Here is a 225810-nt window from a genome sequence, read left to right as displayed (position 1 = left end):
TGAAGAATTCAGCTGCAAAATCTGATTTTCTTTTGTTCTTCATCCCAAAGTTCCAGACTGAAATTTGCTTGTGATATTTTTGCCATTCTGCAGATGTTATTTATTCTTTTTTTCCTCAACAATATTCAAATGCATAATCTCCCAATTTTTAGTCTTATGTGCAAAAGATTTCCTTATGGTTGATTTACACTTGGCTTTTAATTCTTAAGGAAGGACAAAGATGAAATTTAACATGTGGGAAGACAGTTGCAATAGAAGATACACTATTAGAGAAAATATTTGAGAAAATTGAGCACTCATAATTCCGTTCTTGTACCCTTTATGCCAATCCATTTAAATAGCATCTCAAAATATATGATTCATAATTTCGTTCTTGTACCCTGTATGCCAATCCATTTAAATAATATCTCAAAAGATATGATTTAATGCTTATCAACATCAATCAAAATCTTTAACAGTTTATAATTTGCCCATGTTTCATGAGAAACTATAAAGCCATTTTATATAGATGGACTACATTGGTTTTTTTAATGGCTATGGAAATGATGTTTTTTATACATGTTAGAACATAAAAATCTCAAGTAACTTTAAAGGGAGCTTATAGCCATTGAGTTATTAAAACCATTTCAAGAGTTCCAGTGAAATCCCAAAGTTTGCCAATCTCTCTTCTTACTACAACCAAAAAGCCTAGGCCAAAGCATTGAACAAACTTCCCAAACAAGTACAAGTAAAAAGAAAATGAAATACAACAATGAGAAAGTTATTTGAAGTTACAGTAGTAAAGTAGAGAATACTAAGCCATAATTAAATCCTCTGTCATTGCCAATAATCAACAGACCTCCACTGTTCATAGATTTTCATCTGCAAAAATATTGCAAGCTAAGAAATTGGGTTAAATAAGCTTTCAGATGGTCAACTGTATTTCCTCCTATAGTTTTAAAAAAAGAATACTGGATTTATTATAGTAAATATAAAAAAGCTGAAATAGAAAAGATCTTATTATGTGTTAGCAAATCATTGTCTACTCTTAGTGACCATATCTTCTCCATGACAATCGATCACTAACCTGGTCCTTTAGGTCTTCCATTGGTGCACTCATTGCTATTGTATTTGACTTCATCCACCTTGTTGATGGTTGCCTTCTTCATTTCTTCCACTTTTCCCAGCATTAGAGCCATTTCCAGAGAGCTGGCCTTTGCATAATGTGCCCACAAAGATTTAGAAATATAAAAATGAGTGGTGTATATGTGTATGTTCTGAAGAACTGGTAGCAGAAATTTTAAGAAGTTCAAAATTTCCGTCAAATCCCACCTGTAACTGGAGATTTTACAGTATCTTTCCCCTGCCACACCCAACTAAGCCACCCCCACAGAACTGGTAGTAAAAATATTTGAATCCCACCACTGGTTCTGATCACTTGTCAGATGTCAGAATTAATTAATTAATTAATATATTTAAAAGTTGTGCTCATCCTGGAGCATAATTCTGAGCAGCTTACAACAATAAAACTACAAAATCATAAAATTCAGATATATCCCTTGCTTCAAATGGAATCTACATCTACAAGCAATATATTGTTTAAAAGTTTGGGGCTCTTAAAAATAAATGACAGAAGTGTATGAATCAAGGCAGGATGAGAATGGAATTTAAAATTCTCTCCACAGCCTCTGATTAAAGTGGAAACTCCTCCCAAAGTTTCATGAAATCTAGAAAAATGAAACAGAGGAACCATTGATTTTAAAAAAATGTTACTTTGGTAGAAACAGATAATCAGATGTACCTAGAATTTGCATTAGAATTTTAAATATGTTTTGAATTGTGCTAAATCTAATTGTCCTTTATTTCTTTGTACACACTATTTCCTTCTCTGTAGAGAACAGTGTGTAATTTCAATCATTATTCATGATTTTATCTTTAGAATTTGGATTATAATTTTCCTTAGCATTTCTGTTGTGTTTTTTTTATTTCTTTTCTGGGAGCATTGCATTTTATTTTATATTTTTTAAATTTGAAATCCTCTGTAGTGTATATCCTCCACCATTGGAAATTAATTTTCAATAAACTTTAATTTTAAAGTTAAAAGGGAGCTTTACATGATTATTTTGTCCTTTAATAGTTTAATTTTGCTTATTTCCTGTGAATCTTCTATATACATCAAATGACCAGAAAGTGAGTTTATATCTATATATCTATCTATCTCTATCTATCTATCTATCTATCTATCTATATCTATCTATCTATCTATCTATCTATCTATCTATCTATCTATCTATCTATCTATCTATCTATCTATCTATTTCAATAGATAAAAAGCAGCCAGGGCATTGGTTCAGAATACCAGCCATCATAGCTGTGTTACAGGAAAAGGAGAGGTAGATCTGGATGTTACTCTCATATCTATAAAGGTATAGAATATGACCTTTATGAAGAAAGGGAAAATCCATTAATAAATCAACAAGCAGATAAACTTGAGTTAGCCCTATATGAAGAGAGAAATACCTGAGAGATGCATCCCTGTTTCTCAAGAAGATAAAAGAAAGGAGGAACAGATGTATATTCAGACTTGCAAGGTTCTGTTGCCTCTTAATCTGGTCTATGTTGAAAACTTAATCTACATAGTCTATTTGTAGCTTCTCAGCCCACAATCTGAATGATCTGTCCCAGCAGTGCCATGCTGGCTAGGGAATTCTGGAAGTTGAACTCCACACAGGTTGAGGAATCCTGGGACTTGAGGTCTACCCATCTAAACATTGGCTTAGGGAATAAAATGGAGCCCTGATCAAATGGCCATGAAGTAGAAAAATACACCCACACACCCACACCACTTTCTAGAAAAACCTATTGAAGTAGAAATGGAACTGCTTTATTTCAGGGCCCCCACATTTCCATTCCAAGAACCTTTCCAGAAGGATGTTATGGATATGAGAGACCAGAGTCCCATGCATACTGAGGATAGATGGAGGACAGATACAAGACATTAGGTAAAATATCCCCTGGAAAAGAGGTAGTAGCAGCAGGAATCTGAATAAAGTTGGAAGGGACCTTGGAGGTCTTCTAGTCCAGCCCCCTTCTCAAGCAGGAAACCCTATACCATTTCAGACAAGTGACTGTACAGCCTCTTCTTAAAAATCTCCAGTGATGAAGCACCCACAATGTCTGAAGGCAAGCTGTTCCACTGGTTAATTGTCCTCACTATTAGGAAGTTTCTCCTTTATTCCAGGTTGTTTCTTTCCTTGCTTAGTTTCCATTCATTGTTTCTTGTCCTGCCTGCTGGTGCTTTGGAAAATAAATTGACTTCCTCTTCTTTGTGGCAGCCACTCAAGTCTGGGTTAGGAGGCTTCAGGAAAGGGAGATTTGAGGACTTTAGCCTTTCATCTTAGGGATTCAGTCATTCTGCCAGAGGATATGTCTTTTCTCTGTGCAGAAACTTAATACTCAGTATTATACTATATTTTAAATGTCTTGGGTCAAGTTGAAGTGAAAAGTTAGCAGTTATTAAACTGTGTCATGGTTAAATTACATGTCTTCTACAGAATAAAATATTGAAAATCAGCAGTTTTTCCATTCCTTCGCCCAAAACTAAACCTGCTTAGTAATTTTGCAATTCCATTTTTTTCCTCTACAGCAGTATTTCAGCAATATATTACTTGTAGTGTTCAGTTATTGAATAAGATTTAGTAGCGAACATCAGCAAAACCTAACATTATGGGGTGTTTCTTTGTGAAAATAACTTTGTTATTATGTTAAATAAATGCTATGAATTTGTTTCGAAACAACCCTGCCAGACATAACATGATTATATCTGAATGCCCACCAACAGTTCGGGAAGTAAGTTGAGGAGGATAATCAAAAACAAATGTGTACATTTTTCACATGGATAGGAAATGAAATCATGTCAAATTATCATCATCAACCAAGGAAATTGTTGATCTAGAATCAGATTTATTATTAATATTATCTAGGCTGAACATTATGATAGTAAGTAGTTTAGGTAGTTGACATTCCTTTTCATTTCAATCAGCCCTGTAGTTAAGCAGTCATTTAATAACCATAGGCAAGAAGATGTTTCATGTTAACAAGTAAAAAGGGTGGTGAATGACAGATAGAACATTCTGTACAGAATGTGTGCAGGTGCATCTTCTCAGGTACTTAAGCTACCATCATGGCTAGCATAGAAATAAAAGTGGCCGAGGTATGAACTTTTAGCAGGCCTCTTTCATCTATGAGCTTATTTCAAGGGTGCAATAGACCAGTGGCCCCCAATCTTTTTTGTGCCACGGCCCGGTACTGGCATCACAAAATGATCCGCGGCCCGGTACTGGCATCAGCACGCATGACAAGACTAGGCGAGCCGAGCGACCGGCCAGCCAGCTGTCCCCCGCTTCTCCCCGCCACCTTCAACTCCTCCTTTGTACCTTTGTCGATGGGCTTCGGGACGGCTTCGGGACGGTCGCTCGGCTTGCCTTGCCTTGGGTGCTGAAAGAATCCTCACGCCTTAGTTTCGTTCAAAGCCACCACCCCCTTCGATGAAACTAAGGCACGAGGATTCCTCTGGGACCCAAATGCCACTTTCCAACCAGAAAAGCTCACCCTGAAGCACTTTCTCATCGAAACAAGATGGCGATGCCCAGCAAACTGGCGGCCCAGTAGAAAATGTTCCATGGTCCAGTACCGGTCAGGTGGTTGGGGACCCCTGCATTAGACAGTCCTGAGAAGATACATAAGTCGCTTTGAAGTTGCAGAAAAAAGTGGGATTTGTGGAGTCCCTGGAGTTCTCTTGATTGTTTTCTTGCATGTGTTTCATTATCCAACTAGGCAACATCTTCAGTGCCCAGTAGGATTGCAAAATAAACTATTCAGAAAGGGAATAAAATCTAGTGGGGGAGACCAAACATGGTAGTTAGGGGGTACTTCAAGATAAATCCATTACATTTAGGATTACATAATCTGGCATCCTACATATGCTTTTGATTAAAACTCTCAGAATCCCTATGCAAATCATCTGGAGGGCACCACATTGCCTAATATTATGATTGTTCCAAGGACTTCTGAGGTGACCTTTGCAAGATGAGAAGGTCTTCTAGTGGAATTTGAATTTGGAGGATGGGGTTGAAGAGTTGGGATCCAGCAAAGATGTGAGATGAGCAGAGATTCACCACCAATAATAAACTTCCTTTTGGCTATTCTTTGATTGGGGAATTTGATGAAGTCATATTTAGCCTATTTTAGAGCTTATACTAAAATTGTCAGGTGTCTCCCACTCCACAATGGCATAAGGGATAGGACAACAGTGCAAAAAAGGATGAGAGACAAATGCAAAGTTACCTTTCAAAAGAGATCTGTTTTGCTCCAGTTGTTTTTACTTTCCACAAACATTTAAAAATCTTGGTTGGGGTTTTTTTTTTTTTGTATAATGGTTGACCCACTTTGATGTGCGTATTTTCTTTCTTTCTTTCTTTCTTTCTTTCTTTCTTTCTTTCTTTCTTTCTTTCTTTCTTTCTTTCTTTCTTTCTTTCTTTCTTTCTTTCTTTCTTTCCTGATCGTTGTTTTGGTTCTATCTTCTGACCAGTTGTTTATTTTTGGTTGATGTAATTTCTTTTCTTATTTGTAAGCCTCCCAGGGTCATTGTGGAGATAGAGCTCTTTGCAATTGTATAAATACATAAATAAATAAATATCAGAAAGCTATAAATACTTTTTCAGCAATCTCTACTTCTATATAACTGTAATACTTACAATGGAAAAAAGCATTGACAATCACAAAGAGAATCAATTATTTTATTTTACTTTTGTTTAATGTAAGTAGACTTTTTACTTCAGACTAGCTCCAAAGGCATATTTTCAGTTGCCTGCAACATATATTTCTGGCTCATTTCAATGAACTAAGACCCAAAGTTAAAAACCATCTGCACCTTCTGTTTCCGTTTGAGACATTATTTATATTTTTGGCTTTGTACCCTTAGCTAAATACAGAACATGTAAAGCCTGTTAATTAACCCTTGGAGAAATGTATTTCCCAACAGCATATGGAATAGGAAGATGTTTCTAATCAAGAAGTAACCCACCCCTCCAGGATTTATACAGATTCAAATTGTCCTATTTAATGAATCCAATGGGAATCCAATGTTAAATATTTTCTTTACATAAACTCCTGTTAAATTACAGTCACAATTGTGTATCCACCCCAAAACAAAAGACACAGAATTAACATCTGAATCTTACAAACCGTCATCAGCATAAATGTTGAATATCCAGTGATCTGAATAAATGTTAAGACTTTTATATCCTTAGTCTAAATAAACTGTCTTGAAAGTACAAATCAGTAATTCTGATAGAACCAACATCCAAGTAAATATATTTAGGCTAAATATTGTCTCACAATATTACTTTCATATTTTTGGTTCATAGTTCATGGACACTATAGTAGATAATTATTTAAAACCATTTCTTATAGTTATTCTTATAAGGAACAAATTAAGGTCTTATTTAACCACACTTTGGGAGTGCATCTTCTGGAAACATATGAATGGAATGTAAAAATCATTGGTGCAAAGGTCCAGAGTATCTTTAAAACCACAGGAATAAATTAGTATTAGCTTTGTTCGGGGAGGGGAAATGGCTTAAAGGTAAGCCCTTTACATGCATTGCCTGTAAGTAAGTCCAAAGTGCATTTATTCCTATCTCAAGTTGCAAGGTTGAAGTAGCTTGTTAGTTGAGATGTTGGAGTGCCATTGCTGGTAAAATAGACAGTGCTAGGCTGGATAGTCAATAATAGTCTTAGCAGAGAGTTGTTTGTCATGCTTAGGTAGGGAGAGATAATGGGGCTTTTACTGGAATATTTACAAGTACAGGAAAAAAGAGCTATTAAAGTCTATTATGCTTGACCCCTTTTTCTCTGGCTTCTGACTTCTTGCAGAAGAAATATGTTGTCTTTGACAGCTCTTCGTGTGATCTATTAATTCTATTAAATCCCACATTTATTAAGGATCTTATTGTGAATGTTATTGTAGGAGTGAACACTTGAAGTCTATAATTGTGATTATAAATATACTGGGTCCAACTGTTGCATTTGTGCCATTCTGTACAGTCCATTCATCAATGGTATAGATGAGAGGATTAGAGTCTACAGAGATACCATCTCTTTAACTAGGCTTTCAGTCTATTACATGTCTGTCTGGAATGTCTGTATGTTGTGTTGAGTGCTCAAGAGACATAAGGTTTAGCCATAGATTTATTGTTGATGTGTGCCATAGGGGTGATAACTGTACAGGAAATAATGGCCACTTTGACAGTCATGTCTCTTTTTCCAGACCTTATTTTTCCTATTAGACTGAAAAGTGATGAATCTTACAGGAGCAGACAATCTTCTGGCAAGCCATACCTCGATTACATGAATTGAGTTTGGCTTCCAGGACCTTTAGAGAATGTAAAAAACGATACGGTCACATCATTAGAAAGAAGCTTTACGTTCTTCTTTAGGAAATTCTGGCAGTGATGGTGGTGGTGTTTGCACCTATTTGTTGTTTTTCTATTCAAAATGTTTAAAAATTACATTGCTGATTTTCTACATTAAATGGTATGTTGCGGGGAAGGGAGGGTTGCTGTAGAAGCTCCAAAAGAGGTAAGTGGCTATATGCAATCTGCACTCCATAGGTTACCCATTCAATCCCTTCAATCATAGCCAGACAATTTCCAGGTGAGAGATAGCTCTGCCAGAATCTATTGATAGGGATAGAATTAAGATCATGTAAAGTGTTAATACCATTTTATAATGCCTTGGAAAGATTACACTTGGAATACTGCATCCAGTTTTGGTCACCATGATGTAAAAAAGATGTTGAGACTCTAGAAAGAGTACAGAGAAGAGCAATAAAATAATTAGGGGACTGGAGGCTAAAACATATAAAGAACGGTTGCTAGAATTGGGTATGTCTAGTTTAATGAAAAAAAAGGACTAGGGGTGACACGATAGCAGTGTTATAATATCTAAGGGACTGCCACAAAGAAGAGGGGGGTCAACTTATTTTCCAAAGAACCTGAAGGTGGGATAAGAAGCAATGTATGGAAACTAATCAAGGAAAGAAGCAACCTAGAACTAAGGAGAAATTTCCTAACAGTGAAAAAATCAATCAGTGGAACAACTTGTCTCCATAAGTTATGGATGTTCCAACACTGGAAGTTTTTAAGGAGAGATTGGACAACCGTTTGTCTGAAATAGTATAAAGTCCCCTGCTTGAGCAAGAGATTGGATTATAAGATCTCCAAGGCCTCTTCCAACTCTGTTATCCTGTTATTTTCACAACAATGAGAGTTGTGTCAGGATGGCCCATCCATGAGAATAACAAATGACAGTGGATCCCGAATGCTTCAACTGCTTCAAAGGAGATCTTTATCTCTTACAAATATCTCCCCACCAATCTTGCAGAGCTTTGTATTCACCAATTTTGGTTCCCATCTGAGCTGATGACAAAAAGCAAAACAGGAGTGGCTGCTTTAGTTTTCTGTGTTTTGTACTCCTCTATACTCAGTTGTAAATTAATTTTTAATTAAAGTCTTTTTCCCCTCAGGTCCTAATTATGTTATTATGGTTTTGAAATGACTACATAATTGTACAACAGCATGTGAATTTTCAAATAAATATGCCCAAATCCTGTGACTACTATTAAGGAGTTGACCTCTGAATATCTCCCCTCCTCTTGCTCTATTACTGAAAAGAATTTATCAATAGATTTGCAAGATGTCAATCCAACCTCCCATAGTGTTCTGTGGTCACATAGCCTTCCCAGGAGACACTGAAGAACTAGCCTCTATGTTTCAAATAATTCCACACTGGTATAAAGATTTGTTTTCAAAAGTATAAATGATCTCTCCAAAAACTTGGAATATTTGTAAGAATATTAATATATACCATGTACCATGTATGCACTCTGTAAATTTGTACAAATTATCTTGTACAAGTTATGGAAAGACACTGACAAGCCTACAATGGAGGAATTGTTTGTAAAAAGGACAGAATTCACAGAGATGGCAAAATTGACTGGCTTGGTTATGAAAAAGAAAATAACTACATTAGTTAGCGACTGGAAAGCCTTTACAGATTTTTTTTTGCTTAAAACAGAAAAAAGTAACTTGAGATTTAGGGGCTTGATAATTAGAATGGATAGAATGTGGAAAGAAAGGAACTATGATATAACTTTGTGTGTTTGTGTGTGTGTGTGTGCATTTATAACTTCTGTAAAGATTGTAAAGATCAAATGACACTTCTTTATATTTTTTCTGTTTTCTTTCATCTCCTTTCTACTTTTCTTGTACTTACTTTTTTCTTTAAATTTTGATTTTATATATTTTATTTTGATTGTATTGATTTTACTTTGTAAAAAAACCCTTCTTTAATAAAAATTAATTTAAAGAAAAAGTTAGCTCGTTTCCAAAATTTAATTGGGCAAATGCTCTCAGAATTGCTATCTAGCATAAAAATTACCTGGGAAATCTGGAGGTGTAACCACAATAGTTCTAGAGACATCAGGCTAAGGAAATTAAACTATACCATAGATATGTTATTTAAACATTCCTGAATCAGAAGCCATACCTGAAAGTTTTGTATTATCTAATGTTCTACCTTCTTAGCCCTTTCCCATTAGAACCCCCCTCCCAAAAAAAATTCACTTTCTTAATGTTTCATTCTCACTGAAGGGGCCTCCCAGTATGATCTTCCTTGGACATTGTGTCTTAGCTGTGAAGAAATGCTTGAATTATTTGCTGATGATAGAAACAGTCCAGGTGGTCAGGCATCTAACTTCTCCGCAGTCTTGGGTGCATTACTGAGAAAGCCAACTCAGCATTCATCATGCCTTTTGCTAACTAACTACAAAAACAAATCTCCTTCAAAATGCATTTAATGTACAAGCTCACAAGGCAACCCCCTGCTTTCCCTTTTCCCTCGCCTTGGTGACAGCATGTTGACTAATTGTTGCGGCGAGGAACTCTGCCTGAACTTTTGTCTAATCCAAACACAAAAACATAAATAAACCCGCACCTCACTCAGCAAACTATCAAAAGTTATGCAATCTTTGCTAATGCGAGGAACGGCCTGTAAAAGAAACTTTCCATCTGCTGTTCAGGAAGCCAGTTCGGATTGTGTAGTCTACTGCAGTCATTTCCCCCACTACTATCAAATAGTAAATATACTGAAATGTATAAATAACGTAGGAAACTAACTAATATATCAGAGATGTCATAGATAAACTGGAAAAATGTGTGAGGGAGTGTAGCACATCAACTCCAGAATATTTCCTGTCACCTTCACACACATATACATGCTTTAGATGGTGGCTACGTGTATGAAAGGGAAGTTTTCTTGACAGACCTTTGCTATGCAGCAAGTTTTGGGACAGAGGCCAGGGCCTAGGGGAGAGCGCGGGGTGGGAGTGGGGGTGGGGGTGGGGAGCCCAGAAACTAAATCTCTTTCTCTCCTAGATGCCCACCTCTGAAACACTATTATACCTCACAGATCCTACACATATTCACTGTACAACCTTTTTAAAAGTTGAGGAAGAGACGCTTAAGGAGCTCCATAATCACTTGTGAAACACCTTTAAATTACTTCTTTACTTCCAAGTAAGCCTTCAGCATAGTTACCTTTATTGCTTTTTTAACGAGTTGATGCCCATTGCAAATTAGTTCTGAAAGTTTAACTATAATGTCTGCTTTTGGCGGTGTGACCTTGTTGGCAACGTGCAGAAATACCTACATTTTCCTACTTTTGAGGGCAAGAATCTATGGATTAATTATTTTTACCTCTGTGGAAAAGACAACAAGGGGGGTGATGATGGCTTCAAAGAAGGGCAGGGCTTGAACTTGTAGTGCATTTATTCTGTGTCAAAGTTGTGGAGAGTTTAATGTTCTATCAGAATCTTAGAACTTATATTTATTTGACTTCTCACAGCAAAAGGTTACATCATCTTTTTCAATGATTAGCCTCTGAATTTAAATGAAATTATCTGGATAGATTATGGACTACAAAAAGAAGCTTGGGAGTTATACAGAGCTATGGTATATGAGTTTGTGATTTCTGCTCCCTTAGGATCCCTGATATTCAATATGAAAGTAATTCCCCAAAACAGAAAACAACTAATTAATTGGACCTTATTTCTCAGCTACTAGCATAGCACTAGCTATGGCACTAGCTAGCCAACCTCAATACTTGCTAATATTTGAATAGAAGATCACCAGGAATTACAATGGCTGCAGAATAAATTAATAAAGTAAGAGAGCAGGACTGGAAAGGCAATGACAAGCCATTTCCATATTGTTGCCAAGAGAAGCACATATTCTTACTCATAAAATTACATAAAGCTAATATCTAGCATGTTCCTAGTATAGGATCCTATGGGGAAATTACAAATTGCTATGTGTTGCATTGTAATCCACCTTTTTTGTACATGTGGATGATATTGCTGTATGTACAGTTGAGGTGGTGTTTTGATTGTGATGTTGCATCTACCACCTTGCATATTTTAACCCCCTGCCATGGATATTATTGGTTCCTAAATCTAGCACTAACATTAGAGATTCAAGATTAAACTGGCATTTCAACTGCAATTTTATTTGGCTGGGTATAGCCTTTTAAAACTGACTCTTTCATATATCTAGCCTCATCTGAGAATAGTCAAGTATTCCATTAGTATGAAAGATGACTATGTAAAAACCTATTGTAGTGGGCCTGCAGTTTTAGATTAAAAGAAATCCACTATGGATTTGCATGAAAAGAAATTTGAAAAGCAGACTCTCTTGATTCCACTGGAGACCACTTTTCTCTACCTAAAGTTTTTTTTTTACAAGAGATACAGATTAACAGTTTTAGAAGGGACCTTGTAGGTCACCTAGTTCAATCCCCCCACAGAAGCAGGAGATCCTACACCATTTCTGACAAATAGCAGTCAAATCTCTTCTTGATAGCTTCCAGTGAAGAAGGTCCCACAACTTCCGAAGGCAAGCTGTACCACTGATTGATTGTTCTCACTGTCACAAAATTTCTTCTTACTTCTAGATTGAATCTCTTCTTGAACAGCTTCCCTCCATTGTTCTTTGTTTGGCCTTCAGGTGCCTTGAAAATAGCTTGACACACTCCTCTCTGAGGCAGCCCCTCAAATACTGGAACACTGCTATCATGTCTCCCCTGTTCCTTCTCTTCACTAGACTAGCCAAACCGAGTACTTGCAACTGTTCATCATATGTTTTAGCCTCCAGTCCCTTAATCATCTTGGTGGCTCTCCTCTGCACTTTTTCTAGAGTCTCGACATCTTTTTTATAGTATGGTGACAAAAACTGGATGCAGTAATCTAGGTGTGGTCTTACTAAGGCTTTATAGAGTGGTATTAGTACTTCCCTTGATCTTGATTGTATCCCTCTGTTAATACAATTTAGGATTGCATTAGCTTTTTGGGCTGCTACTGCACACTGCTGGCTCCTATTTAACTGGTTGTCCACTAAGACTCCAAGATCCCTCTCACAGTTACTACTATTGAGCCTGGTTTTACCCAGTCTATATATGTTTTCTTGCCTAAGAGAAATAGATATGGAAAATATGGCATGCTTTTAAAAGTTGTATTCAAAATTGTAGTACTGCATTGCTTTTATAACAAGCATTGAGATCAGATGCATTTGTGTTTAAAAATCCTGCACTATTTAATAGAATAATGCAGTGCAGAGATACCTCAGGATGAAAGAGGATCTGCATAAGATCTTCTTTTTCTTCACTCCTCATTCATGGATGTTAAACCTCTCCATCTGCCCAATTTCCCTTCCCGTTTCTCTTTCTCCTCCATTCTGCTGCAGACTCCTGGCACTCTTACTCAAAAGCTCCATATGGTAAGAAAACTTATGCGGTCATATTTTTTCAGTCTATTAAAAACAAGAAGAAGACCTGCAGACAGCACCACTAAGAACTATTTGGCACTTATATCGATATGGTTTGGCATATCCTAAAAAAAATTATGTTTGCTGGCTTTTAAAAATGTCACTATTTTGTGTCTGTAACTCACTTTCTTTTACTAAAGTATGAGCATTTTAAAATGTTTGTATATTGGTGATTTTACTATATTCAGAGGCTTGCTGGATATTGTGGCACTGCATGTTGACTTGAATTTCCTTTTCTACAGTTGATGCTAATATTTGTGTTCATATTTTTAGGGGTTTTCAGTTAATTTGTTGTTTACTGTTAGCTTTTTTGAACACATTTTGTTATCAAAGAACTCAAGTTTATCTTGAAAGAAACAAATAAATAGACATATATGGTCTTGGATATATAGCAATTTATTACCAGCCATAAAAAACAAATAATGAAAATGCAGTAATTAAAAAAATCTAGACTTCTTTTTTCACAGAGAAATCTCCAAGTTAGACAACTGCATTTTGATTACCCCATCCTTTCCAAATATTTTTAATTGAATTTTTTTTATATAAAACTACATTCCATGACCCTTAAACTAGAAGATGATAGATATCTGCCTGGTATAGATTATCTTCCAATGATGCAATATTTTGAAAAGAATCACCATTATTACTTTCAAGAAAATGTAAAAGTCCATTATAGAAATCTGTAAAAAGGCAACAAAGGATTTTCAGCATTCAGATCACCATGATCACAGACTGTGAAATTTAGTAGAGTGGTTAATATGTTGCACTTTTTAAAAATTTTAAATCACAGTGAAATGTAGAGATGAACTTGGAAAAGGAGGCAGAAAATATCAATGCCCCTTTCTAAAGCAGAGGCCTATTTATCAGATTACCTTTTTTCAGATTACCATGGTCTGTGAAATATTCACAATTAACATTATCTGTCTCTGTATTTTTTTTGTTTTGTTTTTTCCTTTTCTGTCATTGCTATAGCCATATGTTCATATACTTCTTTATCTTATGAGTGATTGATTTGATTTGATTCTGCCTGACTCCAAAGTGATCCTGGATGCCTCACAATACAAACAAACAAATGAATTCTATATAATAAGAACAGACATACAACAAAAACCAAATTAGAAGATAAGAAAAAGAATTGACCAACAAGCCAAATATCCCACAATATCTAGTGGGGGGCTCCAGCCACCTTCGCTCCCAAGGCTGATAGAACAGCCAGGTCTTTATAGATCTCTGGAAGGTCAGTAGAGTAGAAGCTACCTAGCATTTGCAAGGCAACCTCATTTCAGGGAGAAAATACTCTGATTGTAAAGACACACTTCCTGGATGCTGAACAATGGATTCTAGAGTATACCAACCAGCTTTAATTGACCAAGCTTGAATGGACCAGGCAGACACCTCAAGTAATAAAGCTGTAGGTGGGATGAGGTGGCTCAGTAGCCACCTCATGGCTACTGTCAATCAAAAGGTCAGCAGTTCAGTGCCATGTAGCGGGATGAGCTCCTATTACTTGTCCCAGCTTCTGCCAACCTAGCAGTTCCAAAGCACATAAAAAATGCAAGTAGAAAAATAGGGACCGCCTTTGGTGGAAAGGTAACAGCATTCTGTATGCCTTTGGCATTTAGTCATGCTGGCCACATGACCATGGAGATATCTTTGCATAGCACTGGCTCTTCAGCTTTGAAATGGAGATGAGCACCGCCCTCTAGAGTCAGGAACGACTAGCACATATGTGCAAGGGGAACCTTTACCTTTACCTATGCCTTGTATGGTTTTAAATATCATAGCCAGCTCTTGAATCATACCTAGAAGCAATCTGTATTTTTTGTGCAATTAATTGCTCCATGCCAACAGTGGAAGAATCTAGTATAAAATGAGCATCAGAACTTCTATACCAACGGTCTTCGAACTTGGCAACTTTAAGATTTGTGGACTTCAACTCCCAGAATTCCTGAGGTAATATGACTGGAGGAGCAATTCTGGGAGTTGAAGTCCACAACTCTTAAAGCTGTCAGGTTTGAAGACCCCTGCTGTATACTATCTTTCTTTATTTCACACATATTTCTTGCCCATGTATGCATGCAAATATGTATCACAATAACACATATTTTTTACATACATATGTTACAGAATTTGCTTGAAAAGGAACCATCTTGGCCCCAAAAGATAAGCACCAGATCAGCCAGAAATCCCATTACTCTCCATATGGCATTAGATTTTAAATCCCATTATCTCATTTTTATAGCTGATGCTGAGAATGATGCTGTAATCTAACAGCATCTGGAAAGCCACTGGTGGGCCTTTCTTGTACTACAAAACCACTTCTAAAATCTAATAAAAATACAAATAGCTTCTTTACTATGCTTACATTAGCCACAGCTGAACTTTTTTCTTGCTTTGCTATTTTTGTGATAAGATATAACAATAGAAGAAACAATAAACTAATTCAGATTCAATTCAGGTGGAAGTAACCATGACTTTCTTAAGGGTCAATTTACATGGCCTGGATACCTCCTCATGTCAACCACTGGTTAGGATTCAGCAGGACCAACAATCCTGCAGGAACTCTTCTACTGGTTAAGATTCAACTAAGCAAGAAATGCCTATGGATCAAGAGAAGATGAAATGGTGATAAGATCTTATGTGAAAAGATACAATGGTTGAAGAAACAGTAAAGAAAACTGGTTCAGACTAAGTTCAGACTTTTTTAAAAAAAACTTTTTCCCAGGCATCTTCTTCTCTCGTCTTCCTTTAACATCTTCCAGTAGTAATGTAGATTAGCAAAACACTGTTCTAAAAACACTGAACTGAACATACTTATTATTTTTCCTAATGATTTAACAACAGCATTATGTAAGCAACAGTTGGATGGAAACTATTACATATTCTTCCTTTAAGTCAATCAAAATCAGCACTTTATATGTAGTTTACCCTCTTGGTGGCAGTATGACAGAGGGAATCAATGCATTCATCTTTTGCTTAGAACAATATTAAGTCTCTGTTCCATAAATAAATGAAGTTGATGCCATGTGCTTCCATTTTAAAAGAGATGTGACGACTTGCCACTTTTAAATCTACACTTGTTTGTATCTGTATGGTGAGGAAGATTGCTTGTGTATGGGAAAGAAAAAGACCTGAGAAAACGAAGTGCTGTTTCTAAATTGAATTTTTGTGTTCATGTTAAAGGATATATGTATCTGTCTTTCTGCTATGATTCAGGGTATAAAAAACATCATATTCATTGTTTTTCAATCTCAGCAACTTTAAGATGTGTGAACTTCAACTCAGAATTCCCCAGCCAGCCATGCTGGAGAAGACATCATAGCTAGCTAAAGCTAGAATCATATCAAATTTCTTTGACAAAGAATGGTATAAAAGAAAATTTTATGAAAAGAAGAAAAGAGTTATTAGGGAATTTGGGGACTTGTATAAGTTTTGTATATAAATTGTTTATGTTAGAAAATGTTTCCAAAGAAAATGGATGCAGGTTTTTAAATTGGATTTTTCTAAATAAATGTATAAATACTGCCCTTCTAATGATGATAATAATATAGTCTGGATTTATTCTGATTTTTATATCCATGATACTTAATACTGAATAGAAGTCTATGGAAACTCTCAAGTCATCCAGTTCACGGTTGTCCCAAAGGTGTTTTTTTTTCAAGAGGCAACTGGACTTCCTGTTTTTCTTTGAAGATATTTCACTTCTCAACCTTGGATGAGAAGTGAAACATTTTCAAAGAAAAAAACAGAAAGTCCAGTTGCCTCTTGAAAAAAGCACCTTTGGGACTACCAAATAGAAGACAACAAGAGAGAAGGAGGGAGGAAGAGGGAAGGAGGGAAAGAGAGAGAAACATTGTTCCCATCTAGCAGTTTTATAACCACGAGCACTTTCATTACATTTTTGTGTAGCTGTTAGCTGCGCCTTATATCATTCTTTTCCTTACAACATTTACTTAAAACTAATAAGTCAAGCAGAAATGTAGGATTTGATGTAAGGCTAGAATCACTCTGGAATTCTTTCCAGGGCAAGGTGATATCACAGGCTGTGCTGGGTCGTGGGCAGCATTGCCTGATGGCACCAACTCCTACTAACACAAAGATTTGCATTTTTTAAGAATGATTTATAAGGAAAGGTGCTGCTGATTCCCTCTATGCCTTGAGCTATAGGCCAATGCCTACTCAGCCTTAGTCTAAAGCTGAAGTCACAGGAGTAGAACCAAACCACATATAAATGTGTCATCCAATATTTAACATATTGAGGGAAAATATTGAACTTTGAAGGTGTAATTTGAAATTTTAACTCTTGGAAGTATTTTAACTAAGCCACTCTTTTCTCAATGATGAAGCATTTGATGCTGAACAGCAGTCCAAAAGCCTTCAAATAGGGGCTTTCTAGAAACTACTTTAATATGCCTCATACTTCTTCTCTCTGGAGAAGAGACTGCCAGGAAGGCAAAGTGCTGAGGATATGTTGCTTCAAGGTGCCAGATGTGAGATGGAAAGTAGTTCTGTGCTGAGGGAATGGAGAGAATGGAACTTTGTTATTAATCCAGTGGGCTAGATCAGGTGACCTAAAAATTTGCTGCCTTCTGGGTGAATCTGTCCTTAGTTTCAGATTTGCTTCAGAGGTCCTTCTGTGTGTCTCACCAGATAGTTGGACAGACATAAGACAGAGCCTTCTCTGTAGCTGTCTTTAAATTGTGGAACTCACTTCCCAACAGGTTTGGACTTTCTGCCACCTAATTTAGTTTTAAACAAAGTGATAAAAACGCAGGCAGGTCAATGGTATTAAATTAAGGATAATTTTATTCCTGCTTATTTTTAATATAATGGGGGGGGTTCTTAATTTTGCATGCTTAATTTTGTTTTAAAGTTTTACATTTTAAGCAATACTGGGAGCTCTTTCTAATATAAAAGGATTAAGAAATGAAGGGAATTATCTGGTGCCTGGGTTTAGAGAATGGATAACCTATGGGTGTCCTTCTGTGTGATTCAATAATACTCCAAGTTTCATAAAATTGCAGTAAGTTATTAATATGAATAACTGAACATGAGTGAAGCCTACTAGAAATATAATGCAGCACAAAACCATGGTCTTTTTCCAAAGACATTCGTCGTTTATCACAAATTCAATACATAAAAATTATGAACAGAAATTAGTACACACCCTTGGCTTTTCCACTTCATTCCCAGATACATAAAACATGTTTCTTCTATTAAAAGAAAAAAAACCCAATCTGGCCCAATCTTCCTATTTTTAGAGGGATTTAAAAAAATAATCAAAGACTGCAGGCCACTCTTGGTGGTCAGCCTCTGCTCTTCTAAGGTCAGTTGTTTGAACTGACAACATAAGATGATGAATAAAGCTGCTCTTACAACCTAAAAGGAACCACATAAACACAATCAACTATGAATGAAATCAAACTTAATTAACAATAGTGTGAAAGCATTAGCAATTCCATTCAACTATACTAACTTACATGATGCTATATTGTAGTGATTCTGTGCCACTGCTCCAGAATGTGTTTTCAGTGCCGTTATCAACTTTTGATCAGTGAATAAGGACAAACTTCCCATCAGTGAGGACAATTAACCAGTGGAAAAGCATTGCGGGTGCTTCATCACTGGAGGTTTTTTAGGAAGAGACTGGACAGCCACTTGCCAGAAATGGTATAGGGCAGTGGTGGCTAACCTTTTTTAGCTCCCATGCTGATAATTGCACGTGCTTGCATGCCAGCACCCAGAAGGCAATGTGTGCTGGGCCCCCATCCCCCCCACGCATATGCACGCGACCCCCCTCGTGCGCCACGATCTGTGCATGCACGCTCGATTCTGCCCTTGCACGCCATGCATCTTTGCGCATGCGTGCATGATTCCCCCTCATGTGCCATCTGCGCCTGCGCATTTGTGCACGATCCCCTCACATGCAGCGCAGCCCTGCACACGTGCGTGCATCTCCCGCGCACCCCCTCTGCCCCCTGCGCATGTGTGCCAGATACCCGACAATCAGCTGTCGGGCAGTGGCACTCACACGCATGTGCAGTGGGGCTCTTCCAGGCGACCTCTCGCGTGGCAGGGGAAACTTCCAGCACACGTGGCATAGGTTCGCAAACACGGGTATAGGGTCTCCTGCTTGAGCAGGGTGATAGACTAGAAGACCTCCAAGCTCCCTTCCAGCTCTTTTCTGATTCCGGTTTTAAATAGAAGAAAGAACTCTGCAGTATACGGAGGAAACCAGAAAGTCTAAGAACATCAAAATGATCTTTCTCTGTTTTAACTGTTCTTCGTTCTTTTGACTGCATTTTTTTGCAACAATCCTTTTGTCTCCATGCGTGTTGTACAATGTCTTTTTTTTTCTCATGTTTTACATCAGTCATTCTTTGTGTGTATTTTTCTTCATCCACATCTCTTTTATTTCATTCCATTAACCATCCTTTCTAGAAGAATGGACGATCTGTATTTTATGGAAGGCCTGTCTAATATTTAAATGGTTGCCAAGACCATATTAAATACCATGTTTCTCATATAATAAGGCCGGGTCTTATTTTTTTTTGAGCCCCGAAAAAATGGGTAGGCCGTCTTTGGGGGGGATGACTTAATTCCCCCCCTTGCATCTTCGGGCAGGCGTCGACGGCTTGGATGTTGACCTCAGCGTTGGTGGGGCATTTCATATCGGGGTCAACGCAGGCAGTACCATATCCGGGTGTACAACAAAAGTACTTCCTAACGGCAACCCCCCCCCACCATTCCCCCCATTTCACATGTTTTAATATAGGCCTTAATTTGGGGGGGGAGGCTTAATTTCATTTCATGCCTATAAAACATGCTAGGACTTCCTATTGGGGGAGGCCGTATTGTTGGAGAAACAGGGTATTATCCAGAAAAACAAAAAAAGGAAACTAAATTGATAGAAAGCATATTAGGATACTGAAAACAGTGTCCAGGAGCAACCTCATTATTTTGGCTGTTGATGAATACATACTTCATGATTAGTGACATTTATCCACAATAGTTTTCAGAAATTCCTAAAAGCAATACAATGATGTGGGAAATGAATTGGAAGAAGTAGAGAGCATTATTAGTGAGAACACTTCAGATGCAGAAGATGAGAGTAAGCAATGTTCATGTGGCAAAATATGTATTCCATATCCTGCTTTTCCACTTTCTTACTTTTTTTTCTAAAATTAATATTTTCTGTATTTGATATCAGATAACAAAATTTAGAAAACATATCTTTCTTCATTTCACTACATTTCACTTCTGTTTTCAACATTAACATATGTTGCTTTTGTTCTAAATAGACAAAAGTTATAATGCTATGAAAAATGAATATATAAGAAAAGCATATGAAAATAATTTTAAAAATGCTAATTTCAATCAGTACTTTATCTGAAGTAGTTTATTTTATATAAATACTTTTATTTTAAATAGTTTCATAAATTCAAATCATTTACTTTTATAAAGAGTGCTAAATCTAGTGTTGCATTTCTAGTTCTAGTTTTCCCCACAGTTCTGATTTTGGGGTAAAAATACTTCTCTTCTTTGCCTCACGTTTTTCAGAACTTTTGTATCTATTTCTGATGGACTCCTCTGTATACTGACAGATTAAGCAGTCATGAATTGTCCTTTCTGTAGTTTATTTATGAATAGACTTACTTGATAGCATAGTCACAAAATAATCACTCAGATATTTATTTCTCAGGGAAAAGAGAAATCAAGATTAAAACGCTGCCAAAAGGACACATGGTACATAACACCAGAATCATCTTTGTCCTAGAAACTGAACCATTTTCCTGTTATCAGAATGAGAACCAGATGTTAAGCTTCATGGAACTAGTTAGGATTCTGAAATGAAAAAAAAAAAAGGACCTTGTGTAGGTTTTTGTTGTTGTTGTTGTTAATGAAAGAAATCATATTGGAAAAAGTTCCATTCAGACAATCTTAAAAACATTTCCATAACTCTATTATTAGTCCAGCTGCACCCTCCATTGTATATTACTAGAAATCCATTTCCAAAAAGAGTTCTATATTCACATATAAAAGATAAACTTTATCATTTTGGAGGGGGGGTTGAAATACCTGTGAAAATGGACCAAATACAAGCTTTTCATTTTAAAAAATTAGAGGTGTTGAAACACAATCTCATCTATTGCCAAGAAAGCTCTTATCCTTAATCCCAGATGTGGGAGAGCTAGCAACAGATAGTAAAGGAAGCCACTTTGTAAATGCTCATTGTAAACTCTCTGTAAATCTGTAGAGCTGTTTGTGATATTCTTTGAAATATTCTTTACTTCACTAATATTTTACATCCTCCAGGGCAAAATGCCATAGGAGATGACAATGGAGTTAATCCTCAATAAGCTTCTGGCTGAAATTACCTACACGAGTCTTGCTTTGAAGTTGAGACAAGTCGGGTTCAACTTTTTCTATATCTTCCTTACAAGGTAAGAAAGTAGTCTTTTGTGGGAGTAAATCACAGGTCAGAACTACAAAAAGACTCTGCCATATTACATCTTTGGCTTATTTAGTAAAAACAAAACGAAGGATGGCTGTCAAAACTTTGGTTTAAGCTTTTGAAGACTAATGAAAGTTGGTGTTAGCAAAGTATCTATAGGACAAGGACTGACAGAGTCTGGGGGTGAAGTTAAAAGCGGGATCAGCCTAGAATCCCTATGTAGCCACAAGCAAGTTTAAGTCCAACCTCCCTTGAATTCTGTTGATCCTTATCAAACTCCGTTAGTTGAGAATATTCCTGGGTAGGGACATGAGTAGCAATCAACCATTCTAATCAGGCATTCATGTGTGGACCTTATCTTTTGTGTCTGACAGTGTCACCAAACCTGATGTCCTCCAAGCATTTTGGACTTTGACTCTCTTGCTAGTAACAAATTGCTTGACATTGACCAAATTAGTAGATTGAAGAGAGTTATCATATAACATATCTGGAAATCTGTATGTTGCCTCACTCCTGGTATATAATATAGAAATATCAGCCTAGAGAGAAGCCCATGGCTCAAAGTCGCTGATTTGATTTTTGGCATTGCTTTGAAAGGATCAGGTATCAAGTGATGAGCAAGAGATTTCTGGCTGAAGCTCTGGTGATATTAACAATGCTAAACTAAATGAACAATCAGTGTGACTTTGATAAGGCAGCTTCCTGTCTGCTGTTTTATAATCCATACATTATTCATTGTTAAAATATATTTATTGTCTGCAAGAACAAACAATAATTCTAGAGTGGATCATAATAATGGATTAGAGTATACTTTTTATTTTCAGATATGTTCTAGGATGCCTGTAAATATTATAAAACAATAATGGCATTTCTCCAGAAGTGGTTTTAAAAGAAATTTAAGTAGGACTTGCAACAAAGCATTGCATTATAGAATATGCTTGTTCTGTATTCCACACCTTATCTTCCTCCTTAATTTTCCAAATTCCTCAATAGGCAGTTGGTATTCTCATAAACTCAGTCCTAATTTGATTATTTTTCATAGACTTTCATTTTTTTCTTTTTTTCTAATGATATTGTAATATTCCACACACACACCTTTTTTTTTTCTTTTTGCAAACCTTGAAGCCCCCCAACCCTGTGGACCAATTTTTCCAAATCTGGTATCTTTCATTAATGCTGAGTCTGAAGTTTAATACAATAGCAACATTCAACTTGGGACAACAGAAATAGAAGGATTTATATAAAATTGATGCATGGCCCAACTAGGCCAGCTCTGTGTCCTGTGTTATTCTCATTCTGCTACTTAAAAAAAATATTAATTTGGAGATACCAAAGAGAAATTGAACCAGTGGTGGGATTCAAATTTTTTTACTACTGGTTCTGTGGATGTGGCTTGGTGGCAGGGGAAGGAGGGGAAGGAGACTGTAAAATCTCCAGTCAGAGGTGGTATTTGCTGCTGCTCCAAACTACTCAAAATTTCTGCTACTGGTTCTCCAGAACTGGTCAGAACTGCTGAATACCACCTCTGAATGGAACTGAATTAGTTTGTATTAAACAAATGCTCTGCCATTAACCCACATTAGTTTCATAAAAACAAATTCCTAAGAATATCAACATGTTTATCTCATGATTTGACTAAGAAGTGTTGTGAAATTATTTACACTGCATTCATGCTTTGCAATTTCAGCAGAGGTTCTTTCTCAATACCAAACACAGACATATTTAAAACAAATGATGAAGCTCATTGAAACTGGAATTGACCAGTCATGAGTGATTTCAGTTCCATTCATTTCACTGCTTCTCCTTTAAATATAAAAATCTGTATAGAAGTTAATATATTGTAATCCTTCTGTTTTCATTGATTCTAACCATTTGAATTCAGCTTGCCCTCCATTGCACATTATATCTCCGTTAGACATTATTTTACACATTATATCTAATGTAAAGGGCTTGCAAATGAAACTTCCTTTTGTGAGTTACCTAATCTTTATTGAACCTTTTGTTCTCTTTTATATATCTTTTATATATCTTATGTATGTATGTATGTATGTATGTATGTATGTATGTATGTATGATGTTATTCAGCTTTATGTAAGTACCCACGGAAACTTAAGAAATATGTATCTATATTTCTATATATATGGCATTCAGCTTTGTTCGGGTATTTTCCCACGTCATTGTAGTTGTGCTTTTAAAGTTGTAGCAACGTATCGGCAGAATCTCATCTGCCATCATCAGGCTTCTGTATTGTGTCCATCTGTGAGTCAGGCCCCCACAGTTGTTTCAGTTTTAAATTTGGGGCAGCCTATTGCTGTGCCAGAATGGTTTTTTCTTCATCCTGATTGGTTGGGAATCTTGGTCTGTGTTTATTGGTCTTGGAGTTTGCTGTGTTCTGCTTGATTGGTGTTTCTAATATCTTCTGTCTGTTTTGTGGCTCTTTTTGTATCTTGATTGGCTGGCAACATCATGTTCCTTTATTGAAGGCCTTTTGTGCAGCTTGGCTCCAGGTAAATGGATGGCTATCATTTGTTAGGAAGCTAGGTTTCATCTGGGTGCCTGGTTGGGGTGTGTTGGGGTATATATATACATACATACATACATACATACATACATACATACGTATCATATATAAGATACTGGCTCAGTATCATCCAGCTGGCTTTGGGTCTAAGGTAGAACTAGAACTCACCATCTCCCAGTTTCTATCCTGATGCCTTAAAAACCACACCAACTTGGTTTTCTCTATTCTTTTATGTGTTCTCATTATAAGCAAATTCTTAAAGAAGTTTAGAAAAATATTACAAATCATTATGACTTAGAGAAGCAGACAGACAGAGAACCAGATTCCTATACACAAATAGTAACATTCTGAATGCCAAGTACTTTTAGCCATTTTTTAAATGTTAAATTCACCATTCACACTGACTACTATTAACTAAAAGTTGTTTACTGATTCTGTAGGTTTTTATAGAAATACTCCCTGTGGTCACAAGGAGTGAAAAATATCTTCATGGTACGCAACAATCAAATCAAAAGGAAGTATCTTGAGTCAGAGCCTCCTGGAAATATTTCCACAAAATTCCATAATTCATGATGTTCACTGGATATCTCTTGGAAAGGAATGTATCAATGCAATAAATTCAAACTATCTTAAAATAAATTTAGCTTACTGCAACAGTAAATTGGACACTAAGCATTCTTTTTTTTCCTTTTTTGCTTTCAAATCCAACCATTCTCCTCTCTAACAACCTGTTTCATTTTTAAAACCAAATCATGCGGCTTGATGATGCCTTTCCAAGGTTGATCTCTTACATGTGAGAACAACTGTTTTTTTTTTTTTTCCAGCAAAGCTAAGAGTAGATGTGGGAGAAGGCTGGAGGAAGGAATTTAAAGTCTGAAGGGATATAGAGCAAATTATTTTACAAGACACAATCCAAGAAAGGAATGTTCCCAACAAAGTAAGAAAGCTAAGAACTGGATTTGCAATTAAAGGGTTCAGATTGGCATCTTTGTTCACTTTTAGAATTTGAATAAGTTCTGAAACAAAAAATGGAATTCAACTTCAAAGTTAACTGACACTCCTTAGTAAACAGGATACAGTTGTCTATTATTTAATTATGATCATTGGTAGAGTATGCAGTGATGTCACACATAGAATTGTGAAGGAGAAGTAGGAAAGAGCATGTTGTAGCAATAGCAATAGCACTTAAATTATATACATAGTACTTTACAGAGCTCTCTATGTGATTTACAGAGTCTGCATATTGCCCCCAACAATCTGGGTCCTCATTTTACCAACCTTGGAAGGATGGAAAGCTGAGTCAACCTGGAGCCCTTCAGAATTGAACTGGAGTGAGCAATGAGTTGGCCTGCAATGCTGCATTATTACCACTGCGGAACCATGGCTCTTAAATTAACAACAAATGGTAGGATTTTCCTACTGTTTCCTTAGATCTTCAGTGCCATTGGAACAAACGATGCTTGATAACACGGCATATGGGGTATTCACCTTGGGCTAGTTGGTTATTTTGTTGGGGGAGTTTTGTGTGTTTACTCCCCTATAATTTATAAAATATTAAATTCCATAGAGTTTTAAAAGCATGGTTTATCTTCTACGTCTTTTTTTTAATCATGGACCTAATTGAGTGGATTTCTATTTATCTTGTGTTTAAATAACATGTGTGTATGTGAGAGAAAGAGAAAAAAACAAAACAAACTTTGCTCTCCTTTACTGATTTGAGTCCTGCTTCTCAAGGAAGAGATCCTATATTGTCTATGGCAATTTCTTGTAAGCTTTGTAACATTTTCATTTTTTTTTTTCTGTTTACATATTTTGTGTAAAAAAAATTTTTTGTTTGATAAATCTCTTTTGCAGTACATTTTTCACTATGTTGTAGAATATTTTGTCTGAAGCTGCAATCTTATCTGAGGAATTTTCTCATCTTTATTGTAATAGCACATACTATATAATGTATATATAAGTCAGCGTTGCTAAAGTACATCAGGCCAAGGCCATTCTTAGGGTGCAAGCAGGAGGGAGTGACATACCCTTGTCTCCCCCCGTTGCTTTCCTGTGTATAAAGACATGCTGCCCACAGCCCAGAGATAACTCCCTTGGCAATTTTGTTTATAGGCGAGAAGACTTCTCTTCATGGAATATCCCTATCTTTCTGGAGCGACAGAACAAAGCCATACTATAAAAGACTTTATCTGTTCTTTTTTAATGAATACTTCTATTCCAAAAACTAATTCTTCAGAAAATATGGCTCCAGGTTATAAGCATACAAGAGGCTTGGCAAGTGTCCAAATGACTGGACAATAGGGACCATCATTTCTTTAGGAGAATACATTCTGCAGTGAATTAATTTCTGTTCAGATCAGTTCAACAGTTCATTTCTCAAGATGATCCCACATGGTCACTTATTCTTATTCTTAGTTTATGCTCTATAATCCACAGAAAGCCACAGGGGGAAAATGTGCTTAGTAAATAATCTTACAAAAATCTGGTACATTTTCACAAAGGATTGCACCACATAGGCAGCTGCAAATTCCGACAATAATAAGATTCAGAAAGTGAGTGGGTAGGGCCATTATGGTGGCCAAGCTACTGTCTAAAATGAATGCATAAAACTTCCCAGTTTCATTTTGGAAAGAAAACAGCTGCAACTAATTGGAACGTACCCAGGATCTGGAATATATTCTGGGATTCTGTTTTAATTTCTTAGAGAAAATCCATCTTCTGAAAGCACTATCTGCAGTAACTGTACCTTTCAGGATGTGATTAGCAGTGGGGACTTGATCTTCAACAGGAACCTGGCATAGTGTTTCAGTCTAAATTCAGTGCATACTGTGGGTTGGCCCCCAAAACCAGTCTGTTTAAGAAATACTCTGTAATGTGGGATTTGTTTGTGAGATCAATTTTCCTTCAGTTATGTACTGTATGAGAAAGTCCTTTAAACAGGTATCACAACTCTTATATAGAAATCTGCTTGTGAATGTGAACTAAGGATATGATAAATTAAAACACGGGAATATGATGTACACCGTAAAACAATATAAGGATGCTTCCTATATCGATGCACAGGTTTGAATGGTGAATTTCAGAAGAGATCCATATGATGGATCATCAAGAACAATTCCTGGCATTTGCTGCATAATAAGAAAACTAGAAACTAGATACTAACCAGTCTGCAAACACTCCTTAGACAATGCTGAGTGCAATATTTCTTCTTACCTTTTTATGAGAGTTTTCTTCACTTTCCCTCATCCTGAAGCATCTACCATTTTTCCTGTGTTTATGATGGATCCATATTTTACTTCTTGTTCCAAAACATTAATCAGCCTTTCCCATCCTGATGCCCTTCACATATTTTCTGTAACCCATTAACATTGATCATGCTTACTCAAGCTCATGTCATCCAAAACATTTTGAGAGCACCAGGTTGGGTAAGACTCACAGGACTTGAAAGTTATTGTCGAGAAAAAAAATAGTTTCAGTTACATACTCCTAGAAGTGCTTTGAGTAAACATTAGCCTTCCTATGTGCTTCATGAGTATCTCTTATTTCTAGCTGCGCAGTGTATTCTGGGGAACAGACAGAGCAACTATTCATATCCACTTGCTTACTTGTCCCATTAGCCTCTGCACGTATACTAATTTAAGTGGTTTTTGTGGCTTAGTCAGACATCCAGTGATTGCATATTTTGGTCATTGTTTGCCATGCTTTCAATTTACTTAGGGTACATTTCATAGCGTTAGTCATATGCTCTGATTTCATATTTCTTTCAAGAGTCTTAAATAACAAAATAAATGAAACAATTGTAAAACTTGTGAAATGTTTTGTTTTGTTTTGAAGCACAGTTTGCCTGGGTTTTCCTAACTACAAAATTACTGAGTTTTGACATCCTTTTTAATTATATTTTAATTTAATTTAATAATTTAATTCATTCTTTTGGGGGATAATTAAAATGGAATGGAGAATCAATTCACTAAGCCAAGCCAATGAGACTTTTTATGAGATCTACTTTTAGTAAAGAAGAAATAGGGAAAGAAAATGTTTTTTTTCTTTTATAGCATCATCTGTTATGTGTCATAATTTGAATAAGGTACACATTGCAAATCAAGTGTGTTTGTTTGATATTCCTCCTTAGCAGGAAGTGGAAAAAACCTTTTTGTATAGGAATACAGTAGAATTATTGTATACAAAAACAGACAATTCTTTAAATCCCAGCCCAGGAAACATTGAAACATCAACAAGTCAGAAAATATTAACAAGTGGGACTGACATCTTTAGTTCTTTTCCCAGCTTAAACTTTCTCTTGATTTGCTTTTCCATCTAAGAATTTGTGCAGAATGACAAGAGAGGAGAAATCTCAGAAATGTTTCAGCAATTGCTACATCCTTCCTTGACAAGAAGGTGGCGCCATTATCCTGAGATTGAGAATTATCCACAACCATCAATTTCAAATGCAGGGCTACTTCTGAAAGAAAAACTGATAACATAGAATAGCCTCCTTGCAACAAATAAATGATATCACTGCAAATTTGTCTACTCATTAACAAAACTACATTAGAAAGCATACATTGTTAGCAGAGAAGTAAAAGCAAATATGTTTCTCTAAGCCCAGGATGGCAAACCTATGGCACGTGTGCCAGAGGTGGCACGCGGAGTCCTCTCTCTGGGCACACGAGCCGTCGCCCCAACTCAGCTCTGCCGTGCATGCGTGCATGCCTCCCACCAGCCAGTTGGTCTTTGGGTTTCTGCTAGCATGTGCAGGGCACATGTGGAGGAGTGCATGTGTAGGGACGGAGCACATGCATGCATGTATTGAAGGGCGGGGATCATGCACAGGGGTGGGGTACATGCACGGGGACCCAGGCGTATTGCATTTTGGCAATGTGCACACGCTTTGGGCACTCGGTGCTGAAATGGTTAGCCATCACTGCTCGTCTATGCCATTTCTTTTCCCATTTAGGAACTCACTGAAAGTAGATCAGGATTGAATTAGGAGGAACCTCTGAAAGACCAGTTGTGTGGCTGGCATCAGCAAGCGAAAGAACAGAATGTTTCAACTTTCAGGGGAAGGATAATGTCCCAGACTTTTTCACATGGTAATGATGAAGAAAAGGCGAATACTTTACATACACACACACACACACACACACACACACACACAAATCCACCTGCTTACTCTTATGGCACCATTTCAGACTGCTGTTAAGATGCCTTAATGAGACTAGGCCCACTTTCTTTCTTTCTTGGAAGCATGCCATGATGAACAATGGTATAGTGCTCTTGGCAAAGATATGGTAACTGAAAAAGCCCATGTGTATTGAATATGTATTTCATAGGCAACATGGAACCCATAGAAGTACAAAGGGGCAGTTTTAGCCTAATGAGCTTCCAAAGAGGACAAGTCCAGTGTTTTCCAAACTTAACATCTAGATCACAATACTCAGACAGTTTACTCTGGTAACCTTGTGCTAACAGTAACTTCTTCCTAATGCTTACTTAGACTCAAACTTTCTGGTCATTTGAACCCATTTGTTTATTTTCCATTCTCTGGGACATAATTTGTTTGCTCATGTATATGATTACAGTTCAGAAATATGGCTATTCTACCATATTCTATCTAAAGCAAGGATGTCAAACTCCCAGCCTATGGACTGGATGCATCGTGCACTGGCCACGCCCACATCCAGTTTAGCAAAGTGGTGAAGTCCCTATATGTAATGTGATGATGACATGACGATGTGAGTTTGACACCCCTGATCTAAAGCAAGGTGAGAAAACTATGGTCCTTTTATGACTTGCGGACTTCAACTTTCAGAATTCCTGAACCAGCATGAGAGTTGACGTCCACACGTCATAAAAGGGCCCTAGTTCCCCACCTGTGATCTAAAGCTATCCTCCATTGGACAGTTTCCCAGTCTTTAAATTCTGTGATATAAATTCTCTTTTAGACAAAGGAATGATGTAGGCACCCAAATGAAGATTTGGAAGGGGTTTAAAAAAAAGTTTTCAGGTAATGAAGGGAGGACAACTTAAAATACATACATACATGCAAATTAAAATTAAAACAGAGTACCATATATCACAAGTGTAAAAGACTTTACTAGCTGAAGACTCATGTATGCAGATACTGCAGTTACAAAAGGATTTATTCTTTCATACGAGTCACCCAAAGATCAAATTCAGTGATCCAAACTTGTTTCAATTAGAATTCCTAATAGCTTTATATAGTTTCTTAATTATGACCAGAAAAAAACATATTCTCCAGGGAAGCAAAAGCATCTGAGCAAAAACAATATGAGAGCACTTCTATTTTTTCCTAAATCATATTTAAAGTGATGTGTTTCACAGAATCCTGTTTTATATTTACTAACAGTCCACTTTCTAAAATGTTGACATTTCTTTAGCCTAGTTCAGTTTCATAACTCTTTCTGTAGGCTTTGGTAATATTTTCAGAATAAATATCCTGGTATCAGTCTGTACCTTCAATTTGTGCATCTTTAGAGCATGGAATAATCTTGCCATCCTCCTTGTATATCGTATCTTATCTGCAAAGAACCTTGCAGGCCACTAGATGGCAGCAAGAAAATATAGAAAACGAACTCTTTGATGCCATCCAGTGGTTGTCTGAAATTTTGAAGACCTGATTCAGAGTGCTATTTTCCCCTGTATTGGAAAAACTCTTTTACAAAACTTAAATGCCAAAGTATCCAGGAAGGTAGATACTTCATTAAATCCATAATGAAGATGCAAAATAATATACACATCATTTTTCGATATTTTAATGAGTCATGGTGTATGCAACATCATTTTGACATAATTATAAGTTCTACCCCATGTCTATGTTTGTGACTCTGAAGCTAACCAGTTGAATTTAGTCTTTCAGAATTAGCTGTTCTTGAAACAACTTTCCACATGTGGCCACTCCACCTCCAATAGGAACTTGTGCCATTAGTCAATCCTGGGCGATGTCAGCAGTGGATGGGACAGGTAGTTTAGGGACAGGTCAGGAAGCCCTATTTAAGTTGACACTTAAATAAGAATTGAATTACTTATAAGGAATTACTTTCTTAGCAAATAACCTGACACTGAGCTTTAGAAAAATATTTCAAAGAACTCAGCTTTAAAGTCTTCCAAGTGCAGATAGTTTAATGCTGGAATAATATGCATCTACTTGCCTTATTGGAATGACAGCATTTAGTTCACCTTGGTAAAAACACTGATAAAGGTTCAATTGGATTAATTCTTGGATGGAAATCCCCTCAAAAGCCCAGAGCTATAAAAAAAGAAAAAAAAAGATGGATAAGAAGTTTAGTTAAACTGTAATAAGTGTTTACCTGCACGTATATGATTAATTATATCTTGCTGATGTCCTGCTTCTTGTCTTGGAATCTGCCTTGCCCTTTTGTCTTATCCCACACTTCCAAGTAATGTTTAAGTGAGCTATATATGTTCATCAATAAGTTAATCAGTTACTGATATTTGAATTGTTTAAGTCATAGGAGATCAAAATTTCTAATGCACTATGAATCAAATAATTCAAATAAACAAGTGTCCTGGCATCAGCTTTGAATTAATGTTTCACACATCAGTGATGGCAAGATCATATTGCCACCTCAATAGGATCACATTTGTCTTCTCTGATGTATATTTACTGTTGCCTAAATGCTTCACAGACAAATGAAACATTTGACTCCTGTATTGAGTTATCTAAAAGAGGAAGAGAGAGGACCCACAGGGATTATTCCTCTTGGTCTCCTGTTAAGGGCCACTATGCTTGCATCTTTTGTCTCTCGTGTTCATGGTGAGTTTCACACATCATAAAACTGGGGAATGGGAAATGAAAAGACTGAATGTTCTCCTGTTACTGGTCAAATGGCTATTTATAGGGCTCTATAAACTCAGGCCTAGATTCTGAAGTTAGCAAGGCAGCTTTAAATATCAAAGTTGTCTTTGAATGTGGGGATTTGTTTCACAAAGGCATGGGTTTAATAATCAATGTGAAATGCTATCCTATTCAGAGTACTGCTCCACCCCCAGCTAATCCCACTTACTTTCTCTTTAATTAACAGATGGAGGAGAAAAAAAGGAAAAATGAAAAGCTGAACCTAGGCCTGCTCTCCTTCTTGACAGTATTTGCTTCTGCTGGTATGCTGGCAGTGCAGAGGGCAGGCAATTCTTGTCATGAGTTGTAAATACAAGAGCACACCAGGCTTTCCACTAATTGCTAAAGCCCCAAAGAGGTTTCCAGACATTTATGTAACACTAATTGCATCTGTAAATACTATTCATGGTGTGTGAAACTTACAGGCAACTTTTGTGACAAAGGGCATTTTAAAAAAGTGCCACAATGGTTACAGTTATAAAACTTTTGAAGGGAGGGGGAGATTGTGTAGCACGTAACTATTCAAGTTGAGCTGCAGCGCAAATTTTCTTATTCCAGCCTTGTTCCAGGTTGTTTGCATATATAAGAACTCTGGATATGAGTTTCAGTGCTCTTACCAAAAGGAATGCTTCAGGATGCCCGCAGTTCCTCCCCCGCCCCATTTTCATTGTCTTCACTCTCCTTTTTCTTAACCATTTTGTTAAAATATTGGCATACTTCTGGAAACCATTGCATTACTAGTAGTGTCCTCTGAACAAATCTAGTTTTTTCTGTAATCCTGTTGTACCTACCATCTAGGTTGATGCCTACAAAAGATAAAAATGTAAATGCACAGTTATTCTCTTTGACTTTGAATCAGGGTATTATAGCTATGCAAAAGGAAAAAAAACTGATCTGTAATATTGTAAGAATTGTTCAGACTCTGAGAACCAAAGTAAATACATTCATTGGGGGGGGGGACACAGCTGTAAACTTGCAGATCATCAAACAGTTTCAATGAAATAAAAATAATTATTTTGCAGGCTAGAAGGGTTACATTGAATGGGAAAGATTTATTGTTTCATTTTTTAAAATAAAACAACCATACTGTTTCATCTACTTCTCCCTTATTTCTGTGATTATCATTAGGAAAAGCAATTGAGGGAGAAAAGAAATTGAGAGAGGGTTACAGGTGGGACTGAGCAGGTGTGTATAAGGAGGATCACCAGAATTCTTCTTCAACTGACATTTCTTCACTATGAATTACATCATTCCTGATCTATTTTGCCATTCTTAAATGTCGACTGGAGATCTTTTCAGCCAATTTTGCCACCAAATTGTGGCTCTGAGCAGAACAGGGTTCCAAACATAGCTATTATCTGCCACAAGACTTTGTGTCCCGGCAAGTGAACAAAATAGGAAAACCACCGCTGAGATTCAAGCTCTGGGAACTTAATGTGAAAGTGGTCGACAATCCGTTTGGATTTCATAGTACAGCATAACTTTAGGGAATCGTGCAATAAAGAAAATAATACCCTACATGACTGAAGCATGTAATAATGTGATGCAAGTTTATAGTTAGGCTTTGCATTGTGGTGAATGACTAAGCTTTATAAAAAGCAAGTTGACTTTTGGTGGTATGTGAAATAGATGGTTGGCATGCTTGGACTGGTGTATCAGGCCATAGGGCATTCACTACCATATCAGATGTCCCTCTTGAGTTACTGAAACTTGAAATCAGTATCTTTGTACATTTTACAAACTTACCTCTGTTCTGTGGTCAAACAGCAGCTTCAGTAAACTATATCTAGGTTATCCACACCTAGAGATTCAGACTAGTTTAACCAATGGAAATGTATTCACTTCTCCAGAAGAATCCTGGGAATGTTTGCATAGATAGTTGCTGAAATTACTTGATTGTTAATTTTCAGCTGTACTATCCTGAGTACTAAGTGCCTTTGTTGGCAAGTTTTCTAGTTTGTAAAGGTAATGCAAATAGATTTATTTATTTTGATTTGTCAATTGCATACAAGATAATAGGTAGAAGTATATACTTAGTTATGAATACATGAAATGTGTACATATAAGAAAAATAAAAGAAACAATAGGACAGGGACGGTAGGCACTTTGGTGTGCTTATGCATCCCTCCTACAGACCTCTTAGGAAAGGGGTGAGGTCAATAGTAGACAGTCTAGGGTTAAAGTTTTGGGGTTTGGGGAAGAAACCGCAGAGTCAGGTAGAGTATTCCAGACATTGACCACACTGTTGCTGAAGTCATATTTCCTGCAATCAAGTTTGGTGCGGTTTACCTTGAGTTTGTATCTATTGTGTGCTCTTGTGTTGTTATGGTTGAAGCTGAAGTATTCATTGACAGGTAAGTCATTGCAATGTATGATTTTATATACCATACTTAGATCAGACTGAAGACGGCATAATTCAAGGTTTTCTAGGTCTAGAATTTCAAGTCTGGTGGCATAAGGTATTCTACAATGAGTAGAGGAGTGGAGAACTCTTCTTGTGAAATATTTCTGGACTTTTTCAACTGTGCTAATATCAGATACCTAATGTGGGTTCTAGACTGATGAGCTGTATTCAAGTATTGGTCTAGCAAATGTTTTGTATGCTCTAGTTAGTAGTGTGATATTACCAGAGAAAAAGCTACATAGGATTATGTTAACAACTCTTAATGCCTTTTTGGCTATGTAGTTACAGTGGGCTCTAGCACTTAGATCATTAGAGATGAGTACTCCAAGGTCCTTGACAGAGTTTGGATCATCAACAAGGTCTTGACTATTCAGCTTGTATTTTATTTTCTGATTTTTTTTTGCCAGTATGTGAGACAGAGCATTTATTTGTTGAGATTTGAAGTTACCATTTGTTTGACCATTCTGATACATATTCAAGATCTTTTTGAAGGGTAGCAGTATTGTCTGTGGTATTGAACAGCTTTACATCATCAGCGAAAAGAATGCAGTTGCTCTTAATATGATCACAGAGGTCATTTATGTAGAGTATGAAGAGAGTTGGTCCTAGAACACTGCCTTGGGGGACACCACTGTTGACAGGTACAGAATTTGATAGGACGCTCCCAATTTTGACCATCTGTTGTCTTTTGACAGGAATGCTTCTGTCCAGGTATGCAGGTGTCCAGAGATAACATAAGATTTTAGGTTTAGGAGTAGTTTGTCATGTACCACTGAATCAAAGGCTTTACAGAAGTCTATGTAGATTGCGTCTATTGCTTTGCCCTGATCGAGTTGTGTAGTCCATATGTTTTTTCAGTGTAAGAGTTGCAGATTGCAGGATAGTTTTTTTCTGAAACCAAATTGTTTATTGGAGAGTAGGTTGTTTGTCTCTAAGTGGAGGAGATGTAGTACTTGAGCAGCAAAATCAATTAATTTTTTTGTTAGTGTTTTCAATGCCCCGTATATCTGCTGCTCATTCAATCCATATAAATTTGCACATTATCCTAAGCCACAGTTTACTGAATAAATTATATTTGGCTATGTTCATGCAAAATATTAAGTTATAAACCATGCTTCACAAACCATTATATCTAGGTTCATGAAGCCCTCTAAGCTAAAACAAAGGAAGAAATAATGTGAAAATCCAGCCATAAGATGACAGAGGATCTTTTGGATTTGGCCATACAGGGTATTAATATTTAATTGTCAAGAAACAAGTGAATACCCAAAATAATTTGTGAATATTGTTGAATCTATTTGAAGGAATATACAAGCAGTTATAGATTTGCTCAACAGTTTTAATTGTGGCCAGAATTTCCATCACCAAATGATGCAATTATTAGGTAATAATCCTATACAGGCCTCTGCTTCAGCTTCTTCCACCTGCCTATCTGCCCACCACCACCCTGAACTCCATCTGCACCCTTGTCACTCTGCACTCTGCTGCCCCGCCACCCTCTTTTGACTATCATAATGTTCTTTTTCCTGCTACTGACAAGATACCCAGCCTGTCTTTTGTGAAGCAGTCATTGGCCAAAGAAGAATTTCTTAAGCTGACCTGCAGGGGTTTTTTCCACCTCAAAGCCTCATAAGGCCTTCCCAAAGCTTTGTGAGAAAGCTACCCATGGCCTCAGGAAGCCCTCAAGTGGCCAGTAGCTGCTTTGCAGGCTAGACGATACCCACCTCATCAACAGGGAGAGAAAAATGGTGAAGGTCAATTTAGGATGGTAGAGGCATCTGAACACCCGGTGGCAGGGGCGGCAGAGAACAGGTGGTGAAAAGGAGGGAAGAAATAGGTTGAAAGTTGAAGCTCACCCTATGGTCATAAATGTCATCAGGGCCAAAATTTTGATCATCTGACCATGGGGGTGCTGCAGGTGTCCATAATTTTGAGGACCATATGAAAGTATGTCTTATTCTGTGCTATTGTAACTTTGAGCAATCACTAAATGAAGAGTTCAGAGAGGACTATGTGTACTGAAAAGTTAATTTCTTTTCCCTCTCATTTAGCATTCCCATCTTCTCTGTTATCTATTCTTTTATCTCTTTGTTTTGTATATTAATATATCTCGCTGGTTAGGATCTTGAAAATTTCATCCAAGTGGCTTATAAACACAGATAATTATAATTCAGGTTAAGAAGAGATGGCTATAAATCAGTATAGCTGTAGAGGAGAGTCATCATAGTCCTTTTTTCTCCGATTAAAATAGATTTGCTATAGTAAATTTTGTAGTGTCAAGCAATGAATGGAGTCTGTTTGTCCTTCACTAGGAAAAACTAAATATATTTATGTATTTAGGAATAAATTCCATAAAATTCAGACTGTCTCCCTCTCTCAACACACACCCACACTGACCCACACCCACCCACATATACTGTATTCCAACCATGTTTCCCTGATCCAAAGATACATATAATCAAAGACTGATACAGAGGTATGCTGAAGCCTAATTGTTTATAAAATGAATTTCTTAGAAAATGTTACAATCAGAGGTGGTATTCAGCAGGTTCTGACCAGTTCTGGACAACTGGTAGCAGAAATTTTGAGTAGTCCGGAGAACCAGCAAACACTGCCTCTGACTGGAGATTTTCCAGTATCCTTCCCCTGCCACACCCACCAAACCATGTCCATATAACCAGTAGTAAAAAAAATTGAAACCCAACACTGGTTTCAATGCTTCTCCCATATCCAGTGAAGGGAAAACCATAGCTGTAAAGCACTATGAAGTAGAATATATGTCTCAGTGCTATTGCTATTTTCTGCATAGATATTCCTACCATTTAATGGCTCTTTTCCCCATTACAAATTGGAATCTGCATTCCTGAGGTTCAAATCCATGAATCCTTGTCTTGCATTCTGCAACAAGAGAGAATGCATCTATTGTACTGACTAAAAAAAAGTAAGTTAGAGGATTTGCATGTAAAGATTCTACATTATATCTATATTGTAGAAAGATATGTTCAATCAGAACAGTTCTTGATATTTAAAGATCATTTGAAAACCTTACATGTATAAATTGCTACCGGTAGAATAAAATAAAACAGACGTATACTTTGGACTTGCATAGTATGGAATTAGAGTAATCCAAACACCATTACTTTCAGATTGATTATTACTCAAACAGCACTTTCTTAATGATGCTGTAACATTTCTGGAGAATATGAAGAGGAGAAAGGCAAGTCAGAATATGGGTGTAATTGTAGGACTGTACTTTTGCCCAGTCAGAATGCTAGAGAACTGAGTAAGAACAGCAATATCACTGTGACTAAAAACCTATGTCACAAACAACATGGGTTTTTTTGAGACTTCTGGTTGCAGAGCTGCAGCAGGGTGGGGAGAGAAGAGCAAGCTCTGCTCTCTCATCCCCAATCTGCATGTTTGGAGGCCCCAGTGAGGGGCACGTAGACCCTGGAGGGGAAAACGAAGGTGTGAGGAAGCCCGAGGAGAAGTTTGACAGTGGGAGCTGTTGACAGCTTTGAGGGAGACCTCATTTGCTCCAGCGTGTGAGTGATCGGCCATTTCGATGACAGACCGAAGTCGCAGTGCTTTAGCCCAATGAGGAAGATACCAGAGCACGAACAGTGTTTTTGGCATCAATTGATAGGTTGAACTTGGAGTGAAGGAGGTGGGAAGTGAAAGTCGAGGAGAGAAATGGCAGAGAGAGATGGCAGAACTGTGAGTCTTAAATAAGAGGACGGAATTCCGAAGGGAAATGGTGATCCGGTGGTAAAAGCAAGGAACTCTTAAGACAGAGATCAAAGCCGATTTAGTTGATTAAAAGATTGACTGGTGTCTTGGACCTTTTCTGAAAAATTTGGAGTTGATTTAGACTGATTATGTAGGAATTTGGAGTTTAATCTGATGGATTTGTGACTTGTAAAAGAAGAAGAACAGTGGAAAAAAAGTAAGAGACAGAACTAAACCCAAGAATGGAAGTGACATTTTGAGATTATACAGAGAGAAGAGAAGCTGATGTAACAGACTGTGACTAAACAAAACGTGAATGGACAAGGAAAGTGATCGAATATTACTGGACTTCTTTTTATAGAATATAATTAATGAAATAACATTTTGATTAAGGTTTGATTGAATTTATTAAGAATTTAAAAGTTTAAATGATATGAAACTGTGAAAACTGGTAAAATACTATTTTGATGATTATTGATTGATTGATTACTAACAACTATATAAAAAAGGGATAAATGCAAAAAAAATCTATGCAGATGAACAAGGCAGAATTTTAATGATACAAATTAATTTACATCAAAAACAATTACTATTAGTGGGGATATATGCCCCTAATGATAACCAGAAGAAGTTTTATAAGGGACTGTATGATAAAATAATGTAGGTGAAGAAAATATTTGCTTGATAGGGGACTTTAATTCCATTGTTGATATTAAAAAAGACTATATTAGTATGGAAGGGACTAGGAAGAAAAAAAAGAGAATTTTACCAATTTTTTTTTTTTTTTAATTTAACACATGAGACCAATTTGGAAGATATATGGAGGAAGAGGAATCCAAATGAGAAGAAATATACGTTTTATTCTAGTGCACAAAAATCATGGTCCAGAATCGATATGGTATGGGTTAATGGGGCAATTGAGAAAGACATTAGTGGAGTAGAGATAATGCCTAATATATGACCATAGCCCGGTTAAAATTACATGGAAAGGACATCGTAAAAGGAAAAGGAGATGGATATTAAATTCACAAATAATAAGGGAAAAAGAATATATCTCAAGAATGAAAAATGAGTTAGAAACATTCTTTAAGGTTAATCTAAAACAACATACTAGTTTACAAAATTTATGGGACACTACAAAGGCCTTAATGAGAGGCATATCAATAGCCTATATAGCTAAGAAAAATAAAGAAAAATGGAAGAAATAGAACGAATTACAAGAAAGGATTAAAAAGTTTGAATATGAGCTCCAAAAAGACCCAAAGAATATGGTCCAGTTAAGAAAGAAATAGGGATGATTAGACATGAACTAAATTTGATAGATATTGAGGAAAATGCACATAACTTAAAAACTCATAAACATAATTTATTTGAATCAGCAAATAAACCAGGAAGGTGGTTGTCCCATAAATTAAAAATAGAGAAAGAGAAAAGACTAATTCAGCAGCCCAAGGAAGGGACAGTGTATTATCAGATGGAGGAGAAAAAGAGAATTGTGCAAAGGTATTTTGGCGAGCTCTATAAGCAAGAAGATGTTAGGGAAGAAAACTACTACTACTACTTGGAGGGAAACTGTCTGAGCCCAATTTCAGAAGAAAATAGAGAAGTACTTAATAAAGAAATAACATTAATAGAGTTACAAAAGGTGATACAAAAACAAAAAAATAATAAAACACCAGGCCCAGATGGTCTACCAGGTGAATTATATGAAAAATTATCTGAAATATTTGAACCAATATTACTGGAACTATATAATGAGGCATTAACACAAGCTAGACTTCCGAGGTCCTGGTCCGAGGCATACATCTCCTTAATTGCAAAAGATGGCACTGATCAACAACTAATTGTGAACTATAGGCCAATCTCGTTGCTAAATACGGATTATAAGATATTTATGACAATATTAGCAGAAAGAATGAAACCTATTTTGAGTGAACTTATACACCCAGACCAGAATGGTTTCCTGCCAAATAGACAAATTAAAAACAATATTAGGACAGTACTAAATTCAACTGAATACTATGAAGCTCACCCAGAAAAACAGGCAGCTTTAATTTTTTTAGATGCACAAAAAGCATTTGACAATCTTAATTGGAAATTCATGCTATATCAAATTAAAAAGCTGAATTTTGGCACTAATATAGAAGAAACACTACAAGAAATATACTCAAATCAAAAAGCAAGTATATTATTAAATGGAGATCGTACTGAAGATTTTGAAATTGCAAAAGGAGTGAGACAAGGGTGTCCATTATCGCCTCTGTTATTTATCTTGTCTTTAGAAGTGTTGCTAGCTGCAACCAGACAAAGCCCAGAGATTTATGGAATTAAGATTAGAAATGAGGAATATAAAGTCCAGGCATTTGCTGATGATTTGGTATTTATGGTGGAAGATCGAATGAATTCGGGACCAATATTGTTGCAACACATAGAAAAATTTGGGGAAGCAGCAGGATTTAAAATAAATAAAAATAAAACTAAGGTGATAGTCAAAAACTGTACAACAAAACAGAAAGTAGAATTAGAAAATACAATAGGACTCCAAATTGTAAAAAAGGTGAAATACCTGGGAATTTGGATATCACCCAGATGTTCATCATTAAAAGAAGACAATTATGTCAAACTGATCAAGCAAATCAGAAAAGAATTGGAATTATGGGTCAATTTGAAACTGTCTATATTAGGATGAATAGCAATGTTGAAAATGAATACCTTACCAAAACTAATATATCTATTCCAAATGATTCCAATTAAATTAGGGAAATCTTTTTTTATAGAACTAAATAAAATGACATCCAAGTTTGTCTGGTTGGGCAAGTGGCCATGTATTAAAATGAAACTATTACAAGATAATAGGAGCAGAGGCGGTCTCGGACTACCAGAATGGGAGCTTTATTATCAGGCAGCGGTATTGAGTTGGATTAAGGATTGGATTAAATTAAGAGACAAGAGAATCTTAACATTAGAAGGACATGACCTCTTGATAGGTTGGCATGCATTTTTGTGGGAAAATAAAAGTAATATACATACCTATTTCAATCAACACCTAATAAGAGATTCATTGATTACAATTTGGGAAAAAAATCAAAGGTAACCACTATACAGAAATCCCACGATGGCTGTCAACCATGGAAGCCATAATACATCCAAATAGATTAGACCTATGGAAAATGGTAAGCTACAAAGAACTATTAGATAGTCAAGGGAAATTAAAATCAAACCAAGACCTGAAAGAAAATGGAATTATAATCGATTGGTGGCCATATTTGCAAATTCAAAATAAATATAAAAAAGACTCAAAAGATTTTGGATTTGACAAAGGGCAGAACCAACTAGATAAAATATTAATGGGACCAGAACAAAAACTTATAATTAGAATATATAAATACTTATTAGGTTTTAAAATGGAAGAGGAAATAGTTAAAAGTACAATGATTGCATGGGCACAGAATTTTGGATACACTATAGAATTAGAAGAATGGGAAAAATATGGAATATAAATTATAAATTAACGGTATCTGCCGCACACAAAGAAAACATATATAAAATGTTTTATAGATGGTATTTAGCCCCAACAAGATTGGCAAAAATCTACTCCAATATGAGTCCTAAACGTTGGAAGTGCAAAAAAGTTGATGGTACATTTTATCACATGTGGTGGATGTGCTGGATTCAAATTAAAAATTGCTTAAAAGAGATCACTGGCTATCAGATTGAGCTCAGACTGGAATCCTTCCTATTAGGAATCATTAAAGAAAGACTACCCAAAGAAGTAAAATACCTAGTGTTACATATTAGAACAGCCTCCAGAATAGCCTCTGCGCAGGTATGGAAAACACCAAATACCCCTAAGGAAGAACTAATAAGACACAAAGTAACAGAAAGTGTTGAGATGAATATGCTAACAATGAAATTGAAAGAAAAAGACGACTCTGAATTCTTTACAAGTTGGAACAATTGGTATAAATGACTAACAAACAGAACCAAGAAGTGAGACAAAAATGTTAATTGAAACAACCCTTAAGAAAGTAAAATAAAATTTTGTAAATTATATAAAGATATAAGAATAGTAATTATAGCTAAAGATATTATTTAATAGTAGATAAATGCAATATAATGCAATATGATATTTAAATCAAAACCTTGTATAGATGCCAAGAACGTTGTTGATACCATGATGTTTTACGATGTAAAAAAAAAGAAAATTAATAAAAATTATTTTAAAAAACAACATGGGCGTTTCTCTGAGCCAAAGGAACACGAAGAAAGAAGTCATTCAGAGAGTCTGAAGATGATGCAATTGAGCAAAGTTGTCATCTGAGGTGAGGAACAAAATGGCACCACAATCTGTTAGATATGTAAAAAAAATGATAGAGCTAGTGGATGGATCTGATGTCAACAGCAGACATCAATAGACTAAAGAGACAAGCTATGATCACATAAAACACAAACTACTCCACAGTTTTGTCAACACGGTTGTTGACATTTCCACTTGCTATCTTTTGTTCCCTGAGGCAATCATCTAATTTTCCTTGATAGCAGGTCTTTTGGTATTATTATCAGCTGGTCTCACTGAGCACAGCTGGAAAATCTCAAGAATCCACTGACTCATTCTGCTTTGTATTGATTCCATCTGATTTGTGGTGCAGAGGAATTCAGAGCAAGTCAATGAATGTAATTGCATTAAATAAGAGGTGAGCATTTGGAATACCCAGCTGCTGAAAGTCTTGTGTGAAATCCTAGACACTTCAAAAAGGAATTCCCAAAATAAAATGTTTAATGATAAGAAAAATGTTAAATATACAATTGGAGATTAATTATATGAATTATATTTAATTACAATTAAACATAAATAAAACTACATTAATTGGACTTTCGTCTCCTATTTTTAAACTTCAAGAGCCAAGTGCATTTCCTCATGTTAAATCTCTAAAACCCGTGACCTTTTTTTCTGCTTCCTATCACTAAAGAAATAGATATGATAGCTTTCTCTGAATTTATGTTGCTGCATTTTGAGGTTTTTTTTTTAGAATGAGTCTACAAATACTTCATTTTTTCTGAAAACCACTAAATAATTCTGTTTGTAGGGCAGTATATATATTAACCTAAGTAAACTGGATAAATTGTGCATTTGCATTTTATGTTTAGGTTTTGCAAATTGTACAAAAAAAGATGGAAAATGCAGCCAAAATGTTCTCTTTGGAAATGTGTTGGTGTGGAGAAACAAGATGGCTATCTTTTTGGGGTGACATTAACTGTGAGAATGTTTGAAGCTATTAATTTTGAGCACCATCTTTGAAGGCATGAACTATCTCCAGCAAATCTAGAAAAAGAGTAGAGTGAAGAATACAACACACACCCTTACTACTTATCTGCTAGACATGGTCCCCACTTGGTTGCCTTTGTTTTTAAAGAAAATAGCTTTGAGAATCCATTACATGGTTACTTAGTCCTCTGCATCTGGTTCAGAGGTGGTATTCAGCAGGTTCTGACCAGTTCTAGGGAATCAGTAGCGGAAATTTTGAGTAGTTCAGAGAACTGGCAAATACCACCTCTGACTGAAGATTTTACAGTATCCTTCCCCTGCCAAGCCCACCAAGCCACACCCACAGAACCAGTAGTAAAAAATTTTTGAATCCCACCACTGATCTGGTTCCATGTAAGAGCTTTCAGGGTTTACAGCCAGCAGAGAACTGTTTTCCATAGGAGAAGAAAGGCTTGGCCATTTCATGGAATCAATTCTTCAACAAGAACATATTTAGCTCTCAGAAAAGCTGCAGAATTAAGAAGAGTGTGGAAAAAAAATAAAGAAATCGGGTAAATGCATTGTAAGAAGAGAAACAATATGGGCAGATAGTTTTCCTATAAACAGAATTTGAGATTTTGCCTTTACAGACAGCAGGAAAAAAAAATCAGTTTGATTTATGAAGTTCCAAAGGCAGATTCATTTAAGTCAAGTAAATTTGTGTTTAGTTTGGAGTGGGTTTTTTGCCTTTGTTTTTAGAAGGAGTGAGACATCCTCATTTTTCTGAACTGTCACCTATTAACATGGCTTGGCAACAGTTTTGTGCAAACACAGGGTGTAGGAAACAGCAAGCAGGTTTCCAAGGGAAGCATGGAGTATGAAACATTGGAACCTGCAGTTCTGCTCCCTGCAGATGAACTTTGACCTTTGACACATACTTCTTTGGATAAAGTTCATCTGCAGGGAGCAGAACTGCAGGTTGAAGAACTATGGAAGCTAAACAAAATGAAGCAATTCATCTGCCTGCACCATGAGATGAAATCAGGATTAACATTAAATCCAACTGTCATACAATCTGATTTGCAGGAAAACATATTTAAATACATTGGGAGGAAGTCATATTGTTAACATAGTACAGTAATGGTGTTTTTCCTTTGCAAAAACTAGGGGGGAAAAATCAACCAACTAAAACAGTCAGTTGGTTAAGATCATCACAAATGATACTGTTCAATGTGATAGATTATGCTCATTGTAACATTTCCAATTCATTGACACTTTTTGTTTGTTTTTCAGGCCAACGTTTGCATTCATTCATGAGAAACAATACTGAAATGCCTTGATTTTTAATCAAGAAGAAATTGGACAGCCGTTTGTCTGAAAAGGTATAGGGTGTTTGCTTGAGCAGGGGATAGGACAAGAAAACCTCCAAGGTCACTTCCAACCCTGTTACTGTTATTCTATCACAGCCTTCTCTTGAGAATTTGTTTTTCAGCTTCCCAGACTATTTTGAATAAATTGGCCTAATTTGTATGAGGGAAGTATATCACCATTCTTGGAGGAACATCAAGTAATGTAAGTGAAAAGGGGGTGAAAAAAACATATCCATTCAAATATCCATTGAGGGAATAGGTCCAATGGAGGAGGTAATATGAAACCTGGGGGGTGGGGAGAGAAGATTACATGGGAAAAAACCAAATCTCATTAAGAAGATTCGTCCAAATTCATATTGAGATATTTGCAATTACACTCTACTTTTTCTCTCGGAAGTGTACATATATCTTTCTGTTTATGCACAAATCATATGTGGTTTCTAAAATAAAGAATAACCTACATTTACTATGTAAGTTCCCCTGGTAAGCCTTGCTGGCACAAATTCCTTGAAGATATCCAAGTGTATCATAATTTGTTATGGCTACTCAGAATCCAGCGTGTATAGAATTGTATTCTCAAAGGTTTATTTCCTTAGTAGACACTCAAGCTTTAATGAAGGAGATAGGTTAACTGGGAGTGTTTTGCAAGATGAATATGAAAAGGACAACTTAAATTATATTTTTAAAAACTCTGAACAAAAGTTTTCAAAAGGATACAGGAAAAGTTGAAAAGCTGAATTGAAAAAAGAAACCTCTCTCAGCTTGGGGTTGAAAAGAAAACTTGAGAAGAAAAAAAGGTATTAAATTCATTTCCAGGAGAGATGTTCTAAAATTTTCTAAGAATATTTTTTTAACCCTGATCAAGAAAGCAGTCCAAACATATTAAGTTTTGCCTTGTTTGAAAAAGTTTAGGTATTTTTGAAGAATACTAATTGGCTTCAGTAGATTCAATTGTAAACTGTTATCTTCTATCTCTCAATACTCAATTCTGTTGAAACCAGCTTTTTTTAATAAAAATTGTTTTATAATACAATATTTGTTTCTTTTCTTTTCTTTACAACGTGCATTTTCTGTTTGAAAGCTTGCCCAGAAATATGCTAAGGATAACAAAATAACTCTATATTATAATATAGTATGACTTTAATAAGATTTTTTCCATGTATTTTGGATGCTTGACTGACTAGTTAGAAGTACTTAGATTTTAGTCCTGAACTGCCACAGGACAATTCAACATACCAGACATTTCACAATTAAAAGCAAAGTGATTAACATCTCAAGTGTTTCACATATGTTGGCTTAGCCATCAAAGTTAAAGGGCAAGTTGCTGCTTTCTAAAAGTGAGGACTCAAACAGAAATACATCAAAAGGAAAAGGAAATGGAAAACATGAAATATGTGACATGGTAGAATTAACATGCAGTTACAGATGTCTTGGTGGCACGTTAGATGTAAATGAACAAAATAACAGTGAGAATTAACACCTCTGACATACTGTCCCATGTATCTTTATTTATCAAGATCTTTTGGGCACCTCTTCAAATTCATTTTCATAAAACCATTCCAATGGAAAATCATCAGCACACTAATGCAATTAAATCCAAACTAGTCCATAGGAATTAGCAAGTAAGAGCTGGCCAAATCTTTTTTGGCTTCTGCATCTGCAGAATCTATCACTTTTGGGAAAGATGAAGAATAAATACCATCATTTGACTCTCTGCAAACTTCCAAGCAAATTGCTGTGGAATCTTCTGCAAAATAAAAACTGATGAAGTTCTACTTTGCAGATGTTACTCAAATTAAAGACAGAATCAATTTGATTTCCTTATTATAGAATTAGGGAAGATGAGATTCTCCAACCGCTAAGCATAATCTTTGAAAAATCTTTCAGGACTAGCTCCTTGCCTAACCTATGGTCACAAGCCACGGTCAACCGCATCTTCAAAAAGGGAGACCCCAACCTAGTTGAAAATTACAGACCAATCTCCTTATGCTGTGTCACCTGTAAAGTCATGGAATCAATTATTAACCAATCCATTATCCTCCACTTAGAGACAAACAACCTACTCTCTGATAAACAATTTGGTTTCAGGAAAAAACTATCCTGTCATCTGCAACTCTTACACTGCAAAAACATATGGACTACACAACTCAATCAGGGCAAAACAATAGACGAAATCTACATAGACTTCTGTAAAGCCTTTGATTCAGTGGTACACAACAAACTACTCCTAAAACTAAAATCTTATGGTATCTCTGGACAACTGCATAACTGGATAGAAGCATTCCTGTCGAACAGACAACAAATGGTCAAAATTGGGGGTGTCCTATCAAATTCTGTACCTGTCAACAATGGTGTCCCCCAAGGCAGTGTTCTAGGACCAACTCTCTTCATACTCTACATAATGACCTCTGTGATCATATTAAGAGCAACTGCGTTCTCTTCACTGATGATGTGAAGCTGTTCAATACCACGGACAATACTGCTACCCTTCAAAAAGATCTTGAATATGTATCAGAATGGTCAAACAAATGGCAACTTCAAATCTCAACAAATAAATGCTCTGTCTTACATATTGCCAAAAAATAAATCAGAAAATAAAATACAAGCTGAATAGTCAAGATCTTGTTGATGATCCAAGCTCTGTAAAGGACCTTGGAATACTCATCTCTAATGATCTAAGTGCTAGAGCCCATTGTAACTACATAGCCAAAAAGGTATTAAGAGTTGTTAACCTAATCCTACATAGCTTTTTCTCTGGTAATGTCACACTACTAACTAGAGCAAACAAAACATTTGCTAGACCAATACTTGAATACAGCTTATCAGTCTAGAACCCACATTACATATCTGATATTAGAATAGTTGAGAAAGTCCAGAAATATTTCACAAGAAGAGTTCTTCACTCCTCTACTTGTTGTAGAATACCTTATGCCACCAGACTTGAAATTCTAGACCTAGAAAACATTGAATTATGCCATCTTCAGTCTGATCTAAGTATGGTATATAAAACCATACAAGACAAGAGCACACAATAGATGCAAACTCCAGGTTAACTGCACCAAACTTTACTGCAGGAAATATGACTTCAGCAACAGAGTGGTCAATGTCTGGAATACTCTACCTGACTCTGTAGTTTCTTCCCCAAACCCCAAAAACTTTAATCTTAGACTGTCTACTATTGACCTCACCCCTTTTCTAAGAGGTCTGTAGGGGGGTGTGCATAAGCGCACCAACGTGCCTACCGTCCCTGTCCTATTGTTTCTTTTATTTTTCTTATATGTACACATTTCATGTATTCATAACTATGTATATACGTATACCTATTATCTTGTAAGCAATTGACAAATCAAATCAATAAATAAATGTGCAGCTAAATCAAAACTCCCAGCAGCTCCAGCCAGCATTATTGATGAGATGACTTGAGCTGTGGTTCAGCCACATCTAGAGAGATAGATGTCTTCAACTTGGCTAACAACAGTTGTTCATGGTGGGAAAAATGGGAAGAAAGTCTCCAGTTTTAAGCTACCTCTCAAACTCCATTATGCTAAAGATAATCTTGAGAAGATACATTGTGAGATGATTTACTTTTTTGGATTACATTTTGTATCCTGAAAGCTTAGATTCTAGTAGAACAAAGATTTTCTTTCTGGAAAATTACTGATTGTGATGTGTTGGCCATATTCACTATAGATGAATGACATTTGAAAGTTCAGTAATTTTTATTAAAGAAGGCACTCACAATTAAGGAAAAAAAGTGCTTTAAGTTATTCTAAATCAACTGTTACTTCTGGCTATTGCAGAAATGAAAACTAACTTGCACAAATGGCAGAGCCTAAGATACTATCTGTAATATAGTTCTTCAGCGAGAAAAAAGAGGAAAATCACATATTTATTTCCTTGTGATAGAAACCACTGGAATAGAATAGAACAGAATAGAATAGAATAGAATAGAATAGAATAGAATAGAATAGAATAGAATAGAATAGAATACTTTGTTGGCCAAGTGCGATTGGACACACAAGAAATTTGTCTTGGTGTAAATACTCTCAGTATACATAAAGAAAAGGTACATTCGTTAAGAATCAAGAATCATAACGTACAACACTTAATGATAGTCATAGGGTACAATCAACAATCAAATCATACAATCAACAATCAAACAGTCAAGTGGGAGGGGATATATGATAAGGAGTGGTGAGAAGATTAACAGTAACAGTAATGTACAATTTGTAAATCGTTGAACAGTGTTGAGGGAATTGTTTAGCAGCGTGGTGGCTTTCGGAGGAAAAACTGTTCTTGTGCCTAGTTGTTCTGGTGTGCAGTGCTCTATAGCGTTGTTTTGAGGGAAGGAGTTGAAACAGTTTATGACCAGGATGTGAGGGTTCTGTAAATATTTTCACAGCTCTCTTTTTGACTGGTGCAGTATACAGGTCCTCAATTGAAGGCAGGTGGGTAGTAATTGTTTTTTCTGTAATCCTAATTATCCTCTGAAATCTGTGTCTGTCTTGTTGGGTTACAGAACCAAACCAGACAGTTATAGAGGTGCAGATGATAGACTCAATAATTCCTCCATAGAACTGTATCAGCAGCTTCTTGGGCAGTTTGAGCTTTCTGAGTTGGCACAGAAAGAGCATTCTTTGTTGTGCTTTTTTGATGATGTTTTTGATGTTAGGTGTCCATTTTAGGCCATGTGATATAATAGAATCTAGAAATTTGTAAGAGGTGTAGTATAGGAGGGTTTCTTCTAAAGTCTACCACCATTTCTAATGTTTTGAGTGTGTTCAGTTCCAGATTGTTCTGGTTACACCACGAGGCAACTTGTATAACCTCCTGTCTGTCTGTAGATTCATCGTTGTCTCAAATGAGAGCAATCACTGTTGTGTCATCAGCAAACTTCAGTATTTTAACAGATGGATCGTTTGAGATGCAGTCATTGATATATATATAGGGAGAAGAGAAGTGGAGATAGCACACAGCCTGGGGGGGGGGCTGTGCTGATTGTACAGGTATCAGATGTGATTCCACCTAGCTTCACCTGCTGCTTCCTGTCTGTTAGGAAGCTTATGATCCACTTACAAGTGTGTTCAGGTACCGCTAGTTGGTTTAATTTACTTAGAAGAGTGTCTGGAATGATGGTATTGAATGCTGAACTGAAGTCTACAAAGAGGACCCTTGTGTAGGTATTTGGAGATTCCATCTCCAATGCAGAGCCATGTTAACAGCATCATCTGTCGATCTATTTGCTTGGTATGCAAACTGCATGGGATCTAACAGCAGATCCGTGATGGTTTTTGTTATGTCCCTGGACCTTGAAGAAGTTCCCACCAAGGTCCGTTCGCGCTGCGGGGGCGACTGCCCCTCCTCATTGGCTGGGTTTCCCCAGCAGCCTGCTATAAAAGCAGGCTGCTGGGTCCAGCCCTTGAGCTGTTCGCTGCGAGCCAGTCCCAGTCTGAGCAAGCACGTTCAGCCCTTGTAAATAAACCTTGTTGCACTAAGCCCTGGTTCAGCCTCTTATTTCCCATACTTAATACTGGCGACGAGGATGGGATGGCTACCAGAGGCAAGCTGCAACGCTGAATCACTAATATGCTGATCTGCAGCCCAGAGAGAGAGAACGATCAGCCAAAATAGGGCAAGCACTGACCGCAACCCAGAGAGAGCGATCAGCCCGAAATGAGAACGAACGCTGAATCACTATAACGCTGATCCGCAGCCCAGAGAGAGGGCGGTCAGCTAAAATAGGGCAAACGCTGATCGCAGCCCAGAGAGAAAGCGATCAGTAAACAAGCCAGCGAGAGTGAGAAGCGCTGCGAGTCGCAGCCGCTCGTGCCGTTTAGGCGCGAAATTCAAATAGCTGTCAGCTGAAGCACATTCAAATACAACACAGCGTTGTATTACGAAGTCACTAACGCCCACACAGGCGCGAATTTCAAAAGACGCTACCAACGACCCTTGCAGTCTAAACACCTTCTGATCCCCAGAGAGAGAGAAGGGAATTGCAAATTTCACCAGAGCTGAAGTCACTTGCCTAGCACAGGCACTAAACCTCTACTGCTACCCCAGAGAGAGAGCACTTGCCTAGCACAGGCACCAAACCTCTACTGCTACCCAGAGAGAGAGCATTTTTTCCCCAACAGGTTAACCAGCAGACCTACAACATGAACGCCAATCCAGCCTTCCCAGCATTCAAGCCAGATGAGGAGAAGTGGGAATCATACAAGAATCGATTTAATTATTACATCGACGCCATCGGATTGGCTGAGGCAGGGGAACACCAAAGAAAGCACATTTCCTGACCTACTGTGGAGCCATCGTTTCGATACAGCCACAGCTCTTGTGGCTCCACGTGAGTTAAAAATGTCCCCTGGACAGAACTGTTAGAAATCCTTACTAACCACTATTCTCCTAGACCTTCACAGATTGCCAGACGTTTCACCTTCAGAATGAGGAAGCAGGGGGACAAAGAGAGCATCAATCAGTACATGGCTGCTCTCAGGACTGCAGCACTCCATTGTGGGTTTGGCAGCTACCTTGATGACATGCTCCTAGACCAGCTGGTCTGCGGGGTCAAGGACCCGCGCCTACAAAGACGGCTGCTCGCCAAAAAGACCTTAACCTCGCTCAAGCCATCGAGGAAGCCCTGGCAGAGGAGCTGGCATCTCATTCAGCCACCGAGATCCAAGGTTCTGTCACCAAGCAAACAGCAGTTTCCGTCCACTCAGAAGAGGTGATCAATGAGGAAGACCCGAGTGACGAGGCCGACATTCACCGCCTCACAAACGCCAGGCGCCCTCAGGTAGGAACCAGACAGGATAACACCGGGCCATCCAAGCACATCACGTTGTGCCTTTCCTGTGGTGGACCCCACTTGAGGACCACATGCAAATTCAAAGGAGCCACTTGCAACAACTGCCATAAGAAGGGGCACATTGCAAGAGTATGCCAAACCTCACACAACGCAGCACAAAGGGCATCTTCATTCGCACATGCCGGACCCAAAAGGCAAGTATTAAACTGCCGCACTAATCAAACTTGCTATTCTATTAGTAAAATCTCTTTCCGTCTTATTAGAAGGTAAACCTTGCAACATGGAGGTTGACACGGGGTCAGCGCTCTCCATTATTTCCTGGAACACCCTCAAGGAGCTTCAACCCAGCCTATCAAGAAGCCGACTCCAGAAGTGCCAGCTTAGCCTAAAGGACTACCAGGGAAGACCATTCCTGTAATCGGCAGAGGCAAGTTTTTTGTTAATTTTAGAACCTTTAAGGGCCACCTACCTCTAGTGGTAGTGAGCGGCAACCTCCCTACACTTTTGGGACTTGATTGGTTTCCCCACCTCGGGTTAGGTCTAACAGGAGTCCATGCTACCTCAACCTCTGACACGGACTCCCTGTTTGCTGATTACTCAGACGTATTCAGTGATGAGTTAGGGTGTTATAATGGCACCCCTATCTCATTTTCAGTCGATCCCCAGGCAGTCCCAATTCGGTTAAAACCTCGCAGAGTTCCATTCGCCATTCGGCCTAAATTAGACTTTGAATTAGATAAATTATTAAAACAAGGGATCCTGGAGCCTACAGACTTCGCCAAATGGGAGACGCCCATCGTCACACCCCTAAAAAAAGATGGTAGCCTGAGAATTTGCTCAGACTACAAGACCACAATCAATAAATTCTTGCAAGTTAGCGCTTATCCAGTACCCGTCATTCAGCATTTATTACATACTTTTGAACCTGGCACTATCTTTGCCAAATTGGACATGTCTCAAGCATATCAACAGTTCCCTGTTGATGACCAAACGGCAGAACTTCAGACCATTGTCACCCACAGGGGTGCTTTCCGGTGCAAGCGTCTCCAGTTTGGCGTAAGTGTTGCCCCAGGCATTTTTCAATCCCTCATGGAGCGGATTTTACAGGGCCTTCCTGGAGTAGTACCCTACTTCGATGACATCTTAGTCTCGGCCAGGAACAGACCCCAACTCTTCCAGAGAGTTAGAGCAGTCCTGGAGAGGTTCAGGCAGCATGGCCTCAAGTTAAAAAAAAGAAAAATGTGCCATTGCCACTAGACAGGTGGACTTTCTGGGTTATAAAATTGACGCCTCAGGCATTCACCCCTGGAGTCCAAGGTTAAGGCAATACACGAGGCACCCACTCCAACCTCCAAAGCAGAACTGCAGGCCTTTTTGGGGCTCTTGAACTTTTACGCGTCATTCCTGCCCCATAAAGCCTCTGTGGCAGAACCCTCCACAGACTTCTGGATAAAAAACGGTTTGGCACTGGGGACACAAAGAAGACTCCGCTTTTGCGCAGTCAAGTCGCTACTCACATCAGAGGCAGTGCTTATCCAGTTTGACCCCAACCTCCCATTAGTACTGGCAGCAGACGCATCTCCTTTCGGCATTGGGGCAGTTTTAAGTCACAGACTGCCCAACGGCTCCGAGGCCCCTATCGCTTTTTTTTCCAGGACGCTCTCTGCAACAGAGCGCAATTACAGTCAAATTGATAAAGAAGCCTTGGCAGCTGTTACAGCGGTGAAGAAATTTCACGAATTTCTCTTTGGCCACTTTTTCGAGCTAGTCACCGACCACAAACCGCTTTAGGGTTACTAGCAGGTGACAAGCAGACCCCTCAAATTCTGTCCCCCAGAATGACCAGATGGACCCTTTCCTAGCAGCATACTCGTATAGACTTGTGCACCGCCCGGGTAAAACATTGTCCCACGCAGACGCTCTTAGCCGCTGCCCCCTGCCTGACCCAGCTGAAGACCCTGCCCTGGTCAACGCCATTTTTGAAGTCACCCAACTGGACCTACCAATCACTGCCCTTGATATTGCCAATAAATCCAAAACGGACAAAACGATCGCCCAGGTACTGGACTGGGTGAGGAGGGGGTGGCCGGGCAGTGACATTGAAGCTAAATTCACGCCATTTAAGACCCGCTTACAGGAACTGTCGAGCTTACAGGGCTGCCTGCTATGGGGCACTCGAGTGGTCATCCCGACATCTCTGCGTACCCGAGTGCTGGAGGCGTTGCACGAAGGCCACCCTGGCATCGTCAGAATGAAGGCGTTGGCGCGAAGCTACATTTGGTGGCCCGGCCTTGATGAGGACATCAACAAATGGGTAAGCTCCTGCCATCCCTGCCAGGTTTCCCGTCCATCCCCTCCAATTGCCACCCCCACCAAGTGGGAAAGTGCCAACGCACCCTGGTCCAGGATTCACATCGACCTCGCGGGCCCATTGCATGGCAAAATGTTCCTCGTGGTCGTAGACTCTTACTCAAAGTGGATTGATGTGGCACAACTATCCACGACCACTTCACAAGCAGTCATCAAGGCATTGACTCGCCTGTTCGTAACGCACGGTCTACCAGACTCCATTGTTTCCGACAATGGTCCCCAATTCGCGTCAACCGAATTCAGTCGTTTTACGGCCAACCTGGGCATTCGTCACATCTTCACGGCCCCCTTTCATCCTGCCAGTAATGGGCTAGCAGAGAGAGCTGTTAGGACCACTAAAGAAGCCCTGGCCAGGTTCAACAAGGATGACTGGCACCACAAACTATCCTGTTTCCTGTTAAGCCAGCATTCAACCCTTGCACAGTAACCAACAAGTCCCCGGCCGAGCTTCTGATGGGCAGACGCCTGCGAACTGTATTGGACAGGCTCCACCCACATTACTGCCCTGACTCTCCTCTCGCTTCCACATCGGGAGTAGGCATTTTGTCTTGCAGGAACCCGTGTTCGCGAGAAACTTCGCTGGCGACCCATTGTGGATCCCGGGAGAAATCGTAGCCATCACAGGACCCAGATCATACCGGGTTAAGCTGGAAGATGGCCGGGTCTGGAGACGACATCTGACCAGCTTGGAGATGCCAGGGCACCCTTGTCAGCTGCGACTGGGGCACAGACGGTGAGAGTCCGCTGCAACTTCCACACAGCGACATCGACTCCGATGACCTGCTAACGTCTCCAGCCGGACCAGAGAATCCAAATGATGACTGCGGCGACCTAGCGCCCAACCCATCCGAGCCAGACGGGCGTGAGGACACTCCCAGCGTCCAGCCCTACTGACCCCGGACCTACTCCGACCGAGGGTGGTACTGGGACTCATCATCGAGCCAACAGTCGCCAACGGACTCTGATCCACTGAACAGCACACCAGAGTTGCGCCGCTCTGGGCGCCAGCACAAGCCTCCCGTATACCTCAAGGACTATGCGTGTTCGCATCTGGGGGAAGGGGTGTTATGTCCCTGGACCTTGAAGAAGTTCCCACCAAGGTCCGTTGCGCGCATGGGGCGGCTGCCCCTCCTCATTGGCTGGGTTTCCCCAGCAGCCTGCTATAAAAGCAGGCTGCTGGGTCCAGCCCTTGAGCTGTTCGCTGCGAGCCAGTCCCAGTCTGAGCAAGCACGTTCAGCCCTTGTAAATAAACCTTGTTGCACTAAGCCCTGGTTCAGCCTCTTATTTCCCATACTTAATAGTTTTCAGGTGAGACAGCACAAGCCTTTCAAAGATTTTCATAACTACAGATGTTAGAGCAACTGGTCTGTAGTCATTCAGTTCCATGATGGAGGGCTTCTTTGGCACTGGGATGATGGAAGAACATTGGAAGCAGGAATGCTTATGCCTGCCTGTTTTTGTCAAATGAATGGATTTATCCTCTTGCTGTAAGTTGCAGGTGGCATGTATCTTCTTAATGTCTTATATTCTATCTTCTACTACTGACATTTTTACTTTTCATTTTCCATTTTTATAAAATGAGAGCACACATGAAGACAGCATCTATACACCAGCGCAATGAGGCAACTGAAATTATTTCTGTATGAAATATAATCTCTTTTTTAAATACAGATACTTGGCCAACATATATGGAGCAGCAGTTTTTGTAACACTAATTATAATGGAAAGAGAGAAAGAGACCCAAAGACCTATTGACTCAACAGGGGGCAGCAGAGATGTGATCTTGATAACACCGAGACCACTATGAAATTTAGGAGTTGTATTCTTGGGGCTGTTTCCAGCGGTAGGATTGAAATAATTTAACAACCGGTTCTCTGCTCTAATGACCGGCTGGATGGGTGTGGCCATGGGTTGTGGCAGACAGCACTCAGCCTCCCTGCAGCCTCCTGTGAGCAAAAACGGGCTGCGGGGGGGGCACACTCCATTTTAGGCCTAGGAGGCCTCCCTGCAACCCCCTGGGAGCAAAAACCGGCCAGAGGGGGGCTGGGCCACATCCCCACATCCCATTTTGGGCCTAGTAGGCCTCCCTGCAGCCTCCTGTGAGCAAACATGGGCTGCAGGGAGGCGGCACCGCACCTCCCATGCCCCATTTTGGACCTAGTAGGCCTCCCTGCACTTACCTGGGAGCCAAAACGAGGCAGATGGGGACTCCTGGAAGAGGCAGGATAGGAGTGGCAGGGCCAGCTAGCAATTTAACAACCAATTCAACTGAAGTGGTATGAACGAGTTGAATCCCATCACTGGCTGTTTCCTTGTAGACATTTCATTATTTATCTAGATATCATCATCAAGGTGAGAGAATTTAGGATTTGCTGGAGACAGGCAGGCAGGCAGACAATGTGACCAGCCTAGGAGCAATGCTGTTCATGTCCTTTGTAAGGTACTCCTTCCATGTATAAATTTTATGCCTAATCTCTGTATCAAAAAAATAACCTGTTGCTAAGTTACTTTTCAACTAGACAACTGCATAATTTCAAACATTTTTTTCATTTAAGAATGGGCAAAAATAAATAAGCTGAGAATTAACCTTTTATTAGAACATCCCTTTATACAGAGAGGGAGTTAGGTGTGTATGTGTGTAATGCACCTCCCTTTTTCTTTTATTTCTACATTTCTCCTTTTCAGCTTCCTCTCTTTCTTTTTTGAACTACATTCATCATTTGAAGAAGCCTGTGAAATAGCATTTAATTGGAAATGACAGGAAACTAATCTTTTAAAACTTTGTACCTTTGTCAGTTTAGTCACTCCCAGACCCTAATGCAGAGAATACTTCATTAAAGCGGGTCAGCACCCTTGACATATCTAACTCTATAAAATGAAATGTTTCATAATGGGCTCAAATTGAAAAACAGCTTAATTTATGTTCTCATTAGATTCAGGGGAAAGAGCTGGGTCATATGTTCGAAGGGATTTAAAGATGGAAAGACAAAGCCAAAAATGGCAGAACAGCTCACATTTCAGCTACTTTTTTTAAAAAAAATGCCTATAATTTCATACTTATATATGGAATGAAGCAAGTGGTACAGTGGCCTAGAGGTGGAACTCTTGCCTCACAATCAGGAGGCTGGTTCGATCCTAGGTAAAGGCAGATATTTCTCTCTCTGGGCACACTGAGAATATATCTGGTGAAAAAAATCTCCGCACTGGTGACAGGAAGGGCATCCAGCCAATAAACAGTCACCTCTATTCAGTTGCCCAGACTCTACACTGTAAGGGATTATGGGGTCATTAAAAGAGGATGCTATGGTATCAAGTGATGGTTCATATCTTGCTAGATTAGTGTTAGTTCTCTGTTTGAATTAATGTTTCACTTTCTCAGGTGAGGCACCAGGTAATCCAAATGCTTTATAGGTAGTGTTTGACTTACAACAGTTCATTGGACAACCGTTCAAAGTTATAATGGCACTAAAAAAAATGACTTGTGACCGCTTTTCACATTTATTATTGTTGCAGCATCCCCACGGTCACATGTTCAGACCTTTGGCAACTGACTCATATTTGTGATGATTGCAGTGTCCCAAGATCATGGGATCACCTTTTGTGACCTAACATGCAAAGATAATAGGGAAGCAAGATTCATTTAATAACTTAACAACTGCCGTGATTCACTTAACAACCATGTCAATAAAGATTATAAAATGGAGCAAAATTCACTTAACTTTCTCACTTAACAAGAGAAACTTTGGGCTCAGTTATGGTCATAAGTCGAGGACTACCTGCATTCCACAATTGAGGCATGGTTTTGCATTCACATTATTAGTAAAGCCCATGAGACAAAAAAATCAGACAACCAGTTTATAAAAGAGTTCATAAAAAGTCATCAGAAAATATGCACATATATTTAGGAATGAGCATAAAGCTCTAGTTCTATATACATATACAACTCTTAGGAATATGGATAACTATGCTGGTATAACTTTGAAAAGAAACCACAATTATGAAAATCAAAGTTGCTTTTAAAAACTCTGGCTTCCTTTGGGTTGAGGATAAATGTTTAAATAATGTGGACCTGTACATTTAAGGTCCATGAGGAAATAACAGTGGTTTGTTGGCATTTGAGATTAGTGAGTTAATTCAAATTTTTGCTTTTTTTTTTCTTCCTCACATCTATTTACTAGAAGTAATGATATGGTAAAACTGGAGCTGACAAAGCACTTATAAGCTATAAATTTTCAAACTAAGTTGGCAGCCATTTCATACTGTTGATGAAATGTCTTTCACAGAAACTTGACCGTCCAGTTTCATTCAATACCAAAGTAATTTAAGGTTCACATATCTATTTAAGAATGGCTTTAACTAGATGTTGGCTCAATGCCTTTCCCTTTGGGTGAGGTTTTAGGATCCTATCTCAGTCTGCTTGGGGCTGGAAGGCTTTCTAGGCATCAGTATAATACAATTAACAATGTGGTGCTTTTCTTTCAGTCTTTTTTTTTTCTAGAATGCCCTTATTTTTCTCTGCTGGTATCTAAATCTTTGTGCTTTTTCACTTCTTCACCAAGTCATTGTAAGCATTATGACAATAGTGCAGGACACAAGTATTTTCAGCATACCTGCAGATGTATGCTCAAAAATGTCATGACAGCGGCCACAAAGGTGCCATCAAATCTCTGCTTATATTTATATGTGCCGCATACACATTGCATATCAAAAGAGGTAGAGTTTTGACCTCATTGTCCTAAAAACCATCTTGAATTTTTGACCACAATGTGCAGACACACCTGGTGCAAGGATTCACATTGAGCAATTATTCAAGGCAATACATAGCCTTTCAAAGCACTGGGTGAAGCCCAGAGGTGGTATTCAGCAGGTTCTGACCAGTTCTGGAGAACCGGTAGCAGAAATTTTGAATAGTATGGAGAACCGGCAAATCTGACTTAAGATTTTACAGTATCCTTCCCCTGCAACGCCCGCCAAGCCACACCCACAGAACCGGTAATAAAAAGTTTTGAATTCCACTACTGGTAAAGCCCTAAAAAAATTTCAGAATTTGCCCCCAGACCTAATTCTAAATGTAATTAAAGAGTGAACAAAGATTGTATTTCCCCCTTAAACATTTTCATCCATTTAAAATATTTTAAGTTAAATGGAAAAGAAATTGTCCTGGCCCCACCCATGTTTTGGAATGTAGCTCGCAATAGCCCACTTGAAGGTCGAGTGTGTATTTCAAGTGATAAAATGTTGCATGCTTCTGCTCTAGTGCTTAAGAGGAAGAAATGTTTTTTCTAAAAATGGATAAGCAAGATGTGAAAGTATTTAAAAGCATTACAATCTATATGAAAGGTAGAAAAATAAAAAATAAAAACAATTGTGATTATACTTGACATGCCCACAACAAAAGTTCTATCTTGGTAAATCCAATCTCAATTTGTGATTTTTTTCCCCCTCAATTTAAAAGGAGATAAATGAATTCTTCAACTATTAATTATATTTGAGACAAAGTAGTCTGGCCATTAGAACTTCCACATATTTATTTAGCCTGTGATATTTTTATTCATTCATATTTGAAACACTTGTAATTTAACCTGGTGTTAGATATTCAATGGGAAGAGTCAGTGATGTCAGACTTCCCCCATTGGTTCATTTTCTAGGCGGGAAAATGAACAGCCATCTGTGGCTGAAATTGTGGACAGCCACCTGTAAAAAGAGCAGCAGGCACACCGGGCGGCAATCTTTTGTTCAGAGCTAAATAAAGAAATCCTTCCCTCCTACCATTGTCCTGCCTCTTCAATCTAGTCCACATCTAACATAATCCCTGTATGACAAAGGCATAAATATGATGTTTGAAACTGCTAAACTAACCACTTACAGATTAAACAAAGAACAGCAGGTCAAAAAGTAGACATTTAATGGCAGTCATTTTCCACTCAATATATGTTTATATGTCCTAGTAAAAAAAAAAAAAGCACAGATATTATGGATTCATGTGGAGGTATATCTTTTTCAGTTCTCAATTTGGCAACTCTAAGATGCGTGACTGGGGAATTCACATAAGTACTAATCACAGTTGATCCTGCTTAGCACTTGGGTTGATCCTGCTTAGCTCTTCAGATCAACCACACAGCCTGTTAGCTGGTGCTACCGAATAAGGTGCCCTTTAACTCTTCTGACTCTCTCCTTATTTTATAACCAGAGATAAGCAGAAAAACAACAAAACAATTGGATTTCTCTTTGATTTCTCTCTGTGGCTGCAAGATACATTTTTGTAGTCACAAAGTAGGCACAATACATTTCTGTTGGTGTGTAATTTCAGACTCCCTCCCCCCTCCAATGGGACAAAGCAACAATAACTTTGAAATAGCCAGGTTTTAAATTAGTCTTCAAGTTTGAATGTTCTCTGACAAAATCTCTGGAAGTGATTTTCCCCCACTTCATTACCCTTTATTTATTAACAATATCTGTCTCTTTTTTCCCCCCAAGGAGATCAATCCATGAGATCACCCATGAGATGTTGAGCTGAGAGTGAGAATGATCTTCCCAAAGTTGCTTACTTGCTTCCATGGTCATGGGGACTGAAACCTGATCCCAGTCCAATACTGGAATCCTACCTTGCAGTGTATCTATGCAGAGTTTGTTACACAAATATAAGACCTTGTTCAGCACTATTAATAGTTAGGGAAGGCTAACACTAAACTGCATCTCAAAACTGATTCTTCGATCTATTCTAGATCATGTAGAGTTAGAAAGTGTCATTTGATTAAATTTCATTATAATATGAATCAAGTTATCACTATAATCACTCTTGGTGCCATTCACCAGATGAGCTTGGTATGTAACATTATCTTTGAAACATGTTTGCTGTATCAAATAAAATTCCACTCTCTGAGTTGGCAGTTTCCCAAGGATTTTATTAGAAAGACAGCTGCTCTCTAAAGTATGATTTCATCATTACCGGTAAACAGCCAGTATCCCAGGATTCCTCTATGGTCTAATATGCCACCTGATGTAAAGTCTGATGCATAAAACCTGAGGAAAAAAACAGGAAAAATTCATTAGCATGACTTAATTCCTGGCAGACTTCAGATCCAAATGGAAGCTTCAAACGTCATCCTTCTCTCCTTTACTCTTTCTCCTATAAATAATAGTAAAACAGGATTAGGTTGATTCAATCTGTCAGGGTTGTGTAACCTCTGCTATGGTCTGAATCATAGGGAAAAAAGAAGTGTCATAAATGTTGATGGAATGCACAAAGAAAGTAGAGTTTATATTTTCAGGCATGGTGTTTAACTCCTAATGGTGTGCAAACTTTTGGGGTGCCAACCTGAAAACCTCTTACCCTGTTTCCTGATTACAAGCTCATCTAACTAATAGAAATGAAAAATTTACCATTCGCAAATTCTCTACTGAATCTATTTTTTTTCCAATAGGAATTAGAGAGTTGGACAATCTGATCTGCATCCCAAGAAGCCAAAGGAGGTCAAGGAACAAAGGGGATTTTGCTTCAAAGTTATATCTGAGAAATAGGCAAATATTTTAGGGAGAAACTTTTTTTTCTTTTTACCATGTGAGCTTAAGTCCAATATTTTGTCTCCATACAAATAATTGATTTATGCCAGCCTTGAATCATACATCAGATGTGTTCTGGAAGATCTTATAATTTCCTCTTTGAACATCCTGTAATTTTTTTTTCTTCATTCAAGAAAAAACAGACTCTTCAAAGTTAATGATGGTCAAAGAGGTCCATTCTTGTCCTCTTCATCCCCGACATCTTCATTTGTGTGAAGGTTAAGAGAGAGACAGAGACAGAGACAGAGACAGAGACAGAGACAGAGAGTGGGGGGTCAGTTTGGTATAGTGGTGAAGACATCAGGCTAGAAATTGGGAGACTGAATTCTAGTCCTGCCTTGGACATGAAGCCAGCTGGTTAACTTTGAGCCAGTCACTTTCTGTTGGCCCTTGGAGGGAAGCAATGGCAATTCATTTCTGAGAAACCTTGCCAATTAAACTCTAGGGACTTGTCACAGCAGTTTCCAAGAATCAGATATGATTGAACAGAAGTAAAAAGAGAAACTGGCATCAAACAGAAATAAAATCAAACATTATAGTTCATGTTAATTGCTGGACTTTCCTCTTCAGCTCTCATAAGATTCTCAATTTTTTCCAGAATGTAAAACTGAGAGAGGTATATGGGATATGAAGGGCAGGAGAAGGGAAGACAAACTCCTATAATCTAAAAAAGTTCTACTTCTGTAATTTTGGATTTAAACCATAAAAACTCTATCATAACGTTTAAGAGTTATTAGCACTTTGGGATCAATTGCTTTTTTGTATATTATATTTACTCTTCAGTATCATTGCTGCTCTATACCTCAGACATTTTAACAGCTAAGTGGTGTTACAAATCCCCATCTGTTTTACTCAGAAATGTTGGGTGGCATGTTTAAAAGTTAAATAAATAAAAGTGATATTTAGAGATTTTATCTAATCAGGATTCCACAATGGATGACAAATTGCCCTCTTTTAACGTATAATTAATTGCTCTGAAAGGCAGGGTAGAAGGTTAAGTGAAAGCTTTTGGCATTTTGAATGTGTGTGGTTTGTGACTGGAAACCCATACAAAAAATCAAGAATAAAAAAGACCATTGAATATTGGTCCAATATTACAGCTATGATATATCATTTTTCAAAGGCATCCTGACAACCAAAGGCCCAAGTTGTTCTTCTGTGATCCAGAAGATGCTTATCTAGTAGGACATGTTTTACCCCACCATGATTCTACACAACTTTTTGTTTGTTTTTGTTTAATTTTAAGGAAATAGTTGCCACTTTTTCCATTCTTCTAGAATAATTCAGACAGACAGAGACAAATTCCATACTTTCCACATTTAAGTTACAGCGCAGAACCAAGTGGCACATCAGTTAGAATCATATTGCTATATTTGTCATCAAAATCAGGTTCCTGTTTCCAATTAATATGTCTTGTGCAACCTGCAAGTTGAATGCCACAGACCAAGAGATTCTTCACCAAGAGGAAGAGAAAACATTGTCTACCTTTTGGTTAGTGGATTGCTGCTGTTTCTTGTTGCCCTTGCTTTTGATCAACAAGGATGATTGAAAAACATGAAAGAGGAAGAGTACTGGAGCTTCAATTTCTGCAAGTCAGTTTTCTTTTAGAATGAAAGTCCATTCTTAACAAGGGGAGTGCTAACCTAAAAAAACTGGTTAGATGCCACGACATAAGTGGCAGCACCTTGAACATAACAATTATGCCAAGCTTGGTCTTACTCTTTATATTACTACTAAAATTCTTGCTGTTATTACTTTAAACTCATAGGACAATAGTTTTTGAACCAAGGTACCTCAAAATGGGTAACTTACAGAATGTGTCCAAAATGTGGGACCTATAATCTCAACTAAATAAAATTTGGGAAAATTGTGGTTGCTTCAGTGTTACTGTCTGCAGTCACATGATTTCATTTTCAATGTTCTGTGGCAATTTCCCATCCAGTCTCATAATCCTTCGCTTCCTCCCACACCCAGCAGCAACCACTTACCTGCCTGCTAGGAAGGGAAGGGAGGTAGGAACCCCCTCTGCACACTTCCCAGTCCGTTGTACTCACCATGAGTTTCCCCAACTTACGCTGGATCCCACACACACCTTCCCCAACCCACACACACCTTCTCTGACTCATATGGCAGTTGTTGTGCTTCACCATGCACACTTCCTTACTCACTCTGTCTGGTATGTGCCTTCCCTGATGTGTATTCCACTTGTGTACCCACATGGAACCTTTCAACTCGTACCACTCTTGTGCCCCTTTCCCCAACACATACCCTTTGTCAGGGTTCCGATGGAAGCCCTAATCAAATCATGAGCCTTCTTAACCTGCACCTTCCCCCAAATGCCATTCCTTACCTATTGAAAACTCCCAAGCACTCCCAGGCACTCTTTCCCATCCCCACTAAGTACACCTGCATATCATCCCCAACCACTGCATCTCTCATATACCCCTGCAGCCTTCAAGCATTGTTCTTGACCCATCCCAACCCCCTGCACACCTACATGACTCACACAACACATCTTGGCATCCCTGTCCATCCTTTCCAACCTATATCTTCCTTCAGACTTGCAATTTCCTGCCGACTTCTCCACTGACATTTTCCCTGCAAGCTTCCCACCAGCAAAGTAAATGGGGAAGCTGGAGGGTATTCAGAAGTTGCTCCTCCTCCTACTGTTTTTTTTTTCCTACCCATTGCCATTCTGTTTCTCTGTTTAAGCAAGGAAACAGTGACCCAATGGGCACAGATTATCTAGTTTCTAATAAAGGCTGACATAAGGGTAGTATCAAGTTTGACATAATTGTTATTGTGTTCCCAGGACTTGGAATGTACAATATTTATACCACATGGTTCATTTTTAATTGAGTATGAATGATTCTGAAGAATCAGTTATATATCTTAGTAAAGAAAATAGCATAGCCACCATCTTTGTTTCTTCTGAGTAATGTATGGTATATAATATTTTTAAAAAAATCTAAGCTATGGTTTAATTTCATTAATTCTGCCTTTCCCACCTTTCTTTTGAGCAGTTTCTAGGTAGTGCATGACATTTAATCCTCACAACAGTCCTGCAAAAGAGGTTAACAGAGACAGAGTGACTGGCCAGCGTTGCCCAGAGAAGCTCACAGAGAACATCCAAAGTATCATTTAGTTTTTGAAATAAGTGGATAGATTTACACTCATTCAACATTCAACATGATCACACTAAAAGTATTTCCATATTTTGGGCTTTTCTGCATTCATTCATTTTATGACTCCTTTAATTTAACAGACCAAACAACCAAAAGCTACCCAATACATTGCTATTGCATTTTTCTCATTGAATTTTACATCAATATTGAAACTGTATAAGAGATAACGGAACTGGAAGGGACTTTGGAAGTCTTTTAGTCCAACTACCTGTTCAATCAGGAACACCTATACCATTTCAGACAAATGTTGCTCAATTTCTTCTTAAAAATCTCCAGTGTTGGAGCATCACAACTTCTGGAGGCAAATTGTTCCATGTTATATTATTTTCTGCCCTTCCTTTCACTCTACAATCTGGGCTGTTCAACAGTACAGCATGGAAGTGCAAAATCTGACAGTGTACTATCAGAGAGCAGCAAAGGTACCCAATAAGACAGTATTGTGAAGAGTGTTGTGATAGAGGGATCACTTTCATCAGCAACACCATATGAATTTAGATAAGTTCATAATGGAAGATTCATAAGCAATCTTTTAAGCAGACATTTCTTAAGCCTTCCATGCCCTGGAAAATCCCATTAATTTTAATCATTGTTCCTAACCAAGATATTTTGTTTTTCCAGGGAAAAGATACTATATTCATGCACTGATGCTGAACCCACTTGTATCCCACCAGTCTGCTGCTAACATGATAAAGGGCAGGCAACGGCTCCCAATAATGTAAACAAAAGAGCTTGCTCCAGTTTAATGAGAAGAACAGTAAAAAGGGGAGGTGGAGGAATCAACTCATCTATTTTTTTTAGCAGATAAGCAACCAAAAAAAGAAATTCCCAGGATGTTTTGCATTTGTAAAAAAAAAACACTCAAATATTTTGCTTTATTCTATTTAGGGTGTCTGGTCAAAATAGAAATGAGGCTATGAGCCAGGCAATACTTCAGTTAGCATAAAGGGCACCTGTTGAAGTTGTAGAATGTATGGCACTGTTTGGTCCTCTCTCCTCCACTTTTTTAATGTCTATATGAAACCCCAGGAAGGGGTTATCTGATAATTTGGGATGCAGCTTCATCAATAAGTTGAACATAACAAACTTTACATTCCCATTCTGCTTGAAGAAGAGATGTTATTGATATCTTACCTGGTGCCTGAAAGATGCAAGGATCTGAATAGTAGAAAATAGCTAAAGCCAAGCCCAAGCAAGCTGGAGATGTTCTTTCTTTATTACACTTCTCTTTTAGTTCTCTAGAGATGCAAGCAATATTCCTGAAGTTTTGGCTCCTGTTTCAACAGTGGTAGAAGCCAAGCTAAAGGAATTTTGCTCAGGTCTGATTGGTATACCAATTGCAACCTTACCTTATTTTACACCTTCATTATCACCTGATTAGACTATTACAATGCAATTTACATGGGTTGCCCTTAAAGATTACTTAGAAACTGCAAGTGGCCTGCAAATGTATTAATTCCCAATACTGACATAATACTTATGTTGCAGATCCTAAAGTCCTTTCTCACAGGTTTCTGGATACAATTTAAAGTGATGCTCTTGATCTATAAAACCTTCTATAGCTTGAAAACTGGATCCTTGCCTGCTCTCGCTGGAATCAACCTGACCCACTAATGTTTACAGGAAGAAGCTGCCTATAGTCCCACATTTCCCAGAGGAGTATATTTGTGTGTTGTGGTGGTGGGAAGGCTAGAAGATACTGCTTTTCCATGGCTGAGCTTTTGTTATATTATTTTATGAGATTATTGTCAAATCATACACTTTGTAAGCCAACAAGAATTGTCAGAACCTGATCAAATATAACGTTATTACATACAGTATATAAACAAGAAATATTTTGAAATTGAATTCAAGATCAAGAAACAACATCTCTTCACCTAACTGTCTTAGAATACTAGCTTATTTAAAATAAGGAGTTGGGTGGGATATGAAAACAATGAAAACAATTAAGCAAATACATACGTCTGGCATTCTAAAGTATCTTTCTTTTAGGAGAAGGGAAATGAAAATATATCGAGAAAGGATAATGTCTGCAACATGAAATTGTCCCAAACATAAATCATGTTTTTAGGTGTTCTTTACTTGATCCAGTCATGTTCAGGAGTTATTGTTCCAAAGTGATAACTGGTTAATCATATGCCATAGAATAGAGATAGGGACCCTATAGGCTATAGTCCTCTAGATGTTACTGCTGTAACATCCCAGCATCACTCATCTCTGATGGACTGCTGGAAGTTCTAGATCAAAAAATCTGAAGGGCCATATATATCCCATGTCTAGGAGAATCAACATAGATGTCTCAGCTGCTATTGTGTTGAAGGAAGCTCAAAGGTCCTCTTTGTTTTGGGAATTCATACTGTACTTTCTGATTTGTGCTTTTGGTGCTGCTTGAGCAGTTTTGAAAAACCCTCTATATAACCAGAGGTAAGTGCTTAGTGGGATTAAAAGCCTTTCAAAACCTCCTAAGTGCACTTGCAATTTTTCACTTCTTTCTACCAAAATATAAAGCAGTTCAGACATTGGTTGCTTGCCAGATAACAGCCTACCAAAGAAGCTTTTTTCAAATAAAATCTTGAAATAATTCTAATCAAACCAGTTTGATCTTGAATTAAAAATATGAATCAAATCAAGTCCTTTCTGAACTTTGAATCTCCAGTTCCAACTGAATCAGAATTGATTTCAAAACCCTAACCATCAAGTTGTTGCCATTCATGCATTATATTTTGTCAGAACAGAGATTCTACACAGATTTCTGATATTGTATCCAAATCATTGAAAAACACTGAGATCATATACACCAGAAAAAGAAGCTTGAAGTATATTTCAGTCTGTACTTCCTTTGTGGGCTCAGCACTGATCACAAGCAGTAGTCATCTTGTGGATGAAGAAAGATACCACACAAAGCATCAAACTGAAGTTGGTATCCACTGTAAATTGATCCCAGTTTTGATAGTCTCCAGATGTTTGAACTAATTCATAGAACTTTCAGCAATGGCCAATCTGGAGATAATGAAACTAATATGTGATTCATCAGTGATCCAGTTTGATCCAGTCACCAAATCTATGTATATGTACAGCATTGTGAAGAAAACAGTTGTCAATTAGTTGTAAGAATGATTTTTTTAAATGAAACTTGCTTTAAAATAGATGTGTGTAATACACCCCCTCCTCTGGAGGTTGCAACACAAGTTTTTACTTCATTACTTTTCATACAATTTCCTTATATCTTTAATTCTAATGGCATTTGTAGTATCTGGACTATTAATCAAAAGTGACACTGGAAATGGCTTAGAGTTAATGGGAGCATGAGAAGTTTTCTAACCATAGTGTATTTGACATGGACCAGGTCAAGTCTAAAGGAGCTGCTCTTGGTTAAATAAACAATTAAACTGTAAAGTAAAAGGGAAAAACTCCACAGCCATTTATCAATTTTATATGTTTTTTTGTGACTATAGGGAAGAATAAAGTAAAACTAGAATTTATGAATTAAAAGACTGAGTTACAAAGATAAGAGCACAAGCTTGCTGACATCACACAAAAAAAGTTGGGTGGGCTGAGCTCTCCTTCTATAGTCTGAAGACCTTGCGACTTATATCCTTGCAACTTCATACAAACAGCTAAATGTGCTGCAAAAGAGTAAAAAAACAAACAAAGACCATGCTAGATCATTCAGACAAGTTAAAGTGCCACCCCACACCCCCAAAAAAGTAACCAACTTCCTGATAGAATAATTCTTTTTTTAGAATTTAATTTACAAGTCCCATCTTCTAGGGCTGGCAGACAAAGTTAGTTATTTTACATTGTCATGTAACACTATCCCAATTTACTTCCTAAAACAGCAGAGTGACTACATAATTGGACAGATAGAATAACTTTCCCTTTTTTACACTGAGATTAGGCAAAAACTTTTAGGACTCTTAAAACAGGTGGCGCTGGCTTTCTCTCAGATGCCACTGGTTTTTTGGTCTCCCACCTGAAAAAAGCAGCCAGGACTCACAGTTTGGCATAATCTTCACTTTATTCCAGCAACCAAAACAATGCAACAGCGAGTAAAGATATTTCCAAATAAAGCCAGTGCTAAGACCCACTGCCTCTCGGCACTTTAAATACTCTAGTACCTCCCCTCTCACTCATCTAAGCTGCCTAACATCTGCTCTGTTGAGGTAATTCCCTGTTAGGAGAATGAGCGCATACAGGGAGACGTATTTGAGAGTAGTGTTTGAATAACACACACACAGCACACAGATACACTGAAGAGTAAATGTAGGTTTTTACTTTCCATAAAGGTTTAAGCAAAGTTCAAAATAGGCAATCCAAAGTCATTCACAGGAAAGATCAGTCAGTTTTCAGTCCAGGGATAATCCAATAGCAAAGTCTAGTATCATAAACAGTTCAGTAACAGACCTACATCAAATCCAAGAATAACAGTCCATTTAGAAGGAACGGCAATACTCTCCAACAGAAGGAAAAACAGAGACTCACTGAGATATGCTCTCTTCTGAGACTAAGACTAAGACTAAAACAACCCAGGTTTCTGGCTCCATCTTATGGCCATTTGAGCAACCACAGCCAATTACACTTTTAGGATTCTCTTAAAGAGACAGTATTAAAATGTCTATCCTGGTTTATATATTGTCCAACCCAAATAATTGTTAGGTGACTTATATTCCTAACACATTGCTCCATTATACTAACACCTGCCTATCTGCAGCTTCCTTCACCCATGTGCTTACTACCCTTCCTTATTATCCCATGATTGTGCCCAGTTCTGTGATTACCCACCACCATGGCCATTCTCCTCTGAACGTCAGCCACCGCTTGTCTCTCCTTCAGTCCGATTCAGTAGCTGTCACCCATTCCCAGCCTGCTGCAACCCCCCTGTCACCTTCTGTTGATATCATCCTAACCTCTCCATAGTCAGCATGACTAGCAGCTGGGTCTTGGGATCCAGCCTCCATCTGGAGACCTCTCCATATGATTGTGGACCATCGTGGGGTCATGGAGCATCGGCAGGCCTTAGATCAGTGTTGGGTCATAAAGCATCCCTCTGTGTTGGTGGCTGGGGTGGCGACGAGATAAACAGAAGTTCCTCCCACCACCCGACATCGTTGTTGGGCTCCAATGTGTGTTGCAGTGTGTCTGGAGCCCACAATTTCTAGGAAATGTATTCCATTTGTTCTGGCAGAGAGCTTACTAATTCTTTTGGAAAAGCTACTGTCTTTCTTTCTTCAAACCTTTCTCTGTTTTAAAATAGTGAAAATAGGGAACTAGCAAACAATGATTTGCTAGTACATTTGTAGGATTAATGGTGCTATCTTTGAATTAACATTACATTTTATTAAAATGTACAAAAGTGAGCTGCTTCTCTCATTCAGATTGTGCAATTTTTTAGAAGGCAAGAGGGCAAGAGAAATGTTTTGATATGGTGAAGGTGTGTTTTTGTTTTACTATGTGCCAAAAATATTATAAAGGTGGGGAAGATGGCATTGCTGACCCATCATTCCCTTTTATCAGTAGTTTGGTCTAAATTTGGGGAATCCTGAGCAAATTTTCTCCACAGCTGTCCATAATTGCAGTGGTGTTGCCCTTTCACACACCTACTTCTACCTCCCTTGAAGTTATGTGTTCATGTTCCTTCATTCTACTACACAACCACAGGAGGAAATTGTGTGGGTTTTGTGTTGCTTTAATTCAAGCTAAGTAATGAGTATATATGGCTGATGAATTAAGACGCTTACCATTAAAAAAATATTTTTATTAGAAGCCGCTCTTGAGTCTTCTGTCATTTATTACTGCATGTTTTTTAATTATAAATATGTCTCTGTGCTTCCTAAAATTATCTAGTAAGCTGAGAAAAGAAATGGTGATGGGGTAAAAACTGGGACAGAGACAGAGGTGGTATTCAACAGGTTCTGACCAGTTCTGGAGAACCAGTAGCAGAAATTCTGAGTAGTTCGGAGAACCGGCAAATACCACGTCTTACTGGAGATTTTACAGTATCCTTCCCCTGCCACGCCCACCAATCCACACCCACAGAACCAGTAGTAAAAAAAATTGAATCCCACCACTGGCCTGAGTGATCATCTTTTGGTGCTAGTGAACTGCATTGATAAAATGTTTTGCCTCGTGCATGCTTTCAGAAAGATGAAAATAATTGGGAAGACCATAAATTTCTGCTCCTCCTTTGCCTTCTCTTTTCCTAGCTGTAGCTAGGAAATTGCAGTCAGACAATCAAGCACATTTTCTTCCAGTGCTAAGTTTTTAAAAAGAAATAAAGAAAAAAACTTAAAGAATGAATTGCAACCCGGTTAATTGTACAGATGTTGTAATGTTTGTCTTTTCCCAGCACTGTTATATAGAAACTGGATCATTAGAGGCATTTGGAGAGTATGGGGATGCTATAGAATACAGAAATAGAAACAATATTCCTGATATTAATCTCCATGGCTCTTCCAGGGCCTATGTGGATCTCACCTTTGTTTATATAGGGCAACTACTGAGACTACATCTGGAGATTGGTATCCTAAGTCAAGACAGAGAATGTGGTTTAAACATTTCATTTTCTTTCTTTCTCACCAATATATCTGTTCAGATTTTTCTGGAATGATCCTAACATTTCTGATCATTCTTCTTGCAGATCTATTCTATGCAAATCTGACAGGGCATGGCTTCAAAGCCCTTGGCAAGGTATGAAAATAACTTTTCAGATATTTTTAACACCCTTTGCCAGCTGTATTTTTGCAAGTGTATGGCATTGTTGGAGCCAAAGCAAATACCAGCACAGGCTGTCTTGCCTCAAACCTAAGTTGGCTCACACAAAAGGGTGCAATTTATCAGTTCCAAAGGAAAACACCATCTGACAGAATCCAGAGTACAACTATTCATTACATATCTAAAGGCTATTGATCAATGACCTGTTGGAAAATTCTATGGGTTCAAGCTTAACTGATTTTCATGGCTGCTTGAATTTCTGACTTCTAAAGGCGTGTTCCATACAGTGCTTTGTCACTGGTCTGCCAAGAGAAAATAATGCAAGGCACCAGCAAACAAGTTGACAACTCTGAAGTAAGGTTGAAAATTCACTGTGTTGTCTGCATGCAAAGGAAGTCAATATGCAGAGGGCAGGGGAGGTGGAGGAAGCTTCAAGATCAGCCTAGTTTGCCTTCACATCAGATCTTGGAGAAGGTTTTCTTCACAATGCCCATAGATTGCTGTGGGTAAAGTGACTGTGTGTGACAGAGTAAGGACTAAAGACCATCAATAATCAATTGTTAAGGGTTCGACATTAGTACCATTAGCCCAATGGCCAGATTGTTATATTTTCTGTTCTGTGCCAAAAAACTAAAACATAGGTAAGCTTTCCCCAAACCAGTGTTTTTTTAGAACTGTTGCCTATCCTTCCCTTCAATTGTCATGGCTTTTCTGGCATGGTAAGTTTCTGCTACCATGTCTTTTTTGGCTGCCCATCAGACCTTGAAAACAATTTCTAGACTGCCCACCCACCAAAAAAAATTCATGAGACCTTATTGAAACCTGTCCTGAGATTTGAGAAGTATTATGCTTTTTTGTGTGTGTGTGAGATTAGGATGGTGAATAGATCCAGCAGAGGTTGCTGAATCCTGCATGAATTCAAGGAAAGTAAGTCCAATTAAGAATGGGAAAAGTGCTACTACTACAAGAGTTGTCTTGGGAGCAGGTTGAAAGGAACACCCAGAAAACTCCCAGGAGTTTTCATGTCCCTGTTAAATTGCCCACTGAAGTGGTACCCATCTATTTACTTATGATCCCTCACTTTCAAATTGATGGATTGGCGTGGAACATGTGACAAAAGCTCACCCCATCTTGTGGAGCAACTGGATCTTGAACGAGCCTGCCAATCATCAGCCCAGGATCCTAACCACGTGAGCCACCATTGGGAAAATTACTTATCTGAATTCATACTGGAATTAAGAGAGTGGTAGATTGGTAAATTGGTAATTGTAGGAACTTATTTCTAGTCTTTCAGTTCCTATTCTTCATTTAAAATGTATTTATTATTTAATATTCCTATTCCCCAACTTGTTCCTACTTTTCATCAAAAGTTGGACATGGAAAGAAATTCTTCCTTAATTGAGAATAGGGATAAATCTACTGCTTTTTGAACTTCACAAATTTAAGATGTTGCTGGCTAGGAAATTCTGGGAATTGAAGTCCACACATCTTAAATTGCCAAGTTTGAAAAACACTGGCCTAAAGCAACAGAGCAGTTATTTCTAATTCATAAATAAGCCATAATGGGATTTGTTGGTTTTGGCTTAGTGCATTGCTAAAAGCCTTTTACTGTGGTCTGCAACCACATTTTTCTTATTGAAGGGGTGGTCCATATATCACAGAAAGCCAAAAACAAACAAGGTATATTATAGCTTAGCATTATGTGTAACATTGGGTTCACTATTTCTCTTTTCCTTTCCATGTGTTCACACACAGTCTCCTGCTTTCTTTGGAGGCTTGTTATGGGGTGTACTTCTACCATGGGAAATGAGGAGTAAGAATTGCAAAAAGAAACAGAAGTCTTTGGTTTTGATTTTCTATTCCCTTTTCAGTCATGCAACACATTAACCAATTTTCTGAGAGAATAAAATTCCCTCATGCAAATAAAAGCTGAGCACCAACAGACTTTTCAAATCCCTCACCTCAGTTTTGGACAGAGAAACAGGAAGACTTCTAAGAATTCCTGAAGAAGGAGAAGAAATTTTCTAACAATTTCTCAAGGGTAAGATATCTCCTTAGAGATGAGAGTAATGTTGCTAATTAAAAAAAATGTAATGGGAAAAAATTCCCTTGTGGTACTTTTACTCAGATTTATGTGAAGCATAGAAAGTCTGGGTGCTACAGACTGCTGCAGAGATTATTTATACAATGAAATATAACACATTCACAAATTGCTCTAGGCTGCCTCATCACTAAATAAGGCAAGAACATCACAGTCTACCCACATGGCAAAGGATGTACATTCCTTTTAGTACCTCCCTAAAATTGCTCACACCTAATAAAAGAAAGTCGTGTCATTGCTGTGAACAGAAACTTATTTATTGCTAATACTTTTTCAAATTACAAGTTTTTTTAAAAAAAAAATAGAGTTCAATTGTTTGCTCTGCAGCAGCCTGCACATCTTCTTTCTACAATTATTTTGGATTAATGCTGGACAGTCCTATTGAGCTGTTAAATCTTTCCTGCTGGTTCAATTTTTAGAAATCAGGAGAAAATGGAGGGGCACATATGGAAAAGGTTCCCAAAATGAGTGTTTTCTACTGCGGCATCTGTCCTGTAGAATGTCTCTTCCCCCCACCCAGAAGTGTGGGGGTGGCCACCACACCTCTAGGAGTAAGATGTTCCAAAGTGGGGGCAACGCACAGAAGGGTTTCTTGCTGGATCCTCCTTCCAGTCAAAATTCTTTAACAGGATTTGCAATGTACCATCCCTGTGTGACTGGATGCAATGGGGCAATCGAATTAGATGGTTCCTCAGGTAACCAGTGTCATGCCATGAGGGGCTTTAAATGTGAGAACTAACATCTTGAATTGACCTGGAAGCTAACTGGCACCTAATGCAGCTTGCAGAGCAAAGATGTTATATGCTGCACATGTAACATCTCTGCTATGCAAGCTGCCTTGTGCACCAGTGGTAGCTTCCAGATACTCTACAGACATAGCCTCAGGTAGAGCACATTGCATTAGTTCATTGAGGAATTTATTTTACCATCTTTAATTTTAAATTATATATGTCTAGTTGTATTTTAACATAACGTTTATTGGATGTTAATTATTATGTGAACAATGGTGGGCGTAAGCCAAAAAATGTTTATATGTTAAATAAATATACACATAAATTACACATTTCTATATCAGGAATCACTCACTCTCCAGTACAGAATTCATATTATTATTTTATGCCAGTTTTATTCCATTTAAAATGTTATGGTTTTCTCTCCAAAGCACCTTGGAAAATTAGTAAAGTTCTTGAGAAATTTCTTAAAGAGATGGCAACCATCCACCACTAAACTATATTTCCCAGAGTTCGGTAAAAAATATTTGTCAAATCATTCTAGATTCATAATAAATACTCCCAACTGACAAAAAAGGTTAACTGTTTTCATTGCTATTAACTGCAAATGTCATGGTGGCCAAATTGCAGCTTGCTATTAATGTGCAATTGACTGGGCAATGTTACTTAAGTCATCAGTGTCCTTCATGTCATTCCTTGGACAAACATTTCATTTAGCAGAGTTATAAGAACTGTGGGGATTGCACAACAGAATGAGAATAGTACACCTGCAGATGGTTGGTCCTCTATTTATGGTTGCCTGACAGCTATAATGAATGGCAAATGGAGGGTGTTCATTTTTTCTCGGGCCTGACGATTTTTTCCACAGTTTAAAAATATGACTGAAGTTTATGCACCTGGCATTAATTACGGGTTTTAAATGGCTCTGAGTCCCACACTAAGGTACTGAGGAAAAAGCCATAATATATTCTCAGTTTTTTATGAAAGAATATCATTGCTAACCAACCACAACTTCTGCTGGAAACCCTTACATGAAAAGTCCATCTTATATTACAGTTTAATTTGTAACCACATCCAGTCAACCATCTACAGCCTGCCATTGAGGATGAGGTTATCTTTAATATCTTACCTGTTTTTGTTTTTGTTTGGAGGGGTTTTTGTGTGTGTGTGTGTGTGTGTGTGTGTGTGTGTGGTTTTGAGCAGATGATCAAATGTTCTACTGCCCTTATAATCTTGTGGTAAACTTCAAAGACTAATCCAGAACCTTCCAGGTGTCTGCATCATGCTTTGTTCTCTTTCTAACATTGTTTTTCTCTCTCTGTTCTTCTACTTTCTCTTTCTGTTTCTCCAGTAATATTCCATTCAAATCTTCTAAATTCAGGGATTATATGCTGTGCTAACCAAGCATAATTGCTTCTCCCCATCTCATTTTTCAAGTGAGGTAATCATATTTACCTTTTCAATAACGGTGTCTCAAATATTTAAAAAGCTCCTTCTGTGTTACCTTACTTGTATTTCTTACAGCTATCTTATTATTTCTTACTTTGCAAAATATCTATTTGATATGTTTAAGAATTACAACATACAATTGAAGGTTCATGACATTTTACTACCTGAAAATGGGTCTTTATATTTTCTGAAGCTATTGCAATGTGTGTCTGAAGCTCGTCCCTTTTTTTTTCCTGGATTCTGGCACCATCTCCTCCCAACCACCACCTATAAAGTAACAAATTATTTTGAGTTGACCTCATGTCCCAGTGATATCATGAACACATCCATGCGGTTACCTTGGCAACAGTATAGCAATCATCCAAGAGGTTTTTCCACACTGCAGGCTAACCTACAACCTACCATCTCCCATCTCCAAACTAGGTTTGACCCTCCTTCTCTCCTCCGTCCAAATAAGGTCAATCATATGCTGCCACCTGCTGTGATTGTGTAAAAATGAAAGAAAGAAGAAATATCAAGTTCTAACTGAACTTTCTTTGGCATGATCAGTTAGTCGCCCCTGATAATATCTATAAAATATCATTTCCATTCCTGGAATATCCATGGTATGTTTCGCATTTCTCAGTAGAACATGTGTGCGGTGCTTCTTTAGCAGGGAGGAAACCAAATTTCCCTACCAATAATACCTGTCAGTGCTTGGTCATCAGCTAGCAGAAAAAGACATTGCATTATGTGTCAGGATCTGCATCCATTGTTCCCACGTATGCTAAATTTCATTGGACTAGCATTTCACTGCCTTGTAAATATTGTTTAATTGGTAGGCTTTATGCTATGATATTACCTCTTTTTGATTCCTAGAATATATCATTTAATGACTGTTTTAGTTAGCAATAGCACTTAGAAGATATTATTGCTCTTGCTGCATATGAGTACATTATCTGTTTATATATACAACCTTCCGGCTCAAAATCACTATGTACAATTCCGCTGCAATTCTCCATCTCCTGGCATTTGTGACTATCTATTATAATTGAACTGAATCACAGTTTAATTAATGGGAAGAGTGGCTCCTATGTTATAGGATGCTTCTTTCTTCTTTCTACTCAAAACTGCATTTTTGTGGGTTAGCCTAAATTTGTGCCAAATTACCTGCAATAATTTGTGGTTATTAAATTCTCATCTCTTGATGTGGAAAGTACATTGTTCTTTTGGATTCCATCTGCTAGCATATTTTTTCCTTCCACAGGATGAAACAAATCTGATATTTAACAATAGAGTTTTGTATACACACTTGGGTGGTGGCAGATAACGTGCATTGGTACAATTACTTAAATCAACTGGGCATTCAGTTTTATTGCAGGTGGGTCCTTCCATAAATATAAAAGAGGCCCACATATCTATTTTTATACAGATTTTGGCACAAAATTACTCCCTGGAAATTTAATTTTAATACTAATCAGAATTCTTCAAACTGTTAGTCTAACACTTCAATTCATGGTGTCTTATGCATGTATAAAATCTCTCCCTCTGCATAGGTGTTTGTAGGGATGGGTTCACCCCAAGTACATAAGGGATGTCACAATTCATGTGCTGTCATTTTGACAAAAACTCAGATTGTTGTGGATGCCCATGACCCTCTAAAATGTACTTTAATCTTATCAAGAGACTTTGATCTGTGTTGACATAGATGTTTGCCCAAGAAAAATCCTGCTAATTTGTCTCACTTTTTTCTCCAATCATTAGGAATGTCTGAGGAACCTTTGAATAATGCATGATTTAGGGATATTTAAAAGCATGGAAACTGTTTTTGTTGTTGATTGTGATGGTAGAATTTATGTGTCATCTACAGTTCTGTTGTAATAAAGCAAAAAGTCTGAACCCTCTAGGAAATCAACTAATTTAGAGGTGTGTAATGCAAGGCTTATTTTTACTTGGATAAAATAGCATAACCTTATATCAGTTCAAATGAAAATTATCAGATAGATCATAAACATATAGAAAATCATTTATGAATTGCCCTAGATTTAGACTGGATACCCATTCAGAGCCCCAAAGAGGAGTACAGATTTGCAATTAATTGTTTTCCTGGAAGGTAATTCTTTCCAAAATCAACACTATTATATTTGTAACACCTATGAAACATTCCATGTAAGATACAACTGATATTTTGGTATATGTATTTGAAGGATAAATTCAGGGAGGCTGAGATAAAAGCTAATATATCTCTGATCTGAAATTATATGTCAACATCAGCACAGGAAATTGCCTTCTACTGAATTAGAAGAAAGCTTCCACACATCCAGGGTTTACTGATACTGACTCTAGCTCTTTATGATTCTTTTCCCTAATCCTACCTGGAGATGCTGCAGAATGAATCTGCTATCTATATTTTCTAAATAAGTAAACAACCAAACGAACCTGAGGCCTTTGTACACAACATCTATGCTTCATCACTGTGTTAAGTCTACCATTTTTTCCAAAATGGAAATGGAATTGTATGTAGCAGTTATGCTTGTTCAAATCCTGGAAGCTTTTATAAGTTTCCTTATCATGTAGAGCAGGGGTGTCAAACTCAGGGCCCATGTGCCAGATCCAGCCCGTGGAGTGCTTAGATCTGGCCTGCAAGGCTAGTCTGGAAATAGCAAAGGACCGGCTTGTGATGCCTCTGCCAGAGAAAATGGAGCTCGGGGAGGGGGGGGCTGCATGTGGCCTCTCAGGCTCTGTTTTCATTGGTAGAGGGCTATCAAAACAAACTTAAAACAAAACAAAAGGAGAAATGTTTTCCCTTTTGCATTTGAGCATGAAAGGAGAAAGGGAAAGGGAAGATGGGAAGAGAGCAAGGAAGGAAAAATAAGGAGAAGGAAAAAGAAAGGAGAATGAAGAGAGAAGAGGGAAGGAAAAAGAAGAAAAGGAAGAAAGGAAGGAAAGAGATTTTAATGAGAGTGAGGGGAGGTCTCTGAGAGGTCCTGCTTTAGCATTGGCTAGCACAGGTGCCCCCGACACAAGTCACACCCAACATGGCCATGCCCTGGCCATGCTACCCCCCCAGCCCTCTGAGGTCAAACACAATCCTGAAATTGAGTTTGACACCCCTGTTCTAAGTATAAGTAACATATGTGAATCATTTAAGGCAGTGGTTCCCAAACTTTTTCAGTCCACCCCCCCTTTGGTGCTACAAACTAATCCTCTGTGTCCCCCACCCAGGAGTGGGATTCAAATTTCTGTGGGCATGACATAATTTGAGGGCGTGGCTTGCTGGTTACATGACTGGGTGGGCGTGGCTTGCTGGCCACATGACTGGGTGGGTGTGGCTTGCTGGTCATGTGACTGGCTGGTGTGGCTTGCTGGCTGGGTGTGGTTTATTGGTCACATGACCGGGTAGGTGTGGTTTGGTGGTCATGTGACTCGGTGGGCGTGGCCAGGTAATTGGCAAACCAAATACAAGTGGTCCTCACTTAATGGTTGGTTGTTTAGCAAGTGTTCTAATTTATGGCTGGTCTCCCCAGAGCTACTTCACCTGTTTTTGGAGTTTTGACAGCTATGCACACACACACACACACACACACACACACACACACACACACACACAAACACTCTCTTCTAACCCTTCTGGAGCAGGTCATTTCACTACAATTGGCAAAGCATCTCTGATTAGATTCTAGTAGTGAATAGAATCTAATCAGAGATGCTTTGCTGATTCTTGTTGATTTGTTTTATTTGTATTTATTTTATGTCGCTGAACTGCATCGACCTGTGTCCCTTCTTGTGCACAGTCCCTTCTTGTGCAAGCTTTTGTGATTCTTTGCAGCAAAAATTACTGACCTCTGGCTTTGCTCTACTTTTCAAACGTGCCGCCACTGCCATGTTCTAGGTCCATCCCACTGAGCCCGCTGCACTGCAGGGACCTGCCCAAGCAAGTCCGAGTGAAGCGGTGCACCAAGTCAATGGGGTGAGCCTAAGAGAGGGAAAGAGAGAGACAAAAGAAAGAGAGAGAGAAAGAGAGAAGGAAGAAAAGAAAGAGAAAAGGGAAAGAATGATAAAGGGACAGACAGAAAGGGGGTGGTGGAAGGAAGGGACAGAAAGAAAAAGAAATAAAGAAGGAGGGAGGAGAAAGATAATGAGATATCTATTCTAGTCCAATCACCTGCTCCAGCAGGGTTAGAAGGGAATGTGTGTGTGTGTGTGTGTGTCTGTGTCTGTGTGTGTGTTCTTGTAATTTACCAGTACATTTTGGTTTTGCCTTCTTCAGAATTGGCACTGTAATATATTGGGGAAAAGTAATTTTTAGGGTGGAGATCTCATTCAATGGATCCTGTTTAAAGCCTCAACAAAATCTGAGAGCTTCCTGATAGTCTTGACCATGTTTCGTCCACAAAACCTTTAATAGAAGCCAAAGATGTTTCAATGTGGAAAAGGGCCTCAATCTAAACTAGGCCTCATTTCAATCTGATGCATCAGGTTTCCCTCTCTCTCTCTCTCTCTCTCTCTCTCTCTCTCCCCCTCCCTCCCTGATTGGCTTTGCTCTACTTTCCTGATGTGCCTGTGGGGCTGACAGATGGATAGAGAGAGAGAGAGAGAGAGAGAGGTAGGTAGGTAGATAGATAGATATATTGGTAGGTAGGTAGGTAGGCAGGCAGACCTTTTGGATGGATGGATGGATAGATAGGTAAGTAGATAGATATATTGGTAGATAAGTAGGTAGGTAGGTAGGTAGGCAGGCAGGCAGGAAGACAGAAAGACAGACAGAGACCTTTTGAATGGATGTATGGATAGATATGTAGGTAGGTAGGTAGGTAGATAGATCTATATTGGTAGGTAGGTAGACAGAAAGACAGGCAGGCAGGTAGGTAGGTAAATAGGCAGGAAGGCAGGCAGGCAGGCAGGCAGGCAGGCAGACAGACCTTTTGGATGGATGGACAGACAGACAGACAGAATGTGACAGCGGCAGCACTTTGGGAAAGTAGAGCAAAGCCAAAGTGACTTTCCCAATGTGCTGCCACTGCTGCATTCAATGCCATTGAGCCCCTTGCCCCTCACCGGTGCAACAGTAAATGGGATGACCCTGTGGTGCCAGTTCTCCAAACGCCTCCCTGCCACCTCTGAGTGCCCCCCTTCAGCAGCTGCTTCTGAGCAAAGCCCGTCCCACCTCCTGTAATCCCCAACATCACTTCACACAAACTTCTAGGCCATGGCCCACCAAGCAAAACCTCCCGACACTCAATTCCATCAAGAACACTCAACATGCCAAAAGGCCTACCCTACGTAATTCCTGCGACACAACTATGAGGCGGCGCATGCACTTTTACCTCGCTTCCTTGGGGAGACCTTCCTCACAGCCAGCTTGACCCGGCCCATGTGGGGACCTGTCGCGGCTCAGTGTAAGCGACACTTCCGGGATAGGAACGGTGAATCCCGCCTGCAGCGCTGTGCTGCGCTGATCTCCTGTGCCTGCGAAAAACCTCCAGCCGCCACATGTTTTTTTCAGTGTGGCTGGACTCCTCCAGCACCCCCCTGCCACCTCTTAGCGCCCCCTGCCAGTCTCTTGCCTCTTAGCGCCCCCCCTGAGGCATCCCACTGCCCCCCAGGGGCAGTACCACCCACTTTGGGAACCACTGATTTAAGGCATAGATCATCAACATGAACTAAGAGGTGATGCTCTCCAGATGGTGAGGACTACAATTCCCAGGGTTCTCATGCAAATGATGGGTTTCATAATCCCCGCACATTTGGAAAACACCATAGTCAGGAAGGCTGAGATAAATCAACTTGCAATGCAGCAAATTAATTAAAAATTAATGGAATAACAGACCATCTCAACTCTTAACAGCTAATGTTGTCCATATGCAGATTTATTCATGCCAGTCCTTGATGAATGGACTTGTATAGATCCAGCATGTCTAAAGTTTGCTATACCTTATCTCCATTAAGGTAATATTCTCTTTAAAACCATTTATTAGAAATGTTACAAAATTTTCCTCTAGGAGCTCAAAGCAGTGCACATCATTCTTTTCCAAGTTTATTCTGACAACAACCACCCTAAGAGACAACTAATTTGAAATCTCCCTATACATTTTTGCAGATGTATATAGTGTTGAACCTGGATTTACCTGGGCATAATCCAACACTTTAACCACTATGCTAAGCCAGTGTCAAGTTCCAGCCAAAAGAAATGAGGGTTAGATTGTTGCTTATGTACTTCTATATGACTACAAGACAGACCTGACCACAACACAACTTGTCTTCTTCTACCATGATGACTACATTTTATATTTTTCAAAAAATATTCAGCATCTCCACTATTCATTGTAGGGAGTTAGCACCGACCCCTCTTCTAGAAAATTGAAATAGCCTAGGAAATATTAAAAAGGCAGAATATTTCCTCTAAAAAAGAGTAGAAACTCAGAAGCAGAAACTCACCTCAGAAGCAGAAACTCACCTCAGAAGCAGAAACTCACCCCCACCTTTGTTAATGGGTGGGCCATTAAGGCCTGAGCCAGTCTATTCTACACAACAAAAGATCTACCTTCTTCAGACAGAGCCATTAGGAATTACCCAAAGCCCTTTCATTACATCATCATCCAGCAAGGCTCAACCAAGCCTGGAACTCAGGACAGCCTACAGAATTGTTCCTCATGGGAGTCTGACAACCAATCAGAATACAAGCTCAAATTCAAATCCCAACAAAAGATATAAAACCCAGGCACTCTCAGCACCTCAGCACCTCACCTTGGAGCATGTGATCATCCTTCTCTGAAGCTTCAAGCCATGTGGTCCTGATATTAAACCTTCCAAACAGCCTCTATGTTTCCAATTTCTTTTTCCCACTTGGAACTGAACCCAGAAGGATATTTCTTCCAACATCTGTCAAAAGCATTTAGAGAACTGTGCCCTCTGGAACTAAAGATAGTGCAATTGTCAGCTTTGGAAGCCATATTGAAATTTGATGCTCCCACGCTGCCACAAGCCTGAGAAAGTGGGAGGGGAGGATTCAATTGAGTATCTCTAAGTAGAAAAATAAAATTCTTTTGCTAGTTCAAGGTCATTGAGTATGGTGCAGAATGAAATAAGAATCTTACTTTAGGACGGATCATGATTGGGCCTTGTGATGTGATGACGGCCAAGGTGTGTGTGTGTGGATTTGTAGTTTTGAATATTGTAAGGAAGCCGGAAACGTTCAGATTTGAGATTCCACAGATGTGCCAGTTACTATCCAAATAAAGCAATCTTTGAGAGATGTCTATCTGGAAGTTATTGGTTGAAAAGGAGGGTTGCTAGAATGCTGACAGCATTTTTTTAACCAATATTATATATCTAAATAGTTCCATTCTTCTATATTCAATTTATTTGTAAAATTGTTCCCACTTTCATTTGTAGATTCTTTCCAGTGGAGAAATTGGAACAAGATTCATTTGTAGAGGTTTGTACCCTCTGATGTCAATCACAGCAGAATCCGTTTCAGAATATACTGCCCACAATTCATCACTTGACAAAATTAACTTGCAAAGCATTCTTATTATGTTAAATCCCTTTTTAAAAATCTCCCATAGGAAGTATCTATTTAACCAGAGTGAATGCCATTTCTATATACTTGTCAATCCTTTGGGCAAACAATCTTTACACAGTCAGCAAATTAAGATGTAAACCAAGAAGCCAATCAGGATCTCTGTAGGTACTCCCTTTTCACAAACAATATATGGTCCTTAATTTCCTACCAGGAAATTATAGCCTCTGCTGAGATTTCAAGATCTGATTAGTTTCAGAGACTTAGGGTTTTTTTTTTAAAGGCCTGTAATTCAAAATAAAGATATAAACATTACAAGCATCCCTCTGCCCTGATTCCAATGAAACCGGCTTAGTAGAGACCCTTGGGGAGAAAGGAATGGGACCCTCAAGATTCTAAACTGATAAGCTATGAATAACATTCTCATAAAGCTCAAGATTGCCCAGATAGACACATTGGAAATAATTACAGTGATTAAATAGAGTTGCAAGCAGCGATAGCTGCAGGCAACATGAGTGAAGCCTACAAAGAAAACAGCTTTGGCCTATGTTTGTGATTTATGCTGTTGCACAAGTTTCTACAAGCAAGGCACCACCTCTTGGCAAATTGCCACCCCTGACTTGCTACAGTTAAGTAAGTGCACTGGCTTTAAAAGAGAGCTGAATTCTAGAAATAAACATTTCATCGTTATATTTTCTTCTTCTTTTTTACAAAATTATTTGGCTTTTAAGTGCATCTGTTGCTATTGTGCTCTGTACACTTTTTGTGTATTGGAAGTAAAAAAAATGAAATTCTTTTGAAAGAAAAAAAATACTAGTTTTTTTCCTTCTGAGTTAACTAATGCTTTCTGCATTTTTGTTGGAAAAAACCCTAGAAGAAAATGGGATGCTGAAAAATGTATTTTATTAGCAGAGCAGGAAACAGTGCATTTAGAGCTCATATTCGTATTGAACCTCATATTGTAGGTTCCCACACTTTTCTGATTGAATATTATTGGAACAAAATGCTGCATACCCTAATTTAATATTTTAATGTTTATTTATTTAAATATAAAGCTGCCTTTTTGTATCAAACTCCTAATTAGCAATTAATAAAACAGCATATACATAAATATATTAAAACCATAAATGTTAAAAATCTGGCTCCAAAGTTACATTTCCAGCATACATAAAACATCATAAAAACCTCTCACTCACCCCCTCGTATCTCAGCACTTGGGGGGAAAACCAGATCTTCTGTGCTTTCTGGAAGAGGCCTGCTGAATCCATAATCCATGAAACCTTAAGAGAAAGAATATTCCATAGGATAAGGAAAAGCCATTTTTTTCTAACTTGCATTACATTGCAATATTTACGGGAAGGGACTAGGAGTGTATTCACGCTATCTGGTCTGGTAGGACTGATAGATGTCCTTAGTGAGAGAAGATCTTACAGGATTCAATCTGGGTTGGTCATTGGGACCAGAGGTTTTGTCTTCCGAGCTTTCAGACTTGTGCTGGATACTCAGGGAATTTCTCTTCCAAAAGCTTCTAGTCCCAGTGACCAACCCAGATTGAATCTTGAAACATTATCTTGGGACATGTATTTTGTATTCAATCATGAGAGAAGGACTTGCAGATAACCTGGCCCAGCCCATAAATAGGATTACAGATCTGTCTTGGAAAATTCAGTTGTACAGAATTATGCAGCTTAGATCTGGAAGCTCTTCCTTACCAAAACTTTGTTTTTTACTTGAGTATCTAAAAAATATAAACAGCAGACTTATCCTTTCAATAAACTGGTTAGTTGGTTAGCAGTCCACACAGAAGAAGATATTATAGAGGAAGCACATTTCTGCTCTTCCAATCTTAACCCTTTAAGTTGCCCAAATGAGAAATCATGTGTTTTTTTTAATCCCAAGATTATAACCTGTTCTCCCCTAAAGATCTCAGATCTATAGAAATATTGAGATGCTCACCCCAATCTCCGTTGTTCAATTTTAGAGGATGGAAAGCTATGATGAAAGATTAAAACTTTTAAGCATGATAGCCAGTTTGATCTAGGTATTAAAGCACCAGGCTAGAAGTTATAGACTATGAATTCAAGTGCTATCTTAACCATGAAAGCCAACTGGATGACTCTGAGCCAGTCATTCTTTCACAGTCCAACACACCTCACAGGGTTGTTGATGTAGGGAAAATAGGAAGATATGTCAGATATGTTCACCATCTTGTTATTATTATACAAATAAATAAAATATAGATAGATCTGCAGACCTTCTCTCCATCGCTATTACAAGGAAGAATGAACTCAGAAATATTCTACCTAAATCTCTTCTGTCTCTTCCTCATAATGGTTTGGAGTCCTCTGACTTAGATAAATGGCTATTTCATTGGCCAAGTAAATCATATGTAACTAACGTGGTTTCCTCTTTATTTGCACCATTTTTTCCCCCAACAGTTTGAAAGCATTCAATGCCAGTTGATTAATAGGTGCCACTTCAGTGAGATGGTAATAGTGTTCCATGTGCCTTTGGCATATAGCCATGCTAGCCACATGACCACAGAAAGTGTTTTCAGACAAAATTGGCTCCCTCAGCTAAGAAACGGAGATGAGCATTGAGGCCTACAGCCAAGCATGATTAGACAGGGAAACTTTGCCTATTCTGTAAACAAGGAAGTGGGGAAGTGCACATTCCATATTTTGATCACATGAACTCATTATTGGTGTAAATCTAATCAAATCTCTTATTTTCTGTATATCCCTATCTGTCATGGATCTGCCCACATACCCCCTTTCCAGATGCAAGTTCAGAGCAGGAGGGTGAGTTTGAGTCTGCAGAGGAAAACATGGAATGGAGTATTGATCAAGATCAGAGCTCAAAGAGTGCTAGCCCAATGGAGCAGCCTCAGCTGGATCAATTGGATGAATAACAGGCTGAAGCTGAGGTAGGCGAATTGGCCATGAGGCTCCTGGAGCAAGGACCAGGAACAGCTGTTGCCCATTAAGCAATTAGAGGGGATGGAGTCCACACCTCCTCCTGATCCAAGGACATGGAGAGCAGAGGGGAGACAGGCACAATGCTGGTCAGCTAGACTACTCATGAGGCAACCTCACCTCTCATGAAGGGTTGTACTGGCTTTGCCTACTTAATCCCACCCTGAGAACTTGAGTGTTGCTTGACCAACATGCTCATTTGTATGCCTTGTATGCTTGTGCCATGTATCCTGACTTGTTTAAATTGTGGACTACTTTCCTGGAGTTTGTATATACTTGTTGGATTCAGTTACCTAGTGACTCTTGCTGTGCTGAGCTCGGAATCTGTACCTGTGCAAAAGGAATGTTTTCAGAGGATCTGTGTTTTTTTGGGGGGAGGGGGGATGTAAATAAACATCTATAGAACTCTTGCTACAGTGTGTGTATATGTGTGTGTATGTGTGTATGGGGAACAGGGCAGCACACTATCTAAAGTTAATATAAATTTATAGATTGTAGGTCAAACTTATCTTAGACAAATCTAGAGCAGAGCTAAAATGTTTGAGATAGAAAGACCATTATAACAAAGTTTGCTAATAAAGAAAGTGATACCCTCACGTTGAATTGACTTCGTTGGCTTATTGATAGCCATATCTCTTAAGATTAAATAATTAAAATAATAAAAAAACCAAATAAGAATGTATAGTATAATATTTGATCAAGTGTACATTTAATTCTGGCTAATCTGTTCTAGTCACAACTTTTTATCTAATGGTTAATCATGGTGCATTTCAGTTTTCATTTAGACTTTATATACAAATGGAAATCTGAGACTTTTTTTTCATAAAAGGGGAATAATTATGATTTCCTCCTCAAAAAAGTATATTAGTATTTCCTTATCAAAAAATATAATCGCTCATAGTTTCAAAGTGCTATAGATTTTTAAATTAAAATGTGAGGGATTTTTTTCATTTTAGCTACATTAAACTGCAGATATTACTTCAGGGATAGTCAGATGGATAAATTAGTGTCACAGTTTCATTTAAGCTCCATAAATGAAAGACAGATAAAGTATACATCCAGTTATGACAGGGAGAAATGATTACCACATAATTATGCCTGAAAAGAAAAAAAGGCTGTTTACTTTTTAAATACTTTTCTGTTTGACATTGAGTTTCAAAAGAAGTGGCATTTCTCACTTGATAAGAACTTGCAATGTTGAAGAAGATACAAGAATATTATCCTGCTGTTTTCTTTAAAAGTTTGCTGTGATTTGATTCTTCTCAACCTCTATAATATAGCAAAAAAAAAAAAAAAAGGATGACAGCTTCTAAAATAGTTCTGCTAAGAAAAAAGCCATTTTGGTGGCCTTTTTCTCCTCATCTCAGGAGGTCATTATAGATGCTCTGAAACTTTAAGAACTATGTCTGAATTTGTTTTTTCTTCCTCCTACATGTTACTCTTTTTCCTTTCATTTTCTTTAAATGATCTGTGAATTGCTGCAGCAGCTTTATCATAGCAAAACAGAATGATTAAAGTACTCCCAACCAGTGAGTTATGTACTTGTGATTTGCAATAATGGAAAATGGTCCACCAATATATGAAACAATTAATTAAAATAAAATGTACTATAATGACTTTCTCATTAACAAGGTTAATAGGATGCCAGCATAAATCTGTGATTCTTCTAATATCCCACAATTTGAAACCCTACACAGAGTTTCATTTTATAGCATAAGGCATGTTGAAAGTCCTTCTGGGAAAGGCAGAAACAGAAGGAAATAGGAAGTGTCATTCTCTCTTGTTTCTACCCTTTTCAGCTTCCTATAATTAAAAAAAATAAAAATTAGTGGTTGCTAATTGTATCTAGCATGCATTAAATCTGCACTGATAAATAATTCAAACCCAATAACATTTATATATTTAAAAGAAGCAATTTTATACGCAGTTATTTTGGATTAACTCCCATTAATCTCAGTGAAACTGATTAAACTCTAATGTGATTTTGTATATCAGCACATCCTGTCTTTGACCTGTGTTTCACCCATCTTGAGATCTTGGGAACAACTAGCAAAAAATACAAACTCAGCAAGAAATGTATAAAGTAATCCTATATTTTATAATTTTTATTTCTTTAGTATCATGTGGGGGATACATTGGGCTGGTCTGTAATTTATTTAAAGAGGTTTCTGTTGATTAACTTTTCTACTATAATATTTGTATTCATTACAAGTCTCACCAAACTGAAAGGTATTTTTCCCCCTCCTGGCCCAAGGCAAGCAGGTGTTTAGCTCTAAGGAACTTGTATTTTGATTGTTTGCAGTGAAGAGTCAGGAGTGTCCCCTAGAGCAAAAACTAACAAACAGCCATTTAGAAAGCAGACTCTGAGAGATCCTTAAAGTCAACCAAACTAGTTGTCCACCCTCAGGATCTAATTTATGACAACAGAGACATGGTAGAGCAAGCCAAATTCAGGAATGGCTTAGTAAAGATTCAGCCAGGCTTGGCCTCAGGCATCTTTGTTTATTTATTTATTTATTTTGATAGAATTGATTAGGTAGAAAATTGCAGGTCTGGGAGAACAATCTTGATTGAAGGAACCGTAAGGTAAGCAGATGTGAGAAATAAAAGACCTTTTGACCAAATTTCATTGCATTGAAGCTACAGAGAAAGCAAGGGAAAAGAATTTTCCCTCCTCCAATCCTATTTCCTTTACTGGAAATACAGATTAATTGCACAATAGGCAGGATTGTGTCTACACCCTTATTTATGTTATGGCTTGTAGGTGCATGTGTTATTGGGTCATTCGTAGCCACATAACATTTTAATGCATGTTTCTAATGGATCATATTTCTGCTCTGAAATTAATGTAGAACTCTGATTTAGGCCTTAGATGCCTATCAGAAAACACCTTTGGTATATGAACATTAGAAGAGAGATGCTTGATCAGTCAAAGTGCCAAACTGCGGTTACCCAGAGACCTCTAAGGAATTCTAAAGGAGGACAGGCAAGCAGCAGTCCTCATCCACTGTTACTCCCTATCAATTGGTATTTAAGGCATGTGGCTTTTAATTCTGGATGCTATCTAATAGACATCGAAGAATCCTGTTCATGATTTTTTTTTCTGGTTTCACTTTAAAACTGTCAAAACTGATATTACTTTGGACACATTTTCACTGAACTTTGTTTGCCTTCCCATTCCCTCAGTTTGTAAACATCCTAGATTTTTCTCACAGCCCCTTTTCAGATGTAACTCCCCTCCACTCTCTGAATTTCTACTGAAGTAACATGTATACAGTTATCCCAGATTTTAATTCTCTAAACTCACTGCAAAGTTAATGAATGTGACTTGTTATTTCACTGAAGTTTCCTATTTCTGTGGCAACAATTTGGCTTGAAGCAGCCATCTGACACATAAAACAAGAGAAATGTAGCCTTTGACCTCAGAGATTCAAGACTAAAATTCTCTAATTTCACATTATGTATGAACCTTCATTCAACTTTGATTATCATTGCCCTGGAGAAGGAAGTGATGCATTTACAAGACTTGGCAATGCAACCATATTGTGAAGTTGCCCTAAATTGCCTTTTTTTCTCTCCTTTAAATCTACTATTCAAATGTCATACGATCCTTTAGGGAACAATTTTCACATAAAGGGCTTGAAGACATTTGCCTCTTGCAAAAGGTCAGTGAAAATCAGGTGCTTAACTCCAATTTGTGTTTTCTGACACCTTTGTTCATAAGCTAATAAAATGTCTATATACAATGAAAGGTAGCAGTAATTTAATTATTAGAAAAAATGTTTCAATTGCAGCTTACATTGTCAAGGAGAACAGAGAGCCATTAATTTTCTGACCTATCCAAACCTAATCCCACACAGATCCTAGTGTTATTTGGGTAGCTTTAATTTTAAATAATCAATTCTCTACGAAGTCTCAGCCTCTTTTCTAATATTAACTTACCCAGCTTTATCTAGTTTTGTTACATGATTGAATAATAACTATACCTTTGCAAATCAGTTTACTGAACTGTATTTAATTTATTTAATGTATATTTATATTGCAGCTTTGGATAATTCATTGGACTTACGGGTGGTCTATAATCAAGTGCAGTCTGATTAAGGTTTGCTAGTCAATATTCAGTGTTGTCAGAACAAAATCAGAATCAAAATGAGCTGGAAAGGACCTTGGAGGTCTTCTAGTCCAGCCCCGTCCTCAGGCAGGAGATCCTATACCATTTCAGACAAGTGGCTGTCCAGTCTCTTCTTAAAAACCTCCAGTGATGAAGCACCCACAGCTTTTGAAGGCAAGCTGTTCCATTGGTCAATTGTCCTCACTGATAGGAAGTTTCTCCTCAATTCCAGGTTGTTTCTCTCCTTGATTAGTTTCCATCCTTTGTTTCTTGTTCTGCCCTCTGGTGCTTTGGAAAATAAATTGACCCTCTCCTCTTTGTGGCAGCCTCTCAAATACTGGAATACTGCTATTATGCGCCCCCTAGTCCTTCTTTTCTCTAGGCTAGCCAACCCAAATCCTCCAACCATTCTTCATATGTTTTAGCCTCCAGGCCTTTAATCATTTAAGTTGCTTTTCTTTGGACTTTTTCCAAAGTCTCAACAAAACTGGATGCAGTATTCCAGGTGGAGTCTTACCAAGGCTTGTTGAGGTAATTCCCCATTAGGAGAATGAGCGCACACAGGGAGATGTAGTGAAAATAGTGAGAATAACCCACAACCAACACACAGATAAACTGTATAGTAAAATGTAGGTTTTTACTTCCAGTAAACGGTTAAGCAAAGTTCAGCGGACAGTCCAAGTCATTCACGGTTAAAGCAGTCAGTTTTCAGTCCAGGGATAATCCAATAATAAAGTCCAGTATCAAAAACAGTTCAGTAACAGACTTACATCAAATCCAAGACTAACAATGATCAGCAACAGTCAATGCAGGAATGGCAACACTCTCCAGAAAAGGACAGAACAACCCAGGTTTCTAGCTCCAGAAACCGTTTTAGGAACCACACCCAATTACAATTTTAGCATTCCCTTAAAGAGACAGTATTAAAATGTCTATCCTGGTTTATATATTTTCCAACCCAACTGTTAGGTGACTTACATTCCTAACAAGGCTTTATAAATCAGCACTAATATTTCACATGATTTTGATTCTATGCCTCTATTGATACAACCAAGGATTGTATTAGCTTTTTGGCTGCTGCCAAAATAAGGTCGAAACTAAATATTGAAACAAGGTCTAAATGGGAACAAGGCCTAAACAAAACATTTGTATGAAAAGAGTCTTCTTTTGGAGATGGTATCTAAACATCTAGTGATCAGAAGCACAAGAAGTTATTTTATAGGTAGCCCTTGACTTACAATCATTTGTTTAGCAATGAAAAAAGTAACTTGCAACCAGTCCTCAGGCTTATAACTGTTGCAGCATCCCTATAGTTTTGTGATCAAAATTCAGGTGTTTGGCTCCTGGCATGTATTGATGTCAATTGCACCATACCAGGGTCATAAGATTGCCATTTACAATCTTCCCAGGTGGCTTCTGAAAAGCAAGGTCAATGGAGAAAGCTGGATTTATCTAACAATCACATGATTTACTTAACAACTGCAATGATTTGCTTAAAACTTGGCAAAATTGAGAGTATGATTCACTTAACAACCAACTTGCTTAGGAACAAAAGTTCTAGTCCCAACTGTGGTCATATGTCAAGGACTACCTGTGTAGCAACAAAACATAGGGGTCCTGCTCAATAAAGTATACAATGCCTGATTGAGGAATGGCTGGGCAACATACAGTGTCAAGAGACCTAATTTGTGCTTCAGGTTCAATGTAGGCTGTATAGTATTCTCTGCTTCTCAGGGTGACTCAGCCTTCCATCCTTCTGAGGTCAGTAAAACAAGGACCCAGATTGCTGGGGACAATATGTTGACTCTGTTAACCACATAGAGAGGGCTGTAGAGCACTATGAAGCGGTATATAAGTCAAAGTGCTATTGCTATTCTCTGAAAAGGCATTTAAAAACAATCCAATGCAATTGCATTTGTTCACAATTGTTTTTAATCTCCTTTTTTTCCTCTACAGAAGCAATGCAGCTTGTAAATTCTTTATGACAAAGTGTTGATTTCATGTCCTGTTTTATTTATGCTGCATGGTAATTTTCCATATATAGTTTTGGCAAGCCAGGAGGATGAAGAGATTGTGGCCCATAAAATTTTCAAGACAATGTTACAATCTGAAGTATTACTTGTTATGATTCCAGCCATTCATTTCCATCCCCTTCTACTCGCTGATGCATACTATCCTAGCATTCTTATGGGCAGTCAACAATTTATTACTTTTGAACATGCTCTTTATGTCTATATAAGCAGCAGCATTTACAACCTAAGTATCAAAAATGACATCATCTTCATCACTACCACTCTCTTTCATTTCAGATCAGAATACATAAGTCCTAGTGGCATTCCTAATCCCATAAAGCTAGAAAGGACTGGATTTTCAAGTTCCTGGATCTCAATGAACTTCTTCACAAAATGATTCCATTTTTCTTCTCTGCAATAAACATGTTTGTATGGATACAGAAGCTCGTATCATGCCTAGAAACATACATGTGGAAATCCCAAATGTGGTTGTTTTGCTTGTTTGTTTGTTTGTTTTAAACTGGACTTTCTGGTTTTTCTTTGAAGATGTTTCCCTTCTTGGATGAGAAGCGAAACATCTTCAAAGAAAAACCAGAAAGTCCAGTTGCCTCTTGGGTGGGGGGAACACCCATGGAACAACCATGATCTGGATTACTGAGAATCTCCATAGATATACATGTGGAAGTCAGACACACCGGCTATTGAATCTGACTCTCCTGCTCAGTGCAGGAATCCAAATCAAAGCATCCTTGGCAGATGTCTGTTCATCCCTATTGAATACACTCAGTCAAAGGAGCCCACCATCCCTCTGAGTAATTGGTTCTCCATTGAACTGCTTTAAACATTTCCCTAACCTTCATTTAGAATATGCCTTCTGAAAACCTTTATTCTGTAGTCTGCATTCCTGGATGAAAGAAAAAACAGATAGGGCACCTAAAAAGAAATGAAGAACAAGACCACAATTTTATGTCAATTGACTGTGTTTATTAAAGAAAAAAACATTAATTTCTTCCAATGCATGATTAACTCCCCACCCCCATCCTTCTTTACCAGTTTTCTGTAAAACAAAACAGGAGGGGGGAAAAGACCCTTGCTTGTTGCCCTCTTAATGCTTACGATACAAATGGGAAATACTGTGCTAAATGTAGCATTATTCTGCAGGTCAGGCAGGCCAACACTGCACTCGTTTTCCCACAATTGCAGCTCATTAACGTCTAGTTCTTCATTGTGAAGTGTTTGAGCTAGTTCCACCAAAGGGAGGGTGGAGGGAGGATGCTTACATTATGCAAACTGGACAGATTTTTTTTTTAAAAAAAGGTCTTTCAAAAGAGTCTTTGAAATACGTTGAAAATATTAAGGGTCTATATGTTACAATTTGTTCACAGGGGGAATTCTGTTTTTAGGGGATATTCAAGTAAATAAAACATTTTTATAAGGTTGACTTCAAAGTTTATCAAATCATAATCCATGTTTAATGGACTTAGAAACAAAGGCTACTTTTTTACTAGCAAAAATCTGTTTTATCAATCTTTATAAGACTCTGCATTTTATTTTTTCTAAAAGCTATAATCTCTGATTATAAAATGAAGTTTGAAAAATCAATTAACTCTTACTTTCTTGCCTAGACAATAATTTATTTACTGTACTTTAAAACATAATACGTAAAAATCTGTAAAGTTACATTTATCTGAACCTCTCATATATATTGTAGATTACTCTTTATTTCTCTTTTACATATATGAAAATACTGTTGAGACTTCGTTCAGGGATATTATGTGTGATTTCATGGCATTCTAAATAATTTGATGAGCTATTCTATGTGCTGAAATAATGGGCCTACTATATGGGTCAGCCTTTGGAAAGGAGTTACGGTATTAAGCACCAGCAGAATTGCCCTGAAATGCAAAGCCAGCTACTAGGATTTGTCCAAGGAACCCCATTGTGGCCCTATCCCTATGCACTCATATTTTCAAGAATCAACTTGAATACCTTATTTATACCAAATATATCACACCCCTCCAATATCAGGTATTTGAGACAATGCACAACAAAAGTATTAATAGTTACTTAACTGTATTACAAAGAGGCAGAAAAGCAAAAAAGGAGAATTCATTGCAGCTCAGTGGCTGTAACAAATTTTAATACATAAATTAATTAAATAAATAACTAAGAACCAGGCAATATCAGTTTATGACACTGTATTTCTTTCAGAATGGCTGTCTTTGTCAACCTAGTAGTATGATCCTTCAATAAACTAAGAATGATGGACAGGTTCATAGAGAAAAAAAATAAGAATGCTCAACCCATCAGAGCCCCTAAAGCTCATGCTACTAAAAATTATCAAACAGGAAAATCACAGAGGACAATTTTTTCTACTACTTGAGAAGGGAAGGGAAGGGATGATCATCAGAAAAAGATGAAATGAAATTTTCTGAACTACTCAAAATTTCCACTACTGGTTCTCCGAACTGCTCAAAATTTCCACTACCAGTTCTCCAGAACTGGTCATAACCTGCCGAATATCATCTCTGTTCTGGCTGTTGTTTTTTAATGTGATTTCACCACTGTATAACTAGCCTCAGAACTCAGGAGAGCATCTCTTATGTTTTATAAATACAATTATAATTTACATTTAATTTATTCTTGGCGTTCGGCATAATATATCTGCATTCAAGGTCATTATGCAAGATGAACTGTGAACATGCCCTTCCTGTTCTACATCATACTGTTATATTTCTAAAGCCACTCTCATTCATGTAACTGAATACAGAAATCTATACAGCATGGATGCATTAATATTTATATGTAATTTTTCCACTGCAAATAATTACACTGTATCCATAGTTGACTGTTGATGTTCAACAACATCATAGTATACTTACCATTCCTTATATATCAAGGTTTACATGCAAGCATGTTGTCTGAGCAGAGCTCCCATCTTTAAACAAAACAAGAAACAAACATTGCATATATAACATGCTATGCCATCTTTTATAAATTATCCTCTTCAATATACCAAGAAATTGAAATCTGGAACACTCAGAACAGATTCAGTTAAACTGTGAAGAGTATTATTGAAAACAATTTATTAAGAAACTAGAATGAAGACATCAGGAAGACTGAAAATCTAGACTATGAATCCATAAATTTAGGGACTCCAACCAAATAACATCATCACCTATCCCAGCAACCTCTTTCTAACTCTGTATAGCAGGGGGATCAAACTTGTGATCCCCAGGCTGGATGCATTATGGAGTGGCCATGCCCATGCCTGTTTTAGCGAAGAGGGGGAAAGTTGAGATACGTCACGTCACGACGCAGTGACAACGTAAGTTTGACACCCCTGCCCTATAGTCAGAAATGGCAAAATATTTGTTTTCTGGAATCTTGTGTCATAATGCATGCTAAGGAAACCAAAATTCAATCTCCAGGGAAGGCCACTAACCTTTGGTAGACACTCCGAAATTTAATTCAGATTAGCCATGTTCTGCAACAATCTGCATTAAAACAAATTTTGGAGTATAATTCCTGTCAGCATCCTGATTTGGAATGCAAAGCAAGAAGAGGGAGTATTTCCCCATCAGTATGTCTACAATGATAGTCCTTAATTTTATTTTAGACAATTGCTTTCTATGTAAGAAGATATTTGCATTACTTCTTGGTTGCAAAATTCATAATTCATTTATGAGAAAAGAGAGGGGAAGAACACTTAAGTTGTAAAAGCAGAAGAAAGCCTCTGTTTACAGTAGGTTTTAACCTCCTTCCTTTAAAGTCCTAGGCAATCAAACAACAATAGGGCTATTATGCCTAAAGCAATCAGGATGTTCCTCCCTGCCCCACCCTTCCTGTACAGATAATTTGTCAAATGTCTTCCAGTTCTGGCCGAAAATATCCATGTAAAATTCCCTGGAAATGTAGAGACAGCATTTTTTAAAAAAATCCACTTGAACTACATTGAAATAAAGTTAGGCTGGGGAGAAGGGGGAGGAAACTAGGCTGGCATGGTAGACTTCATTCATGGTCTGTGTGGGTTCAATTAGTAGCCTGAATAGAACTCTTGGCATATAAACTAGGGACACATAGATCAATACATATTCATCTCATCTAAGTTTTAGCATTAGTGAGATATTATTCCAGTTCAACATTTTAATGGCGTTTTTTAAAAACAGAGACCTCAAACCATAACAAAACTGCACATCTGTTTGCCATTCACCATCATATGATTTACAGACTTTTCCTGTCTCTAATAAATAGTAATTAGTTTTAACATAAATATGCTCAATGTTTCTTTTTTAGAAATGCTTTTCTAAATAAATACTTTAAAAAAATGTAAGTACCTAATACAATTGTTTTGTGTATGGATTTTTGAAAGGAGAAGGAGGAAAGGTAATGGATCCAGTCCCCTCCGTTAAGATTATTATAGGACAGTTTGTTTGATCAGATTAAAATATCAATCCCTGGCATATTCATTTAACTTCCATATGCCCATTCCACCCCCCCCTCCAAACAGTAGAGCCTGGTTATGTGTGTGCTTTTTCCAGGAAACTAACAAGACCTACATATTTACATTTCCCACACAATCACAGTTTTGTCCACAGAAATGACTAACATTGCTGGCAGTATAGCATGGATAAGAAATGGAAAAAATTAAACTAGATGAGATATCATTAATTATGCCTTTTCAGTTAGCATTATCTTTCACTTGTGAATCTTCAGTAATGATAATGGGTCAGTGATCTTTCTCATGTACCTTTCTCATGGTGTAAGGTAGCATACGGAGCATCCTTCCTTTAAGTACAACTTCTGCTCGACGAAACTATCACTCTGTCTAATAGAGGAGATGAACTTAACTATTTCAAGGAACTGTTGATCTTATATCAATATAAACAAAGTCTAAATATTCTTTAGAGAGTTGTTAATATGTCTTGAGGCCATGGGAGGTAATTAATGAGATAGACAGTAAGAACCCACCAAACTGAAGAGGATTCAGTCTGGCATAAAAGTCCCTGTGTTCAGAAACTTGATTCCTTCATGCATTCTAGAAGGATGAGTACCCTTGTTCTCCAGTGATTAATTTGGTACACTTGAATAAAACTGTTTAATGTTGTAGGAGACAGATTATTTGTACTGCACTAAGGGAGGAAAAATAAGAACATAAATAATAATGATAAACTTGATACTTAATGGATAAGCTCTGACAGGACACCAAATCCCTTGCTGAACTGGTGGCAAGGTGAACTGGTGGCAAGATGAATGCAGGAAAGACAGTTTGTCCTTTCCTTAAAAGGTTTCTGCATTTTTTATAATGATGTTTTCAAGTGTTTGTCATAAGAGACACAGAACTATAGGAAAGATCAGACCGTTTCCAATTTTCCATTTTTGATAATATACTATATTGCCTATGATAAGATGAACACAGCTGAATAAGACTTTCATCCTCTTTCCCATGGTGATTAACAGATGCTTTCATAAAGCTCACAAGCTTTTCTCCAGCACATCCTAATTTGAAGATAGCCCTAATGTATCTCATTTTTCAAGAACCAACAATATCTAAGGTCGTAATTTAAATCTGGAAGATAAGCATAAAGGTCTCAGCCAATGTTTCCCAATCCAATATCCGGTAGCTGAGTTAAACTGTAACTATCATTATTTTTAGCTAATATAGATATTACCAAGTTTCAAAAGGTGGACTGTTTAATGTAAGCTGTTGTTTTAATTTTCCCATTTTCTCTTCCATGCAAAGTTTTTTTTAAAAAGGGTACTTGTCAAATGTACTTGTCAAATGTAAGGAAATTAATATCTGGACTCTATGAATCAGACTTCTAGATATGGTGGACCTCCACTTTCATCATATTTAGGCAACAACACAACCAGGGATTCTTCCTATAGAAATTGCTGTTATAACCCAATAGCTACTGCTATGGTGGTTACGGATAAAAACTACCGTTCAAGAAATTGGGAAGAAATTTGCACCAAATTCAGAATACAAATTGAGTTCCAAGTTTAAAAAAATAACAAAAACCAGTTTTCATGTTTTGTACTGATAATTCTATTTAGTGCATTATGGTTGGTCATGTAGTTAGCCAGACACTTCAATTGGATTTGGCATTTTTATCCACCTATCAAGTCCTTCCCAAGGACCGGGGATAGACAGATGTTGAAGTTTGATGGTGGCACAGGTATCATCACAGGATGTAAGCTGTTCTGAGTAAAGCCACCTTTTGCAATTGACCAATGGGGACTTTGTGAATGCCAATGTTCAAGTGATGCTCCAGTTGTTCTTGGGATTGCACCCAAGGCACCTATTGGTACTATGTTTTGCATTGCTTTGCCACAGTCTTTCTATTTGTATTTTGCTATCTTTCCCCATTCTTTCTCTTCTAACCTGCTGTCTTCAAGTACTGCCATATCTATTATCCAGACTTTTTTGTCTTTCTTATCAGCATTTGTTAAGTCTGGTATGTTATGTGACAGGTGCCTGTCTGTTTGAATTCTAAAGTCCCAGAGCATTTTAGCTTCTTCATTTTATATTATTTTCTCTACTGTATGGTCCGCGAATTCTTGCTTACAGGCCAATGGTATTTCTTTCAGATCTTGCAATACACCATTGTGGTGAGTTTTTTTCATGCTGTTGTTTGCAGTCAGTCTGTGCAATCTCCTTGCAGCAGCTAACTAGGTGGTCCACTGTTTCATCAACTTCTTCGCATAGGTGGCACTTGCTGTTTCTTATTGTCTTCTCAATTCTGGCTTTGTATGCATTTGTTCTTAAGGCTTGGTCTTATGTGGTCAGAATTAGCCCCTCTGTCTCTTTCTTCAACGTTCTGATTCTTAGTTATTGCCAGGTCTTACTATTATCGTTGTTTCCTTTCCCTGATATATATTTTAATGAAGTGGCCTTGCAATACTTTGTCCTCCCATGTCTCTTTTCTGTTCTTCATTTGGTGTTTCTTGTAGACCAGTTTGGTCTCTCTAGTACTCATTAAGGTTCCTGGTGTACTAGTTTTAGTACATCTACTTCACTGTCCTACAGATATTGTTCCAACGCCCTTTTTTCCTTTTCAACCATCAGATGTGCTTGCAACATTCCATGCCCACTTATTTTTCTTGGTAACTAGAGTCTATCAACATTGCTGTGAAGTTGAAGAGCATGATTCGTTGTCATTATTTTTTGGTTTTCCTATGCAAATCTTTTAGTTCTGCTTGAGCCCAGTCCACTATTCCAGCATGTATCTAATGCCAGGAATTGCCCAGGTATTAATTGTCTTAATGGTATTTCCTCCACTGAGTTTGGAGTTTACAATCTTCTGAACAGTCTTGATGTATTCACTGACGTCTAACGCTTTCTTTTTTCTTTTACTCTAGTGTTTCTGAAATGTAGGATAACTCACTGCCTCCAGCTCACCTCAGCTGCCTTGTCCTGGCCAATTTGCTATGGAACAACTTCCTGCAGGATAACTCACTAGGGGAGAATGCCAAAGGTGAGAAGAACCTCTTCTTCCTCCTCAGCTCAGACCGGGGAAAAATTGGGAACAATGAAGTGTTGAGGGGAAGAGGGAGAGAGTCCCACACTTTTCAGTACACAGGAATTTCTGCCACAGTGTCCAAGTGGTGTTGATGCGGGGGATAAGTCAGATCAAAAAGGGAGAAAAGAGGAGGAGGAGGAGGAGGAGGAGGAGGAGGAGGAGGAGGAGGAGGAGGAGGAGGAGGAGGAGGAGAGGAGTTTCCCCTAGCCTCTGGCATTTTCCCATGGTGAGTTATCTTGTGGCGAGTTGCTTGTAGCAAGTTGTCCCACAGCAAACCTGCCAGGGTGACTCAGGGGTGGCGACCCAGCAATGGCAACCTGGCTATGGTGAGTTGTCCCATTGCAGCTTGATGCTGCCAGTTTGAAGGATGCCCAGATAGTGATGATCTTCATCCACACTTTTAATGCTATTACCATAGGGCATATTGATTCCTTTTTTTCACTATTTTACTGCATTTAATAGTGAGCATGGCACATTTGCCCAGTCCAAACTCCACTGCAATATCTTGGCCCAGTGTTGAACAGTGATTCTATTTCAAATTTTTCCATACCACTTCAGATTTTCTGAGTAAAGGTGGAGGGATAGCTACAGCCTGATTTTTTTCACTATTGTTGACAGAGGAATCAGTGCAATGGCAAACAATGGTAGTGGTGATGAGGGTCCTTGAAACATTTCTTTCTTGATATCAAACTCTCCCAATCTATCAGCATTGACCAGCCACAGTGTCTTCCATAGTCATTGATCTTTGCACAAAGGTTCTGATGTTTCTACTGACCTCTGTTATTTCTAGGCACCAGTCATGTGGCAGGGAATCAAATGTGTTTTTGTAGCCAATCCAAGCTACATTCAAGTACATCTTCCTTCTCTTGCAGCTTTCCAGAATTATCTTGCCAATCCTAATTGATCTGTTGTTCCTCTCTCTTTGGGTAGTTTCCTTTCTACTTAGGTGGAAAGAGCTTGTTTTCAACTAGATGCTGTTGGACTGCATCAATTACCATACCAGTTAGTAATTTAAAATTTATTCATAAGCAGATCATTGATCTGTAGTTGCCTAACAATATGGAATCACAAATTACCGTATTTCTCATAAAATAAGGCTGGGTCTTACATTTTTTTGAGCCCCGAAAAAACAGCTAGGCCGTCCTTTGGGGGGTGACTTAATTCCCCCCCTTGCATCCTCATCTAGAGCACCCCACGGGCAGCCTCACCACCAGCCGCTCCTAATGGGTGATCATGGCAGAGTGCAGAGAGCTCCCTACTCCCGCCAAATACCTTTGCTGCAGACCTGAGACCTTCGGCACCCGCCGCTGTTGCTTTCCCTTCTGCCCATGCCACCACCGCGTTTGGAGCTGCCGCTTCCGTGTTTGGAGCACCACCATGTTTGGAGCTGCCGCTTCCGCGTTTGAAGCTGCCACTGCGTTTGGAGTGCTGCTGCCATTTGGAGCAGCGGCAGTGCTCCAAACATAGAAGCAGCAGCTCCAAATGCAGCAGTGCTCCAAACGCAGCGGCAGCTCCAAACAGGATAGGGCAGAAGGGAAATCAACAGCAACAAGCACTGAAGGTCTCGGGTCTGCAGCAAACATGCTTGGCAGGAGTAGGGAGCTCTCTGTACTCTGCCATGATCACCCATTAGGAGCAGCTGGTGGCAAGGCATGGCTACCCATGGGGCGCTCCTAACGGCAAGTCCCCCCACCCTTCCCCCCATTTTGCATGTTTTAAAATAGGCCTAAATTTGGGGGAAGGGGCTTAATTTCATGTTATGCCTAGAAAACATGCTGGGTCTTCCTATTGGGGAGGCTGTATTGTTGGAGAAGCACGGTAGTTCTTCAGCTTGAGTTTCATATGCATGAAGTTCTTCTTAAGAACCTAGAATGTCTTAATTCAGGAGTCGCCAACCTTTTGGACCTCAGGTACCACCAAACTCCTAATTTTAAATCCCAGGGACCACTGACTAGTTCTGTGGGGGTGGTCTAATTTGTGAGTGTGGCTTGGTGGTCATGTGACTGGCTGGGCATGGCTTGTATGTAAATATTATAAATATTTATATAAATATTTTTTTTTTTATAAAAAGAGCAACTTTTACCCAAAATCAGGCAAAGCAGGCAGTCTGTCACATAAAATTTGCTTGCAAACAAACTCACAAAATTAACTCACAACATACCATGTATGTAAATATTGATTTTTTTATAAAAAAGAGCAACTTTTACCCAAAATCAGGCAAAGCAGGCAGGCAGATTGAGTTGCTCACAGAATCTTTCAGTGATCTATCTGTCTGCCATCGGCAGAAAATAGCAATTTAGCAGGCAATTTTGCCGGATAAGGAGTGAGTGGGCGGGGAGGGTTTCCACGGGCCATGTGGGCTGTGCAGCCTTGTGTTTCTGTGCAGCCTGGATTAATTGCTTTGGGAGGGGTGTTCTGGGAGTGAGATTTGCAGCCCACCAAAATTTTCTCACAGTCCACCAGTGAACCATGGCCCACCGGTTGGCGACGATTGTCTTAATATACCAATGGATCCATGTGGATCCAAACAATTTGGCTTTTAATAATTGACAGAGGAAAATGTCAGTGTGCATATTTTCTAAGTGCCATTCAATATTTTTGGTTAAGGAACCCAGTGTGCTGATAACAATTGAGACCATCATGAACAGTTTATGGCATAATCTTTTAATTTCAATTTTCAGATCTGGTGATTTTGCAATATTGTCTTTTATTCTACTTGGTATTGCCACATCAATTATCCACACTTTCTTCTTTTCAACCACAGTTAAAACTGGTGTGATGTGACCCCAAACTTTATCAGTTTGTATTTGAAAATCCCACAATATTTTAATTTGCTCATTTTTACCACTATTTCAACTTTACATTCCTTTCATTGATTTCTTTACTTTCATTTTTACAGAAGTTCCAGTTAATCATTTTGGCAACTATGTTCTGTCATTGTTTATAATTAGCTTGTGGAATCTTGCATGAACTGAGTATATAATCCATTGTTTGTTGAGCTCCTTTGTGCAATCTCTATTTTTTCAATTGTGGTCTTGATTACATTTGTTCGAATAGCTTGCTCTTAGGAAGCCTAAATCAAGCCTTCAGTTTCTTTTCTTAATGTTTAAAATATAATGTTTTAATTAGTGATTAGAATAATAACAATTACTATTATTTCTATTACATATGGAGAGAGGCAATCTCCCTCCCTCCCTCTCTCTCTCTTCGCTCCAAAACTGGAAAATTTGCTCTGCTATGTTTCTGTCTTATTATACATAGTTTGCATCTTACCGTTAGAGACAAAACTGAAAAAATAGTCTAAGAATAACTGACAAAAATACTATCTGCAAACTGATATTGCAGAATCTTAAGGTGTGCATATGCTTGCTTATGAATAAGCAAGTTTCTGCAGAAAATTAATTTGTACACTCCTGGGAGATTTGTCTGCATGGCAAAAGTACATAGTGTTTCAGCAAGATCGCAGGCAACAGCAGAAAGAAAAATTAATTATTTTAAAGCAGAAAGAGAACAAATTGTGAGAACAGCAAAAAAATAAAAAATAGGGAATAGTTATTCAGTTAGAGATGATATATAACAATGTTATATGTGTTTTCCAGTATTTAAGAAGTGTATACTTTTCTTCTGTGCCTCTCTGTGTCTAATTTACAGTTTTCTTTGGGTTTTTCATATGTAGAACAAGTAAAAGCATAATGATCTTCCTTCCTTCCTTCCTTCCTTCCTTCCTTCCTTCCTTCCTTCCTTCCTTCCTTCCTTCCTATCTCTCTCCACATTTTCAGCATTAGCCAGCCAAATGGGTAATTATCCAAACTCCTTGGATAAATCCTGAAAGCTATACCCTTCAACAAGTATGGATTGTATCTCTTCTGATATATTAAATAAATGATTATTCTTTTATATACATATGAATTTGCAAACTAAGGTATAATGGAGAAAAGTTTGTGTGTGTGTATGCAGAGTACTACTAGGTCACCTTTTCAGATACCACGTCAATTTATAGCACATAAGTTGATAATATAAAATACAATCCTAACTGTAATAATGTTAACAAATAAGAATTAGCATTGACATCAGTCATAAAGGAAGGAAGATAGAAGGTAGATGGATAGAGATAAGACAGAGAGATAATAAGACCATCGCATACAAAAAGCACCCAACTGAATCCAATTTTAAATGAATAAAGTTGAAAATAGATAGGTATGAAAGATGGTTTCAAAGGATATGTTTATTAACATATTACTTCATACATAGATATTATCCTAATCATGAAGAAAGACTCCAATGATGGAACGCCATATTCAGAAACCTTCAAAAACTCAAATAAATTAATAAAATCTCTAAGACTTTAAAACTTTTTTGTTTAGTTTTACCAAGTTTTGATTCTTTCTTTAAAAAAATACATTTGGTTTTATTTCCATATTGGTACTTTCATATAACTTTTTAATTTTTAAGTAAAACAGAGAAACGACAAAGTATGTTCCACCCATCTTCCCACAAAAAAAAAAAAAAAAGTGAAGAGAAGTTGCTCCTACTGTGAACCTCATTGATTTCTCCGATAACTTCTCTGGAGGCTGAGATAATTCCTAGAGACGGGATTGCAGAATTAAGAATGCAAAACTTCTATTGCCTGGTCCAAGGTTTGTTCATGTAAATTGTCTATCGCCTGTAGTTTAAAATAACAAATTAAAAAGATACATTTTTCCATTTACTGCACTGAAAATTATTTCATGTATTATTCTGGCAGCCTTCATGAAATTATATTTTCACAGACAGGTCATCTTGCCTTACTTTCTTCTTAGAAAGTAAGTAGGAAGAAAAGGTGTTGGAATATGCAGGTTCTTATATTTTCTGTTTTGCCTTTCACCATTTAATGCTTCCTTTGAAATTTTGCTGCAAATGCAAGTCTCTTAGAAGAGCCAGGAAGAATGTCTTAATAACTTTACCTACAAAAAATTAACATTAAGTTGACAGGAACAATCTATTTTTAATAACAGCCTGCCATGGTAACCTTGTATTCTGACCCAAGGTGAAAGGTGAAGATTAAATCTCCTTCACCTTCCACTCAATGCAGCTGCTTTGTGCACAGACTTTAATTGATGGAAGAGATTCAGCTTTGTAACTCAAGCCCAGCCCTCGCCTGAAGCACCGAAAAAACGTGCAATTCAGGGTTCAGTTTCAGCTGATCACTGGGCCCACTCTGCGGATGGTCTGGACAGGAGAATAAAGCCTTTGTCGTTATCTCTCCTCCCTTAGCCTCCCCCTTTCCCTATGCCTCTCACATTCAGGGCAGCCTCTAGTAATGGCCTCACTGCAAGAAACATAACAAAGGGAAACATAACTGAAAGAGGGAGAAAATTAATCCACTGATAAACAAAGCTGGAGGAGCTGAGTGGCTAGCTCCTCTGTGGTACAGTACTTGAATAAAACACTATGTTTTCCTTGGTATTCCTTCACAAATAAATAACTTTTTTTGTTTTATTTGTAAATAAATAATTTTTGTTGCATTAACAGAGGGATAGAATCAAGATCGGATGAAGTATTAGTACCGCTTTATAAAGACTTAGTAAGACCACACTTGGAATATTGCATCCAGTTTTGATCACCATATTATAAAAAAAAATGTTGGGACTCTGGAAAGAGGGCAAAAAAGAACAACAAAGATGATTATGAGGCTGGAAACTAAAACATATGAAGAAAAATGGCTGGAATTGGGTTTGTCTAATCTAGTGAAAAAAGGACTAGGGGCGACATGAAAGCAATGTTCCATTAGTTGAAGACTGCCACAAAAAAGAGGGGGACAATCTTTTCCAAAGCACCAAAAGGCAAAACAAGAAACAATGGGTGGAAACTAATCAAGGAGAGAAGCCATCTAGAACTAAGGAGAAATTTCCTAACCGTGAGAAAAATTAATCAATGGGATGGGTTGCCTTCAGATGTTGTGCATGCTCCATTACTGAAGGCTCTTAAGGAAAGACTGGACAGCCACTTGTCTGGAATGGTATGGGGACTCCTGCTTGAGTAGGGGGATGGACTAGAAGACCTCCAGTGTCCCTTCCAACCCTGTTATTCTGACTTAACTTTTTCTTTATTAAATATCCTTTCAATATTATTATATCTAAAGGAAATCATCCTTCCCTCCCTTCCTTCCCTTCTTTCTATATAAAAACATATACACACAATCACATACATACGTACATTTTAATTATCATTCTATCTATTCTACATCTGAATGAAACCCCAATATGCTTCAGAACATGTGCCAATATATCTGAGAACTTAGATTAGTTTAGAACATCTGGAAGAAAGGAACCTAGCCATTATTTCATTAAACCACCATACCACATTTAGGAATTTTACAAAAGAATCCAGATGTCATTGTCACTCATATGTAACTTATTTGTGTTTTTTCACTGATTCCTTCGTTTCTAGAAAATATCTTAAGGCTAAAGGGGCAGAACAGCTGGAACACTACATGTTAATAGTGCATAGGATAACAAATTAAGGAAAGTATCTTCAGGAGGCAGACTATATTATATATCAAGTTCTTAAATTTTAAACTGTACTGAAGTTGTGTTAGTAGTCAATTATTTAAAATCAGGCTGGCATGTATTCTGTATGCAGTTTTGACAGCAGTGTCATCACAATGTATACACTAGCTATAGCTTCTAAGTCAGCCACACATAGTAAGCATCACAGTTAGCAGAAAATATACAATTAGGGCTGAAATTGGTTGTTTGGTCAAAAGCTCTCTACTTGCATGCTGAATCATAGGAGCTACTGGAGTGACAAATATGAAATTAAGACCATTTCAAACCGCAAACTGCTTATTCAGGGAGTAGAAACCCATCCATTGCAGATTGTCTGCCCAAATCAAGGCCCCAGGGATTAGTAAAATTGCAAAAAGTGAGAAATGACATGGATACAGTAGCTGTAAGGAATGCATTAAAGCAGATGTGGAGTTTTTTTCCTTGGGATCCCATATCTGCCCTCTGCAAATGATGACCAATCCTGGGAAAAGACTACATTCCAAACAGATGTTATTATGTACAAATCCATATCAATTCCAAATCACATTTTGCCCTTCACATCCAGATTGCTGCAAAGCCATAATGCCCTTCTGAAAAAGTGATAAAGAACATTATTCTATGCCATTTCATCTTCCTGTTCCAACTCCCAGTAGCCCCTGTACCAGTACAACTGATTTCAGCAGGACCTACACCTGACATCTAATCTAACAAGAGTTTCATTCACAGTTCTTGTATGGAGAAGAAGATAACACCCCAAAACTCATGTCAGTACTACGAATGTGTACATTAGGGGTCCTTGGTATTCTCTTAGCTTAGTTTTTTTTTTCTTGCAGATGTTTCATTACCCAAACTAGGTAACATCACCAGGATTGCTCAGAGAGTACCAAGGACCCCTCATTTCAGACCTGAGCTACAAATATTATTCTATTGCCCCTGTTCTTCCATTGAAAAGACATAACAAATGAATCTGACATAATATCTAAGGAAAGGAGGAGAAACCGCATAAGATTATGAGAAACCTCTTGTTTTCCAAAGGTTTTGACAAGCCACAATACCTAGCTGCTATTTCCTGTTCAGATTTATGGATTACCAGCTTTACAAGCCTATTTTAGAAAGTAGTTCTTGGCTGTAGCCACTCGAGAGATGTCAAAAGTTAATAGGACTCAAGAAGCTTTCAAAAATACTGCCCTTTGCCTTTCCATCAACAATCTAAAGTTTTTAAGCCCTATACCATGAGGTATAGAAGGGTCCATATATAGTCGCCTTCAGGGGTGGGATTCAAATTTTGTAACAACTGGTTCTGTGGGCATGGCTTAGTTGGTGGGTGTGGCTTGATGGTCATGTTATTGGCTGGGTGTGCCAACTCAACATCACTCACATTGAAGCACAAGTGTGAAAAATGGTCATAAGTCACTTTTTTCAGTGCCATTGTAACTTTAAATGATCACTCCGCTCAAGCAAAATACCAGCAAAGGAGGGGGGGAAAAACGCCAGAGAAGTTCCTGAGACAGGAAGTCTAGTCCTGCCAAGAATGTAATAAAGGTCAACGGAGAGGCAGTTTCTGTAAGCAACACCAGAATGTTACCTTCATGCTTTCCTTACAGGTTTAGGCCAGTAATTCCTTCTAACAATCGGTTCTCTGAACTGCTTAGAATGTTAACAACCGGTTCTAGTGAATAGGTGCGAATGATAGAATTCCATCCCTGGTCTCCTTCAGCAATGTCACAGCAGTTTTATATTTTCAAGCATACTCTGAGCCTTAAGCCTTAAGCAGTGGCATTACAGTTATTTGAGCTTCACTAAATAAGCAATATAATTTGTTCTCTTTTTAATTAACTGGCTTACTAATTTTGCTTGATGAAAATAAAATGGTTGAAATAGTGTCTTGTTCTTTTTCACTGTTTGCTGTTTTGGGTTTTTGTTTTTAGTGGAAAGTAATATACACTGGGGGAAAAAATAGTGGCGTCAATAGCAGAGATAAAAGCTATGGCAAAAAGCTTTGTTTATTTTTCCCTGCATAATATATGCAGTAATCAGGAAATGTGATGATGATAAATTTAATATTTATGTGTTCCGTGTTAAACTTTAGATCCTACTGACTTCCTAAAGATATTGCAATGGAAGAATAAGGGAGGAGAATATTAGAAGACAAGAAAAGTAATAAGCAGAAATATCTAATTTTGCCGTACTAATTTTGCTGCAAGTAGACTAGTCCTAGACTAGAATAGCTTCCCCAGCTTTGTACCTCCCGATATTTTGAAGTTCAAATCCCAGAACCATAAAGGATATGGAATGCAATCAAAGCACCAGTATTGAAAAGTGAAGAGTTATTTCTTTTTCTGCCATTGTTACAGCAAAATTCATGCTCTGCTAACTGCAGTTTGCTCCAATAGAGGAAAGTAAGAAAGTGGGTAAGGGATCCAAAAGTTAAGAGGTGATCAATAGAATTGAATTGCAACACTGATGCATAAGGTTGACTATTGGCTAGTTAGTTGTTATTGGTGCTAGTTCTCTGGTATCAAAAAGGGTCATTTGGAGCAGAAGGGCAAATGTGTTGTTGTTGCTGTTGTTAATTCTTTAACCTATTTTTTCCCCTTCCCCTGCAGTTTTATGGTTTCATACTTGTAATCTTAATCCAAACTACACAATGTGCATTTTACCCCAAAAGGTAATTTATCATTTAATCCAGGAGTTGAAATCTGCTTTGGAGATAGCAAGTCTTTATTTTTAAAAATGCAGATTGATTGCCTTAATGAAGACCAAGAGATTTTGGCATGAAACAACATCTCTATAAGAGGATTAGCAAAATTCCTTTCATTTAATCACTGACTAGATGCACTCACAACTGCTTGCACTTCTTGGCAGCTACTATTGTTTTTATCAGTATGAAAGCTCCTTGGGAAATTTGATGAAGCTAATTCAGAAATGTCTAAGTAATGTACAGAATTCCGGTTTTCATTCAACAATGCCTTCTGTGAAATGACTAACTCTTCAATAGTCTGTGGATTGGTCTCGTTTTAAAACAAAGCCTGCTGTTTTAAGGAAGGAAGATGACCATTCTGAGTTTCAGTTCAGCTATCCCCAATCAAGGAATCTACAGACCATATTCCCTAGAATTCTCAAGTAGTATTAATTCAAGTATTTTTAGATTCAATTAATAATCTATGAGCCCTATTTTAGCGGTTTCCAACCTTTCTGGCTTGGTGGCCGGGAAGCGGGGGAGAGGAAATGGTTCTGTGTGAGTGGCAGGTGCATGCATAAGTGTGTGCAGCTCCAATTGCTGAAGTGGCAGGGACACCAACCCACTTTTCACACAAATGGAGCTTTGTGTGTGAATGCCCACTGCTCACCTTAGTGGAGCTACACATGTGCATATGCTTGGCCACCATTTGTGCATCCCAGTTCCAAATGGGCCATGGCCCAGTAGTGGCCACAGCTGAGGGGGTGGGGACACCTGCACTATTTAATAGATTGTGTGGGATAATCATATCCCACACTTTATATCACCCAAACAGGGTAATATCTGACCTCAGGACATGGCTCTCTTTGATGAGAAAGATCCATTTGAATCAAACGTATAAACCTCTGGGCTTTCTTCCAAAAGCCCAAATATCTAAACACGTGGGCAGAGGTAGGAAAGGACTGCAATCTTCATCCATTTTTGAAAGAATTCAAGCAAAGCTGAATAAAAGTTAATTGAGCAATTTTTTAAAAAAAATGTAAGATTTTTTTTTGTCTCCTCTTCCCTGAATGTTAGTTTATAAAATTTTCTCCATCTATTTTACTCACTTTACAAATATACTTAGTGTCCTGAGGTAGTGACTCTAGGCACCTTACAAATCATATCAACTGTAAAATATAAAAATATCAATAAAAGCTTGAAGCCAAATATATAAAAATCTAGTGAGGCTAGATAAAAATCACTCTTACGAACCTTAATATTGTTTCATAATCTAATATATACATATAATGCCCCAAAAAGTTCACTCATCTTACAGCTGCCAAGTTTTTTGGGGGGGAGGGGGACTTGCCTAGGTTCATATGGACTGCCCATTTCAGCTCTACTCAGGTTTGACTCTATATCTAACCCAACATTGTTGCTTGCCATAATCATTGTTGGTGGAGTAACTTCCTGAATTGGGTAGAGGACCTGATCATATCCACAATCCCTTCTAGTCCTTACATTTTATGATGTTTCAAGTAATGCCTATGGAGAATTGGTTCAGACAGCACCTCTCATATATGCCTAAGTTTGAAACAAGCATGCTGTTGAGGAAAAAAAACATTGCCAATGCTGTCTTAAGAAATGATTAAAGACCAAAAAAAACCTAGATAGGTAGGGTGAAGGGTGAGACTAATTCAGCTTCAATAGTTCAAGGCTGAAATGTTTGCTGAACTTTTTAAGTTAAAGCAGAGGGAAGGAAGTCTATTTTAAAGTTGCCAAGTTTTCAACAGAACTCTGCACCTTTGCATTTGATCATTATTTGACCCACAAGAGTTAGCAGATTGTGTTTATTTGGAATGCATGTATTAGTGTCTGCAGTTCAAACTGCTTTTAACCAGTGGAGCAAGCTTCCATGGTTTTTATCTGGTCAGCTGACACTCTATATATGTGGTAAGTTTAACAATTGCTTAATGCAAATCGGATGGGCAATTTAAGAGGCTCCCGATTAACGAGCGGCTATGCCCCTATGACAGAACTGAGGTTGAAACTGTGGAGCATGTCCTTTTATATTGCCCTATGTATAACGCAGGCAGTTCTAAGTTAGTGTCTCTCCTTGAAACGGACCCTTCTAGACCCAATGTTAGTAATTTGTTCTTACATTGTCTAGGGGAAGGCTCCTCATAGATCACTTCTCAGGTTTCCAATTTTTTTTAAGAGCTGTAACCATCAGAGGAGAACGCTGTAATTCCCCTTAGTCAAGTTTTGGGTGACCAATTGTTCATGACTAATTTTCCCATGTTCTTCTTTTGCTCTGTGACCGCAAATAAAGTATTATATACTGCTTAATGCAAATTGTCCCAGAATGTCAGAATATTTACAGTTAGGAAGCTCTGCAGTGAAAAGAAATGTTTTGCCTTAAAGTTATAAAAAATAATTAGAAGTATTGATAAATTATACCTGCCCCACAGAAATGGAGGCAGAGCTTTACTTCAAGTCAAACAAATTGGCAAAGGAGAAAAGCATGCATTGGCTCATTATGTAAGATGGTGAAGACAAATACTGATACAAATTAAAATTTGGAATTTATTGAATGTGTGAGAAACATTATTCAAATATTGAAATAATATAATGAAAAAAACAAACAGAATGCTGGCAAGAAAAAGTATTACATAGTCAATTTCTGCAAAAGATCTAGGGCAGGGCTGTCAAACTTGCGGCTCACAGGCCAGATTTTTTATTTTATTTTATCTTTATTTGTCAATTGCTTACAAGATAATAGATATAAGTAAAAACATACTTATGAATACATGGATACATGTAAGAAAAATAAAAAAAAATATATAAAAGAAACAATAGGACAGGGACGGTAGGCACGTTGGTGCGTTTATGCACACCCCCAATAATAATAATAATAATAAATATAATATTATAATATAATATGTTATATATCATATATAATATAATAAATAATATTATAATATAATATAATAATAATAATAAATAATAATAATAATAATAATAATAATAATAATAATAATAATAATAATAATAATAATAATAATAAATAAGATGCGTCATGTGCTGGTCACGCCCATGCCCTATTTAGTGAAGGTGGATAAAGTTGTGATATATAACATGATGACGACATGACGATGCAAGTTTGACATCTGATATAGGGAAAAGTGGATAAAAATGGCTTACAACTGGAACATTAAAAATAGAAACTGAAGGCTTGATTTTGGCTGTTAAAGAGCAAATTATTCAAACTAATGTAATTGAGGTCAGAATTGAAAAATCAAATGATTCAAGGGGCAAATTGTGCAAAGAGGCAGAAGAAACAATAGATCATATACTCAACTTGTGCAAATTGATTATAAATTGATGTAACATAGCCAAAATGATTCACTGGAAAAAATTATCATGTACCAATAAAGGAACATAGAGGTTTTTTCAGCAAGTTGATAATGAGCAGATTAAAATATTGTGAAAATTCCAAAAACAATCTGACAAGATCTTGGTTCATAAAATACCAGATTTAACTGTGCTTGAAAGGAAGAAAGTATGGATAATTGATGTTGAAATATGAGGGCTATCCACAAAATAGATTACGTTTTCATCTGTAGCAAGAAGGCAGAGCTAGCATGGCCATCTTTGGTCTGTGCGTCCGCCGCTCAGTCTGCATCTAGTCATGCTAGTGGGAGGTTCGTATCGTTGCCTGTTATTTCACAGCAAACATTTGAAATGTGTGCTGCAATTGAAAATCCCGCGAGTTGTGAGGTGCGATCAGTGATAAGGTTTTTGTTGGCAAAAAACCATAAACCAATTGAAATTTTAATTGAAAAATTGAAAAACTAAGAAAAGCAATTCAGAACAAGTGTAGAGGAAAGTTAAGCTCAAAAATTTTGTTTTTGCATGACAATGCCCGACCACACACAGCAAATCGCACTCGAGAAGTCCTGAATGCTTTCAAGTGGGAGGTTTTTTCTCATCCGCCCTACAGCCCCAATCTTGCACCAAGCCACTACCACTTGTTTCTGAGGATGAAGACCTGGCTTGGAACAAAATTTTTGAGCTTAACTTTCCTCTTCACTTGTTCTGAATTGCTTTTCTTAGTTTTTCAATTTTTCAATTAAAATTTCAATTGGTTTATGGTTTTTTGCCAACAAAAACCTTATCACTGATCGCACCTCACAGCTCGCGGAATTTTCAATTGCAGCACACATTTCAAATGTTTGCTGGGAAATAACCGGCAATGAAACAAACCTCCCGCTAGCATGACTAGATGCAGACTGAGCGGCGGACTCACAGACCAAAGATGGCCATGCTAGCTCCACCCCTTCTTGCTACAGTCGAAAACGTAATCTATTTTGTGGATAGCCCTCGTAATAGGAGATAGTAAAATAAAAGATAAAAAATTTGAAAAATCAAAAGAATCAAAATTTGAAAACCAAAATTGAAATATTATGGCATAGATGGTAATAACCTCTGCCTATGCCCGGTTATTGGGAAGAACTCAATGGGAAAAATATTAAATCCATTCTAAACATCTGGCTGACTATACAATGAACAATAATAGAAAATAGGAAATCAAAATTCAATTATTGACAAATACTGTAAAAAAGTTTAGCACAGATATAGCAATGGAATTTGGCCTAGAGAAATATGCCACAGTAGCAATAAACTGAGGTAAAATCATAAACAGTAATGGAATTGAAATGCTGAAATGAGAAAAGAGAAAAAAAAGATACAAAGAACTGCAAATGGAAGTATGAGTGTGGCAAAAGATAGTAAAGATAGTTCCAGTAGTAATAGGTGCCTTGAATGCAATCCCAAAACATTTGGAGCACTACTTAAACTCCATCAGGAATGACAAAATCATCATCAGTCAATTGCAACAATATCTCTTTAACACCATAAAACCACAATATCTATCTATTCCAGATGCTTAGGAAGAACTCAATAAGTGAATAAAAATGCCAAATTTTATCTAAACATCTGGCTGACTGTGCACCCAACCATAATAATAATAATCTGTAAGGATAGCACTTTGACCATTTGTTTCCCCAGTCTGTATATTGACCAGATATGTTTATCTACAGACCTATTCAAGAAAAGATTGAAAGCACCAGGGCTTTTTCAACACAGGTGTTTAACATTTGCAGGTGCATTTACTTGTTAAAATGTGAAGCTCTCAGATTACTGTGAGTTACATGGTGTCAAATCACACCCATATAAAAGCAAAGGTGACTACACAGAGGAAATGTTCTGAGCGTTCATGGATGATTTCAGCCTCTAAATAAGAAGCTTCAAGAGATTACTGTAAACTGCTAAAAATGATTTACCTCCTCATTCATCCATTTGGCTTTCGTATATATGTAGAGTTCCAAGAACATCAAAATTGTGTGTCATTCCATGCATACGTACAGTGCTCTGGACATTTGCTTGCTGCTAGGATAGAAAAGAATAGATCATGAAACTGATGAGATGGTAGACATAACTTCTTATTTCTGCAGAAAGGAGAAAGATAAGAGAATGTCATTTTCAGAATTAACCCTACATTATCTTGTTGGTAGTTCTAGGAAACTGGATTGGACTGCCTGCTGAAAACCAATTTGACATGAACCCTGAAATGGCATAAATTATCATTTAGGTTCATGAATCACTATTTGCAAAGATAGATTTCTGGAAAAATGGGATGGGGATACCATATAAGCCAGACAAAAGACAATCTTTCCTTGCTCCTATCAGTATCTCTCTACCTAAAGTGTTCAATTAATTTAGGAGGATATTAACCATATCTTAATGGGTTCAACACTATATGATAAATGGAGAGAGCAATAAAGACTATTTTCCTATCCATTACCCTCCAAACCATTATGGTGAGTGAGTTGTCTCAGCATAGATGCTACAAATCTCCTGATAGTATTTTGAGTTAGAGTTGATGGAAGATGTGAATAGTTCAGCCCTTCCCCTCAGACTCCCAAGGCATTATTGGAGAATTATCATGGACAAACTAGTTCTATCTTCCACTTTATTTATTTATTTATTTATTTATTTATTTGTTTATTTATTTATTTATTTATTTATTTTGTCGAGTGATTATAAGATAACAGGTATAAGTATAAACATAGTTATGAATACATGAAATGGATACATATAAGAAAAATAAAACCAAAAAAATAAAAGAAACAAAAGAAACAATAGGACAGGGAAGGTAGGCACATTGGTATGCTTATGCACGCCCCCTACAGACCTCTTAGGAAAGGGGTGAAGTCAATAGGAGACAGTCTAAGGTTAACGTTTTTGGGGTTTGGGGAAGAAACCACAGAGTCAGGTAGAGTATTCCAGACATTGACCATTGTTGCTGAAGTTGTATTTCCTGAAATCAAGTTTGGTGTGGTTTACCTTGAGTTTGTATCTATTGTGTGCTCTTGTATTGTTATGGTTGAAGCTGAAGTATTCATTGACAGGTAGGACATTGCAATGTATAATTTTATACACTATACTTAGATCAGACTGAAAGCGGCATAGTTCTAGGTTGTCTAGGTCTAGAATTTCAAGCCTGGTGGCATAAGGTATTCTACAACGAGTAGAGGAGTGGAGAACTCTTCTTGTGAAATATTTCTGGACTTTCTCAACTGTATTAATATCAGATGTTGAGGTATTCCCCTTTAAGAGAATGAGTGCACTCAGGGAAACGTAGTGAGAGTGGTGAGGAATAAGACACAACCAGCATACAGATACACTGAATAGTAAAATGTAGGTTTTACTTCCTGTAAATGGGTAACCAAAGTCCAACAAACAGACCAAATCCTACACAGTTAAAGCAATTCAATCAGTCCAGGGATAATCCAAAAACAAAGTCCAGTATCATAAACAAAGTTCAGTAAACGGAGTTTGCTAATAGTTGTAAGGCTCACAACAATCCAAGCAGAATGACGATCAGGCAAAAGCAACAGGGAAATGCAAGAAGAGAACAAACCAGGTTTCTGGCTCCATCTTATGGCCATCTGAGGAACCTCAGCCAATCAAAATTACAGCACTCTCTTAAAGATACAACAGTATTAAATAATTATCCTGGTTTATATATTGCCAACCCAACTGTTAGGTGACTATCATTCCTAACAATATGCAATGCGGGTTCCAGACTGATGAGCTGTATTCAAGTATTGGTCTAGCAAATGTTTTGTATGCTCTAGTTAATAGTGTGATATTACCAGAGGAAAAAAATACATAGGATTAGGTTAACAACTCTTAATGTCTTTTTGGCTATGTAGTTAAAGTGGGCTCTAGCACTTAAATCATTAGAGATGAGTACTCCAAGGTCCTTGACAGAGTTTGGATCATCAACAGGGTCTTGATTATTCAGCTTGTATTTTATTTTCTGATTTTTTTTGCCAATATGTAAGACAGAGCATTTATTTGTTGAGATTTTAAGTTGCCATTTGTTTGACCATTCTGATACATAGTCAATGTCTTTTTAAAGGGTAGCGGTATTATCGGTGGTGTTGCATAGCTTTACATCATCGGTGAAGAGAATGCAGTTGTTCTTAATATGATCACAGAGGTCATTTATGTAGAGTATGAAGAGAGTTGGTCCTAGAACACTGCCTTGGGGGACACCACTGTTGACAGGAACAGAATTTGTTAGGATGCTCCCAATTTTGACCATTTGTTGTCTGTTTGTCGGGAATGCTTCTATCCAGTTATGCAGGTGTCCAGAGATACCATAAGATTTTAGTTTTAGGAGTAGTTTGTTGTGTACCACTGAATCAAAGGCTTTACAGAAGTCTATGTAAATTGCGTCTATTGCTTTGCCCTGATCGAGTTGTGTAGTCCATATGTTTTTGCACTGTAAGAGATTCTGGAAAGTGGAAATCATTTAAGATTTTTTTTTAATATGGTGCTTCCCAGGTTGATTAAATATGTGTCAGTCATTGTACATGACTAATGGTGTCTACTAAACAGAGAGGCAAAGTTCTGGGCAAAGTTCTATGGCAATCATGGCATAACAGAGTGAGTCAAAACAGTTACTTGTTGCATGATTACAGTTTCATGAACAGAAAGGTTTCACTGTTGATTTCTTATTGTCCTATTATTCTTGAAATTTATCCCTTTAATGTAATTATAGCATATTTGCTATAATTAGCAATTGTAGCATATATGTATACAAAATGTCTTATCCGAGGACAAAATAAAGTGGGTAAAGTTGGTTTTTAAAATTATTCAAAGCCAGGCTATAAAACCTTAAAGACTTGAGAATTACAGATTTGTTGCTCATATTTTCTTTGAATGTGCCAGTCTTTTTTTTCTTGCAAAATTAAAATAAAATCTTTTGATTTGGAAACCAAATATGAATATCATTAAACAGTTTTTTAAAAATTGATTGCTTATGAACTTTCAAATGCTGCAAGATCTCAAGACCATTGCATGTATATGCTGAAAAGCTTCAATTACCAAAAAGCAAAATCTCATGTTTGGTATAAAAATTAATAGCAACCTATGCAGAAACCATGCAGAAAATGCTGCACAAGAATGAATTAAATGGTAGATAATAAGGAAAGACTATAAGATGTACCTTTCTTCAAACATTGTCATAATGTTTAGGAAACACACTGTAATTCCATATGGCTACATGGCTTGTTGACAGTTTCTTGGCTAGAGGGCTTTGACTCTGATTGGAGCAGCCTGCCTTAATGGACAAGGACAAATGACAGGTTTGCAAATGCAAAAGTACATCTGATGTGCTGAGAAAATGAGCAGGTGGGATCAAGATCTCATCCACACAGCAAAACACCCAAATAACCATTGTAAATAGCATTCTAAGGACTGGACTGTTCTAAAATGTTAGCCAGGGAGTTTCACTAAACCAAGTAACATTTTACAGTTGCAATTATCAAATAAATCATATAAGCATGCTTCTGTTAAATGCTACACAATTAGCACAGTCTTGGTTGGACCCTGAAATGCAGTGCAATATTTAAAGTGTTTTGTTAATATTTCTCTTTTGTACATAATTCTCTTTTTCCGTCTCAAAATGAAAGCCACAAAGGGCATCTGCAGATGATATCCATACATAGGCACATCCATATATCAAGTATTTACACAAAGACCAGACAAGCATCTAAAATAACAAAACAGATGTCAAAACAAAGAAAATGTGTCACAATCCATCCAGGAAGGTGAGCAAGTAATAGTAAACTAAAAGGGAAAAAAACAATATTAGTCAGGTGAAGCCATCATCATGTTGTTGTTGCAACCAGAGTGTACTTGGCATCTGATAAAAAAAAAAGTTTAATAAAAAATGTATGTATTTACCCTGAAAGTCCCTGAAAAATAAATGTTAAATAAATCCTATTATTCTCTCTATAAAAGATTACAGAAGAGAAGTACATTCTGGATAGTTTTAACATGTGATATATACACTCAGATATAGGAAAAGAATCATTCATAATCCTAGCAATCCAATCAAGGAAATCTTTGATGTCTCTCCTGTGGCCTCATTCATGAGGGGGAAAAAGGGGGATTCCTTTTGGAATAGTCATCTCGCATATTCATTCTGTTACTCGGTGGGCCATTATAAGACTGCAGTTGTTCCCAACAATCTGAGATCAGTCAGAGCATTATTGTTGCCTCTGCCAGCTAAACCGCCTAAAACCTCCCCATCCCCCCAAGACAAAAGGTATTCATCAAAGGGCACTTTGTTAAGTTCCCTTCAAAGTTAGACTCATGGACCTCTCACGGTAGCCCTTCTGCATCACAGCTCAAGGGCATCCCATATTTCCCTGTGGCCAAGGCTCAGATTTCATTTCCTGAATTTGGGAGTTGAGAAGGAAACTGGTTGTTGGATTCCCTGTGTGACCACAAGAGGGACTTCTCTTTGTAGAAAAAAATACACATCACTCTGATCTGAGTAAAGTTTGCTCAGCAACTAGAAGCAAACTGAACAAACTTTCTAAAATTTCTACTTCATTCTTCTTACTTTTTCAAACTGTGTCAACCATGCCATAAGCAAAAGATTTTTGCCAAGATTATTTCTCTTGAGATATCTTATTTCACAAAAAGTTTGTATCCAATTAATGATTCTCCATGTTTTTAGCCCACAGAAAGTATTGAACCAATAGCTTAACTTGTTATTATAGTTACTGGCAAACAACAATAAAAAAAATCCAGTTATCCCAATAGAGTTCTTTGTGTGTTAAAGCAATGGGATTATTATTCCTTCTTGCAACAAAATAGGTAAACCCTTGACTTTCCGGTAATTTTTCATAACATGTTCCAAATCTGCCATTTGTCAAGAAAAAAGACAGAAAAGCATCTACGTTCAGGAAGTACTTTTGCAATGTCTGGAAAGGAAATCAGTGCCCTTTATTACAACAGGCAACTTTTCTGACTCCAGTCAGAGTGTGCATTTATGTCTTGGCTTCTTCTCAAACATGCACATGTACAATTACAATAGGGATTTTCAAAGATTTTCTGGTGAAATAAGAAGATTCTTCTCCACATCAGTTCCCTCCTGCTGTTATGCAGCTATCTGGGGGCTGGGAGAAATGTAATCTACTAGGACTAGAACTTTTGTGTACTATCTGAACCAAGGATGATTTACTGTGTCCAAGCAAGCCAATATTTATAATATAAAACAAACTCTGATTTGAAATGGCTAGTGCCTTGCTTGAATGCATAAATCTTCATCTCAGGCTTCAGTGCTGGGCAAGCATAGGCATCTGTTCCTAACCAAGATAATGTCAAATGTCATATGAGCATCATGTCATTGTGACACAAGGTCCATTTTTTTGTGTTTGAGTTGTGACATTGCAAGCCACTTGTTCACTCAGAGCCCATCAGCTCCGAATATGCCTCGCAGCAAGTCAGCTGGCCATGTCACCTTAGCTCTGCTGCTGCTGGATCTGTATTTCTGCTTGTGTGCTGGCCGATGGCTTTGGAATGACTCAGAAGGGACAGAGTTTACAGTACAACATTGTGGTGCACATTTGATCACTTATCCTCTTTACCTCCCCAGTGGTGAAAAAGCTCTTCCTTTGCTTTTGTTAAACCAATTTGTAAGGGAGGACAGAAAAATAGGTCTTCTGTGTGGATTTGACCTGATTCAGTTCCAACTGGAGATTCAAAAAGGGCATGATATAATTGAAATTTTCCATGGAAGGTTGGAAGGCAAACCAGTTTGATTCAAACTGCTTCAGGATTCCAGGATTCAAGATTCGATCTAAATATACACATATAAATGATCATATGTTTGTGTGTGTGTGCGTGTGCGTGTGAGTGTGCTTGTGTATATGTGATTGTGCATGCTTGTGTGTGTGTGTGTGTGTATGTGTGCTCAAATGCTATAATGGGGGAGCAAGCAAATTCCTGCAGCCCCTTCACTGTTTTTGGTAAACTGAGATGGAAATAGTAGGGACATAGACTTTTTAGAGGGCCTTAATCTGCAAGTGTCAGTTGAGTTTTCAAAGGCTTAAATGCACTACATTTTTAAAATATTTCCTATTAAGTATGGGAAATAAGAGGCTGAACCAGGGCTTAGTGCAACAAGGTTTATTTACAAGGACTGAACGTGCTTGCTCAGCCTGGAACTGGCTCGCAGCGAACAGCGAAAGGGCTGGACCCAGCAGCCTGCTTTTATAGCAGGCTGCTGGGGAAACCCAGCCAATGAGAAGGGGCAGCTGCCCCTGCAGCGTGAACGGACCTGGGTGGGAACTTCTTCAAGGTCCAGGGACATAACACCCTTCCCCCAGATGCGAACACGCATAGTCCTTGAGGTATACGGGAGGTTTGTGCTGACGTCCAGAGCGGCGCAACTCTGGTGTGCTGTTTGGTGGATCAGAGTCCGTCGGTGACTGTTGGCTTGATGATGAGTCCCGAGTACCACCCTCGGTCGGAGCAGGTCCAGGGCTAGAAGGGCTGGACGCTGGGAGTGTCCTCACGCCGTCTGGCTCGGATGGGTTGGACGCTAGGTCGCCGCAGTCAGCATTTGGATTCTCTGGTCCGGCTGAAGGTGTTAGCAGGTCATCGGGGTAGATGTTGCTGTGTGGTAGTTGCAGCGGACTCTCACCGGTCTGTGCCCACGAGTCGCGGCTGACGAGGGTGCCCTGGCGTCTCCGAAGCTGGTCCAGATGTCGTCTCCAGACCCGGCCATCTTCCAGCTTAACCCGGTATGATCTGGGTCCTGTGATGGCTACGATTTCTCCGGGATCCACAATGGGTCGCCAGCGAAGTTTCTGCGAACACGGGTTCCTGCAAGACAAAATGCCTACTCCCGATGTGGAAGCGAGAGGAGAGTCAGGGCAGTAATGTGGGTGAAGCCTGTCCAATACAGTTCGCAGGCGTCTGTCCATCAGAAGCTCGGCCGGGGACTTGTTGGTTACCGTGCAAGGGGTTGAATGCTGGCTTAACAGGAAACAGGATAGTTTGTGGTGCCAGTCATCCTTGTTGAACCTGGCCAGGGCTTCTTTAGTGGTCCTAACAGCTCTCTCTGCCAGCCCGTTACTGGCAGGATGAAAGGGGCCGTGAAGATGTGACGAATGCCCAGGTTGGCCGTAAAGCGACTGAATTCGGTTGACGTGATTGGGGACCATTGTCGGAAACAATGGAGTCTGGTAGACCGCGTAACTAACAGGCGAGTCAATGCCTTGATGACTGCTTTGAAGTGGTCGTGGATAGTTGTGCCACATCAATCCACTTTGAGTAAGAGTCTACGACCACGAGGAACATTTTGCCATGCAATGGGCCCGCAAGATCGATGTGAATCCTGGACCAGGGTGCGTTGGCACTTTCCCACTTGGTGGGGTGGCAATTGGAGGGGATGGACGGGAAACCTGGCAGGGATGGCAGGAGCTTACCCATTTGTTGATGTCCTCGTCGAGGCCGGGCCACCAAATGTAGCTTCGCGCCAACGCCTTCATTCTGACGATGCCCGGGTGGCCCTCGTGCAACGCCTCCAGCACTCGGGTACGCAGAGATGTCGGGATGACCACTCAAGTGCCCCACAGCAGGCAGCCCTGCAAGCTCGACAGTTCCTGTAAGCGGGTCTTAAATGGAGTGAATTTAGCTTCAATGTCACTGCCTGGCCACCCCCTCCTCACCCAGTCCAGTACCTGGGCGATCGTTTTGTCCGCTTTGGATTTATTGGCAATATCAAGGGCAGTGATTGGGAGGTCCAGTTGGGTGACTTCAAAAATGGCGTTGACCGGGGCAGGGTCTTCAGCTGGGGCAGGCAGGGGGCAGCGGCTGAGGGCGTCTGCGTGGGACAATGTTTTACCTGGGCGGTGCACGAGTCTATATGAGTATGCTGCTAGGAAAAGGGTCCATCTGGTCATTCTGGGGGACAGAATTTGAGGGGTCTGCTTGTCACCTGCTAGTAACCCTAAGAGCGGTTTGTGGTCCGTGACTAGCTCGAAAAAGTGGCCAAAGAGAAATTCGTGAAATTTCTTCACCGCTGCAACAGCTGCCAAGGCTTCTTTATCGATCTGACTGTAATTGCGCTCTGTTGCAGAGAGCGTCCTGGAAAAAAAAGCGATAGGGGCCTCGGAGCTGTTGGGGAGCCTGTGGCTTAAGACTGCCCCAATTCCGAAGGGAGATGCGTCTGCTGCCAGTACTAATGGAAGGTTGGGGTCAAACTGGATAAGCACTGCCTCTGATGTGAGTAGCGACTTGACTGTGCGGAAAGCGGAGTCTTCTTTGTGTCCCCAATGCCAAACCGTTTTTTTATCCAGAAGTCTGTGGAGGGGTTCTGCCACAGAGGCTTTATGGGGCAGGAACGACGCGTAAAAGTTCAAGAGCCCCAAAAAGGCCTGCAGTTCCGCTTTGGAGGTTGGAGTGGGTGCCTCGTGTATTGCCTTAACCTTGGACTCCAGGGGGTGAATGCCTGAGGTGTCAATTTTATAACCCAGAAAGTCCACCTGTCTAGTGGCAATGGCACATTTTTCTTTTTTTAACTTGAGGCCATGCTGCCTGAACCTCTCTAGGACTGCTCGAACTCTCTGGAAGAGTTGGGGTCTGTTCCTGGCCAAGACTAAGATGTCATCGAAGTAGGGTACTACTCCAGGAAGGCCCTGTAAAATCCGCTCCATGAGGGATTGAAAAATGCCTGGGGCAACACTTACGCCAAACTGGAGACGCTTGCACCGGAAGGCACCCCTGTGGGTTGACAATGGTCTGAAGTTCTGCCGTTTGGTCATCAACAGGGAACTGTTGATATGCTTGAGACATGTCCAATTTGGCAAAGATAGTGCCAGGTTCAAAAGTATGTAATAAATGCTGAATGACGGGTACTGGATAAGCGCTAACTTGCAAGAATTTATTGATTGTGGTCTTGTAGTCTGAGCAAATTCTCAGGCTACCATCTTTTTGAGGGGTGTGACGATGGGCGTCTCCCATTTGGCGAAGTCTGTAGGCTCCAGGATCCCTTGTTTTAGTAATTTATCTAATTCAAGGTCTAATTTAGGCCGAATGGCGAATGGAACTCTGCGAGGTTTTAACCGAATTGGGACTGCCTGGGGATCGACTGAAAATGAGATAGGGGTGCCGTTATAACACCCTAACTCATCACTGAATACGTCTGAGTAATCAGCAAACAGGGAGTCCGTGTCAGAGGTTGAGGTAGCATGGACTCCTGTTAGCCCTAAACCGAGGTGGGGAAACCAATCAAGTCCCAAAAGTATAGGGAGGTTGCCGCTCACTACCACTAGAGGTAGGTGGCCCTTAAAGGTTTTAAAATTAACAAAAAACTTGCCTCTGCCGATTACAGGAATGGTCTTCCCTGGTAGTCCTTTAGGCTAAGCTGGCACTTCTGGAGTCGGTTTCTTGATAGGCTGGGTTGAAGCTCCTTGAGGGTGTTCCAGGAAATAATGGAGAGCGCTGACCCTGTGTCAACCTCCATGTTGCAAGGTTTACCTTCTAATAAGACGGAAAGAGAGATTTTACTAATAGAATAGCAAGTGTGATTAGCGCAGAGGTGTGCGACAGTTTAATACTTGCCTTTGGGGCCCGGCATGTGCGAATGAAGATGCCCTTTGTGCTACGTTGTGTGAGGCTTGGCATACTCTTGCAATGTGCCCCTTCTTATGGCAGTTGTTGCAAGTGGCTCCTTTGAATTTGCATGTGGTCCTCAGGTGAGGTCCACCACAGGAAAGGCACAGGGTGATGTGCTTGGATGGCCCGGTGTTATCTTGTCTGGTTCCTGCCTGCGGGCGCCTGGCGTTTGTGAGGCGGTGAATGTCGGCCTCGTCACTTGGGTCTTCCTCGTTGACCACCTCTTCTGAGTGGACGGAACTGCTGTTTGCTTGGTGACAGGACCTTGGATCTCGGTGGCTGAATGAGATGCCAGCTCCTCTGCCAGGGCTTCCTCGATGGCTTGAGCGAGGTTAAGGTCTTTTTGGTGAGCAGCCGTCTTTGTAGGTGCAGGTCCTTGACCCCGCAGACCAGCTGGTCTAGGAGCATGTCATCAAGATAGCTGCCAAACCCACAATGGAGTGCTGCAGTCCTGAGAGCAGCCATGTACTGATTGATGCTCTCTTTGTCCCCCTGCTTCCTCATTCTGAAGGTGAAGCGTCTGGCAATCTGTGAAGGTCTAGGAGAATAGTGGTTAGTAAGGATTTCTAACAGTTCTGTCCAGGGGACATTCTTTAACTCACGTGGAGCCACAAGAGCTGTGGCTGTATCGAAGACGATGGCTCCACAGTAGGTCAGGAAATATGCTTTCTTTCGGTGTTCCCCTGCATCAGCCAATCCAATGGCGTCGATGTAATGATTAAACCGATTCTTGTATGATTCCCACTTCTCCTCATCCGGCTTGAACGCTGGGAAGGCTGGATTGGAGTTCATGTTGTGGGTCTACTGGTTAACCTGTTGGGGAAAATGCTCTCTCTCTGGATAGCAGTAGCAGTTTAGTGCCTGTGCTAGGCAAGTGACTTCAGCTCTGGGGAAATTTCGCAATTCCCTTCTCTCTCTCTGGGGATCAGAAGGTGTTTAGACTGCAACGGTCGTTGGCAGCGTCTTTTGAAATTCGCGCCTGTGTGGGTGTTAGCGATTTCGTAATACAACGCTGTGTTGTATTTGAATGTGCTTCAGCTGACAGCTGTTTGAATTTCGCGCCTAAACGGCACGAGCGGCTGCGGCTCGCAGCATTACACTTCCTCTGTAGCTTATGCTAACAAGCGGCTACAGGCGCTTCTCACTTTCACTAGCTTGTTTGCTGATCGCTTTCTCTCTGGGTTGCGATCAGTGTTTGCCTTATTTTGGCTGATCGCTCTCTCTCTGGGCTGCGGATCAGCGTTTTAGTGATTCAGCGTTCGTTCTCATTTCGGGCTGATCGCTCTCTCTGGGTTGCGGTCAGCGTTTGCCCTTATTTTGGCTGATCGCTCTCTCTCTGGGCTGCGGATCAGCGTTTTAGTGATTCAGCGTTGCAGCTTGCCTCTGGTAGCAATCCCACCCTCGTCGCCAGTATTAAGTATGGGAAATAAGAGGCTGAACCAGGGCTTAGTGCAACAAGGTTTATTTACAAGGACTGAACGTGCTTGCTCAGCCTGGAACTGGCTCGCAGCGAACAGCGAAAGGGCTGGACCCAGCAGCCTGCTTTTATAGCAGGCTGCTGGGGAAACCCAGCCAATGAGAAGGGGCAGCTGCCCCTGCAGCGTGAACGGACCTGGGTGGGAACTTCTTCAAGGTCCAGGGACATAACATTTCCCCTGTACCTCTTCTAGAGAAAAGGTAGCAGAGAAGGGGAAAGAAAGTTTATCATTCTCCTAGTTGCCACAAAGAGCTTAAGGTTTGCTGAAACAACACATAAAATGTTTGTTGACTTAAAAGTAAAAACTTTAAAAATGCATTTAAAAAGTAAGCTCTTTCTTTTCTATTTGATTTTCTGATATGACAGAGAAGAATGCCAAACTTGATATGACACAGAAGAATTCCAACTGACCTGCTCTTTTGGCAAGAATGGCATATCTACTACTTCTAAACAGAGGGGTAGGTGGAGGTGTCAGAAGAGTTAGCATAGCATGCAACAGGAGCAAGAGGGCACAATGTTCCAATGCCACAAAGAAAGATGCTGGATTTTAGAATGTATTTCATGAATTTTGCATCTTCATCCTTCATGAATTATTAGATCTGATTTCAGTTCTACCCTATGGTCCTATCCTATCCATTTAAAAACTATTACTGAAAGTCATGGGTCCATGAATATATTTTCTTGATTCCATTCGTGTTTTGTGTATAGCTAAAATTTTAAAAAGTTTAATTTACAGGTAAATTTATAAGCATCTTACTTTTTAAAAAATGATCTATATATTTCTTTTATAAATAAATAAACAAATTAAGTTTATTTCTGATACCAACAACAGTGCTCACTTCAAGTTTTCTATCTTTTTTCCACTTCATATTAATATGAGTACAAATGAAGAGGTTCTTATAATCTAGCTGGGCAACTTGTGTTGATATTGCCATTCCACTTCTCTGCCCTTCTCCAAATGTTATGCTAGTAAATCAAGTACTAAGAGTTTTTTTCTCTCCTCTTAGCAAGAGTTGAAGAATTCTAAAGATTTGAATCAGATTCTATGCAGGATTTACCCTTTTGATGACAAGCAACTATCAGTATTTTTGCAGTATGTCATTCTCAATTATTTCTAGATTCTGAATGCTGCCTTGAAATGAAAATAAAACATATCTGTTGGGTATATGGATACTCCAACTGGTTTGGGTTGAATAAATATGTAAACCTAGGATTAAGTGCTATGTAGCTTTAAGCACAAGAAACTGCAATGTCATTGTGGGTGCGGTTGCAGGCAGCCATATAGGTAGGAGGGGAAACGTAATAGCCCCGGCTTCTGGATGCAACTGTTTGAGTCACGGCTTCTGGATGCAACTGTATGAGCCCCGGCTTCTGGATGCAACTGTCTGAGTCCGGCTTCTGGATGCAACTGTCTGAGTCCGTCTTCTGCATGCACCTGGTTACTGTTCCTGGTCTGCTGCCTACTGTTGTTGGAACGTCTATCTGCTTACTTTGGAGGCTACTGTGCCAGATACCATTTCACCTGAAGACAAGGACTGTTTGGTTTGGTGAGCTGAGGATTCAGCATTCTATTTGAGAGAAAGGTATCTTAAGAAGAAGATATACAAGCAGATAAAGACATTGTATTTACTGTTCAAAGGACTTGATAACTGGATAGATATACTGGATACTGATATATGGACTGAATGACTATTCTTAATCTCTGTATGAATTAAATACCTATTCAAACCACAAACAGTGTATTTGTCTCAAGTGTGTGTATACTCTAGGGCCCAGCCTCTCTCTCATTTGGCTGCCTGGCTTGACTGCTGCTGCACACTCTGCTAGGGGGTTTATCCCCAATCACTAACAATATCCATAGCATTTTCAAAGGGCTCCCAGACAAAGAGGTTGAGGCCTTCCTGTTACAATAATTAAATATCCGGCACCCTTATACCTCTCCCAGTGCTGGTGTATGAGGGATCTGGGATATGATGGGGGAAGTTTGGATCCATTGGAGTTAATCAGTACCGTCAACAAAGATACTTTCCAGTGAAGGCAAGAGAAGATTCAAAAAGGAGAACAAGAAATGGAGAGAAGGAATGAAGACATGAAAGGTTCTCTCCAAACTTTTTTCATAAGATATAAGATACAATATACAGTATGTACCATCTCTGGATTTACTTAACACCAAGAAACCTAAGTGAGCCCAGGATGGGCATATTCTCTGTTGTTTGCAATATGGAGCTGCAAGTGATTGGATCTACATATCTCTTGATATAATCATCCAGATTCCATCTCACTTCCTGCATCACCAGTCCACCCTTAAAATGTTTCTTCACTGTAACCTTAGGAGTTGGATACTGGCAGAGGAAAATACAACAAGCCACTATTATGCTCCATTTCATTTCTTTCTCTTTTCCTAAACACTGAGTAGCTATCTTTCCCAGATCTCAACTGTTTGCTTGCTTATATAGGCCAATTAGAAGTTGCCCCGTCAAGTTCTTAATCTACTAGGAACTTCTGATCTGATCCAATTGTTCTCAAAGTAGCATTGTCTTTTCCTTGGATGAAAAGTTGTTGGTTGGAAATACAAGTACAACTACAGTAGACTAAATGGTATACTCTGGTTTGGATCCAGACATAAAAAGGAGTTAACAGATTTAACAGATAATCAGAGTTGGAAGGGACCTTGTAGGTTATCTAGTCCAACCCCCCACCCAAGCGAGAGACCCTACACCATTTCGGCAAATGGCAGTCCAATCTCTTCTTGAAAGTCTCAACTGATGGTGCTCCCATAACTTCCAAGGGCAAGCTGTTCCACTGGTTGATTGTTCTCACTGTCAGAAAGTTTCTCCTTATTTCCAGGTTAAATCTTTCCTTGTTCAGTTTCCATCCATTATTCCTTGTCTGGCCTACAGGCACTTTAGAAAACCGCTTGACCCCTTCCTCTCTGTGGCAGCCCCTCAAATATTGGAAGACTGCTATCATGTCTCCCCTGGTCCTTCTCTTTACTAGACTAGCCAAGCCCAGTTCCTGCAACCGTTCTTCATATGTTTTAGTCTCCAGTCCCCTAATCATCCTGGTTTCTCTTCTCTGTACTTTTTCTAGAGTCTCAACATCTCTTTTATAATGTGGTGAACAAAACTGGATGCAGTACTCTAGGTGTGGTCTTACTAAGGCTTTATAGAGTGATATTAGTACTTCCCTTGATCTTGATTGTATCCCTCTGTTAATACAGCTTAGGATTGCATTAGCTTTTTTGGCGGCTGCTTCACACTGCTGGCTCATATTTAGCTGGTTGTCCACTAAGACTCCAAGATCCCTCTCACAGTTACTGCTATTGAGCCTGGTTTCACCCAGTCTATATGTGTACTTTTGGTTTTTCTTGCCTAAGTGTAGGATTTAACTTTTCTCCACATTGAATTTCATTTTGTTGGATATGGCCCAGTGTTCTAGTCTGTCAAGATCCATCTAGATCTTGAGCTTATCTTCTTGGGTGTTAGCTATTCCTGCCAGCTTAGTATCATCTGCAAATTTGGTAAGTTCCCCTTCTATTCCCTCACCTAAGTTGTTAATGAAGATATTGAAGAGTACTGGGCCTAAGACGGAACCTTGTGGCTCCCCACTGCTTACTTCCCTCCATGTAGACTTAGACCCATTAAGGACTACTCATTGAGTATGGTTTGCCAGCCAGTTGCGAGTCCATCTAGTGGTGGTGCTATCTATTCCACTTTTTTCTAGCTTACTAAGAAGTAGATTGTGGTCTACTTTGTCAAATGCCTTGCTGAAATCTAAATATATTATGTCCACAGTATTTTGCTGGTCTACTAATTTAGTCACTGTGTTGAAGAATGAAATAAGATTGGTTTGGCATGATCTGTTTTTAACAAACCTGTGCTGACTGCTAGTTATTACTTTACTTATTTCTAGATGTTGGCAGATCTGTTTTTTTTAATTATCTTTTCCAGTATCTTTCCAGGTATTGATGTTAGGCTGATTGGTCTATGGTTTCCTGGGTCTGTTTTTTTTTTCCTTTTTTGAAGATGGGAGCCACATCTGCTCTTTTCCAGTCCTCTGGTAGTTCCCCGGTGCTCCAGGATTTTTGAAAGATATGGTGCAGTAGTTCTGAGATGACCTCTGCCAGCTCCTTTAAAACTCTGGGATGTAATCCATCAGGCCCCAATGATTTGTTTTCATCAAGATAAGACAGGTGTTCTCTTACTTTTTTTTTTTTTTTTTTGCTAATTGTAACTTTTATTTCTGGTCTGTTTTTTACAGTTACGTTTTTGATGGGTTGAGCTATAATTTACTATTGCGTTAAGACGGATGCAAAGAATGGGTTAAGCAGTTCTGCTTTGTCTCTGTTGCCTGTTACTTCCTTGCCATCTTCTCTCTTTAGTGGACCGACTGTTTCTTTGATTTTTTTTTCTTGTTATTTATATGTTGGAAGAAACTTTTTTATTATCTTTGACTTTTGTTGCAAGTCTTTGTTTGTTCTGACTTACTATCCTGACTTCGTCTTTGCGGATTCTGGCTATCTGCTGATATTCTGCCTTAGTTGTATGTCCTTCTTTCCATTTTTTGTACTTGTCCTTTTTTTCTTTCAATTTGCCAGAGATATCTTTGTGCAGCCATGCTGGTTTTTTCTTGGATTTCTTGTTTTTCTTTCTCAGTGGTATTGTGCTGGTCTGGGCTTCTATGATCATACTTTTTAGAATTTCCCAAGATTCTTGAGTTGTTTTCCCCTTTAGGATTTTCATCCATGGAATCTTTCCCAAGTTCTCTCTGAGTTTATTGAATTCTAAATATCATCACATAATATTCCCAATTCAAAAAATATTAACACAGATCCTCCTGCTGTTAGATAGGAATTTGGGGGATTCAATATAACTATAAGACAAGAATTGAGGCTGTGTGCAAACTTATTGCTCTTCTGCACTATGCATACTCTCTTGGATCTGTATAACAATGTTATAATAACATGTATAATAATCAGTGTGGAATTGTGCACATTCCTCAAAAATAGCTGAGTCATGAAGAGTGGTTAACAAATATATTTTCTTCTAACAAAGCCATACACAGGAAATGAAGGAAGCATCTCACGTTAGGTAGAAGCCCCACTTGGATCAGCAGTGGAGCTCTTTTAATCTCAGCTCTCTGAGCAGTTTTCTGACCTGCTAGAGCAAATAGCTTCTAAGGTTACCTGAGGATCAGATTTTGTTTTGTTTCTTTTAAGTGGGAGTACATTACAGGTCTTCTCCATGGTACAGTGATCATTGCTCTACACAATCAAGGTTCACTGCTGTGAAAGCTAAGCTCCTATTTCAAATACACTATGGGCTGTCACAGCCACCTCTTTAATAATACCTGATTGGGATGCTAACAAAACAGATTTAATATTTCCAGTATGTGTATTCTGTTTTGAAGTTCCAAGAGTTAATATTCCCAGAAACATGTTGGCCTATCTGAAATCTTAGTTAAACTCTAAGCCCCCTCCTCCTTCCCTCCAAAATGTATGAAAGCCTTTGAAAACCCCATTCACATATCTACCTACCCTACACCAATTCATATTATATATTATAATATACTCGTTCCTTCTGGTTAATTCACATTTCTTTGTCCTCTCCTTTACTGGCAGGGGCTGAGGAAGTTAAAATTTCCTGACATTAGGGCTACTATTACAAAACAAAAAAATATAGCTACCACTTTGAGCAGCAGCTGATTTTTCAAGTCATAGACTCCTATTGTTGTTGTTTTAATTAGAACTATATTTGAATACAATTTACCAACACAACTGAGCCCAAAATTTCTATTGCTAAGTGAGACATTTGTTAAGTGAATGTTGCTCCATTTTACAAACTTTCTTGCTTTTCTTTGTTAAGTGAATCACTGCAGTTGTTAAGTTCGTAATATGGTGGTTAAAGTGAATCAGGATTCCCCATTGACTTTGCTCATCAGAAGGTCAGAAAAGGTGATCACATAGCCTCGGGATACTGCAATCGTCATAAATATGAGTCAGTTGCCACCTTGATCAAGTGACCATGGAAATGCTGCAATGGTCATAAGAATGAAAAATGGTCGCAAGTCACTTAAACAAACTGTTGTAAGTCAAGCACTAAAGAAAATTAACAATATTTAAACTAGACTAGAACTGCTAAGTAGGCTTGATCTAAGTTGCCTGTTACTTCTATCTACGATTCAAAATGTTGACCATAACATTTAAAACATGTTTAGGCTTAGCATCTTGATAACAAAAAGACCATCCTTCCTTACAAACATCTTGTAACATGAGTGGAGCTTGCTGAGGGGTCCTCATTTCCAAACTGGGGCAGTAAAAATGATAGTCCTCTACTTATAACCACATTTGGGACCAGAATTCCCATTGCTAAACAAAGCAGTGGTTAATGAGTCATCCTGGTTTTACAAACTTTTTTGTTAAGCAAATTGGGGCATTTATTAAGAGAATTACAGAGTCATGAAGCAAATCCATCTTCCCCTATTGACATTACTTGTCGGAAACTGGCTGGGAAGGTTGCAAATAGTGATGACATGGACCTGGGATGCTGCAACTGTTCTAAATACATGCCGTTACTAAACACCTCAATTTTGATCACATGACCATGAAGATAACATGGCAGTCATTAAATGTGAGGTAAGTCACTTTTTTCAGTGCTGTTGCAACTTTGAACGATTTAAACCACGGCTGTCAAGCTCGATCGTGTCACAAGACAAATCATGATGTATCGCAACATTTTTTTTGCACTTTGCGGAGCCAGGGTGGGCGTGGCCTGCACGTGACACATCCATCTGGTAGACTGCCAGTTTGACAGGCCTGGACTTTAAATGAATGGTTGTAATTTAAGGACTATCTGTAAATGCCCTTCTCACCTGCTGCATCTCACCTTTGATATAGTCTCCCCTTAGGAAGCTATCTAAGCAGCTACTCATCTATTATTTTTAATTAATTCATCCGTTTCTGGTGAGCAATTAAGATGGCTGGCTACTTTCTATTAACCCAGCTGTTTATCATATTGATGGAATATGGTTTATTTTTCCTTGATGATATTTAGGCTGCATTTTTAATCTTTTGCTATTGGGACAGCTACCAATAAGAACACAGCCAAATTATATTTGATTTCTATATAGCCTGAAGCTATATATCAAATTCTTTCTAGGTCTGTGGCATGGGAAAGTTTTATCCATCTACTATAAAAAAACAGATGCTCCCATGCTGATTGCTTTATTAAGTAGTTCCCCATATTTCTCCTTTATGCAGCGCCCTTCCTCATCGGTGAAAGCTTTTGTGGACCAGCATGCAAATCGGGAATTAACAACACAACAATAACTGGCACCATGGCATGCATGAGAGTTCCTGAATGGCACCCTAAAGATAAATACAAATTCATTTGGGGAGAAAAATGCTGAGGATTTTATATGTTCACTCAGTCTAACAACAACGCAGGGGACTGCTAACTTCTTTATGAAATCTGGAGCATTTTAATTTCCGTCTTTCATTTTTAGCCTGGTATCCCTAAACAGTTTGTAGACTCACAGAAAGGTCCTCTGTGCTCTCTGAGCTTAGTTGTTTTCTTCCAGACATTTTATTACCCAAAGTAGGAAATATCATCACTGCTGAGGATGTTACCTAGTTTGGGTAAGGCAATAAAACAGCCAAACTCAGAGAGCACTAAGAACCCTTCAACATCAAAAGTATACCGCCACATGTTGGAACCATTGGCTTAGATCAGGGATTATCCTTGTCATGTTATCGTTCTCAGGGTTCCCATAACAACCTACAAAGAAAAAGACTCTGAGAATATCATCTTCCCAAAGATCCATTTTATTAGAGATGTCATATTGGCACATCTGGGGAAAACTCGAATCTAAAAGTTCCAGGTTTTCCCTAGCCCAAAGAAAATCCAAAATCCAACCCCTGCATCCAAAAGTCCACCACATGGTCCAATCATTACTTCATTCCAACTTCCCCAGTCACTCCCCTCCAGGTGCAGAGTAACATATCCTTGACTTTCTGAGAAAAGAATGTTGTTGTGTCTAATTTTCCACCACTCATTGAAATCCCCCTCCCAAATTCCCAGGCACTGAATGTGGCAGCCCAGAAGCCTCAAAGAAAAAAGGCTTCCAAGCTGACAGTTGTCATGTGACATATCACAACTTTCCCCCCTTCACTAAACCAGAGATGGGCGTGGCCAGCGCATGATGCATCCAGCCATGATGCATTCAGGCTGTGAGTTTGACACCTCTGGCTTAAATGAACATTCACCCACCAATGTATCCAAGTGGGACAAATGATGAAATGTGTCACAATGTCATCAAACACATGCTGTGATTTACATATTAGCACTGAGCATTAGAAATAAATATGTAATAGCAGTATATATGTATGTATGATGTGTATGTATGATATCACCATGCACGAGTTATTTTGCTATCAGTGTATAAGTGATTTGCTACAGGTGCTCCTTGTTGCCAATTGGTTTTTTAACCTAGATTAGATGTCCTAATCACATTAAAGACAAATATCTGCTCTGATCATAATCAAGAGTTTTGCTGTATTACAAGTCCCCCTCCCTATTATTTATAAGAAGACTTTGTATATAGTTTAATATTTGATATGCCTACTTTTGCCATTGGAAAACTCTGTAAGCATCACATAAGATTAAATTGGAAAAAGACTTGGAAGTGATCTAATTAATTTAATTTATTTAGGTGCTCCTAATTCTGGAATGAATCCAGATTGCTCACATTGCAAATAGAATAAAAAATAATCCAATTATAAAAAAAACAGAACCAATGAAAGCATATGAAACCAGGACATGTTGATGAATCCAGCCTCAATACAAAAAGGTATATATCAACAATACTCTCAAGGAACTCCAATCACCCTAATTCATGGCCTGAGACAACAGCCAGATCTTTAAGACCCTCCGAAATGGTATGAAGGTACGAGTCTTCCACATCTCAAAAAATTCATGTTGGGTCCCAAAAGATGACACTGTTTAATGGAACATATCCAAAGCATATGAACCATGTTGGCTTGTATTGGTTGGGCAGACACCATGGGAGATAGATGGTTTCTCAAATGATCAGGCTCAATGCCATGGAAAGTGTTAGAAGTTATAAGCAACACCTGGAAGCAAACCAGTAGCAAATGCCTTAGTAATCCCTAATGTGGGTTCCTATATATGTTTGGCCAGACATCTTCCAGGTTTTCCTCCAAGAGCACTGTGGGTATCTTTTCTTTCACTTCATTTCCTGGAACTTCTCAGTAAAGGTGGGTCCTGGGATCAGCAGGGAGAGAGAGTGGTGCAGTACCCATCCACCCATTTCACAAAGCTACTAGACCAGGGCCTCAGCTGAACTTCACACAGATCTTGGAGGTAAACTTCAAGTTCCTCTAGAACCCCATTAAGTCTGTCAGTCAAATACCTGTACAACCCTACATTTGATTACGGGATGCTTCACTGACATCCATTCAGGTTTTAAATACCTATTGGTACCTTCCCTAATTACCAAAAGTGGGTGGAATCATTTTTATCAGAGAGTTAGAATAGATTATCTCCAGGCTCCTTTCGTGTAAATGATTCTATGATCCACTGGGTTAATGTGGGGTTATTGTTGTTGTTTTTGTCTGATTTGGTTTTATTGGCTTTGAGAGTATGATATTGAAGATACTCAGATGTATCATATTTCTTTTCCTTGCTTCAAACAGAAATAGCAATTCTACTTCCATATTATAAAGATAGTTTAAAAGTATGCCCTTGCTGCTAAATTTATACTGAAAATTGTTAAATAGTGGAGGGTTTGTTTTTTTTACTACACATCATTACACACAAAGAATGTCACCCAGTGGATAAGACATTCTGAAACCCTTCATTCACAAGTTGCTTAAACCTGTGCTTCAATGGCAAAGCACACCAGAACAATGGCAAACATAACATTAATTGCAAATTATTCTACTGACCTGTCTGAAATACCTTCCAGCATTCTAAATCAATGTTTAATCCATTTAAACAGCCAAGGAATGTTCTATCACAAAACATGTAATTACAGGGGATTTATATCACACCTCCAGCATTTTGGCAAATGAACTCTGTGGCAACAGATAAAGGTACCCCTGATTGTTTTATTCTTGAGTTTTGTACTTACTTGTTAGTTAATGCTACAATGCATTCATTGTTCACACTTTTGGCATTCATTTTTCAGGTCTGAAAATCAGGCTTTAGAATAAACATAGACACACAAAAATTTTATTTCTTTTCTTACCTCTGCTTCTCACACCCTTACACTATTCTCTTTTACCCTCTTCATATCAGCAGCATGATAGGAATGAAGAAAGGGTAATATTAATTCTCAAAGAGAACTACAAATATTTGCAAAGCAAATTCCCAGAGACTTCACATGGTCAGTAATAGTGCCACCTGGATTACTATTGTAACTTTTTTCATGAGTACCTTAAAAATGTAGATTGTATAAAGAATGTGATTATATTTTATAATCATGAGTCCAAACTGTACTTGTACAAAGGTATGTTTTAACTGATATAAGTTGTTTTCCTTAGCTAATACAACCTTTTTACCTACTACTTAGGAAAATTATAAATGCCTTGACAGACTGTAGCTTAAAGCTCTTTTCAATTCCTAGTTCAAGAAAATATTATCATTAAATGAAATACCAAGAATTCCATCTAAATACTAAACAGTGAAATTTTGGGGACTGATTCATTCAGCACTCTGCAAAAGAGAAGCAACTTAAGAGTACTCTCAAAAGCTTGAACTAGTTACATAGACAAACTTAAGCTTTATCAACCCACTTTAATAAAAAAAAACTGCTTGAAAGAAAATATGTATTTATTTATTATTTATTTATTTGATTTGTCGATTGCTTACAAGATAATAGGTATAAGTATAAACATGAGTAAGAATACAGGAAATAGGTATGAATAAATGGGAACAATAGGACAGGGACGGTAGGCATGATGGTGCACTTATGCACGCCCCTTACAGACCACCTGGGAATGGGGTGAGGTCAATAGTGGATAGTTTGAGGTTAAAGGAGTGGGGGTTAGAGGATGTAACAACAGAGTCAGGTAGTGCATTCTAGGCATTGACCACTCTGTTGCTGAAGTCGTACTTTCTGCAATCAAGTTTGGAATGGTTTACATTGAGATTATTTCTGTTGTGTGTTCTTGTATTGTTGTGGTTGAAGCTGAAGTAGTAATTGACTAGTAGGACATTGTAGCAGATAATTTTGTGTGCTATGCTTAAGTCCAACCATAGGCAGCATATTTCAAGGTTGTCCAAGCCCAAAATTTCAAGCCTGGTGGTATAGGGTATTCTGTTGTGAGCAGAGGAGTGTAGTACTCTTCTTGTGAAACCCTTCTGGACTTGCTCAATTGTATTAATGTCAGATATACAGTGCGGATTCCAGACTGATGAGCTGTATTTGAGTATTGGTCTATCAAAATTTTGTATGCTCTAGTTAGCAATTCAATATTTCCAGAGGAGAAGCTTCGTAAGATTAGATTTACAACTCTTAATGCCTTTTTGGCAATGCTGTTACAGTGAGCTCTGGCACTTAGGTCATTTGATATGAGTACTCCAAGGTCCTTGACAGAGTGAGAATCATCAAAGAGTTCATATCCATCTAGTTTGTATTTGGTGTACTGATTTTTTTTCCAATGTGTAGGACAGAGCTTTTGTTGGTTGAGATTTGGAGTTGCCAATTGTTTGACCATTCAGACACATAATGAAGGTTGCTTTGAAGGATAGTAGCATTGTTGATGGCATTGAATAGTTTTACATCATCCACAAAGATGACACAATTGCTTATAAGGTGATTGCAAAGGTCATTTATATAGAGTATAAAGAGTGTGGGTCCTAGAAGGCTGCCTTGGGGGACACCACTGTTAACTGGAGCAGGATTTGATATAGTGTTGATATTTTGCTATTTGAAATAACAAAATAAAATATAACTTATTTGGAAATTCCAAGTATAATTGATCTGTACAGCTAGAGTTGATATGTAATAACAATTCCAAACTTATTTATGTTGCACTCCTAATGGAGCTGTTTGAAACGCTCTGTAAGGAAATCCATAGACTGCTGAGCTTACCTGGTAAAAGCCAAGGAGAAACACATGTTCCATCTGCTCCAACAAATGTCTTCTGATTTCAAACTATGCAAGGGAAAAGGAAGAATGTTTTGGTATAATTCCATGCCTAAAATCCACTGAAAGGATCTTGCATCTTCTAAACCTGGGGTGTCAAACTCACGTCATCATGGCAGTGTCATGTGATATATCGAGACTTTTTTCCCCTTCACTAAACCAGGCAGGTGTGGGGCCAGCACATGACACATTCAGCCTGTGGGCCATGAGTTTGACACCCCTATTCTAAACCAAATCCTCCCTACTCTACCCATGTTGTGACCCCCAATCCTATCACACATCAGATATTTGGAATTTTAAAGAACTACTGATGCTTATTAAAACATTGGGATGATTAACAAAAAGAGTTTCTTCCCTACAATCAGAGGAGTAAGTCCAGTCTAATCAAAGGCTTCTATGTTGCTGTATCTTACTGTATTGAATTTCATTTGCATTAAGCACATTCAACCTGTTCATCCATGGCTATTGCAGGAAACACTTGATTCCACTTTATACTCATGACTTATACCAGACCACAGAGACATACAGCACCATCCTAATTTAAGATGCAGGCTGATTAATGAAAAGGAGGCTCATAATAGAGGCTCATAATAGAATAGCATTCATAATAATGAATTTCCATAATGAAACTATACATCAAAATGTATTAAACAAAATGAATTATTGTTCTGTGATGAATTGGTATTTGTGCATGGGTATTTAATGTATAGCTTTTAGATAAGTCATCTTGGCCCAAACACAGATCCACCATTATATTGCCTCTGCTCAATTGTAGACCTTAAGTAAAAAGCAAAATAGTTGTTAATCTGAGCTCTCTCTATCACAGGCCTATTCTAAAAAAATATTTCATAAATATAACATTTTTGATAATGCATTTTAATCCTGACAAAAACAAAAACTAAACAAAAAGCAAAACTTTCTACTGTTTCTTTTGACAAAATCTTTTAACGTTAAAAACTTCTTTAATTTTGTTCCACAGTTTTCTGCTTTCTAAGGTTTAAGATTTCAGAAGAATTCATGATATTCTCCTAGAAAATGGTGGTTATAGTCACAAAAACACATTATGAAAGCTGATTGGCTTTCTCCCCCACTTCAGCCTGGTTTACAACTTGTCCATGAGCAATTTTTGATTGGTTACCCCAGGGGTGTTAAACTTGCAGCCTGCAGGCTCAATGTATCACGTGCTGGCCATGCCCACATCCAGTTTAGCAAAAGGGGGAAAAGTCCCAATACATCACATGATGCTCTCACGATGACACGAGTTTGACAACTGTGGGTTACCCAGTCAGCTCCTGGTCCTGTCCTTGTTGTCATCATTAAACCTATCCACCTTCTTGTACCAAAAATATAATTTGATATTATGTATTCTACTTGATAGTAGATAATATCCAAGTAGTAATGGTTCTCTTAATTGTTTGGAGACTGTTTTACTGTTAAGAAATCTCACATTGGCAAAAATTGATAAGTTGTTCTCTTATTTCATTTTGTTTCCTTGGCTATGCATACCAAGGTTTTCTTCTTTGCAGTTTCCAATTTTGTCCATCCTGTCTCCATTTACAAACAATATTTCTTATATATTCTGTTCTTGTCAGATTGAATTTTTAAAAAACCTCTTCACCTTATGCATCAGTTGTTGGACCATAAACCTGGATGAATGTCATTAAAGGATGTCCATGAAGTCTAAATGACATTGTTCTATTTGCACTGTTCCAAAATACTATCTTTGCAATATCCCTCCTGGCTAAGAAAGCAAAACTTTTTGTTTTTTTGTTTTTTGTGTCCTGAGTAATAATAGTATGATCTACTGACTGAAAGTGTCAAATTCTAGTCCATTTCCATTAATTCTCTAAGTTGTTTTTCTATAGCCAATTTGTTTTGTGTAGAGCTTTCTTTTTCATGCAATTTTATATATTATTTTCCTATCTAGCAATATCAGCAACTAAATCTCCTGAAGGTTTTAATCTACCATGTCATAAACACCATTAGTACTCTGAAAAAGCCACAGCCCTTCTTGGTCAGCATATTGAGTGGCATTTAATCCAATAGATCCATCATCAATCATCAGTCACTTTATCTTGTCTATCTGTGTGTTTTTCTTGGTAAAATACAGGGGTGCTTTACCACTTCCAGGCTTTTGCCATTTTCATTAATCTTTCTTTCTTTCTTTCTTTCTTTCTTTCTTTCTTTCTTTCTTTCTTTCTTTCTTTCTTTCTTTCTTTCTTTCTTTCTTTCTTTCTTTCTTTCTTTCTCCGGGACAGTTTTACAAACTATGCCCTTCAGAAACTTTTTCAATACAAGTAGGTTTGATGATTTCAATAATAGAAAAAAGGAACAAAATCTAGCACAAACAAACATGAAATTCAACCCAACAGGCCAACTTATTTCAAATTCTCCACTTTTATTAAACCATTCTTTCTGCAGAAGGAATTAGCCATATGTGGGGTTAAATGGGCAAATGTATCTCCCACAACAGCCATGAGTGACAGAATGTACAAATTATTTATTTGTGATTCACTACTTTGAGGAACAGAAGCATATAACTTTAGAAACACACGAATACATGGACTCATAGAGAAGATGAAACAGGTTAACTTCTTTCTGTCTGTCTGCCTTTCTTTCTTTCCTTCCTTCCTTTCCCCCCAACTTTTTTATTTGATAAGTAACTCAAAATAACTCCTTCCTCCTCCTATTTTCCCCTATGAGGTGGATTGAGCTGAGTGGATGAGTGACTGACCTAAAGTCATCCAACTGACTTGTTGTCTGATATATAAGTGTTGGCTTGTTATAGCTGGGCAATTGAGGTGATTTTCTCACCTTGAGGATGTATACTCTTGGTATACCTCACACATCCCTTGTATACCTCACACATCCCTTTCAGGAAATATACCACCATGATGAAACAGAATAGCAGGACTTAAGGAGAATTCTATATTTTAGAGCATACCATAGAGGATAATATTTGTAACTCATGGTTCAAATGACAGGTCCTTGGTAGTGATGATGTTGTTACCTAGTTTGGGTAATGAAACATCTGCAAGAAAACAATCAACCTCAGAGAGCACCGAGGATCCCTATGTATCCATTATATGTGTTGATGGTATTTTTATTGTTTTCTTTGCTAGATTTATATTACACCTTTTGCTCAGCAGCTCAAAATGGCATACAAAGTGTTCTCTCCTTTTTTTTCCTCCACAATAACAACCCTATATAATAGGTTGGGTTGAGACGCTGACAACTGGACCAAGATCTCCCAGTGAGATTCTGTAGCCTAAGGGGGACTTGAATCTGGACCCTTATGGTATCAGTTCAATTTGGAGAGTACCAGATTGGCAAATGTTGTACAAGTGGTAGAAAACAATAACAACTAAGTGAATAGACAGGCAGACAGAGCTACAAACTAGTAAAATTTGAGGGTATTCTGCCGTAGTCAGTAAGATTTTCCCATGATTTTTAAATCATGTTCCATGTTTAACCTGAACATCAGTAATTGGCAATGAGGAGATTGCAAACATTTGTATGCATACACAAAATGAGAAACTTCTCCTTTTTTTCCCCTTATGAAGAAGGGATGTATGACAACCATAACATTGCCACAAGGGCAACCAGGTGCTAATGTTTCCCATCCACCTGTTTGATAACGTATTGACATTCCTTTCATCCAGGAACATGAGTATCCTACCTACCTGCCACCTGATCTGCTAATACCCTTTGATGTCATTCTGCCTTACACCGAGGTCAAAGCCGATAGCGGACATGCCTTTGGCATGAATGATTTAAGGCAACAGGTGAAAGTCTTTACATGGGAACACTTACAACAGGCTTTCAGGGTTTCAATATCAGCCATGCTTGATCATATTCCCTGAGTGGTCCCATGTGTATTTCCAATTGTGTTGCTGTTTATGCAATGAGTTGCCCTGTCACATTTCATGGCTTTTTAACTTTTCAGTGAATTTTGCATACAAGTCCTCTGAGCCTTGCCTCTCAAGCATTCATCACTCAATAAGGAACAGATGCAATTCACTTTTAAGATAAATAGATGGCCCCTTGCTTTGAGGTTTCCATTAACTTAGCCTCTTTAAATTGTATCTGGTCATTCACGGTTTCTAAAATTTTTGGAATGCCAGAAAGTGAAAGTTTGTGATGTTATATGCCTAAGGATAACATTGTTTGTGTATTAATACTGCCTGGATTTTAGTAGTTTTCATATTTTAATTACTTTTCTTGAACTGGTGTGAACATTTTAGTTGTAATAATATTGCATGTAAGCATTAATATCTTCTTAATATTCTCTTTCAAATCCAGGTTCCCTAACCACTGTTTTTTTAAGATAAGGTAATACCACTAACTTCTTAAGATAAGGTAATACCACTAACTTCTGTTTAAAATGTCAACTCTTGGGTACAGCTGCCAAATCACTTCTGCTGCTTGAAGTCGCTCATTCATGTGGGCAATGTGGGATCATATCTCACTGTTCTTAGATACAACAGAGATCAAAAAGAAAAATGCCTGCTTGCCTTTAGTCCAGAAAGGACAGATTTCATTTACAGCTCTGTTTTAGCATTCAGTTTGTTTGTTTGTTTTTTAAAAAAATCTGTCTTAGCTTTAATATGAGCTCAATCATAAACTATTCTTAAGTAGGCTACATACCATATAAATAAATGCAAAATGTTATATATGTGCATGGTGATACCCATGAAAAGAAAGTTCATAGATATTCATATTTCACTTGTTTTAAAGGGGAAACATTTTGTATTAAAATGGCATATCTTAAATTAGCTATCTACATACTGCAAAAATATAGGAAATGCATTATCAAATAGATCAATCATATATCATAGGATTCCATAACGCTTATAAATGTACAGATACACACACATTTGGCTAGACAGCTCTTCAAATAAATGATGCCTTTAAATCAAGAGCTATATTTGACACCCAATCTTCAGCTATTCTATAATTTTCCAAACTCATTCCAAAACTTTAAAAAAAATGGGCTAAATTTTAGAAATAATATGAATGCATAAGTATATTTGGTAAGTCTAAATCATTTGTGTAAATATAATGCTAGACTACACAAGGCAGGTAGGTGTTTCATGAAGGACAGTGACTATTTGATCTAAAGAGAAAATGCTTTTTCTTTGTATCTGTTCTTCCTTTGGGATTGTGTTATAAATGGTGGCAAAATTCTTGTCTGAATTATATCCTTATGTTCTTAGCACCTTTGCCTTATATGCTATATGACAGCTTGATATTTATTTCTAAGATTTTTATCTCTGTTTTATAATATTACAAGTAACACAAGCATTCATAATACTCCTTCCTCTACTTATTTTCAGCAATGCCGTGAGGTGAATTGGGCTGAGAGAGTGTGACTGGCCCAAGGTCACTCAGTTGGCTTTCATGCCTGTAAAGCAGTATTCCCCACTTTGCAACTTTGCAGGGAGTGGGGGATAATGCCATGTGAGTGGTAGGTGAGCATGTGTGTGCTTGCTAGCTGCTTGTGTAATTGCAGCTGTGTGAGCATGCTGTCCACTGCTTCTGTGGCCTAGTTCCAAACAGGCCATGGCCCAGTAGTTGGGAACCCCTGGTATAAAGGACGCCCAGAACAGGTTTCTATGACAGTACCTTAACCATTACTACAATGAATGACAATTAATATTAACAGCTTTTTAAAAAGTAAATGGAAATAAATAGTTTGAAAACCTTATTCTGTTCATATGTTACATATAGAAGTAGATACAGGAGGCAGAAATATTGTATAAGTATTGTACATATTATGTATCACACTGTATGGGGCACATAATAACATTGTTAATCTAATCACATTGAAACATAACAACCAGAACTACATCATGCATGTGTTCTAAATTAAGCCTAAGGATGAAAAATATCAAGCATCTTAAAGTGAGAAGAACTTGTTTCATCCAAGCCATTGGGGGGTGGGTGGGTTTGAGAATCAAAGAAATGCCATTTGTACAGACCATTCTGTTGTATACTTGCTTTGCATACTCGTAATACTGCATTCCTATTGGACAAATACTGCCGCGGCTCGACTTCAGTTGAAGTTACTAACAGTTAATAAAGAGCTGAATTCAACTCCGGTCTCAAGTCTGCTTTGTTCTGGTGATAGAACACTGGCGATGAGGGTGGGATCAAAGGAACAAAGACCGTAAGCACGTGGCAATGGAAGCCGAAAAATCAACAAGATGGCCGGCAACAACTCGCCACCCGCACCGTTCAACCCATCCAAAGAAGACTGGGAATCATATATTGACAGGTTCCTGATGTTCCTGGAAAGAAACGAACTACAAGGAATCACTGACCAGAGGAAGAGAGCTGTATTCCTGACACATTGCAGTCCGACCATTTTTAAAATGGCAAAGGAATTGGCGAAACTGAACAATGTCAAACAGATGGTGTGGCCGGACCTGAATCGGATGCTGAGAGCCCATTACACACCTGTTGTGCAAACCTCATTTGAAAACACGAATTTTATAAATGGGATTAATGAGAAGGCGAAAGTATTGGGGACTACGTAGCAGCACTAAGGGACATTGGAGGAGCATGTGAATTCCTCAACATGGATGAAACCATGAGGGATCGCATAGTCCTCAGATTGAGAGATGCTACCCTGCAGAGCAAACTGCTTAATCGACCCAACATTATCATAAATGAAGCCATCGCTGAAGCAACCGAAGCTGAGGCAGCAAAAAAAATCTGTGGCAAAAATGAAGCAAATGAATACAGCCAACGGTCCAAGCCAGAGCAGAGAAAAAAAAGCAGAAGGTACCCAGAAACACACTACCGCAACCACCCACCATGAAGACATCGAGTCATCAACCGACTCTGAGGAAGAAGACAAAGAGGTAAACAGACTCCAGTCAGAGCGGAATGGGCGAGAAAGAAGAGGGAGAAAACCTGATTTTCAGTGTGCCGGATGCGGAGGAAATCACCAGCGTTCTGAGTGCTGTTTTCTGCAGACACTGCAAAAAACGGGGGCACATTGCAAGGGTCTGCTGGAACAAAAAGAGCTATAGTCCAAAAAGACGAGGAAGCACCCCCACCAGAACTAAGGAGAAGCCAACCGGAAGTCATTGGAGCCAGGAAAATAGAAGTCAGTGATTCAACGAGAAGGAAGAAACTCATCAGACGATTATTATTTGGAATGCCAGAGCAACTGATGCTAAGAAGGTTTGAATAAATGTCAAGATAGAAGGAGAGCCATGTGAAATGGAAGTAGACTCCGACTCATATCTGTCAATGGTATCATGGAACACAATAAAAAACTTGATACCAGACATACGACGAAAAGAACTTGAAGAGCAAAGCCTGACATTAAAAGACTACCAAGTAAACAAGATTCTGGTAGTTGGATTGGGACATTTCAAGGTAAAATTCAAGAAACACACTGAAATTCTTCCACTGACCATCATTGACTGAGACCGCCCCAGTCTGCTTGGTTTAGAATGGTTCGCACCTCTAGGAATCGAAGTGACAGGAATCAATAGTGTCACCGAGACAGACTGGGAAAAAGACGTATTCAACGGGACATTAGGCAAGTACCATGGGACCCCTATCTCATTTAGCCTAAACCTGAACATAGCCCCCATCAGGCCAGACGTGTCCCCTTTGCGTTAAAGCCAAAAATCGATGAGCAGCTGAATAAACTCATCGCACAAGGGGTGCGAGAGCCAATCGACCATGCAAGATGGGAAACCCCGATTGTGACTCCCGTGAAACCAGATGGGTCCGTGCGCATCTGTGGTGACTATTAGGCCACCTGAACCATGCATTGCAGCAGAGCGCATACCCCGTTCCAGTAGTCCAGCACCTTTTGCACTCATTGGGGGGAGGAAACTTTTTTGCAAAGCTCGATCTCACGCAGGCATATCAACAGTTGCCGGTTGATTCTGAGACAGCAGAGGCACAAACTATCTTAACACATAGGGGGGCTTTTAAATGCAACAGATTACAATTTGGTGTCAGCATGGCCCCCGGCATTTTCCAAAGCCTGATGGAACGCCTCCTCCAAGGACTAAAAGGGGTGGTTCCCTATTTTGATGATGTATTGATATCAGCCAGAAATAAAAAACAACTAAAGGACTGGCTAAGGGCAGTCTTGCAAAAGTTTAGAGAAGCAGGACTCAAGGTCAAAAAAGAAAAATGCCAACTTGCCGCAAATCAGGTCGAGTTCCTAGGATATCTTATTGATGAAGCAGGAATCCACCCCACCGAAAAAAAATACGAGTGATAAAAGAAGCACCCAGACCCAAAAACAAAATGGATTTGCAGACATTCTTGGGACTCATTAATTTTTATAATGTCTTTTTGCCACAGAAGGCAACAATAGCAGAAACACTGCATAGACTACTCGATAAAAAAGCCATCTGGAAATGGGGCCAACAAGAAGAAGCTGCATTCCAAAGAATTAAGGACTTAATTACATCTAAATCTGTATTAATCCAATACAGCGACACGCTACCACTGACTGTCACCTGCGATGCTTTACCATTTGGTGTAGGCACAATACTTAGCCACAGACTACTTGATGGCAGAGGCACCAATCACCTTTTATTCCAAAATGTTGTCCAGAGCTGAAAGAAACTACAGCCAACTGGATAGAGAAGCATTTCCCGCTATCTCGGGGGAAAAACGTTTTCATGAATATCTTTATGGTAGGACATTTTCTTTGGTTACCAACCACAAGCCACTGCTAGGAATCCTGGCCGGAGACAGGGCCACCCCCAACATCCTGTCTCCAAGGATGACAAGATGGTCGGAATTTCTTGTAGCCTACAATTACAAGCTCATCTATCGGCCAGGAAAAGACATACCTCATGCCGACGCATTGAGCCATTCACCCCTACCAGACCACGATAATGACCCAGGTCCCACCACACGCACCCTGCAAATTGAAACAATATCGAACCTGCCCATCACCGCATTGGACATCGCGAGGGAAACTGCAAAGGATGCGCTAATGGCCCAACTCCTGAACTGGGTGGGGAGGGGCTGGCCGGAAAATGACAAAATCAAGACTTTTAAACTGTTTAAAAACTGCCAAACTGAACTGTCAATTGAAAAAGGATGCATCTTGTGGGGGGATAGGGTTGTTGTTCCACGAAAATTACAAGAAGACGTACTAAACATGTTACATGAGGGACACCTGGGCATGGTAAAAATGAAGTCCCTGGCCAGAAGCTACGTCTGGTGGCCAGGAATAGACAAAGACATTGAAACCTGGGTAAGAACATGTAATAAATGCCAGTCGCCCAGACCTACCCCCGCTTTAGCACCAGTCCTTGAATGGGAGACACCCAGAGGCCCCTGGTCAAGAATCCACATAGACTTCACCGGACCCACAAAAGGATATACATTTTTAATCATTGTCGATGCCTACTCGAACTGGTTAGAGGTCAGCATCATGAGTTCAACAACGACTGAAGCCGTCACTAAACAACTCAAGAAACTCTTTGCCACTCATGGTCTACCAGATGTATTAGTATCGGACCATGGCCCACAGTTCACAGCTTTAGCTTTTGAACAATTCCTCACAGAACAAGGCATACGACATGCTCTGAAGCGCCAGCTCATCCGGCGGCGAACGGAAGGGTGGAACGCATGGTTCGATACACTAAAGAAGCATTAGAAAAACTTGAAGGAGGCGACATGCAAGACAAAATCAGTACCATGCTCACCATTCAACATATAACTCCATGCACATCAACAAACAAGAGTCCAGCTGAACTTTTAATGAGCAGAAAATTGCACACCTATTTGGACAGACTACACCCCACCTACAACCCCGAGAAGCCACCAGACTCCTACAGTAAGTACTGCACATTTATACCAGGTGACCTGGTATACGCGAAAAATCTTACTGGAGACCCATTGTGGTTACCGGCAACGATAACACAAATAACAGGCCCCCGGTCATACGGATTAGAAATGATGGATGGTCAAACCTGGAAAAGGCACATAGACCAACTACGATACCTTGAACGCAACACTGACACAAACCGAAACATAGAGCAAAGTCACACAAAACAGTCAATAATTAATAATAAAACCAGAGTGGGGGGAACCCTTAAATAATAAAGAAAAGGAAGACCCTCTCTTAACCCAATTAAAAACAGGTCACCTACCAGCAACAGAAAACCCAAGAACAAATAAAAACTACTTACCATTAGGCGAGTTTGAAAGAAGAGAGCTGGAGAACCAGGAAAGAAGCAGCCGAACCGACTCTACCTGCCTGAGTTTGCCAGGAGGAAGCGACAACCCAACCAACCTAACAAAGCACGGCGAGAGTGGCAGGACTGGCTCACCCTTCCAGGAGGTTCCAGAGAGAAGAACAGGAGAGACAGCGATCCTGTCTGAACCGACCAAGATCAATGCAGACACTGAACTGCGCAGGTCAACTAGGACCCACAAAAGCCCCGCCTATTTACACGACTAGGTCATGTAACGTTGGATCAAATCAAGAGGGGAGGGGTGTTGTGTACCTGCTTTGCATACTCGTAATACTGCATTCCTATTGGACAAATACTGCTGCGGCTCGACTTCAGTTGAAGTTACTAACAGTTAATAAAGAGCTGAATTCAACTCCGGTCTTGAGTCTGTTTTGTTCTGGCGATAGAACACATTTGACAATTTATTATTTATGGATGAAATTATATGCAGATACAAGTACATACACCCTTACAAGGAGAAAATCATATTAAATTCAGCTCTTCGTTTCACATATCTGCTTTATCAGTTTTACTCACTTCCTTTCCATTGCTAGATATGATGCCAAACAATGTTCCAAACAGGACTATAAATATTTCCATAACTTTTAATGCTATAAATATCCTAATGTGGCTACTTTCATAAATGGGCTTGCTTTCTTCCATGAGGTCTTCAGATTCATTGCAAACTTTTGTTTTTGGTTTTGAGCTCTTTGTCAAAGTAAAATGTATCATAAAAGTATTCCCCACCTCTATCTTCATGGTTTGAAACCAGGATAACTGAATCAATTCTTTCTATAATATCTATACTGCATATATTCTCAAATCTTAAAACCCTCTTTAAAAGAATAACTCAGTTTTTCTGCTGAGTGAAAAAAGATTTTTCCAGCTGTGGAATGCCCTCTCAAGAAACACCAACCACATATCTGCTGTTTATTTGGGTGCTGAGTATCATCTTTAAAAAAAAAAACCCAGCCCTTTTGAAAATCTGTTTTACCTTTTTCAGAATCATTTTATGAACAATATGTTCTTAATTAAGTATTTTTGTTTTTGTTGCCTAGAAAAATATATGTTGTAAGGAATAATTTTATGGTATTTTACAACTAGATTTGTGCATTACACACAAAATTATGTACTTGGGTAGCCATGTATAATGGTGAGTTAGGTGACCTAAGTTCAACAGGATCAAATCTTGCAAGTACCAAGAATCATAGAGTTGTCAGCTGGAAACATGTTTTTTAACATACATGACATACCCATTTAGCCACTATGAGCTGAGCTTGACTTGAGGACCTTCAAGTCTCCCTGGCTGAAATCCAGTCAACATTTGAAAAGAAAGCAGTTTGTGCAATGAGATTGCTCCAGAATGATGCAAAAATCTGTCCTTACCCAAATGTGAGCAATTTCCCTCTGTTCAGAGACATATGGAATTTCTCATTATTCCTGAAGCATTTATTTGTTTAATAAGTGTATACCTTGATTGCTGCAGCAACAGTCTAAAAAACAGATGGAAACATTTAAAATACACATCAAAGAATAAGAATCCAGACATTAAAACATTCCACTACAAGCAAAAAGCGATATGCTTAGGGAAGTTCTGCTTAAAGTGGCATCTTTAACAGCTACTACTGCCTCCAGAGAAACAATGTTGTTATTTATAGAACAATAGAGGGAGGATCTCCCAAAGGATGGGTGCCACTACACAGACATCCCATGTGTGTTTATCTTTATAATCTGTAAATTATAGGATAATCAGAAAGACTTCATCTGAAGATCTGAGCTATTATTCAGCTATTAAATAGGAGTGCCATGAGCATTGAAATAGGAGGAAAAGAGAAAGACTGATTGGGAAAGCTATTTTCAAACTATATAATTATTGCATGTAGTATGTTTTTTTCTGCAGTGAATTTTTGGATTTTGATCATCCTGTGAAGATACACTGCATATGCTTCAAAGAACTCTGTTTACGATGTACTCTCTTCAGATATACATTCCCATATTCAACCAATGTACTTGGGATATGTTATTATGTCAGAAACTCCTATTCATGGTATTATGTTTAAAGAATAAGCAAGTGAACATCTGAAAATTATTATAATTGGCATTCTGGAAAAAGCTACCTTTGAAAAGCTGAGTTAAATATATTTTATCAGACCAGAAGATCATTTCAGATCTTTAGTAATATTCTTTTTCACTATTTGCATTTATGTAAGGTTCTAGTTTGAATCTGCAATAAACATGCTTTAAAAGTTTCATTGATATCACTTAAGAACTGTGTAATATGTTCACAGTCTAGAATCTTAAATATAGCATGTTCACCTCTTAGGATTTATACTTCAGTTTTCATGTTTCCTACACAAAAGAAACTTGTTCCATTAAATGGCAGGGGAAGACAGATAAAGAAGCCACTTATATTGCTGCCCAAAATATTGCAGGGGTGTATCCTTAAAATTATCAAAAGTTGAGGTCACCGTATAGCAAAGTTGAAACTGGGTTTCTCTTAATCACCTGCTACGGGGCTCACCTTTTCATTAAGGTTGACAGTACAAAGAAGAAATTCCTAGGAACTTCAGCTGGATTTTTGATTAAACATTTTTCAGTTTGGCCTATAAGACTCTTGATAGTTGTTTTTGCACAGCAACTCATGAGATACCAGGATTTAGCAAAAGGGCAAGATTAATGTTTCTTAGTAATTATTGCTAGTGGAATGTGACTCCCCTCTGAGGTTTGGAGAAAAGACAGAAAAACGTGAAGCAGTTGCCATTTGAATGTGGGTAGAAGCAAGGAACGGAGACTGTTCAGATGGAGTTCGCTAAAATACATCCTTTTCCTTATTATATGAACCATTTAGCAACTGTGCTTGCTCCGGAAATACATGCATTTTATAATCAGGAATTCAGCTGGATTTCTTTTGTTGAGTCCTTTCTATGTTGGTTTCATTAGTCTGGACTACATGGTGGCTCGGCTTTTTCCCCACTGACCATGAGAAGTCAATGTAGTGCCATCCTTTGGATATTTTGAACTTTAACTCTCATCAATCCTTGACAAGGGATTATGGGAACTGTCAGCATGTGGAAGGCATTAGGTTGTTCACTCCTGTTCTATAGTTATGTGTTGTAAGTAGTGCCCTGCTGCTACCCTTTCATTCCTTCCCCTGCCTGTGCTAATTCCATTTGGATTTATGAGTTTGAAAAAGTTTGGGGGAAAAAAACACTTTTATAAAAGCTTAGGAAATATACACAAGAGCATGGTTTCATTATCAAATCATTTCAAATCATGGTCTTGTGTATGATATTTCTGGATGCTCTCCTCTGAGAATATGACTGGATAGAATCAAAGCAAGAGAAGAAACTTTATACATGGAGGAAAGAACATGGTTCTGCAACAGCTTTACCCACCCAAAGGCTTACAGGTCTGTCACCATAATGCAATTCTGAACCACCATCAGAAATAAATAAGTTTGGCAAATTGATATCTTTTTAGCTAAGTTAGACATTTATCTGTCTTCCACTTATTTCCTTCCTTCCTTCCTTCCTTCCTTCCTTCCTTCCTTCCTTCCTTCCTTCCTTCCTTCCTTCCTTCCATTGAAAGCAATTGTTTGTCAGAATGAGACATTTCAGGGCAGCTGTGAAACAGTAGAGCTCAACTGGCTTTTTTTTTTATCAGCAAGCTTTTTATCCACTGGCATTTTTATCAGCAAGGCTCAAGCAAGAAACCTTTGAAACTGCAGGGTGGTGTGTGGTTAGGCACAGATTTGATTTGATAACAGAAATGTGAATGATTCCCTGCCTTGAGAAACTGAGTTCTGATAATTTCTCCTTGCTACTTATGTAAAAAAAATGTTTTTCAAATAGAATCAGATAAAACATGACTACTGAAACCAATAATTAATTACAGATTGACAACAAGCATTGCAAATTTTATAGGAAATGAATCCTACTTTGTTGTGGGAGGATTTTGTTTGGTTTAAGTTCAAAAAAATGACAATTTGTTATTTAAAGCTTTTGCCAACTCTAGATTTCAGTTAGGAATGCATATGTGTTTCCGTATAATAAAATGCTTCATTAAAAATAACCGTCAAGAGCTGCACAATCCTATGCATTCAGAATTCATTTGGCATAAAGTCTTAATTGATTTTTCTACAAGTAGAAATATAAATTCAAGGGTAACATAAAGATGACTAACATTTTTAAAAGTTAATATTGATCAACAGTATCTATATCCAACATTACCCAAATAAACTAATTTTTAATTAATTTTTATTTTTTAGAAATTTTTATTAATTTCTCTGAATACCTAGAATTTTTTATAGCAAAATGTCTTTATACCAATCACTGATAAATTAATTATATTTTGAATTATCTTAGATTTTATGAATTTACCACCCAACATCAATTGCCATATGAGCATGTTCAGGCAGACAAGAAAGTTACTCTCATTTTAGACCTATAGTTTAAATTTCCGGGAAATAATTATTTGCATGGCTCAGAAGGAATTCCTTACAAGATGGATGGAGGGAATGGATAGATAGATAGATAGATAGATAGATAGATAGATAGATAGATAGATAGATAGATAGAATTTTGAAACAATTATACATGAAAGCCTAATTACAGCACTGATAAGCGACTACCTATCAGCTCAAAATCAAATCCCAACCCAACAACCACTACCACAATTACTACCTCAACTACAATCACAACTACAACCAAAAATAACCACCAAACCGCAATCATAAATAATTACTATCCCATCAAATAATTCCACAAATGATATCTCCTCACTCATCAGAGACATTATGGAATGTGATCAGAAACGTCCAAATGCCATCTTACTTGGTCCTGAAGACACCAACAAATCACCAAAGTTTGTAATATCATAAGCAACTCAAATACAACAAACATCTCTCCTGAAGATATCATTGAAACAACCAAAGGTGGCCTTGAGTTCAAACACAATGATGGCTCGGTGAGCCCAAAATTTTGTAGAGTTGTATGCAAAAATGAGTCCAGCAAATGCATATTCATTCATACAATAAACATCATTGCAAAAAACAATCCCAACCACAAAAAACTTCGCTCAAGACCAGACTTATCCATATTGCAAAGAATCCACTCCCATGAACTCTGCAAGGAACTCAAAAGATGTCTAGACAATGGAGAAAAGGATCTGTACATTGACTACCGCGTTGATTGTATCAAAAGTAAGTCATACAACCCACAACTCCACATCCAACCCTACCTCATCCAACCCACCATCACTCAAAACTAGGCATGTACACCCCTAACTACCTCATTTCCAACTACAACTGGCCTTAAATGCAAGCTACTCAATGCAAGAAGCCTTGTGAATAAAATACTTGAATTTCTCCTCTTACTAAATATGGCTAAATTCGACATTATATTTGTCTGTGAAACATGGCTCAATGCACCTCTCCCTGACTCCATTACCACAGTAAGAGACTATCATGTTTATTGATCAGATTGTGAAATCTGTAGAGGAGGTGGTGTTGCTATCTTCTATAAAAAGTCCTTACATCTAAAAATCATATCCACAAGCTTGCTCTTCCTGAGACCATCATCTGTGAACTGTCCTTAAATATCACATTTCAATTCTTACTATGTTACAGAGCCCCTGATTATGACATCAAACATGTAAACAAGCTAAAATAACTACTAACTTGGGCAACATCCTGCCCACACACTTTTATCTTTCTTGGTGACATCAATCTACATCGCATTAACTAGACCCTAAACGAATGTAAAACTGACCCCATACATGCAACCTTCTACAATGCTGTAACAAACCTGGGACTGGAACACCTAGTAACCAACAATACTAGACTTAACAACTGCCTCACTCTCATCTTCTGCAATAGTTTAAATTCAATTTACAGAATACAAATTAAAGAACCCTTTTCCAACAGTGACCACAGCATGATTGACTTTTGTCTCAACATACGTCCACACAAAAATCAACACAACGATGTGATCCCCAATTATAACTTTAAAAAAGGCAATTATGATTTTATAGACAATGATCTCTCATCCCTTGATTGGCAATTGGCAAAAAAACAGATTACCCATAACAATAAGGAAACTTCAATCCAAAAAGAGATCACTCTGGCGGAAAAACAAATCTGGTCACGTTGCCAACTTCAAAAGCCAATACAAAAATTTATGCCACCAGATAAAGACTGAATGCACCAATTATCACATTAAACAAGGAAAACCGTCTACACACCAATTCCACCCACGCTTTCTACAATTTTGTAAACAACAAACTAAAAGACTCAAGGTCCATCCCACACCTGAAAGGACCTAATGGTAAAGACTGCAATGATGACACCATTAAAACCAACCTCTTTAACACATTCTTTGGCTCAGTATTTGTAAACTGCAATGGATCATGACCAGTATTTCCTAGTTGAATCACAGACAATGATCTAATATATATCAATTTTACAGAAGACAATGTTGAAAAAGCACTACGCAATCTAAAACCAGCCCTATCTATTGGACCAGACGGAATATGTGCCTAATTCTTAAAAAAGCTATCCACTGCCATAGCCGAACCTCTAAGCATAATCTTTGAAAAATCTTTCAGGACCAACTCCTTGCCAAAACTATGATCACAAGCCATGGTCATCCCCATTTTCAAAAAGGGAGACCCCAGCCTAGTTGAAAAAAACAGACCAATCTCTTTATGCTGCGTCACCTGTAAAGTCATGGAATCAATTATTAACCAATCCATCATCCTCCACTTAGAGACAAACAACCTACTCTCTGATAAACAATTTGGTTTAAGAAAAAAACTATCCTGTCATCTGCAACTCTTACACTGCAAAAACATATGGACTACACAACTTGATCAGGGCAAAGCAATAGACGCAATCTACATAGACTTCTGTAAAGCCTTTGATTCAGTGGTACACAACAAACTACTCCTAAAACTAATGTCTTATGGTATCTCTGGACACCTGCATAACTGGATAGAAGCATTCCTGTCAAACAGACAACAAATGGTCAAAATTGGGAGCGTCCTATCAAATTCTGTACCTGTCAACAGTGGTGTCCCCCAAGGCAGTGTTCTAGGACCAACTCTTTTCATACTCTACATAAATGACCTCTGTGATCATAACAAGAGCAACTGCCTTCTCTTCGCTGATGATGTAAAGCTATTCAACACCACAGACAATATTGCTACCCTTCCAAAAGACCTTGACTATGTATCAGAATGGTCAAACAAATGGCAACTTCAAATCTCAACAAATAAATGCTCTGTCTTACATATTGGCAAAAAAAATCAGAAAATAAAATACAGGCTGAATAGTCAAGATCTTGTTGATGATTCAGACTCTGTCAAGGATCTTGGAGTACTCATCTCTAATGATCTAAGTGCTAGAGCCCACTGTAACTACATAGCCAAAAAGGCATTAAGAGTTGTTAACCTAATCTTATGTAGCTTTTTCTCTGGTAATATCACACTACTAACTAGAGCATACAAAACATTTGCTAGACCAATACCCGAATACAGCTCATCAGTCTGGAACCCACATTACGTATCTAATATTAACACAGTTGAGAAAGTCCAGAAATATTTCACAAGAAGAGTTCTCCACTCCTCTACTCATTTCAGAATACCTTATGCCACCAGACTTGAAATTCTAGACCTAGAAAACCTAGCACTATGCTGCCTTCGGTCCAATCTAAGTATAGTATATAAAATCATACATTGCAATGTCCTACCTGTCAATGAATACTTCAGCTTCAACCATAACAATACAAGAGCAAACAATAGATACAAACTCAAGATTAATCGCACCAAACTTGATTGCAGGAAATACGACTTCAGCAACAGAGTGGTTTCTTTCCCAAACCCCAAAAACTTTAACCTTAGACTTTCTACTATTTACCTCACTCCTTTCCTAAGAGGTCTGTAGGGGGTGTGCATAAGCGCACCAATGTGCCTACCGTCTCTGTCCTATTGTTTCTTTTATTTTTCTTATATGTATCCATGTGTTCATAACTATGTTTTTACTTATGCCTATTATCTTGTAAGCAATTGACAAACCAAATAAAATAAATAAATAAATAAATTAGTAAACAGCCCACAACGGATTCATACAAAAACAATGTAATGAATAACAGAATGACAGAGTTGGAAGGGATCTTAAAGGTCTTCTAGTCCAACCCCCTGCTCTGGCAGGAAATCCTATATCATTTCATACAAATGTTTGTCCAATCTCTAAAAATCTCCAGTGTGAACAGATAAAAAAAAATGCAACATAAAAATTCAGCAAAGATCATACTACTCCTCACCCAATGTTTCAGGAAAAAGCTAGGTATTTAATGTTTTCTAAAAGGAAAGTGGGGTTGGGCCAGACTAAATCTTTGATTGATAAGATATAGTTTCACTAATAGACCATGGTCTTTAAGTTTATTATCTGCAATAAATCAATCAATAATTGATTGATTGCAATAATCAATAATTCATTAATTAATCCATTGACTGATTTTAAAAGAGAATTCAACTCACACATGGTTTTATTTCAGTATGCATACTTTCTGGATGAGATATTGCAGATAGAAGCTACTCTGAACTTCAAAGAGGGCAGCTTTGACTGTACCAGTGACAGAAGGCAAGGCTAGCAGTTAGGTCTCTAGCCATATATGAACAATGGATCCATAAATCACATTTATTTTCAAATCTAATACTTAGATTCAAAGTCAAGAGATATTTAATGAGTCTTCTCAATGACAGGTTAATTTATTGCACCCTAATTTATTCTCCATATGGTGGGACAAAGCTAAACACTGTTGGTAGTGAATTTCATTTCTGTACAGAGCCATGTGTCATCTGCTATTAAAATATATTGCCAGGTAACAAGATTTGCTTTAATTTCATTGCACTGACAATTAAATTCAAGTTGTGCCCAGCATTTAAGTCCAGAGGTATGGAGGTGTAATATAAATGATATTGCTGCTGTGCCATGCACTACTATCTGATAGAAAGCAGGTTTGTTCCAAATATTTATATTAAATTAGCGTGAATGTGGGTTAGAAAACTGCAAGAAGGCCCTGCCCATTTAAATATGGTCAAATCCTTGCATAATGTTATCCTGAAAATGTCTTGCCCTTACTATGGCCTTTACCATTGTTCCTTGGCAGATTGGATCCTGAAAAAGGGTAGACAGGTTTCCACAGAAAGTATCATTTTTCTTCATTCTCACAGGGTGATTAACTGTCTTCCTTATCTGAATAAAGGGATTCAGGAACAGGAACTGGGCAATTATAGTCTCAAGCTTGAAAACCTACAGATATTATTAAATAAATACTAATTGATGAAACTCTGCTGTTAGTCTTCATTTCAACAAATGCTCTGATCTGTTGTTAGATCTGTTCCCCTGCATTTGCTGAGTTATGCATTAGATGAACTAATGGGCAATGTATTTAATAACAGACATTTTCAGCATGATCATCAACTACTTTCAATTTAATAACTACTATCAAATTCTATCAAGGCTTATAGTTTAAAGACACTCTCTTCTCCTTGGTTTGTTCCATCTTCCAAACATCCAAAGTTGCCATTTTGTAGTACACAACATAGTTCCCTTTAATTGTTTTGGACTGCAATAAGTCCTATTAACCCAGCCAGCCTGGGCAATAGTTGGAGATCTTGTAATTTGTAACACAACATGGCCATACCTACCTGAAGGCCATAATGTCGAGAAAGGCTGATCTAGATTATAAATTCAATAATTAGCATCTTCCTGGGTTTTATTTATTTTTTATCTATTTCCTTGCTATCAAGAAATATGTTAGGGCAACCTAAAGCTTGAAGATGATCTTAAAACATTCTGTTCTGTTTTAACTTCCTCTGTGTAATTTTTCCAAGTACTTAAAGGGTAAAGGGCTCAGAACTAAAACCGAAGGTTCTTCTATCTCTTCTTTTTTAACCATAACAATTTCTAAAAAAATGTGGTTAGGAAAGGAAAAAGCCTTTTGTGTCCTTCAGGCATTAGATTTGTGCTAGAAGCTGCTGGATCTTTCCATTATTGCATACATGTAATGAACCACCAACTAACTTGCAGTGATCATTCTCTTGGGTAAACTTAGAACTTAACCAATTCTACCTATTCAAACCACCTATTGGAGCTTTCTTTCCTGATGCAGCAAATCTGACATGACCTTTTAATCCTAATTTCTAGCTTGCTTGTTTTCTTGCCCCTTTTTACTTATTCCTTTCTTTCTTTGGTTTTGATTAATGGCTCTTGAGCACTATTGACAATCTGATACCACATTTTGCATTTGATGATGGTAGGTAGTTAAAAGGATTTCAAGCAAACTATGCTGGCTTTATCCTCCAATACTTCAGTGCCATGTGCCACCTCTCATTGCCTGCAGTTGCCTAATGGTAGAGCCAAGCCTAGTCTTAAAAATCTGGGCTGGGTTCTTTTAAATTAAATTTTAAAATTTAAATCCAAGCTTTTTTAAAATATATTGATTATAGCAAATGCTGTTTAGATCAGGGGTCCCCAACCACTGGTCCCTGGACCGGTACCGGTCCGTGGAACAATTTCTACTGGGCTGCCAGTTTGCTGGGCGCCACCATCTTGTTTTCATGAAAAAGTGCTTCTGGTGAGCTTTTCCAGGTAGAAAGCAGCGTTTGGGTGCTGAAAGAATCCTCGCGCCTTAGTTTCATCGGGGGGGGGGGGGCAGCTTCAAACAAAACTAAGGCGTGAGGATTCTTTCAGCACGCCTGGCAAGGCGAGCCGAGTGACTGTCCCAAAGCCATCGCAAAGCCCATCGACACAGGTACAAAGGAGGAGTCGAAGGTGGCGGGGAGAAGAGAGGGAAGGCTGGCTGGCCGGTTGCTCGGCTCGCCTTGCCATGCGTGCTGATGCTGGTACCGGGCCACGGATGATTTTGTGATGCTGGTACCGGATCATGGCACAAAAAATGTTGGGGGCCACTGGTTTAGATTATATTGCCTTGGAAGGTGGTGGACTCATTTAAAGAAGTTGAATGTCAGGGAATTCAGTTATCAAAAGGAATTTACTTACATCATTTCCAAGGTTCCTTCTAGTCTTTACATGTTAGGATTCTAAATCATGCATATTTATCTCAGAAAAATTCCATACAAAGACAAGCTGGAGGGACTGAAGTCTGTTTTTGAGCATTTTTAAAGACTGGTGAAATTGAAGTGCAAAGAGCCATTCATAATCAGTGATGGACAAGAAAATTTCTTCTGGTATCTTCAAAGATCATGGACACAAACAAAAGGAGGAGAATGGAATTGTTACCAAGTGGATTTGAAGGACAAACAAACTGGCTTAGAAAGACATTCTAAAAAGAATAAACAGACTTTTTAGAATGTTTTTCTAAGCCAGACTTGGTTTTATAATACCCAGAGCTTTAAAGAATAGTGAAAATTAGCTTCTCTTCTTATAGGTTAAGATGTTATCACATTTGAAGCCCTGTGGGGATTGGGGTAGGTGTTCCCCCATTGCTTTTGAACTTGAAAATGGCAAGTCAGAACTAGATCAAGGCAGAAACTTCAGATGTCTGACAAAACAACACATAGACACAAAATCTTATATTTTCACATTTGCAAAATCCATCATGAATGTTTTCAATAATTGAAATGAAATTTTTAAGGGAACTATTTCTTTTCACATGGCTTTTGTAAGCAAGTGATCAGAAGATTCATTGTAATGGTTCCTCTGTAAGTAAGCCAAGTTTTCATGATGCCAATTTGCTATATTGTTTGGACTATTTACAGTTTTATTATCATGAAAATAAAGAAAATATTTATGTATACTATTGGAAAATGTGACTACTGCTTTTGAAAGTTGCTAAATCATTACTGGCAGAGTGTTCGTTGGCAATAAAAAAGTGCCTTTCTAGATGCAGTATGGAAAAAAATGGAATGAGGTTGTATACTATATATTATTCATTTGTTGTTCATGGGTATAGCCATGGAATAAAAGTTCTATTTCAGTTTCCCTGGTCTGAGAAGAAATGAATGCTCCAAATCACCAAATGAACTTATATGACTAAGGGTGAAATTAGTTGATCCTAATGCCACATCTTCACCACCATACCACTTCAGTTGTGTATTATTTCTGCATTCCACCATATGTATTTAAGGAACTCTCTACATTGGGTGTTTCTTAATCTGGGCCTCTTGAAGATGTGTGGACTTCAACTCCTAAAATTTCCCAATCAGCATATCTGGCTGGGAATTCTGGGGGTTGAAATCCACATTTCAAAACATTGTTCTACATAATTAGCCTGAGAAAATAGAAATATTTCCATGTCAATTCACATGGTTATAGGCCATGTCTAGGAATATGCACAGGGCAGCTTTAAAAAATTGAATTGGCAGTCCTACTAAAGCCCCATCCTCTTTCTACAAGTATTAGTATCATATGCATGTAGGTAGGGGCAGAGCTTTGACCATGCAGTTGCAACCATCAATGTGACTTATTTGACACCTCAAATGGACAATGGACATCACTACCCACCCATACTAACTCTGATGTTTATAAGGAACTCTACTGGTTCATACAGAAGCCCCATCTAGTCCAGCATTGTATTCTCACAGTGACTGTCTGGATGCCTATTAGGACTTGCAAAAAGGACACAAACACATCATTATCCTTATATGCATGTTTCCTAGAAACTAATATTCAAAGGCATTCTCATGCTGAGAAATATGGAATCTTAGAGCTCAAAGGAGCCATTTAAGCTATTGAGTCCAACCCTACAGTCAGAGTAGAGATACAAATTCCCTGATGATGCCTGCCTAGATTCTCCTGAACTTACTCAATGAAGAAGTTACACTGCTTTTGTCTGATGAACTCTAACAATTCTGCTAGTCTAACAGCACTATTGGGATCTCTCCCAATATTTTATGTGTTGCTTTTGGGGATGAAGCAAAACAGGCCTTTAACATCCCCCGTGCTATTTCTTCAGGCATTAGAAGAATGCTATTATATTCTCTCTGAATCTTCTTTCTCAAGACAAAATATGTCCAGTTCCTTCTATCTCTCTTCTTTGAAGTCATTTTAGTACCTTACTCATTTTTTGTTATTGTTTTCTTAATGTATTCCAATTTGCCCGACTCTTCCTTAAAATAAATATAACTCTTATGACTAGAAGCCAGTCGTAGATGTGTTTTTGAAGAATTTACATAATTATTCTTTGTAACTCAAGTTGGAAGCCATTATTACACCTTCTGTTATGTCCTGAGAACTCTAGGAGTTCTCACTCAGGTCCACTCACTTTGAGTGGGCGTTCTTCCCCCTTTCCTCATTGGTTGGTTCTCCCCAGCAGCCAGCTATAAAAGCAGGCTGCGGGGTCCAACCAGTCGCTGATTGCTGCGAGCCAGTTCCAGGCGTGGCAAGCATGGTCAGCCCTTTATTGCTTTAATAAAGTATTGTTGCACTCATGCTCTGGTTCAGCCTCTCATTGCTCAAACTTAACACTGGCGACGAGGATGGGATGGCTACCAGAAGCACCATGCAACCGCTGAGTCACTAGCCGCCGATCCGCAGCCCAGAGAGAGCGATCAGCCGGCGATAAGGGAAACGCTGATCCGCAGCCAGAGAGAGCGGTCAGCCAACAAAAAAAGCAAACAAAAAGAGCAAACGCTGATCCGCTGACAGAGAAAGTGGTCAGCAAGCGATAAAGAGCGAACGCTGATCCGCAGCCAGAGAGAGCGGTCAGAATCGAAAGTTAGAAGCGTCTGTAGCCGCTTGTTAGCCCAGCTACAGGGAAAGTGAAGCGCTGCGAGCCGCAGCCGCTCCATATCAGGCGCGAAATTCAAACGGTTGTCATTTGAATTTCAAACCTAAAAGGTACAGCACAGCGCTGTAGCCAGTCACTGACGCCCACTCAGGCGCGAATCCAAACGCCATCAACAGCTAACAGCCTAACGTGGTTAACCCAGAGAGAAAGAGAGGATTTAAAACAGCCTCTCCTGAGCTGAAATCACTTGCCCACCAAGGGCACTAAAACATTGTCTGCTGCCCCAGAGAGATTTTTTCCTCAGGTCGTTCAACCGGTCCTAGCACCATGAGTTCCAATCCAGTCTTCCCGGCGTTTAAACCAGACGAGGAGAAGTGGGAATCGTATAAGAACCGCTTCAATCATTATATCGATGCAGTTGGCCTGGCGGATGTGGGGGAGCATCGGAAGAAATCGTACTTCCTAATCTACTGCGGAGCCTCCGTCTACGATACTGCCGCAGCGCTCGTGGCTCCTCGTGAGTTGAAAAACGTTCCGTGGTCTGAGTTACTTGAAATTCTCACTAACCACTATTCCCCCAGGCCCTCACAGATTGCCAGGAGATTCACCTTCCGTATGAGGAAGCAATCGAGCAAGGAGACCATCAATCAATATATGGCCGTCCTCAGAACAGCAGCACTGCATTGTGGGTTTGGAACCTACCTGGAGGACATGCTCCTCGATCAATTAGTCTGCGGGGTCAAGGACCTCCACCTGCAAAGGCGACTTCTAGCAAAAAAAGACCTCAACCTCGCACAAGCAGTCGAGGAAGCCTTGGCAGCTGAGCTGGCAACAAACTCAGCCACCGAAATCCAGGGCCCAAGTGCCAAGCTGACATCACTTCCAGTCCACTCCGAGGAGGTGGTGGCAGAGGAACCCATCAGTGATGAAAACGAAGTCCACCGCCTATCCAACGACAGACGGCCGCAGGTAGGAGCCAAACAAGAAAACATCGGTCCACCCAAGCACATCACCCTGTGCCTAGCCTGTGGGGATCTCATCAGAGGGCCACCTGCAAGTTTAAAGGAGCCACCTGCAATAACTGCCATAAAAGGGGACACATCGCGAGAGTCTGCCAAGCCCCCCAAAGCGCAGCACAAAGGCACCCTCCCTCACACTCGGGACCACAGAGGCAAGTATTGAACTGTCGCACGCATCACCTTGCCAAGCACACTTGCCGCACTGTTAGTAAAATTTCTCTCTCCGTTTCCCTAGAAGGTAAACCGTGCCGCATGGAGGTTGACACAGGGTCAGCGCTCTCAATTATCTCGTGGAACACCCTTAAGAGGCTCCAACCAAGCCTATCCACTAGCCAGCTCCAGAGATGCCAGTTTGGCCTGAAGGACTACCAGGGGAAGACCATTCCTGTAATCGGCAGAGGCAAGTTTCTTGTCAGTTTTAAAGCTTTTAAAGGTCACCTACCTCTAGTGGTAGTTAACGGCAATCTACCCACCTTATTGGGGCTCGATTGGTTTCCCCATCTCGGCCTAGGGCTAACAGGAGTCCATGCTGTCTCAACCTCAGACACTGACTCCTTATTCGCTGATTACTCAGATGTATTCAGCGAAGAGCTGGGGTGTTATAACGGTACCCCCATCTCATTCTCAGTTGACCCCCAAGCAGTTCCAATCAGGCTAAAACCGCGTAGGGTCCCATTTGCTATTCGGCCAAAACTTGATGCAGAATTAGATAAGCTATTAAAACAAGGGGTCATTGAGCCAACAGATTTCGCCAAGTGGGAGACGCCCATTGTCACACCCCTCAAAAAAGACGGTAGCCTGAGAATTTGCTCGGACTACAAGACGACAATCAATAAATTTCTACAAGTTAGCGCTAATCCTGTGCCCGTCATCCAGCACTTATTACACACATTCGAACCAGGCAGCATTTTTGCTAAATTGGACATGTCTCAAGCATATCAGCAGTTCCCTGTTGATAACCAAACAGCGGAACTCCAGACAATTGTCACTCACAGGGGTGCCTTCCGATGCAAGCGTCTCCAATTTGGCGTAAGTGTTGCCCCGGGTATTTTTCAATCCCTCATGGAGCGGATTTTGCAGGGCCTCCCTGGTGTAGTACCCTACTTCGACGACATCTTAGTCTCGGCCAGGGACAGACCCCAACTCTTCCAAAGAGTTCGAGCTGTGTTAGAGAGGTTCAGACAGCATGGCCTCAAGTTGAAAAAAGAAAAATGTGCCATTGCCACTAGACAGGTGGACTTTCTGGGTTATAAAATTGACGTCTCTGGCATTCATCCCCTGGAGTCCAAGGTTAAGGCAATCCACGAGGCACCCACTCCAACCTCCAAAACAGAACTGCAGGCGTTCTTGGGGCTATTGAACTTTTACGCATCCTTTTTGCCCCATAAAGCATCAGTAGCTGAACCCCTACACAGATTACTGGATAAAAAGTCACCATGGCACTGGGGGCACAAGGAAGACGATGCCTTTAACGCCGTCAAATCACTACTCACGTCAGAGGTGGTACTTATTCAATTCGACCCTAACCTCCCTTTAGTACTGGCAGCTGACGTCTCCCCTTTTGGAATCGGGCGGTACTAAGTCACAGGCTTCCCAATGGCGCCGAGGCTCCCATCGCCTTTTTCTCAAGGACGCTCTCTGCTACGGAGCGCAATTATAGCCAGATCGATAAGGAAGCCCTAGCAGCTGTTGCAGCCGTGAAAAAAATTTCACGAATTCCTTTTCGGCCATTTTTTCGAGCTGGTCACTGACCACAAACCCCTCCTGGGCCTCCTAGCCGGGGACAAGCAGACCCCTCAAGTCCTCTCCCCTAGGATGACAAGGTGGACTCTCTTCCTAGCAGCCTACTCCTACAGACTGGTACACCGCCCGGGCAAAACACTGTCCCACGCTGACGCCCTCAGTCGCTGCCCCTTGCCGGCCCGGCTGAAGACCCTGCTCCTGTCCACGCTATTTTCGAAATCACCCAGTTGGACCTACCCATCACGGCCATGGACATTGCTGCTAAAACCAAGACAGACCGAACACTCGCCCAGGTGCTCGACTGGGTGAGGAGGGGGTGGCCGGGTGGCAATGTTGATAACAAATTCACACCTTTTAAGACTCGCATGCAGGAATTGTCAAGTCTGCAGGGCTGTCTACTATGGGGCACTCGAGTGGTCATCCCGGCCTCACTGCGTACCCGAGTTCTGGAAGCTTTGCATGAGGGACATCCTGGCATCGTGAGAATGAAAGCGTTAGCACGCAGCTACGTGTGGTGGCCGGGTCTAGGCGAGGACATTGTCAATTGGGTAAGTTCCTGCAACATTTGCCAGGAATCCCGTCCTGCTCCCCCATTGCCACCCCTACTAGATGGGAAACGCCAGCGCTCCTTGGTCTAGAATCCACATCGACCTAGCGGGCCCTCTGCATGGGAAGATGTTCCTGGTGGTCGTGGACACCTATTCCAAGTGGATTGACGTAGCACAGCTATCCACGACCACCACACTAGCAATCACCAACGTGTTGACACGCCTGTTCGTTACGCACGGGCTACCCGACTCCATCGTCTCCGATAATGGCCCGCAGTTCGCATCGACTGAGTTCAGCCGCTTCGCTGCCAACCTGGGTATCCGCCACATTTTCACAGCCCCATTTCACCCTGCCAGTAACGGGCTGGCTGAAAGGGCCGTCAGGACCACTAAAGAAGCCCTGGCAAGGTTCAACAAAGATGACTGGCACCACAAACTCTCGCGGTTCCTGATGAGCCAGCACTCAACTCCTTGTTCAGTCACCAATAAGTCCCCAGCTGAGCTCCTGATGGGCAGGCGCCTGAGGACTGTATTGGACAGACTACACCCACAATACTGCCCTGACTCTCCCCTCGCTTCCTCATCGGGGGTTAGGCATTTTATCTTACAGGAGCCAGTTTTCGCGAGGAACTCCGCTGGAGACCCCCTGTGGATCCCGGGCGAGATCGTAGCCATCACCGGGCCGCGGTCGTATCGGGTCAGACTGGAGGATGGCCGCATCTGGAGAAGGCACATAGACCAACTGCGCAGACGCCTCAGCACCATCGCCAGCAGGGACCCAGAGACACTAGACGAGGGGAGGCTTCATCCTCAACCTCACATCCACATCACGCCCGGCGATCAGTTCACACCTAAAACCGGTTCCGAAAGCCCGAACACAGACAGCGGCACCCAGACAGTTGACCAGCCCGATCCAGCCTTCGAGAGCACATCCCCAGTGAGCAACCCTACGAGCCCAGGGCAGGCCCAAACCGAGGGGCACACTGGTGACACTTTGCCGACTCTGCCTGCCCAGGCAGACCCCGGACGGACAGACAATGTTCCAGAACTACGCCGTTCCGGGCGCCAACATAAACCTCCTGCCTACCTCAAAGACTATGCATGTTCACAGCTGGGGGGAAGGGGTGTTATGTCCTGAGAACTGTAGGAGTTCTCACTCAGGTCCACTCACTTTGAGTGGGCGTTCTTCCCCCTTTCCTCATTGGTTGGTTCTCCCCAGCAGCCAGCTATAAAAGCAGGCTGCGGGGTCCAACCAGTCGCTGATTGCTGCGAGCCAGTTCCAGGCGTGGCAAGCACGGTCAGCCCTTTATTGCTTTAATAAAGTATTGTTGCACTCATGCTCTGGTTCAGCCTCTCATTGCTCAAACTTAACACCTTCTACAAGTGAATTTTAATGGATAAATTAATTGTTTCTTTTCTGTCTATTCTACAGTAAATCTCCCATCACTGAATTTTCCCAAGTGTTCTGTTTTATCCATATCATGCAAAAATTGTATACTGTTCAGCTGAACTAATAAACTAGAAATATCATAAAATCTTGTATGCATGTCAAGATATTTCATACATAGCAATGTCCACTTCTGAAGCATCTTAGTACTATGTATGGTATATGACTGCAATATGTGCTTCTAGTGCCTGAAATGGTGCTACTATTTTTCTCCTACTTCAGTTAAATAAAACTTAAAATATCTTAGAAATTTGAGATATCCCTACAACATATTTTGCTGGAGAGTTAATCTTTCTGCTAACACTTTGTTCTAGGCTCCTGAAAATGCAAAAAAAAAATGTTTAAAATAATGACTATTTGTACATGCACAATCCCATTTAATTTTGATAACCCACAAGTCATCTCCTCCCTGATACTGTTCATCATGGGAGAACATACTGCAAGGTATAAAGCAGCAGTGAAAATAGAACTCCAAACAACAATGTGATGCATTTGTCTAAGCTCAGGCAGAAGGGAAGGAAGCCAATCTTTAATCACCCCCTGCTTTATACTGTGTCAGTTCATGTGAATGTTTCATTTGCTTTTTCACATGAACTGACACAGCAAGGGTTAAATGGAGAGCTCTGTAGCCATGGTGCTAAGGATTCTCATTAGCATCAGTTGGGGAGTCATTTGGGCAAAACAAATTCCTGTGTATTCAACACTGCTGCAACACCAAGGATCTATTTGGCCTATTGTTTGCACAGAGAGCCCTTGTTCTTGTATGCTTTGGCTATAGCATTTTATGTCATGCTTCCTTAACTACAAATCAAGCTGACCATGGAGCTCCCATATACAGCATAAATTACTAGACTGGATCCAGAAATTTTCAAGCCCAGCTGGATACAGATTTTATTTCTCTAGTCAGCATTCTCTGGTTTTGCATGGTCAATCCAGAAGAACACTTGGGGATTTATTCTCCTGCATGGAAAGTTTTTGTTGAACAAGTCTAATCAGTTACAGAAATTAAGAGAACAATTACATCCAGTACTGCATTGCACCAGGTACATTAAAGCCATTGTTTTTGCTATTCTGATAAACCCATGAGGAGTTCTATTCCCCTTTTCTCAATTATTGCACTCAAAGTGAATTTACAATGGGCATATATGCAATACTCTAAAATGACTTAGTTTTAAAGCTCAGCAAACACGTCAGAGAACAATGATAGTATTCTTCCCAAGAATTTATTATCTTGGAACAACTATCAATACTATGTTTATAGCATTAACGAATGGCAAATAGCCATTCCTTCTTCCCAACTAAATAAAACCCACCAATACAATTTAGCAATGATAAAAATTAAAAATATGCTTATATCAGCAGGCAGGTACAAAATTCTAAAAATTTTAAACCCCAGATCTGGTGTTAATTTTATTATTGTAATGCTTTAGAGTTTTTAAAAAATGATTGTAAGCTGCCTTGAGTTACCTCTAAGTGAGATGGATACTGGACAGCATATAAGTCTACTAAATAAATAACTTCTTGCTCATCAATGACTAGAATCCAGAAATAGATATCGCCCTTCATTGATCCTCCAATCATCAAAGCAATCTCCATTTGTGTTTCCCTGTTCCACTTCAAAAGTACATTTTTTATCCTTATGTCATTTTGAATGCTGCTGTCCATTTGGGAAGAGCACTTCTGTTCTCTGCAAGCTAAATCCAGCACTTCATGGGTTATGTTGGAGCGAAAAACCTATCCCTTCCACTGATCCATGAGCTTTATTAGGTTCTCTAGTTGATTAAAGTAGTGATTAAAGCACCAGACTAGAAATCAGGATATGGGTGACTTTGGGCCAGTCACTGGGCCTCAGCCCTAGGACAAAGCACTTCTATAAAACCTTGTCAAAAAAACTGCAGGGACTTGTTTAGGCAGTCACCAGAAGTGCACATTGACTTGAAGGCATGCACGTACACACACACACACACACACGCACACACATCTTATACTCAATTTACCAGACATAAGGTTGTTCTTGTTTAAATTAGAATCTTTCAGGAATATGTAGTTTCTCCCCTATATTAAAAAAAAATTCCAGAATTTACTGCTTGATCCAGTTATTCAGAGAAAGGGACTTATAGCCTTATCACTCACTTGGCTGTGACTTTTGATTGTAGATATGGCTTGTTGGCTTCTCTCATGTATGTTAATTTTTTCATGCAATTCCATGTGCAGAAATTTAGTGGATTACTCTACTGTTCCAGGGAGGAACCAAGCTTCCACCTCTTTGCTACATGCTTGGACTAATATTCTCTGTCTTCTCCTTTTTTTCATGTTTTAAACTTTTCTTTGCTCAAGATGGAGCATAGCATTTGTTCTATCATGGAGTTATGGTCCTCATCTAGTGACATGGAAAAAATATTAAATACAGTGAGTTGTTTTCTTCTTTTTTGCAGCACCGTCCTTACCATTTTTTCCAGTTCCAACTCGGGTATTATGGATCTTGTCAGAAAATTATCTAGCAAGTGGGCTCACCTCTTAGTGCAATGATAAAGGACACACATTCCCACTAACTATACCATCTTAGAAAAATGATAATAACAGAGAAGCTTTTGTCTGGGGAAAGAAAATTTTCATCTATTTACCTCTTGCTGTATGAGGATAATAAACCAGTTTTTCTGAACTGTTGTAAATCCTATTTATTATTTCTTAATATTTTATTTATTTATTTATTTGGTTTCTCAATTGCTTACAAGATAATAGGTATAAGTAAAAACATAGTTATGAATACATGGATACATATACGAAAAATAAAAAATAAAAGAAACAATAGGACAGGGACGGTAGGCATGTGGGTGTGCTTATGCATGCCCCCTAAATAACATGGAATAACATTCCATAAATAACAACAACAACAACAACAACAATAATAATAATAATGTTATTCCTAAATAACATGGATATTTAAAGCATTTGTTGATCTTCAAGCAGTAACAAATTGTCAGGCGCAAGGAACCAGAGTGACACAATGAAATCATCAGTGTTAGTTCTTTATCGTAGCTTGTCTATTTACAAGAATCTTACCAGACTGGACTTCCAGTTTGGGCTTCTTCGGCGACAGACCGAAATTGTGATCACCTGTGGTTTTGATCTGTGCTCACCACTGGAGCGCCCCAAGCCGCCTGGATTCAGGGCTGAACAACTCCATAGAGGTGGTGAAGAAGCAGGAGCCGTCAGCGGGGTTGAGGAGAGCCGCATCTCTCCTCCTCGGCTGGCCATTACTCCCTTTCCCAAAGGCGATTGTAGCAGTGGTCAGAAATGTCCACCTCAAAGAAGAACCCGACCAGACAAGATTGTGCAGGAGGAAGTTTAAAGGAGAAAGTTTGACTGACTGGGTTGAATGGAGAACATCTATTTAAGGTACCTGGAACCTGAATTTTAAAGACTAATACTATTCCAAAAAAAGATTTTAAGCTGCGAAAGAGAAAGGGAAAGGAAACAGAATTGGCTTTTTTTCCTCTAACATCGACAGTTTTAACTGACTTGGAACATTAATAAGAAGAGATTTGAATAAGAAATTGATACTGATCCACTTTGACATTAATAGGCTATTTCTAGCTGAAAATAAAGTGTCAAAGGAATAAAGATTCTTGGATAATTTAAAAACTTTCTTTTAAAAAAGAAAGAAAGCAGCAGAGGGAAAAAGGAAAAAAGAGGGTGGAATCTGGAAAATGGAGGAGACCACCTGGAACTTAAAAAAATTGATAGTGGAATTTTAATAAGGCTTGCAAAAGATACATTGTAGCTGAAACTTTGTTATAAGATAACAAAGCCCCTGGAAGAGAAAGTAAGAAAAGAAGCAAGAAACAGTTTTGGATTATTGGATGATTCCTGGAACTTTGGATGGAGCATCCTAATGAAATAAAATAAAATAAATTGGGGGTTGTTTAAAATTTTTTAAAATGGCATCACTCCTTGAAGACTTAAAAATGGATCTAAACCGTCCCAAAGAGATGGTGAATGTAAAGAGCGCATCCTGTCGATCCCAGGGATACCACAAAGTCCCTGGTAGATCCAGGAGAAGCTCTTTCTGCCAGCAGCAAAGAGGCAGCCATTAAAGCTACTGAAGTTGGGACAGCTCTGAAACGAAAGAGAACGGAAAGAGAAAGTGTGCCGGTTTGGTGAGAATTTTTTCTTTACTTTAAGATTTAAAAGGACACCCTAAGGAAAAGAAAGAATCTGTAAAATCTCAGACAGAAGTGATTAAGCAGCGATTTCAATCGGGAAGTCAAATCATTTTTATTTTTTTTGCTGGACTCTTCATATATGATTTTTTACTTTGAACTGGACTGGTCTTTTTTATTTCTACCTTATTTTTTTCTTTTTTTATCTCTTCTCCTTTTTGTCTTTATAATATTTTAGACTAGAGATTCCCTTTTAGCTTTTTTTTTTTCTAAACCCCTTTTCCTTTTTAATTAATTTTTATTATAATTTGTTTGGAAAAGGAGGGGGAAACAGAGGAAACTTTGTAACACAGCCAACTAGAGGCTTAGAAATATTGTTTCTCTTTTTTTCTCTCTCGACCAGACAAAGCTGAGAAAGAATTCAGACTTCTTTTCAAGGACTTTGAGCCTGTCTGATAAGATAGAGGGAAGAGCATGGGAGAGTATTATTGCAGGTGCTCTTCTGGGTTTCTATCAGTAGTTGGAGTCTGATGTTGAAGTATACAGAAAAAAGATGATAAGACTCTAGAGAAGAGAGCTATAAAACTTAACAAAAGCCTTGCATAACTAAATAGGTGCAGTGTGTTCTTTTTCTCTTTTTTAAGCTGGGCTATTCCTTACTTTAACAAACCCCCTCCTTATCAGCTTATTATTATTTATTTGGCCTTTTGGAACTTGCTTTTGTCTTTCTTTTTGCTTTTGGAGCCTAATTTTTTTACTTTTGCATTTCATTTTAAAGGACAAGTCTTAATATTAATGTTTTTTCTTTTTTTAAGGGAGTAGTCTTTTTTTCTTTTTCCTCTCTCCCTCTCCTGCATTTTTTATTTACTTTCCATATTGGTTTTTCTTTTGTGGCTTCCTTTTTTTTGTATACCTTTTCATACCTGAGACTTTTTAATTGGATTAAGGTGTTGAAGAACCTGAAGAACTTCTCTTTTTTCTTCTTTACTTTTTACTTTTTATTTTTCTGCCTCCTACAAGATTTAACAATTTTTTCCTTTTTCTGTTTATGGTTTCTTCTTCCTTTTTTGAGTTTTTACTGCTATTTAACTAATCGATTGGATTAAGGTATACAAGAACCTGAAGATTTTTTTTTATCTTGCTTCTTTTTTTCCACTATTTTTATTTGGAATTACAATTGGTTATTTCACAAGTGGATTAAGGTCTAGAAGAACCTGAAGATTTTGAATAGTCTGAAATGAGCAGGAAACTAGCAGGTTCTTCAATTCCTACTTCTTCCTCTTCACCATCTGGAGGACAACACTCAATACAGATGATGTTACAACAAGAAAAAGAACAGGAAAAGGTGACACTGCAGATGATAATGCAAGGAATTCAAAGCATGCAAGCAAGAACAGAAAATATTGAAAAGAGAACAGAAAAAACTGATGAAAAGGTGGAGAATATTCAACAAATGATGATGAAGTATGATGAGAGATTCCAAAAAATTGAAGAAGAAGAAGAAGAAGAAGAAGAAGAAGAAGAAGAAGAAGAAGAAGAAGAAGAAGAAGAAGAAAGAGATAAGAAGATTGGAGATATTGATGGCAGATTAACTTTGGTTGAACAAGATAAAAGTGGGATGCTGAGATGGGAGATGGATAGATCAGAATTTTATCTCAGATTCCAAAACATAGAGGAAGAAAAGGGACAAAACTTAGCTAAGATAATGATAGAAATCTTGTCTGAAGCTCTGGAAATAACTAAAGAGAAGATGATGGATGGAATAGATGAGGTTTTTTGAGTTTTCACAAGATATACAGTGAGAAATAGCTTACCAAGAGAAGTTCATATGAGATTTACAAAGAAAACCATTAAAATGTAAATATTGCAGGTGGCAAGAGAGAAAACATTGAAAAATAAAGATATGGAGATTGTGGTCCTGAAACAAGTACCCAGAAGAGTGAGAGAGATGAGAAGAGAGTACCGATTCCTGACTAAAATTCTACTTAAAAAAGAGGTGAATTATAGATGGCTGATTCCAGAAGGTTTAATGTTCACATGGCAAGAACAGAGACACAGAATTGACTCAATTGAGAAAGCTGAATTATTTTGTACAGAATACTTTGGAGGGAAAGCAGAGGAGACAGAAAAAGAAAGGTCACTAATTGAATTCCAAGAGTACTGCCAAATAGTGACTGAAAAAGAAGAAGGTGCAGTGGGTGGAAAGGTGGAAGTTAAAGAACAATGTGAACCAAGATCTACGAGAGCTGCCAAACCTACCTATAAAGTATAATCATGGAAAAGAAAAAAATGATTACAATTAACATAAATGGACTTAACTCAGCTGTTAAAAGAAGGAAAACTTTCCATAAATTAGAGAAATTAAAATTCGATATAATCTGCCTTCAAGAAGTACATATTAAAAAGCAACATGAGCAACTGTTGATACAGCCAAAGTTAGGGAAAATATTTACTTCTTTGACACAATGCAAGAAAAGAGGAGTGGTTTTATACATTAAAGATATTATCCCAGTGAAATTGATCCATATGGATGACGATGGAAGATTATTAATGGTGGAAATAATGGACAATAATATGAAAACACTCCTGATTGCAATCTATGCCCCAAATGACAATCAAGAAGAATTTTATAGAAAATTACATATGAAAATAATTGAACTCAACTATGCTAATATAGTTATGATGGGAGACTTTAATGGAATTGTAGACAATAAATTGGCTATACAAGGAAAAGAGGCTTGATAATAGACTATATAAGGAAAAGAAATACCATGAAAAGACTAACCTCTAAGACATTAGAGGATGAGTATGAAGGATTTGAAAAAGAGTTACAGAAAATGCCACAGAAAAAGGACATTAAGTTAAAAATGGATATAATTAAACATAAAATGGGATTAATGGAAAAAGAATTAGCACAGAAAAGCAGAGGTGCAAAACAGAACTATTTTGAAGATGCAAATAAACCAGGTAGATTGTTAGCATATAAACTGAGAAAGGAGAAAGAATCAAGGAAAATATTGCAATTAATAGATGATCAAGGCCAAGTTTGTTATTGAAGTAAAGAGAAGAAAATTATATGAGACTATTATGGGAAACTATACACACAAGAGAATATTGATGATGAAAGAGTTAAACAGTACTTACAGAATGCTAATTTACCCCAGATACCTAAAGAGATTGAAATAATGTTAGAAAGCAATATAACAATGATGGAGTTAACTGAAGCACTTAAGAAGCAAAACAATGGAAAGGCACCAGGCCCAGATGGACTTCCGGTGGAATTTTACAAAACACTACAAGAATCATTGAATCTTCCATTGCTAGAAGTTATGAGTGAATTTATGTTAAAGAAGAAGATACTTAAATCATGGTCAGAAGCTAAATCATGGTCAGAAGCTTATATTACACTTGTCCCAAAAGAGGATGCCGACCCATTACAAATAGACCTATTTCCCTACTAAATGCAGATTATAAAATTTTTGCTTCAATATTGGCAGAAAGACTTTAAAAATACCTAAATAATTTTATTCACTCTGATCAAAATGGGTTTCTGCCAAAGAGACAAATTAAAGACAATATGAGAGTAATCTTGGACACTTTGGAATACTACGAGGCACACCCTGAAAAACAAATGGCTTTGATATTCTTAGATGCACAGAAGGCATTTGACAATGTGAATTGGCGATTTATGTTATTACAGCTGGAACAGATGGGCTTTGGTAAAAAATGTATCCAAGCAATAGAAGCTATATATCATAAGCAAACAGCAAAGGTAATGATAGAGGGAGAATTGATGGACTCTATTGATATAAGAAAAGGAACAAGACAAGAGTGCCCACTGTCACCTTTGTTGTTTGTGTTAACTTTGGAAGTGCTAAACAGAAATATTAGAGAAGAAAAGGATATAAAAGGGATGAAAATTAAAAAGGAAGAATTTAAATTGCAAGCATTTACAGATTATCTGGTTTTCATTTTAGAAGACCCACTAGAAACAGCATTAAAATTGATAGAAAAGATAGAGGTATATGGGAAGGTGGCTGGTTTGAAAATAAATAAAGACAAAACAAAGATTTTGACAAAGAATATGTTATCAAGACAAAAGGAAGAATTGACAGATGTATTGAAAATCCAGGTCACAAATAAGATCAAGTACTTGGGGATAAATTTGACAGCAAGATGTAGTACACTAAAAGAGAATAACTATGTTAAACTTAAGCAGCAGATAGCGCTAGATTTGGCGAAATGGGAAAATTTACAACTGTCATTAATAGGGAGAATATCAACAATCAAGATGAATATATTAGCTAGAATTTTATATGTGTTCCAAACAATTCCAATTAGGCTTGGAAAAGATTATTTTGAAGATTTAAATAAAATTATGTTGAATATATATGACAAGGTAAGAAAGCGAGAATAAAATTAAAACTTTTGCAAGATGCTAGAATAAGAGGAGGATTTGGTTTGCCTAATTGGGAGTTGTACTTCCAAGCTACAAATTTGATGTGGGTTAAGGAATGGATAACATTAAGAAATGTTAGTTTATTGACATTAGAAGGACATGATCTGTTGTTGTGGTGGCATGCTTTTTTATGGTATAAAGGAACTAAACCACATGGATAGTTTAGAAGACATTATATAAGCTAGAAGAAGAACAAGTCAAAGAAACAATGATTGCTTGGGAGAAGAATTTTGGATATGGGATTGATCTAGAGAAATGGCAAAAATTGTGGTCTCAAAATTATAAAATGACAATGTCAACAGCATATAAAGAAAATTTGTATAAGATGTTTTACAGGTGGCACTTCCCCCCAACAAGAATAGCAAGAATGTTCAAGAACAAATCTGAAAAATGTTGGAAATGTCATCAGATACCTGGCTCATATTACCATATGTGGTGGACGTGTGCGGATGCCAAAAAATATTGGACTAAAATCGACACATGATTGGAAAAAATGACAAAAAAGCATATAGAGTTGAAACCAGAGATATTTTTATTGGGAATTTTACCTGAAATATATAGTAAAGAATTGAAATATTTGATTGTAAATGTATTAACAGTGGCTAGGATCGTATTTGCTTAAAACTGGAAAAATGAGAAAATACCAACACAGGAGGAAGTTATTAAGAAAATATTGGAATGTGTTTAAATTAGTAGATTGACATTTGAAATCAGAGAACAAGAAAATAAACAATTTTATAAAATTTGGGATCTATTCTATCAATGGTTAGACAATAAAACACAATAATGAAAAATGTAGATTTTTAGAACATAATGAAGATATAAAGATGTAATTTTTTTATTATATCTACAAAATGATTATAGGATAGATTTGAGATGATAATATGAACTGTCATAAAACAAATTAAGTAAAATATGGATTATCTTGTAAAACATGAATGAATAATAGTATAGTCAAATGATTGATTAACAATGATATTAATGTATTTAGTATGTATTTGATTGTATGTAGTAATGTATTTGATTGACAATATGAGAACATATACAATGTAATTGTAATTGAGGACTATGAAGTGGAAGCACAAAACAATTTATAAACCAACCAACACACTGTATGTACATATATGGAAGATGGTTTGATGGTTTGATGTTTTTATGTTGTGTTTGTTTATGTTTGTTTTAAAAACAATAAAACTTTTTTTAAAAAGAGTTAAAAATGAGACTTAAAGAACAAAAAGAAGTCTGGGAACTATGAATGGAGATGGATGAGGACATCCAAGTATGATAGAGTATTGTGAGATGCACAGAATGGTTGAGAGCCAAGCAGTATACAAATTTAATAACTTATTATTATTTGTGGCCAATTTGGTGTAGTGGTTAAGGCAACAGGCTAGAAATCAGGAGACCATGAATTCAAGTCTTATCTTAGCCATGAAAGTCAGCTGGTAACTTTCCAGTCACTTTCTCTCAACCCACCTCACAGGGTTGTTTTTCTGGAGAAAATAGGAGGAGAAATATGTGTTGGATGTGTTTGCCACTTTGAGTTATTTGTAAAGATAATAAAGGTGGAGAATGAATGAATGATTCCTATTGTGGATATTTTGTTGTATTATTACTATAAATCCCCAAGAATTGGTTGATGGCAGTGGTATAAATGCAAATGCCACAAGATACTACAGAATGATAAAACTCAAGAATTGATGATATTTGAGTTAACTACTCAATCAAGATGCTCAAAAAGCAACTTTTCAGAATGTGGGAAGTCCAGATGCTCTGAACCTGGATACTTCTTTTGAACTGTCTATTTACCAGCAAGTTAATTATGAGAAATTGGTGGAAAAGTCTGAGAAGTACCATAATCTTAATGTCACAAGACAGGAAAAGATGAGAAAATTACATCCAGTTTCTCATTATTTATGAGGGGCAAGCAAGTATGTCAACTGAAGTTTAAAAGACCAGGACTAGTTATTGCCAGGCAAGATTGACTTGAGATCAGTAAGAAGCCTTTATGTTATGTCTTTGTACCTGCTTCCAGAATCTCCATGCCAGCCTTGAAGAAGGTGTGGAGGGACATAACTCAGTCCTAAAAATGGAAAAGTCTTGAGAAAGAAACTCAAAATGAAACTCAGCCTTGAATTTGTATGGAATGGCAGGGTAGCCAGAGAGAAACTCTTGCAGGCTATCCAGATTCTTTACAACAGTTACCAGCCTTTCTGGATGCTTCACCCTGTCCTACCTTGAAAGACTGACACAGGTAAAATAAAAGTTTGTTTTTCTTCCTTAGAAGAGATGGCATTTCATTAATTGCTGTAACAATGGGCCTCAGTTTAACTGCCAGGATTTCAAGGCATTTGCTTCCTTTTACTGATTTAGGTATTAAATCCAGGACAACCACAGATAAAAGGCTGGCTGATGTAGTTATTAAATGTATGGTGCCAAAACCTAAAGAAACATAGTTATTTGTTTAGCATTATTGAATTATAGGCCAGCCCCAGTGAAATTGGATAGCTGTGGGGGAGCAGAACTACTTTTCAGTACAAAGCCTCATCCAGTTACTGCTGTTGCACTTTATGTCCAAGTGAACAATGGGAAAAATTATATATCAAGTGGCACACATAAGAAGAAAATGAGGGACAATCCATTAGCACAAATGAAAATTAATGATACCTTGGGAGTTATAATGGTAGATGCTGGAGTAATGAAACAAAACATCAGTTGCTCCACAATATTTCAATGTTAAAGGCTGGGAAGATAATGATGGTGATCATGGATGACATTTCTTATAGCTGTCCTACTCTAAAAGAGTCTGGGTGAATAATGGTGCTTTGTATTTAAAAGAAAAACAGAGAGAGAAAAGGCAGCTTCAATTCTACATTATACTTAGAGTCAAGACTGATCTGGAGGGGGGTAAACATACAATAAACAAAACTAAAGTGGTTGAATGGCTATTTATTATTCATGATTCTGTATGTGAATGTTGATTTATGTGTGTGTTGTGTCTCTAGTGTTTTCCAGTGTGGAAAAAAGGAACATAACAAGTGCAGCTGTTTCTTTAAGGACTCAGAATTTTGAATTAGGATAGAGTTGATCGGAAACGGATTGTTCGCTATGATTGATCCCTAAAAGATGAACTCCTTTAAACAGAATATATATATATATATATTGCATGGTAATAAATAATATTGACATTTAAACTCTCCTATAGATCCTTGGGAAGAAAGATTGTATCCATATATGGATATGTCACAGCTAGTCATAAATGATTAATCTATTTTTGTGTCTAAAGAATATAAAAAGTCTAAAAAAAATTCATTTTCTATATAATTAGACTTCATATTTGGAATATATTCTATTCAGTCATATTTCAGCAATGGGACCTTTTTCCATTACTGTCTATAATATTCTTCATGTTTCACAGTGAACTTTCTTCAGTTCAAAACCTGAATTATACTTTTGTTGGAAAATGGATATTCTGCCCTTAATGTAAGGTGGTTTTTATTTTTGTCACTATGTTGTTATCCATATGAACTTTGTTTCAGAAAAACAACTTTCTGGAAATCTTTTTAGAGAAGAAAGTTCAATAGAGAACAGAAATGTGAAGGACATTTGCTGTACCAGATTCTGGAGAAAAGTATTGCTCCTTGCTCTTCATACCATCTTCATGGATGAATCTGGAAGTGACATTGTTTATTTGTTTGCTTAAATATTTTTGGCCAAGTTTAAATGCAAAAAGAATGGTGGCCTTTAAAAGCAACTAGTTTGAATGAATAACCCAGAAAGTTTTTAGAAAGAATCTAAAAAGATGAAGATAATGGGGAAAGTATGTGTAGAAAGGCATAACCAGAAAACAGATTTTAGAAACAGAAAGAAACATGGGGATTCATCAAGCCCATAGACAGATACCCCTGGGTATATTCCATATGGGAGCAAATTATGCTCCCCAAAACAAGTGCATATCTATCACAAAAAACTACAGCATTTTTAAAAGAACCTGGAACTCAGACAACTCTTCTAATCCACAAAAGAAGACTAGAAAGGGAAAAAGTACATTGCAGCTGAATATTTTGCTGTGTAAATGGTATTGAAAAGACAGGTTTGGTTTCCTGGACTGTGGCCTGCAGTAGCAGTGATGAAGACTAGGAGGAATGTATTGAGCCAAATCATGTCAAACATGATCGGATCGACTTTCAAATGTGGAACTATGACATATAAACTCAGAATAAGAATGTCAGATAAAAAAATGTGTGCATTACAGGAATGAAGGAGTAACCAAAATAAGAGTTGTGAAATCATAATTGAAACATGAATGCTGGGAAAATAGTAGAGTAGATTAAAGATTGATCAGATTATAAATCTTTAGAAATAAGATAGATATTATTAAAATTCTGCTTGGCAAGTACAAGACTTGTCAGACTAATCTTATTTTGTTTGTTGATTGTGTAATTTCCTTAGTAGATTGTGGGAATGCTGTAGACATAACATATCTTAACTTCAGCAAATTATTTGACAATGACATTTTTTTTAGCCATCATGGTGCTGAGGGAATGTAGAGTCCAAATGCCTGTATTTGCTTAAAGATTTTGGCATGTTACAGATGATTGGTAGTTTCTTCTTTCTGTTGGGATTGTGGAAGAGTCTCTTGAGCTCACCTTGTAAGAGGACCAAACAGGACAAGGTAATTATCTGGCCCAGGTTATTGACATCTTATGCTAGGCTGCACGATGCTATAATTGGTAGTCTGTGCAGTTGTGGAGACCCACTCTCCAAGCTGACTTTGAAAATCCGGGGAGCCTGGGCTTGACAGCATAGCAGGGTAGGAATTAGACAGGACACCACTGGCAGATGGATTGGGAGATTGCCAGATTGCTGGGTCAGCTGCCTCATTAAAAAGTGGGCAGAACCTGGGGGGGAGGTGTAGAGTGAAGAAAGATGCCAGTGTTAGTGCAGATGAAAGAGAAACCTCTGCTGTATTTCACAAAGCCCTGCAACCCAGAAGGATATTGAGAAGATGCTAACAGAGCTGGGATGTGGATAAGAACTGTCTGCCTGTTAAGATCCTTAAGAGGGAGAGGTTTGCTATTGCAGACACAGGATCAGACTGGACTGGGAAAAAAGATTATTCACAGCAGTGGCAGGATTCAAAAAAATTTATTATCAGTTCTGTGGGCGTGGCAGGGGAAGGATACTGTAAAATCTCCAGTCAGAGGTGGTATTTGCCGGTTCTACGAACTACTCAAAGTTTCCGTTACCTGTTCTCCAGAATTGGTCAGAACCTGCTGAATACCACCTCTGATAGACATCTTGTTTCTTGGCACAATCCAGTCTGCCATTCGCTATTCTAGGTCCAGGATGGCAGGCTTTTGAGGCCTGGGTTGTTGGCTGCTGCTGCTGAATGCTAGATCAGTTTGTAATAAAGCTACCTTGATTCACAACTTAATCTAAGTGATCTAGTGTGCATTATCAAGATCTGGCTGGGATAGAAGGGCAGGGTTCTGCTCTCTAAGATCTGTTGGGTGGTTTTCACATATGGCACCAACTGAGACTCCAGAAAAGACGAGATAGGACAATAGTGATAATCTGAGATAATTGGAAAGCATCCAGAAGCCTTGTTCCGCAGACTACCAGTTGCAAAATGCTGTTTTTTAAGTTAGGTACTGATAAGGAGCAGGTGAGATTGTTCCTATTGTATCAGCCTCCCTGCTGTGTGGCAACCCTTCCTGAGTTCTTTGATTCAATTGCTGGGTTGGCAGCAGAGTTCCCTGGACTCATGGTCCTAGGGAACTTTAATCCACCATCACTGGGCACAGGGTCAGAAGCACTTCAGGAGTTCATAGCTCCTGGTGCAAAATGCAGCTATGTGCATAATAAACCATGCCAGCTATATAGTACATGTAATACCACTACTCCTTGAGCTGCACTGACTTTGAATTAATTTCTGGGTGCAATTCAAGATGCTGGTTGTCACCTTTAAAGACCTATATGACTTGGGACTTAGTTACTCTCTTTTTCCAAGTGTTTCTACCCATCCGACTCAATCTAACTTGGGCATGCTGCAGATCCCATCAAAGAGTGCCAATTAGTGGGAACTGGAAGGTGGGCTAGGTTGCCAAAAAAGGCAATGCAATTCTAGCATACATCAACAGAGGCATAGCATCAAGATCATGGGAAGTGATAGAACCATTCCATACTGCACTATTGAGGTCTATTTAGAATACTGCATCCAGTTCTGGTCACCATAATAGAAAAAAAAATGCTGAGATCATTGTAAGACTGCAGAGAAGAGCACAAAGATGATAAGGGGTCTGGAGGCTAAATCAAGCAATGATTGGCTAAGGGAACTAGGTATGTTTAGCCTAATAAAGGGGAAGGCTTAGGGGAGACATGATACCAGTCCTCCAATACTTGAAGGACTGTCACAGGGTAAAGGGCATTGATTTATTCTCTGTAGCAACTGACAGCAGAAAAGAAGCAATGAGTGGAAACTCATCAGAAGGTGATTTTATGTGGAAATAAGGAAGCATTTTCTGACAGTGAGAATGATTAATCAATGGAACCACTTGCCTCCCAGAGTTCTGGGTGCTTCATTGCTGAAATTTTTCAAGAAAAGAGTGGACAACCATTTGTCTGGGATGGTATAAGGATTCTGCCAGGGTAAAGAGTTGGACTAGAACAAGAGTCGCCAACCTTTTGGGCCCCAGGGACCACCAAACTCATAATTTTAAATCCCATGGACCACTAATATGAATTTTGACTGACGATGGCTTTCTGACATTGGTGGGAAAGTCGTCCCATATTCCAGAGCTGCAGTAGTCACAGGACTGGCCCTCTGGTCAACCTGGAGCAAATGCTCCTCTACCTGGGTGCACCGGCCTGCCATGGACTGGAGGAGCTGCTCTGGGATGACAAAAGGGCCTGTCTTGTGACTACTGCAGCTCTGGAGTATGGGACCAACTTTCCCACCAACATCAGCAAACCACCTTGGGATGGATTTCCCTCCTCTGCCATTGGTCTTACCTTCCAGTTCCAGCTCTCATGGCTCTACTCAAGGTAAGGTTTGTGCTCATCTGAAGGGTGGGGGCTAGTAGGTGGGCCATGTGGACAGTGCAGCCTGGTGTTCCCACACAGCCTGGATTAATTGCTTTGTGGGAGTGCTTTTGGGGGGGATTGCTTTGTGGAGGGACATTTCTCTGTGGACCACCAAAATTTTCTCATGGACCACCAGTGGTCCCCGGCCCACTGGTTGGTGACCACTGGACTAGAAGACCCCCCCAAGGTCACTTGCAGTCCTATGAATCTATAATTCTTTGATTAATCATCACAGCTGCTGATCGTTTCTTTTATAACCTTTATTGAAATTTTGAAACATTAAAATACAAATACATTTTAAAATAGCTTTTTACAAATCTCAATCATCTTTGATAGTCCTAAGATATCTTTGTTACATAAACACATTTCCGTACATTTCTAGTTATTCATATACATATCTACTGTATATCTTCTTCTAATCTGTACATTTCTTGTTCCTATTGTCCATCCATTGGTACCAATTTTCCCAAACTGTATAATATTCTGAGTCTTCCTTGTCCTTTAACTTTAAGGTGAGTTTATCCATTTCTGCACAGTCTAAAATTTTTTGGATCACTAAACAGTCTGACAGCATAGTGTCTTTTTTCCAACATAGTGTGAGTGCAATTCTCGCTGAACAGTTGCTGGTTGTTTTAGTGCTTTTAATTATTTTAGAAGTTTAGAAGTTTAAACTGCCCAGAGTCATGAATGAATGAATGAATGAATGAATGAATGAATGAGGAAAGAAAGAAAGAAAGAAAGAAAGAAAGAAAGAAAGAAAGAAAGAAAGAAAGAAAGAAAGAAAGAAAGAAAGAAAGAAAGAAAGAAAGAAAGAAAGAAAGAAATTTATTGAAATCTGGGCTGGTTGGTCTGGTTATCTCCCCATTTATCATTGGTTCTTCATCAATCGAGTGAGATACCACAAAAGAAATGAAAGTAATGCTTTTCAGATTTCCTGATACCACACTACTGGATGGGAAAACTAATATTATAAAAGTCCAGAGTAAAAAAAAATCAAAATGAATTTGACAGATTAGAAAAATCTGCTGCAAAAAGCAAAATGAAATTTAATGGAAGTTAAATAGAAATTTAAGAAATCCCCACTTTATGCAGAAGTGAGATCTGAATGAGACCTAAGACAAACTGAGAATGGTCAACATCAGAGTTGGTATTCAGCAGATTCTGACCAGTTCTGGAGAACTGGTAACGGAAATTTTGAATAGTTCAGAGAACTGGCAAATATCACCTCTGACTGGCCCCATCTATTCTCTGCCTCCCGAGTCCCAGTTGATCGTCTGGGTCTTCTTTTGTTGTCCTGCACAGGAGAATGGAGCTGGAAAGCAGGTTGGTGGTGGGGACAGAGAATGGGATTTTGCAGTAACCTTTTCCCAGGAATGGGGAGAGAATGGAGATGTTACACTATCCTTCCCCTGCCACTCTCACCAAGCCATACCCATAGAACCGGTAGTAAAAAAATTTGAATCCCATCACTGGCCAACATCTAAGATGTTACAGACATCATGAGATAATTGGGAGGCATCCAGAGGCCTTATTCTGCAGACTGTCAGTTGCAAAATGCTGTTTCTTAAGTTAGGCACTGATAGGGAGCAGATGGGATTGTTGCTGTATTAAGGCATCTAATAATGCTAATCCTGATGTCTGTAACATCTTAGATGTCTTACATATTGTCCTTTGGTCAGCTTTGGTCCAGGCCTTTGCTTTACCTTCATTTGCTAATATTTTCTGTTTATCTTGTCACCTTTGAATGAATAAACAGAAATAGCCACTCCCTTGCTTATATTGCTTTCCTTTTAAGTGGTTATACAGATTAGAGCCAAGGGAAGAATGCAAATTATGCATTTAAAGAGCATTCCCCATATACACTCCTTCTCCAAAATGTGGAGCCAACAATTTTCATCAGCCATGTTTGAAAATGTATTCATGCCCACAAGTCATAACTGTACACTTCTGCCTTTTATTCTCTCCTCCTCCTTGCTTCACAAACAAGAAAAAGTAAAGGTTTCTCCTGTCCAGTCATATCTGATTCTAGGGGTTGGTGCTCATCTCTATCCTAGCCAAGGGACCCATTGTTGCCTGAAGATGCTTCGGTGGTCATGTGGCTGGCATTCTATGTGCTAAGGTTCATGGATCTAAAAACAGTGCTGTAAAAGCAAAGATCTTTCTATATTTTCTGGTCTAAAATCCTGCTGACTTTTTTACCTCACTATCTTAATAAGCATCTCTGATAGGCAGCAAATTACAGGCCAGAAGATCTCTCCAAAAATAAGTCTTTGCATTTATACCATGACATACCGCAGAGCAATGCCAGAAATGGGTCAGGTTTCACAGCCCTGTAATGGTGCCAGGGGTCTTGTGACATGATGTAAGGGGTATGAGATGGAGTGGAAGAGCTTTTAATGTAAAGAAAGGCAGCTTGAAAAATGTTTGCTTGGAAGGAAGACATTGCTGCTGTACAATGTATGGGAGAAATAGAGAACTTGGTTTATTACATGCTCTCAATTTCTCTGTGTTCCCCTTATTCCAGCTGAAGTCAAGGAGATCTTTGGAGTATTATTAAAAAGCATCCTATCCTCTTAGCAGCTATGCCTGAGGCTACAAACATATATTTCCAGGTTCTTCTCTAGAATACCAATATTGCACAGAGAGGAATGTAAGATTTCTTGTAAAGAATTGTTGCTTACCTGTGAGCTTAAAGGGTTTCCTTTCTCCAAATTGCATAAAAGCATGGTTTGAGCGGACTGATTGATCTGGGATTAATCCACATTTTCTTTTAAATATAGGACTGGATGAAATTATTCATCTGCAGTCTCAGTCACTATAACAAATAGTTAGATATATGTTTATAAATGTTTCATTTTTAAACCAAATTATAAACATTGTTTGAAAACTTCAAGTTCCTTTCTGCCATGTAATAAAAAGCACCAAACAATAGCAGCAAACTAAAGCTGAAATATTTCCATATATTGGTAACACAATTGCAAGACATATAAATTAAGAGAGAAGGATATAAAAACTTATCATTAAATCCACTGGTCATATGGGATGTTGAAATACAATCACTATATTGCTATTGCCCCACTTTATACAATTAGTCAGAAAAGATACTGCAGTAGAGAAAAACCATGAATTTCTGTTACCAATTACATTCAGGTTTTGTATTGTATTGTTTTGTTTTTTGAGTAAATGTAGTCCTGGTATGTATGATTTTTTTTTACATTTCTCTTTTTTTAAGGAAAAAGTTGATATGAAAAGTCTTAGTCAATGGTCTCAGTCAATGGTATCAGCTGACAACATTCAATTAACAGTAATAATCTATCAGCAGTATGTTGATGAGTTAAGGATTAATAAATAATCACCAAGTTTCAGACAATTATCTTCTTGGTTTCATCTATCTTCCCCCCCACCCCCACCCCAAATAGTGAACATGGAGGAAGCAGGAACATTCACATAAACAGGAAGAAGAAAGAAGGTCCCAGAGTGGTACTAAAAACAATTTTTTGAAATTTAAATGTATTTTGAGCAAGAAAATTCAATCTCTCAAAGAACATTTGAAATCATTATATATAATAGCTAAAAGAATAACTATCTTATATAAAATTTCAGACTATTGTTGTAAGTACATCTACTAGCAAGCAAATTACACTAAATTCAATAAAATACATATGCTTCCATTTGACTTTCATAACCTCCCCCTCCAAACATAAAGAAAGAAAAAAGCTCTTATGACTTGAAATGATTTGAGCCTTAGGGCTAAGCCATGCAAAGCTCAATTCTTTTTCACAGTTCTGTTGTTTAACACAATTCATGTGCATATCCATGGTGCATTGGGGAAACTAAAAAGATTAGAGTTGAATACATCAAGAGAGTGAAGAAGATCTTAAAGTCCAAACTCAATGAAGGAAATACCATCAAGGCTATCAACATCTGGGCAATTCCAGTCATTAGATACACAGCAGGAATAGTGGACTGGACTCAAGCAGAACTAAGAGCAATAGATAGAAAGACCAGAAAAATAATAACATTCATGGCCTTCAACTTTGCAGCGACACTGACAGATTCTACCTAACAAGGAAAATAGGTGGGTGTGGAATGTTGCAAATACATCAGATAGTTGAAAAAGAAAAAAAGGGTTTTGGAAGAATATCTGAAGGACAATGAAGAAAATGTACTGAAATTTTTATGCCAGGAAGGCTTACTGACTACTGGACAGACCAAACTGACCTACGAGGAAGACCAAATGAAGAACAGAATGGACACATGGGAAGACAAAGCTCTACATGACCAGTACATTTAAAAAATAGTAGGGAAAGCAGATAATAACAAGACCTGGCAATGGTTAAGAGCAGGAAAGTTAAAGAAAGAGACTGAAGGACTACGGTAATTCTGGCTGCACAAAACCAAGCCTTAAGGACAAATGCATACAAAGCCCCAGAACTGAGAAGAGAGCAACAGACAGTAAGTGTCATCTATGCAAAGAAGCTGAAGAAATAGTAGACCACCTGGTAAGCTTCTGCAAGAAGATCTCACAGACTGACTACAAGCAGCGGCATGACAAAGTAGCAACAATGGTGCATTGGAAGATCTGCAAGAAATACCATTTGCCTGTAAGCAAGAATTGGTGGGACCATAAAATAGAGAAAGTCATAGAAAATGAAGATGTTAAATTGCTCTGGGACTTTAGAATTCAAACAGATAGGCACATGTCAGATAACACCCCGGACTTAACAATTGTCGATAAGAAAATCAAAAAAGTCTGGATAGTGGATGTGGCAATGCTTGGAGACAGTAGAAGAGAAGAGAAAGAATTAGAGAAGATAACAAAATGCAAAAAACTACAAATAGAAATAAAATGACTGCAGCAAAGGCAAGCAAGGGTAGTACAAATAGTAATAGGCACCTTGGTGGAATCGCAAAACAACTGGAGCACCACTTGAACACCACTGGCATTGACAATTTGCCAACAGTCAGTTGCAGAATGTGTCTTTACTTGGAACAGCTTCCATCCTGCAATGATATCTGTAACACTGTCAAACATCCAGATTTGCCTATCTCAGGTCCTTGGTAAGGACTCAGTAGGTAGACAAAAATTGCCAAACCCAATCTGATCATCTGGCTGACTGAAGTGATTAATAATATTAATTAATATGGAGTAGACTAGAATTCTTTATTGGCCAAGTGTGATTGGATACACAAGGAATTTGTCTTGGTGCAAATGCTCTCAGTATACATAAAAGAAAAGATACACTTGTCAAGAGTCAAGAATCATAAAGTACAACACTTAATGATAGTCATAGGGTACAAAAAGCAATCAAATCATACTAGGAAACAGTCAATATAAATCGTAAGGATACAAGCGACAAAGTTACAGTCATACAGTCACAAGTGGGAGGGGATGAGTAATAAGGAGTGATGATAAGATTAATAGTAATATGAGTGTAAATAGTTGGACAGTGTTGAGGGAATTATTTGTTTAGCAGAGTGATGGCATTCGGGAAAAAACTGTTCTTGTGTCTAGTTGTTCTGGTGTGCAGTGCTCTATAGCATCGTTTTGAGGGAAGGAGTTGAAACAGTTTATGTCCGGGATGTGAGGGATCTGTAAATATTTTCACAGCCCTCTTTTTGACTCATGCAGTATACGGGTCCTTGACTGAAGGCAGATTGGTAGTAATTGTTTTTTCTGCAGTCATAATTATCCTCTGAACCAAACCAGACAGTTATAGAGGTGCAGATGACAGATTAAAATAAATAATAATAAAAACAACAACAGCAACAGTAAAACAGCAACAACAATGCAAGGGGTTATATATGAGGGAATATATATATATAGGAATGAACTTTATAAACAATAGAAGTTGGAAAAAAGTTGAATCTTCTCCTGCACTCTACATATATCATCTTGATCCAGATTGGGTCAGTGTTTATTTATATTCAAGTAAAATAAAAATGGAAGCTACATAGGATTTTTTCCTCATTAAAATTTAATATTCAAATATTCAAGTTTCAAGAAAAAAATAATGTATTTTTGCATATGTTTTCCCCAATTTTGATGGAAATCTACATAGAAAAATTCATCTAGGAAATTATAAAAATTAAAGCAAGAATGTGTCTTCCATTATAACACTGAAGCAAAATTCCCAAAGTCCATTAAAATTATAATCCTATACACACTTATTTGGCAATACACTTTCTCAAACTCAGCAGGACTTATTTTGAAATAAATATCTTAGGTTCCCATTACATATGCATTCATAATACGAAAGAGAGTAAGCCAAAACATTACTTTGCTCATTTTGCAATCTGCAGATTTGATATCTCTTTTTGCCAATTTTTGGATTTGGTGGATGGGAAGAGGACTGTTTATAATATGGGTGAATTTTTCCATTCTCTGGAAAAGAAGAAGGGAACACTTTGCTGCATTTCCAAAATAATTTATAAATGTCACTAAGAAAGAAAGAAATCCCTTATAACCCTCTAGTTTCAGTACGATTCGTTTGCTGCATACTGCTAAAGTCTGTTTACATTAAAATTATGTACAAAGCTTTTGCTTGTCCAAGCTGGGTCTGATAAGAAATTTCTAACCTTGTATGCTTTCCCTCAAGGGGGAAAAACATGTTCAATTAAAGAACGTCTCAACATTCACATCAAAAGTACATAATAATTAAGTTCAGATGTGTTCACAGATGTAGAAGCAACAAATGCTTCAGTGTTTTTAGTTGTCTTTCAGGTTTTCCTCCTGCAATATTTCATCTAAATCTCTTGAGTCTCAAAAAGTGGGGCTGGGAGAGACACTATAGAAGAAGAAAAAGGGAGGGGGGAAGGGAGAGAGGGAGGAAGGGAGAGAAGGAAGGAAGGAAGGAAGGAAGGAAGGAAGGAAGGAAGGAAGGAAGGAAGGAAGGAAGGAAGGAAGGAAGGAAGGAAGGAAGGAAGGAAATTTGTTAACCTGTCTCATCTTCTATATGAATGCATGTATTTGCATGTCTCTAAAGTTATATGCTTCTATTCCTCAAAATAGTGAATCACAAATAATTAATTTGTACCTCCTGTCACTCATGGCCAGGGGTGGTATTCTACCAGTTCGCACCTATTCTCTAGAACCAGTTGTTAACATTCTAAGCAGTTCGGAGAACCGGTTGTTAGAAGAAATTATTGGCCTAATCCTGTAAGGAAGGCAGGAAGGAAACATTCTGGTGTTGCTTACAGAAACTGCCTCTCCATTAATTCTTATTACATTCTTGGCAGGACTAGACTTCCTGTCTCAGGAACATCTCTGGAGTTTTTTTCCCCTCCTTTGCTGGTACTTTGCTTGTGGGGAGTGACCATTCAAAGTTACAATGGCTCTGAAAAAAGTGACTTATGACCATTTTTCACACTTACGACTGTTGCAGCATCCTCACAGTCATGAGAGGCCAGGCAAGGAGATGCATGCCTCAATGTGAGTGATATTGAGTTGGCCACACCCAGACAATAACATGACCACCAAGCCATGTCCACCCAGTCACATGACCACCAAGCTACACCCACCACCTAAGCCACACCCACAGAACCGGTTGTTAAAAATTTGAATCCCACCCCTGCTCATGGCTGTTGTGAGAATACATTTTCCCATTTAACCCCACACATGGCTAATTCCTTCTGCAGAAAGAATGGTTTAATAAAAGTGAAGAAATTGAAATAAGTTGGCCTGTTGGGTTGAATTTCATGTTTGTTTGTGCTAGATTTTGTTCCTTTTTTCTGTTATTCAAATCAGCAACCCTACTTGTATTGAAAAGGTTTCTGCAAGGCAGAGTTTGTCAAGCTGCCTCAGTAATATGATCCCCTATGGCTTTTGAAAACCTTGAAAGAGTAAGGAGCATATAGAGATCCTGACTGGCATCTATCCATTAACCTTTTCACCTAGCCTACATTTGGAAGAGCTATGGCATGTAGGATAAAAATGCTTGTCATTTTCAAGAGACAGGAACCAGTTCCTGCCAGAGTAAAGGTGAGTACATAGTTGAGCATACAGAGAGATGGTTGCAAGATTGCTCCTGGGATGAGTTGGCTGAGCTGATTGGTCAGAGAGCCACCCAGAATAAGCTAGCTTCACACATGATGCTAAGTCAAGATTTGTTTAAGCGTGAGTTTTTGAATAAACGGCACTTGGCAACATTTGAATAAAATATTACATCAGAACAGCTGGAAGTCATGCAATGTGCTATGCGAAAACCAAACAAACCACATTTTGATTTTGTGTGAAGTATGCATTGCACATCTATGCAGAATCCCATCTATGGTTCTGATAAAAAATCCATATCCCTTTATAGTGTTCATCAGTTCAGCCTTGGAATTTCAGTTCAGCCTTGGAATTTTTTCAGTCTCCCTAGTCCTCCAGCAGTCTTCTTTGTTTACCAGTCTGAAAAATAAGCTGTGGATAAACATAACAATTAATCCCATTGAGAAAATTCTAACTCTGCATCAGACCTAAACTCAGTCTTAAACTCATAAGTGAAATAATCAATACAATTTGATTATGCAATGATAGTAAAAAGGAATTCTGAGCTGGAAAACACTTTAACATCTTGATAACTGATCAAAAACTTTGAAACACTCTACAAGGAAGCAGCCTATTCTTTCTACATATTCTCCTACCAACAAGCACATATATTTCATGTGTTTGCATTTAGAGAGGCCTTTAGGATTTAAACATTTAAGCTATTTGTTTAAATTGGAATTTTATTAGATATTTTAAGTTACCCGTTGCATATTTTACTATAATTCTGTTTTTATCTTTACTTTAAAATAAACTATCCACTCCAAACTTCATTTTTTAATAGAAAATTGTAATATAAATTCCATATGGGTATGGATAAATTCCATACTGTGGGTATGTACATACATATATGTGCCTTCAAGTCAGTGTTTACCCTGGCAAATGCCAGGACAAGTCCCTGTGGGTTTTTTGGCAAGTTTTTTGGAAAGTGGTTTTCCATTGCCTGCTTCCTAGGACTGAAAGAGAATTACTGGTCCAAAGTCACCCAAGCTTTTTGATTGAAGCAGGACTAAAACTCACAGTCTCCTGGTTCCTAGCCTGGTGCCTTATCCACCATATCCAACCAGCTCTCAATTCAGTATATAACTCAATAGAATTCCATATAAACAGTATATAATGTCTGACCCAAAGGCCTTCACAAACAAATTCACAAAAACTCAAATAATTTAAAATATAAAACTAGACCCCAAACAAATTTTTATCAGCTTTGGGCCACTGCATCCAAATCGTTAAATTAGGATGAATCACTCAGAGGAAAGGAACTGGAATGAGGTTGGGATGAGGAGTTTTCAGGAAGGATAAATGCAGATGGTGGATGAGAACTGCCACAAGGTTATACAAGGATGTGGATAATCTTTCTCTAAAAGTCTTAAATTTTCCAAAGTTGTTTATTGCTCAGATATAGAACAGTTTTATCTGTAAGCACCACTTATGTTATGCTGTTTAAGGGTCTTGATCATCAAAATTGCATTTTATCACAAATCAGAAATCCAAGAAAAAAAATACTGAAATAACATTGGCTAGATATTCACATTCAGCTTCAACCATAACAACACAAGAGCAAATAGATACAAACTCAAGGGTAACCACACCAAACTTGACTGCAGGAAATATGACTTCAGCAACAGAGCAGTCAATGTCTGGAATACTCTCCCTGACTCTGTAGTTTCTTCCCCAAACCCCAAAAACTTTAACCTTACTGTCTACTATTGACCTCACCCCTTTCCTAAGAGGTCTGTAAGGGGCGTGCACCAACGTGCCTACTGTCCCTGTCTTATTGTTTCTTTTATTTTTCTTAAATGTGCACATTTCATGTATTCATAACTATGTATATACTTATACCTATTATCTTGTAAGCAATTGACAAATCAAAATAAATAAAATAAATGAATAGATAGATAGATAATACCAGCAGAACTGGCAGAAAGAAAGCTCTTCCTGCAGCCTTGATTAGTTAGTTAGGCTATCCCTTGGATGTTGAAAGACAGAATGCATTCTACAGAAACAAAAGTGAACAAATATTTTATGTGCCAAATTACATATGGTGCATTTCTGGGTGCCCCCCCACAGCTCTGCTATTCACAATAATTATGCTTCTCTCTCTCTTCTCTGTCTCCTCTCTCCATCTCTCTCTCTCGTCTTTCTCTGTCACATACATACACAGAGACTTCAATGAACCCCATTTTTTTTTGCTTTGCTTGATTTTCTCTGTGATCAATCAAGTTACTTAGAAATAAGTTTTGCTCAAATCAAGGAAATATATTCCAGTCAATAGGTATGAACTATAGATACAGATTGATATTTTTGTCCCTATAAATTATTCATATCATTTTATCCTTGAAGGATTTTTTGCAAACATATCCTAGTTAAAGCTTGGGAGCAGACATAAATTATATAGGAATGATATATGATTCCACTCTTTCAATATTTAAAACAATAATTAAAACAACCACTGAAGTTCTGAATTTGAAAAGTACAATGGCAAAAAAATAAATATTCTTGTTGTACAATTTTCCCTTTCTAAATCTCCCTCTACCCAATATTTTGATGCTAGCTCCATAGAAGGCAAATAAAAGGGGGAGCACCACCCCAGTAACCCGGGTAACCCAAAAGCCAGTTTTATTCAGTGTATATTTGCAATAAGGGGTGGTTGAAGGAATGTTAATAGGCAAAGTTGCTCCTTAGTTAAATTAACTGTTTTTAATATAAATAAACATATCACATAAGTAATATGTGGTCTTGCCCAGAGTTTCAGGATTGTTCTTGATCTCAAAATACATTCATTTCTTTTACTGGACTTAATCTTAAGCAGTTGGCTTGAAAAAACACAATCAGACAATGATGGTAAGCAATCCTTAAATAGTATGCTGATTTATCCATGTTTTTCTTTCTACAGTTCTTTGGTTTAACCACATAGCTTTGTATATTCATAACAAACTTAAAATGATTACAGAATTCCAAAACAATAAATATACATAGATTTCTGCCGTATCCAAGGACTGTGAAAAATTACATTCTAAATGTAAATGAGTCTAATATACCATGCCAAATTTCAACATTTGATTTTAAAATTATTATTCATATATTTACACCTTATTATCAAAACAAATAGTGCCTTTCAACCTGCACATGATATTGGCTGCATATATGTCATACAGCAAAGGTTGTCAACATTTACACAATGGTACAATTTGAAACTAGGCCAAGCCCAATAAGATGCAATGATTATAAAGTCTTGCATATGGGAAAGGGAAAAAAAATCAAATATGTAGATAAGGTTAGGTAAACATGGATTGATGGCAGCGTGTGTGAGAGGGAACTGGGGTTCTAGTCGACTACCAGATGAATATGTGCAAGTCCAGACTGCATTAACAGTACTTCATGCAGATCATGAGAGCCATTGGTTCCCTTAAATAATAGTAATGTTGCATTGGTAAGACTGCATTTGGAACACTGTATCTAGTTCTGGGCACTGCCCTTGAAAAGGGCATGGAGAACATGGGATGATGTCAGAGGAGAGAAAACAGAATAATTGGCTGACTACGTACCACCAAATCAGTGTCTACACTGGTTTACTCCAGAGGAAGAAAGTATTCCTCTCTTCTAAAAGGGCACCTATTGCCATTATAATTGAATCCATCCACCCTGCTGCTGGTTGTCCTTTTCCTTTCTTTCCTCCTACCTTTCCCAGAATTATGGACTTCTCCAGGGAACTAATGAGTGTCTGAAATAGGATAACTTGAGGCTGATCATCTGTACCATCTGAGTGGATTTATTTGATGATCTGTTTTCTTGGCTATCCATGATATTCTCCAAAACCAAATGTCAATATTTTTTTCTGTTCTGCAACTTCGAAGTCCAATCTCTGCTTTCATAGAGTAACACAGAAAAAAAACACTGGTTATACAAAATCAAGAGAAAGACCAGGAACCAACAGAATAAAGTGCAAAGAAATGATATACGGATTGAATGTTTTATATTAGAAGGGTTTTTATGATGGAAAGAACTGTTAAAGCAATGGAACAGGCTGTCCACAACACTGGACTGTTGAACAAATGGGGGAGGAGTGAATGGCTGGCTGTTGGACATGTTTAGTAGATTCCTACACTGTATAAGAAGTTGGAAGTAAAGCACTATTTGTACATTAAATGATTCTGTAACCTCTGCTTTCATATAGTTGATCTCTTAAATCAGCTGGGTTTTCAATTGTGTAAAAGCTTTTCAAACCTTTCCAAGCATAGGTTCTTCTTGCAAATATCTATAAACTATTTTCTTCTTTAGTATACCCATAGAAAAAATGATTTTGAGCAGATTAGTTATTATTTTCCATACATGTTGAAGTACCAATACTGTTTTTTCTGTCTGTTCCAAATTTAGGTTAGGAAATCCACAATCCACAATCTCACAATCTCAGAGAGATCTGGTTTGGTAAAGCTCATTGAGTAATCTTGTGTGGTCATGGTCTTTCAGTAAAATCTATTTTGCAAACTAATTGTGAAATAAAAAGAGAGCTAAACTTTCTTCACTTCCCTAAACATTTCAATGGACAATAGGCAAAGTGTTTTATAGAATAATCAAAGATACATCTGACACTTAACAGAATACTTAGAAATATTGATAACATTGTTTAAATGGACTGAGTGTCACAAATAATTGCCCCATCCTATGTTGCTGAAGTGGCAAATTATACATTTATAAGTGTTTTAAAAGAAACAAAGCTAATATTATAGGCTAATGTCATTTCCACAGTTAGAATAATTTCTTTTCCTGTCACAGACACTGATTAAATCTTTTAAAATGTCAGGTCTACCTAATAGCTTGCTATTTTACTAATCTCAAAACAGGTTTGACAGTTAGATAATATCTTCCCATGAAGCTGTCTTAAAAAAATAATCCATGGCCTGCATAATTGAAGAGTTTGGGTGAATCTTGCTCTCATTCAGCCTTTTTACTGATTCACTTATGGGAAGTGCATCTACTTCTCCTCCTCTATGTAAATAGCTTTACCATCCAAAGCCTGGGTCGGTCTTCACAGATCTGAGCATCAATGAAAGAAAGAGAAAAGAGGGTGTGGGTGGGTGGGTGGGTGTATCTGATTTCCCATTCCATCTGTATTGAATTTCTTTCTTATTCTTTGTATAGTTTCTTAGAGAATATCTGAGGCTCAGTTAGAGGGGTTGGCAGTTTGCCAGACTTTCACTCCAAGAGCCCAAAGCTGGAATATTTAATTCTTAAACCAAAGCTCTTGACACTGCAGAAAAAAAGGAACTTTGACAAAGAAAAGAGGAAGGAGGCAAGACATAAAAGTTTTGTCTCATGATAATCCCCATTTTTGGTTATGTTTAAATCACTGCCTTTTGCATGCAATGAATAATTCCAAACAACATTTCTCTCTGTAACTCCGCCTTTGCTTTTGGTTGATGTCATATCCACAAGCAAATGAGATATTTTATGTAGATGTAGAGCCTCCAGAAAAGAATTTGGCAAGCCTTGCTAAAGATTATGCTAGAATTGCTTGAGGATTATGATTGAACTGCATTTTTAAGTGAACCAATCTAATTAACACTTCCTGGATTAATATCTCAATCAACATATAGTTGGCCTTCAGCTTTTGCATTTTGATCTAGTGATAATGCATTTTGGCTCAAACGTTTTTCTACAATGCATACAGAAATACATATTAATTCAAATACTTGCAATCTGTGTGTTTGGAACCAAAAACATATGCAAGAACATTTCTAAATAAAAGGTACTGTATAAAACTGATGTGAATTTTCATTTAGTGAATGTAAAATAGAAATTACATACTCAAAAAGAAATGGGCAGAATAGACATGTAAATTAACTCTTGTGAAACTAACACCAAAAAGATACTGGTTCATCCATCCTACTATACATAGTCAATATATTGATTATATCAAGAAACTTAATTATCTGGCACAATGTGCTATTTAGATAATTTCCTCCCTTGACAAAAGAGTTCAAAGTGCCAAAGCAACATTTTTCTTTTTTCTTTTAGCCATCACATCTGATTATACTTTGGTTCTGAGTAATTACCTACAAACAATTGATTTGATGAAGTAGATTATAGACCATGAAAGCTTACAAAATATGTTAGCATTTAAGGGGCTGTCAAAACTCTATGACAATTTTTTCAAACATTTGTTAAAAATGTGTTGGGGATTAGAGATTGAGTAAATTGTTGATGTTGTAAACCCTAGCCAATAGATATCCATCAAAACCAACATTTTCCTGATACACCTACAAGCCAGACTGCTTGTTATATGAATTCCTTCAGACATAGCAATGGGGACAACCCCTACAGGAGTATCAGAATCTTTGAAAAAGAATATCCTTCAGAAATGAAAGTTCTCCTTCAATTTCTTTCAACCCATTATGCTCCGTTGGGTAGGAGCTCATACACAATATGCTCTGTTGAAGTCTCTGAACTTGTGCATGCATCTGAACACACATGAATGAGTGATGTGTGATGAATGAGTTTCTTGCAGGCAAGGAAATGGTATAGAAAATATATAAAGTAAAAGAACAAAACAATTTTCTTATTACTGGATTTTTTTTTTAAAGGTTAACTTGTGGGAAAGTATTTGTTCTCTCTCAGACTATTATCAATCCATGTAACATCCCTGTTACCTTTGGCTTCATTCCCAGTTCATAATTTTGTCCAGATAGCATACATAGAATGCTTTAGTAATTAATGCTAACAATTTATTTTTTTATGCATTTTTAAAAACAAAGGCATACTAATATCATCCTTTATGTGGAGAACTGTCAAATTTTATCTGAATTCTCATCCACTTGGCTGCTTAATGGAATGATTGCGTGGCTACAAAGTTTACCTCTTTATAAACACACTTCCTCATATGTAGATACATACACAAAAACATTCACTTATGAGTCTCTTCCAGGTTTCTTCAACATCTGGTTTCAGCTTCCTGACCTACTTCTAAGAAAAAAAGAAGTAATGTTGGGGGGGGGGGACAGACAAAAATATTTGGAATAGCATTTGGAAAAACATTTGGAAACCTGATTGTTGGGGTAAGAGGTGGGAAATAGAAAGTAGAGAATCTCTTTATTGCTCATTATCATTTCACTACAGCAAAAACATCAAACAAATGAATGCCAACTTCAAATATAAATAAAGCTTGTATAAAAAACTGCTGCTATTCCAAAATGTTGCCGTTATTTTTCAGGAATCCTCTTAGCATATTTTGAAGCATGGAATTAGCTTAAAACTGGATATGATGAAAATATCAAACTCTGAAAAGCACATTGACCGATGTGTGAAACTATTTTGTTGTTTTTGTTATTGTTGTTGTTTCACCTTCAAAATGAAAGCCATCCAATCTTCTATAACAGATTTGTTTATAGACAGTCTGGCAGTCCCCTTATTAAAACTAACCCAAGGAATTTGTTTGGTGTCAGTCGTATCCTTCTTGTTTTTTTTCTTTATGTACTTAGATTTTTACAACATCAAAATATTTTTAAAGGGGATCAAAAGGAGATTCAAGAAAGGTAATCTGTTTTTTTATTTATCTATTTATTTAATTAGATATAGAAGGGCACCCAACTCTGGAATTACTTATTTGTTCACTTATGCTTTGGTAAAACAATTCAGACATTTGCCCCGGCCAGGAGAAATATCTTCCTGTAATTATTGTTTTATTTATCAGAGACATGTCACTGATACTTTAGCATTTATTTATCAAATTTGGATACTTCCCCTTTCACCGCCAAGTGAAATTCTGGGCTGTTTCCTCAATTACATGCTTAATTCTGAAAAAAAGAAAAAATAACATAAAATACCAAGTTTAAAAACAGAACTGAATTACATATGGTGATTTAATATTTTTAATAAGCTGACTTTAATCACTTTCCTTTGTCTGGAGTGATATTTAATATTCCATCATTGGAACTGAAAGAACTGTAAAAATATAGATGACCTCAAATGTTATCATCAATGGAGAAACTAGAACATTTTAGAGGAACATTCTGCGAAGAATTAGTAAGATGTAGTATATCATAAGTCATACTTATGCACCTGATAAATTAAGCTATAGCTCATGAAAGCTTATATTTAAGTAATAAAATTTGTTAATTTGAAAAGATACTCTCAGAGTTCTGATTTTTTTGCAACAATTTTGGTGCGGTACGTGTTTTTCCATCAATGACCTGTTAAATCCAGTCTTCCCTTATACTGTATACTTCAGTCCTCCATATCACTTAGACTTATATACTGCTTTGTAATGCTTTACAGCCATCTCAAAGCATTTTTACAGAGTCAGCATATTGCCTCCAACAATTTTACCCACCTTGGAAGGGTGAAAGGCTGAGTCAATCTTGGTGAGATTCAATCTGCCAAATTGCAGGCAGTGGACAGTCAGCAGAAGTAGCCTGCAGTACTGTACTCTAACCACTGAGCCACTGCAGCTCATTATATGATTGTTAAATGAATCCAGCTTCCCATTGGATCAAATAACATTGTTTGTCAGAAGCTGGCTCGGAAGGTCACAAGTGGAATTCTCATCCTTCAACTGACATAAACAGGGGTGGGCTACTGCCAGTTCATACCGGTTCATGTGAACTGGTAGCTAATTTTATAGCCAGTTCAGCAAACCAGCAAATCCCACCCCTGGCTGATCCTGCCCACCCTGCCCTGTCCCTCCCAAGACTCCTCACGCAGCCCATTTTGGATTGCAGGTCATTGAGGAGGCTCAGGGAGGGAGAAAAATGGGCCTCCTTGAAGTTCCAGAAGGCCAGAAATGAGCTTGTTTCTGGCCTCTGGAGAGCCTGTTTTCGCACTCCTGTTTTCGCACTCCTGGAGGCTGGAGGAAAACCTCCAGAGCACGGAGGGGGTGGAAATGCCCCACACAGCCCATTTATGGTCCCAGGCCAGGGATGCAGGAGGCCAACTAGGCCACGTCCACCGTGGCCATGCCCACCCAGCAACCAGGCAGAGAACTGGTTGCTAAATTTTTTGAAGCCCACTCCTGGTAAATACATGCCAAATTTTGATCATGTGGCAGTAGGGATGCTGCAACAGTTGTAAATGGGAGGGCTGGTTTTTCCAGTGCCCTTGTAATTTTCAATAGTCATTAATGAATCATGATAAGTCAAGGACGATAGACAGAATGAAGTACCTTAAAATACAGCCATTTAAAAACAGCCTTACTGTGGTAGAAAATTTCAAACTTTCAGACTTACTCAGGAAGACAGCTTTTAAAATATATATTCTATTCTCTTCGGGGGCTGCCCCACCTGCAGTGACTGATTGCTTTCTGCAATCCAGAAAGATAACTCTATTATGCTCTGATCTAATTGCATCTGAAGCCCTGCATTGTATATTCAGTAAGTGAATGACAACAGTAACATATGAAACAGGAAACAGATTAGTTGTTATTGTTTCAGAAAGCAAGTCTTAATCTACAAAGAAGCATCTTTAGGTTAAACATTAGAATAAACTTCCTAATAGCATGAACTGGAAGGTATTGGCTCTCATCCCTGGGCTGGATTGCAGTCTTTTAGAGTACTATAATTGCAAGATTTCTGCCCTGGGTAGGTGACTGGATAAATCCATAGTTCTATGGCAGTGGTGGCTAAACTTTTTGGGCTCCTGTGCCAAAAATTGTGCACGCACTTACATGCTCGCGCTGGCATGCCAGCATCCAGAAGGCAATGTGTGCACCTTCACACCCCCTATGCATGCGCGTACAATCCCCACCCACCCACCACCACCACCCCCTTACCTGCACTGCACCTCACAGCTGATTTTCGACCTCCCAGAGGCTTGAGGAAGGCTTCTGCAGACTTTGCAGACCGAAAACTAGCCCCGTTTCATCACTTCCAGTATTTTCAGAAAAACAGGAAGTGACAAAACAGGGCTAGTTTTCAGCCTGCAAGCCTGCAGAAGCCTGCAGAAACCTTCCTCAAGCCTTTGGGAGGCTGAAAAAGGCCTCAAACCAGCCTAAAATCAGCTGTAAGGCATGTGCATGCACAGTGAGGTAAGTTTGCCTACCACTCACATGCTGGCACAAATGCTCGCATCAGGTGGCACGCATGCCATAGGTTTGCCATCACAGTTCTAAGGCCTTGGGTATGTGTGGGTTTGTATAAATGCCTTTGAGTCAGTCTTTATTCCTGGTAACTACCTGGGCAATTCTTAGCAACATTTTCAGAAATGGTTGGCTGTTGCATTCTCCCTAGGATTAAAGATGCCCAGCTGACTCTATGTCCAGGTCCAGATAAGAACTTTTGATCTTCCGGTTTTTAACCTGGTGTCTTTAACCATTCCACCAAATTGGCTCTCAAGTCTAATTTATATGGACTTTTCCCCCATTCCACTTCATACTTCCTTTGTCACTAGTTTTTAAGGCATTAGTTACATGTTAAGTTAAAATAAATGAAAAGAAGTGTGGTTTTTTTGGTCAGAGCCACTTTTCTTATTTACATGTGAATGTAGTGACAATTCACCCATTATAATTTAACATGGTAAGCCACCCAGAGTCACCTTGTGTTGAATGGGTGGCAACAAATTTAATAAATAAATAGAGCAATAAATAAATAAAGTAGTAAATAAAGTAATAAATAAAGTAATTGATCATTTAAAATTGCTTAACAGCCCAACACATAAATGTATATTCAGACATATGCCATGTTCTTGATCCTATTTCTTCCTTCTTCACCCTCAAATAACATACAATATTTATGGCAAATAATTTCAGGTCATTTCTGCTCAGCTAGCTGAGCTGCAGCTTTGATTTCAAAACTAGCCAGTTGGTAAAAAGAAAGCAACAATAATCTTAAGCCTTCCTTTTACATTTGATTTAAATTAAATTTATTCAAAAGTAACTCCTTCCATGCTTCAGAGAATGCTGCATTGAGGCAGAGGGAGTGCAAACTTAAATATCAAGCACCGAACTCATTCTGCTTCTTTCTTGGAAGCAAGCTTTTCTGTGTGATGAGCTCAAAAAACTGCATGGGGCCATCTTGCTTCACTGAACTGGAACAGCCTTTCTTTCACTAGCACATACATTAGGGCAAATGATTACACTCACTATAGCAACCCTCCCCATCCAGCTCTTCCTTCTCAGTAGGCTCCATGGCTTCATGGGGCCACAGCTCATTCTGCTAGCCTGCCACCTTCAATCCCATTCTTGCCTCTACCCCATTACCTGAGCAAATTCCATCATTAGCTTAGAGCTAAATAGGACTTTCCAAAAGGTTTACACTTCTAAAACACCATTCTTTTTTTCCCCCTCTCCTGTGTGATTTGCATCAAAAAAAGGGAGCGGGAATAAAGAGCCAGGCCACCGGCGGGCCAGGGCTTTTGGTGTTCTGAGAAAGAGGAACAAATCCTGTCATCCATCAAAGTGCAAAGCCCTCATGCTTCAGCAAGGAAACCCTAGAAGTACCTCCATCAGATCTCAGCAATACAGATGTCATAATCATAATTAAATCAATAATGATTTCCTGCATCCTGAAACCTTCATTTTGTTTTCAACTCCTACACTGAATTCCACTGTCTGTTTTCTTGTCCTTTTCATGGTTCATAATGTAGAGGGATTCCCTTTATCTGGCCACTATCAGCCATTTCTTGAAGACCTGATTTGCAGTGGTGTGTGGAGAATATATACAATAATACAGGAGCAAAGGAAGGCCTGCTGTGCAACATAAAACTTTCTAAGTAGCTTTCTTTAACTCAGGATTGTTTGGTTCTCTAGCCCTACAATTCAGAGCATTCCCTATTGTCCCAGAGAGTACTGAGTGGTATTCCGATCTGAAGATTTGCTCAACTCTTCATTTTGTCATTTTGTGAGCCAAGAATTGTTCCAATATAACAAATGCTACTGTATGAAGTTGCCTTTCTCGTGTTTTCCTGTTTGAGACAAAAGCAGACTTCATCACCAAGATAACAGCTCTTCCTGCTTGTAATGATGAAGATCCAGAAGCCCTTCCTTGTATCTGCTACCCTTTTTTCAAGCCCAGACACATTTCTGCTCTGTCAGAGGAAGAAGGGGCTGATCAGAGGCAGATAAAGAGGCTTCCCCAATGGCTGTTACACAAGATCAAAAGGACAGCCACTCACATTGTCCCCTGAATTGTTGGGCAGGCACCCAAGACTTCCTGCATTAAGATTCATTGTCTAACTTTTCATGTGTATGTGAAATAGAATTCCCAGCTGAGCTTTTCTTTGTTGCCTTATAACAGAATATTACTCTGGATTAAATTCATACAGTATTGCTTGCATCATAATGCTAAACTGACACTTTGATTTCCCACCTTACAAAGAGGAATAGGTTTAAGTAAATTAGTTAAATGTTATTTTATTTTAAAATAAGAATTTATTTTATTTTGCTTTATTTTACTAAAATGAGAAATGTGACTAATTCTACATCTGTAACTGGAAAATGTTAATTACTTATGATCATAGGATCGCTTGATCCTAAGTATTTATAAAAAAAGTCCCTTCACTAGCAAATCTAGAGGTAGTTATGCAAAAGAGAGATTGAGAAACCTTTTTCAACCTAGCACTACCCTTTCCAAATATATTGGGAGTGCATCTACCAAAATTATTTGGGGGTTCAATTTCTATACACATCACAGATTTTTCTTAGGATGGATGAGTCAGGGGCATTCCAAGCTACTACCCTACTTCCTTAAATATAGTGTAGGAAACACAGAAAGCATCCTACCCCCTTTACATAACTACATATTTAAGGAAATAAAGTAGTAGCTAGGATTCCATTCAGTTGGAAAGAACAGAAACAAAACTTTATTCAAATAATAGCAATAGCACTTAGACTTATATACCAATTTATAGTGCTTTACAGCCCTCTCTAAGTGATTAACAGAGTCAGCATATTGCCCCCAACAATTTGGGTCCTCATTTTACCCACTTCGGAAGGATGGAAGGCTGAGTCAACCTTGAGCCTGGTGAGATTCAATTTGCCAAATTGCAGGCAGACAGCTGTCTGCAGAAGTAGTCTGCAGTACTGCACTCTAACCACTGCACCACCGAGGCACCACTGATAATCCATTGATAATCCATAATTATAATTATAGTTATCCTATGGATAATTATAATCTATAATCATAATTAGTTGCTCTGATTATTATTTTTGTCACCATGCATTATTAATCCTGTGGGTCAAAGTTAGATTGTACAACTTAAAACTCCAGGACCACTTGAGTGGTGGCAAACCCAAGGTTTCAAATGCTGTTCCTAAATGTAATCACATTCACTATGTCCAATTTTAATTATGTTTACATGTAAATGAAATTATGTAACATTTAGTTAAATAACATTCAGTTTCACATATTGTTTCAAAATCTGATACAGCTGTTTGTTTTAGAGCAGGTCCAAATAACTTACGCTCCGCCAAGCAAAAACCACCCGCCTTGTTATTACAGCCTCTCTGAAGTGCTTGACAATCCCCCTCCCCCTTTTTTTAAATTTCAAGTAAGTGAAATCCGAAGCACATCAATTTCCTGGTAACCTGTCAAAGATTGTTTTTTTCCAAGTTGTACATAGCCCAAATCACAGCCTTGTCATCTTTAGCCTAGTTCAAGCAGAACCACCGCTGGCTGCAATACAAGCTGATTGCTTCAGATGCCAAACAAGCTGATGTACAGAGGCCATGCACTGAGTGCTAAGAAGAAGGCAATCCAGGAGGGCAGATTCAAAGAAAACAACCAAAACTGAGGTCTAAAAGTTGCAGAAACTGAAAAGCTTGAGGTCTCAGAGCTCCATCCCTGGCCTAGCTGCAAGCCATTAAGGAGGCCTTAGCCCTGAAATGGGCTTTAATCCTGAAAAGTCTGCCTGACAGCTGTTTTAAGCCTGTAGGCATTGATGCCAGCACATCCTAGACCTGAGGAGGAGTTCAGCTTCGATCCTAGAATTCCTTCTTAGTCACTCTTAGTATATTAAGGAAAATTTGTCATGATGTCCTCCCTTGATATTGGATCCAGGACTCATGGATTAGTTTTTCCTAGAGTCCGTTATACTCCTAATAACTATGTTTAATTTGAAGGCATCTATCTTCTTGTTCTCACTTTTTCTCAATGCTATATTCTACTACACAATTAAAGGTATTGTTCTCATCAATAAACCAAAGGAAAACCTTCTTATATGTTCTTGCACTTTCCATTAGTCATGTTGCATTACCTAACTAATCTCATATCTCTTTGCCTTTTCTGAAACCTTCCTCTTCATTACTCTTGAGAAGTACAGCTCTACTCTTGTAAAATCTTAAATAAAACTTTGCTTATATAGGTTAATAGTGCAATTTCACTCTTTCACATATTCTTGTATCTCCATTCTAGGCAACGCTACCACATCTATTGTTTGTTTGACATATCATACAAATTTTAAAAGTTTGTTTATTTTATTTATGTACCTGCCCATCATGACTGAAGTGGTTTGGCATTGCTGTTTTCTTCTTTTAAAGATAGCTTGCCACATTTAAAAACCATACGATTTCTGATAAAAAGGAGAAACAGTAGGCATCTGAACAATCTAAACAAAGTGTTTAATCTGCATCGTGTGCTTTCCTTTTCGACAGCTGGCCTGTATATCACTTCCCAAATTCATTGATCTCCCCAACTATTATAATATTTAACTCCCCAGCTATTCCATACTTAAACCTTAGGACTTAAACTTTAGCAGCATTTTTGTTGGACAGTATTAGGACTGCCTTATATGAGCAGAATTCACTTCCACTAGCGTAAACAAAAAACCCCACTGATCTATCTATGTATGTATGTTGTGATTTAAAGAATGGCATAAGGCAAGTTGAATATTATGCTATATTCAGAGCTATAATGCTATACTTTCCTTGAATCCAATTGACACAAAGTAATTTTGTGGGTCCCCCCTCAATGGCAAATTAATCCAGGAAAAGTGTAGCTAATCTGTTCTGAAGAACTGCATGTGACTTATGTAAAAGACCTCAGAGCGGCCAGTGACACAGCATGTCCTGAATGGGATCTCCTAAACAATGGGACTGGTAAACATATGCACATTTAACACCCTCTTAACACTGAGGCAAGGCCTTGGCCTTTGTTGCTTGAACACAGAGGAATGACTCTGATGGTGGGAATTTCAGGCTCAAAAGCCGCCTTCTTTCAGATGTGATGCAGCTCACTTAGTGGCCTAGATGCAGAGTAAGAAAATGAAAGATAAAAACCTTCTTAAAATACTCCATCACCATCTCCGTCTCACCCAAACAGAGAGACACAGAAAGAAAAACACATGCAAATACAATAATCTTCAACTTGATTCCTAACAAAAAGAAATTCAAAACCAAAACAAAGAAGAAAATACTAGAGACAAAGGAAGATACAATACATTATCACCTTGTTAGTGGAAAGCTTAGGAAGGAAACTCTCTCTGTTCCATAACTAGGAATCACACACCATTGTTATTATTATTGATTTATTTTCAGGATAATATGATCCAAATATGACTTCCAAAGTACTTGACAAGTAATATAAACCATCTCAAAATAAAAATGTAGTACATGTTAGGCTAAACCAACCAAAATTCTATGGCCTTTCACACAACACAGTAGATGAAGGATGAAAGGAAAAACACCAAATTGAAGAAGCTTCAGGCCCTCATGTCTTCTGCCTTTCCCTTCCATTTCTCATGGATCATTTTCTCAAAAGATCAGTGGGAAACATTCAGCTAGAATAGGCTTGTGAGCTTTTCCCAAATGAAGGCAAATATATCAGCAGTGTGATCCTACCTGTTCCACTACTGGTTTGGTGACTGCACACACGTGCACACCTAACACACACTAACAACTTTTCACACACCATCTGAGGCTTGCAGTGCCAATCATCTGAGAGGATAAAGAAGAGAAAAGCACACAGACAGGTGGGAGGGCCAATCCTGTGCTTTTCTCTTCTTTCTCCTGTCAGCTGATTGTCAGAGGCTTTTTTTTTTACTACCAGTTCAGGTGAACCAGTCCAATCCAGTATCATACTACCACTGAAATATATGTACCCCAGGATAATGTTTCAGGATCCAATCTGGGCTGGTCACCAGGACGAGAGCTTAGTTTCTGATCTTTCTGACTCATACTGAAGTCCATCCTCATGGAACCTGTCTCTCACCAGAATTTAACACATTCTGATGAGAGAGATGGGCTCTAGCATGAGTCTGAAAGCTTAAAAACTGAATCTCTGGTCCTGGTGACCAACCCAGATTGGACTTTGCAAGATTTGGCTTGTAATTCACTTTCTTTCTCCAAAGATCCTTCCATTAGAAGAAGTGGTAGTAATGATAGGGATAGGTTAGAACTGAAACCATAGAGATGAAACCAATATTCTTTGTGATGTCCTGTTTTTCTTCTCAGTTTTTAATAATTCTGAATTTATTGACTTTGCCTTAAGATATATATATATATGTGCAAGTGTGTATGAGTGCACCCACACTCATCCCACATCAGATTCCTTACAATTGACTATTATTAATACTACTGTGCTCTTCTGAAAAATGAATATTTTATATACTTAAATATTTAAAATCAACAGAAAAAATAGAATAACAATACTAAAATTACTAAAATAAACCAAAAGTATGTCAGCTATGAAATGTATTAACATGTATATACTAACAGCTTTCCAATTATTTTAAGACCAACCTAATTGCAGTTGCTTCTCTTTGTAACTGAAGGGCCAGGAGCCGGAATAGGCAAGATTGAGCAGTTGCTCTAAATGGATCCAATTAGACCAGGTTTTCTCCCTAGATTCCAAAATCATGTAAGCATCATGCAAATATATTAGATTTGATAAATGTCCCCATTCATAGAAGAAAATAGCATAACAATTTAGTGCTAGACGCAGTGTTTCTTTAGAAATTACCATATAAATTATACACCAAGTGTGGTGTTTCTCAACCTTGGCAACTTTAAGATGGTGGACTTAACTCCCAAAATTCCCCAGCCAGCAGCGGGGAAGGAATTATGTGAGTCAAAATCTGCTCATCTTAAAGATGTCAAGATTGAGAAACACTAATTTAGACTTACAATCCCAAGCACAGGAAGTTTCCTTAGATCAGGTTTCGGCATTTAATGTGGTACAGCCTTTGTACTGAGGTGTTGTACAGCTCACATCAAGCCACATAAATCTCTAAGCAGAATCTCAGCACTCACATCCATAACTAATAAGTGTTTTTGACAGTTTGTCACAAAATCTGAGGATGCATAAACAAAAAAAGAAAAGCACCAAGTTAAAATGTTTTTGTCATTCCACAAGTTAAAAAGGCATAACCAAAGCTTAGCTAAAACCCAACCTGCCCAGCTCACCATAGCATTTCAAACTATGGCCAGAGAAATCCCCCTGGGGAGTTCACAAGGCATAGTCCAAATTGTTACCTTGTGTTGTTTATTCTGCTAATCAGTAACTTCTGAAAATGAGTGCTCTATCTTGACTGTCAAGGTCATTCTTCCCTGTGTACATATCCAACATTATTCAATAAATCTAAACAAGATTTAAATGTGAAATGCTGTATTATAGCAACATTAGTCTGTGTTTTCCATTATCAGTATTCACAGATGCTTATACTTTGTGTATAGAGGACAGTCATCAGCAGCTTAGTGTCATTCAATGGTGAAAAAGGTAAGGTTCTGCATTTAGGCAAGAAAAACAAAATGCACAGGTATAGTACAGGTGGTACCTTGCTCAAGAGTAGTAACTGTGAGAGAGATCTTAGAGTCCTAGTGGACAATCACTTGACTATGAGCCAGCCATGTGTTGCAGCTGCCAAAAAAGCCAACACAGTTCTAGGCTGCTTTAACAGAGATCACGTTAAGACCACTTTATAATGTCTTGGTAAGGCCACACTTGGAATACTGCATCCAGTTTTGGTTGCCATGATGTAAAAAAAAAATGTTGAGATTCTAAAAAGAGTACAGAGAAGAGCAATAAGGATGATTAAGGGACTGGAGGCTAAAACATAAAGAACAGTTGCTGGGATTGGGTATATCTAGTTTAATGAAAAGAAGGACTAGGGGTGACATGAAAGCAGTCCTCCAATATCTCAGGCGCTGCCACAAAGAAGAGGGAGTCAAGCTATTCTCCAAAGCACCTGGAGGCAGGACAAGAAGCAATGGGTGGAAACTAATCATTAAGAGAAGCAACCTAGAACTAAGGAGAAATTTCCTGACAGTTAGAATAATTAATCAGTGGAACAACTTGCCTCCAGAAGTTGTGAATGTTCCAACAGTGGAAGATTTTAAGAAGAGATTGGACAACCATTTGTCTGAAATGATATAAGATTTCCTGCCTGAGCATGGGGTTGGATTAGAAGGTCCCTTCAAACTTTGTTATTCTATTCTAGTCTATCTTCTAATGTGTTCCCTTAACATGGTGTCTTTTCTTTTATGTATACTGACAGTATTTGCATCAAGACAAATTCCATGTGTGTCCAACCACGCTTGGCCAATAAAGAATTCTATTCTATTCTATTCCATTCCATTCCATTCCATTCCATTCTACATATAAAAATGCCTTTGCTCTGATTAAGCAAACAAAATAGTAATCCTGACAGTATATTAAATAACAGAATTTTAATGTCAGAAAGTGGTAGCAGGCCCCCAAACCAAGCCACACCAGGCCTGATTACACTTTGATGCAAGCCTATAAGGAAACTTTACAACTCTAGCCTAGACTAGGAAGTTTTAAAAAAAGAAGACAGCAATGCCAAACCATTCTGTCTTGCTGCCAAGAAAAGTAAATTGATGAATCTAGGAAATCAACAGGAGTTGAACTAGATTCAAAGGAGACATTGCTTAGTTTAATTCTGGTTTTGGAATTCAGCTAATTTGCATTAAAACTTCCCAGTCTATTCACAATATCTGGTTCTTGGCTGGGCCCATTCTGAGAAGAAAATGGATTTGAAAAAGATTCTGATTTTCACTAGCCACTATTCTCATGGTGGCTACTGTATTTTGTGTGATGGCTATCATGTTTCTCCTGATAGGCTTTGGACCAGCACTGTTGGGATTCTTTTCACTAGTTGGCAACTGTGCCCATAAGTTAGAGTGGATAGTGCACCTTGTTGGATAGTGTGTGTGTGTGTGTGTGTGTGTGTGTGTGTGTGTGTGTAGTATAATGTATAAAGTTTTTCATTTGTCCTATTCCTGACCTTTTAATTGAAGAAAATTAAACCTATGTTCTACAATTAAACTATGATGCCGCCTTTAAAAGAGAATTTATCAAATAATATAACAGCTCTGCCAAATGGCTTTCTCTTTGCTCGCCTTCCTGTCAATTCAGTTGTACTATGGATGGCATTTTACTTTTCAGATATAACAATTGCCCTCCATAACAAAGTGACGCCATTTCCTCTCAAAGGAAACACAAGAGGAAGGAAGGTTATTCACAAACAAATCTCCATTCAGGAAAACAGAGCGGATCATAATTGGATCTCTTTTTTCAGCACATGGGTGAGGCTAGGATAGTCTTCCTGTTCAAATAGTTCATCTTTTATCACAATCCTATTTCAACATCATTAAATGTTTGCACGGTTTCTAGTTCATTTGTAGCTATTCTCTTCCAAGAATGCAGATGTACTCCATTTTCCTGTTGCTGTGGAACACAGCCGAAATTGCAAACAAAGTTACATAAATGGCCATCTGTGCTTTGAAAACTGCTGATGTATATGATTGCTGCATGAAAATGTTGGCCAGATAATCAAATCAGGCAATTAATATTTTGGCACTTTTCTCTTAAAAAGCAAGGCAAGTTCTACACAGTTGTGCCTTCACAGAAAAATATTCAGAAGGCAACATGCAGTATTTACACTGAAAATGAATCAGGTGTAGTGGTTAAGGCATCAGGCTAGAAACCAAGAGATCCTAAGTTCTAGTCCTGCCTTAGGCACAAAGCCAGCTGGGTGACTTTTGGCCAGCCCCTATCAGTCTCAACCCTAGGAAGAAGAAGGCACTAGCAAGAGACTTCTGAAATTCTTGCCAAGAAAACTGCAGGGACTAATCCAAGCAGTTGCTAGGAGTCAACACTGACTTGAAGGAACACACACACACACACACACACACACACACACACACCCCAAATCACCCATTCTTATTCTAAACAGGCGGTTTGGACATTTACTCAGTGATATGATCTCCAGAAAGTTGCTGGTATTCCAGCTGGGTAAGCAAGCACTTGATTTAACAAGGATATTGGTATGGATGGTATCCTTAAGATCCTTATGTGATGAGATGAACCTTCTTTCCATGATCTGAAATACTCTCAAATTCCTAGCAAGCAAGGTTGGAAAATCTTTTATAAAGCAATACTTTAGCCCCCAAAATACGTTTATTTGCCAGTGTACAAATTTTAAAGCATTCCTCCATAAATGAGAAATTATAAAGCGCGACAAAAAAAAATCCAAACTATTGTTCAGTCCAGTCTGAACTAAAGTAGAAGATCTGGAGAATTAAACTTCAGTCTCTTAGATAAGTAAAACCTAATTTATTGTAAAGTCAACTTTTTAATCTATCTTTTTCTAGTCAAAAATGTAAAAGCCCTAGTGCCTCAAAATCTTAGAAAAGACACACTACCTAAACATAAATCAAATCCATTCAAATACATGTCTCTCCTTTTACAAACACTTTCCAGTTTTTTGTGGCATTTGTTCTTTGTTACATTAAGCAGATGTTCTGTTTGACTTCACTGGACTGGAGACTCAGATTTCATCCCCTAGCTACGTTGTCCCATGTACAAATATTTAAAGTATGAGTGATGTCAAGTCCTGGGAGGCTGGATAAGTTGTGTACATACATGCAAACCTCTCACTGGGTCTTTCTGAGCCTGAACATCTATTTTGAGGTTAAATCAAGTCAAGTCAATCAGCAGCTCAATAAAAATGATGGAGCCCAAAAGGCACCTTCAAATCAGCTATCTCAGGTTCAGAATAAATATTTTGCCACTTTCAAAGAATTCAGAGAACATAATCCTTCACTGTGACCATCCATTAACCCAGCACAATGCAGCTGCTAGAAATGAAAGCTCTTTACAGAACACACTATACTTTTTCCCCCCTCTTGCTCCTTCAGCAAAATGGCTGTTTGTTCATGAAAGGCACGGAGCATCTGAAACCGATTATTCCCTGAAACATCCTGGATTGCTGAGACAGCAAAAACATGACCCTGGAAACTTTCCTGGAGGGGATGTGTATGGTGCATTAATTAGCCAATCCACACAATATGGTTTATATCAACAATGGGTACATTTAAATATCTCTGTTCTCTGCTTAATATTGCGGGTGTCAGTATCAGGACACAAATCAAATGTAGGCTTAGAATCAATATAAAGAAATGTGTTATGTGAAAGTCAGACTGAACGAAAAGCTGATCTGAAATAGAAGTAAATAGGGATGGGTGGGAAAAATATTTAGCTTGCACAGGATGCAGACACAACAAATATGCATTCCTGGATATTATAAGAATGCCAGAGAGTAATTGTACATCAAGTAATTGTACAACATCCCAAATGTTGCAATGCCATTTACAACTCAACTAACTAACTCTCTCTATATAGAGAGAGAGGGTGGGGGGAGAGAAAGAGAGAGAGGGAAAGATTCATTGTTATCATACCAGAAAAAGATGGGGATAAATGAGAAACTGTGGGGAGGATTATTTGATTGCATTTTTAGCAGTATTATAAGAGAGCATGCTAATCACCAAGTGGATTATTAGCACAAGCTTGGGAGATGTGATGAAAGTTAGCTAGGAAAGGAAAGCAGAAATGAGAATACAATTGGGAGTCAATTTCCTATTCAGTACCAGTCCCAATTTTGTAATATGTTTCTTTTGGTTTTGAACACAAATGACATCTACTGAGAACTGGTTCTTCAAAACAAAACACACAGGTATGCTAAACTTGGTTTAGTGTATTTTCAGCTTAGCAAGCATACCTAGAAATGTCTTGAAAGACAGCTTGTCAGGCTCGAGTTCTACTTCCCTAACATGTATTTTCTGCATAACATGAATTTGAGTTTCATTTTCATGGGAGAATTAACAAAGAGGAAGGAAATATATAATAAAGCAGGAACTGGCTAATAAGACATATTGGTGAATGAAAAGGTCTTCATCTACCGATAGTGCTTAAAAACAACAATTAATTCTGAAAAAGCTGTGTCTCCTGTATCCAACACTCATTAATGGATAGTATGTATGTATAAACCTGTCTAGAAGAGAGAGACTGAAAAGAAGAAGAACTCTCAGGAATTCTGTATTTCTTTCCATAGTGCTACTAAATAAGAGTTATCATAATTGCATTTATGATTTGTATCCCATCAACACAAATATGCCTGTTTTTTTTTCATCCTGACTCACCAAGCATTCCACTAATGATAAAGAGTTAGCAAGCCCTCTGCTATTTCCTCAAACTATTCAATATTTGATTGGTCCCCAGGGTACAGGGTGTCCAGATGCACAAGGTATTTTAAGGAAGCACAGTTGAGGGTTAATTCCTGCCTCTTACCTACCATGCTTGCTTCCTCTGGGAGATCTTGTATGCCATAAACAAAAAAGACGATGCTAGAAACATATCTGCCTGTGTAGCATAAATAAAGGAAGTACAAGATCAGTTTTGATGAGAAGTAAAAACACAGGGCAAAATGTGTGTGTGTGTTGGGAGGGACGAGAGAGAGAGAGAGAGAGAGAGAGAGATGCTCCATTATGTTTCATTAGTTGTGAGCAAAAGTTGTATGAAAGCAATTTGCTCTCCTAGAGGTTTCAGCCTTCTCTATCTCTCCTTCTCTTCCACCTTCCTCTCAAATACAGTTTCCAAGAACCGATTTATTTAAATCCTTGACATTAGTGATGACAATATTTTTATACAGATCTTTATAGGAGTCTTCCTGTCCAATTCTTTAAAATTAAGTTGGAAGATCGTGAGGAATTTGGGAAACAAAAAATGTCTGCCAAGATAATCATTCCCATTTAAAATCTTGCTTTTCATGTGGAAAGCACCATTCCACTTCCTTTTTAGTCATCTTAAAATATTCTGAACAAAACTGGTATGTTTTTATGAGAGTGTCCAAAGCTTCCTGTTAATCAAAAGAGAAACTTTCTGCAAAAGAGCTAATGAAATCATATGAAACAATAAATGGCTTATCTGTGTTTTACAACACTGAGTCAAATTTCTGAGAGAAAAGTGTTGACCTTTTTATTTCTGAGTTTATGTTATTTTCTGGGTTTTGTGCTTACGTCTTTGTGAAGTAGCAGATTATGCCGTTGTTGAAATTATTGGTATTTCATATTATGCATCTCTTCACCCATGTGTAATCTCCATTGGTTGTCCACATGGCACAGTCTGAAAAAAAGGAGACACTTTGATAATGTTTCTTTGGGACTGAATTGTGTTGGAGGTAGTAATGGTAAAATAACAGATTAAAGGCAGGCTTCTATAACAAAATTGATAATTACCAACAACTGAAAATGTATGATTTATTTCTATCAATGTATCAAGAAAAAAAGTAACTTTTAAGTCATGTAAAATTTGAGGCATATTGCATGCCATGAAAAAATGCATAAAAAGTTCTGTTTTCAAATCATATGTACAAAATGATACTGAGATGGTTGAAAAATTTGTATATAGCTTATCACTTTCTCTAAAAATACAACAAAAATCTCTTCTGTACATAACTTATATATAAGCAAAGCTTTAAAGCCTCATTATTCAGGCCTGGTCAAGAAAAGATATTAAAAGCTGTTAAAAACACCATATACACTCTAATCTTGATAAAATAAGCCAACTTCATAAACTTTGTTTTTGGTTTTAAAAATATTGATGATTATACCTTTTAAGCAGTGGTATTAAAATGGAAAGAAAGAGTTAAGTCTGTGAAGAAGTTTCTGGGAGATGATGAAGAGAAGATTATAAGAAATTTATGGGACATTATTTGAAAGGTTTAAAGTTTTTTTTATATGATGTTGTTTCTGATAGCTCTTAGTGAAATTTTTCTGTATTACTTTTGAATGATTTGTTTATAGATATGAGCCAAGACATGGGGAGAAGAGTGTTTTTGTTGTATTTTTAGAGAAAAGGATAAATTACTGTGTAAAGAAAACATTGTAACAGACCCGAGAGTCTTGTGAATCTTTGCTCAAAGATCAAATTGTTTTGGATATAACAAACAATCAATTGCAAGAGAGTATATTTAGACACATGAATTTGTCCATAGAAAATACTATTGATATATGCCAAAAAGTAGAAGGTGTTCATTCACCACTGAAATGAACCAGTAGCAGGCACACTTGAGAACAGGGGATATTGTACACAAACAAGTGGTATAAATACCTGTTAACAGGATTCATTTTGTGGGCAGCGTATAATGTGTATAACTACATGGCTAAATGGATAAAACTAGAACAATTGTTTCAAGAAATACATCTGACAAAGGAATATGGACCTGAATATTATTTCTTTCTAGGCTCAATCAACAAGGACAGGGTGCAATGTCAGGAAGAAGAGTGGATTGAATCAATCTCACTAAAGTTATTTTTAGTGGTGCACACATCAGTGCTATTACAAAATAGTGATATTAACAGTTTAAAATTCCAGGTGAATTCAATACGAAAAACAAACAAACATTTTGTGTGTTTGCATAGGCTGATATGAAGATTCAGGTCCTTGAATTTCTGTGCCACAGACATGCACCTAGTGAATTTGGATTAATCAATACCTGATAGCCTAACGTATTCTCTGGTTTATAAGAAAAATTGGAATAGGGGTAACCAAATCCATGGCCCTGTGGTCCTAGAGGAAAAACAGAAACAAAGAAACAAATACTACAGGTGTCAGCTGGCAATAGGAAAGTATAAGAGAAACATTGGAGACAGTTTTATCCCAGGAAACCGAGGAATTTTATCAAAGTATTATAATTTCTAAGCCTGGATATACTTGTAAATAAATGGCTTAAGCCTCTGGTCTTCAGACAACACAGAGAAGCTGACAATAAAGTCCAAGGATAGGGAAGCAAACCATTCCAATGGACATTGTCATTGCCATATGTCCTTGGTTAGTATAGATTAGTCAAAAAACATAACCAGATTAAACAAAAGCTTTCTTTAAGCCAAAGCGTATAGATTACACACTGGCCCCAAGCCATTCTCTTCAACTAGTGTATTCATCCAACAGATCTGAAGCTTGAAGGAAAGCTGCACGCATGTTCATTTGATCACAGTTTATATCTCAGCATGATCTGAGACTCTGTTTTATTAGGGTTCAAGATTGTGCCAAGATGTGTACTCACTTTCAGGTAAATATTAATTCAGTGCCATTTTGGGTAAACTATGGAGGCTTTAAATTTATCTTCTTTCTTTTATTCTGTGGCATCAAGCTGGAGAGAGAAGGAGGAGGAGGAGAGTTTACATGGAATTCTCTACCCTTAAAAAAAAAGATCCCAATTTGTTCAAATGAGTTGGGATGACAGACAAAAGTAAAATCTGCATCACATTTACAAACTTCTAAACAATATCGGTGGAAATCATGGCAACTCTCATGATGCTGTGAAAATAAAATAATTTTGGTGACAGAAATGGACTTCAGGTTACAGATAAAATATGTCATCTGCTCTGGATAAAAAGATCTGACTCCTGAATTCAAATTTTTGTTGACTAGTTCCCAATGACATCCTCTTGAACACAACCTCTAATTGATATCCTGACCCTCCTTTTTTCATCCACAATTTAGTGATGGGAGCACATTTTCAAGGTAATGGCAATATTTTTTTGGTTTTATTTTTGACTAAACAGTGTAACCATAAAATCACTTAGTTTGGCAGAAATGGGTAATCAATGCTGCACATGATTTTTTTTTCTCTCCAATGAGTATGCTATAGTCCAGGGGTCTTCAAACTCGGCAAGTTTAAGACTTGTGGACTTCAACTCCCAGAATTCCTCCTCTAGTCATGTTAGCTCAGGAATTCTGGGAGTTGAAGTCCACAAGTCTTAAACTTGCCAAGTTTGAAGAGCCTTTCTATAGTCAATCTGCAAATGGGTCAATATTGCAAGGGTCCCTGTATTTCCTTTCTCAGAACATGAATGTGGCTTAATATATCATCAGAAGGCCATTTGATTAACCAGAATAAAGTATCTGCATCAGTGAAATTATATTGGCCTCTTTGATCTTTAGAACATTTGATAGTCTGAAGTTCTAAATATATTCTGTACGTGCTGCACAAACAAAACATTCTTACACCATTTCCACTCCTCTTCTATAAAAACTTATCTCATTCATTCCCAAGAATGCCTTTCACTACATCATTTGACTGGAAAATCCAGAGTTTACTTTGCCAGACTTTAGTTTGTATTCTTCCAGCTGGCAGTAACATTATGATTCTATATGGTTTATCAGACTAATTGCCACACAGGAATAGAGCTCAGTATTCTAAGGCTATTGTTGGCAGAGATATCCCATTATGCTGGATGCTGTTGGTCTTGGCTAAGCCCTAGGCCATATAAGAAAGACCACCCAGTGTCATGGCTGGATTCCTGCTCTCCAGGCATTTATAGTTATCTCCTGCATTTGCCTCTCCAAATACATAGGGCAGTCCAGTTGCTGGTTTTAAGGGATGCAATGAGAGAGGAGTTATATAACTGACTGGATCTGACAAAGGATTCATCTTGTTAACTTCCTGTTCCCCAAGTTGGCCGGGTATATGAATCTGGAGGATTCCCAACTAGGGTAGAAAATAAAGGGTAAAAAAAAACTCCATTTTTTTTGTGACAAACACCATTATATTGCCTAGGGCAGGTACTATTTTATGGGATGAAGTCCATATTGTCTAGTATACAAATCTCCCTTAAATACTTCACCACTGCTATGTCCAACTGTCAAATACAGTTGACTTGAGGATCAGATTTGGCATCCGGGCTCCCAGCTGACTATTCCTGTCACAGACTGTGATAAAATACTTACCATTTCAGTCAGGAGGTATCTATCTTCCTCTGCATCGTTTCTTTTGCAAATACAAAGAATGTGCAATGATCTTCCTTCCCCAGGGGAAGGTGGGCGGGGGACAGAAAAGAGAGACAGAATGTGTTTTGTCTTTCTTCTCTAAATCATTTGCTTCACCAGGAACTCACCAGACAGTGTATAGCATAACATAACAAAACAAAAAGCACAGTTATTATGAAAACATTTGATGATAGGAAATTAGATGATATCTGTTCACATCTTGAGGATCACAGTCATTGACTGTTCCTGACAAAGCTTCCTTACCTTTCTCGAGAATACTGAAATGCAGTTTCCTGCCAGAAAGCAACAGTGATCAAAAGACATAAACAATAAGGCCTTTTTCAGCTAATTATTGCATTTATGTACTTTTCTAAGGAATTTAATTAAAGAAAATGAGCCATAACTATTAACAGGGCTTTTTTTTAATGGATCAGTTGCCACTCTTCTACAAATTTAGAACATTTGTTTAGCAAAAGTTTTCATTTTTCACATTAACAATAATACATCCAGGTTATTTTTTTTCTTTTCAAATTAAAAGAAACAAAATACCTTTACAAAAAAAAAATTACAATTTTTTTTTCACAAAAATGTAGAAAGTATTGGGTTTCCATATATTTGTGATCCACATTAAAAGAAAACTATAAACCTCAGATATGTGAATATTCTGTGATAGTTCAGATATTTGCTACACTATAATTCATCACTAGTCATGCTGATTGCTGGTGATAGTGGTGCAAGTTGCCGTTCAGCAACACTTGGCAACCAACACACACACACACACACACACACACACACACACACACAGAGAGAGAGAGAGAGTCTCTGTTCCTTCTGTAGACATTAAATAACAGGAACCTTTCCACCAGTGATGTTGAAATGTGGACTATTCAGAAACAGCTCCAGAGCTTAATGGTATCCAGATCGATGTTTAGAATGTTGGTTGCCACAGAGAAGGCATTCTTGAAATCCAGGTGTCCTTCATATGGTAAAGTCATCCATCTTCTCAAATTTCAGTAAGAAAAGGGTCTTGGCCTCACCAAGTTGCTCACTGTTGTTGGTGACCCACAAAGGGTTTTCATAAGTTTCATATTATGGTCTAGTACACAGCTAATTTCATCCCTTAAATTATAATGAAAGACCCCTAGTGGAATTCATGGTTTATAAACAGGAGGTCCCAGTTTCAGCCTTTTATATCACCAGGGTATCCAACCAGTAGCAGATATCAGAGGAAGGTAGCAAAAAAAAGGGAAGTTCTAAAGATTAGCTAACTACTCAAAATGTGGGTAGTCTCCTTTCTTTCCATTATTTTTCTTTTGCAATTCATCCATATCTTTGTGTGTGCGTGTGTGTATTCTTCAGAGAGCAATTCAGCAGGAATATTAAATCTTTCAGTCTCTCTTTAAAAAAAAAAAGTTTCTAAGTGCCAAACCATCCCCAACCCCTGCTTGTAAGTGACTCTTCAACTCTAATTGGAAGATCCACATTTCCACTGAGGTCCTGCATACTTTTATTACCTCAGTGGGAACTGCTAGCTGGCGAGGGCCGTATTTGCCATCCGAAGCCAATAAAAAAAGAGAGAGAGAGTGAGAGAGGAAAGCTTTCATGTCCTTCAAGCAAACACTTTTCTCAGCCAGACTCCAGCAGTGTCAGTCAGAATTCCCCCCTCAAGACTGAAGTGAAAGTTCCATGTGTTTTTGAAATGACTGGCAGGCTGTCCTGGACACCTCCTGAGCTTTGGTGAGCTGGGTTAATATTCCACCAGGCTCCATTTACTTGAATTCCCTGTTTTGCTTTGTTTTGGTCCTCTTACATCTTTGCAGGATATATATCTTGGCAATGTTTCGACGAGGTCCCACTCGCCATCTTCAGGCTGGTGCTTTCGGATTCGTGCTTGCAACAAGCACGAAGCAGAAAGCACCAGCTTGAAGATGGTGAGTGGGACCTCGTTGCCAAGGTGCTCTCAATCTTACACGGGAAAAGACCTGAACATGCCAAGACCTGCATAGATAGGTAGGTAGATATGGATATGGATATGGATATGGATATGGATATGGATATGGATATAGATATAGGGTATTCAGCTTTGTTTGGGTATTTTCCCACGTCATTATAGTTGTGCTTTTAAAGTTGTAGCAACATTTCGGCAGAATCTCATCTGCCATCATCAGGCTTCTGTATTGTGTTTGTCAGACGAACACAATACAGAAGCCTGATGATAGCAGATGAGATTCTGCCAAACGTTGCTACAACTTTAAAAGCACAACTATAATGATGTAGGAAAATACCCAAACAAAGCTGAATACCATACATGTAAGTACCCACGAAAACTTAAGAAAACAGATATAGATATAGATACACACACACACACACACACACACACACATATATATGTGTGTGTGTGTGTGTGTGTGTGTGCACACGCGCACATGCACGTGTGTGTGAGTGTGTGTAGATAGATAGATATATCTCAAAAAGTCCATACAATTGTTTGGATTTTCATCAGAGAAATTGGAAATGTATACAAGTAGTCCTTAACTTACAACCACAACTGAGCCCAAAATTTATGTTGCTCAGTGAGAAATTTGTTAAGTAAGTTTTGCCCCATTTTACAACTTTTCTTACCACATTTGTGAAGTGGATTGGTGCAATTTTTAAATTAGTGACATAGTTGTTAAGTGAATCTGGTTTCCCCATTGATTTTGCTTGTCAGAAGGTTGCAAAAAGTAATCACATGTCCCCAGGACATTGTAACCATCATTAATGTGAGTTAGTTGTCAAGTATCCAAATGCAAATCACATGACCATGGGAGTGCTGCAATGGTCATAAGTGTGAAAAAGGCACTTTTTTCAGTGCAGTTGTAACTTTGAACGGTCATTAAGTGAACTATTGTAAGTTGAAGTGTACCTATAGTCAGTCATATCTTTCAGATCCTGTTTCTCAGTCTAGGTTCCTAGATTTCTTGTGCTGAGGCTGATACCAGGCTTGTCTGTAGTAAAGCCATTTTAAACTGTGGTATAATGCTGTATGCCAAGATAGCCTTGGATAATTTTACTGAAACCTGGATGGGCAATAAAAAGAGGCTGTCCCTTACTGAAATATGCCCATCTGGGTTTTCATATTACAACAATCTTAAAGGTGAGAGGTGGCATTTCTCCATTGGGAGACCCTCATGATCACCAGAAGCTCTCTTTTCCACAGGAGACCAGATAGAAAATCCTAAATGTACAGCTAGGGATCTTGCCATTGTATCATTCATTAAAAGATAGTAGTATTTCTGCCTTCCCATCTAAAGTGTGATGGTAAAGGAAGTATGCCAAGTATTTGCCTCATGATGGGTAATAGGAGGGGTTTTAGAAGCAAGCATTCTTTGCCAGAGTTCCCCTTCTGAAGAATCATCTCTACCTAGAAATAAATCAGCACCCTTGTTATAAACATTTAGGAGAAAACTTGGATATTCCAGCAGGTATTCAGGGATTACTATGGACAATGTATATGACATGCTATCTTTACTATTATCTATCTGATTGGTGTCAAATCAGAGGTCATCCTGCTTTTTCTGCTTTAGCCCACACCGTATCTTCTGGTGGTTATTTACAGGTGATGTTCTGGCCCTTAAAAACTGATGAGGTGCTGTTACAATGCCCTTTAGGCACCACTGAAACCACTTAGTTCTTCACACAGACTTTTCATAGATAAATGTTATGAATGAACAGTTTTTTCCCTCATTCCCCACTTAACAAATGTCCACTAAAGTTAGTTTCATTAGCTTAAATGACTCCTTCCTTTTGTAATTTTTAATATGTTGTACTTTATTCTTTTATTATTGCTACTAATAATTTTATTGTAAATTGTTTCAAGGTACAATTTATGGGAAGCAGAAGTTGAAATGAATTCATTAATTGTTCCAGCTTTCCCCAAATTGGTATACTCCAGATATATTGGGACTTCAGCTGGCAAACTTTCAAGTAGAGACTAGACTGTCTTCTGTCAAAAATGGTGTAGGGTCTGCTTGGGTGGGGGGTTGGACCAGATGACCTACAAAGTCCCTTCCAACTCTGTTCATCTGTAACCTGTATAATCAACTGTGGCATTTTCCCACAAACTGGTCACCTTCCATATGCCTGAATTTTAGTTCCCAGAATGATCATAGTTCCTAGAGAACAAAACCACCCATATGGAGGATGCCCAGGTTGCAGAAGGTTGAGGTTTGGGAAGTCCAACCTAGTCCAACCATTTGACAGTGGATCTTCAGGATATTTCCCAAGAGTTTTTCCTAGCCCTATACTAATTTTTTAACTGGAGATGACAGTGAGTGAATGCTATTTCACATTTCATCCATACAAAACTGCTGGACAAAAAAGGCAACAGCTGTTTCATTGGCAGCAGCTTGTAAGCTGAATGTGTCCATGCCTATTGTATCTTGCTGTTCAACTCTTCTGAAAATAGTCAGAACAGCCCAAATTAATATTGGATGCACTCAGAAATTTTGAGAGCTAGAAAGACTAGTTCTCTGGTAGAACACTTATTAAAAATCTCCCTCAAGGGCCCAGGACTCTGGTATATCTTGAGTCCTTTTCTATCCATTGATTTTAATTCTTCACCACCAAAAGTATAAACTTTTGTTCATCTGCACTCACCTCAGATAAAAGGACTTGTGATCATTTAAAGAATGGAACCAGCTGTATATCAGCACATCCTGATTCAGCCCAGATCTGATCAATTGATGTCTTTCATGGAACCCAATTCAAAGCTCTACTCACATATTTGTTTATCTTAGAAATGCATATCTCAGGTTTGGAGAAGGAGGGGAATGTAGAACAGGGAAGTGGGGGAGTAGAGCAGAAACAGAATGTGATTGTACGTGAAAGCAGCCCCATGCTGATGTGATAATAAATTCAAATTTTTCATTTCTGTAGAAAGTTGACCACAGGCACTTCATCAATCAGTATTTTGATTTGTAATGTGTTCCATATGGACCCTCAGTCATTACTTAATGGGGAACATCCCATCTGCAAGCATCTAACTCCAAGCTCAGAATCGAGAGAGAGAGAGATGCTCATGTTTCAACCACGTTTCCCCAGAAACTGGACACTCAGCAGCATATTCATTTTTTTCTGACAACCACCACTAATGAGAAACAGCTCTGTGCTTCAACCAAGACAGTTACAGCCATAAATATTTCATATTAGCAGGGAGAAAAATCCCAGACTTCATTGAAATGATTAATATATGCCTGTACTTATATGCTGCCATGCCAATAACATCCTCAAAAGACCTTTCCTGCCCTGTTGGGAAACTAGTGCATCCATGAAAGCTAGTTCTGTATTTATTTTGAATATCTCTTTAACCCACTTCTATAATTATTTACAGAAACTGCTTGGCGACAATGACTGGTGAAAGCTATCTCAATATGGTATCATGATGGGATGTGAAATGATCAGGTATTTTGGAGGCCTGGCCTGTGAATCTTAACTGGAAGGCCAAAAACAAGTGAAGTAACAGACGAGAAGGTCTCCCAACATATGGTCTAAGTAACTACCTCACTGCTGAGATTAGGAAGTACAGTCTCTAAATTAAGGAAATGTCATTTCCAGCCAAATATGAACTCTGACAAAACTCTTTCCAGAAATTAAAAACTGAGCAAACAAAGCTTGGAGAGGCGAGAAGAAAATGAAATATAAAAGGAACATATATAATGGAACATGGCTATGTATATATCACTTTTCTCTCTCTGTGATATTGGAGGATGAGACGCTAGTTTATAAAATGCTTGAATAAAAATATTTTTTAAAGTGCCATTTAATTATTTATTGTCCTTATGTGAACTTCTTTAAATTAACCTCTCTTACAATACAAGTCCATCTCTATCCCTACCTTAGATATCCTTCTACCAAATCCTCCTTTGCTCAAAATGTTGGAATCTCAGGAATGTCTTGGGGAATATAGATAATTACATCAAAAGAAAATATATTTTCTTTTTATGAATACTTTAAAGTTAACTATTGTGTTCAGAAATGTGAAGTCCATGAGCCACTATTTTTTATATTATTTTCAGGGTCTGAAATAGATGTGTCAATAGAAAATCAGATAGAAATGGAAGGAACATGTTGAAATCATGTACAGTAGAGAAGTGAACATTCTAGATATCTTTAAAGACATTCCCTGTTTACAAGAACATCTAGTCCTAAAAGATGAAGTTAGATTAGCATGCCAGTCATCACCAAGGTCAAATTCTACAGAAATTAATAGAATATCTATAGCCAAATTATGCCAGCAAAACTGGAGAATGACACAGTGTCCAAGAGTTTGGAAAACTTCGGTCTACATGCATTACCAAAGAAAGGAGGCTTAACATGTGCGCAAAATTTCATACAATATTTTTACTTCACATATCATAAAAATAACATCCAATACAGATTGGAAATCAAGATACTAGATGCACACACACAGACATACACACATATATATAGATGTTATAGACCTGTAACCAAAGTGTGTTGCCACATTCAGCTGAATGTGATCAGGGCATGTATTAAGATTGTAAGAACATCTTGGTCCAAGTAGAGTCTCAAGTAGCACATGGCCAAACCTACATGAAATCTCCTGAGGTTGTCACTTTTGTCAAGCAAGAGCTAAGAATCTAAGAGAATCCCCAGACTATAAATCAATTCCACATGAGTGCAATCCTGTCAAGACTAACTACTAAAATGCCAGAATCACAATTAATTAATAATTGACAACCACTGAGATTTAATCTGAGTTTATTCCACTCTATTCAGGTCCTAATAATCTCCAGACACCAGTTTAGGATCTGTGCATCTCCAAACTAACCCAATGTAATAATTAGCATACTGCTCTTTCACCATCAACCAAATGACATGCCCAAATGTTAAAGGAAGTCAAGCCAACTCTGACAAACAAGCTAACTAAACAACAGCCTAATCAAGGAATTACCAAAATACTTCCACCAACACAGGCAGGGTGAGCAACTAATATATAAAATTAAACACTGAAGATGGTATTTAATTTCATTGTACGAGGTGCAATGACAATAAAGTAAACTAAACTAAACTAAACTAAACTAAACTAAAAAGAGAACAAACCACACTCTAGCAATGATGATGTTACCTAGTTTGGAATGAAATGTCTGCAAGAAAATAACCAAGCCCAGAGAGCAGCAAGGATCCCATGGTATTTTTAAATGTGCATGTATTCCTGAAAAATAAAATTTGCTGAATCTAATGTGGCACAGTGTTGTTTGATAAGTTGTAGTTAACTTGGCAGTTGCCACCATATCTGGATTAGGACATTTTGCTCACGGTGAGCCATGTGCTATATGTTTCCAATCATATATATCATGTATAGGGCTACCCTGGAAGTCCGTATTCAATGCAAATATTGAAAAGTATGTCACCCCCAAACAGGAACCCTGCGATGTGAATTTTTAGTTCATATCATGTCAGTGCATTAGATATACTCATCACATAAGTAACCTTTCAGGAATTTTTCTGAAATTTTAAAAATTCACAGTTGCCTCGTTTGTTAAAACAGCCTCTAATTCCCAAGTGAAGTATGTCTAAGATATTGCTCAGTACACATATTATGCCATCTTGACCTCTGATCAAAGTATTCTCATTTTTATTACTTAATTCATATGCTATCTTTCTGTTAAAAAGCAACTCTCAAGGTGGTATAGATAATCCTTGACTTACTACCACAATTGGGACCTGACCTTCCATTGCTAAGCAATGGAGTTGTTAAGTAACTCTCAATCAATTTATATTAACTTTTTTGGTGTGATCATTAAGCAAACCCAGCTTCCCCCATTTATTTTGATTGTCGAAAGCTATTTGGGAAACTCATGTGACCCCAGGATGCTGTAACCATGATAAATAGATGCTGGTTGCTAAGCATCCAAATTTGATCACTTGAGCACAGGGATGCTGTGATGGCCATAAGTGTGAGGATTGGTCATAAGTCACATTTTTTTTATTGTAACTTTGAACAGTTGTTAAATGAATGGTCTTAAGTTGAAGACTCCCTGTTGGGAACACTGCATCTTCGTCACATATTTTTAAACATATATATTACTCTTTCAACTTGGCTTTAATCAGACAATTTGTAGGCTAAGCATATGTTTGTTGTATATTCTCCAAAAGTATTGGAATACAACTGGATTGTCCATAACAATCCAGCCAGTTGGTAACCTTCCCAGAATTGTTGTAGAAGTAAAGCTGTTAGCACATTTCTACAGTATCCAAAAAGCCATTGTATTGATTATTTCCATATTTATGTTATGGTTATAGTTATATAAGCATAATATAACACTGGACGTGTGTGTGTGTGTGTGTGTGTGTGTGTGTGTGTGTGTATTTAAAGAAATTTCTCAGGGACATTGCTGTATGTGATGCATAGAATTGTGCAAATGCATGTGAAAGAGATATAGCCAGCATAGTTGAGAGCACAGCTGTTTGAGCAATTTTGTGGTCATCACTCAGAAATGCTCAAATGGAGACACTTTGTTCATGGGAACTGTGAAAAGAGGCTTTTGGGGGACTGTATTTTTAATTCAAACTTCCAAGTGTTCAATCTTGTCAGGAAACTGTGACAGAATGTGCCATTCTGAGAGAGGAGGGAGGGGGAGAGAGAGAGAGAGAGAGAGAAAGAGGCAGGTGGAGGGGGAGAGGGAGGGAGGGGGAGGGGGAGGGAGAGAGAGAGAGAGAGAGAGAGAGAGAGAGAGAGAGAACTAAAAAGGACAGACAACTCACAAAATTGTAGCCTGAATCTGGAAGCCTATTTGCAGCCAGATGCCTTAACCCTGCCTGGAAGGGTGTCCCTAGACTATGATCCAAAAAGTGGTGACCATGATTGTATAACCAAAGCACCACCTCTTGTTATATCTC

General features: G+C 38.3%; 3 long non-coding RNA genes across 9 annotated transcripts; 1 reads left to right on the top strand and 2 right to left on the bottom strand.

Annotated features, from left to right (window-relative positions):
* The first annotated feature begins 12696 nt into the window (after positions 1–12696).
* On the top strand, positions 12697–45543 carry LOC148127582 (uncharacterized). Of its 3 annotated transcripts, none has more exons than XR_015743465.1 (4): positions 12697–12869; positions 21234–21361; positions 25127–25298; positions 44441–45543. It is a non-coding gene; the product is annotated as an uncharacterized LOC148127582 (long non-coding RNA). The 3 variants fall into 3 exon arrangements; XR_015743466.1 differs by lacking the exon at positions 44441–45543 and adding an exon at positions 26006–27643 and having other exon boundaries at positions 12751–12869; XR_015743463.1 differs by lacking the exon at positions 44441–45543 and having other exon boundaries at positions 12746–12869; positions 25127–27694.
* Positions 45544–60581: 15038 nt separating this feature from the next.
* On the bottom strand, positions 60582–205756 carry LOC148127581 (uncharacterized). 5 transcript variants are annotated; one of them, XR_015743453.1, is made up of 5 exons: positions 205677–205756; positions 184566–184699; positions 84130–84213; positions 75597–75699; positions 60597–60718 (listed from the first exon to the last, which is right to left on the bottom strand). It is a non-coding gene; the product is annotated as an uncharacterized LOC148127581 (long non-coding RNA). The 5 variants fall into 5 exon arrangements; XR_015743458.1 differs by lacking the exon at positions 75597–75699; XR_015743456.1 differs by lacking the exons at positions 184566–184699; positions 205677–205756 and adding an exon at positions 137386–137444.
* Positions 205757–206338: 582 nt separating this feature from the next.
* Positions 206339–207265, bottom strand: LOC148127580 (uncharacterized). The gene is made up of 3 exons (XR_015743462.1): positions 207240–207265; positions 206961–207127; positions 206339–206677 (listed from the first exon to the last, which is right to left on the bottom strand). It is a non-coding gene; the product is annotated as an uncharacterized LOC148127580 (long non-coding RNA).
* Positions 207266–225810: the final 18545 nt, after the last annotated feature.

Source organism: Pseudonaja textilis, chromosome 1 (genome assembly GCF_049901715.1).
Source record: "Pseudonaja textilis isolate UNSWEBS1 chromosome 1, rPseTex1.2, whole genome shotgun sequence".
Classification (NCBI taxonomy): Eukaryota; Metazoa; Chordata; class Lepidosauria; order Squamata; family Elapidae; genus Pseudonaja; species Pseudonaja textilis.
This window is presented reverse-complemented; position numbering and strand designations above follow the sequence as displayed.